The sequence below is a fragment of the Pseudopipra pipra genome, chromosome 2 (genome assembly GCF_036250125.1).
Source record: "Pseudopipra pipra isolate bDixPip1 chromosome 2, bDixPip1.hap1, whole genome shotgun sequence".
Taxonomy (NCBI): domain Eukaryota; kingdom Metazoa; phylum Chordata; class Aves; order Passeriformes; family Pipridae; genus Pseudopipra; species Pseudopipra pipra.
The window spans coordinates 15,365,206-15,629,465 of NC_087550.1; the positions used below are offsets into that span (position 1 = coordinate 15,365,206).

The 264,260-nt window shown below is 40.9% G+C and overlaps 1 protein-coding gene across 4 annotated transcripts; it reads right to left on the minus strand.

Annotated features, from left to right (window-relative positions):
- Positions 1 to 785: 785 nt before the first annotated feature.
- APP (amyloid beta precursor protein) lies at positions 786 to 205,028 on the minus strand. 4 transcript variants are annotated; one of them, XM_064644008.1, is made up of 17 exons: positions 204,769 to 204,979; positions 163,750 to 163,917; positions 139,051 to 139,180; positions 106,699 to 106,811; positions 105,033 to 105,226; positions 87,385 to 87,587; positions 76,959 to 77,126; positions 66,133 to 66,266; positions 59,263 to 59,337; positions 58,034 to 58,192; positions 47,381 to 47,509; positions 45,239 to 45,338; positions 28,204 to 28,425; positions 21,555 to 21,608; positions 11,597 to 11,697; positions 8,468 to 8,614; positions 786 to 2,052 (listed from the first exon to the last, which is right to left on the minus strand). In XM_064644008.1, exons 1-17 carry the CDS (start codon positions 204,823 to 204,825, stop codon positions 1,951 to 1,953), a joined length of 2,256 nt encoding a protein of 751 aa, XP_064500078.1. In that variant the 5' UTR covers positions 204,826 to 204,979; the 3' UTR covers positions 786 to 1,950. The 4 variants fall into 4 exon arrangements, with proteins under 4 accessions (XP_064500078.1, XP_064500080.1, XP_064500079.1 ...); XM_064644010.1 differs by lacking the exon at positions 76,959 to 77,126 and having other exon boundaries at positions 204,769 to 205,028; XM_064644009.1 differs by lacking the exon at positions 21,555 to 21,608 and having other exon boundaries at positions 204,769 to 204,964.
- Positions 205,029 to 264,260: the final 59,232 nt, after the last annotated feature.

A 264,260-nucleotide genomic window follows, 5' to 3' on the forward strand; every position in this document is an offset into this window, starting at 1 on the left:
CAGAGACAAAAGCTGCAGGTGATGCTGGAGAAAAGGCTGCCATGGCCTGCAGAAAAACCAAATTAAGAAGCTTTCCCTGGAGAGATCATACTGTCTCTTCTACTCCTTGCTCTTCCTTCAAATGTAACCTATTCCCTCAAATATAACCTATTTGCTGTAGAGAAACAGTAATTTGCTTCCTTTTTCACACAATGCGCACCTCAAGTTTTATTCCACAACTCAGCTTGTAGCTCCAACAACTGATCTCCAAGCTCAACCTGAGGAGTCTTTTTTGTGAGCTGGGTCCAGAGGTCACCCTGAGGATCAGACCCACTGGCCCCCTGTGGTCTCACCTCTCTGGGTAGATGAGCCCTGTGGAGTGGGTTATGTGTTCTCCCTGTGCTGCAGGTGCGCTCCCGGAGGGCCAGGAGCTGAAGGAAGCTCTCAGCTGGACAGTGGGCAGAAGGTGCTGGGCTGGGGTTTACGCACCACAGCTCCCCCATGGCTTTGCCCTCTCCCTGCAGCTTTTGGGAGAAAATTCCTGGGCACCTGCTGGGAGGCAGCAGCACCAGGCTGGATGGTCTCGCAGCCTGGGAGGCTCCCGCTGGCCATCACCAATGGAGCACATTGCAGGGCATGGATCTTGCCAGAAAGCCATCGGAGCAGCAGTGGTGAGGGAGGGCTTGCTGGCAAATGGCTCCTAGGGATGGATGGGGAGGCAGGAGGCTGGTTAGTCATCTGTGCCACGCTCCCCTGTGAGAGCGAGGGTGGCTGGTTGGCGCAGAAACACACCACTACAACAGGGCTCCTCCAGGAATGTATTTATTTACATTAAAACACTATTATACAAACTGAAAGAAAGGAAAAGGGAAAAAAAATAAAAGAGACAACATCCTAGAGGAGAAGCTGTGCCAAAGTCAGCACCCCCTCTTCCCACCCTGTCTTGCTGCCGCCTGCCTTCTGCTCTGGTCTGACTGTGAGTGCCGCGATCCTTGTGGGAAAATCCCTTCCCAACCCCCTCTCAGTGTGAACATCCATGTATTCTGTTTAAATGGCTTTCAGAGATCTTTGTTTTCTTCCTCCAAAGAAAACTCTTGCCCACACGTTCTTTTCTTAATTTATTTATGTAACACAGTGTAGAAAGCTGTCAATTCATAAGCAATGGCTCTGTACAATCATCCTGCAGAGGACCCCTGTTAATTTTCGGCCAGCAGGCACTTCTCCCCCCAGAAGTGCTCACAATTAACAGGGACTCTTTTTAATTTTTATTTTTTTTTAAGATCAAAAAGATACATGGAAAAGAAAATAAAGTTTACCTTTCAATGCCTAAAGTGTGCACATAAAACAGGCACAAAGAAACGAATGTGTATTCCCATGATTTCTACATCACTAATACAGCAGGAGCAACAATCTGTACAATAAAATGCAGCTGCAGAGGAAAAGAATTTCAATAACTCATCTGGAATACTTTTTAAAAAATGTTGTTTTACTTTAAAATGCATAGTGATCAGAAAAAAATGCTCAGCAAAGAGAAGCAGCTAAACCCCACAGACACAGAAAGCATCCCCCATCAATTCTTAAAGCATATTTCAATTAGGACTTAATTTTTGTCACAAATCACAAGAATAATATACAACTGGCTAAGGAGCTACATGATAAATAATTGGGAAAGAGAATCTATCCATGCACTAGTTAAATACAGCTAACCTCTTTACAGTACACAAAAAACATTCATTAATAATGTAGTGTAAAGACTGAAATGTAAAGAGAAAGAGAGAGAAAATACATTACTGATTTTATTAATTCAAGTTCAGGCATCTACTTGTGTTACAGCACAGCTGTCAAAAGGCGAGAATGAGTAAATAATAAAACAGAGTGTTTTTCTTTCTTTCCACATTACTCTATAACTGAACACCGATGGGCAGTGAAGCAATCATTCTGCTGTCCAACTCATGAGGCTGCTGTGGTGTCCTAGTTCTGCATCTGTTCAAAGAACTTGTAGGTGGGATTTTCGTAGCCATTTTGCTGCATCTTGGAAAGGTGGCGTTCCTCGGGTGTCACTGCAGCATCCACCTGTCACAGGAGGGAACAACCAGGGTCAGATTCCTGCTTAATTCACAGCACAATCCATGTTTCCCCCCCCCACCTCAGGGCCATCCAGTGTACTTTGCACCCTTCCCTCTGTGTTCAGGCAGAAAGCATCCTCTGGTTCACTTTTTGAACAGAGTAATATGCAGAAGATAAAGCACCAAGAACAACTCTGCAACTGATCTTTTTGCTGCAGGACTTCAAAATCAGCTGACCAAACTCAGCAGTACCAGCTTTGGTTTTTGTTGTCTGGTTTGGGAAGCATGCAACTCCACAAACAAAAAAGGGGATGTAGTTTGCATATCTCCACTAGTCCCTCGTTATCAGGATTCCCCCCCCCCTTCAGAATACACATCAATATCAAATGGATCTCAAAAGAAAAGAAAAAGCTCACTAAAAAGCTGCACTGGTTTTATTTCTATCTAACAAAATTTGACCTTTCTTGATTTCTTGGAAGATGGGCACAAAGACAGCTCAGTCAGGATTTCTCCACTGAATACCTACGACTTCACAAATTATTTTCTTGCTTCTCTGGACATTACAGTAATACAAAACTCCATAAAATCAGAGTGCCTGAAAACAGGCTCTAAATCATAATTAGGTATTTTACCTCTGCTGTCTATGAGCTCCATACATGTTTGTGTATTCAAAACCTACTGTATCCTAGCTATCTTGGTAAACCTGTATGAAAATAGAGTTGAGAAAGTCTGCTTGGTTTGACAGCTCTTAAATGCAAAGGCAAAAGTGAATTTTACATTGTCAAAAATTTAAAATCAGAAGGTGCCTAAAACTCTACCCTTAAATATTAGGTATGAACATTTTCCTGTGGGTTCCTGTGAATAGTGACCTCCAGGAAAAACAGCAATTCACTTTTAGCATCAAAAAAGATTTTAGGATAATGAAAAGTGTATTCTCTCAAGAAACCCTAACTTACTCTATCTAAGCTTTTAATAAAAAAGCAAAGGAGAAGTACTGATGTCTAAACCTACTCTGCAATACTGGGAATATCTCATCTTAATGAGGACAGACTATGACCTTTGGTAAATTGTTCCCCGATACTCTTGAGAAAGATTAAAGGTATGTTCTTCCTTGACTGGGACAAACATAGGCTGCTCAGCTTACTTTTGCAGCTGTTCTTCCATTGTGGCAGGTTGTAACAGTACCTTTCCCATAGAACCACCAGAAAATGGTTCCTTTCAGAGCTATCTCCTCTTTATATCATCTTTTACTTGCTATTTAAGAGAAGAAATGGTTCTCTGTGTGGCACATGCATCGGATTGTTCAGATGAATTGCTAACCCCAAATCTGATCCACTTTCATATCTGTGCCCCCTCTAAATCTCCTTGTCCATGTCCCAACTCTCAAAACTGCATTTTCAATCAACACTGTATCTTCCATCAAGTACCTTTTTTAAACAACAATTACACATTTTTGTGAAATACCCAACTTCAAGGGTTATATATTACTTTTGCTCACGAGCTCCATAGCTGGGAGCCCTGAGCCTTCCAGCAAGCTGTTGACTCCTGAGGGCAGAGAACAGGATGCCAGGCAGAAAGATCACTGGGCTAGACTGACACTGTGCTCCCTGTGTTTCCAATTCTGCAGTATAACTTGGATTTTTAATACTGCCATTCACAGGCTTTCTCTATTTTTTGAGTTGCATTTGCATGCAGTAATTCTGTTATGCAACAACCCACAAATCCATCTATTTCTTCAATTCCTGTGATATGCTTTTAGGCAGCAAGTTTAGAGGTCACTCTTGCTTTATTTTTCTTGTTTGAGAAACCAGGGTGGAGAGGGAATAGTGTCTGTCTTTCCCTGCCCCCCTCCCTCTCCAAAAGTAACAAACTGTTCCATCTGAAAGATGCAGGCTCCCCATGGCCAGCCCACCTGAGTGCGGAGTGCTCAGCTCTGCTGTCAACAGTCACCTTTGATCCATCAAGGACAGGAGAACTGGGAATTTCACAGCCAGTCTCCTCTTCACCCACCCGCTCCCAAATCCCCCAGACATCCCTGAACAGCCACGTGCTCACAGCCAGGGTACAGTTGTGCACTCGCACTGGTCTGTGCCTGCTGCTCCCGTGTACCCTTTGCCAGTGGTGGGACTGAGTGAGGAATGGTGAGACCTACCACACCTCACAGCACCCACCTCTGCAACCACCCCAGGGGCTGAGCTGTTTCACCTGCCCTTCTTTCAGAGGTTACTAACTTCTCCCTGCACAAGAATACACCATCTAGATCCATATGCAGTGGACCAGCGTCTGGCAGTCCCTCGATGCTACTGATGTCCAGCAGAGCACTTGTCTTCTGTGTATGCCAGCAGTGAAACAGCAGCAGGGCCTAACAAACCCATTCCTTATAGATTTTGTACAAACTTGCAAAAGGCCTAACCCCTGCCTTGAGCACCATGCAAATCTAACAGCATTAACTATTTCTGTTGTGACAATGTTGCCGTGTGCCATCTGCTGCTGAAGTTGTCACTACCATGGCTGCAAAGGCAAGGACAAAGCAGGGAAAATGGCAAATGTCCCTGGAGCCTTTTCAGCACTTACAGAAAATAAGAATAAAAGCAGGTGCAGAGGAAAAGCCACCCTTCCTTTCATTCTTGAAGGGACCAAGTCAGCCCTGGTTCCTGTGCACTGTATCACCATACTACTGGAGTATGTAGTGCTGCTCCAAATCAAAGAGTGAGAGTCTCACAACTCACAACTAAACCCACCAACAGATTCTTTTCTAGCATGAAATTAAAGCTCAATATGAAGCTTTGGGATTGATGGACCAGGAATCCCTGGGCATCAACAGGATGTCCGAGATCATCTTCCTTCCTCGGAGGTTCCCTCACTTGGGCTGGGATGCAAAAGACAGGGATGCCGGGACCTGTGCTGGACTTCCTCATCTTTAAGCTCCAAACAACACCGTATTTAACTCTGCCACCTGTTTTAGTTTGAGCCTCCCACTCAGCACTTCTTATTCAGGACTAGAAAATGTGAAAAGTACACAGCATAACCCGCTTGCAGGAAATGGGGTGAGACAACAACATAAATTAAAAAGGAATCAAAGTAAGGGCAAGGTAAAAGAGACTAAAGAACTGATGAGAAACTTGGAAGAAAATCAAAGAGGAGAAAAAGATTAGGAAAAAAATATGAGAGCAGTAGGAAAAGACTGAATTTTTACCACCTTTGCACAATATTCCATATTAAAAAGTCTCACTTTGATAAAACCAGTTTTTAGCGAAAATTCAATAACCTCTGAAATAGGGCATTTGGCATTTATAGATGAAAGGGATTTACTGAAGCTCTTACTTGCAGTCTTAGTCAATTTTTCCTTTAGATTTCCCCTTTAAAATGACCAGTGCTGGTACCTCCTCTCTTTCCTGCAGCTGTTTGCTGCAGGGCAATCCATCTCACTGCCAACCTACCTGTGCTGTCACTCACCCTGAATGTCTTCTCTTCTACTCCATTTTACCCATTCTGAGGCTGCCAAACTCCACTCATTCCTTACAACCTCTGTCCTAGGTATTGCTCTGCCAAACAACATGCTTTGAACCCAATTATCTCCTTGTCAGTAAATCCCTAAAGCCCCTTACCATTTCAAGAAGCTTTTTGCACCCATTATGGAGGTGGCAGAAGCTGAACACAGTATGTAAGAGGTGTGGGCACACTTCTCTTTTCTATGACGTGATGTCTCTTGAGGAAACCGCTCAGTCAGGGAGATAAACTCTTTTGAGGCTGTTTGCCCACCTATCCCCATCTGCAATTGTAGTGTCATCTCTGCTCCTGCTGTGAGCCCTCCTGTTGTCACCTCTCCCCACATTCTCCTGTTGGAGGTGCCACCTCCATCAGGATATTCTTTGAACAGAATATCCTCAAAGAGGACAAGCTGAGACAATCAGCTGTTGCCCAGTGCACAGGAGAGGTGAGAATCTCTCTTTTGCCACCTGCTTTCATGAGAAAATAACCTGCAGATAGCTGGGGTGGGTGCACCAGCAAAAAACACAAAACATTTGTTGGAGCCCCTGTGTGCACTTTCAGTCTCTCAGTCATTTATTTACTTAACTTAAAGAGTACTCAAAGTTCTTAAGTTCTTTTCCTGAGGAGTCTGAATCACTTTGGAACATTTTTATTTTCAGACTAGGGAAAAAATTGTTATGACACTTCTAAATAGGACAAGTATATCCCTCCTCAGAGTTTCAAAAAAGGCTAACAGGATTTTTAATAACTTATTTTGTTAAAAAAATCAGAGTGAAATGAGAAAAAGTATAACAGAGTTGACTTTTTGGAAGTAAAGAACACATGTGGAACAGGACCTGTTTTGTAATCTTGCATCCATTACCACAGTGTTAAATTCTCACTGCAACTTCTGACACGCAAAAAAGAGGTTGCAAGTTTTGTTAAAATATACTCAGCCAACCTAGAGCTGATGTACAGTTATTTTTACACTGAGTGATTCTGCTCTTTCGTGCTTTTTATGCACAGTACATTAGAGGTGCACTGTGGCTAAATGAATTAATCCTCTTTAGAATGGAACAGCTTAATTTTGAAGACATTTTGATATTAAACATCAACTACATACAGAACTTTGAGTGGGGGTTTTTTTTGTCCCCAATGCAAGAGCTACAAAATTTTCACCAACTAAGGACAAAAATAGATGTTATGCCTTTCTTGCAGGCGAGAAGCTCAGACAGTGAGCCCATGCAGTCTGCCGAGACCACAGAGCAAGTCTGGCAGAAGGAGGAATCCTGGCTGCCAATGCCAGACACAATGCAGCAAATCCACAAGGTGACACCATCTCCAGGGTGATACTACAGACCAACCAATATTCTCAGTACATCTGCATGCTGGAGCTTTATGGTTTTATCAGTAAAATTTTTTATTCCCCAAGTGATGCTGTCATTTTGACATGAGTTACTTATTCAGCTCGTGCATGTTATTTCTAGCCCAACATTTCCAAGTTCACTGTCACTGAAGACAGTTCGTGGAAATCCAGGATTACCTTTGTCATATCACTGTATCAGGCAAAGCCCATCTGGAATTCTAAGGTCATACTGCAACACTGGTATGTCCACATTCAGTGTCTGATTTGGGGCTTTGGCCCAGCAGGCCTCCTGGCCTTTCTGTTGTCACTTAACTCGGCCAAGAGAGAGTTTCTAGTGGCACCACCACTGGCAGCAGTTATCAGGACAGTGGTTTGAAACTAAAACCTGCTTCAGTTCTCTACAAAACGGACTGAATGCTATCATACAGAAAGTTAAAGGGTCCCACTTGCCGTTTTCTGTCTCTTGGTTGAAAATTCTGCACACCTTGGTATCTGTGCAAATCTCACCCTACATGGTTGGTGCTTTTCTGACCATGTTCTGACCTTCTTTGGAAGGTTTCAAACTACACGGACAACCACAGCATGGAGAGAGGGACACACAATGGGCTTAACACAGAGCCTTACCCAAATACTTTTAAGACCCTTCAGTGACCCAGACAGGGGAATAAATGCATCCTGAAGAATGTGTCTCCAGCAAGACTAAAGCAAGGTTCACTTGACTCCAGGTGAAACCAACATAAACTATGACTTGATCAAGATTTAAGTTTCAATCAAAAATGTAAAATACCAAATCTGGAGGGCAAAAATATACAAGTGTCTTGAGTGCTTGCTAATACAAGTACTATCTAAAAATCAGACACACAGCAAACTAAGTAGGGGAAAAAAGTTACATTAACCTCGTTCCAGTTCTCATAATTAAGTTTTTCTACTTCTTTAAGAGATCTTGTCTTAAAGCCATGCAACAGATGAAGTATTTTAAATTACTGTAAATTGACCACAAATTTCCTTGGCAGGCTGAGAAGGATTTTCACCTTGAAAATTCTACCTAAGTGTCTTATATACTATTTTTTTTCTCAAATATATGAGTTTCAGATTAGCCACAGATCAAAAAAGTTGGTAGCAACAGAAAATCTTGTTTAGGGAACAGAGAATAATAAAATATCTGTATAGGGAAAATCCTTGCAATGCACAGCACAAGCCATGGAAGACCAGCCTCAAGTGTAAAAACTAAATAAAGAAATCAGTGTGTGTGAATTCCCAAAACCAGATTTTTCATTTTGCCCAGTATCTGCTCATTGGCTACTGTCCTATTTCCAATAAAATGAACTTTCACATTATGAGGTGATTGGCCTGGGATAAGTCCAGAAGAGATTTCTGTGGTTTTATACCCAATGTAACATGATTCGCGCATTGTGTCTGCACTTACTGAATAAAGCAATTTGACTCCACACTGCAGAATTCAACCATGACAATTCTGAATGTAGCCAAAACCACTGTTTCTTCCTTTGAAAATTAATATTTATAGAGCAGTGTGTTGACTGTGCTGTACAGGTGACACCAGTTGTGCTTGGAAGCCTTTTCTTACCTCCACAACCCCATGGTGAATAGATGTGTACTGCTTCTTCTTCAGCATCACCAAAGTAATGACAATCACTGTTGCTATGACAACACCTCCCACCATTAGTCCAATGATGGCACCTTTATTTGAACCCACATCTTCAGCAAAGAACACCTAGAAAAGAAGAACAAAGGAAGGTGGCTAATAAAAAAGCTCACTGTACATTTGACTAACCTGCCCGGCTGCCACAGCAATATGAAGCCTATTAAAGCATCAGTAATTAAACAGCACTGCAAGTCCTCCTAATTACTCAAGCCTGGATTGCTGTGCCACAAAGTGCTCAAAGGTGGAGAAGAGCAATTTGGGAAACCTATATTGTCTGTGCTGTGGCTTAGTAGGGGACTCAGCTCCAGGCTCAGCTTCACACAGGTCTTGGACAGCAGCTGCCTTTTTTCCCTGAGGAACAAAGTCCAGCTCATTGCACAAAGACTGATGAGCTTTAGAGAGGAACCGAGGAGCACACACATTTTCTTAGTTTTAGAATACTAATCATATAAATAAATTTACCTCTGTGTGGCTTGTTTGGACTATGACACATTTTTTCAATAAAGGAATAGTGAGAGACCTGTAGGACAACAGTGAAACCTGCACACAACGAGCTGGGAGAGAACTCTCACACTGAGTCAACAAAAATTAACACACTGATTTAAGTGACCACCAAGGGGTGCTTCATGATTTTGCAGGGCAAAGGGAGAATGAGCTGTGCCTGGATGATGTCAATACCCATTCATGACCTAACAGGTACCAGTGCTGAGAAAACCAGAGAAAATCCACTTGAATTATATGCACTGATAAGGTGAAACAGAGGACAGCAAGATGCTTTATTCTGCATTTAATAAGACTGGCTTTTAGGAGCAGGTATGAAAAGTGGGTGATTGTTTTCCCTGTCCTGTTTTATATTCAAGGAATACATTGGATTATTTTACATCTATGCATATCCTACAACCCTTTTGTCCGCTTGTCAACAGCAAGCTTTTATTATTATTTTTAGCCAAAATGGGCAAAAAGGATTAGAGAATAAATTACATTCACAGAATTGTAACACTACCTCAAGCTGAAAGACTAAATACTTTGACAAGTATTTAACAAAAATGCAGAGTGAAGCAGGAAACCAGCTGAGAATTATAATGAGCTGTATAACATTTGCACTCTAAGAAACACAATCTTCCTCAGAGAGGTATTAAAGCATGCAGTATAAATATTTATATTGTTCCTAGGCACAAGCAAGAAATATGTTTAAACAAAGTTAAGAATTCACTAGAAAGCACACACAATGGACAGTGTTGGCATGAGCTGATGTGAAGTAATAATTTCTCCTGTCAATTTTACCTACCCAGGACTGAAATTCTGTTACCACGCTATCTTTGAGCACTGTGGAATACCCCAGCTAATATGCAAGAGAGGAAGGCCTTAAGCACTCTGAGCCATGAAAATCAACTTAATGTACAGTTCAAACATGACCATCCATAAAGCAGAAAATAACTGCAATTTCAGCTCAATTCAGAGGTTTGAGTGTAAAATACAATGTGCAATTCAATTCAAAGCAATATCCTTAAGAGACTCTTTCAATAAATCCTACCAGGACACGGAAAGCACAGATGAAAGTGTTTTCTGCTCCCTACTTTTGAATTAAAGCTAATGGAGAAGGGCCTTGGACAGGACATGGAGTGTGGTAAGGAAGCAACGCCCTGTAAGCATCAGTCCAATATTTCTCAGCAAGACCAGACTCCTTGCTCAGTCTTAATTGAAAAGATAACCTGGAAGACAGCTCACTAATTTTGCAATAGTGGTTGTACCTACCAGTAAGAAGGATGGAAAAAAATGCTGTAAGAAGCTAGGAAGGTCCCATTTTAAGCAATGCACTCCCCATCAGCCACCACCGTAAGGGAAGTTCCCAGCACCAAACTGTGTGGGTTGGTATCAAACCACTTAGACACTGAATGGGGCTGCTGGGAAATGCCTATGACAAACCAGTATCTACTGTGTCCAGAACACATTCCTGCAAGTTCCTTCCCTTCAGTACAGGTTTGCTTCATCTGGATATTTAACTCATCTGAGCTAAGCATGTCAGACTTTCCCAAATTAGTGCTAATGTATTTTGGATTAGCTCGTCAAACTGGGAATTCTCAGTTCTCGGCATCAAAGAGATGGCAGAATATCTTTTCACGTAGTGATTGCCTAGTTCAAATGCAAATTTGAGCCCCATGTTAATTTTAATTTTCAGCACTACTTAGCTTTAAGAATATATTAAGAAAAAAAGCTTTCAAGCTTAATATCAGGATACTGAAAGCCATGGAAATGGAAGCAGAAAAGGTTTATAGTCAACACTGCTGTATGGGTTCTTCATTGCTTATTAAGGGACTGAAAAAAGCTTTTAGAAGATGCTTGCTCTTACCTACATTGCTTTTGGTTGTACTTTTTATGTTCATAAGAAGTACAGTTCAAATGGGGAACAATATTTTGCTCCTACGTGCCCCTTCACCTGTTAACAATCATTTAATATACCTTAAGGAACAAAACACACAGACAGAGCCAAAGTAAAATTAAGGCCAGTGGAGAATCTCCTCTTATCCCAAGCAGGCAATCTTGTGAAAGGTTATGCTCCACGGTGTTCAGCTTCCTTCATGCACCACCACCATCTGTTTTGACAGGAAAGGAATCTATTCCTGAAACGGTGTCACTCTATTTCTTGCTGCACCATGCTGTGTGTCTTTTTTATTTTCTTTTTTTAAACTTAGCATTTTCCTTCCTCTGTATCCCTTCTCTTTAGTTATGAGACCATGAAAGATGGACTGTGGGACAAGTACTGTCCATATGACCACATCCAGTGACACAGCAGTGCAAGGCCTGGAACTGTCAGAATTTCCTTTCATGTCAGACTTGATGACTTTCCACCCTCTCTGCTGACATTATTCCAGGTTTACTCTCATCAAAGAGAGAACCAGAAAAATCATAATCTGTTCATGTGATAACTTTCTGTTGGCACTTTCAGCATCTACATCACTGAGGGGAAACATGGCCATAAGTGACTCACTAGCTCGAGACTGAATCAGCAACTCAAGACGCAGGTGTGGAAAGCACAGTTTGTTCACTCACCAGCTTTTGATGATGAACTTCATACCCTGAGTCATGCCGGAACTCCGCATCCATCTTCACTTCAGAGATCTCTTCTGTTTTAACATTGGTCAGCCCAGAACCTGAAGTGCAAAGACAAGGCATTAAATGAAGTCAGCGATTCAGATCCAGTAAGGTTCTGCTCAACCCCACCCTTACCACAGAAGGCGGCATCGGAAACATTCGCACAGAGGAGGGAAGCAACGTAAAAGGGAACGGGGAGAAAAGGGAGGTACGTGTGATGTTTCAGTCCCACTGAGGTGACACAGAATGAGCTGGTAAAATTCCTCGGTTAAACGATCCTTAATCCACTGCAGCCCTATTGGTAGGAGCATCAAAGGCTTTCAGCATGAACTGAGCTGTGAGAGACCAAAAGAGGCCTCCTGAATTGGCTCACAGACTGCAGATAGATCTGCTCTGACAGCCTCTTTAGCAATGTCGAGAAAATTTGTTGTTTAGGTCAAAATCATCCTCCTCCCTAAGCTCAGGCTGCTGTGAGGAAAAAACAATACCCGTGGTGTGAGGATGGGAACCCCAGATATTGTATTTTCTTGTTTCCTGGGAGTCTGTACCTTTTGCACAAACATGCACAAGTAAGTTACTAAAATGTCCGTGAGGTTTACACAGTTCTTACTTGTTTTCAGATTTCATACCACTCAGAACTAATGGTTCATGGCTTGTCTCCTCTCTGAGAGGTGATAACTGTCCCACTTTATTAAAAACATCCAGTAAAGCAAGTGAGCACAGCTTGCAGCAACCCTGTTCTCCCCTTATGGGTGTGCAAGGGAGATGCTGGACTTGTCTAACTGGAAAGAAGGTGAGGATTTCCTCTTGGAAAACAGCCTTAGGAGAATGAGCCAGACTTGATTGCAGCAGAACAGTGTATCCTGTATGTGTATCTATGAATCCTGAAGAGCTGGCTCCTGCTTATAGAGAACATATGGATATTCATGGAGCTGGTTATTTTCCTTCTCAGTATCAATGCACTGACATTTGTATTTCTTGGAGGTGCAAACACTGCAGAAGAATGAGATATTTATGAGATATTATTTCCTCTCCCTATTGAATATAATAAGAACAAACTGGTTCATATTCCTTGTCTGTATTTATTTTAGCATTTTCTCACCCCCAGCTCTTCTCTCCAAGGCTTCATTCTTATTATCTTGGGCTGACCTTAAGTTCTCATGCAGAGGAAGAACCTCTTTTAAAATTCTCAACACTACTGACTGCTCATCTGTTCCACTGTCTCTCTGGACTCTAAACAAATTCCTGAAGAATTCCATGTGCCAATAAGCTCCACAGTACTCAATGCAAGAATTACTGCCCTTTGATTGCCTTTGAATGTGCAATTTCTTTATTTCATCAAGTCCTGGTTTATTTTTGAATTATGAGTCAGCAAGAACAGACCTTCCCAAGAACTCCTCTGGACTGTACAGACAATCCAATTCTAAGGTTCTGATTTTTCTTTTCATAGGAAACCATGCAAAGGAGAGAACAAGAATTCATCTTCATGCCATAAAGTATTTATGGTTATTTTCTTGAACAGTCTGACTGCCCCATAAATTCTACCTTGCTGTCTTTTTTTTTTTTTTTTGTAAGAAATAAAGCACTTAAACCTCTCAAATTTCTCTGGTTTTTGATGCTACATCACAGTACTGACACAGACATATTATGGCATTTACATAGGAGAGACCATTTCTAAATCCAAGAACCATAAAGATCCCATGAGGATCTGTGCTGTGCTATTTGCAAAGTGATCTGGATAAGGGAGTGAATAGTGAAATGAGAGTTTATTAACAAAAACTAAAAGTAAAAATGAGGATAGTCAAAGTAAAACCAGCTGCAAAGAACTGCAGAAGGATATTACAAATTCCGAGTGCAAAATAAAAGGGAAATGATAATGTTGATACAATGTAAAGTGGTGCTTGTGGGGATACACAGTCCTAACTATACATACACAATAAAGGCTCTAGTATAGCTCTGTTCCACCCAGAGACAGAGACCTTGCAGTCCCTGTGCAGTCAAAAAGGCAAAGAGAAATATGAGAAAACAGAGAAAACAGAAAACATTGTTACACCACTGGTTAAATTCTGCATCTTCATTTTAAATCTAGCTATCCATTCTGGTCACCCCATCTCACACAGAGGCAGAAGAACCACAAAAGATACAATGCAGGGACACAGATGATCACGGGTATGGAACAGCTTCTGTACAGGCAGAACTAAGATCGGGAGTTTTCAGATTGGAAGCGGCAACCGAGGGGAAACATGACAGAGGCCTGTGTGTGAATGACAAGGTGAAAGTCTACAGGGAATGGTCATTCATCATTCCTCCTAAGAAATACAGGACACCAACAGGGATATGACACAAGATTGAAAACTAACACAAGAAAGCGTGTGTATATATACATACATACATATACATACATATATACACATAATTTCGTACAATGCACAATTGGACCATGGAACTCACTGGCACAAATCATGAGGATGTTCAAAATACAAATGAACAAATGTGAAGAAGAAATGTTTCTCCAGGGTTGAGAAACACAATGGAGAAAATACAATTTCCAGTCCTGGAACCTGTCAAATGCTGGCTGCCAAAAGCTCAGTGTATGTGCCAGGGGTATAAGGCAGAGGTGAAATCTGTACATACCCTGTTTGCGCCACTGCTAAGAGCAGGAAAATGGACTTGGACACTTCTGCTCTTGGGCTCTGACCACTTTTACTGAAAGCAAGTTGTGACAGCTCAGACTGTGGGTCTTTGTCAGCTTCAGTTAAACAGCCAAACGCTGCAGGCAGGAGTTACAGCAGCATTTGAGAGGGCGGGACAGGTCACATCAATGAGCAAAAGGGGGTGACAAGTTCACCAGTAGTCTCAGTTGCTGGAAAAATGCAGGCTCAGGCTTCCTTAAAGCCACATTTCTCTGAGGCTTCCCTTCAGTCCTCCCATTCCCATTAAACAGTGGCATGGGAGCCGTACTTCCATAGCATGGGAGCCATACTTCCAGCATGCAGCAGGTTAAACCATCTTTTTTGCCTTGAGATCAGAAAGAATTTTTTTGTTTTGAGGCAGGTGACCAAGGTCTGGTGGTCTACCTGGCCTTACTCACCAACCCACAAAAATGCCACGGGATCTGAACAAAAAGTAGGACCTGGTATTAGGAAGTGAATGATGTTAGACTTACTGAAACTTGTTTTTGGCAGCTGGCACAGGAAAAAGGTCAGAAACAGAAAAATCTTCTGTTGCATTAACAAACCTGACAGAAATTTTTTCCCTTCCTACCTCCCTTAGAAGTGAGGAAAACGACTTCTAAAAGGAGAGCTAAGGTAAACTGGTGGTCTTCTGCAAATAACTGATTATATAGTATGGAGAAGCATGACATTGCACTGCAATCAATTAAATACCTGCTATCAGACAAATATATATATATATGTATATATATAGGATTATATATGCCTTTTCACAATGTTATATTATAGAATTGAGACTTTTTATTTAACAGGTTCATTCACTTTCCTGTCCTGGACACTACGTATTTAGACTTACATGCTAAAATCAAAGATATATTTTTCAAAGGTAGCAACTGAAGAAGGAAAAACTTCAGGATCTTTTCAAAACTTTGATTAGATGTAAGATGCAAGGGCTTCCTAGTACCCCTCTACCCTTGCACTGAAGACAAGCATACAAAGAAAAGTTCTTCCTCTGATAAGAACTTTAATCCTGACAGAAAGTGATATTTTTTCACTACCAATTCTAAAATCCACAATACAAACACAAAAACCAATGCACAAGATGAGAAGAGAGAGCAACAGCCTCAGTGCAAATTCACCAATAACAATAATTATTAGCACTTTTTCTTCTGAAACTATCTTTAGGGAGTAGCAGTTCTAATTCAATTTAAATTTCAATTTAAAAATACTTACACTCAGTTGGCAAATATATTAACTTGCAGTTCCTTAGAAAAACTGACCAAACTATTTTGTTATCAAAACCATGGGCTTAAAAGCATCTAGTGAAATTCAACAAAATGAGCTACCTATGACAGGCTTTTAATTATATTGATGTTAATAAGCAATATTAACTGCTTTTATACATACATGTGTACACATGCACGTGTGCACAGATACATAGCCAAATATCAAAAAAAGCAGCGTATAAAAGCCTTATTGTTCCTTGTCCTAAAGGAAAAAAACAAACCATATGGAGTGAAAAACTACTCATATGAAAAAAAAACAAGTAGCTGCTTTGAGGAACACTGTACTCACATAGATAAGCTTCTGTGTTTCTGTAAATATATAGTTAGGCTCTCAGAAGAATAAAAAAAAAGAGGATACAGCAAATTCCACCAAGGATGCAATCAGGTGTACATTATCTACTACACTGCTTGTAACCGCTTCATCTACTGGTTACATAAACACATAGAAAAGTTTTCTATTTTGTTTCGCACCAATCTCAAACAGTATTAGCTGTGCCTGTGGTCTAGAGTTAAAAATTAAACGTCCAAGTGAAGCACAGCTGAAATAGGTGGATGTGGGTGGTCTCTACACAGAGAAAACCAAAGTAGCAGTTTGAGCAAGGGAGGCACTGACTGCATTCAGGAAAACATTCAGCTCCATGTCCATGAGCTCTGTTTGAGTCACGGCAAGAACAAGAAAAGATCTGTTGAGTCAAGGCCTGTTACAAGAGTAGTAAACAGCTTTATTTGGGTAAAGCTTCATCTAAAATAAAGAGGGTGGATGGCAAGGAATGCAGTCTTGAACAACCACTCAGGCAGACAGCTGTGTGTTCCAATTAGAAGTTCAGCTACTACTTCCATAAGATCCTATGACTTTGTGCAGGTCACTTCATTTTGAAATGAAAGAAGAATGAAAATTGTACACTCATAAAGATGAAAATAAAGACTATATACTCAGTTTTGTAAGGACAACTCAAGTATCTTTGAGGACTATGCATTTTTAAGACTTCATGGAACTAAAACTTTCTGGTCTCGGAAGTTAATGGTAATTCACTTTTACTTCATAGATGACTATAGAGCTCTCAAATTAGAGAAAGCAGAAAATAAGTGCAAAAAAGAATGTTATCTTTTTTAAAAAAAGATACTCATTGGATTTTAATGTAAAATAATTCTTTCTCAGAATATATGTGTGTGAAAACAAATAATCACACCAAGTAAAATCTGGTTCAGTAATATTTCTGGCATGTCAATGCAGATGCTGTGCATATGCACCTATAATTGCATTCACAGTTAGTAACTATCTCACTTATAAAACAAACCAAAAGGATCTAAAGGAAAAAAATCCATTAATGATTTTTTTTTTGGTAGCTGCAGACAGTTGGTTTAAGGCAGCTGTATTGAACTAGCATCACTAAGACAGGGAAAAAAACACCCTGGCAATTTCTGGTAAGAAAATCATAAATAATTCACTAAGCTGTTCTATGCCCTCACCTCACACAGATGCAGCATATGTGCTAATGATTCTAGAGAACAGCCATTAGGCTTACTGACCCTCTGCAAGCATGAGTTAAAACCCTCAGCTTTTTATATAATGCAATAAAGACACCATGTCCTGACTTATTAGCAGAAGGGCCAGGGACAAAGCAGAAGCTTTATGTCCAATATTTCCTCGAAATAATTAAATATTTGCAAAAACAATCAACTGACAATGAGCTGGGATAACACATAAAAAACCCCAATAAATCTAAACCATACTTCATGGAAGAAAGTAATACAGTTAATATAATAAAATCCTTGCATTGTGAATTATAGGCATCCTGTGAGTGATGCAATTACAGCTGTTAGTGGTATAATTATAGCTGCAACTCTGCAACAGATGAAAATATGATCTGCCCTGAAAAGAGCACTGGTTTTCTTTATCACCTTGAATTACAGAAAATCTGCCAATACTAAGCAACATTTCTTCTGATGGCCTGTTTTCCAATTTTCACTCCATTTCCACAGATCAGACCTGCTGAATTAACATGAGTAAAAATGACAATCTAAAGATATTTTTTATGTATTTTTATGGATGTATTTGTCTCTATATATACATGTACACACACACACACACACACACAAAGAAGAAGTTACTAATAAACAGATACTCAAAATTCAGCTGCAAGAAATTAAGTGTTCATCATGAAAAAGTGACCTCTGGGGCAGAGGTGAGAAGGAAACACTACCAAAAAAAGCTGTTACGGTGAGACTATCACAAAAGAGGTCCATCCTTGTTCTATCTGAAGCTCTCCCTATGGAATTTCTCAGGCTGGACTGGAGCCTTGTAATGTCTCCTTTTTTTTTTTCTAAATAAGAAGAAAAATGTTACAAATAGTTGTGCTGATGACTGCTTAGTACATCTAGATATTTTCCTTCCCTTTGACCTTTTACTGTCTTGTTTACTTTCTTTCCAGGAAAGAGATGATAAGAAAGGGTTTGAGGCATAATTCTTGGTTTTGCTCGCCCATTTGTGAATTAAGAAGGGGAAGGACAGTAAACTGAAGCACTAGGCTCCTTTTCAAACACTCTTGTGAATTACATTGATGTTTTATCTATACTAGGAAATGGGGTTCCTCCTGACATTATTCTCCTCTTGGGATTGATGTAGATCATATTCCAATTCAAGCTTCCACTGCGGACAGCCCAGGTGGAGTGCAACAGAGGTGGAGGTTTAAACAACTGGCATAAGTTTCAGTAAATGCTTTAAACTTGGTCTTTATTCATAAGTTTTTCTGCTCTATGGACTGGACAACTCTTTACTTTTTCTGACTTCACTCACAGATTTTATTTTTTGAAAGAGAGAACGATGTGATGAATTAAAAAGATTCTAGGCATGAAAAATATTATTATCAACTAAATACTTGTTGGACCAGATGATCCTTGAAGTCCCCTTCCAACTTGGTATTCTATGATTTTCTGACTCTTTTCTGTACTGTGACCAAATTACCCCTCTTGTGGGAAAGTGACAAAGATGATTGACATGATTTTGATCTACCTTTAAGAAAAACATAGTGATCATTCAAAGAATGCTGTGTGGGCAGAAAGTGGTAAAAGGAAAATGGAAAAGAGACAAAAGAACATGTGTTTGTATGTTTTCTCAGTTCTTTCAAAGCTCATTTTCTTCAAGAATTTTGAGCAGCTACAAAACATTCACTTGTTCTTACTTCCAGGCTTAGACTGTTGCAGGTTGACATGACACCTGTATTTTCACCCTGAAGTAGCAGGTTAGAGTTCCACCTCGTTCACCTGAGCTAAGCAAGTAGAGGCATCAGCTGGAAAGTCAGGACTGTGAAAAGGGCAAATCTTTCAGGAAACCAGTAAGAAGCTGGGCAATTAAAACAAAAAATTACAAGCAGCTGCATATATTAATCTGCCTCTAGTTTCCTTGTTTATATTTTTTCACTGCAGAATAATCTACTATTTTCTCAAATCTTTCTTTTTCAATAAAAAATAGCCCCAAACTGTAAAATCAGATTATCCCAAAAGGACAGTGACTGCACAAAAAGTATCTCTTTTCCTTTTTGAACCTTTAAGATAGTAATTTTATTTGTAACTAGCAAGTAAAACAGTTTTAAAACACACATTTTTAAACCAACAGAATCTCTTTTCTATTTCCCAATATGCATCCATTTGATTTCCTCTATTCCTAGTTTATGAAGATACTCAGACTGGTACACATTTTTGTTGAATTGAAATTTTGTCACAGATAAATCACTTTTGAAGGATGATGAAAAATCATGTGGACAGTTATTGACAGAATTTGTATCAGGAAGAAAAAGTTTGCCTAAGTCTGGGAATGGTGATGAAAGACATAAAGAACTTAGGGTCTACCATGAACAGTGAAGAGAACATGTTTATGGTATGTATATGGTACATTTAGCACTACTTTAATGTGTCAGAATTCCTATTTCACATGTACACATAAGACACTTCGTGCTGTGAAATTGGGAATGCAAGCACAACAGTTAGAGATTTCAGTCTCTCCAGGGACACAAGCAGGGATGAGTGCAGTGCATCCTTGGCAGGCTGGAGGGGTTCACTCCCTGTGCCAAACACAGGGGATGGGCCTTTGCAGCACTTAAACTCCATGCTAAAAACAAGGAAAGTGGCCCAGGCCCCTGGACAGCACCATGTTTGCACCTGAGCAGAACACTGAGGAAATATCCCCTGTGATTTTCACAGTGCAAAAGTTACTGCATCTACTGGAAATTTCAAGACATAATGGTCACATGCTGAAATGTTTTTTACCTGTCCTCAGTAGTCCATCATACACATTCACAAAGATCACTAATGACCTCTGTTACCTCTACTTTTAGCACTACTTGCATTACCCCAACCAACAAAGTGCTCTGATATAGTTGACTAAAACATATAATTTCCCTCTGAAACCAGAATGCAGCAGTGTGAGAAAATCTTTTCTCCAGAGGAGAGACACCAAGGATTTCTGTCACGTGTGTGCATGTGTGAGGGAACAGAAAGGAGGAAGGAACAATCCTTAGTAATAAATATGGGCCTCGTAACAGGAGATTTTTCAAGATGACTGAAATGAAAGTTGTTAACAATCACAAATTTTAATATTACAAGAAAATTTCTAGATTGAACTAATATTACAAAGTTCAGATTAAACATATTAATGTTTCATTTGTAATGATATTTCTACTGTTCTTGGGGAAGAAATGTAATACAGAAGGCAGATAATGCATTACTGGGGGGATGTCCCCTGATCCCATGACTTTTGGCAATGTTGCTCTGTACCTGTTTCCAGACTCTCTTCATGGAATGAATTGAGACTTTAAACATAAGTTAAGATGTCAGACTCCTGGAGCAGTGCTAGGAACACACAACCCGTCCAGCTCTGACATGTATCACAATTGCTGCAACATGTGAGCTGATTTTACCTCCCACTGTCACAATTTCTATAGCCAGTAAACATAGGTGAGTGATCAGAAAGATTTAAACACTAGGAAGGTGTTGTCCATAATGCTAGAAGATGTTTGGAGGACAAGATGAAGGGGGAAAGAATACAGATTGATCAGTTTAATCTGATCTGAAAAAAACCCCCACAATTATGATGTGACACTGAAATAATTCTGACCCTAAAATATACCAATCTCATCTCACTGTGTGTTGGAGAGTAACTTCTGAAATAAAAGGCAGTTTTGTCTCAATGGAATCAGCCATTTCCAGATAAGCCTAATCAACAACCCAAAATGCAAAACAAGTTAGCATGAAAAGCTAAAATCTCTTCCTTTTGAAAACCTGAATTGTCCCATTTAACTCTTCCAAACATCTGCATCCTGACCCAAGCTAGTCATCCGCTATTACTCTGAAATAAAAAAAAAAGACACAGGTACCTACAGAGGAGAAACAATCACCCTTCTCTGTCCTAGAATGGAAAGAACATCTGCATAAAGGTTTCCTCAGGGAATCCAGAGGGATAATGCATATGAATTTTTAGATATCTGGAGTTAACTAAGTAGCACAGCAAAAAATATTAATGTCCCCTGAAATTCTGAAATTGTATGCAAATTCTGAAATTAATTATTAACCCAAATCTTCTCGACTCTGTACACTCTACATAGAGGATTCAACATTTTTATCATAACATTCCCAAATTAAAAGCAGTGTCTGCACTAAGGGGTATCAACTCTACCCCCTCCTACACCTGCCAACACATTATGGCTGGAAGGGATGAGAACTTGCTATGAATCAGTGCTGGGTCTATGGTCCCACTCCCTCTGTAAGCACACATCCCGAACACTCTGGACACGGAGGGCACTCACACAGGGGAATTTGTGTGGAAACACTCCCTTGGGTCAAGGAGTAGCATCACATTTTATAAGAGGGGTACACGAAAACACAGGTTAATCATTTCAGCTGAAGCAGACCACATGCATGCCAAGAAATACAGGTTAGGTAAAAGCCACGCAAGTCATGTACCTGGTCGTGTGGTGAGTCCTCTGTCTGCAGCCGGGCGGGCATCCACTGGCTCAACTGGGCATGGGCAGGAAAGAAACAAAAAAGCAAACAGAAATAAACAAAATCCCCCAAAATCATAAAGTCAAGTGCTCTTCCGTTGGGACAGTGTAGGAGACACATAGTGCATAAACAGAGTTACCAAAGCAACAGCTAGAAAAGATCTGCCTTCAGTCAATCCTGGAAGTAAAAGGAAGGGAAGGGCATGACTTCACAAGGAAAGCTTCACAGCTGATGCATCAATTTTACATCATATTCTGGTTACTGCTTCAAGTGAGAAACAATTAAGACCAAAGAATTTCTGTCAACAGAATGAACCTATACTTGTTATATGCAAACTTTTTCCCATTGTCTGATCAGAACTGGCAGCCAGAACAGACATCATGAGATTCTGCAGCCGCTTCTGATCAATACTGACTTATAAACCTACTGAATCCATCCTTTTTCCTTTCAACAGGAATTCTTTACAGCACTAACTATAAGGTTTGAAAAAAATAAAGTGCATTTTGAAAATACAATCAATACTTCATTCCTATATGTTCTGATTTGTAGACAGCATATTTGTCTTCCAGTTTTTGAAAGGGAACCACAGAAGAAATACCACTTTCTATCCAACTGTGTGCCCTGCAGTTTTACAAAACTCTTGTATTACCCTACAAAGGCTTTATCAGCTAAAATCTAAGGTTGACGGACCTCACTGGCATTAACAGAAAAACAGGATTTGTAAAACTCAGAGCTGTTTGAATCAGTGCCTACTGCTTCAGTTAAGTCCAAACATTCACGTTTTTACCCCTCTTCTTCTCTCTTTTACTCCAATCCTGTTGCCTTCCTTATCTACTCAAGTGACAGTGTCAGAAAGAACTTAAATTCAGAAATAAAGCGTTACATTGTTCCTTAAGAATTCAGAATTTTTAACATATGGTATTCTCATTCATTTGAATTTCTGGGTTCAGATATGAGCCTTCAGAAGCAGTAAGTGAGCAACAATAACATTGGAAACCTGACAAAACCTCAGTTGTCAATCACAAAGATCTGCTCATCTTATTTGGCACCAGAAAATCACACAAACCTGAGGAGACTGCTGACTTAAGCAACAGAAATGCCCATCTTCTCAGGGAGCCTGTGCCACTGTTCCTGTGGGTTTGACAACCAACCCACCACGCTTTTATGCAAGAGCCTGTAAGTGGCTCTCATGTCCTTTGCACACAGGAGATGACTGCAATAGCTCCTGCCTCTGGGAAAAAAGCAGTAAGTCAGCTTTAGAGTAGCTGCAGAATAAAAGAGCACTGGCACATCTGACTTGCTTGTGTTTCCAGAAGGGCAAACTTTTCCCAGAGCTTGGTGGTCTGGTGCTGCAGAGACAAGCCACCGAGGCACTTCCTCTCACAGCAGTTCAGAGTGGCACTGGCAGACCATGTAATTGTTTCCTTACATAGCTCTGTACAAAACCCAATTTCCACCCTTAACTAAAAACTACAATTTTGAGTATTTTCCTATTAATGTCTTCTGCCCGGTTTTCAATATTGTTGGTACCAACCCTCAGGCAGGTCAGCAGTGATTTTCAGTGGCAAGGACTGAAGGGAAGGAACAACCAAGGAACAACATGACCTAAACTGCTCCTGCAGACTGCTCCTCTGTCATCCTGGTTCCTGCCTTCTCCCTAGAAGGCTGAGGTGGTTTTATTTCCCTCCCTCCCTACATGCCCACAGCTATGGAGAACTGAGGGAGCAGCAAGTTTTGGTTTTACAGTAGCGTGGACCTGACCTCAGGGTAATGCAGTATTTGTGGTGAGGTGAAAGTATTAATAATGAATAATTCTTCTTGTCACCTATAATTTTGGAAGTACTTTACAGGGGAAAAGGCAACATCACTGGCACAGTTCATAACTGACACAGAACTGAAACGACCTGCTCAAGGTCACAAACCAGTTGCAGGGCAAAAACTGGAGGCAAAAGCTAAGTGCCAAGGGTCTTCCAAAGCAGATCATGATTCCAGGCAGCATGATACAAAGAAAGCCTAATTTCTGGAGAGCCCTGAGCTACCACCTTTTGAATTTCAGTTGCATTTTAAAGTCTGCTTGCTCTGCCCCAGTATTAATGTATGCACAAACCGAAGTTAACTCTGAAAATCTTGTCTGTGGGTTTTCTCACAGCCTGTTCCAGTGGATCACATCGCCTCAGAACAGATAACGAGAGGGGGGAAATTTAAACCTATTACAGCATTTATCAATAATCAAAACTCAAAGATACACTGTGTGTTACTATAAAAACCTTCATTCATTTTGACACTCTAGAATCATTTGTCTTGAACTTCTATGTGCACAGAAATACACTGAAGTAACACTGAAAATTCACTTTCCAAAAAGACTCATCAAACTAAATTGGTAGGTATCTGCTTACACTGACTACTCAGGCTTCATCCAGGCTACACATCCCACCTTTATCTAACACCGGTACATCTCAGAAGAGCAAGACAGAACGTGTTTGCTTCTCTTTTTGAAAATGAAAGAAAGGTGCATCAAAGAGCAGGTACAAACCAGCAGATGAGGAGTACTATGAGATGCTCACCTACCAGGAACAGTGTTGAAGGGAGTAACTAGACAAGTCATAAGGATAACACAGTACATTTACAGGAATCTCACTTTAGATAAATACTTTGTCACTAAGGCTACCTGTAACTGCAGGCTAAATTGTAGAGAGTAAACCACCAAACCCAGTTAGTCACTGGCAAAATGCCCAGGGGGCTTGGCAGTGTCACAGCTTCACAACTCTTGGGGGTTTGCCTCCACCTCTGAAGGTGTGTTTTTCATTGTTAAAATACAATTTCCTGACAGTTTGGTGGTGCCTACTGCAGGGTCCTCAGACAGTGGTTCTGGCCAACCTAATTTGTGTTGCAATACATTTGACATCCATTCAGCCATGCAAGTGGTGTAGTGAATTGCCTGCTGCTTTGGATTAACTTCTATGGACATTTATGGGGAAACTACCTCAGGGGCAAAAAAGGAAGGAAGTACTTGCAGAAAATACTGGGCTAGGCTAGACTTTCAAGGTCTATCTATTTTCAGACTGTTTTCACTTATTCATCAGTAAAAGCAATTTTAGAAAAATAAACTATTTGCATAAAACCCACCCTTTCACCTAAACGTGCAGTTTAGATTGAGAAAATTTCAAATGGAGTCGTGAAACCTTAAGATTACATGACAACATAACAATCCAACACATTATTAATATCTCCTGGTGAGACCTGGGATTAGATCTGGGCCATGGAAGGAAACAGGCATGGGAATTAATGACAAATTTAAGCTATTCTTTTGTAATATAATTTCATCACTTCTACACAGAATACTGAATACTTGAAACCAAGATTTAATGGCTGTATTTTATTCCACTTCTGCCACAGTCATGTTTTGGTTCAAGCATTCCCAAAATGGTTCATTAAAAACAAGTCTCATTGCAATGTCTGTTGGAGGGGGTGAGATCCCAGGTCCTAACCCAGCCTGCTCCAGGATCTGTTCTGTTGCTTCTCAGACACTGACAGTCCCATCAGAAATTTGTTTTAATTTGCAATGATGTAAATGCAAATTGATTTAAAGGCAAATTCGCAATTATGTAAATGATTTACCTGGTGTGCCTGCTCAGGACTGAAGAAAACCACTGCTTACACAGTGCAACAGCTCTTTGCAGTGAGGAAGTTGGGACCCTCACTCTACCTAGAAACCCACCTGCACAAGCCGAGCTGGCAGCATGTTGGGTTTGTGTTCAGCAGAGTTTTAAACGAGTTGACTTCAGATTTCAAACTAGATCAAAACAGAATCAACAACTGACCTTGCAACTTGCCTGCCATTTGAAACTCCTCTGGTAGTCTCTGTTCAATCTGCTGGGTCACCTGCTCGGCACATTCCTCAGGCACCAGGCCATTCACAGGGAACATGCTGTGATTTTCTGGGTGATGCTGAGCACACTCAGCTCCCACCCAAGCAAACAGAAGCTGAGATGCTCAGCATCTCCCAGCAGCAGGAGACGCTGACCATCACTAACACTGCAATGCTCAGTCACTCCACGGTATCTGAGGTTTCTCTAACACATGATTTTTAAGCTGAAACCTTTCTTGATCAATGTTTATTCACTGTAAAGCAGCAATGACTTGCTCAGTTCTGCATAAAATACAAAAACCTTCCTCCATAAGGGAAGCTTATTGTGTGAAAAACAGGCTATGCAGAAATATCTTCAGTGGACACGGAAAGGAAAAAAGGAGAAGGAGAAAATAATGTAAATAGTTATTTACTTCTTGCTACTTCCAAAGCATACTATAACAAGACAGAAAACATGTTTTTGGAAGCAATATAGACAAAGCCTGAAATAAGACCATGGTTACAGAAGAAAATGGGCATGGGAAGTGAAGACAAACGGCACAGTGAGTCCTGGGATTCTGGAACAAAGAGCTGGGAGACAAACACAATGGCAAAAAATGAAGCTGTGAAATTCCCCTTTGATGCTATAGGCAAAGGTATAGAATGAGTGTCTAAAGAAAGGTATTACAGATATGATCACATTAACAACACTGTAGTTTGGGTAGATGACAGAGAAATATAATAGGAAGCAAGAAGGACTTGAAGAGGTTTAAGTCACCAAATAATTTCCACTTCTAACTGTTAAGACTTGAACAATAATAATGGTTGGCCTAACAGACTTGTTTGCTGCAATAACTTCATGACAAATACAATTCTGATGTAAAAAACCAAAACTAAACCCCAACAACTCAAAGGCATGAAAGTTTAAAGAGATTTCCATAGTAAACACTAAGCAGTGCTGCAATAAAGCACGTGCTGCATTAAAACACACAGGATTCATAATTAAACACTATGTGATTCCAGGCAGGAGAGTTTTTGTTTCTTATTTGCTGTCATACATTTTAAAAGGAGAACCATGCTCAATATACTTGCCTGTGGGAATTCAGTGTCACATTGATGTACCCTTCATTATTAAATTCTGAGCTTAGCCAGGTTTCTGAAGGAAAAATACGCTTGTATGATTAAACTGTGGGTATGTCTGGATGCACCTGTCTACCTGATAACTTCTGAATCTGGTGACTGAAATCAGTACGTTTTGAAAGTTGGGAGGACAGACATCAAAAGTAATTAATGCCCCCCAAGTTTCATAAAAGCAGGCAGTGGGTATAGAAACTGATGCCCTGGATGCCTCAGCTATGGGAAAAACTGCAGCGAGAGCTGAACTGGAAAATTCCTGCAGGACAGACACCAGCAGCCAGACTGTGACCTGCTCCTGGCAGACAGCCCTGACACGTGCACTGTAGCAGGCTACAGCTCATTCCCCAGGAAAATGAGGTTCATCCTGCCAGCCTGGCCAGCCGTCTGCACCCTCGCCTGATGCATTCCAGCCAGCTGCTCTCGCCGTCACCCGCCTGCAAGTGCCCTTCACACACGTCTGGAGCCCTTGTCACCACCTCCTGCCTCCTGGTCCCTGTTGCTGGCCCGTCCATTGGGTCTGCTCTGGCTCTGCTCATTTACTGGGTCCCTCCCTGGCACTCTGATTTTAGCCCCACTCCTGAGCAGCTTCTCCTCTTCCCCTCAGATCTGTATATCTCTGCCTCACTGCTCTGTGTCCATGTCTCATGCTTCATCTCCCACAGTCAGTTGCCCACAGTCACTCATGCATTGTGCTGGAATGAGACTAACTGCGTAAGGTTGGTCTCAGAACTCATTCTGAGGGCAAGTATGGCCTAAGCCAGTGGCTTCAAAAGACTGGGAGGATATTAATGTCTGTGCAGTTCAGCTACACATCACAAATTTGCCCGAAAAGACTTCTGTAGGTCCAGGCTCTGTGACTCTATTGTGGTTTTGCAGTAACAAACTTTCACTGATGTGATTAACTTGGCATCAGTAACTCTGCAGTTGAACTGACAGAGGAAAATAAACACAATAGAAAGAACTTTAATAACATGAATGAAGTCCCTCAGGTTCCTGATTAATTGGCTCCAGTGCCTAAGTGAACTACCAATTCCAGATTATACATAAATTATTGAAGTGGAATGCAGTAACTTCAACAGGTTAGTCCATAAGCAACATAAAATACTCCTCAGGAAAAAACTTTTCACTAGCCAGTTGCATTGCTGAGTATGTAGAACATTTCTGCAGTACATTCCAGACAAACAGTGTAGGATGGGAAATAAAATCATCTGTCATGCTACAATTGCTGTAATCATTTTCATGCCAGCAAATAAAAAGCTCTACCTTAACTAAAACACTCATTTCATTGTGGCACAAATCTAAGAACTTATCTATCTCCCTTGGCTCATTGTCATGTATCTTATAAAGACTGTCACTCATAATCTCCTAGAATTGATTATGGTTTGTTTCTAAAGGAAAGTAAGCTCAACACTGAAATGTACTGTGTGTCTAAATTCCAAATTTTAGTCAGGGCTTTCTGTTCCATCACAAAGACACAACTGACATGGCAGATGAGCTCTAAACTTATATTTCAGAACCTCTATCCTGCTTACATCAGAAAAATGTCAATTTTCAGGGAAGAATATGAAAAGAAACCATAAAGCTCAGCTCAGAATATTCCGTGGTTTCTCCCTCTGTTGTACATACCTTCATTTTCAGTATTGGCTGGAACAGAATCAACTCCAAAGGGATGCCATGGCTGAAGATCATCTAGGCTGAAGTCTCCATCCACTGGAAGAAGTTCAACTGTAGTCTTGGTTTCCGTCAATGAAGGCATGAGAGCATCATTTCCATAGCTGATTCTGGGTTCGCTGATCATATTGGCCAAAACATCATCAGAGTAGTTCTGCTCTTTCTGAAGTAATTCATCTGCAAGGAAATTTCAATGTAGAAATTATCTGAAAGAGCCTGCATTTCACAGGACCTATTTTCAATGCTACTGAAGTAATAATTCGCTGTTGAGAGATTCTGTTTTCTTATGATAAAGAAAAACATAAAGGCTTGGAATAGTCAAAACCCCGTGATAAGCACTGCAGCTAAGTAAGGCACTTTTTTGAAACATCAACCAGAATTGTCCAATACTGTTTCCTACCCGCATTTCCACCACATACCAGTTCACAGATCTGTGCTATACAAGTTCTTTGACTCTTCCTCACCACTTTTAAAGAAAGCACTAAATAACTCCCTTTAACTCAACATGTTGCCATAAGTCAACTGGTGAGAGGCTGACAGGAAGGAATGTCTTTGTAATTTCCCCTTCTTCTTAAATACTCACTGCCAAAGCTCATTACAGCTTTTAAATCCTAAATCACCACATCAATTACTGTATTAAATTGGGTTTACTGTAACACATCAAATCTGAAGAAACATTTGATTTTTTAACATATATAACTTCACCAAAACGCTGAAGTAGTTATTTGTTAAAAAGCAGTAATAGACATCTGCAGACAAATGATTTTACAAGCAACCAGGACCTAAAGCTGTGCAGTATTGTCTGTGTTATGAGGGGTTTTATTTCCTTGAAGCAGGGTGAGAACAATCAAAACACTTTTCAGCTCCATCCAGTGTACAGGACAACTCAGCATTAAATATAAGCTTGGAGGTTGTGTGTGCTTCATTATTTCAATCCCTTCTCACATCAAAGTCCATCTACTCTCAGCACAGGAAAGACATGGACCTGTTGGAGCAAGTCCAGAGGAGGCCACAAAGTTGATCAGAAGGATGGAGCATCTTTCTTATGAAGACAGGCTGAGAGAGCTGGGGTTGTTCAGATGGAAGAAGAGAAAGTTCCAAGGAGAACTCACTGTGGCCTTTCAATACTTAAATATTAAATTTGTTAAATATAAGAAAGATGGGCCAAACCTTTTAGCAGGACTTTTGTGACAAGACAAAGGGTAGTGGTTTTAAACTGAAGGAGGATCCATTTAGGCAAGATATAAGGAAGTTTTTTGCAACGAGGGTGGTAGTAGATGCCCCATTCCTGGAAATATTCAAGGCCAGGCTGGATGGAGTCTGAGCATCCTGACCTAGCTGAAGATGTATGGCCCTGCTCACTGCAGAGGGGGCTGGACTAGAGGACCTTCAAAAGTCTCCTCCAACCCAAACCATTCTATAGTTCTATTCTCCATCCCCTCCTTCACTGTCATTTGTTTTTGCAGGAGAAACACACTATTTTTAAGTACTTTGAGGGAACTTGGTGCTCAAGAACCCATTCAAGTGAACAACTGCAGCAAAGGAGGTAAGTAACTGCTAATAAGGCACCAATGTAATTAGTAAGCAGGTGTCACAGAGCTAAATAGTTCATAACAGGAGACCGTAAAGGTTGCATTACTAGAGAACAAGTGGTTATGCACATGAGCACACACATAGCAGCTGATGGATGATACAACAGCTTTTATTAAGACTGGTTTGCCTGCGCTTCATTAAGGACCCCAGCTGTCACTGCTTCATGTCCACATCTCAACCAGGTAGAAATCCAGGGACAGGAGTCATCACTTCTACTGCTGGGCCCTTAACATCACTTACAGGGGCTCACTTATTTCCCAGCAGCATCAGTGATGAAGAGAATGTAAATTTCTATACACATTCTAGCTTTAGACCCCTCAGTAAAATCTTTTGAATGTTATTTTCCTTCTAACTTTACACCAAGCCATAGCACCTTAGAAGCACAATGTAACCATGCAGTAGCCCTCAGTAAGGGCCCTCACCAAGGCATGAGCAATAGAGCTGGCACTGCTTCAGTGCCTTTATCAACAATGATGTAACGGGGCTCTGCTCTGCAGTGTCTCTTAAAGACCACCTTGAGAAAGCTGATGCAACTCTCTGACACACAATTTCTACAACACTAAGTTCAAAACATCAAAAATAAACAAAAAGTTGTAACCTCAGCCCTGGGGCAAATATGTTCTGAATACTGTAATATTATCTTTGAAAACAAAATTTCCTGTTTAAACAGCAATTACTTGAGCACAAGGTAAGCCTGATGTGTACACAAAATTTAATTCTGTGATTTAATTTGTCCATTCGAATGACTTACTAAGACAGTATAGAAAGCCTACATCATACTGAATTGTTTTTATCTTCATGTTAATTTTATTGAAAACAGTGTTAATTTATAAGATACCTACTAAATCTTCGGCATGGAAGGCAAATCTGATTTTTGTCTCCCCACTGCACTTACAGTAATCCTTTTTCAAATTAAACCATCTCCTTGTATCAGAGGAGAGACACGTGAAGCACCTTGATATTCTGAGCAGACACAGTATCACATGACAGGTGTGAATTTTCATTAGATAGGGATGAAGAGACTTTACAAAAAGGAGTTGGATGTTAGTGGCCTGAGGGAGAAGTCTGGTGTCCACGAGCCTTGCAGGGAGCCACAGATGATCACAGTTGAGCACACTGTAATACCATATCATCATGGACCACGGGAGAGACTATCACGGTATTATATCTTACTGCCTGCAAGCCTTACAAAAAACAGGAACTGAAGAGTTTTGGGGTGCAGCTCCCCTCGTTCCCACCGTCCTGTTCCCAGAGGATGGTAAGAGGCACTGCAGAGAGCTGCAGCCCACCCAGCAGTGGCAGGGAGTGATGCTGGAGGAGCTGTGCCCCAATCACCCCTTTGCCCTGGGCAGTGCCAATCCTGCACAATTTCTGTCCATTCCCTGCTGATGATGCATTCTGTGTCATCAGGGACAAATGGTACATGGAGGGGAAGGAAGAACCTGAGGACTGGAGCGGAGGAGCAGCATCAGGGCTAGCACAGCACTTGAGGAAGGCCACAGTGCAGGCACAGCTGGGCCTCCCAGGCTGACAGAGAGGGGCACCCAACTCCCATGATTATATCCAAACCCCTGGGGGCTGGGAGGGATTGCACACAAAGTCTCTCTCAATGCTCTGAAGCGGGAGTACGTCCTTGCCCGGCGCTCGCAGGCTCCGTTGTTTCCCACTCAGCTGCGGCGCAGAGCACGGACAGGAACTGACCTGCACAATAGCTCAAGTGAGGCAGACAGATACTACAACCAGCAGATTATGATCACATTCATTTTACAAGCAGGGAAACAATGGCCAAAATGAATCAAGCCCATCTGACAGGATGAATCAGACACTGAATGACAGTGAGAAATTGGAAGTGCCTGGCATAGACACTGTGCCGGAGTCCATCACACTGAGGCAGCTGTGTCTGCATTGAGTAAATGATTTGCAAACAATTGCTTCAATCTCTGAACTGCTAAAAAAGTTTGCCTTAGGATTTCCAGTTATTGACACTAGCTGGCAAAGCCCCAGATCAATTTTTCAGTGTTGATTTTGTTCTGAGTATTGATGGCTACTTGAATCATTGGCTACTCTAAAGGAAAGCCATGGAACGCCACTGCTACCCATCAACACAGTTCTCCCTCCCTCCTTCACAGCTACCAACTCAATTCCCCCACCCTGCAAAAGACAATTCTCTAAATAAGCAGAGAGTACAGTCACAGCTGGAGGCTAGGATGTGCATTCAAGATTGTTTCAGGGGTTTTATTTGTATGGAGAATATTTTATTATTAGTTGCTGGAAATAGAGAGATTCTAGGCTGCTCCTCAAAATTTCATCTCCCATCAAACCAATGGGACAAAAATTCTATGACAATCTTCCTATGATAAATGTTTTTCTTGCTCGCCTCATTATCTCCTTGTAGTGCTCTGCTAAGCCTTGCCACTGAGAAGAATAAAGAGGATGTCCAAATTTTTTGGACCCTGAGAGCATGTGCTCAAAAGCATCCATGACCTTGGGAAAAACCCATGCTCAGCTGGGACCTCAAACCTCCCACCAGCTTTGAATTTGGCGTGAGGATCCACAATTGCTGCTTCTCCTCCAGACACCTCAAATTCTCCTTCAGGCACCTAAACCTTTTCTTTCTCAGGATGAGAGACAGGCTTTATTTCTGGTACTTTAATAAAACGCTTCTTGGACTTTTCATGATCTCTAAGCAAGTTTCACTCTTTCTTGGGCTCACTGCAGGCATTTCCCCATGGGTCAATACTACTCAACAACAGCATTTAGAAAAATTGAAGTGTAATATGTTTGGGGAACTGGATAAAACATAATACCACTACAACTGCCTTCAAGCCTTATCAAGACTATTGTGTAATCCCACAAAAGCAAAGAAGGAGCTGAAGAAAAGAAATAAAACTTATTACAAAGTCTTCTGGTGGATGCTGGATTGTTAGAAGCCATTTGTCCACAACAGCCCAAGACCACACTTCTATCTGTAAAGCTTTGCAAAGAGCACTGTGCTAGAAAAGATACCACGACAAATCCCAACAGAGGTGATGGAGTCTTGGAGTGGCAAAAACCATGTTATGCTCTGACCTTGCCTACTTTTTACTGGCACACAACGTTGTTTCCGATGTTGGACTCGGGGGCTACTTCCCAGCCCTTCATTGGCACAGCTATAACGACAGTTCACGTGGAACAGTGTCTCTTGCTTCCCTGGAACACCAGCAAATCATCAACTAACTTTCAAACCATAATTTTAATTTAGCTCCTAGTTTATTATTTAAAATTTCCAAAAATAATTATAATATTTGTTTGTTGTGTTTTGAAGGAGCTCATCTACTAGATGAAAAGCTCTGCAATCACTATTATGTGCAAGGCTTTTGAATTTACTTGAAAAGCAGCTTTAAAATTAGCACTTATAATTTTGGAAGTTCTGTAAAGCCATTTAAGGTCTTAAACCAGATTAGAAATAAAGTGCACCCAAAACACCTCTAATTAAGACTAATTAGGACACCACCAAATTACATGCCATAGTTTTGACCCAACACAAAACCCCTTTTGTAAAATGCCATCTACATGATAGAACATATACTGATGCAACAAAGATGGGCTTGGAAACCAGCTCAAATAAACTGGTACAAATGCAGAGTTTTACTGTCTCATATTTATCATCAGTGACCCTTCAGTCCGAGCTGATCACGTGTTTTCCCAAAGTTAGTTGGTTTTGAGCATGTCCTTTCAAAATGACAAAATAAAAAAGTGTCAGTGACCTCCCTGTTCTTCCTAACAGCAGAAATTGGTAAGTCTGAGTCCTAGTGATGGCTTCATTTGCACGGGCCCACATGTTGCCTGACACCAGCCTGAAGGCTCTGAAATCGTGCACATGCTGTATGTCACAATTAGGATTCACTAAGAACACTGACACAAACGTTTATTACAGTGTGTGTGGTAAGAGGTAACATGTTTAGCTGCAGCTTTCAGTTGTGTGCCTACTTTACAGGCTAATTCAGTATGCCACGTTGTCTTCTAAAGGAGTTGCACTGAGATAATGCTGTCAGGTTTTTACTAACTTTGAGTGTCTGCATCTTGTCAGCTGTATGAACCAGAACTCCTTCAGAACTGGTAAAAAAGAAAACAAGACCTCTGTGCCTTATTGCAGAGTGAAGCTCTGCTGAATTTCAAGCATATTGTTATTCTAAGATGTCTTGCTACATCAAGCACTGTAAGATCTTAATGTTACATACTGCTAGGTGTCATAATTATAACAATACCAAGCCACAAAACACAACTATGTGGTATTCAGCGTTGAACTAATTCATTTGTATAGTACAAGTCAAATACAATTTAGAGAGCAACTCTGATGAGAACTTCATTGAAAGTGACCTTCCTATGGAGGGTGTGAGTGGCTTTGTTGCCTGCACGCTTTGAAGATGATGATAGAGAAGCGATATGCTGCAACAGTACTGTGAAATATTGGAAATGAGCCCAACCTGCAACGCTCAGATCCACACTGACCACCCTATCAGATTTAAGCTTTGCCTCCTGGCCAGCCTGTGAAATTATGCCATAGGTTTTCTTATCTGTAAACTTTTACAGCGCAACGTGTCTCTCTCTCAAGGTTAAAGGGAGACAGAAAGATCAAGAACCATGGAAAACAGCATTTCATGGCTTTTATTTTCCCTCCTTTAGTGACATCACCACTAGGGCAAGACCAAGTAGCAGCAGCAGCCCTCCACATTTCAGAAATTCCTAACGTGTGTGAAAATCTTTCTCAGTAAGGTGAAAAGTCTTTGACTTTTTCAAGTTCTCAGAAAGGGAACATTTAAGATATCATGAAACAGCTGACCTGACATTTTTCCTAGAAATCAGTAAGGGAATAGCCATCCCATAGCTTTAGCCAATACCTTTTTGGCTAAGAACCTAACTTTAGAAAACACACATCTCAACTTAAGAATAGATGCAATAATTAAAACCATACTAAAAAGAACACGCTTCTAATATATTTCCAAAAAATCACAACTTGAACACTTCCATTTCTTTCCCATTTCTTGCTGCTTCTCCTCTTTTGGCATATGTGGATTTCACTGTTTCCCGAATCACATCAATTAAAACAACCCAACTGAGTCTTGCCCTGTCAGCAGGTACACGGATTAATGTTTCAGTTCAATTTGCCTTGTACACTTTTTGTCTTAAATCACAGAAAGACCCTCAAAGATGTTTAACTTATATACTGAGCAATTATCCTTTTGCAGGTTGATCACAGGTTTTCTGGCAGTGAACGGTGTCCAAAGCTTGGATGATCTAATTCAGAAAAACACCTATTACCCTGTAATGATTAATTTCAATATGACCTAGATGCCTTTTTCATTAGAGATGGACTTCAATGCAAATTTAGTTTTGTACATGGCTATGCAATTATTGAGACCTCTGAGCAGAGGTTCATGAGAATTTCCACACCACTTCTTCAAGGAAGAACCAGAATCATCCTCCCCCCTTTTTACAGCCTGCTATGAAACTCAAGGTATGAAATTTTGTCTAATTTTCTAAGACAGCTGCTGTGACACTCTTTACCTCCAGTGACAGAACACTGTAATTACTACAGACCCTTAGCTACCTAACAGCTACATGAATTAGTTATTAACTCAAATTAATACCAATATATGGCTATAACTCTGTGCACATTTATAATTTTTTTAGTATTTCACAGACAGTCACCTGATTAATGATTGCATTTCCCCCTCAGTTCAAAGCAGAGGGTATTAAAGGAAGCTTGTGGGATAAAATAAGTCCGAAACCAGAAGCTTGTGTCATCTTTGAGAGTTATTAAACAGAAATTAAAGACCTTGCTCTTTCCTTTAAAAATTCATGCCTTTTTATCCATTTCTGTGGTCCTCTCATGCAATTTGGTTAAATTAATAATATTGTCTCAGAAAAATAATTCACATCCTTAAAAGCTCTTGATTTAAATGTAGAGAAATCCTGCTTTCATGTTATAGCACTCTTCTGTGCAAAAATTCTGAATGAAACATTTTGTACACTGAGCCCAATGTTTTCAACATTGGGATCTCTCAGTTCTAGTATGTAAAAAGCTCCCCTCCAAGTAAGCCATGGCAACGACCCAGTATCAAGGCAGACAAGGAAAAATTAAAAAATACCTGGGGAAAAAATTGAATTGAAACTATACCATAATCAAGAATATATATTGTATGTCATCATCCTGATCCACATAAGGCACTGTGACAAATTCTCCAAGTTAAATTTAACTCCACATTTAATTCCAAATTAACATATCATTAAGTGCTTCAAAATAGGCTGAAGATTCTAAATTAAAACAAATAAACAGCCCTACCATTTGTCATTGATATTTCTGCCAGATGAATCAGCAATCATTATTCTTCCTCAGACTTGTGTGAAGTAGAAAAAGCCAACTACATTTCCATCTTAAGTAGCTTATAAGGCTTATAAGTGAAACTGCTCTGCAAAAAACCATTTATATGAAACACTGCTACAGAATTCTATTGTCTTATTTTCTGAAAATAATTATTTACTTAATTTACTTATAAATTATTTATTGGTCTTACTGATAAAATAATCAGATTTATTTGCCAACCTTATAATACACAGTAATATTACTATTATATTTCTTATGAGTACAAAACTCAAAACTGCAGTAGAACCTAAAACTCCACCACTTCCTAACACCTGAAAAAAGTCAGTTAGCCATCATTTTCCATAAACAAGGGTCAGAGTGTATGAATGCCACAGCAACTATTGATGTGTACTGAACTCAGAGGCAGCTTAGGAATCATAAAATAAATAATATAATCCACATAAATAATAGTCCATAAAAATTTGAACCTTAATGTGTTGCCCCGATACCCTTGGTCAAAAGACAGCATTTTTTTATTTGACTCATTTATAATAGTTTGAATCAGAATTCACCAAAACCGAATTGCTCCAGATAACATGTATTTTGTTTATTTATTAACTCAGTTTTAGCATTTTATAGGCCAAATGTATCCTGGGTTGTCCGAGTATTCTAAAGAGATGCATTTATTAAATTTAACAAATATATCTACGAAGTGGGATGTGACCTATTCTGATGGCTTTTATGCCAGTTTTCATATGCACGATCTAAAACAAAGAAGCAGAACAGAGCAAGAACTGGAATCTGACCTAGGCAGCATTATTCAGGAAAATGCATTTTTCAATTGCACTGGGTATATGAGAACCTCATGGCAGGAGAAAGCTGCACTGATGAAAGATTGCTTCATTTGTAACCCCATGTGCACGGGGACTGACAGGACATTACTGCACCTTCTCCATCAATCCAGCCATTCTATAAAATCACATATCCTCAGTAATTCTTTTCCCTTTGTATCCCAATAGTAAGAGCTTGCCTAGCAGGAACACCACAGATACTCCTGACCATAATAAGCACCCAAGAATTTCCACTCTGCACATCTGAAAAGAAAGCTATGCTTGAATGAAGCAGAACTTTGTACATCGTTGGTATCAGGGGCATATTTAGCCATCCCCCTCAGTATACCTGCCCACAGAGATGCAGTTCAGACTTTAGTGTTTGAATTTCCCTGGGTAACAATTCCAGAGACTTCTCTGGGGATGATGACTGACATATTGGCTCTGTAATATATCATATATAAGGCTATAACACCTATGTTCTGCAGTCTGTAACTGGTTCTCACTGGACCACTTGCAATTTGCTGGCATGTAAGAATTGAAATTATTTCTTTGCTTCTTTAACAATCTAACACTTCCTGCTAGGATCTGAGAGTGAATCACACAGAATGACACAACTGTGTTTCCAAAACAAGTTAACTGGGAAAAGAAAATCCATCACTCAACAGCACAAATGGGTTGCACAGAGGGGTATTAAAACAAGTTTTTAAATGGACACAGTCTCAGCCAGTTGCCACTGCATCCCCAGAGTGGTCTCATGGTCATAAATTCCTTGTGTGACCTGGAGTGGGGATGACAACTTGCTATTTGAAGGGAAGTGTCTATGAAAAAATACTTCAGGCTGGAGTAATGGACACAGAATAAGGACTTCAAGAAGGACAGAGTGCTCTGTCCATCAGCTCCCAAAGAAAATCAAGGCAACATCTTTAAACCTCCCCTGCTAAAGGATGAATGAAAGATTTAAATATTCACTGAAATAGCAGATGCTTGGAAAATTAAAAAATTACTTTATTTATAAACTACAAGTCCACGATTATTATCAGAAGTTCCTGGTTTTCAGTTCTAACACTTGGATCATGAGATCAGATTTCTTAGAGATGCAAGTGAAACAGAACAGTGTTATTCAAACCAGAGGAAAATATTCTCTTAATAAACTTTGTAAGACCTTTTTATTCCAATTAAATTTCTGAATTAGAAAACAAGATGTCCCACATCTTTCCCTGATGAAAAAGCCACCCCAAACCAAAGCCATCTGAAGCCATTTATCCTTATCCCAGTATCTGTGAGCCCTGGAGGAAGCTGGCTCTTTTACTGGCTGAAGTCATGTTCACAATATTTATGAGATGGAAAGAGGGCTTGTGCACACAAAAATCAGGATTCAAATCTTTTCTGAAGAACATTAGCACCCATGACAGGACACAATAGACCATTTAGCTACAAAAGATGGGGAGGATATAGTACATTGCTAATGAAAGCATTTCAGAACATCAGTGTCAGTGAAGTGCGTTTATATCTATTTTAATCATCTACAATTCTCTCCCTAATTTTCTATGACAGTTAAATATTCTGGATAGAAAATAAGAGATGCTTAAAAGAGGAAAATGTTGGCTTTATTTCACGGATTTTTTTTCCTTTTCTCCTAAGCTGCAGCAAAGGACATATTTTAATAGCATACAGAGCTGAGTCTGCAACCCAGAGAAGTAACTGAGATTCTTCAGCATTTCCAAGCTCCTGAACAGTGCACAGAATTTACAAAGCAACACACACACACACACGTATATGAACGAGCCAAATGCTTTAAAAACCAACGTCCTTGGGTGGAGAAGGTCTTAATTGCTCATCAAGCAATCTACCTGAGCAATATGTCAGTATTCAAGCATACAAAAATCTATTTCATTTGCTTATATGGTAGAACTCTGCTATCTTTAACCACTGACTCAGCAATATATTTTTTGCTAGAGTCCTAAAAAACCATCTATTCAGCTGAATGCTATAGGCCTTCAAGGGAAAAGATTAAAGGTAAATATCCACTTCACAGAAAATTCGAATTTTTCTTCGAAAAGCTAAGGTTACTGGATACATACAAACATGTCAAACCAATTACGGGGAGAAAGCACAGGCATAGTTAGTGCTGAAGTCACTCCAGGGTACCTGTGCAAATACACATTCTCTGAAGGCTGCTTTTGACTGCTTATTCCAGTTGCATTATCCTTATGGGCCCAGAGGGCAGAGCAGAATGTCAGGAATGGGAAGCCTGTATGACAGCACAGACACACCAAACAGCCTCTTGAGAACTAGCAGGCAGGTTTTACAGAACCTTTGGCAAGACTTACACATAATTGTGCTATTTCTAGAAGCTGTTTATTGAGAAATTTCTTTCTGGTGTAGACGTGCCCAACAAATCTCAATGGAAGACTTGCTGCCACGGAAAAATGTGCTGGTTTTAAAGAGATGAGGGTGGAAATTCAATACTTATAGTTTGGCAAAGATGACATCTCCTTGTGACCAAAACTGAACACCCCTACTCAGTATTAGCTGAGTGCCTGGGGTAATTTAGAAATGACAATTCCATTGAACTCCAGAATGGCAGAAAGTATAAAACTTAAAAGGAATTGTCCAACCTGACTCAGTTATGGATTTCTGTAACTCCTGCAGCTGCACACTGGATTTACCTTGGCTGGATTAAGCATATTTGTCAACTGGTGCAAAACTCAACTGTTCTGAGGAAGAAAACCACTGATGACAATTCCTTATCTTTCTCTATGCCAGTTCACTGAACTTAGTTTGTCCCACTACACATAAATCCTAGAGTGCTAATTCATCTACCCATGCTTCAACAACACTGTTTTACTTCACTGGAAAAATAAAAAAAGGCATTATAACCACACTGATGCATGACATTATTGCATCGATCAACTGCTACCAGGACTTTTGCCTCTACTCTAAGAGGAACACTAGAACTGGGTCCCATGAAGTAGCCTAGAACTGCTAGAACTCCACAAGCAAAAAGAAATTTCAAAAATTTTCTAGTCTAATTGAATCATAAGGTAATTACTGTTCTTACTTGGTATGAACTGTACCATTCTGTACAATCTCATTTGAATACCCCTTAGTAACCTTTCAACAGCCTTTTAACAAGCTATTGACACATTAAATGTATGTTGACTTTCCTTTATTATTCTGATATCTTGGTATGGCAACCCAACTTCAAATAAAGGTTCAGAAATCCTAAGCATTGCTTCAAGATCTTATGTAGTTTTTAAAGTAGAATTCTTCCCTTCAGCTAAATCTCAAGACAGAAAGTACAAGGAATTGAGTTACAGAAAAACGAGGCACTGAGAAGTCCCACTGCAGTCTGAAAGACACTACTAATTAAATATTCAAAATGTAGGTTTTAAGGAAGAGGATGAAGAAAACAAATCACAAAAGAAATGGCACCAAATAGGACAGACACAGAACTACTTTTTGCAAAGCCCCCAAGGGCCTGTTTCTGTTTTGCAATATCAGTCCTCAAGCCACAGTGGTGGTTGTTTTGGACTGTTAGCCTGCAGCAAGCAACTAATGCCCTCAAACTCCTTAAGGAGGAGAATGAATGGAGAACAGCATCCTCATTCAACTCATGGTAAGAAATGTAAAAAGGCTGTGGATGGACTACAGGTCAGAATCAGCAGCTAGAAAAAAGAAATCACCAATTAGTCCAATAAATGCTGAAAGACCAGAGCCAGCTGAGGCGGCGCTAACTTGGTCCTCCACTGGCAGGTATTGGGGTCTGATGGTTAAAGAGGAAGGGTTAAAAGAAAGCAAGTCTTCAGACATCTTTAGCCTGTAGCTTGTCCTTTTTCTAAAAATACTTACAAAAATCTTCATAGGAAGTTGTAAAGCAAATGTCAAGAGGAATGTATTGTTCAAATGTATTGTTCAAATTTTGTCATGCTAGGCTGGGGCACACAAATAATTGACCCATAGCACACTGTATGAATCTGAAAGCAAGCAGTGATCTGGGGTCTGCCTGGGTTTGTCCTCTCTTCTAGCTATGTAATGTTAGTGTGGCATCCAGAACATGCTGCAGAAGAACAGGACAGGCAGAGTGGAACAGAATAATAAAATAACAATAGCTTGATTTTATTTGCCAAGAGACTGAAGAAATCATATTCTTTTACTTATTGCTCATAACTGAGTATTTCTGATCTTAGGTAAAATACTACTGTGGTATAATACAGTGCTGAATATTTTATCAGTGGTGGGCTAGAAAAGAAGGAGTCAAGGACATCAGTTTGGAAATGAGCAGCAAAGACAGAATTAAAAATTCAGTTCACTGCCTGCCCATGTGGCTGATGCACAAAGCTCTGACGTAGCTTCTGATTCAGAAGCTGTGCCTGCTGTGCCACTCCCAGCAATAAATTGCCTTTTACATACATGGATAAGCAGTCTAATCAAATAAGGATTTAAAGCAGGATGTGTTCAAAGGACCTGCTGATTTCTTTTAAAGCCTGATATTGCTCTCTCTGGGCTTCTATACATATTAAACAGTATATGAGATTTACCAGATGGAAAAGGTGAGTACAAATACCTCGGTAGGCAAATACCTACAGCGTGCAAATAAATGTATCTTCTCAGATTTTCTGTGCCACTCTCCTGTTCCTGGGGCATACTCCTGCTCGTGAGAAGCCCCACTTAACGCCAAGAACTACATCAGTTGCTGAGAGTGACCTGGTTTTTAGCACATTTGCATCACTGTCCCTTGAGAAATCACTTGCAGCCAGAATGCCAAATGGCCTCCTACCCAAGTGACCTGCTTATGCTTTCCAGGCTTTGTCAGAACAGTCATGGTAGACAGACTTCCTTCTGCAACTCTCATACTGGCCCTTTTTGATCTGCCCCAACATGAATAAAGCACAGCCAGCAGTATCCTTCCTGGAATTTGCTGCTACAATACCAGCCTGTCACCCTAATGGGGCATTTGCACACTACATACTGGTCAAATGCTTAGCAGGAAAATCCTCACTTTAAGTGCTTCTTTCTACCCTTTGGAGTGCTGTGGGTCTTTCCACGTATCCATGTACTCCTACCACAACACTCACTGTTAAAGCCAGTGGACATGAGCTGGTGATGAAAACCTGCAGATAAGGAGTACAACTCTTAAATTTTACCCTGACTTCCTGCCACCATCTCTGCTGGATTTATGAAATAACAAGAAAAGGCTGTTTTAAAAGGCATAAAAGCCTGCTTTTAGCACAGAAGCTGAATTTCATGTTTTGGATTCTACACCTTAAAACTATGGCTGTAAACCTGTCTTTTGAGGCAGGAACTTCAAACATAGCCTGTATTTCTAAAGGGAACTTCAATTGTCCAACTGCTACACTGTGATTCATCTGATCACCAAGCATTAATCAAAAAATCTTCAGATTGTTGAAGAAAACATTCTCTACACAGCTTCTATGCCCCAGGAGTAACTCCAGAACCTACCTCATACAATTCAAATTCACTGCTCAGCAGAAAGACTTCAAATAGAGCAGACAGGAGTTAAAAGTGTGCACCTTCAAGCACATTTATCTTTCAGTGACAGAACACCACCTACTACTCATGGATGAACCTTTGGCAATGGACTACCAGTAAGACATAAGGGAAATTTTCATGTATTCCTAGTTTAGTTTCTAAAAAAAAGAAAAAAATAAATTCCAAGACCTGAGATTCAAATTTGTCAATGACTGCTATGGAGAAACTGTGCAAAACAGGTCATACTATCTCTGGCAATGAGAAAAATCTAGTCAAAAAACCCAGCACCTTATTAGATGTAAGAGGAATTAAAACCATGGTATAAATTCACAGCAAATTAGATCTCATTTATTTTCCTGCTCATAGAGCTACTTGTTCAATTTAGGATAAAACTACCCTTGTCAGAGCTCTGCCTTCTAAAGCAAAGATAGTTCATTCCTGAAGGTGAAAACTGTTCATGAAGAACTCTGCAGTAAAGAGTGGAACTAGAAACTGAAACTATAATGCACAAAAAAAATGAACTAAAACTATTTTCAACCATGTCTCCTTACATGCAATTTATTATTCAGACACTCTGTGTGTGAGATGTTTTTACCTAGGGTATTTTTCAACTTTTCTGCTGACTCAGAATTTCTAAGTCAATGGTTCTAACAAAAGGTATTTAGTGAAACATTTGTCTTTTTGATGAGAGTTGTAATATTTCTTGGGAATGCTACAAAGTGCAATTGTATTAGAATTTTACTTCTCCACAGACTCTTCAGCTGTAATAGATGTCCTTTTCCATGGGTTTAGAAAGAGTACAGAGACTCAGAAACTCAATAATTTCAGAAAAGAATTTCAGTCAGGCTAATCAGTGCTCAAAAGCAGAAGAATAGTATCATATCTCCTTTAACAGATGGGAATGACCTCCATAAACTTCCATTAAAATCAACATGTAAAACCAAGCATACAGACAATGTTACCTATGAGAAGAATGATGATACTAAAAGACATTGGGCTTTTTTCTCATAACTGAGAACTGTTTTATCTAGATCTGATATTTTACCCAGATCTGATAGTGCTTTAATTTGCGCTGCTTAGTAACTCCCAGTGTGAGAACTTCATTTTCATTGCTTTAACCTTTGCAATGCTTTGAATAGTTTTTAGCACAGTCTAAACCATAAAAAAAAAAATCAAGGTAGGGAAAAACTACTCAAGAGACTGTAACAGATGTTTTCTTTGAGACTTCTTAGCTGCTCTCATCTTATTAGGAAATAATATCCTACTAATTTTAGGCTCTTTTTTTCCCCAAAAAAATTAGTATCACATTTGCAATTAGGAGTCAGATTTTTGTAAACCACTCAGCAGTTAATAGACTTTTGCTCTCATGTCACTTCAAAGACTCTGAAATTACCATTCTATTTCCTTATTTAGAAAGGAGAAGAAAATTTAGAAGAATGCCCTCACCAACAAGTATTAACGCTACCAAGAATAGAATAAATTGAAATTTGAAGCAAAAACCTGAAGGGAATGATAGCAGTGCAAAAGGAAAACAAACTGAGCATCTCAAAGGCCTAATAGTATTGACATCTTCTTTGCTACAGAAATAATATGCTTTCAAATGATCAATAAGATGTTGTTCCTCCCCAAATGACTCTACACCCGCAGACTAAGACTGCTGATTGTGCCTTATAGTTGTGGAGCATGGAAACACATGGGGAAGGATAATTTCTAACCAGTTATCTTTTTGTTTCCTCCCAATCCCTTCCACAACTTCCTGATCTCATCCCCAGCCCTCTCAAGCTACCTCACAAGTAGAAGCACATCTCCTTCCTAACTTATGCTCTGGGCAAATGAATCCACTGCTACTCCCTGTCCATCCCCTCCCTTTGTCCTAAATGTATCCTAATCCTTACTGCAGAGGCATGCCTCCCTCCCTTGTGTTTTAAAGAAATCAATAATTTATTTAGTCAGCTGAGGCTGGCTATTTGTGAAACTAATCCATTAATTGCCATTCACATCTTGTGAAAAAAGCTGTTCCAAAGACAATGGCTGTCCCACCTCCGGCCTTTACATTTAACCATCTGTTATTTTTCCTAAAGAGTCATGTTAGCAATGTGGACCTGGATGGAAGGAAGGGCCACTCTCCCTCACAGCTATCTGCTGTGACAGTACTCAGGGAAGATGCAAGCATGGGACTGTTGCTACTTGATTCATCCACAGCCCAGCTCATGTGATGGACGTGTGAGAGGAAATGAGATATCCATTTACCCAACTAACCAAGAACTAAATCCATGACCATTAGGCTACTGTCAAGTTGATACGTACACTTTTCTTGGGTGCTTGGGTCTGCAACTAATTTTTTAGATGTAGGATTTCCAAAACATCTACATCAAATGATGTGAACACTTATCATGTAAATTAAGTATCCAAACCCAGGAAGGATTTGCTAAATCTCATTGTCAAGAGCTATATCCCTATAGCATGGAGGCTCCAAATGGCAATGAACATATTTCAGGGAAGGCATTTACAACAATGTGATAACACACTGCATGTGTTATACAGGATTTGTATTCCAAATGTTCATTATAATTTAATCTAAAATTTAAGAACATTGGCAAGTTTACTCTATTTTTCAGCTGGGACAGTGTATCAATAGGAAAAATGAGATGATGTATTTTAGCTTTTGGTGGTAATTTCTCATCACAGAAACATATTCCTGATTCTACATTAATAGTTTGCATACCGACTTCATCCTGGATCTCCTCAGCCACAGCAGGCACGTTGTAGAGGAAGGAGAGAGACTGGTTCATACGTTCATATATCACACGTAGATGTGTCATAACCTACGGAAACAACAGTATTTTAAGGAGAGGAATACTATGGATAATTTGACATTATCGCAAATTTTATAGGTTATAGAAAGCAAGATTTTTTTCACTTGTTCTAGGTATATGATCTCAGTATGCTCTATGTACTGAAACTGTCAAATCCATTACAAAATTCACCTCTCTCCTACAGCTGCTACAAAAATAGCTTCTAGATGCTCTTCCACAGCAACTACCTAAAATCCCATGGGAATGCAGTTATTTAAAGCAGGGATTTACATTTGCTGTGGGGCAGAGCATGTACACAAGCAGCTATTGTGGCAGAAATCCACAACCTCATTCATCTTTCAACACCATTTACATTTGCCCATACCCTTAAGTTTTCACAGAACACGCAAACCACGTGAGGTGCAACGACTGCTGCACCAAAGTGTTTCAGCTGTTTGGTTTCATTTACTTATTTATTAAATCCCAATACTGCAAAAAGAAACAGCTCTCTGAGAAGAAGAAAAAAAAAGCTTTGTAAAAACATCTGCCAGCATTTTCAGCTGAAAACAAAAATATTTCTACCCAGAAGCATTACTGCATTGCCTCATGTGATTACATCTCCATTGCCTCAGGTGCCCTCACATTGCTACGGGCTGAGTCACGACATCACATGATAAATGCTCGCCCAGGGTACTCTTCTAAGTATCACCTGTCTTCAGTAGAAAGAGAACTTGAGGTGCATTTTAAAAGACTTATGAGACTGACAGGGTAATTAGGCCTAAAAAGGAAAATGTGTTGCAGAAAGCAATTTTAATGAAAGAACAGTATGATTTCTTCAAATCCAAATAGAGTATTTACGGTTTTGAACAAAATATTTTGGTTTTTATTTTCCACTGAAAAAAAAAATTCACAAACAGATCCTCCAGGCTGTATTTCCCAACCTTCTGACCAATTCAAGAAACAAAGATTCTGTATCAATACTCATTCCTATAACAGCATACTAAGCTTCACTTCTTGTTTTTAGTATCAGTTTCCATTCACCTGTGCTGCCACACAACCTGCATTGGTTTTTGTTATTAAACAATCCAGTAACTTAGAAACTAAGTCATGTTAGATGCTTAGAACAAGACAAAGGCAACGGTCACAGCAGAAGATGGTTAGAAGGGTGCATTTCTAACTCCAGCCATTTCAAGACAGCACGATCTGAATGTACACATCTGGCTGAAACAGATATTTGAGAAATCTAATCTGCCATTCAGGAATGTACATGGTTTTGATTTGGCTTTTAGCAATACCAGTCAGTTCAAAAACTGTGGCTGGAACACTGCCTGCCATTGAATCCTGCAGAGGGAACAGCATCAAACTCCACAGATTACAGCATACTGTTTTAACAGCTTATCCATTGTGCCTTCAATTTTAATTGCGGTTTTGAAAGCCAGCTTCATCTTCAGTCTTGGGGTTTTTGTTTTCTTGCTTTCTTACCCTCCATGATTTATGAAGACAACATAAAAGCTGTTCCAAAACATACACATTGAGTACTGCAGTAACATTCAGCAGTTAAAATGTCATGAACTACAGTGTCTACTTTAAAAGAACACATTAAACTCAAGTGCATCACAGCAATCACATTTATAGACATTGCAAGGACCTCTGCAATGACTATAGAAAGGTTGGTTGCAGTCAGGTGGCTATAGGACTTCTTGTTCTGCCACTTCAGCTGAGGGAAGCACAACCATGTGTGGTTGCTAAATCTACTACTGACATTTTCCCAGAGGTATTATTTACCAAAGCATTAATTAAGGCTCTCAGCATTAATGCTCTGAAAGGCTCCTCAAGAAATGTCCATGACTGACTCGCTGTCTGGATAGACAGAAAACCTGTTTTCTGGTTCTTCTCAGAAGAAAAATCATACCCACACTACTACATCTCTTTGCCCTAATCTGATGGAGAGAAGATTATTTTTGATTGCACATAGAGCTGTCCACAGAAAGGAGTCGGGTAGTTCATAAAAAGTAGGTGGACAGAAATTTCACAGTGGTTATGAACAAACACTAACCCTCAGTGGGGATTACCTGAGATCTGATTTGGGCAGCTTTCTTTGGGTCTACCATGCGGACGTGTTCGAAGTGTTTGAGGGTGTGCTGTCTGTCCTTCTGCTCAGCGCGCACGTACTTCTTCAGCATGTTGAACACGTGGCGAGGCTACAGGAAAGAAACAGGGGAAAAACATCAGTTTAGAACAGCACATATTTTATTTCCTTGCACTGGAGATGTATCCCAAGCCATCCCAAGACCCTTGTGCCTGCAGCAGGTCTGACTGCTGTGAGGAGCATCCACTCACTGAACCCATTAGCCAGGAGGCACCGTTATAACAGCAGTTGTAGGCAGCAGGTAAGGTTCCTGGGGAGGGTGTTCAGGTTTGTTCCACAACCATTAGTGGAAGTTTAGCTATTGCATTTTCTTGTCTGACTGCTATACTACTGGCCCAATAAGACAGCAAATGCCATGATAGTTAATGGACACCCAACATCCATTTCTTTTGGGCTTTGCTTCCATTCTCTCCATAAGATTCTACTTCTCCTCTCCCCCACCTCAGGAAGCCCACATGATCCAAGCTCCCAGTTTTGCAACCTTCACCACCACCAGGCAAAGTCCTCTCAGAAGATCTGCTGAAACCTGGATGCTATTGGAAGCATTTCAAGGACTCTCCACATGTGGTCTATTAGGCTGGATACTCAACCAATATCAACATCTGTCAACTACAGTTAAACTTCAGCAACAAAAAAATTACAGCTGGTAATTTTATAAACAGTAAACAGAATGCACATTTTTAGATTCAAACCAGAAAATAACCTGACCAACAGCTGCATGGAAGACCATGTGAAAGCACTACTAAGCCAAGGAATTTTCTGCTCTACTCTGAAGTGGTGCAGCCTCACCTCAAGTCCTGTGTGCAGTTTTGGGCATCACATTATAAGAAAGACATTAAGCTATTAGAGAATATCCAAAGGAGGGCCATGAGGATGGTGAAGGGTCGTACGAGGAGCAGCTGAGGTCACTTGGTGTGTTCAGCCTGGAGAAGAGGAGATTGAGGGCAGAGCTCATTGCAGGCTACGGCTTCCTTGTGAGGGGAAGTGGAGCAGCAGACACTGATCTCTTCTGTGTGGTGACCAGTGACAGGATCCAAGGGAATGACTTGAAGCTGAGTCAGGGGAGGTTTATGTTGGATATCAGGAAAAGTTTCTTCTCCCAGAGGATGGTTGGGCACTGAAACAGGTTTCCCAGAAAGTGGTCACAGCACCAAGCCTGACAGAGTTCAAGAAGTGTTTGGACAATGCTCTCTAGCACATGGTGTGACTCTTGGAGATGGTCCTGTGCAGGGCCAGGAGTTGGACTGGATGATTCTTGTGGGTCCCTTCCAACTCAGGATATTCTGTGATTCCATGAATAATCACAAGACTCAATTGCAAAACTTTTAAGGAGGAAAAAAAAAAAATAATCAAGACGCTCCTGCTCTGTCACTATTGCTACTCCCCCTGGGGAGAAAACAAAGAGGAAAGGAACCTGAGGTACAGAACATACACATCCAGAACACTCAACTGACTGAAAAGCCTAAGAAAAGACCCTCTTGGTCTCCTGAAGTTTCTCAGCTTAGGTGCCAGAGTTTGTAAAAATATTAAATCTATGTTTATATTGCAAGTGATTTTAATTAGTAAAAGCTATTAAATATATGCCTTAAGGCATACAATTGAATACAAAGACAAGGTGTGTAGCTGAAGGGATCTTGAAAATATACACAGACTGATGACAGAACAGTGAAGGTTAAGACGTGTATTCCTGTGTACTTTCCTGCTCTGCATAATAGTAGAGTGCCAACACAGGAAGCATTCTCCAGCATCCAGCTAAGACATTCATTTTTAACTCAGAGTTTATGGTGGATTCTGGAAATCGGCTCCCTCTCCCTCCATTCCCACTTGTGGTGCTGTGCTTGTGCATCCTACCTGAAGGTGCCAAGCAGTGAGAAGACAGGGAAAGGTGACCTGACTGTGCAGCAGATTAAAGAATGAGCAGAAGTGGTGAACAGCTGGTCTGGGCACTGGCAGTGACACAGGGAAGAGGGTGTGGAAGTGACAAAATGAGTATCAGAGGCTCTGTGCACAGCTTTCCAAAGCAGGAATAACTGTGGGCGAAGTTGAAGTTTTAAGACTTAGATCCACGGAAAAATATAGAGCCTAAACTAATTTAACATCTGCATGAGAGAAGAATACTAAACTATGGAGCTCAAAGATTTCCAAATCTCTTCAAGTTTAAGAGAAGCAACGGATTTAAATATGTCTGAGGAAAGTAAACCAAAGGTTATTTGGAGAAGATCTGTCAGACAGAAATAGAGATGTGAAGCCATTTCCTGCCCAGAACTAAATTTAGTGGCTCCATGACAGAAAATTCACTCATGAGGAAAGTAACTCCAAGCCCCCAGAGCCAAGTACCCTTGGATGATGCTGCAAGAAACTGTGGACAAATGCTGGAAAGCGAGTAATCCTCACAATGTTGTGGTAATGGCCAAACTACTGAAATGCCAACTATAAAGCTTTATAGAAATGAAGGCTAGAAGACCAGAAGGTTTAATAACAAGAAGAAAATTCTGAACACAGAGGTTTTTGTTACCTTTCCTGATAATTCAGCTTTCCCTGCTCCCAAGACACATCAAGGTAACAGGTTAGGGCAGACTAGAGAGAAAATTATTAATTTCTATTTTTTTAAGAGATATTCCAAATTAAGTACAGTGTTTAAAACCAGAAGAGAATAGCTTTTGTTTTCCTAGAGTGTGTTTGCATTCACTGCAATATCTACAGGAAACTTTACAAGTAGCTTGTTAGTAGGATAACAATCTTGAAAATACCTGTCAAATACCACTAACAGCAGTAGTCACTTGGGCCCAAGCCCAAAGCACCTTAAGTGTCTTAATAACACTGAGAAGCATCCCAAAATTATCATTATAAAGGAGAAATGAATGCATGCCTCTAGCATGTCTGGCCAAGAAATCTTCCTGTGATGGCAGCAGAAATCCATAATTCAAATTTAGGACAATGCAGAAAGAATATTAAATGCAAGGTGTTTACTTACAGGAGCAGAGACTGCTTTTTCTCAAGCAAAAAAAACCACCTCAAAACAATAGAAACTTGCTGTGTGTAGGAATATAAACATAGAGAGTTTGTGCTTTGTTTTTAAAACTGTCCAAATGCATGTTTTAAATGCTGATCTAGTGTTCTCACATGGCCTAAAAGTTTGTGACATTGCTCATTGCTTTGCATACCCCAGTGTGGAAGCTACTACAAACAAGGACCACATTCTACAGTTGAATGTAACTTAGAAAGTAAAAAAATATTAAAAAAATTAATTGATCGTTTTCTTCTCAGTGCTGAGAACTGTAAGACCTACTGCTGCTCGCAAAGTTTTAACTAATTCCTGGATCAGCAAAAGTACCTCACCTCAAGTCCTGCCTCTGGACTGTACTTCATACATATTTTCCTTTAAATGTCACTATTGAGTGAACTGGTTCTGCTTTAAAATCCCACCCATGCAGACACTTTTTGCAGAGATACTTTCAGCAAGATCTGCCCCAAAATCTAATACACCAAGCAGAGATGTGAATTCCAGTGATGGTGGAACAGAGGGACCACAAGGAACAGCCAAGGTCAAGCACAGAGGTGGGGAAAGGCACCACAGGCTGAGGAGATGCAGTCAGACCCCATGTCTGAAGCCATTATATTATTCACAGCCATCTATTACTTCGACCCTGGGCCAGAACCTTCAGACTAAATTATAAATGAAAGCTATGCTGTTCTCAGCTAAATTAAGTTCCCAAGGCCTCAGCTCTGACATTGTCTATGGCAGAAGAACAAATGGCTGACGCATCCCTGGGCCAGCCTGGCACCTCTTGCTCCTCATAAATAATGTACTGACCACCAAACTTCATTAAAAAATTCTGGGTCTAGCACGTGAAACGGTGCTGCATTTTTGCCAGGGAAAACTGTGCATGTTTAATAAAAAATCATTTCACAGATAAACTAACTTGGATCAGCCACCAGGGGCTACCTAAGCCTCATGAAGTAATTCCACTATTTTCAGTGGTTTGTGCTTGTTTTTTTGGTTGTTTCCTTTTCTTTTTTTTTCCAGTCTTCCTCTGAAAGCAGCCAGGATACTACTGATGATGTTGATGACTGTGATTTAGGCAGTGACAGGAATGGCCAGTGACTTCCTAAGCAACAGGATCCAGCGCCACATCAGAATGCATTTTATTTCATTAGCAATGCTGTTCACTGAGGAATAATACTGGCTACTGAGGACTCCAAAACACTGCACTGGCTGGCAAGAAGCTTAAATCCAGTGTCATGGCACACACTCGCTATTCAGGCAAATGCAGAAGGAAGAGACACAAACGTGTGCGCGCAGGTGTGCGGTGGCCGATCCAGGATGGAGCAGTGTGGATGCTACCATCATGTGCTTCCAACTATTTTAAGCACACACTGTCACGCCATTTGCTCCCATGAAACTCATTTCAAAGCTCCCCTTTCTCAGCAGTTTCAAACACTTGCTTTTTAACTAAAACAGCACAGATCAATTACAGCCCTTTTACGAGCTATCGTGACAGTCCCCGCAGATGTACTCGTGTCTGCAGGTATTTCAGTTGTCAGTTTAAAATCCTGTTTTATGTTAGAGAATGTTGTCAAAATATTATTTCATATAGTTTTCATGAGTATGTTGGGACTTGCATGCATTCAATACATTTGGTACAAAGTGGACAGGTTCACAGGCTATGTATGTGGGCTACATAGACTAATTAGGCTGACAATGCACCACTAAAAACTGATTTTCTACATAAAACTGTAGAGAATATGCCTTGTCTCTTTTTTGGAAGACAGTTCTTTCTGTGATTTTATATATATATATATATATATATATATATGTATATATGCACCAGGGCATAGGTACCTGTACTGCAACCCCCTGCTTTGAAAGCTAAACCAGGCAGTCCTGAAGCTGGTTATCAGGTTTCCAGCTGCACAGGGCACAAGCCAAATGAAACAGAAAACACTCATGGCTTCTGAGCTACCTGGTGGCAAGTTCCATACCCACTGACTCTGTAATCCAATGTCTTTATCTCAAGTGGTATCAGCATTGAGATAAGGCCACCCTCATAAAGGAATCACACAGGAGATCTGAAATGTCCCAAACCTAGTTTCTAGCAAGTTACATATATACACACACTTATGAATATACAACCATGCAGATGCTTTCCCCCACAATGATCTCTACACTGCTCCTAGTCTGCTAGTTCAGGTTTTAAGGGAGTGATGAAACAGCACAGTTTCACTGAGCTTGGAAAATGGAAACATCAAATACAGTTTGCATTGCTAAAATCTAAATTAGACTCTCCTCATGGAAATCCAAAATACTACAGAGAAACCACACAAAAATTAAAGCACTTCTGTGTCTTGAAAATACAACTTGCTGGCTCTGTGCCATGGAACTTCCATGGGAAATTTGGAGCTGGCTTGTCATTTTTGATCAAAATTCGCTCTAAATCAGGGAGGAAAGTTTCACAATGCTGCACTGTGCTAATCTTGCCTTGAGAGAAAAATCAATCAGCAGTCCTTTCTGATTACTGCTCCTGCAATATGCAACAATTGCTTCTTTTCATTCACTATTAGGAATACCTTGTGTACCACATTCAGTATATTTTACCTGCTACATTATTAACTAGCAGGTCATGTTTCACACAAGAGGAGTAACTCTAGAAACATTAAAGAAAGGCTGGACAGGATGAATGTAAGACTTTTACTCATAGGCAAGACAACTAAACCACTATCCAGCTACCTGTCCCATGGAGTTAAAGATGCCTTCTCATGATTTCTGCTAATTTATAACAAAACCTGTCACCTCACACATCACAAACACATGGCTACAGTGGTACCTAAAACTTCCATTTGCCTCCTCTCCTAAGGACTTTTCCTGTGGCCAAATAAAATGAAAACAGTATTTGATTCAATATATTATTTGTTTTTTCAGTATTTGAACGTATTGAACTTTGACAAATTAAGACAAATTTTGTTTCTGCTCACTCTTTTAACATACTTAATTCCAGATATAACGAACCTCGCAGGGTTTAAAACACAACACTCTGGATTTAGTCACATAGAAGCTTCAAAAGGTGCTGGAAAATGGAGTTAGGTGACCATGTTTGTTGAAATCTGACTTGGTTTAAAACGAGCTGAAATCCATGCTATTTCACAAAAATCCTACGAAGTTAAGAGTATGTGAGAAATTCCACAGCTGGAAGTTTATGGATTTGGAGGAGCAGAGCTAAAGGGTAGAGTATTGGAGCTGGACTGTTCTTTCCTGCTGCACAGGAGGATTTTTATCTCTGGATCAGCAGCAGTGCTTTGGCCTCCTTCCAACTGCATATTTCCACAGCAACCTTGTTGGACTCAGGAAGGGGTTTGATCTTCCCAAACACTGAGGCACTGAGCATGGGCCCCTCTGCAGATTCCTCTTCCCTAACCAAACAGCCAAACTTGACTAGTTTCAACCCGTGCTGTGCTCTCTTGTGAACAGAAACTGCTCCCACAGCACAAAGGTACCAGAACAAAATCTGAAGGCGAAATTCTGAAGAAAAAAAAACCAAAACCAAACACATGGAAAAAATTCTAGTGTATTAATGTAAATGCTAGGGTTGATCTTAATGATCCTGCTCTGTTCAGCAAGAATTTACATTTCAGTAAAATACTGCTGAATTAGAAGAGAAGCATTTAAAGGTGATTTTAATGATTATACGCTCGCTTTAATCTATGCGCAAAGTAAGGAGGTTAATTAATTACCTTTCAAAGTTTTCCTGTATGTTTTCCTTCTCTGAAACCCTTTATTTCATCACTAGGAGCTGGATTTCTTTTTTGCTTCTCTTTGTCCCCCACCACCAGCTTCCCACGGAGAATGTGCCTCTCTTACCAACAAAGATTAAAAAGGGAGACATAAATCCACCAAAATTTGACATGCACGCGAAAGAGGGAATACAAGCAAATTACAGAATCAATCTCCTCACAGAGAATGATGGATTTGAATTCCCCCATTTAACTTGCAAAATGAAGGGGAAAATTTCCAACTGTTTAAAAAACTAGAGGCATATTGCTTCCAGCTGCCACTAATCCTCCTTTTCTGTAGTAAGCCCATCAAGCAGGATGAAACAATACAGTATTTTGACACTGGATACTGAACAGCTGCACCCCATTTTCAAAGGCAACAAAGTAGAGCAGCACAGCTAAGCTGGATCAGGAATCAAGGATGAGGATCAAATTTTAAGTTTCTGGGCAGCCTGCATGACAGTGCTTCTGAGAACAGGAGTACAAATATTTGGTTTTGCTCAAATTCATTTTCTCATAGACCTTGAAGCTATGCAATTTCCTCTCTGTGTGCTCCCTGCCTCCCTTGCTGCCCAGACTGGTATTCTGAGGCACACCTCTGACACTGGGCAATCATCCATGTAACACACAAAAAAACCCTGCAGTTACAGTTTTTGATCTGGTACAGAAGCTATTCATAAAGGATTCACAGCCTTATGTATTTTAGGCAGAACAGCACTGAAAAGAGCTGATTTTCTAGGCAAGAATGTACTGACTATCCTATTGTCCAAGAACAAAGATCCCCCTAGTCCCATATCCTGCTATCCTACAAGGAAAGCCTCTTCCAAAGGAGCAAGTAAATGATGACACTTCTCCTCACACAATCTTCCAGGTTCCCTCTGTCTGTAGCTCAGGGACTTTCCCAGACAGAGAATTTTCTCTTCAGCTCCCCTGAAGAGCCTACTACCCCTTGAACACAAGCACCACATGATCTGTGCACATACAGAAAACAAGAGGTCTCAGCAGGTCAAGGATTTCATCATTCAAGGAGAATCATGTTTCACATCCATGATCAGTCTGATGACACCAGGAGTGCCAGACTCACTGTGCACATATGGAAACCGATCTGCAGGCAAGGAGTGGTCATGGCTTTCTAGACATCCAAGAATAAAATGAAATCCTGCTGCTTCAAGTGGTCTGCCAGAAGTCCAATAAATCTTGGGAAATGTTCAAATTCAGTAAAAGGCAATAGGTCCAAGTTATTAAACAGCACATGGGAAATACTTCTTTCTACACACACACGTACACATCTATGTATATATACTCATACACACCAGACTTAGGGTAACCCTCCTGGCTGTGTGCAACACTTCAATAAAAAAGCCTAACTTACTTTTTAATTTAAACCTAGACTCTGCCCTTACAAGTCTAGAGAAAGAGACTCTATCACTTTAAATATTCAGAATCTACTTTTGTAGTAAACATACTAATAGCAAACCATGTAACTTGAAGGCTGTGAAAGGAGGTTTGAACTGCCAGAGCAAAATATAGCTAGGCTATCAGAGCTGAATTTTCCATTAATCCCATTTTCTCTTTGGCAATGCAGCCAAAGTTTGGATTCAGAGTGTATTCAGATTCCTGGCTCCATATCTGCAAAGCAGTAAGTGGACTGGATTAACTCACTAGGCCGTTCAGCCATCATCAATCACTCCCCATGTTTCATCCTCACACTACAGCCAGACAAATCCTCCTGCTGAATTCAAGGTCACTGTTGTTATGGGCTTTGGCCCACACCTGACCAGCAGTTCAGGGGCACACACGTCAACTGTCAGCAGCTACAGAGCACACAACCAAAAAATGCCAAGGTAAGGACAGGACCATCAGCACAACTGACTAAGGACTTGTTTGAAGATACTATTTTCTAAACTGTTCACCCCTGTCAGTTTTGACATGAGTCCCCATTTGGTAGCACCTTCAGCTCATGTTACCTCTGTGCTTGCTGCCTGCTCCTTTCAGAATTATTAGCTTTTGTAGGATATATATAGAGGATATATACTCAATATAGGATGCACCTCAGTCTTTCCAACAGTACCTTCAAAACTTCTACTGGAGTCATGTATCAAGCCATGTTCTTGGACACAGCCTTTCAGGCCTGATGCTCTCCCTCTGGCACAGGAAATGTATCATTAATTTTCATGTCCTGGGAGCTGACTACAAGCAGCACAAGCACAAAATGCAAGTTCTTCTGGTCCCAAAGTCATTGTTAACATTTTTGTCCCTTAGACTTCTGCAGCTGAAGTTCACTTTGTGTCGTGTGCATTCCATAAACATGAAAGGTTGAGTTCCCTAGTGCTAGGAATAAAGTAGCACATTCTGGCAGCCCTAGAGACCACTCTGCTCTTATGTGTGGTCCCCATCATCCTCTTCCACAACCCCAGATACCTGCAGAACCAAGCTGTAAGCCTGATCCACACATAGTTTGAAACCAAATCATTTTACTTGGCTACTTTTCAGACAGAATTATATTTGCACAATGTTCAACTTAACAGCAGGAGAGTTTAGCTATAAAGCCAAACGTGAAACCCCACCTCCAGTGAATAGCCCAAAACCAACTGCAAGAAAGCAAACATGACCTGCAGCCAGTTCATGCTCTCACCTCACCCAGTTCTGAGCTGCAGACTCCAGTTTCCTAAAGGAACCTGCATCCCAGCTTTAACTTGCTAATCTGTCCCCTAATCAGCCCAAGCCCTTCGCTACCCTCACTGTGGTCAGACATTATAGTAAGCAAATCACACTCAGGCCAAATAACATCCTCTTCCAATTTCACACAGAATGGCTTCATCTTCTACAAATTACTGTACTGCAAAATAGACATTAATTCTTCACACAACTACCGTGAAGTCTCCCCATGACACTTTTACCTGAGTAAAAGATTTTCCTTTGACTTGGCAGACATGGTAAAAACAAGAGAGTTTTGCACCATGGGGTGGAGAAAAAAGTTCAAGGATGATAATGATAAAGAACTAAGATGATGATCACTTTTCCATGCTCACCAAATATGCAGGTTTCTCTGCAGAAGGAAATTCACTTAAAATACACAATTTAAGCAGGTTAGTCACACTGATGTAATTCCCTGTGAGGCCAAACTCGCTAAAATACTCAGCAGTGTAACAATGTGTTTTCCATCTAGGAAGTGTTCAAGGTGAGAGGTATATAAAACTTTTTACAGCTTTTCCACTCTGCAGATTCTCTTCTTCTGGAGTTCACTGACCAGTTATTGTGGTATCGAACACAATATGAGATATGAAGTCATTAAAAATTCCATTAAATCCTCATTCTGAACTTAAATGTTTACACCCACCAAAAGCCATCACATCCAAACCAGACAACTTTGAATTGCTAGTGTGTGTCTTCATGCCATCCAACAATTCTCAGAAGATTCTTCACCAAACACTTCAACAGTTCAACAAACAAAACAGAAAATCACAACCACCCTCATCTTTAAGCTCCATGTTGACATCTTACTGTGCATCACTTGGAGGGACACTTCATCATCCTCCTGCAGGATCTGTGAACAGCTGCAATTTCTGAGAGCCAAATCACTTCCACATCATTTGCTTAAGTACCTTTACGTATGTATCTATCCATCTGTAGCTACTTACGGGAGATGCTTGTGTCTGCATTTATGCAAACTGACTGCTGTAGTAGCTCTTGCACAGGGACACATACTCCCTGCTCCATAGCTGGACTGCACTGGGCACACCTCTTTTTCCCCCAGGACAACCACAGTGATTTTGAATAGCTGCAGAGGCTGTGGCATCACACCTACCCTGGGTGGCACAGTCTGCAGGGCTGTGATGTAGTTCTCCAGAGCAATGCGGCGACGGTCATTCAGCATCGCTTCCACCCGGGCCATGTGAGTCTCCACCAGCTGCTGTCTTTCATTTGCTGCTTCTTGTTCCAGAGATTCCACTTTCTCCTGGAAATGCTGAAAAAAACATCAGTCACAACAGAAACAGTGAAGACATCAGCAGAGACCAGCAGACGTGAGCACCTCTGTCTGCGAACCACCAAAATCTTTCCCCATGTCAATCTGGTCTGGCTCCCAGGAACTCTGCCCTGAATGCACCTTTTACTGATTTCAGTGGGAACTGCAGTACCCTGTATTCAAGAACATCTGGTCATATTTTATTAATCTAATAATAAAATGAAATATTCCTGACATGTTCAGGAATCCTTTGTTTGCCTCAAGACAAAAGTTCAGCACTAGAGAACTGTGCCAAGAGCAGGAAGGAGTCTGACAAGTGTACACCCCTGCCATCATGACTACATGAGTAAACCTATATGGGGAGAGAAAAATGTCCAACCTGAACACAGTCACTATAATTTCCTTATAAACTGGCCACCAGGAAGAAAAACTGAGCCCAAACTTACTCCAACAGAGGAAAAGACTGACTGGGTAATACGCACAGAGAGCAAAGCTGTGGGATCTAACGTGCAAACCAATCTGCTTCTGAATGTTTCCTTTTTATAGTTGTGCCCTGAAATCATTCCAGCAGTACTGAATAATATCTGACAGTGGGATTCAAGGGGTGTCTGGCTTGTCAGAATTTTTGAATTATAGTATAATTTTGGATAAAATAATTTTTGGCTGAGGGTTTCTTTCAGATAAAACTGATGGTGATCCCTTCCTTAAATCACATTTTCCATCTCTGCTTTGAGTTTAGGTCCTGCAGCTCGTATTAGTTTATCACAGCCTAAATTCTGATAGGAGCCCGCAGGAAACAAGTTTTCAGTTCTCACTGAAGACATATCTAAACTCAAGTGAAATTCTACCCCTCTGTGCAGTCACAAGTCCTGCACTGCTGTTCCAGGGACTGGCTGCAAAGTATAGAGACACTCAGCAGCCACTAACAGCTAGAAACAAAAATAGCAACAAGAGCAGAGAATAACATTGAATCTCCATGAAAGTAGGTTTTAAAATTACATCACACCCAGCACCCCTTACATTTTAACTGGGGCCCCAGCTGGCAAGGTTGTGGTTGAGTTTTCCTTTACCTGGATAACGGCTTTCTTGTCGGCCTTTGGCAAGTTCTTTGCTTGGCGTTCTGCCTCTTCCCACTCTCTCATGACCTAGTGAACAAAACAAGGAGCGTGACTTTCCTATTCTCCTCTCGTCTCAGGGCTTAGCAACAGCCAAGCACTGCAGCTCCAACAGTCATCTTTTTACATTCCTCTCCTCCTTTTATCTCTATAAAAAAAGTGGTTGCAACATTTAACGAAGGTAAGATCCTGTTATTAAATTAAACAAAGATGGTACTTCTGTGCCTGAACACCGTGCCAAGCCCTCCTTCACAACTCCACTGTGAAGCAACACAGACGTTAACCAGCCCTCGAGCAAGGGAAGTGAAGGTCTCCATGGCTGAAATACACACTGATCCTTTTTCATCTCAGACAGAAAGAAAACTGCTTCCACTTATGTACATCCTTGGACAAAATGAGTGAATTTCAACTCATTCTAATTGTCACCACAAATTTTTTTAGGTTTATTTGGGCTGATCGCTGGCTTTCGAGTAGGACAGATCAAAAATTACACATAACTTGTGCTAATCCACCTACTTGCCCAGAAATAGGGGGTTTAGCAACACTCCAAGAATTGAATATACATCTCAAGTACAACACTGACAGAAAAATAATGCAGGAGAACTTTCAGTACCATTTCTTTGAGCAATGTGAGAAGCCACCTTGCCCTGTAACAAAGAGCAGCATTTCAATACTCAGGGAATGGGTTACTTGCTGTCCATGACATCTGAAACCTTCCTGTGGTCTTACCTAGGGCCTTTACTCATTTCACACCTAGACAGCAATCTCCTCAGGTAACACATTTTATGCAGGAACAACTGTTCTCACTGAATGCAGTGCACACAAATAGGTGACCTGTTTATGTGCAGGATTAGCACCATGTCTGAAGATGACAGAAGAAACCTAGAAGCAATTACTCCCAACATGCATTTCCTTTACTTCCTTTCTCAATAAAACACACACTTTCAAACCATTTAATAGAAATAGTCAAAGAGGATTTTAAAAAAGGCTCAAAATTCACATGCATGACTGAAATTTTACCAAGACCAATACCAAAGGCAGGAAAAGTAAGACCTGCTGTGCCTCATGTTTGCAAGTTGAGCTTCCACCACTTAGTTCCTGTCTTAGTCTTCCCAGTTTTCCGACCCACTGGAAATTGCTAATCAAGCTCTTTGATGGACAGCAGTGGCGGTGCCCCAGGGTATCTGGTTGAGCCTGTGACCTCAAAAAGCCTTCCACAAACGTGGGCTCAAAGGAGACTTTTAGAAGCCCCAGATCTTGAAAAGTAATCCTTCTCAGTTCTGTACAGAGTTGTAGGCCTTACTGATTGCCCAGCACGCTGACACCTGCACTCTACACTGACTCCATATATAGGATTTTGTTGTCAAGTTTTCATCCTCCTTTTCACCCCAAGCCCTGGAGCGTATCTCAAGACAGCAACAAAGCAGTCATAGTAAAAACAGATCAACTCAGTATCACTGAAATTATTTATCAATAAGAGATTCTGGCCTCAATAACTTGGCCTCGGTGCACTTATAAACCTATTCTCCCTCGCTGACAGCACAGATCTATGAAAGAGACACAGATTTATGGCTCTTCAAGCATTTTGGTGGCTTTGAGGAGGGAAAATGACAACTTCTGATTGAGATTTAAGTAGTAAGCCATTTCAAAGTCAAACTTCTTTGGAACTCAGGACTTAGTGCCTGGCAGACTCCTTTTGAAATAGGGCTGTAGGGGTCAGCAAGAGGGAAGGAGGCAGTATGGAAAATGTCATTCATTATCAAGAGTACAAAAATCTCATTACATTGAAAGCAGCAGAATTCACTCCCATTTTTTACACGGGAGCACAGAAGCATATCTGCAAGAGAAGAATTTATGGCAGGCATTTGGGTTACAGCAATCAGATGAGCAGAGGTGATTGCCTGAAGCTTGGCTTACCGAGAAGGTAAAAGTCACACCAATAAGGCATCTACCTTTGTCAGGGGCTTTTGTTCCATGTTACGTCTTGACCATTTTCTGGTAATAACATCATTAAACTTCTCCAAAGAGCCCTGACTGTAAATGAGGGGGTAATCCTACTAGCCTGACAGTTTTAAGGAAGGAAACAGCCTTCCCACACACAGTAATAGAGACGGTGGAATTTAGGGAATACATGAACTGGTATTATTTAACGTCTTTGTTGGGGACATGAACAGTAGGATTGAGTGCACTCTCAGCAAAGTGACATGAAGCTCAGTGATGTGGTTGATACTCTAGAGGAAGGGATGGCATACAGAGGGACCTGGGAAGGCTTGAGAGGCAGGCCCGTGCAAACCTCAGGTTCAAGTTCAACAGGGCCAAGTGTGGGTGCTGCACTTGGATTGGGGCAATGCCAAGCATTGATACAGGACGGGCAATGAGTGCTCTGAGAGAAGCCCTACAGAGAAGGGCTTCAGAGTCCTGGTGGATGAAAAAACAAATAAGAGCCAGCCATGTGCACTCACAGCCCAGGAAGCCAAATGTATCCCTGGCTGCATCAAAAGGAGCATGAGCAGCAGGGAAAAGGGAGGGGATTCTGTCCCTTACTTCACCTGCAGTGCCACATTCAGCTCTGGGGCCCAACTTAAAAAGGATGTGGACCTGCTTGAGTGGGTCCAGAGGAGACCATGAAGATGATCAGAGGACTGGAGCACCTCCTCTGTGAGGCCAGGGTGAGAGAGCTGGGGTTGTTCAGCCTGGAGAAGAGAAGGCTCCAGAGAGACCTTACAGGAAGCTTTCAGTGTCTGAAAGGGGGCCTCCAAGAAGGCAGGAGAGGGACTTTTTTCACGTAGTGCAAAAAAGTAGTGATGCAGTGATAAGAAGGAATGGCTCTAAACTGACAGAGAGTATGCTTAGATTAGATATTAGTAAGAAATTCCTCACTGTGAGGGTGGTGAGGCACTGGCACAAGTTGCTCAGAGTAGCTGAGGATGCCTCACCCCTGAAAGTGTTCAAGGCCAGGTTGGAAGGGGTCTTGAGCAATCTGCTCTAGTGGAAGGTGTGCCTGCCCACGGCAGGGGAATTGTAACTAAATTATCTTTAAGGCCCCTTCCAATACAAACCGTGCTATGATTCTATAGAGCCCCAGGACTAAAAATTAGCTGAAAACCTCTCCAGGATGTTGGAACAAGTGGCATGCAGTGAATCAGAAAAAATCCTGAACATAACACCAGCTCTATTCAGGTTGGTTGAGGACTGCAGTATTTTCAGATATTTGCTTTGGAAATAAACTTTCAAGATGTAAGATTATTCTAGGACACAAGGTATCATTAAGTTTCTATCATAAGGACTCTACATGCTATGATTCCAAAAATACTGTAAACAGCCAGAGGAAGAGCAAATTTAAGATACAAGGACATCACAAGATGTCTGAGGAGAGAAATGTATAAATATACTGCTCCCTTGAGTAAGGTTCAGTATCTGGTTCATCAGACTATTTAGTGGCAACTAATTAAGTAAGGGAGCAGTGCAGGAGGTAACAAACTAAAAAGAGAAAGAGGAAAAGGGGAATTGTACCAGAAGATGAAACAAGAACCACGGTACTTTGCAATCAGCATGACCTCTCCCAGTTATACGTCAGGGAATAGCAAGCATTTAAAGGTTACGCCTGGATCACTGAATGAGTATCCTGTTCGCATGGGAATGGAGCTTTCCTGGTATGGGGGTTGCATTAATAATTCTTGGGAAAAGCTTAAAATTGTAGGTTAATGTAAGTCTCTTTAGAGTACTGCCTAGGAAGGTTTAGAAGCCTTATGGCTTCAGGTGTGGTGCAAAAAATTTCCATGATCCACAGTCTAAAGGGATGGGCACCTGAGAGCAGAAGGGATTAAAAGAGTCCGAATCAGAGATGCACCAGGAGCACAGAGACAGACTCCCCCAGTAAAAGAGTTTTTTATGAGCTGTGAACTATGAGGTGACACAATCACTGACTGAAGCTGGGTCTCTGCTTGTGAGAACATCTTCATACAAGAAAAAAAGAAATAAGAGTTGTCAGAATTTCATGGTAAACAAAGGGAAATCCCAGAAAGAGGACATGCAGAATATTTGCATTTGCCCTGATTATTTCGATATAATTTTTTAGTGATAAACCTTCCAACTCTTTAGATGATTATGTTTTATATGTGAAATAAAATGCATTTGATTTTTTTATTACTTAACTGGCTGTTGCAAAGTGTGCATCAAATCAAATACTATTTTAAAACTCACTGCTTTATTAAATAAAAGAAATATCTGTATTTTGTGAGCAAACCAATCTATTTCAGATTATCACATTCATCGAGATTAAAGACTGATTTGATCATTTCCCTAAAACTAGTGATCATTTCCTCTCTTTTCAATGGAAGAAAAATGGGCATTTCTGCTGCTTTATAAGCCTCCATTTCTCCGCTTTGAAAAAAAATTGGACTTTGAGTTAAAAAAAAAAAAATAATAATTTTGGTGCAGCTGGATGACTTAGCTAGGTACTTGTTTTCTTTTCTTCTTAAAGAGAAAAACATTGCTAGCAAAGGATTACTGAGTTAATGTATTCAGCATTGTTTTTAACACAACAAATAAGAGTTTCAGATTACCTTTTAGCTAAATATATATTTAAACACCTAGTTAAATATATATTAGGAACATACCTGATTATAAAGAAAATGTAAAAAGCTATGTTAAAATAAATTGCCAGAAAAGAGAACCAGTGGTACCGGACACAGATGTTCACATATGAAAACACGGAATGGTAAGCTAGCTATAAAATCTGCTACTATTTAAACATTTGAAAAGTTAACAGGGAGAATTCAATGCTGTAACAAAATGTTGCTCATAGAAGGGAAAACTAACTTTTAGAAACTTAAATTAACTCTCATCTTCAAAACTCTGCAGGGGGTCTGCGTGCTTCAAGACATACCTCCTTCAGTGATTTCATAAGCAGCTTAAGCAAGTTAATGATTGATTTTTTTATATTTTTAATGTACCTATCGTGGTGCTGTTTCCCAGGTCTGATTTCGCCTGCTGAACTGGTCGGAGCTGGTTATTTGAGCTGTTTTTGGAGGAGTGACACTGCAGCGAGACAGGGAGCTGACCTGCCTCACCCGCAGCTCGTTAGTGCAGACAGGAAGGATGGCTGGGCTTGTGCTAACGAGGGCACCCGGGTGAGCTCCAGCCAAACCCTTGAACCACAGCCTTCAGATGTGAGGGTGCCCAAAAGCACACATGAAATGTGCAGTGCGTTTACCCTCGAGTCTCCTGGTGCTGCAGCTCAGTGCTTTGCGCGGGTAATTCTGCTGGCCTCGAGCGCTGATGCCGCACGGTCTCTGTGATGTTTTCTGGGTGCCTGTGCATTTGAGCAGCGTTTTTCCACACAGTTTTGTAGAAAACAGAAAATACACAGTTCACCCAGACACTGCCCTTCATTACTCAGCTTTATATATTGGGATTTTGGAGGCAAACCTGCAACCACGGTGGGGATCTGAAGGCTATGCCTTTTGCATTGACTGTCCTTTGCTTTCAGGACATCCACCCCTACAGTGCTTTTTACAGAAATGATATTTCAAGGAGAAGGAATAATGGGGTGGTGACTGCATTACACATCAACCCTCCACATGCCCAGCCAGGGCAGGATTTCTCTCCTCTGCCAGGCAGGCTGTGTGCCTCTTTTATCCTCCAGATTCCCTGTTCATTAAATTGGCACTATTTTCTCTAGTCAAAGAGAAGATGGCTTATTCGTGCTACAGCACTTCCCAGGAAGATGAGGAGCACCTACCTTCCTATCTATTAAGTGTCATATTCTCAGTATGTGTCTTGCACAGATCAGGTGAGAGTATCAGGTAAGATGTCCTGCCCTATTTACCAGAAAAGTGCCAGGCACAGCTACAGTGCCAGTATACTAAGAGCTTAATTTCATTTTAATTAATACAAATTTTCATTTTTAGAATAACAGCACAGAGCTAAAGGTTAATGTATCAGTAACAGAGAGAAACACTGCAAATGCATCATGGGAACAAAGTTACACTGAAAAATTATAGTAAATTGGCTACACAGATATATGCAGTGCATCTGAATCACACTACATTAAATTTTTCTGGTTGTTCCATCCTAAAAAAATATGCACCACAGGCCTTCCTTTAAATCTCTTATATTTTTTCTTTGTTGCTATTAGAGCAGAACTGTGACCATTTTTTATTGGCATTTATAAGCCCTATTTCTGAGAGAGTGGATAACTTATCTCTTACAGTGTCCAATAGGATTAAAACCAGTGTAGAGTTTCAGGCTACACAAATCTGTTTGGTTAAAAGGAAAGAAAAGGGTTGATTCAGTTTGGATTTTCAGTTCAAAAGCATCAATTTTTCCTGTTTTCTTTGGCTTCAGACGCATTTCACGTTACCTTGAGGCTCAAGACCATTGGATGAACATATGTGATTCTACACTACCCCAGGGCACAGCCCTGTTTCTACACACACAGAGAACAAAGCTCATCACAAGCCACATCCTTCAGTTGCCACAAGGGAAGGACAACTAATATAGTGGCCAAGTTCTTTACTTAAAAGCAAGAATAATCTCACAAAACAAACTCTTCCACAAAGATGAGAACAATTTTCAACAGATTTTTTTTTCCTTTTAACCAGCACAAGCAACTGTAGCGACTTATGATTGGTGGTGACCCAACCACAAACGTGTGTCAGGCGGCTGAATTCTTAGATAGAGTCAGAAAGGCAGAAAATGGTGTGTTTACAGCACTGCAAATGGGCAGAGCACCTGGATGAAGCCTTGTGAAAGACAAAGATGAAGGATCACAAGCATCTTATGACTTGACAGACAAACTCCCCCAAAGAGATCTCCCCTTACCTGAGACATCCTTTCACGATGCTTAGCTTCAAGTCTCTCCTTGGCTTTCTGGAAATGGGCATGTTCATTCTCATCTCCAGGTGTCTCCAAGTATTTGTCAACAGCATCAGGAGTGCTAGCAGCTGTGGTAGGGACTGGGGTGAGGAAGGAGAGGGGGAAGAAAAGCAGAATTTCTACTTAGGTACAGGGAAGATTTAGTTGGACCAAGCAAGAAGCATCTGCTCTAGTTTCCATTGGAATAAAGCCATTCATTTAGCATCAGAGGAAGATATAAAAATGTGGTTTAGGTGAGCATGTTACAGCAAATATATACAAATATACCAGGATTTCCCCTCCTGCCCCATTTTATAAACCAGGAGAAACTCTTCAGAGTGAACAAAGCAATGTTCTTCAAACAGGTTAGAAACTGCTGTCAAAGGAAAAATTCCAAGTGAGGAAAAAAGCCTAGCAATGACTAAAGTCCAAGAGCCAGCAGAAAGCCCTTTGCAAAGTTACATGCTTTGTACATTAGTATATTTTTAAAAGGTAAATTGTAACTCCTAAGTATGAATGCAAATACATTTTAAAGCACTTGTGGACTCCACAGTAGCTAATGAAGTATCTCAAATCCTTCGTTAGCGACAGTTTGGCCTCACAGATATTTACTTTATTTCTAACAACTTCGATTAAGAAACCCCCTCACAGATGCTGGAAATAACCAGCCAGCTTGCACTAATTGCTGACCGTTCCTGTCAGGTAACTCAGTGATACCTGTGACAGTGGCAGTGGAAAGATTTGCATTTGGGACAATTCAAGCAAAGTGAGCAACAGTTCCCTCACTATACACTGACATCCAACAACCCCTGCACTAATTAGAGCAATTTCTGTGCTAGGCCATAACAGCAATTAAAAAACTCTCCAATGATGATCAACTATTTCAACTACATTGTGCCTAAATATTTTATTATATAATTAATTTCATCTCCCTGGTCACATTTAGTTCAACTACTGCAAAGTTAGTTTAAAAATTTTGCCAAAGAAACACAGAACAAACACATACCTGTGCAGGATTTTTTTTTTTAAATGAGTTTGACTACATGTACTACAGTGAAATTCACTTACAGAGGTAATTCATTTTAGTACATAGACTAATACAGGCAGGGAAAAATCAGGATACTCCCACATCCCAAATGTTTCTCAATGTCTTCAACAAAAGCAAACTTGAATCTGAAGATCAGAATGAGTAATAGCAACCGATATTTATTTATGACCACTTCCCCCCAAACGAGTTCAAATATAAGCACATCTATGTTAAATTATTTAAAAAAAAAATTAAAATCATCAGTTAGAAGTACAATGTGAAATGAAATATATCCAATGAAATATATCCTCAAATTTAAAGAAAATCTTAACTACAAATCCAACCTTTTTCTCCTTAGATGTATAACCCCAAAAGCATCAAAAATGCATTTTGGCTGCATTTGAGGTATCTCTGTATGTTCTCTGCAATACGCATGAATGGTTTTGGGTGTTGTTGGTATAAACTGCACAGTGGATTTTCCAAGTTACTCAGTGGATCAAAGGAAAGGCCTTGCTTGTCTCAAAACAAAAAAATAATAATCTACAAGCAAATAAAAAAAACCTAATTGAGAAATCTTAGGCAGTGCAAAGCATCACTCCTCCCACCATCATTATATTTTTTCATAAATATTTAATTACAAGTTTACATTTTGTAAGATGGTAAACTTTGTTACTGAAGTGCTGTAACAATCAAACAGGAACAAATAAACTTCCAGACACACAAAACAGGATGCCACTCAATATTTTCAGTGGTTACTATTACTTCAGACCACTTAAAGTCTACGATGCTGTTATAAAAACATTAACATTTTCTTTCTTTTTAAACTCTTAATGATGACAACCCATCTTCAAGGACAACCTGGTTTGTGCTGGGGTGCAGTGCTGCCTGCCAGAAAGGTAACAGCCAGTGAAAGCAAATTCCAAAACCAAATCACCCAAAGCTCACGCTGAGTGAAAACATTTCTGTAATGCTCCCGACTTCTACGTCTTTGCCTTTTAATCTCTCAAGCATCAAATCAATTTCATCTTCATCTTTCCTGAAGCTGCAGCTAAGTATTATGCATTTTAATTCCATTTAGAAAATGAAGAGAAAATGTTATTTCAAAGCAAGAAGGAATTTAAGAGTGTCAGACCACCGAGCAAAGGCCATCCCTTCCAGGGACTCATCCAACACCCTCTGGCAAGAGCAGGGAATACTCTTTTGCAATGTTTAACTAACCTTGCTGGATTTTTCTTCCATGGATCTAATTTTATGTTTTTCCCCAACAAACTTGCATGAGATTTAACATTCACACTATGGTGTGGCAGTGAGTTCCACCTTTCAGTCAGGTTCTGAAGAGATTCCCCTCTCCCTCATCCTCCTCTCTCTGCCTCTGTGGCACACAGAGGGGTTCAGCATAGGAGGATGAAATGGGGGAGAGCTCTAGCACATTCACCATCCTTCTCCATGTTTTATGGATTTATTTTTTCTAACTGAATTCAAGTTGTACAAATGTGAATGGAAAGAAGTGACAATCTAAATAACTGTCCAATAAATTATGCAGATTTAACCTTTAATTTATTAAACAGGAAAAAAGGTCACCAGCATTTGCACTAGAGCTCAGTTAAGCCACCTCTGCATTCAAGGTTTGATTTTCAAAAGCTCCTGTCTCACACAGGGAGCCCTGACAGGCTGGATTTTCGGACACTATCCTTACTTTCCACCAAAATGCCTGGTGCTGTGTTTCTGAACAGGTGAGAGCAGCAGGTGCTGAGAACTGGAAAATCTGACTTCAGTGCCTGGTGCCAGGGATGTCAGAGCACCAAGACCCCTCCAAAAGCTGTGCAAAACCAAACAGCGACTGGGCATTAAACGCCACAGGCTTGGATTCCCAAGACAGCCAGGCTGTGTCCAGCAGCAGGGAAAGGATGAGGGCAGGACATTGACACCTGACTGTAATACACTCTCCCAAGCTGACGCTGATGAAGAGCAGCACTGCACAGGAGGGGAGCGCTAACACCCCTGACCTTCAGCAAAAGGCCATATGGGGCCTCTCCACTGCATGCTCCCAAAAAAAAAAGGAGGGCTGGGAAACAGGCATAAGAACTCATGGGAGCTTGGGAGACCTGTCTCCTGCTAAGAAGCTCAATCAGTTACAGTCACCCACCAGGGAATGTACTACTAATCTGATTTAGAAAATCTCTCCTAAGAAAAGATTCCTAACAACAGCTTTATTGGAAAGAAACAACTGAGGCCTGATGGCTGGAAACTGATGCTAGGCAGAAATGTGCCCATAACAGTGCCCAGCTGCTGGCACCCCAGGAGAAAAAGACAGAGTTACAAAAACCCTGAGCTTCCCTTCTGCATAAAGCAGAAACATTGCAAAATTTCTTCAGGGCTGTTGGCACAAAACCGATCCTTTGCAATCCAACACATTTGGGAGCTTTGTTTATGGAGATGTACTGCATGTTTTCTAACAGTAAATTGGGAACATTTGGCCAGAAATCAGCTAAATGAAAGGATTCCTTAAAAATCTGCAGCCTGATCTCATTTCATGACCCCACCTGCTCTTAGAAGGATGCACTGCCTTGTTTTATAAGGTAACTCATTCTATTTGCATGAAGACTGATCAAAAAGTGTGTGTTGACAGATGTGAAAGAAATGCAGCATCAGCTGACATTTTCTTCACATTTGCACCCATTTTATCTGTCAATTCGCAAACAGATTTTTAAAATATTTATCAGACTTTAAAATCCTAACCTTCCTGGAGACACAGCAGAGGTTCAATAATACAGCCACAAACTGTGCACTACACATTTTGCTATTTAACAACAATTCTCACATTAACAGAAGATCAAGAAAAACAAAAGGCAAAAAACTGCAAGAATGTGCCCCCCAGATCCTGTTTTACTCTTCACATAAAAATAAATAATCCATATCAGCATCACCAGTGAAAGAAAAAGCAGCCATTCACCCATCTCATGTAAGTGAAAGGATCAGTAGATGCCCCTTTGCTGTATGACACTGGTTGTTGCATATAAGAACCATCTGAAATGAGAGCATTACCCAACTACAATATGGTATTCAGTGGATGCATTCACTGCCTCTGAATTCCACATACGTAACTGAATCATTAATGAAGGATTAAGATCAAAGCTTTCAGTTGTTGACTAAGATCACAACTAATTACAGCACTTATGACAATCACAAGTGCAAAGGAATATCTCCAGCAAGAAGGGTTTCTATTATTGCTGCTGCTGCCTCATGAAATGAGCTGTGATTACAAGGTGGGATGCTCCTGCTTCTGTGAACAAGCTACTCCACTTACAGTAGCGTGGCAAAGCCAGTGAACAGAATCTAAACAACAGGGAAGGAAAATAACAATCACCTTTTTATTACAAACCAGAGAAATTACTGGCTGAATGACACAAGGCTGGGAAAGGTTTATCTAAGACTGTAGCAAACCAGCACTATTTTAAGTGTAGGGAAAAGGATGCATTTTTACATAAGAAGTTGTTACATTTAATATAATTTAATTGCTTGGAGAAAAGTGTGTGCTGAACTGTTATTCTTTCTATCCATACTGGGCATGGAACACCATGTCCTTACATAGCACATATAATCTACTGCATTATAGAGACAACCATTCTCACTCTTTGCACTGCAGCCTAGAGGACCAGCAGGCAATAGGCCATTCTTTTTCACTTTTATTACCTTCCCTTCACAGATGCTTTCACCAAGACCACTCTCTGAGCCCTGTCTAAAACTAGAGAATAAAGGGGAGGACAGAGTTCCTTGTGAGATGAAAACAGATATATCCCCGGTTTTAGTATTTTACCTGTAAGTAGCAGGTTGCTGCTGCTGTTTTTTTAAGGTTTTGGGGGGAAAACAGACAGCACTGCTGTGCTCCAAGTGTTGGCACCACCCCTAGACTAGCAAGAGTTATGGGAGCCACATCTTCTTCTTGTAACTCAGCAGCATGCCCCTGCCTGGAAGCTGCCTGCAGAACAATGAACTGTGCTGATCACAGTCAGAGCCTGGTACTCCTGTCCTTCAGGCCACTCAACTTCAGCTGCCCACTTTTTAACTTTCAGCAAGGATGCTCAATGACACAAACTCCCATCAGGTTATGCATTGATATTAAGGCTCACCTCTTTCAACTACATATTTATCACTCAGCCTGATCACGTTACCATTCAGCTGGGTTTTATTTATCTCACACATTTGCTTTGTCTTCATGTTTTGACAATTATCTTTAAGACATCCAAAAAGTCTTCGAAAGAAAAGTGTCCTTCATAAAAACTGATCAATTCTGACTACAATGGTGGGGACTCTGAGAAGACAAAATACGGATTAACAGACTACGTAAAACCAAATACATTCTTTCTGAAAAAATTCATGTGTGTTACTGCTGAGTTATGAAATAAAGCCCCCTGTAGTAGGAGTGGTTCTATGTTCAGGGATCACATCCGAAGCAGCAAAAAGAGTCACCAGTTTTGGGACCTGGACTTCTCAACCTTCAATTTCAGGCCACTTCTTAGCTTCCGAAAGTTTGTTGTTAGATTAAATGAATGTTTCTGAATTGAATAAGAAAGCACGTCATTTAAAGCTGTCTACTAGTGTAATTGAAAGAGATTTCAGGCACAGGTAACATGAAGAGAGTTAACAAATGAAACGGGATGCGCTGTTCCAGAGGGATGCCCTCTCCTTTAGTAACATTCAGGTTATCTCATTGTTTTAATTACCCACCAAGGCTAAACTACTTGTCATAAAAGACAGCATATGTTTTCTGCAATATTTCATAGCTTGCATTAGTATTCAAAGAATAATTACAGGTCCGTGTAGCAACCTGTGCCTGAAAATAATTAAAACTAAGTGTTTTGAGATAGAGGAATCACATGTTTAAAAGTTACATTCTGCCTTGAACTTTACTTTGCAAAGACTGATTCTATTTTCCTTCACTATGTTATAATTCAAATAGTTGGTATGGCATCAAACAATAGGCAGCTTGAAAGACAGCTTAGTAAAATCCCTCACAGAGATTCCTTGAAGGAAAAAAAAAACACCCAGCAAAACATACCATACTCCTATTATTCCTCATCTATTCCCTTAGTTAAAGTTGATATCTGCCATCTAAAATAGATTTAAGTTCCATTTTCTCATATAAGAATCCTTCTGTGTAAGAACTTCAAGATACATTTCCTACTCATGCACAGCTAGAACTTGGCAATCATACTTTCATTGCATCTCCATGAATGCAACCTCCTGTTCACCAACTTTGACAAACACAATTTTGCCTTGCTCATATCAACACACATCTCGTCCATTAATGGCTCAGATAACCCTCCTACAAGTTCTTTGATTCCCTTCATGCTTGGGAGGAGGTCCTCAAAGCACATTTTCTTCAAGCATCTTTGCAGCACTCTGCTGCAAGGTCATTCTTTTTCAGCTTGCCATCATAAGCTCAAATATTTATGAGAGGAAAAAAACCCATTAAATTCTTCACCTGTCATGTCAAATAAAAATACAGACAGAAGTATTCTCCTGACCATGCCTTCTGCCAAGGTTGTAAACAAGAGCTATCAAGTTCCACAGAGTAAAAAGAACCAAACCAAAAAATTCTGTGGTCAGACCCAACAAAAAAAGGTACAGCAAAGTGTCCACAAAAATACCTCATACTAATAAGATTCTTAGTGTTTGAAATTATCAGTAGTCTAACTCTTGTATATGAAACTTTTTGAATCCTAAACTTTACCCACTTGCTTATTAAAAAGGCCCAGTCCAATACTGGCTCCATGTGTGGTTCAAAGTGAATAAAAATAAATAGTGCAAATATATTATAAATAAATATATATATTGATATATATATATAATGAATAAATAAAAGTGCAAATTTATATAATAAAATGAGCAACCGCCCAGGAAAGAAGCAAAAAAATAAAAAGATGGACAACAAGAGTATCACCTTGTAAGCCACTGTTGTAAAAAAAAGAAAGAGTGGATCCCCCATATTAGTCAGTCTGGTGTACCATATTTAATCTACACTGTGTGCAATTCCATGTATACTATTAAATTGTAGCTTTCAGTGTGTTTCTTCTCATATCTTCCACTCAAAATAATGCATCTGCCACTTAAAAATCACCAAGAGGTTCAGCAAGTTTGTAAGTTCACAGTATTTAGCCCAAAGAAGAAATGCTACTCTACCTAAATTCACCCAAAAACTTGGGATGGTGCTCTGAAACGATCGAAAATAAACTCATGTGTGATAACATTTAAACCTCCTACTTGCCTTCAGCGTTTACTCAAGGAAGGAGGGAACTGATGACACCGAGCACTGTTGGTTCCCTCTGTTGCAAGTCACACAATTCAGTACAGTGATAAAAAACCTTCTACCTATCTATAAAAGGTCATTTTAATATTATGTCAGAGTTTTCAAAAAGTGACTGTGCTACCAGAACACAGCTCATTCCCACTTCAGGTGAGGAACAAATGAAAACACAGTGCCATGAATTCCACTCCACTCTGAAGGCTCCCAGCAGCTCCTGCAGCTGAGGTGAACTGTCTCCTATTGAACTGCTGACAAATGAAGCACATTTCAGAGAATGGATTTTTTCAGCTCAAGTCCCCAGATTAAGACTTGAACATTAATGTAATTTCAAAGTAGTGCTCATTAAAAAAAATTTCCTGTAGCTTTAATGGTGTTTAAAATGCAACAATTAACAGACGAGTAAAGAAAGGTAGTACAATAGATTACTTTTCAGTATGATAATAAGACAGAAATCATTCCTTTGATAGCAGTAATATATAATTTTTGCTTATTCTTGTCAATACATACCCATTCTGAGGTCATTAAATCCGAATTAACTGCCTGACAGATCCTAATGACTTCAAAGGAGCCATTATGGACAGTCACACAGTAGAACTTTGAATCCTTGTACGAACAGAAACCAGACAGTACTGAACATTCTTATTAAAAATCAATAGAGACCGAGCATGTGGTCTGGCAAGCTGAAGGAATTGGTAACAAGATCCCTCAAGCCTGCTACTCCTAAGGCAATTATGCATCAATTTCCATGGAGCTGGGTGATGAACGGAGAAAAACTGTGACAGCAGTAGCTCCTACCCAACAGAGAAATTATTTTTGTCAGACCTCAGAGCTCCAGTCAAATCTGCTGATCGTGGAGAGAGTCTAAGGCTTTCCATGACAGGACAGACTCACCTTTTCATGTCAAAGAGACTTCAGCAAAGAAGCAGAATAAAACATGAATTTTTTTATTTTTTTTTTTAAGACAACATGTTCAGGATATTAGTATTCAGATTTCATAGTATATGAGTATTTGTGACAACAGAACATCCCACTACAGAAGAGAAACTCGATGCTATCCACTATTGCATGTTACTCTGCAAAATCTAACTACTTTATCCTGAAAAGCAAACTAGAGCTAGACAAAGGAAAGCTGTGCTTTAGCATCCATCCTGTCTCCGGCCTAAGAGAGGCTTGCTGGTTTTTTTTTGTTTAATAGGACACAAGGGAGCAACAATAATGTGAACATTGGAGAGAAAAGGAATGAAGAAGCAATTAAATAAAAAATCATGAAGTGAGGGGGAGGCACAAAGATCAAATAGAAAGACTAACTTGGGGGTGACAGAGGAAAGAAAAAAAAAGGATAGGAGAGAAAAGGAGTGGCCTAGATGGAAACCTCTCCACTGTTTTTCTTTTCTTCTGTGGGATTGGAGTGAGGGTGGTGTCCGTGATACCTCTTTCAGCAACATTATATCAGTACTAAACACAAGATGTCACTTCAGTCCTGAAACATATTGTATTTAGCACTGCTAACTATTTTTATTACAATTTCTATTCAGTAAAATGATGAAGAATAAGGAGAAACAGCACAGTGAGACTGAAACAGTACATGAAATCAGAAGAAAAAGTTGCTTTAGGAACAAAAATAACAACGGTATAGATCAGGGTATAGAACACACTGACATAACATGAAAAACCAGGAATAAAAAGATAACTAAAATAGCTTGGAAAGTGTACCCTTATAGACTAAAATGTGTGAGAAACTACTGAAGAAAAAAAGATAACAGGAAAAAAAACCTCTGGGAGATACAAAATCAGCTTGAGTTGTGCAAATAAAGTCAAGCAGCTCAAGTACTCAAGCCAGCTCCATTTTCCTTGAAGAGAAAATGACTTAGACCAAAAATTGGGAATCCCAAAATACATGAAGAGAACTATGGAAAGAACACAAATGGCAGTGGTTTTGGCATTGTTTTACTGAAATCAATCTGAGGAAGAAAACACCCAACCCGACAACTTCTATAAGACAGAGCAAAATCTCCAGGGCTTATCTGAATATCGTAATGAACTTGATACATAGCGAACTTAGAAATTGTTTCCCATTTCACTTTTGACTTCATATGCTGCAAGAAAACTGCCAGTCTTAGAAGAGAAGATCATTTATCCTTGCAAACAGAGAATGCAATCAGAGACAAATCATGCTTTGCATCTCCGGAAACATCTTAACTAACACAGGAACTTGATGGTTCAAAACGTCCTGTTAGTAAACACATTAGACTTCACTCCAACCTACTGCACAGATCTCTCTTTTCACTACATCTTGTGTCTTGTTGCAGAAGCTGATCACAGTCCAGGAGGTATCCTCCTCACTCACATTGTGGCAGATTTCTCCATGTCCCTCCCTGGAGCTTTGCCATGAACAGCTCTAAAAGAGGCTGTGATGAAATGCAGCTGGAGCACTAGAGCACCAATCGTGCCTCTAGGACTGCTGTTGTTTCTGCTCCAGTAAAATATAGGTCAGCTCCTCTGCTCCATGACACACAAAGCACCCCTTGCTAGGGCTCTGCTTTTGTTTGTGTGCATTTTTAAGCCTTGTGCTTACTGCAAACACTCCTAGGCCCACTTAGGAAAATATTTCACTAAAAGAAGCCCTAATATGCTGCTTCTGTTCTGCTCCTCCATGCCTTGTGAGCAGGCAGGGCAGTGAGATACGTACTCACTCTTTAATGTGCCAGATGTAAATGGCAGCCACCACTCTCCCAAGAGTATGTGCTTGCAAGGCAGACGGGAGGGGAGTGTTCCACAGGCTCTCAAAACCCAGCCGATAAATCTAGGGTCTAATTCCTCAGCTTCGGTGCCCTATGCTGGAGAAAGCCATACTTCTCAAACCAAAAATAACAGTGCAAACACTTTTCTTCAGGGAAAATGATCACCAAAACATATGGTTGAATTAAAGTAAGTGGGAGGTGATCCACATCCACGTGCACTGCAGGGAAACCTAAAAAATCAAATGTCGTTTCACTGCAAACACACATGAAGTATTCAATCAAACCAAACCCAAACAAACAAAAAGAAAAAAACCCTGGAAATAAACATTCTGTTATTTTTTCAGCTTTGATTACAAAAAGGTCAGAAATACATGAAAATACACTGTAAAAGCTACGAGCTATTTCTAAACTTACCTGAGGTTTCCCTAATGCCAGTGATTTTTCCTGTACATGCATTGTATGTGCACACACACAGAGAGACACACACAAAACATCAGGACGCTTGGGCAGAAAATTAAGAGAAGGTGAGTGCGAAGGCCTGGCCTAAGGAAGTGTTAAGCTCTAGGCTACCTACTGTAGACCCCACCTACAGCACCAAGAAGTCCCCCACTCCCACGCCAGGTTAGCAAGAGGCTGAGGAGGATCTAGCAGTGAGCGGAGGTGTGGACAGACCGCGGCCGAGGTTAGTGAGAGCCCAGGCCCCGTGGAGGGCACTTACTGACGCTGCCACAGACCGCCATGCAGTACTCCTCCGAGTCAAAGTTGTTCCGGTTCCCGCCGCAGCCGCCGTAAAAGAAGGGCGCGCACTTTCCTTCGGCCACGTCAAAGTACCAGCGGGAGATCATCGCGCGGCACGGACCCGTCTCGGCTTGCTCAGAGCACACCTCTAGTCACAGAGACCCAGAGGAACCACATTTAGCGTGTACACGGGATCGCCTCGGTTTCTTCGTCAGGTGCCTCTCCGTGCCCACGCGTGGGAGCGAGGAAGGAGATGCACCAGGAGGTGTTTCAGGGAAGAGGAGACCCTTCCCCAGAGACAATGAAGGTAGATTTTTGGACTGACTCAGATTCCTGCCATTAAGCCTGCCCATACTCTTATGATTTTATGTTTTAGCAACTTCATCCACACACACTGAGGGGTGTTGCCCTCAAAAAGCTCCAGCATGGTAGCCATGGTACCAGTGTGACATTTCATCTGCTTCCAGGCCAGAGGGTACAACCACTGCTGACTGTGGGGTTTGCCGACAGCCTTGGGCAGATTCCTGCCCATGCAGCCCACTCCATACCCATTTGGAAGGGGAACATCTGAAATTAAGAGGAGTCACATTTTTTCCTTTTGTTTTTTAGCTATATATCCCCTCTCTGACCAAACTGAGAAGGTCTCCTAGCTTATACAAACAAAAAAAAATCCCAAAACTCATTTACACGTTATTGTGGAAGACAAATTCTTTTTAGACACCTATTTATATATAGTCACTGTTGAAGTAACTCCCTTTTGAAAACCTCCCAGCACAGGGTTTTTAATTCATAGTTCAAGGGCTCACATATATAAAATTACTGTCAGAGCTTGAACCCATCCATGGGAGGAAATCTCATCTCCAGTGAATATACATAAAGGAAAAAAAATTAAAATGGTTTGTGCTTGTGTTTCACTGTGACCTGCAACAGTCTCTGCCTACATTCTGCAACATCTGAAAACCTGAGGGAAGAACCAAACCACACAAATTAAGGGAAAACAAAGCAAATTCTGCCTGCAATTTGGAGTTCAGCCAATTACACATGTAAATGTATATAGCCCTTTACCAATAATGTTCCAAACAGACAAAAACAGTTTTATCTTTCAATGTGCTGCATAAGTCATTTCAAATCTACATAATGCTAAACACCAATACACCCCTCATTTGCTTTCATCCCACGCGCTTCATCGGCAGACAAACTGCCACATTCAACTAGAGGCTTCTCAAGTCTCTGCATACATTTGAGTTTTGTGGAAAGCAGATCCCTGAAGGTTGAAAGGTAGGAAGAAATATCAGTGCATTAGCACTGGAACTCTCCTGCACACTCATCACCTCTCATATATTGGCTACAAGGAATCCCATTTTTCAGAGCCTGTTCTGATCCATCAATTCACTAGCGTCGAGAGCACTGCTATTCATAAATAAATTTTTATGTCCCATCATCGCTGGCAGTATACCTGCATTTCCTTAAATATACAATATAAGAACAATTCTACTTGTGTTTAACTTATTCACATATTCTAACTATAAATAAAGTCAAGAATCAATTTTAGGGAGCATATATTTGGTCTGAAAGAAACAGATCCAAGTGTATGCACCCATCAAGGATGTGCAACAAATGCTGCAATTCTGTATCAAGCAATTAGGGGGAAAGGAATACTAAGTTTCTTACTAGCAGAAAAAAAAACCAAAATAAGTATAATTAATTGCACAGCCCATTAATTACAATTAATTGTATACTACCATATGATTAATTATAGACCATTTTTAGTATACAAGTGTTTCTTCTGATTTATTTTAAAATCAAATCCAGCCATGCTGCCCAATTATACAGTCAAATCTTCACATAAAGCCAACTGTGCACAGCCTTGGAAGAGCTGCCACATGTCAATTAAAAATGAATAATGACTCTTGACATTAAACAGACAGGTATAATCAAAAGAATTTTTACTGACAGGAAATGTCATTTCAAAAAAACACAAAGGTCTCAACAATTCAGTCTTTCACAGTTAATGTTGACTACGGGCCAACCTCTACCCACACCAGCAGGTGCCTTCTAGGTTTCCCTCAAAATGCTAGTTCTGCTATGGAGTCTGATTTATTTTATTTTGCACTGTTAAATTTTATGAGGAAGGAAACAGTTCACAGATTTAACCTGAAATTTCCCTATAGGTACCTCTCTGACAGAAATAGCAGCAAAGATTTTCTTTGAACATGCAAAAGGGAAGGCGATTGTTTATCAAACAACCGACACCAGTGGTAGCAAGGAATGGGCTCTTTGGTAACTTAAATAATTTATACACACAAAGATGCACTTGAATGAGTGTTCAGGAAACCACAGAGTAACATATTAAAAAGAGTAAGCCTGAAGCACTGCAGCTGAGGACAGGCCCCCTGCCTGACCTGTCACCTCCCACCAGGTTGGTGGTGACATCCTTCCCCCCAGCCCACACAGCCAACCCTACTGCTCTTGGGGAGACCTAAATGGTAATTACATCATCACAGAGTGAAATGTTCTACTCTGTCCTAAAGTTTATGACCTAAATGAAGAATAAACAAGAGAAGGGGAAATGCTCTTGTTCACTGTTTCATGCCTACTCTGTCTGAGGGAAGCTGGGGCTGGTCCAGCCTAGGAAACTTCTCTCTCCTGTCATCCTTTTCCCAGTGTCATCAACTCTGTCCACCATTCTCTGTGGAGGGCTCAGAGCAGTGCTCCTTCACCCCTTCTTCGGGGCAAAGATACATTTTTAATCTAGCTTCACTGCCTGGGATATGGTCCCACCACTCCTGCTGGTGGGCCAGATGCTCCTCATGTGCCTCTCCATACCCCCACCACTTGTCCTTACAGAAAAAAGCCACTGCATTTGGTCCTCAGCTGCACCACCTCAGCTGAGAAGATGGGGAAATGAAGTGCTGAGATGGGAAATCCAGTGGGTTTCCTTGGGCTATTAATCCAAATGCCATTTCCCCTTCCTTTCACTGCTACCAAGTGCAGCAGTTAATGCCTACAATGCATAAGCTATATTACCAGACATTAGAAGCAGGCAGGTAGCACACACTGCTAAATGACTCATCAAAAAATTAAAAGCTGTCTTTGCTTCATATATCAATCCTGTTGCTGAAAACTGATGCAAAAGATGAGATTCTTTCTGCAACTGTGTAATTTTACTTGATACCACAAATAATTCGTATCCAGTGAGCTTTGCTTTGCTTAAGGGACTTGTTCACTCTTCCCTCTACAAAGACGTATTTTTGCCTTTGGCTTCAGGAAACTGGGTAAAATTGAAGAAGACAAGCCTTTACCACAACCGAGATTCATAAACAGTCCAAATTTTGTTTTCAGCCGCTTAGAGTTTTCAAACCATCCTTCTCCAACAGTCAAAATTTCTCCCATCCTCTCTATGTCCTAAACTGAAGACCCCAGTAACCAATATCTCCATTCTCCAAAACCTCAGATATGGCAAACTACCTTTGAGGTAACCAGGAAAGTATAATTCAACTTTCCTCATTTCAGCTTCTTGAGGCAAAATCAGTTGTTTCTAACCAAGCAGGTGTTGATTTGCTTTTAAATTAAACAGCTGAAGTGATATACTGAAAACTAATCAGTTACACTAAACATTAGCAACATTTTTTTCCTTGAAAAGCACAGATTTGAGCACCCTAGGAAATACACAGTCTTCAAGTATGTGGACATTGATTTATAGTGGCTTTACACAAATTACTTTCATAAGCACTCATTTACCAAAATGCTGTAAGTAGAGCTCATTAGAATTTATGTACAAACATTTTAGATACTTTTGATGATCAGTTTTTACAGAGGGAAATATATAGTTCTGAATGGCAGATTAAATTTTTCATTACCATATAATTTTTTTTCCTGTTCCTTGAAGAAAACTGATTTCAAATCAAAGTGAAATTATAATTACTTTCTTTTAAAATCTCAAATCCATGCTTCCCCCCCATGGGACTTACACTCTGAACACCAACATTTTCAACTGAGGAATCTGAAATAAAATGTAAACTTCTAACAGGGAAAAAAATTAAAGCCATATTTACATATTTCTGTCTCTGTAAATGTCAAGGTTACTCAATATTTTCTTCAGGATTTGAATTTATTTACATGATCATGAGAACTAAGCTCATTTAAATGCTGGCAGTCACCACCAAACCTTAAACCAGAAATTTAATTTTAAGAGATTCAAGAAAAAAAGGACAAACAGGAGGAGTCAGACTACTAACTCCACTCTCTCTTGGAAGTTGGGTCGTGTGTAGTTTACACCTCTGATAAACCTATCAACCTTCATGCTACAGTAGAAAGGTACCATCATGCTGGCTTGTAAGTACTGAAAGTTCTTTCAATTAGCCATTGAAATGGAAAATATATTGTATTGATGACCCTTTCTGTACTTACCAGCCCTTCAAGTTTGAGGTTGATATCCTCAAGTACATACAAATCGTACTGGGAGTATGAACCAACTCACCAGCACTGGCAGGTGTCTGCTGCCCGTGCAAACTGTGTCACACTCACACGGGACCTACCTGAACAACTCTGAACAAGAACCCAAAACGTGCAGCTGCTTAAGTATGTGGTATCACAGTCTCGTATTTTACCATTTATATCTCACTAAAGAACAGAGTAATTAACTGATTAATGCAAGAGAAGCCAAGGGAATAAACCTCTCAAATAGATATCATGAGGTATATGCTCCCCTTCATCATGCACTAGAATATATAAAATTACAACTGGAGTAGTTTTGGCTTCTGTCTTCAGGAACTGAGAGCTATAGTTTGAGGATATTAATATGCATGTATCTATATTAGTCTTCATTTCTTAACTAGCTGAGTAAAATTAGGCAAGAGTAATTGCACTGTTGTCCTTTAGTTACACTCTTTGTGTTCTAAAAAGGCACAATATTGTTTTCCTCAATGAATTAATCAAAAGGGAATATTTAAAGATAATTTCACTGAAACAAAACTTCCTCATTCTGAATATATGGATAGAAGAGGCAGCCAAATTTTAGAGTGAGCATTCAGAGACAAAAGCTCATTTCAGAAGAGGTTTTTGGAATTAGGAGAAGACAGCTGTGAAGCTGGCACAAGCTCTAGGAATAAAGTTGGTGTACAAGCTAAAACACTTTTTCCAGAGAAAAGATAAATGATGACTCCTCAATGCAATACTGAGGACAGCTCTTCAAGAACTGTTAAATACCCTAAAATTGTAAGTTCCATCCTGTGCAATTAAGACTGAATTTCTTTCTATAATGTTTATTCCTAAGCTACTGCAAGGGCATATTTAGAATTTAAAAAAAAAAAAAGTAATTGTATACTTGGCTAGAATACAAAGCCTTACAATTCTGAAGTGGAACAGATATTTGAAAATACATTTTCTATTTTTTGTGCACAACAAAACTACATTTGGAACTAAGGTGCCATAAAGTTACCACTGATGGCAAGAACCCAAACAAAAAATCCATCTTGAGTTTAAATGTAGGTCAATATAGTTTCATGAATTTATGCATGTTTTAGAAAAGGTATTATTTCCACATAACTTCACAATTCTGCTAAACGTGGCAAGACAGTGACTATGAGGATTAGCACAAAAGTGCATTCCAGTCTTTTTACACAGCAAAACAAAATGTGCAATTAATTACTGCTTCAATATAGTAAATGACATTTTCTCTAGGGAAACAGATTCTTGGTAGATCCTCGGCAGGAGATATTTCAAAGGAAACTACTCTCCACCCACCAGATTTACAAAAAACAACACTGTATTTAGTATTTCAGAACTTTTGCCCTTGACCCAAAAAAGTAATAGTATATTGCATTTCTGTCAACAAGACTATCAGATCATAAAAAAAAGCAAAATATAATGAAATATTATATCATGGTGGAATAGCTGTGCTTTTAATTATAATGTGTCATTAAAAGCTATTGGTTAAGTCTAATGTAAATCCATTAGGTTAATTTTATCAGCTCTTGTTCATATGTTAGAGTAGATGATCATTCTTAATGAAGATTCCACAGTGAAAAAATCTGGTACAGTTATCCAAATGTGTATTATTCATATAGCAATCTATCATGTTTTCGTGATAGGGAATACAATCACACATTACCCCTTTCCAACTAGAGCATATTGCATAGTCTTGAAGCCTAGAAAGAACAAGGAATTTTTACTTCAATAGAATGATAATAACCTTTCAAAGAAGAAAGGTTTGCCCAGAGAAGTTTTGGACTCCCCATTACTGGCAGTGTTCAGGGCCAGCTTGGATGGGCCTTGGAGCAACCTTGTCTAGTGGAAGGTGTCCCTGCCCATGGCAGAGTGTTGGAATGAGATGATATTTAAGATCCCTTCCAACCCAAGCCATTCTATGATTCTACAATTCTACGTAAGTGGGGCAAAGTTATGGAGCATGGGAAAAAAAGCCCAATTAATCTAGCATATGTTACTAATATTATCCCAGTATTCCCAACTGGCAGGTCTAGCAATCAGAGTTAAAACCTCTCTTGCCTTAGAACAGATGGTAGGTGTTACTGAATAAAGTCTTTCACAAATAAAAATCCTCAGAAAAAAACCTCCATGCTAGATCAATAATGCTAAGAGGTACCACACCAATATCAGGCTAATTCTCTCTTGCCAGGAAACCAGCATACGGTCTCTCACTTGCAACTCCAGATTGTAAACACAGTTAAAATGTCATGTCAGGCAGCGCTGCTTAAATTCTTCCCTAACTGTTTAAAGAAATCCACCTGAATCAGAGAAAACAAACCCAACTGCTAAAGGGCAATATTCCACTGATAGAGGAATCCCCCACATCTGCTGAGAGGTATAGGCAGAAGCTGCCAAGTGTTTTGTGCCGGGCTGACCCCACTGCTCCCCTTCAATGAGATCTGATGGACTGTGATGTTGACAGGAAGCACTAAGCCAGAATTGCTTGTTCTTTGTCGTATGGCAGGAGGGACTGATTTTTCTTGTCAAATCCTGCGCTGAAGGAGAGCAGAAATGAAATCACAAACATCTGCACGTGAGGGGGAGCAGCGCTCCTGCCTGCCTGTCACATGCTGGTAGAATCACCCGGAGCCTGGATGCCTCAGAAGCAGCTCTGCGACACCTGTGACACTGTGACAGTGACAGCAGAGATCAAGCCACTCCCTTGCCTAAATCCTGGCCTGCAGAGTCACTTCCTTTGCTCCACACAGAGACGAAAATCAATAGCCACAGTTTTCATGCAGGGCTTCATAAACAAGCCATACTTCAGCACAAATTTAGTGCTAACATCTCCCTGTGACTGAAGGTGAAAAATGTAGATGTGCCAATAATTTCACTGTCTGAATTCCTGCAATGGAAGTCCCACAATCGTCTGGATTTAACATCTGAAGCCCAGCAAGAGCATATCTAAAAGTTTAAACTGGGTCTGTTGCTATACTCCATATGAACTGAGAGTAAAGATGGTCTCTCACAAAAGGTAGGAAAGTAAATAATGGGCTATGGAAAGTTTGTTCATATTTTTTAATAAACACAAAAATATGGTTGCTGCAGAAACCGAATAAAAATACTATCCTCCTGCCAATGGATCTCCCTCATTCCCTAGGCAAGACTAATTTCCTTTTCTCTGAAAATAAGTTTTCAGGCTCTACTATTGCTATTTTGGTCACGATTCATTAAAATATGCAGAGAAATAAAATTGCCTGAAAAATTGATTCTACAACAGCTCAAGTGTCTTTAAAGTATAACATTACATTTATGCTTTTCAATTATTTATGGCTGATGGCAACCATTCCACTGATTTGGGGGAGAAAGGGCTCAGAACCAGCCCACAATGAGACGCTAATTCATAGCTTTAGAACAGTTGCTCTTTGTTGATTTCACATATGAAAAGCAACTCCTCTCGAATTGGACAAACCTACTGTGCTCTTTATTGCTAAAGACGTAATATTAGTTACAGCTTCATAAAACACACATAAAACTGCCTGTAAAGGGTCTGTGAAGAGCATCCTAGGATATGTTTTATGAAATGCTTGGGCAAAGCAGCCTGGAGCAGAGCTACATACACAAGAACAAAGCTCCGACACTTCATCTGGAGAGGCTTTCAAAGTGTCTCTATAGTATGGACAAATTCTTAACGTGCATGCTGTCTACAAGGTCCCTCTGCCTCTTTCATTTACACTGACAGTGACAAACTTTTCTGTTTGCAACAGCAAGACACCAGCAGATGCTCACCACAGAAGTTCCTACGCTGGATCTGCTGCCTGCATCAGGACTACAGGGACCCTGTGGGAAGCTTTCTCTCATGTGCAGCAAGGGAGTAAAAGCAAATAAGCTGTAAGTCATTTGGACACTTTTATGTTTATAAATATGCACTTTGCATAGTGCAGCTCTGTCAGATACCACTTACACACACTCAGGGGCAGTCCCCACGCTATCCGTGCCCCAGGAGGGCTGGAGGTCAGGAAGCCCAAAGGTTTGTGGCAGAACTGCACTGAAAACCTGTACCGGTAACAGATTGGACTCACCTCACTTGCACCAAGGCATGTTTCCCTCACAGTCACCCAAGGTGGGAAGTTTTAGACTTGGGAAAAACAGCACACTACCATCTCATGATCAGCTTTCTCATCATAAAATCAGAACCTTTCTAATCATACCTTTCTAAAAGACTTCTAAGAGGTGGCTTCAATAGTTCACCTCATCTCTTTTATATTTTACATTCATGTGATTATACACGACTTTCTTGAAGGCTAAGCATCTTAACCTCTTTGAAATGTCACCCTCAGAAAAGAAACATGTTCTACCTAATTTGTCCTCATTTCCACTCATCCAAAATCCCATTAAAGTCAAGTGTACTTATTTTCTTTTTTTTTCCTCTCAATATTCGCGTACCAGTGAGAGTACAGCGTTTTATCCCCAGGTGGTAAAAGCTCACATATGGAAATATATTTAATTGGTTTAAAGATTTAAACATAAACTCCTCCCACCCCCTTCCTCACTGAAATGGCTCTCCAACAACTGAGCAAAACACTCAACAGTTATATAAGACAGAAACGCACAAGACTGCGTTGCCAGCCTTAGAAAGAAACATTTGCAAGTGATTTTAGCAAAGCTTTAAAGCTTTTGATTAGCGAGTTAATCTCCATGTAGAGTGAACAGAAAAGCCTAAACCGAGTGTCTCTGCTTTTTCCCAAGCACCTTCTGTACCCGGCAGGTGTGATAAATCATAGCCAGCACGCTCTGCTCCAAACCTGCTCTGACAAACGCTGGCACCACGGCTCAAAAGAAAGGGACACTGCCACCTGCAAAAGGTAAGACTCTGATGGAACTGAAGTCCAAAGCATCCAAGCATGCAGAGAGGAAAGAAGCCAGGGCAGATGTTTTCTACCTCATCTCACAACTGCCCCAATAGCTGCCATTTTCCCTCTGCCTGCTGCATGTCACAATTCCTTTCTTTTAAAATGTAGTCTTTAATCTCATTTCCTGCCACCATCTCCAGCACTTATTGGTAAAGATATAAGCACTGCAGAAAAAGTGGCATCTATCTTAGTAAGATTTATACCACACTGGACTGTACCTATTAAAATAGAAATACAAGAATAATTAATTCAATTATGTATTGTAAGAGAAATGCAGCATTTAAAAATACTGTGTTGCTATGTTGTCCATGAACTAGGGTAAAATTCAAAGTTTAAAATGCAGTTATGTTAATAACTACAAAATATCCTGAAAAACAAATTTTAAAAATGTAGATTTCTTTCTCACTCCATGTCTTCTTTTTTGGGCAATGCATTCCTATTTCCTCTTTCCCTCCCCAATACAACTCATTTGTTAGGATCACTTTTCTTCATAGTTATTTCTAAATTCTCCTATTTTTACTGAATTACTAATTAATGGAGAAACATTGCAAACAGGTATCTAACAGAAATCACACAAAATGACTCATCACTGCTGTTAATATGAGAGACCAAACCAGCTCGTGCTTCTTCCTGCTTGGAACTGACACTCCCTATCCTTCAGCAACACATGTGCATGATAACCCACACACAGTTTCCTGTGTTATTTGCTACATATGGCAGCTGAATTTTATTTAATGTTGCTTTAAAATAAAAAACCCAACCCTTCTGTCTCCATCCACACCACGCACAACAAACACACTTCATGGACAGAGAGGCTCTGCACCATCCATGCGCCAGGAGGGCTGGAGGTCAGAAAGCCCAAAGGGTTGTGGCAGAACTAACTCCAAACAATATTTGTCATGGGAAAGGGAAAGGCAAGGAGATTAAACGTGCAAATTACAAAAGTCAAAGCACAACAATACTTTGGATATTTTGCTGTTTGGAACATTGTTTTGTTGTAAAGGGCAAATGTGCAAAGCAGCAGGATCAGTTTTCCAGCCCCGAGCCCAATGCCCATGAATTTACCTCTGACAACCTCTTCCACAGACTCTGTAGTTGTGGTGGTTGTGGTTGCAATACTGGTAGTTCTTTCAGTTGCCTCCTCATACTCTTCCTCTGTCTCTTCTTCGATTTCATCACCATCATCATCATCGTCATCGGCATCTTCATCTTCCACAACTGTTAGCTCCTCATCTTCCTCTGCTTGTTCTTCTGCTGCCTTATCATCACTAAATGAAAAAAATGGTCGTGATGTGTCAGCAACAAAATTATTTCAAGATAACATGAAGACCATTTTATTCAAAAACGCTGTAAGGACAAAAAGCTACCTGTTCTGCAATTTCCCTCCCTTCCCTTTAAATAGAAAAGAAAGAATCGGGGACTCTGGAAAGTCTCAAATAGTTAGAAATCTGAAATGCTTAACCAACCCCCTCCCTTCCAAAAAAAACCAAACCAAAAAACAACAACAACAAACCAAACCTAAACAAACAGCAAAGAAAGAAAAAAAGAAACAAAAACTAAAAACTCCCACAAACAACAAAAAGTAAACATCAGCAATGCAGTGGGGAAACTAGCAATATGCCACACTGGAGCTCTGCCTTTTCCACAGGGATGGAAAAAGAATCCCCATCAGCAACACCATATTTTCACAGCCGAATAACACTGCAAAAATGCTCACTCCATGCTGCTGTCAACTAGTCAATTTTTATTTTGAAAACAGGGTCAAATTTGCTCAAAATGTATTCACTTGATAAGCACACAGAAGCAAGAGTTCCTCAGGACTCTCTCACCCAGGAGACAGCTTATCCAGAGACTCCTTGTGGACTACCTTCATGCCTTTCATAGAGAACTACCAAGTGCTGAACTGACCTCAAATTATCTCTGCTGATGAGTTTTTTCTTCTGCTGATGCAAGTGTTGTGTTAATGGAAAGAGCACTTCTACAGGACAACAGGAAGACATACTGAAATTGGCTATCAAATGCATTTGGTGGCTTACTATGTCAAAAATTTTCTGGGATCACTCTTAGTTCTGAATGATACAGAAAAATGCCAAAAAATGTGCACTTGGTTACTGCTCCTGCTGCCTTTGAAATGCTTCCTAAGCTCAGTGCCCAGTTGTGGCAAGGTTTCATGTTTGTTAACCTGATCTTCTAATTGAAATTTACTACTAATGAATAAAGGATCTTTAATATGCAGTGACTTTTTGTCACCTTCATGCACAAGTGGGTGTGAATCTTTTTCATAGCATCGCATATGCTTGAGCAGCCTTCTAAGTGCAGTTAACAACTTCTCTCCTCCACCTCATTTTGGACACCATGCCTGTAATACTTCATTTTATATTATGTTGCCTCCTACAACTTTGAAAATGAACCCAGCAAAAAGGAAGACAGACTCTCCTGGATTAGGAGCTGGCTGGGGGGTCGGGCCCAGAGAGTGCTGGTGAATGGAGCTGCATCCAGCTGGCGGCCGGTCACCAGTGGTGTTCCCCAGGGATCTGTGTTGGGCCCAGTCCTGTTTAACATCTTTATTGATGATTTAGATGAGGGGATTGAGTGTATCATCAGCAAATTTGCTGATGACACTAAATTGGGAGGGAGTGTCGACCTGCTGGAAGGCAGGAGGGCTCTGCAGAGGGATCTGGATAGACTTGAGAGATGGGCTGATTCCAATGGGATGAAGTTCAATAAAGCCAAGTGCCGGGTCCTGCACTTTGGCCACAACAACCCCATGCAGCGCTACAGGCTGGGCACAGAGCGGCTGGAGAGCAGCCAGGCAGAAAGGGACCTGGGGGTACTAATTGACAGGAAGCTCAACATGAGCCAACAGTGTGTCCAGGTGGCCAAGAAGGCCAATGGGATCTTGTCCTGTATCAAAAATAGTGTGGCCAGCAGGAGCAGGGAAGTGATCCTTCCCCTGTACTCTGCGTTGGTGAGGCCACACCTTGAGTATTGTGTTCAGTTCTGGGCCCCTCAGTTCAGGAAGGATATTGAGGTGCTGGAGCGGGTCCAGAGAAGAGCAACAAGGCTGGTGAAGGGACTGGAGCATAAGTCCTATGGGGAGAGGCTGAGGGAGCTGGGGTTGTTTAGCCTGGAGAAGAGGAGGCTCAGAGGTGACCTCATCACCGTCTATAACTACCTGAAGGGAAGTTCTAGCCAGGTGGGGGTTGGTCTCTTCTCTCAGGCACTCAGCAATAGGACAAAGGGGCACGGGCTTAAGCTCTGCCAGGGGAAATTTAAGTTGGATATCAGGAGAAAATTCTTTACAGAGAGAGTGATCAGGCATTGGAATGGGCTGCCCAGAGAGGTGGTGGATTCACCATCCCTGGAGATTTTTAAACGCAGATTGGACGTGGCACTGAGTGCCATGATCTAGGAAATGGACTGGATTTGGACCAAGGGTTGGACTCGATGATCTCGGAGGTCTTTTCCAACCCAATCGATTCTATGATTCTATGATTCTATGATTCTTTTTAACAGGGTATTAAGAAGTTTAGAAGTGCTGATAAAATTTTTGTAAGCCACAAACCTTACCCTACTAGGAGCAAATTAAGTCTCTGTACAAACAAGAATGATTTCCCTGTTCCCTTCTCCCCAAAATATCTGGCCTCCAGAAGCACAAGAGAAGCTTTCCACTAGGGAACACCCCGGTATGTTACACAAATGGATGTGGTTAAAGCCACCGTGCAGAAGAGTCTGCAAGAGTCAACCTGTTTCCATTTACATAGGACAAAGACTGAAAAAGGGGCACAAAACCACTTGGGCACTTGGTTCTTCTCTTAATTCTTCTTGATTTCTAAAAACTGGCTTAGAAATCCCACCATCTCCACCGTACAGTTTTCCCTGGAAAAGTAATTTCACTATGTCAGAAATTTTCAGCTTCCTTTTTAGTAACTCTTTCCTGAACAATGCATTTCTTCTATTTTCCTTATCCAGTATTTCACCTTTTTACAAGCACAAAATAAACACTATACATAAACCATCACCTTTCAACTACAAGAGGTGGATTTGTCAAGGCCAGTATCTGCTGCTGATCTCCCAGCTAAGGGGCTTTAAGTCTTGGCTCACTACAGACATTTAAACTAGCATGCTGAGGATAAGACATCCAGATTTTGATCAAGAGCATCAGACACCATATGCCTTTCAACATTAAAGAAAGCTGCTCTCTGTCTTTCTCTCACCTAAGCTACAAACACATCGTGATTTAAGAATAATTGCCATTATTTTTCCTCTTCCTTTCACATGAATGATCACTCTCAGATACCGGCAAGCTCATAAGGTTAAAAAAGGACAACAGAAACAACCTAATGAAACAAACAAAGGAAAGTCAGTTAGTCACATGGAAAGCACTTCAAAAATAATTTGTATGCATGCATCCAATATCCATCTGTTTTTAGCTACACAAAAGCAATCAACTCAGCTATGCCAGTCCACAGCATTTTGCTGCAAAATTCTCAGCATCAAGGCCAAGCTTTTTTTTTTTGTCTTTTTTTTTTTAATTTTAATTTTTAGGGGGCATGATGGCAAAGGGGGCAGGACGAAAGAGGACAGTTCTCTGTGTGCGCTGTCTGGCTGTGCTGCCATTACAGTAGGCCCTGGTTCTCTCTCCAGTAACTTATCAGAAGTAAATGCTCGAAGAGCAGCCCCCACCTGCCTCCCCTCTAAGACCTGCTGCTAACTGGAAAATTAGACATCTGAGAACGTAAAAAAAGCCAGAAGTGGTGGGAGACTACAACAGTTCATGGAGTCAGGCTCCTGAAAATATTCTAAAAAGCTCGCACAAAAACATGCTATAATATTCTTTCTACTGGCTTGATCATTCCTAGAAAACTCCTATTTCTGCTACCAACACATTCTGCAAGACTCAATCACAAGGGTCGTATTTCTCAGAATTATATTTTATTCCATGTTTCAAGAAAAAGGAACAATGGAAACAGAAGTGGGTTTACCTTAGATTTAGATAACAAAATGGAAGTGAAGGCCTTGCTTTATACTTATAGAAATAAATGCCTGAAATTGGGCTTAAGAAAGTCATTTCCCTTATTTAGCAGGTTTTAAAAACTCTCAGGACTGGCATTATTCTGATGGTTTAATCAGCTCAGCTATACCGGGCAGTACAACAGCCCGAAGAGCACCGATACACCACAGTCAGGGACAGTGCCCAGCAGGAACAACAGCAAGTTTCACACTCAGGATCAAGGCTGCCCACCAAGTCACTCACTCCTAAGAGTCAATCACAACAACCATGCCCAGCAGTGCTGACAGGAGATGACCACATCCCAGGGCCCTGGGGAACCAGGGTGCCTTCCAGTATTTGACAGTAATCAGGGGACTTTGAGCCTAATGACTGAAGATGGGGGTTTAGTATTGACAATGCTCCATCTTGATGTGCTCCTGTTGCAAACAAAGACAGCAGGTGGACTTTGCATATTTTTAGTGTTAGCAAAGGTAATATGTCTTGTAAGAAACATGACAAAATGCACTTGGATGTTTCCCCTTGGATTTAATCACTGTTATCATCCTGGCTCTTCTTCAAAGAGCACGCATGTGAGAGGGATCACAGAGAATTGCAGGGAAGGGAATGAACACCTACAACATGTGGAATATAGCATGAACTTTTCAGATGGGGGCAAATCCCTCCCTGTTGCACAGCCTGCAGAGCTGTTTCTCCTCACCATGTTAAATGCTCTGGTACCATTTTTATTTCTCAATTAGCACCATGATGGTGCTGTTTCCCAGACAGCACATCTCACTTCTGCACACCTTTCACCTCAGTAATCAGTTACAATCCACTGTTTTCAAGCAAATGTTTACTAGCAAATTAATGTGGATACCCGTATTTTTCTCAGAAATCTATGAGTTTTATTTAATGTACATAGCAGGTGTGCTTGCTTCCTGGTATTATTATTACATTTTATCTTCTTCTGTAAACAAGTATGACTCAGTCTTGTTTCTTCTGGAACCACAATACCTTGACAGCTTTTTCTGTATATCCCCTTGATACCATCCCAGGCAGGGTTTTATTAGCACCACAGACTGCAGTGTCTCGTTTACAAGAAACTGTTGACATTTCGCCTTAGCTTAGTGGTGCCTGTGACAGGATTTTTCAAAGGCTTATCAAAAAAATTCCTTGATGCTCTGACAAGTTCACAGATTTGTAAAGCCATATTATCATCACCTGAATTTAACAGTTCAGCAGTGAGCAACGGAGGCAAATTGTTAGGCTTAAATGTAGCCATGAATATACCTTCAACCCCCTCCCAGCACTGGTACAGCTCAGCCTCCTGTCTGTGGAGCCTTTCAGCAAGGAGGGTCAGCACTTTCCTTTCATAGTGGACACAGAGGTCATGCTGGCTTTGAACCTTCTGCTTAAACCTCCTCACACACAGGATATCCAGATCCATTCCCCCCATTAGGGAAATGATGCTCCCCTTAAGCATTCAAGTAGCACACTGGGTCATTAATACAAATCATATGCACTCCTGAGGTGTGGTTAAAACAGGGTATTTGAAATTTGGTGGCTTCAGTTCTATTTCTGATGCCACAGAAATACTGGGGCTCCAGGCAGCCTTAAGAGGTAATTAGTTCCTTCCCGACTCCAACAGAAACATATTGATCACTAAACAGGCATATTTCTGGTTTTGAAACATAAACCACTGTACAGCCCCTGCTAATATGTGTCTAAGCACATAGTTACAAGCAGTGTTTAAACCATGGACCTGTAAATGTATATCTACTAACCTCCTTTTCCCAATCCATCACTGCCAAGAGCTGGCACCAATGTATTATTTATTCCCTTCACTGAGAAGTGTATATCATTCCATTACTTTGGGAAGGTAAAACTGAAGGAAAGGTAAACAAGAGTGAAGGAAAGTGAGCTATGATACTTCTTGCTGTTCAAGAAATAAGGAAACACTAGTAAATGGAAATTTTCTTTCTTTCTTTCTGCATTCCAATAAGCTGCAGCAGAAGCAGAACACAGGTGGCAAGAACAATGAGTTCTCTTTCTAACAGTGTTTCATAATTCATAGGGCATAAAGCATAAAGTAAATTTTAAGAAGAGTTTCCTGTCTGCAACTATTACCTACAGACAAAAATGTGGCAAAGCTTTCAATTTAGGATAACAAATAACTGTGGACTAATAATCAATACTGGAAAGTGGCTGATGTTTGTCTGCAATAAACATTCTTCCACTGATGTGTTTACTACCACCATGATTTTGCCAAGTAACTTGAACAAAAACATTTACTCCATCAGTGGGTGACAGAAAGAATACAAAGGTGTTCAAGACAGATGTTTCAATATCTGGAAAGATTAGCATCTTTGCATACTTTGCAACTGTATCTTATTGCAGATAAACCATTTGGACTAGGGTTTTTACCAGCCACCAAGCCTGAGCAAATAGCTGGGGGAAAGCTAATTTCAGGAGAGGAACCAACTCTTCATCAGCAACAAGCTGCTGCCTGGCCACAGAGAGCAAGGCCATCTCTGTTGGCCCCAGTCAGCTGTGGGAACCAACCCAGGAGAAGCAATTGCTGCACAGAACATGTAACCTGTGCTCTTTCAGCCTAACAGGCCGAGCCGATGGCAATTTATGCATCCATAACCTTTACCACTGCAGGTGCCATCATCCCAGCTTCCAGCCTCTTGTGCTTCAGCTTCCCAAAAGCGCAAACCCCCACCAGTCTATAGCTCCTCCAAATGAACTTTCAGGAAAGATGGGATAGGACTGTCAAGTAATTCACCTAGGTTTAGCTTTGCTTCCAATTGATGAATAATGACGAGCACAGATACATATTTATCCTTGTGCATAGGAAAGCTCCACAGCACAGAATTCTTCAGTTGTGGGAGAGGAAACGGAGAGACCAAACAGTGAACATCTACATGCTTTAAGAGTTAGTGCCTTAAAACAAAACACAAAACAAAACCACAAAGCAAATTACAAGAGTAAGGTACACGCTTGGAATCCAAACAAGAAGATGAGTACACTGGAGGTGGCCTAATTACCAGGCTTCTGGTTAAAAGCAAACCAGAAAGCTGACAGGCAAGGAACCAAATTCTCCCTCAACAAAGCTACACATCTGGGGCCTGGGTATTTTCCACCTAACGTTTTTCCAAACCTTGCATGCTAGAAAGAGTTCTTCTGAACTGAAATCTCAAAGGACAAGTTTTCTCAGAAACCAGGTTGAATCCCACCACGACGCTACTCTGGTGTCACTAATTAAACATTTGAGTCAACACAGGAACTACTTAAAGCAAAAAATTAAGTGAACAGTGCGCTTTGGGACATGAGCACTGACCTCCCCATACTTTGTTATTTGACTCTGGCACGCTGGCTGACTTGAAGGCTGAGTATCATAACTACATGATACTGAGGATCCAGGTAGGAAATTTAAGCAAGACCTACCACAGTACTTTTGCTTGGGGGAAAGAGAGGAAAGGAAGTCAAAGCAAAGTGTGAAATGGAGATTTCAGCATTCACCTTGGAAGTCCACCAGCAAGGGACTGTAACAAAAAAAAAATGTTTTTTTTGAAGCACAGGGAAGGTGGATGAGACAGCAGGGCAAGAATTAAACTGCACTGCAGTTGTGAGATTAGACACAGAGCAAGGGAAGGAAAGGGTTATGCCAGACCTCCAGTCTATGGAACTGATTTTTTAAATGGCTTATTGGCATCAAAGTCTGAAAAATTACAATGACTTACTGAATTGAAAGTCTGACACACAGCAATAATGTTTCTGGTCTGTCTGTTAAGTAAATACAGAAGCAAAAACTGCTCAAAGAGTGCCTTGGTTATTTTAATTAGGGTTGGTTTTAACTGGTTATACTAGGTGAGTAAATTGGATGTCCCACAAGAAGAAGAAATAATGTCACATTCAGACACATAAACACCTATTAAGAGGTTGTGAAACTTTAAAGAACTGTGCACCTTCCATTGCACAGCAAGTTGGGAAAAGCAATTCATATTCATAGCATTTTTCAGACATTTGTTTTGTCACTTCCAATAATTTTCCTTTTTGTTTTCCTTTACTGAAGAGATCACAATTATCTTTATTTTCACATTTCCTAATAGAAAAAAAATCCAACCAAATAATCTATTTCAAAGGTTGCTTCTGAGTTCTTAAGCCTTTTCAAACAACTGAATTATGTGAATTTTGTGCTTTAGACTGTCTCTCTCCTATTACTGTAGCTAATCTTTTACATAAAAACAATACAAAAAAAGTGCCTGTTTCCTTAAAATTTGCAGAAAACAAGAGAAGTTGCACTAAAAACCTTTCAATCCAATATTTAAATAGAACACTTATAAGAAACAAACAAGCATTCCTTGCCCTACTGCCTCTGACAGATACATTTACCTTTTCTTCCATAATGAAACATATTTTATACCATTAGAAATTTCTTTCCACAGCTGACCTGCTTAAAAAGCCATGTGTACAAGGTAGGATGTAACGTTTCATCTTACAAAAGGTACCTGTTGACTGACAGGCAAAAACACTTTTTCAAAACTGACCTAGTTTTTTCTCTAAAATGAAGCCTTTGCTGGTGTTGCTGTTCTGACAGTTTTCTTCAGAAGATGAAGGATTCCGCAGGAAGTATGTAATTTTTAGAGAACAGAGTAATATATTTAACCCACACACTTTCCTTCTTAATTTTTGCTAAAGAGAAACTTGAAAACTAAAAAGTTAAACATACCTGCAAACACACAAAAATCAGGCTTTGTGAGCCTGATGACAGTGAATAAATACTATCTCCAAAATCCTGACAGCAAAAAGGCATGAAGTGTGAGATGGTAGAGGGAAGATCACTTGCACAGCTCTGTTTGAGCCAGCTTGAGAATCAGCAGAAAACTCTGGATCTGTTACAACATGTTTGTTTCCACAGAACTTCTGCTGTACTCAGAACGGAATATTTAGTGTTTCTTTGTTCAACCTGCTGTCCTACAGCTTGTCTGAGGCAGACAGTGTAAACTCTGTACCAAACCAAGTACTTGCCCTGTTTTTGGAATTTATCATCTTGGTACCCTCACACGATTGACAACAGGGTAAAACTGGAAGAATAACTTTGTTTTACAATTGAGGGAAAAAAAATAAAAATACCAGAAGCATGCAATAATTCTGGATGTTCAATTTAAGACACTGAATAACATTTTTTAAAGAACGTGTCATCTTAAACTTCTTAAATACAGCTGCCACCAGCAGCAGCTGCAAGAGGTCAGAGCAGATTATCTCCACTTGCACAGCCAGAAGAAAAAGAGACAGCTTTCCTACTAAATTTTTTATGGTGGCCACAGTATGCCAAGCCTGGCAAAACTTTCATGGCAGAAACAAGCATAGATCCAGTTTTCCAGGTCAACATTTTACTGGTTTAGCCTTTTCTTCTTCACTCAGACCGCAATTTTTTTCATCAGCAGTGATCAAAATAGAGATCCCATGTGAAGGAAGGTCTTGTTATCATATAATCAAAGCCGAAACATTTGCTTGCAAGATAGGAAACCTCTTCTGCCAGAAAAAAAACAGGCTGTATGTCTTTGCTGTTTCGTCCTAGTATCCCAAGTGTGTAGCCTTTGTTAGAAGGCAAAGGGAAAAAAAAGTCCTCAGTATAGAAAATCCTTTACTACATTGTGCTATTAAAGCACAGCCTCAAAAGAGGTGGAATTCTGAATTCCTACAAACCACCCCAACGCCGAGTTCTTACTTCTAGCACAGACCACAGGTATCACTGAATGATAAAACAGAGCAGGAACTGCTGGATAACTTTATGAAGCATATCCAGCTACACATCCACCAGCACACAGTCATGCTGCTGTGACAGCATGTGTTGAAAAACCCAGGTGTAAACTTCTCACTTCTCTTTTCTTTCATGCATTGTAAGTAGTAAAATGCTTTAAATGGGGCAGCATATAACACGATGTCACAGGAACTCCTCAGAACCTCTCATAGCTATATCAGAAGGGTGTCTCGAGCTGATTTTATAGCAACATTTCTCTTCCACATTTCAGTCATTATAATTGACAACTTGAAATTTTTGCTTATAAAATTGTTGCCTGTTACTTAAGGAAAACACAGAAGGTGATGGCTCTGTTTCGTGAGGTCAAAAAAATGTAACCCTTCTCCATACAACAAACTTCTACCATATATGCAAGTTTGATGCCATAAGTCTCCCGAAACAAGCTCAACATTCACTTAAATCATACAGGTAGCCTGCCCAGCTACAGAATTGCTTTCATCAGGGGTTAAGTAAGCCTGGGTATCTTCTACCCATCACTTCCTCAATTAGATTAATTTTCTCCACCCAGAGCCTCATCCATCACTTCAGTTAATGCTTTATACTCAAATGGTGATTGGATTTGCCAGCTCAGCATTGCTGTAATTACCCCTCAAAGCAATGTGCTGGTTTGTCAGTTCCATTCTAACTTGTTTTGTCCTAAGAAAAAAATCCAAATTTACCAGTCTTGTTAAGAGTCATTACTGTTCTGGTGTTCCTACGTTTTCTGAATTTTATTTTATCAATCTCCAAGATAAAAAGTAAAAAAATTGTTATTAAAAATATATTTAATGAGCTAGTTGAATATTAAGTAACAGCCACCATGAGCGACAAACCCAATTAATGTATGAATGGGAGACCTACACTGTGCTAATAGCATAGGAAATATGTGAATAGGACAAAATACTTCTAAAGTTCTTCAACATAAGCAGTAACATTATGCCTCCAATTTAGTGATGCCTTAGTTTAATTTATAAAGACAAGCAAATAGGTTTTGTCTTTAAAATATTTATAAAAACACAGAAGTTTTTAGATAAGCTCTAAAATAAATTAATAATGCTTTAGGACAGGTATAAAGCATTTTTTCCTATTTTGCTTTCTAACAGTTCTACCACAAAACTCAAGATGATGTAAACTTCTGACCAATTAGTTGATATATTGCAAAACACCTTCTACACTATCTCCCTAAATTAATTCAGTTTCTCAGAAACAGCAATTTAGTGATGGATAACTCTTGTAGTGCAAAATTCACTTATTTCAATAATTGGTGTTAACCTCTAATGATGGCAAACTTCAGAGGAGGGGGAAAAACAAGACAAGAAAAACGAAACAAGTTTGTAATTCCTGGTGTTCATTTTAGGGCACTCACCCCAATTAGGAACAATTTGTATTAAGACAGCTGATGAAAACACTGCCTCTGGCTGTGCCCCTGTGTCACAGACAACCAAGTTCCCCACCATGCAGACTCTGAACCACTACTGGCACAAGTCTTACTTAAATTTTCAGGAGTATGAACAGTCTGCAGTTCAGCCTGCACAGTATGGAAAAAGGGAGATCTTTTTATCCATCCAAATCCAAGTAATTTCCTACTTCTAAGGCAGAACGTGCAGTACAGACCTTTCATATGGCTTCATGTCTGGTTCAGCTTTACCAGCTCAAGTGTAGGGGAGTAAGGGGTGGTTTTTTTTTTTAATGTTATAGTTTCTAAAAGAATCATTTAGCAGATTCCCAGTGGAGCATTCCTCACTGAAATTTTAGAGATTGACTTTCCAATTTAATGAAAAAGCTTATATCAACAAGAACTCGTTGTTTAACATGAATGACAAGATGGCTTGAAAGCAGAGGAACACTCAAGAGACAAAACATTAATTTTCTCTTTCCTCCAGTGAACGTGTTTCCAGTGACGAATTTAGCCTCAAAACCTCTTTTTCTTGATCAACAGCACTTTTAGATTTAGTACTGCAAAAGTTTCAAAAGAAAGGACAGCAAAGCTGGGGAAGAGTCTGGAGCACAAGTCTTAAGAGGAATGGCTGAGGGCACTGGGATTTTTTAGCCTGGAGAAAAGGAGGCTCAAGGAGGGACCTTCTCACTCTCTACAACTCCCTTCAAGGAGGCTGTAGTGAGGTGGGGGTGGGTCTCTTCTGCCATGTGAAAGGGTGAGATGAAATGGTCTTAAGTTGCACCAGGAAAGGTTCAGATCAGATACTAGAAAAGAATTTTCACTGAAAGAGTGGTCAGGCATTGGAATAAGTTGCCCAGGGAGGTGGTGGAGTCACTGTCTCTGGAAGTGTTCAAGAGACATCTGGGTGTGGCACTTGAGGATATGGTTTCGTGGTGATTAAGGTGGTGCTGGGTTAACAGTTGGACTGGATGATCTTGAAGGTCTCTGACAGCCTTGATGATTCTGTGATTCTACATTTTTCTTTTCTTTTGGGCTCAGAGCTGTACTTCCAATTAAGGCTCATTTCTTCGACTCAATTAAGAATAATGGAAGTGAAGGAGGAGGAGGGAAGGATGGTCAAGAAACACAATGTCACTGCATACTAGATACAAGCATGAGGAAACATGCAGAAATTGAAGGATTTTAGTAGTAAGAGTCTCTGAAAGACCTGGCCCTCCTCCATGATTTCTTCATCCACAACCCTCCGTGACACCATCACTTTAATCCTCCTAGTTTTGCCTTTTCTTCTCCATGTTCAAGCCACGTTTACTTCTTCCAGTAAATGCCAAGGAGCATAAAGTATCCACCAAAGCAATAGGTAAAGTAGATTAGGGCATTTTGGTTACTTTTCTTAATCTCCTTGGTCAGCTACTGTGCAATGGTCAGAAATACACCTGGGTCAAACGATCCCTCTCCAAAGGCTTCTCCTTTTGTGCTGTATTTCCAAGTACCTTTTCTGCAGGTGGATGGAGAGATGAGCAGGGGAAAAAGAAGGGTGTGAGGAACACAGGGAGATGTAATGGGGAGAAACAGGGCAAGAGGGTTTTGTGTTTTGAACAATCCTTTTCAATGAACACCACGAGCATAGAGAACACTACGTAGCTTGTAGCATTTACTCGCTTTCACCTGCATTCACAATTGCAGCATTAACATCCTCCAGGCTCTGGCCTGCAAAGACCCAAACAAAGGGAACTAAGAAGGAGCTAGTAAAAATAACACCTGCAAAAAAAAAGACAATTTCCCAAGTATATAAACGACTAAAGCCCATTAAATTTGACTTTTAAAATTTTTACACAAACTCTTGTATACTATTAAATTTACTTGCTTATGTATCACTCTTTAGACTTCTAGGCATTTTTCATAAACTTGTTCCACAGGCAGATATCCCAATTGCCTGTCTGCCTACCTTCTGTCAAGGCAGCAGCGTGACACACCATGAGGAGTCGGTGAGTTGTGGCCAATTTAAACACACCATGTGACTGCCTGATTTAATGACAGCACTCCAGGGAATTCAGACTGTAACTAATTAGATGTTGAGGTCAACTTGCAGCCATTTCTGAAGGGAAGACACTGGGTAATATTTAAGTCATAGATAAATATGTAAAAAGAGCTAGAAAGCAAAAGAAATGAAATATACACTTCCTCCATGTCAAGTGAGGATTTTCTAACAATTTACTCAGCAAACCAATTCTGCTGGGCCCCTGTAACTCCTCTTTCCCATGGAAACACACCACTAAAAAAACTGAGCAGTTTCAAATGCCTCAGGATTTCTTGGATTAGAGGTAATTAAGAAAAAAGATACCACTGACAAAAAAAACCCCAAAAAGCTCTTCAGGGAGTCAAAAAGATACATCACTTTAACTACTTTTTTGCAGCATGTGGGAGATGAGCACTCATCCTTAAGCTCAGTCTGGTACAGGGTTGCAAAATCAGAGAACAACGTGATTATTATGCTATATAGCAAAATTTTTTTTAGTTTTGTTCACAGATGCCTAATTACCAACAGAAAGTGGACTGCATCCTTTTGGATTATTTATTGTAGTAAAAAAACAACTGAATTAACTGTGCTAATGGAAAGTACAAACAAACCATAAAACTTAGCTTGGCAGAAGTTTATGAGAAACTGTAAACCAAATCATTATAAAATACAGCACTCCCTACAAATGCAACATTTACAACACTACCCCATCATTACATCAGCCTTTGACACTTCTTATACACTGAACAAACAAAATTAATTTGCCCTAAACTGCTGAGGAGAAAAGAATGAGAAATTAAATCTCCTACTTTGGACCTTGAAAATATATTTAAATGGTCTAGAAAAATGAGACTTGGCTGATGTTAAGGCACTACCTTCTGCTCCTGAGCTACAGGATGTAAGGAAAAGCTCTCCACACAACTCTCAACAGTGAGACTCATAGTGCCTCAGCTTGAAAGAAGTGCCTTGCTGTGAAAGAAGGAGAATGACAGCAGACTGTTTTCCTGGCGGGAAGGAAAGCCTGGGAGATCTCACATACACTGACAGAAAGATGAGCAGAGGCAAATATGAGGCAGACGTAGACAGAGAAAACCTGGAAGTTTCCAGCTTGGCCGTTGCTCCTAAAGATGTTTAACCTTGAACATCAAGAACGCCAAAGCTTCCAGCAAGTGCCCAGGTACAGGCAAGAGGGCCACCAGGCTGTGCTGAGGCTCAAGGGCAGCCAGAGCTTGCAGGTCACCTGACTGAGCTGTAGCTATGCAGGGAGAGCTCTGCAGCTACATTGAAAGCCAACACCTGCATCTGGCTGTCCCTCAGGCAGACTTCAAGGTAAATGTTAATTAAAGGTGTGGATAACTGCAAGGAACGCCACTGCTGACAAACGCTTTTACCTCTCAAGAGTTACAGACTATTTCAGGGCGAGCATGACACCCCACAAATTCAAAAGCATGTGTGGATTCTGCCTCTTGGCTTCATGAACAAAATAGGGGTATAGATATATATCACCTGTCACCAAAACACGCCCTCCCACCTGCCTCCAAGTACTGCCAACAAGCCACATCCTTTTACATTCAGACCCAGGTGGTGGTCAAATTCTGGGGAGGAAGAACGTCCATCTATGACTGCACTGCTTTGCTTCTCCCTGCACAGAAGAAAACACCCTCGACAAAGCAAAAAAGAAAACACAGTGCCCCAGGGACAACTGCTGGGGGTGAAAACACAACACAGTCTGAAAAAAGGCACTTACAAAATGAATGGTTGCAATGTGCTTTCCTCTAAATATTCAGAATCATAAATGCAAATATTTTAAAATTTAGATCTGAATAGCTTGAGAAATAAAGTTACTTCAAAATATACCACCAATATTTGCTGGATTCTGCTTTGTCACAGAGTTTTGAGAAATGAGGATATAATAATCTGCTTTCCAGCTTGTCACCTCTAAGTCAAACATGTCACCTTCACTTTGGCTTGGGTGTCTCACCACTGAGTATTCATGTGGCACTGGCAACTAATTTTAGCCATAAATGATGACTTATGGGAAGAAACAGGTAAAATAAGCCAACCCAGTAACTGCTGCAACACGAATGATGTGGAATTCCTGCCTCAAACTTGTGGCAGAGCAACAGCATGGAATCCTTCTCCTAAAGAACCAGCTTCTGCTTTTTGTGTCTCTGCATGAACATAAGCGTTTCCAAGTACTTGTAGCAGTGACCACCAAAATGACAGGCAGAGTAAACATACAAATCCCCCAGAATGAGCCACCCTTGGAAGGCACAGCACCTATCCCATGATTTGGAGCACACCCTGGGTGTGTTAGAGGCTGTCAACTGGAAGACACCAACAACCTGTGCTCAGTTGACCTGACCCCAGGAAAAGCTATCACAGTTCCTGAGAGAGGAAAATACTTCAACGGATACAAAATTTGAATTACCACCCACTGCTGCATAAGAAATTAAATTTTTTTTATATGACTAAATTTCAGGAGTATTTCTGGCTCCAATGCACACAATTTAAATGTAGTTGGGAAGCTGAAGAGGCAGCAAGAAATGGAGTGAGTCAGTCTAAAAGAACTACCAGTTGCTTGGCTCTTCATCTGCAGATGAAGTACAAGTGCCCCATAAAATGATCTTTCATTTTCCTCTTTGCAAGCATTTCTGTGGGAGGGGGAAAAATAAATCACTATTTGCTTGGAACTTCAGAAATGGATTTAAATGCAATTAAAGCTCCCATTCCTAGAGGATACAAAATTTATGAAGTTATTCTTGAACTCATCTCTTCAGATATTAAACTACTTTATGAGGAACAAAATGGACTAGAATAGTAAATTAAATGTTCAGTGACAAACACAAAAAAAGACAGAAAGAAATGGGATATGTCTTGCAAACAGAAGTACTCTATATATACCCCCGTGAGCTCTCTTATTTAAAGTAATTTTTGAATCTTTGATCATATACATGAAAGAAAAGATTTCTATGTCCTCCATATAGAGGTGTATAGATAATACATATGTTACCTACATAACATAGGAAATAGGTATATAAGATAGATCTATGCATCTATATTCCATATGTATATATATGATGAAAAAAGCAAATGTCCCAGTTAGAACAAGGTCTATACTCACTTCTTATTCTAAGAGTACATCTAAACATCCAATCAAAATCTAAATGAAATATACAGAAATGGCACAAAGACAGTCCAAAGGCTGCTTTACAAATACTGCAGAAAGGGTTATAAATAGTGACGCTGACAGAGGTCAGAGGTACAAATCAGGAGAAAGCCCAAGATGGAATATGCAAAGTTTCAAGATGGAATCCATCCTGGATCAAGATGGAATCTGCAAAGTTTGATGCTTCTTGTATCAAACAGTCCTGACCATTCACTACTGTTTATGACAAAAACCTGGAAATTACCATGGGAAAATATTTATTTTAAACTTGTTCCTTTATTCACAAAGGACTCTTCCCTGCAAGACTTACTAATGCTTTGTCACAAAAGACTTAGATGCCCACTATGACATGGTGTCTAATTATTCTAGGTCGTAATGCCATCTCATCACACCAAATTACGGCAATTCAACCTCTGTCCTTCATCTCTGCATTATTCCTCAAATTGTTTCCATCTAGATTATTAAAAAGTCCAAACACAACACAATTCAGAACTCTCAACTTTCTGCATTATTCACGTAATTTGGACCCCATTTATTTTCAGGGTTCTCCTTGAAACCATTTGAAACAGCCCCAAGTTTTAGACTTTGTGTATTATTTGTACCAAGATGCAGTATCAGCTCTGAGAAGTAGAAACACAGTCCTAAGTGATGAAAGCCTGGGAAGCACAAACAAAATTTGCACACAGTCCTTAGTTTTACAAAGAAGGCCATTTTGGAGAGTTATGTGCACAGGGGACGTGCAGGATAAAGACAAGTTTGGTGTCTTCCCACCTACAACTGCCTTGCAAAGGAAACCTCTATGCTCCACCTTAACAGCAGCGTGTTAACGACTCTGTCAAAGGCTAGATATTGAAACATATTTTCTTTTAGATCCTGTTTAAAAACTAATTGTCACCAGAAAAGTATTCTTACAGTACTAACACCTATTACGAATGAAAACATTTCAAAACTTTCACTGGTTATGTTGGCTGATTACCTGCTGCAGGACCCCAGACTGCACATGAAGAGTCTTAAGGGTATACTATTTATCATTTAGTTGTCCAAAAGTACGTATTTAAGCATTTTTGTTATAAATATGGCAATACTTCTCACTGAAGAAATTACGAAGGTATCAAAAAGTGCAGTAACTATTTTAACAATAAGCTTTTCTGCAGAAAGAAAAAATAACTGAGTAGAACAGAACACTGATGTTCTGTTCTGATCACTGCAGGCGCAAGTTCACGTATACAGAGCAGTGACTCTTCCACACTGAGGTCTTTTAGACAGATTTTTGGCATCTTTAACATGATGCTCATAACAAGTTGAAGGGTGTAAAGTCACTCTTACCTTCCATCTGCATAGTCTGCATCTGCACCTCCCCACCAGACATCTGAATCATCATCTTCGGCATCAGCTGAATCAAGATTGTCGCTTTCCTCTGCTAAGGGGCAGCAGACAAACTCCACACCACGGAACTTGTCTATCCCACAGGGCAGCAGCATACCATAGTCGTGCAGATTCATGCTCTTCTCACTACAGGACTGTAGAAAAGAGAAAAAAGGAAGAGCAACAATATTGTCATGGAGGAAGAGAGAAAAAACTTGTCACAGACCTTGAGAAAACATGAAAGGGCTGCCTTAGGAAGTCAAAGCTGGTGAACTGCACAATCTCTGAATTTTGAAATGCAATTTCAAAGGTCATGTCTGCATTCCCTGCCTGACTGTAGGTAGGTCCCTGGCTCTGTCCACAAAACCACTGTAAGCAAAAAGCTCTCCTTTCAGTTTTTCCCCGTACAGAAAAACTTGTCTTCTCTCATATACATGACAACTCCATTATCCTCTTGTCTAAAACGCTCACAGGCTCTGCTTCATAAACAGCAAACTTGAAGACAGACCAGTAATTTGATGTATTAATCCCAACCCTGATTCACTAGTGCTATCGAAGAGTTCACTGCAGGATAGATTAATATTTGAAATACCTGTCATACTGGAAACACACTGTATCTGGTCTGATACCTCTGCTAGTAAATTTCCTCCTAGCCTTGTCTGCAAAACAGTCATGCAAAATTATACCTTAAAGATACAGTGATGTAGGACAGAAAGATAAAAGTGATGTATGACAGGTGAAAAAAGGAAAATAGTTCAGTGGTGCACAGTGTTCTTCTTCTAGGCTATTGCCATTCCAAGTTTGCGAGTAGTCAAAATGAACTAGAATTCCCCTGTGTGAAGGTTGGTGCCTTAAATGTTTCACTTAAGTATGATTCAAGCAAAAACTGAAAATTTGAGAAGCTGCTGAGCACATTTCAAATTTCATCTCCAGAAGGTGGGATAACATACAAACTAAGAGGTTCCAAACAAAATAGCAGCCAGAAATCTTCTTGGAAGCTCATCTTGGCTTTTACTCCTAAAACCTCTCTACATAAGGAAAAGATGTCCAAGACACATTAGCAATTGTAATATTAAGTTTATTTCTGTTTTCAGTAAAGCACTGGTAAATTGTAAAAACTCTGTGCCTGACTGCAAAATGTGTTTGGCTAGTTCTAGTTCTTATCAGCTCTCCTACCCTTCTCTGCTGAATTTCATACAGTGCACTCTCTGAGGCCTCTTTGATTTCTGTGGGCACCTGGCATACCAATATCCACAATAAATAATGGATAATGTCCATCCAGGATGATGATTAAAGGCAAAGTCTAGGCATTTAGTTCCAAAGCAGCACTAACACAGGAAGCCAGGGGAGGCAGAAAACACAGTGGGTGTGGGAGTGGATGTGAGGAAAAAAGCAGTGCTATAAAACAGGGTCATTGTTCAAAGGTCAATGGTAAGTATCCAGTCACGGACTCTGATGTGCTCAGATTCCCATTTCCTCCCTTACAAAGCAGAACAAAATGCCATTCACCCAAACCTTCGGAATACTGCTCTTTGTTTTCCATGCTGCTGCTATATTTAAAGTCATGCTCAGAAGAGCGACACAGCTTTAAAGAAGGAAGGCAGGAAATTTTAAGACATGAATATACCTCTTTAGCAACAGTATGCCAGTGCAGGTGAGTTTCACACACATCCATCCTTTCCTGGTGAAGGAACTTGCACTTGTCTGGCACCAGAAGGGCATCACTCACAAACTCGCCCACTGAAAGGGAAAAAAAAAAGGAAAAAAAAATACAAAAAATATTAATTTTTCTTCCAGTACCTCATCCTGTTAAACCTCTATCTAGGCATAGAGCAGCTTTTGTGAATGAGAGGCAGGGTCTGTTTGCAGAGAAGTGGTGCTTCCATTATGACCTTCTTCCAACTTGCCATTGGAAAGTAGCTCCTGTCTTTGATGTCAGAGGTATTATGTTATGAAAACCTCAGTGTAATATTCTAACTTCCATATAGCCTGGGTGAAACTTGCAGGACCCATTGCAGACATGTGTGATGCAACATGAAGTCAGGGGATGGTGGATCAAGCTCCAAGAAGGGGACTAAAGGGGACAGGGAAGGACAACTACATTTTTCATCTTAATAGCAGTAGGGAGAGGGTGTAAAGTGTTCTGAAATACTTAATTTTTTGCACACAAAACAAATCTGACACCAACAAATTGCTTCAAACAATTCAAGAGTATTTCTCGTGAACCACAACACTAAGAGCAACACATTCAGTTATTTTGTTGATGCAGCCTCTTCATTGCAACTTCATTTCATCAGCCAGATGAATTCAGGTTAGCCCAGAAGGCTGATAAGCAAGCAGAGCTCATCAGCCAGGGAACAATATGATTCATGATCACCAGAGTACCTGGTCAGACTGAAGTGGGGAAAAAGGGCTCTTCACCAAGGACATAAATGACCAGACATTGTTCTGTCTTCAAAAGTAGAACAAAAATGTAAATGCTCATGAAATGAAGGACGCTCACGAATAAGAAGAAACGCAGATGATAAGTAACATGATTTATTAGACTAAAATCACTGTAATTCTGTACAATTCTGGTTTTATAATTAAATAACCTCCAAGCCCCCCAAGGATATTTTTTAAGGAGGAAATTACAGACTTCTTTCAAGAAGTCTGTTACACTGAACAGGCACTGGCAAAACCACATCACTCAGCTGGCACAAATGATCAGCTCCCTGAAGACCTGTAGTCTGTAACCTCCAAAAAACTACAGCCTGTAGTATCGGGGTGGTTCAATGGTTGTAAGGATGTAATAAAAGGTTAATTAATCAAAATGAGATGACTACAAGTTTACTGTTCAGCAGAGGGCCATCTCAGGGAGCTGATGAAGTGGCCTTTAAGGCTTACAATTAAAAAGTCAGTTTCAAAACTAACTAACACCCAATGCATTGAGGGAGAAAGCAGAACTTAACAAATATATACCTTTGCTAATCACCAATATGTGTATTTCATATTAAATTCCTTGCTGTATTTCAGTGCTTTTGATCTGAAGCCTTTAAAGTCAGTCAGTTTTCAGGAACTAGTAACTAGTTTACTTAAGTCACTTAACTAGGAAAAACCAGATTTTCTTATTTTTATCTTCCATAACATACTCTGATGCCTGCAAATTATTAACAGAAATGCTTCCTAGAGGTGTATAAAATAAACTTGCAAAAAGAATGAGTTAGAACACTTTCTGGTAACCCAAAATACAAAATTTGCACCTTCAGTTAACAGTCTCTGCTCCCAGAGGCATCACACACTAATCCTGCAGTGAAATTTGAACAAATTTGCAGCTTTGTAGGGGACCAGCCTGTCACAGACTTGAAGTAACTCAGTCCATAAGTAACTGGCAATTGTTAATACTTCAATTTAGTAAAGTACCCGAGCACTAGGCAAGCACAGGGCTGCTTTGCTGAAGACTCAAGAGCATGTTGACATTGCTCTCCTACAGCACGATAACTTAATGGAGAACTGCAGTTATACCTTTCCAGCTGTTCAAGCACGAAAAACATCCAAAGCAGTCTTTAGGGCAAACATTTCTATAAAGCAACAACAACAAAAAATCCTGGAGTGGGTTTTACTCCAGCAAACTCAATCTGGTGCTTGTGTGTGAGCTTGTGCCATCTGTTCTCTGACACACACAGGTACGAGTCCAAGTACAAACACACCTGATTACGTCTGCACAAAACTACTCCATTCCCCTTAACAGGGGGGATGTTAACAGGATTGCAATATGACTACAATATTGTGTGTATGAAGTTAGAAGGCAATTCATGGTATACCCCGGAGTGCTGTGCGGCCCTTCAGAAGGACCTTGACAGGTTGGAGTGGGTCACAGAAGAACAGTCTGAAGTAAAGCAAAGTAACAGGTCCTGCACCTGGGGAATAATAACCCCAGGCACCAGAACAGGCTGAGGGCTCACCTGCTGGAAAACAGCTCTGTGGAGAAAGACCTGGAGGTCCTGGTGGACAAGCTGCCTGTGATCCAATAGCATGTTCCTGTGGCCATGAAGGCCAATGGGATCCTGGGGTGGATTAGGAAAGGCATTGCCAACAGGTCAGGGAGGTGATCCTGCCCCTCTACTCGGCCCTGGTGAGGCATATCTGGAGTGCTGTGTCCAGTTCTTGGCTCCTCAGTACAAGAGAGACATGGAGCTCATGGAGCAGGTCCAGAGGAGGCCACAAAGATGATGAGGGGACTGGAACATCTCTCTTACAAGGGAAGGCTGAGGGAGCTGGGCCTGCTCAGCCTCGAGAAGAGATGACTGAGAGGAGATCTCATCAATGTCTGTCAGTATCTGAAGGTCAGGGCATGGCCCAGGCTCTGCTCGGTGGTGCTGAGCAATGGGACAAGAGGCAATGGGCAGAAAGTGATGCACAGAAAGTTCCACCTGAACATGAGGAAGAACTTCTTTTCTGTGCAGTGATGGACACTGGAACAGATCACCCAGAGAGGGTGTGGAGCCTCCCTCTCTGTAGATATTCAAGAGCCATCTGGATGCAATCCTGTGCCAACCTTACCCATTCTGGGATTCTGTGAAAAGAAACAAATACAACGTACCCCTGAGTTACAGCCACCAAACAAAAGATGGAGAGCTATATGTCCAAAGTTTTGGGCACTGCAGCCAGGGCAGACATTGTAGTGTCATCACAAGTATGCCTGAGTGTGCAATTAATAAGATAAAGCACACTAATATCCATGGGGAGAAGGACAGTTGTTCAATGTAACACTCCCTCATTATACAGAATTACAATAAATTAGGGTTGTGAAAATCTGGGCAATAGCAATCACTTGCAACTTTACATGTGATTTCTATTGCCTTCAGTTCTATTTTTTATTACAAACAAAATTGAACTCTGTCCATTATTTAGATGTACACAAAGCTCATGTTCCTTTCATGGTAATTACTACTGAATTTTAGGTGTAAAGCTCTGAACTTTTGTCCTATTTTTGTTGTTGCTCTTTTAAATAAATCAACGTTCAAGTAGCAGTTTGATGAAATAAACTGAATTCAGTTGACAACTGCAACATTTATTTTGCCTGGGCTAGTCTAATAGAAACACAAATTCATCAGAAGGAAGCACTTCTAACACTTTTGTCTTGCAGGCAAGCTTCCTCTTGTATTACTCCAGTACACATTTAACTTTCAATGCTGCTGAGTCATAAGACTTTAAGGATTCTTTGCTTTTTTTGAACGAGTAAACTGCAGAATACACAGGGGAGACAAGCACATGAGAAGGCAGAGCAATCCTGCACCTCCAAAGAGAAGGAGAAATGTGTATGGCTCCAAAAGTAAGGAAAAACTGTAATACTGCTTCTCTTTGCCAGGACACACGATGACTGAGAGCTGTGCATTAGTACACTGTTCTGACTGATGGAGAATTCCAGCCCAGTGCTGGCTGTAATTGCTACTACCAGGTGCTGGGATTGCAAAATTCAACTCCAGCATTATTTTTATTTCCAGCACAGCAACATACTGATTTGTACCACACCAGGCTGTCCTCAACACCCTGCCTGCAACACTCAAGTTGCATGAGCATTTCCCCAGGCAGCAGCACTGCCTTAAAACCCTCCCTGGGCCTAAGCTGTCCCCTTGCTCTCACCAGCACCTTGTCCCTGCTGCTCCCCGTCCACCCACCCAGCAAGCCATAGCTAAGCCCTGACCACACCACTCAAAGTGGGGCTTGCAAAATTTGTACAAAATCCACACCACAGAAGGCTGGAATCATTACCACCACTAGCACTACCTCTGCCTCATATTTATCCCTGTTTTCCAGTACTTCTCTGCCTTCTTCAGCACCTCTTGTATTTTGATTACAGCTGGAAATCTGTGCTCTGCAGAGGCACTCTAATAATAAACCATGATGGCACCATTTGTCTGCTGATCATAAATCACTAAACTCTCTCAAGTGATCCAACACACCAACAAAACAGCTACTTGGGTTCCAGTAGCTGCTTACCCACTCTTGCAGGGAAGGGCTGGACAAAACCAGACCCTGCTGGCTTGTGAGTTTCTGGCCATCTGGAGAAAACAGCCCTAAAGGAGAATTCTGAGTAGAGGTCATGTTACCACATTAAAAGCCACCACCCTGTGTCTACCCCTCATTTAGCTGAAGGCCAAGAACCTGCTGCAAAGCAAGTTGCTTCTTGCCAACTGAAACCCCCACAAGGTCAGTAATCCCCCTCTTAATACTGGTTCTTCACTAAGTTTGTTGCAGAATTCTTCAGACTACCCCACCCTGGTGCATCACACATCATTCAACAACAATAAAATTAATAATTTTATTTCAGTCAAGGACATCCTATCCTCTGAAAAATACTCTTGGAACAACAACAGATTTTTTGCTATAAGACCACAAGTTCTGGCCCAGAAATTTCATTTTTCAACACTGCAAATACTAAGAAAAGCATTAAGAATCAACCTCTAATAAAAGAGTGAGGATTATAGTGAAGGCAATAATTCACACATTCTTTTAAAACTTCTCTAGGAAGAAAAAAGCTCAGCAAGTAGGCACGTTCATAAAAGATGACTGCCCTAGCTGGTTAATGGAAGATATCAGGGCAAAGTAATTAAAAATAAAAATACTGCATGAGACATGGTCCTGATCAGCAGATTTTCCAGTCACTGCATAAAGTAGATGGGACATGAGCATCCATCCAACATTGCACAGGAAGAAAGCAAAGACAAGGTGATAAAGGTAACAAAACAAAATCTGTGACAAAACCAAACATCTGCTAGCAGATGGCTCCAAACCGAAAAATAAGCATGTTCAAATTACGTTCAGAGGAGCACTTTCACACAGAGCATGAGGAGGCAGCACACATGCTGAGACTCTGGGGCTCAAGGCTTCATTTCAGCGTCACGGATGAGAACAAGGGCCTCGCTTACACAAATTTACAAGCTCAAGTGCCTGCACAGTACATATTTGAGAACATTCAGAGAAATGTGTTATTTCCCCGAGAGTTTGCACTGATTATCCAGAGCCATCACACACTTCATATGAGCACCAAAGAGCAGTCAACCCTGCATCTTTCCCCGTCCTACTGCCACGAGGCTTTGCACTGCCCTGCTCCCCTGGTGCAACACCTCTGCCAGCCCTTGTGCCTGCCCAGCCACATTTCTTTACCACTTATTATGCTACACGTACACTGTTGCATCTATTTAAGCAGCCACATAACTTTAGGTACTTTCATTAATTGAGATGCTTACCAAAGTCTTTATGTGTGATGCTTTCTCACTTGGCAATTAACAGTTAGCTACAACCTGCATCAGACTGCAAGCCAAACACACTGGTCTCAACTGCAAAGTAGCAATGCTTTCTTGAACATGCTTTTTCTTTTCTTCAGAAGTCCAGAAAAGCAGAGAAGATGGGAAGCACCTAGATACTTTAAGAATGTGTTTAATTTTTCAGTAAAATGGTTCAGTAAGCACAATTACCCAGCGATAAAATGAACCGTAGTGCATTCGCTATATTAGAGTCTGTACCTTCAGATGAAGAGGGAGAGGCTGTGTCTGTCAAAACCTGGTTTGAAGGAGAGTTTGCTGCAGTGCCAGCCCCCAGGGATGGATGCCTTCCTCAGCCCATGGCGAGGCTTTCTTCTGAACTTGAGCACGACACATGTTAAGCCACACTATTAAACATCTTCAGTCTAGCTTGAAGGATTTTAACAGTCTATGGTAAACAAGGGATTTGCAGATTTCTTCAATTTCAAATCTAATTTTAAAATGGAAGCTAAAGGCCTCTCCCTAATACCTAATCATGAGCCAACAGGAAGGCAAGGTGGGACTGGTAATATAAGACGTCTGTGTCCCAGCAGTCTGAACCATGTATACTTTTCTGTTGAGTAAACTCCTGCCCATAAAACTTCCTCCAAAAACAGCTCTGTAGGAAAACTGTTCCCATTCCACCATTTTATCTGTAATCTATTACATGAATTTCGGTTAGAGACCCTCAGCATTGCAGACAGACAGCAATGCAGACCCGAAATTCAAGGGTAGGAGCAGAAATAACAGCACGATCTGCACATCCACCTCTGGAGCATGAAGTGGGAACAGCTGCAGGTCTTCTGTCTTCCAGAGGCTCGGCCAAAACCAAGAGTGACCCTAGACACTTCTCTGTATCATCCTTAAGTTCCAAAAAGTTATTTCCCATAGAGGTTTTTTATTATTTTTTGAGCAAAGCCATCCACTATGCTTTAAGCATCTGAAAGGCCAGTGGTTCTCCAACAAACATTTTCACAGCATCAAAGCAAGCGTCTCTAGCTTTATTATTCTTTTCTGCTTCAAAAAAGTCCTTGAATGCTTCTGTATTCCTGCTTTCAACCAAACTTGAAAAGGTAAAGAGTACACCCACTAAAAAGTGGTTTATTTTTCTCTTATTTAGTAGGCATAGCAACAAATACACTCTGATGCAGTATCTCTCAAGTAAAACACCTTTACTATTCACAACATTTATCCATTTATTAGGCTACAAAAGGCAACAATTTGGGATGAGCAAAGCTCTACTATTAGATTAAAAACTGACTGGTAATTCTAGCTGTACTATAGTGTCCTGATGCTCCTACAACAGTTGAGAAATCAAGACAATTAAGATACTCTTCAATGACAGTGGGATGGCACAAGACATACACTTGGGACACAAGATCAAGGTAAAAGAAAACCCCACTGTAATGGACTCACTGACACCTAAATATCCACACGTGCATGATAACAAGGAGCTTCAGTCTTGATATATCACATGTTCTACTGTGATTTTTGGAAAGTCCAAATACCTCATACAAAATTCTGGAGTCAAAGGGTTAAAACCCTTTAGGTACAATCCATCAAAGTACACTTGTTCGGACTAAAATAATCAACTATATACAAAGAAATATACATGTAATTAATTCACATTATTATGTCTTCATTTTCATAGGGTGCCATACATTAAAAAGAGTTATTTCTCAAACCTTCTTCCTCCTTCCTCTGCAGCTCTTCCATCACAGACATAAGTGGAATTTCTGCTCACTTTGCTATTTTTTTGCCTGACTGAATATTCTGATAAAATTGTCTTCCTTCCCAGACAGAACACAAGGTCAGGTTTGATGCATTACACCAATAACAGATACATCTGTTTACATGCAAGAAGATTCAAATATACATCATCACACACTCTGGCATATTTATACACAAAGCATATAAACATTCTTTAAAAGTCCGCAGTACCTCAACAGTTCATTGCAGCATTAAGTTCATTTACTTCTCTCCTGCTTTTTACTTGTCTCCCCAGTCTTCACAGGAAATTTTTGCTGGGAGTTCACTAAGACACCTTTTCTGTCCCTCTCTTGCTCATTAATGCAACACAGAAGAGCTGTGCTAAAGTCCATTACCCCACCATTATGGGCGATGCCACACGGTGGGATTCCTGCTCCTGTCCCACCTTCCTGAAAGGCCACAAAGTCAAAAAATACCCTCCCAGAAGCTGTTATCAGTGTGACCAGCAGCAAAGGTTACCCAGAAAAAAGGCTATCTGACGTGTTTCCCTGTCCATTTTCTTCCTCTAGGCACCAATCACTCACACTAGCAAACTTTCTTGGCCTGCATCACAAATCAAAATGTTGCCTCAGTCTACTAAGAAACAGGTCCAAAAGCAGCCTGCAAAATTCATTTGGGGAAGAAGAGAAATTTCAGGATTGAGTTGCTCTCCCTTCCCATTTCTCAGTGCACAGGTTACATCTGCAAAGCTTCTCCCACATATGAAAGAGTATTTGTTGCAGACACAGCTCCCTTCCCTCCTAATCATATGATCCTGCCTAATTTACTGCAATTTGTAAGTTAGAAAATGGCAGGAATAACGAAGTCTAGAGATGTCACTCTGGACAGCATGACTCTATCCTGCCTCAGTTACAAAGCTTCTATGTGATTCTGCCCAAGTAAAACCCTTTTCTCCTCCTCCCACACTGTGCTTAATTGCTTATTGCTCCTTCCCCTGACTCCTCTGCAGCCCCAGCAGACTTTTCAGATCCACTTTTTACTTTTCACTCCATTATTGCAGCAGTCCTGTTTGACAAATCTGTTAAGAGGAAACGCTCAGCTGCTCTAAAGGGCTGGTGAACGCACTGGTGATGGAAGCATAGCTGCTTACAGTGGAAAAAAAGACTGTGAAGGATGCCACCTGTGGGTGCTTGCTGCAGGGTCATGGGTAGGGTTTTTTGGTGGTTTTTGGAGCAGGGGGTTGATTTTATTGAGATTCCAGGTCCCATCCTAAACTGACAGCATACAGAATAACAGAAGGAATTACTGGGCTCCTCAAATGGGAAACTAGAATAATCAAAAAAATTACTGGAAATTGTTTGTTCTACAGAAAAGTCAGTAAAAGTCACAGAAAGGAATAAGCCTGAAAAAAAAGCAGTACCAGAAAACTCTAAGGAACAAATTCTAAATGTGAAAGGCTTAATGAGACCATTTTGTGAAGATTTAATAAGATTTTATCAAGATTCCCTCCAAGCAGAATTCTGGCCACAACTCAGTAGAAGAAAAAAAATCCAGGAGGAAAATAGGATAGTGGTATCTCCAAAGATAAAAGCATTTTCACTCTAAAGGAAGTATTTGCCCTCAGGGTTTGCCTACACAGTACTGCCTGAAAGATGCAGTTATATCCCTGCCATGACATGCCATTGCCATTCCTTTAGGAAAATATCCTGTCCCTGCATAGCTTTGTTCAGCAAGGTGCAGTGAAAGAAACACAGAAATGTTGTTCCTCAAAGCACTGACCACCTCAGCCTGAAAAGGAAGTGCAAGGGACACAAGAGATAAGCATAACCTGATCATCCATGCCCCCCATGTTTTTCACTATCATGAAAAACAAAAACTGAGATGTTTTCTTCATAAATATTTCTTCTTCTTCTGACAGTCGAATTCTTTTGCTTCCACGCTCAAGTGCACACATCCCTGCCAAGTACTTACATGTAGGGAGCAGGAGTGCAAGGAATGGGAAACAAAAGGGAAAGAAAATCAAAATATTTCTGAACCTCACCTCATATGCTAAGGACTTCCCATCACCAGAATGGCACAGCAGAAAAAAATCCAGGTATTTGGGAATCCTCCTTTTACCAAGGTAAGATTCTTCTGGTCCTAATTTTTTTTTTGTGTGTGTGTGCTGACAGGGCTAAAATACAGAGCAATTCTCCATCAACCAGGGTTTAAATCCACCAAAGGCCTTTTGTTCTCCACTTTTCATAGTGCTTAGCTAACAAAAGCCATCATTGGGCAGGTCCCAAGGACCTCAGAGTCACTGGCTGCTGAGACAAGCGGGTAAAACAAAGTATACCAATATGGACACCAAATGGTATTTGGGGAACTGGCTGGAACACAGGTTTTCTTCTAAGGAAGCACATTTTCCAAGAACCTCTGCACCACAGGTAAAAAACACCCTCTGGACTGACTAACCCAGGAAGGCTCAAGAGGAGGAAATATGAATGTCATACATATGGGTGCTACATGTTCTTGGTAGAGGACAGCCTATTACCTCAAGGAAGGACCTATTTCATCCTCAGGACAAAGAACGGTCATCTGTACACCTCTAAAACAGTTTTTATACCAGAATCACGAGTCTAGTGTTGAGATACTGCTATTAAAAAAAATCGGGGACACTTAGAAAAAGCCTCAGGTGGAGTGAATTCTTTTGCTGAAACACATTCTTTTCATAATTTTCAGGCTCTTCCTTTATATAAAGTACATTTCGATTTTTTTCACATGCATCTCAAAATATTAATTGCCTCCTGTCTTGTAGTCTTCTGACTTCTCTGAGATTCCCTTTATTCCCTGTACTCATAAGCTTAAGTTCTCTCTCATTTGCACATTTTTTCATGACTGATGACATCCTTCACCATTCTGCCAGGCAGGACACTAAATAGCAGAGAATGGCATGACTCAAGCACTAAACAAATACCAAAAAAGAATGCTGAGAGAACTTGTGTATGGAAAGCCAGCACAAGTTAAGAGCTCTTAGTTCCCACAGGAGGTGACAGACAGGAGCAGAGCTGCACTGAATATCACTGGATCATGTTTCCCACCAACTGGTCCCTCCAACTACTGTCCCTGACACTGCCAGGGAAGCTGTATCTCCCATGCTCCAAATTTATGAGAAAAGCTAGAGATACGTGTGTCATGGTATGTATCTGGCAATCACAACATGGAAAAAATAACAGTAAGGAAAAGCTGAGGAGGTGTGATCTCATTTGATGACACAAGATCAACACAGGCAAAGCACTTCTTAATTTACAGGAGCTCTTTAGTTTCAGGTGTGAGTGCTGGACCTCTTCTTCAGGGCTCTCTCCTGCACCATAATGGAGTAACTCAATCAGCACTAGGGAGACATCAGATAAAGAGAAATCCCCCTTGTTTGGTTTGAACTGTTTTCAATTGGTATGTTAAAAAGTTATGTAAAGTATGCAAGTCCTTAACCATTCCCAGACTTACTCAAGGCAACATTCACTCTTCTCTGTACTGTTTTTATGAAGTTGGTTTCCAAAAATGTCAAAAGAGAACAAAAGCCAGTCGCTTTTAAAAAATAAAAACATCTCTAAGAACCTTTTCAGAAATTAACAAAATTGCATACCATGACTGGATAAAGATGACTGATACTGCAGGACCCATTTTAATGTTCTTCCTTATATTTAGATATAAATACCAAGCATCACTTAGTGGTATTTCTAAAGAGCAGATACATTTCAAGCCTTAAGGAATCTTGTATTGTGAGTCTTTTTTTTTCCCCCCAGCTGCCTTCAGGTTTTCACAATATGTCTGAATTTCCAAACAGATTATGCTTCATAAATGCTACCAAATGCAGAAATTTGAACACTGCAGCTATTAACATCACGTTCAGTGTGCTGGCTGAGCTGCACAAGGAGCTGCAGGCTGGCTGTCAGTGTTCCTGCTCCCTCTCTCACAACAGACATATTTTGCAGCAAGATCTGCAAACGCAAATCTCCAAGCGGTTTAAAATTTCGTGCCTCCCTGAAGTGGCTCTTAATGCACTTCACTACATAAGATGTACCTGGAAAATGGGCTCTAAAATGGCAACAACATCCAGTAAGAAGTAATTGAATTAATTCGTTTACACCCTATGTATTTGTACCAGTAACTTACTAAAGACACCGATTAAACGGAAGGATGGCATAAAAGATAAGATGCTTGGAAATAATTCAGTACAACCTGGACCAGTAATCCCTGTGCTTTGCATTATTATATGATGAGATGGGCAATTCTTGGTAATTGGAGTAAAGCATCAGGTATTAGGAGTGAAGCTAGAGAAGGCCCCACTAGTCACTGATGTGTAGGGGGAGTAATGACCATAAGCCCATAGATCAGTGCAAAGAATGAAACTGCTACAGACATTTAACATTTGGCCATCAAAAGCCATTTCAAACACCAGCATTCCAATGGGGAATATACCACATTTTAAACAAGGAAATGTTAACTTCAGCAAGGTTTCAGTTTTATTACCCCAGTCACCCCTTCCTAAACACCTTCATAGGGCATGCTTCTTCATAAAAATTTGAATTCTTTTTACTTCAGTAGATATTTAATTCAGTTGTTGATCTCCCTCTCTCTCTTCTGGCAAAGAACAGAAATCAGTACGAAATCAAGTTCAAGCAGCAAATGTTTCTGCAATACCATCTTGTGCAAAGGCTCTGATGAGTGAATAAGTAACTCCATAAGCAGCTGTTGAAATAAATAACTCCATAAGCAGCAGTTGAAGATCAACTTTGCAGAAAAACAGATTGTTGATTATTAACACCCTGAGCAATCACTTCCTGTAATGCCACTGAGAACTGAATGTTTTATTTGCCAAGATGAAACTTACTCTGAAATTGTTACTACTTGTGGGTGAAATACTGCACTGTATTACCAGAGATGTGGGGAAACAAGGAACCACTGTGAGGCTTTGCAAAGTCTACAGGTAACCAGATTAAAAATTACCTGACAAAATGTGATTTTGCTCTATAGAGAGCAGAGCCTTTACCCATCTGGCAGGAAGGGTAAAGGCAGCGTAGTCTGGCAGCTCAGCCTTGAGGGCAGCTGGGATGGGACAGCTTGAGAGAAACAGAAGAGCCGACTCACACATGGCAACTCAAGGAAGCTAAAGAAGCAGATGGATGGACTGAATGCAATGTCACGTTCTGCATTCAGCAAGCACCACTTTTTACAAGTAAAACACAGCTGATAAACACTGGCATTTCTTCATGTGAGGATAATTCTGACCGGCCAGGTTTTTAAGTATTAACGTAATAGAGAACTCCCTGAAACCTGTCTACAACTACAACATACTGGTTTTCCAAAGAACACCTTCATGTTCAGAAGCTTCAAGTTGTTTGATTTATAAACCAGGTTCAAGTACAAGGTTCAAAGCAAAACCTGACTGATTTACATATTTTAGAGATTACAGAATCTGAGGGAGTTTCCTGATGTGTGGAGAAAGGCAGAAGCTGCAACCACATAGAAAGAAAAACGATTCGGGAATTACAGGCCAGTCTGCCTCACTTTCTGGGAAAATCATGAACCAAGTCCTACTGAAAGCCATTTCTGGGCACATGGAGAGGATGATGATTAACAATAGCCAAAACAAATTTAACAATGGTAAATCGTGCTTGATTCACCTGATTTGCCTTCTAGGATGAAGTGGCAAGATTGTAAAAACGGGGCAACAGATACTATCTACCTTAATTTTAGCATCTCCCTCTCACAACATCTTTGTATCCAGGTTGGGATGTTAGGGTTTGCATAGATGCACTCCTAGCTGGGTGCAAAACTGACTGTGCTGTCGAGCTCAGTGGGTGGTGACTCATGGCTGTACTGTACTCATGCCCTTTACCTGGAAGGAAGGAACAAGTACAGCACTTCAGGGCTTCGTTTTGGCACTTGCTTTGTTTAATGTATCTGTCAATGAGGAGAAGAGAAGCTGGCTAATGAGGAAGACAGCACATTAGATTAGACAAATCATCTGCCTCACTAGGTATGCAAATTTTTTGGACACACTCCAGGTATGAGAAAATAGTTTTTTTAAAAAAAAACCCAATGGAAATACAATTTCTGGCTTCTATCATGAAACACACTGACAGAGGAAAGCATGCAGGGTCCTGTTCACCAAGACAACTCTCCACGAACCATTTCAAGATTAAGATGTGAAAGTAGTGACTGCTCCTAATGATAAGGCTGAATTGCTCTGAGTAACTAACAGGCAAAAGCTCTGTATTGTCACTAACCCTCCCATGAGGGCACCCAATAACCCACTAGTCAGTGTAACACACTTTCTGCATTTGGTGAAAGTCAACAGTTTTTGTGAATGCCCAATGCCATGTAAATATTGAATGTAAATATTTCTACCTACAATAAAACCTCCATCTACTTTTTCACGAAACTGCTCTCCTCCAGTTCTCATTGTAAGAATTAACTGGTAGATGTTCATATTTTATCAAGTGATTCAATTCCAACCTATTTTATTTTTTTCTCTTCATTGTACATCAAGTCATTATGGACAAAAATCAAGTCAAGATTAACAAGGAAGACCAAGTTTTACTGAGAACTAAATCCTGCCCTTAAGGATTAATATAAACAGTATGTTACTTGCAAATACTCAGGGGTATATAATAAAATAGTATTTGTTATTTGCACAGACTTTAAGCTTAGTAACACTGCCTGGTGTCTTAGTCTAACTACAGTATTAGAATGAAGATTACTTTTTTCATTCAAATACATTGTATAACATCAACAGACAAAAAAATGAGAGTAAATGGATTTTAGAGTAAGATGAGCAACAGTAAGAAGACATTAAACTCTACAAGAACAGTATCTATATCATATTGTAGGCCTACAGCACAGGTGACCAAATTAGACTGAATAAATCAAGACAAAGCACTGGAATGGAACAGTTTCTAATGTATCTAAAGGGTTTATAAAAGCTTATTTTTATAATGAAATCCTTTGCAGACTTCTGCCCCTGGTCAAAAGTGTGTAGCTGAACCATCACTGAAAAAATTAATGGCAAAGCATCTGTCCCAAGTGTGTAAGACAACCCAAGAATGATACTAAAGAAATTCAAGTCAGTGCATTATGTATTTCTATATACATGTTTGACAATGTGTATCTAAATAGATGAGCTGAAATGCATCTTACGAGTTCCCACACGGAGAGAACAGTAAGCTACCCAAAGTGGCTCATTAGCACTGCTCAGGAAAACCCAAATTCCATTTGGATAGACACTGGGAAGGAGACAGGTTATGATCAGGAGCAAAAACTTTCAGAACAGAAGATGAAAACTGACATTACTCTGTGCAGTTCCTCTGATGTCGGCAGCAAGGCAGCATTGCAGATGCATCACTAGATGTGTTGGCAACTAGAAATGGAGAATAGACACAAAAAAGTGCTCCAGTGCAAGATCTGCTGGTGGTGCTGCCTCTTCCCCCAAGTACCTCTACCTTAACTGCCCTGGAAGCCAATTCCGTCTCTCAATGCTCTTAAAAGTCCAGCAGAGGAGATACCTCATCAATAAACTCATAACATACTGACAGAACAGGACAGCAAGAGTTTTGCTTGCTTTTGAAGTCAAATTGCCAACAAGAAAGATGTCACCTAAATAGGATTTAATTATTCAGGTAAGAATTTTGTACACACTGTCACAGTTAAAAATACATCTTTTTCTTAGATATATTGCCTGGACTCTACAGTCTAACCAGGGCTTCAAACCACAGCTGCCTAAAGAGGTTCAAGGTGGGTCCCTCTCAGAGAGGTCCAGTGGAGCAGGAAAGGTGCTCGAGTACTTACTGCAGCACAGCCCTTCCTGCTCAGAAAGAAATCTGAACCTGCCACATCAGATACAAGAGTCAAATAACCTGATGTTTCAATTCGGCAAAACAAACATTTTCCTTTTACCAGTACTTAAAAAAAAACAAAACAGTTTTGCCAAATGGGAGACCAAATGAGTTCTTCAGCAGGTTTTCCCCAAAGATGTTATTTTACCCCATTTCCTCCTCTGCTACACCTGTCATGTGCTAAACAGAAATCCAGAGAGAATAATGGGAAATTCTACGGCAAACAGACAGATCAAAAACAAGGACAGTTCTAGGCATCAGTGTCACAAGAAGGTATCATCTACTGATACTCAACTTCTAGGAGGTATGTTTGGGTGTGAATTATCCCACATTGGTGTGGCACACAGGCCAAAACACAGTGAAGACACTGCTCAGGCTCTCTCTTGTGATGTGCAGTTGACAACAAGAGCATTTCTGGCCAATGAACAATCTCAGAGACACATTCCTTACAAGCCATACAGCTGGAAGAAGGGAGGAGGACAAACAGGGAGAGGTGGCACCTCAAAGCACTCTGGAGCCTCTGAAAGGCATCCTCCCACTTCTCCAATGTCCTTAACTAAACTAGCTGGCCTCAGCACAGTGCATGCTATTTGAGATCACATTTAAGAGCTTTACACCTGATAATGTACAAAATCCTGTTGGAAATTGGTTCTGTTGTAACAGACGAGATAACAGTAATTGCACACAGGCAATTGCTCACACATTATGAAAAAGGTATTAGTTTAACTTGAAATTACACCTTCTATTCTTATTAGAATTTAAAAGTTGCTCTTGAAACACCTTGACATAGGACACATTTTGTAAATTGAGGGCAGTTACATAATCAAAAATTGAAATAAAACCTAACAGCTGCCTATCATTTTACAGAGTTTCACAAAAAGGAAAGGTGCATGAGACTTCAGTATTACTTCTTTACATGTCAGATTAACTTTGGGTATCATTGTCAGTTAAAAAAGGAGAATAAATGAAGTACTAAGAAGGTTCTGGGTAGGCTACAGAAAAATGTTAGATTAAGATTCAATCAGATTTTAATCTAAAACCTTGTTTCCCACACTGACAACAAAGTGACATATCACAGCGTTTATTATTTACATAGTGGAGAAAGGGGGCATGTAGAGGGGCAGTTCACACTGTAACTAGATGGAAGTTTGACTTTAGGCCAAGATCTAAAACAGGAAAAGAATTGTGAAAGGTTTATCCCTTCAGTGCTCTACAACAACAATACAACAATGATTGTGATTTACACCTTATGCTTGCTATTTTCAAAGTCAAGCCAGTATTTCAGAGTATAAAACCCAAGAGAGCTAGAAATGTTTCACAGGTCACTGGTGAGCATGGGAGCTTGCATTTTCAATGAATCGTGAATACTGTAAATGTGGGTTTAGATCAGCTCAGGCCAACCCTGGCCAATGCTTTTCTCAGAAACAGGTTGTTCCATGACCTCCTCTTCCTCAGTGGCACCCCCAGCCTGTTCTCCTGCCAGCATGACCACACCTGTGACCATGCCATCAGCAAGATGAGACACCCCCTTCTGAAACGAAATTTGGGGATTATTTGTCAGCTCAGCTCACACTTCACCAAAACTGCTTCCCAAATGATCTTTGCTAAACCAAGACAAACTGAGCTGCAAGAGGAAGGCCGAAGGACAAGGCAGCAGAAGACAACCCCAAAATCCATCAACAGCAAAGATGGCTACTGGCCTCCCTATGGTAGTGAAGGCACCATCAGAGAGGGAAACCCTGCCTAAAAGACTTCATTGTTTCACAGACTAAAGAAAAAGGACATAATTCAATTCAAGATCAGCCAGAAGTAACAAAAATTGCCTGGTACACAGGGAGCAGAACTGGAGGTCAATTACAGACCTTCTAAGGGATTTCAGTGTAAGAATGAAATATTCTTCAATGTTGCTCTCCAAAAAGATGGCACTAGATGTGTCACAGAAGAAGTCCATAGTACACAAAGCAAAGGAGTTTGCCTATCACTTATTTTTTGCAGACTGAATAAACAAATCCCAGAAAACAGGTAAAAGAAAACAATTCCAGCCCTAGGCTCCTGTGCATGCTACTGATCATTTCTCATTTTTACTGTGAAATACAGGCTTTTCAGTCATAAGAAGCTGTGTCAGGGGAGGTTTAGGTTGTATATTAGGAAAAGGTTCTTCATCCAGAGGGTGGTTGGGCACTGGAACAGGCTGCCCAGAGAAGTGGTCACAGCACCAAGCCTGACAGAGTTCCAGAAGCTTTTGGATGACACTCTCAGGCACAGGGTGTGACTCTTGGGGATGGTCCTATGCAAGGCCAGGAGTTGGACTTGATGATTCTTGTGGGTCCTTTCCAACTCAGGATATTCTGTGATTCTAGGGCAGAGTGTTCCTGTGTTAAGTTACATAAAAATGGTAAGACAGTCCTTTTCCCAAAGGGTCTGTAATCTCTGTTGGGTCGACTGGTTCCAGACAGCTGTAGTCACAGAAGTTGATCATGAATAGTCAATAATCATTCACAAGGAAAAGAATTACTTGACAAAATAACAGATATTCAGAAATTGCATCCTAGATAAAACTATATAAGACCATATATAAGACCAACTTAATTAAGAACAGCCAAGGGAAACACCAAAATACAAAGCAGCCTCCTTCAAAGCATGGAGGATCAGACTTCCTAAGAAGCAGACATTGCTTATGTATTCACCCGAGTACCTCCTGGAAAAAGAAGCTGGTATTACTACAGAGTCAAAATTATTTTGTGTTACCAAAATTAACTTTGATATCAAGTGGTTAAGATTCAATTTTCTGTTGACCTAGTTGCAGTGATCTAATAGAAAAAAAGGGAGTAATTTAAATATTTTACACATCAAGAACTCACCGACAAAGCCACTGGGAGTTAAAGATCAAACAGAGTAATGCAGAAAGTAAATAACTTCAATAATCATGATCCTCATTCATTATCCCTAGTACCGTTTTTTGCTGTCTTTCAGTATTTCAAACTGAACAATTAGGAAGCATTTTGAATGGCTGGGTTAAGTACATCAGCTTGAGTACAGAACTAAAACTTAACTACCAATTTGGCATTTTTTAGGTACATACAAAAAAATTCCTCAGTGGAAAACAACAACAGAAATTCAGGAAGTTAAGAAAGTTTATTACTAAATTTTTTTTTTAAAGCACATTCACATGTTCTACGAAAACTGAAGGGATTTGTATTAGCTTCAGGTTCACACATTTAACTGGAACAAATTCCCCTTTAAGTTCCCTTAGTGATCATTAAGAAAGTTTCCATGTGATTCTGAAAATACTAAAAAAACCCTACTATTATTTCTCAGCCTGGAGGTTAGTAAAGAAACTTCAAAATGTTGGATTAAGTTTAAATCCACAGCAAAAGCAAAATGCAGAACTGCTCACGCATTCACTAATACAGATGAAATTGCTCATGAGGGAAGACTATACTGCAATCAGTAAATCAGCAGCAATTCTTCAACCTAATAAAGTATTTAAGCTATTAGTTTTATTTTGTTAACAAGGAGGCTGTGAGTATCATCAAGGTATTGCCAGGCTCTGACCCAGCAGCGCTCCCATGAAATGACAAGCTGAGATTCAAGGGCAGGTGTGATCTATGTATACAGAGATCAAGTCTAGGAAGTTTAAAACCAAACTGGCCATGCACAACTGGTCTGCAGAAGCAGATTTTTTACTTCCATCACTCTGTGACTCCCCTACACAGGCATTTTCCTTTGCTTTTAGCCCCAAAAAAGGCAGAAGTGGAGTAGAGCAGAGTACAGTCCTTTTCAAATAAGCCAATGCAAGTCTTCTCATGGAGAATAAATAAGTAAATGCAAGCACAGGATTAAACAGAAACATCCAGACATTCCCATGAAATGCTCAATTTGGTGAATGCCAGTGCATTCCCTGGGTACCAGAGTTCCTTTACCTTCTTAAAACAACAGGGATGAGTAGCCTACAGACACTCGTGATACCTTCTGTGCTCAGAGGCCAAGACTGGCAGGTGGATGGTGGCGGTAGGAGGGAAGTAAGAGCGCTCTCTGGAGGTGACAGAATATCCATCCAGCAGCAGCCCTCCAGCTTCCTGGGGCCAAGCTGGATCCCCAGACCATCCCTCCCCATCCCAAACACTTATGTCCCCGCCTGACCTTCACACAGATTTCCAAGCAAAAAAACCTCACACATAGTCATAATGATTCCTTAAAAAAAGTTCACTACAGCTCCACTTCTTCTGGCACATGACTTAGATGGAGGGCTGATAGCTGTAGTCTACTCAGCTCTCAGTTTTCAGCGCTGTTGACAAACCACGTGTCCAACTTAGAAGAGCTTCGAGAGAAGCAAACATAAAAAACCCCAACCTATCAAAAAAATCCAAACAAAAACAACCTCAAACAAGCCCCTGCCAAAAAAAGTCATCAAAAGTATGAAGCGCTAGAATTTGGAACAGTTCTGTTAAAAAAAACCCAAAACATCAAACCTAATCACATCAGAAAGTTCTTGGGTTCCTGCTGCCATTCATCCCATGACAAGCACACTAAAAATACCTCGCTTGTCCAATTTCAAAGAGAATCTAGTATCTATGTGGATTCATCAAAACCAGAATTCCTGGATGGTTAACGGATGCTTGGTTCTTACAAATCATGTATAACCATTCTCAACTTATATTTTCCTTTGCAGAAGCTTTTTGCGAGAAAACACCTCCCCACATTTCAGCACAAAACATCTCTGGCTACGCAGACATTCTTATTGTTAGGCACGAGGAAAGGCTTCCATGTGAAAGAGAGAGAAACCCAAAGGGGATTTCAGACTGCACGACAAAGATGCCTGTGCTTGTGGGTAAGGGCTTGGAAGTGTTGAAGCATGTCTGACCTTCAAATGTCAGCATGTTCATCTTGCGAAGATTTCGGATGTTTACACGGGCCTGAAGTGCTGTAACTCTTTCCCCAGGGACACACTCTGAGTGCAGTGATCCATCCACCAGGAAGGCAGCTGGTGGTATCCCAGCAAGCTGTGTGGGCACAGCCCTGCAGCCCTGGAATCCCATCTTGCCATTTCCTGGGAATGCTACTGGGTCCGAGCCTGGCCAATGTGAGGCCATGACTTCATCCAAAGGTTGTCAGTGATGAGATCTGATGAATGAACGTGTGCTAGACCTAAGTGACTTCCAGCACTTGGAGTACAGCCTTGCCTTTCCAGTTATGGACAATTTATCCTTCTAGGGCAGATAAATGGTGAGGTGCGGTGCTGTCACATCCTAAGTACCAGCTTTATCTTTGCCTGAAGGGCAACGTGCCCTAAATGAGAAATACTTGACTGAAAATTAACCAGGCTCTTTCCTACACTTACTGAAAGTCATTTTGCAAACACTTTTCCAAGGTTACAGATAAACTCTCTGATGCAATCCTTCCCCAAAAACCAGGCTATCCACTAAGGATGAGAATGTAAGAGCATACTTATAAACAAATGTCTAAAGTCTCTCAATGAAAGACAAAATACCTTTCAAAGAAAGCCACTGAAATCATTAAACAGAGGGGCTTGTCTGCCTAAATCAACCAGAAAAATGTGCAGATTATGTCCTGCCAGAACTGCAACAACAGAAAACCTACTACATATACTGCTGCTTACAGTATATATATATATGTATATTTTTAAATTTTGTTGCTATGGTTAACAAATTAAGAACCATTTTACTGTGCTACTTAAAAAACAGAGACGTTTTTCCAGAAAAGTAATTTTGATGTTTTGGTGAAAGTATTGTGTTATTAAAAAAATATCAAATCTAGAAACCACTTACAAACTTAAATTCAGAGTGACAGAGCTTAAATGCAAGGCCACCTCTATAATTACACAGGTAATACTATTATCAAATACTGTTGAAAACAAGGAAAAACCCAACACAGACATAACATACAACTCAAGTGCACAGTAGCAGTGTTTGTCCAGAGGCTGCAGCTAGCCTGGAAGCATTGCTAATTTGTGTTTCACACAATGAGAGGTGGTTCAGCTGTTCCCAGACCCAAGGGGACTCTAGAACCACTAACAGAAATACACAACCATAAAAACAAGGAACCGTGCCCAGCATTCATGAAGATTTCACCCATCTGCTTCTACAAAAAGTCATGGTCCAGTGGAATTGCTGCCTTGCTGGTTATTGCCCGTGTATGTGGGATATGGGACAGTGCAGCTTCATACAAGGAACAAATATTTTAGAAGCAGGTCACAGGCCCAATCCACTGCTCCACAATACTTTGAAAATGCAGTTTCAACAGCACCACTCATAACCAAGTGGCTCCTTCCCAAAGTTCTGCCCACCACCACAACTTTTTCACTTTTGGATTTCAGAACTTGAAACAGAATTATTCTGAGTTTCTCTGATTTATTCAGTTTCAATGTTGCACTTAATGCACAGGAAGCACAACAAAATCAGCACTTAAAAATGAGACAACAGAGTTCTTCCATCCTGCATCAACACTAAGGAAATCTTCCATTCAACCAATGTTATAAGCCAAATATGGGACAGAAACAGTGGAGGGGAAAAATATCTTAAGGTAAGGTTTTTTGTTGGAGTTTGTTTTAAAACAAGAATTAAATGCAGCTACAAGAAAACATGGAATAACAGATCTGCATTTTTCATTGAAAAGGGAAAATTAAAGACCATTTAAAACATTCATCAGATGCCTCCAAAGGGGAAACAAATGACCATTTCTGTTATACAACATAATATCATCTTAGCTAAGCTTTAAGTAGAATATCTCACAGCAATCAGGTCATCTGATAAACAGAGCAATAGGATCTTCCTTCAACACAAGTGAAGCAACATCACAACACTCAGTCTGCACTTGTAACAGTTATAATCTAGAATGGTTTAATAAAGCAAATTTTACTGCAGTTTTTTGAAAAATAAAATATAAAATAGAAACTAACTTGAGGTAATTACAGCTTTCTTTACATTTGACAAAGTACTGACATGAACAAACACCTTAACACTCAGAACCCTGAGCATTTTTTTGCCATGACAGAAGGGTATTTTTTTTTCCATCTTAAGTGCTTGTTGTGGTTTAAGCTGGCAGGCAGCTGAGCTCCACACAACTGTTTACTTGCTCACTCCCCACACCCTCCCCCTCCCCATGGGATGGGGGAGAGAATTGGTGGGGAAAATGTCAAAGTACAACAGAGATAAAGGCAGTTTAATAGGATAGAAATGGAAGTTAGAAATTAATGATAATATACAAAACAAGCACTGCAAAATGCAAGACAGCAGATACTGAGAGAAAGAAGAGGATGTGATGAGAGGAAGAGAGATTTCAAGGTAGGAAGAGGATTACTCAGAAGGAAAGGAGAGGTGAAGAAACATCAGTGTCTGGGGGCAAGGAGACTTGAGTGGAATAGTGATGAGCAAGACAGTACCACCTGGTGAGCCAAAGAAGAGAGCACAGCTGGAAAATCTGGGTGAGGGAGAGACTCCGTAAGAAGAACTGGACAGGGTCAGCAGCCCTCATAGAGACAGAAAAGCAGGAGAGCAGCAGGTTAGAGGGGAAAGGAACAACTAAGCTGATGGCAAGCACTTTGATACAGCAAAGAAACCCACATAAGCATGAGAACAGTCCACAAAAACAGTTTAGGTCATGTGGTCAACAGCAGGTACCTACAACACAAAATCAGAAAGAGTGTAAGGTGTACATACGAGCATCCAGAGCATTCCCCAAGACAGTGTTTCACAACTTCTACAGACACAAGACTAAGGCCCCTTACACCTGATGAGTTATCTTGTAGCAAACTGTTGGGTTTCAAAACTTTGTAGGCTCTCAGCACCCAAAAGATGTGACAGATGAAAGAGGAGATCATATACACACTGTGCAACAAAATATACAACTATGCAGTGTCTTGTGTTCACTTGAAGCCTAAAGGTCTCGTCATGAAATACAAGGTGAATGGCTATTCCTCATCCATCTTCTCCAAGCTACTCATGACTTTGCAAAGCATTGTCTGAACCTCCAGTCACCTTCCTTTCTAGGCTGGAAAGATCTCTTCTACAGTGTCATTTCTTCTATGGGAGCCACATCATACTTCAAGCATCATACTTCAACATACTCACATCACTCTTAACTCAACTTTGTACTTCTTATGAGGTGAGGAAGACCAGAACTGAACACTGTTCACAAACAAAAGTGAGTCTCTAACTGCCACAGAGGTAGTGTTTTTTGTCTTGTTCCCCATTCCTTTCCTAATAACCCCCAAAACTCTTGGGTTTAACACCAAAAAATGCTATGTTTTCACAGAGCTAGTAATACCTACTTTCTCAATCCTGAGAAGTTAGAGACTGCTCACGGTGTCACCATATACACTACGGTAAGATTAATGCATTTTGTGCTTCTCCCATGACCACTGCTTTGACTACATCAATTTTTGCCATGCCATTTTACATCCAGTCAATCAATATCAAAGTCCCATCTGAAATTCCTTGTAGTTTGCCTTTATTAATTCTACCTTGAATAACTTAGTATCTTCATTAAATGGGTCACCTCACAATTTACCCTCTCACACATACTTTGAACATCACTGGCACAAGAACTGACTCCTTGAGATTTTACTGGTGACCTTTCTCTACCTTGAGGATGGACCATTAATTCCTGCCCTTTTTATCTTTTTCTTTATGTAGCCACATAAGAGTTTTCTCTTCTATTCCATGGTAGATTAAATTCTTTAATAGCTTCTGGTAATGGACCTTGTTAAATTTCTTTTGAAAAATCAAAGGAGACACTCTATCCATTTGCCTACCCACTCCTTTAAAAAACAGAGTCTCTTGCTCAGTACCCTACTCGCTGACAAGTCCAACATTCCTGGATGTTTAGCACTTCAAAAAAGCATCCCCTATCCCAAAGAGGCTCACTGAAATGTATTTCTAGAATATTCCCTAGCACTTTTTAAAAATATCCAGTGATTCCCATCACTGACTCTTCCTCTGCATCAAATCTGCTGGCAACATTCAGGCCTACTCCGAGACCCGAATGTATTTAGCATGAGATCTTAAAGCCACTGTCAGTCAGGTGATAGAATTTTTGGGAAGATGCTACATATGCAGACCAATGTAGTGGCCATGTGGGTAAAATGTACGCTTCCTTTCTGTCCCTCTCCCCATCTTTCCTTCCTAGGAGGCTAAAACAACAACACTCTTTAATTAGCAGAATTCTCCTACTCCAAAATTAAGTGCTCTGTGTTGAAGGGGAAAAAAAAAAAAAGGATCAATCAGCTCTGTGGTACTACAAAGATGCTCAGATGAAAAGTTCCTGGTCTGTCTGTTCCAAAAACTGGATGCACACAATGAATAAGTCTTGAAATTTATGCAGCAGCTTCACACATACACATAAAGGCTATTTCAAGCACCTTACAATTTGGAGCTCAACTATCAACAGATACTTTTGGTTTTGAAGCTTCTCTCCAGCTTTCCTCCAGCCTTCCAATTAGAAATTTGGGATGACACTCCTCTTCCTAATGATCTTTATGAAACGAAACCTACGATTTCCAAAGTGTTTGGGTAAAGGTAGAGAAAGTTCTCAGAGGAAAATCAGGTTTGTCTCCAGGCAGGATCTGTGTGGTGAGCAGTAACTCAGGTGTGGGAGAGGCCAGGCCAGGAGGTCAGCAGGAAACACGGAATAGCTCGTTCGAGTGCCCACAGAGGGACAGGGCAGGCAGACAGGGCCACCCCACAACCAGCCTCCCTGGCACCCCCTGCACAGGAAGGGTCAAACTATGACTGGGGGCACCTTAGCTTTCCCCTTTGCTAATTTTTGAGCTCTTTTTAACCTTATTAATACTCTTTCAGCACTACTTTTTGTGGTTAACTCTTTTTATATAAAGTACTGCAGAAAAAGCAGGAACGTGCTGCTTTTAATCCCTGCTACCTCAGCATGGCAGAGTTACAAGTGACAGAAAACTCAGTCCAACTAACATCGATCATTCAAGCAGGAAACTGACTTATCTTTTTTAAGCTCCTAAACATTCAAACAAACAAACATCAACTAACAACAGCAACAACAGTAATTGCTACCACGCTGTCTTTAGCAAATAGTTATGAAGACAACTTTCACATGCCAGTGACCATGTCCTGTGATCTGTTCCTGAAGTGTGGACACTAGCTGTTCTGGTTTCCTTTGTTCATTGTAAAGAGACAAATAAACACATCATTTTCAATGCTTACCTATAAGAATTTTTTTTACTGCTTTAGGAGTAGATCTGCAGAGCTGTGATGTTCAAGATCTCGTAAAGTTTTTGTGTTGTGACCTGTTCCACAAATTCTTTTCTTACTAAAACCTTACTCATCAAACAAGTAAAACATATGTACACCTTAAGAATGCACAGAAATGCACAAGTTCAGATTTCTTTCTTCTTCTGGTCTTGTTATACAAAAATAAGACATTTTGTATTTACTCTTAGTCATACATAAAAGTACATTCTGGTCATTGGGAGAATGCTAATTTTGCTTTATCTCTTCACTTCAGGGTTTCTTACGCCTCCAGCTAGGATTTGGCTAAACCAACAGCTGAACTGATGTTTGGCTCAAGTGAGGAGGTGGAAGCCTCCAGAAACAGAGCTGTGACTGCCTGAGCAAGCTTTTGTGCTACTGGTAGGCAATCTCATTCAGGATTTCTCTGCCCACTCCCTTTTCCTCCAGCTGATATTTTGTTCCCTGAAACATGCCAAAGGCCACTTTAGTTGTTTATACAGTTCTGCTTTGAGAAGAAAAATACTTGAAAAGACACAGTTATAAACCATGAGGTGATAGAGCTACTTAGAATTATAATAAAAATATACACTTGTTATTGTTTGTATGAATGATCAGTAACCCAATGATGCTTAACAGCTCTTTATTACTGAAGCTGAACATAAAATCCAGGCCAGAAGAGTTCAGGTATAACAGAAAACCATTTCTATTCACTGAAGCATGTCAGGGCATGCTCTTAATTACACCACTGCACAGAAGCACATTTAAAAACACATTGTAAGAACTGAGGCCCTAAAAGCTTGTGGCAACGAGTTTAGCTGTGAGGACACAGCAACAGAAGAGAACACTGCCATCACAACACCAGGTTGCTCTCAACGTTCAGCCAAGCACAGTTCTAGACCTGGGCAGGGACCCGGTTTGGGAGCACATGCCAAGGCCCTGCTGCAGTGGGAGGAAGCCAGTGTGTTAGAACACCTCATTATCCCTGCAGTGCTTGCAGTTTCACCAAAAAAACGTGCCTAGTTTTCTCATCTCGTCAGGCAGGACCTTCTCACCCACCTGTCAGCACTCTACCAAAAATACCACTAGTAGGCAGGAATTCTATGAGGGAGCAAAGACAGAGATGAAGTATTTCCCTCAGTGAGCAGTTACACCTTCCATTGTGCCTAGGATTGCTCTAATACCTATGGACTCCCCACTAAGCAATTCAGACTGTCAGTATTTTTGGAGATCCTCTCCTTCCTGTCAGCTAGCACTGTCAGAAAAACTAGACATGATGTAGTTGTGTAGGCTGAAACTAAGAGAATTTTTTTATTTTAGGCAGAGTGTGGTGTGAGGCTTGTCTGCATCACTCACATGGCTGAGCAGAGACTGAGGCAAGCTGGAGGCGGATACCTAAACTAATGGGGACAGGAAAACTCTAGGACAATTGTTTAATATCATCCTGTTGATTAGGCACTGCATGGAAAAACCAGTGGAAAGTACTTCCAAAGTATCCAGAAAAGAAGCTCTGCTGCTGCAATTAGAAATAGGTGCACTAGAGTGTGCTTAGGGGGAGGAAAAATATCGAGTTCTGCCATGTAGCAGAAGTAAACAGGCACTTCACATGCTTGTGTGAAAAAATTCCACTGTTAAAATTGCAAGTAAGCTACTAGAAGAACCAGAAGAACTGTCAATGACATATATCTCTATTTAAATGATTCGTTCCAGGCATAACCTTGGTGTTTACTTTAATTGGCTAGGCACGCATATCAAAACTTGAGCATGCCTCTTCTTCTGACATCAACAAGTGGATAACTTCATAAGCAGTTAAAATAATAAAGCATGACAAGCTAATAAGTATTTTCAAAGATGTTTTTGTTAAAACCAGAAACAGAAGCCAGCTTTTCACTTCATAACCAAACAGCAAAACATACTTGTCATATAACCTAATTCACTTGTTTATGAACAAATGACTGCAAGTAATCACGTTTGGATTGACAGAGGGTATATACATAATGAGATTCCAATACATCTGGATCCTTCAAACACTTTCTGAGTGCAGTGCTTAGCAGCATACATTAACAGGATAATGAGGCAGAGTCACACATGAGCAAGCACTTTACATAGCACAGTTAATCAGTGCCCTGGTAATTTCCCTTTTACCCCATGTTCTGCCTGCCATGGCCACGACTGATCCACCAACATTCACATAACTGAGCCTCTCCTCCCTCTCCAGGGCTGTGGTGCACAATAAGCAGCTCTGCTGGTGTGTATTTCACCAACAGAAAAGGAAAGGTCACCTATTCAGAAAAGCATGGCCACAAATTTATCCAAGGTATTCAAAGAGACACGGCACAGAGACAAGGATGCCTGCTCCCACCACCAGCAAGGAACAGGGAGTGAATTACCTCATTTCACAGCCCACACTGCACGAATTCACCAGCTGCTTTTCCTCAGGCATGCAGTGAAGAGAGGAGAGAGCACAAACCAGAACCGCTTTCTGCCCACACTGCCCTGACAGAGGCAGAAATCCTGCCCTCCTGCTGTTGGTGGCAGAGCTCCTACCAACATTTACATGCCAGGTGCCCTGCGATCCTATTTCCCCAGTAACAGTTTCCATAAGGCAAAGCAGAAACCCTGGGCTTCTTGGCACTGTCTGATGCAACCCTGCAGCTGTGCCACCCAGCAAGTCTGCCGTCACCATTTTGGAGGGCTTAGTTTTAGAAGCACATGCCATGTGCCTGCTGCAGGTGTCAGGATGGATGGCAGCACAAACACCGACACCGCGAGAAGGGAGCGCTCCAGATGCCCACCCTTTCACCAGCACATCCCATGGCTGCTCATCTTCACCTGATCACCTAGACACATCCATGGCTCTATGTCCAGCAGCACACCCCTCACTCAAGTAGCATAAATTAACTCTTTAAGATTTGTATTAGTAAAAAAATCCCAACTAATCCTCAAATCCCACATGTTTTTCCCCTGTTTTTCCCACTGACACCACATTCAAGAGATCTAAATAGCCACCAGGATTCTTATTTTTGTCACAAAGTGGCTAACAGAGCTTGAAAGCCATAATAAGGACACATTGGAAGATGTTTTCTAAAAGCAGGAAGACAGTTTTAAGGTAAATGCCTTCAGTGTGTTCCCAAAGGTAACTAAAATTTACTCAACAATTTTCTTTTCACGAGAAGTTTCCCCTCTTCAGCAAACTGAAACTGTACAGTAATCCCATGTCCTTGAGAACATGCAATCAATACACTGGTAAATCAGATTTATTGCACAAGAATATTTTCTGAAAGCTTGCAGATTTAAGAACACTGCAAAGTCCTGCACACAGGCACAAAAATCATAGCTTAAATTTCATTAAAAGCTCTCCTTCTTTGGATTCAAATAGAAATATTTTTAGGGGTCATATTTCTGTGGTCACTACAAAGACATATGGCTGACCCAAATAAGGGACTTTCATTTTGCCTTATTTAAATTATGGCTTTTATTGTTTAGTTGCATTCTCTTAAGAAAATATGAAGCTGTGAAACCTAGTCAATCTCACGGATGTTACTAAAGTGTACTGCTACAAACAAATGCTGTCCTGCACAAGTCTCAAAGATGAAAACCCCCTGGAGCAGCCAAGGGTTGTAGTGATATGTTCTCCACATGTCTCAGAAAGCCTCGGCTGACGACTGCAATGCAAATGGACTGTGAAGATGCTCTGGCCTGAGAGCAGCCAGATTTCTGTCACTCACTGCTTCTCAACCCTGTGAAAAATAAATGTCAAGATGGAAGAAACTACTGAGCTGACTCAAGATACTTGAGGTGATCCTCACAGCAAAGTAAAATTAATGCTCAACCCTGAAATAAGCTGCCCACTGCCAAATGTACTTATGGCATCTTAATTCTTACCAGATGGATTTAACAGTGGACTACAGCAAGGGTCTATTTGGCACTAAAATTACCAAGGAATGGGCACTGCCAATGCCCAACTTCTGAAATTGCCCACAGCTACCATACCAAGGACAGCTGAGGCACATGAAGAGCTGCCAGGCGAGATGCAACTTTTATAAATTATCTTTTAACACTGAAGAAGTCCTAGGAGGAGACAAAGAAATAAAAAAGCTCTCTGGACTCCTCAGCTCTGTAAAAAAATAAGATTTAGGAAAAAGTATTTCAAGACAGACATAGTACTGCTCACGGTGATAATTTATAAAATCAGTATCCTCATAACACTGAGCTGTTAGTTCAGGTTACAAGATTATGTACGAAAAAGAGCCCAGCAAGCCAACATGATACTGGATAAAATTATAAGAAGTGATAGTCTGCCAAAGCTATGACACACTGACACACTGAATTCAATCAACTCCCTGCCTCCGGTCTACCCCCTGACATACAAGGCACCAAGAATATTCAAGGTATTTGACCACAACTTTTATACTACAGGAAAAAAAAAATCAAAGTAATTTAAAAGAGTAATTAATTGTCCAACAGAAAAACTAAATGAATACTCAGTTAAAAAAACCCAAATAACACTTTTGGGCGGGAATGACTTCTCTCAACGGGCTATGCTCTCAGCCTCATGTGTGGGGAAATGACCCACTCCTCCATCCTTCTCCTCTAATGAACTTTTACCATATGTAAGAAAGTACAACATTGACCACACACAACAAGCAGAGTGCTGGTTGACAGAGAAATTACAGATAATGGCCACAGGCACCATTTCTCCTCCAGAGGAAGTAATTATGTGGCCACCTATCCCCCGTAAACCCTTGGAAACATCAATATCTAAGATTTATTCTAATCAGGGTCAAAAGATGCATGTCAGCATAGGAGAAGGATGACAAACACTGGCAGAAATGACTGCATAAACCTCAAATACAATTAAATCAGATAAAAAATAACATATGGAGGGATTGAAAAATAGAAAACAGGAGCTAAGTGCTAATGAGCATGAAGTGCTTAAAAGTCTAAATTTTTTGCCTCCAAACCCTACCTTGCTATCTAACAGACATACAACCTGCAATAATTTTTCTTTCAAAACTGCAACTGAAGAAAGACACCTTAAAAGTCCAAGTCCAGTTTCTCACTCCTGCAAGGAACTGCATATAGTCCTGTTCATAAATTTATGAACTTCCTTCTACATGATTACACTCCTTATGCCTTTTACCAGAAGACTGTTGGAGCTCCTTATGCTTGCAGATACTTCCTTATAATTTGCAGATTAAATTTATTCATGGCCAATTTATATTCATTTGCTCTTGCAATGACATTGTCTTTTAGCTTAAATTAGGTTGTAAGTTCTCCAGGGCACTGACCAAATTTACATAAAGACAGAGTCCTGAGCATAACAGTTCCCTGATCTTAATTCAGAGCTTTGCTTATGATAACAAGACAATAAATAATAAAAATTAGTTTTTATAGTTCCACTAGTCTGATGTTCTTCCGCCACATCTCTCATTAGTGTAAATGCACTTGCACGGAAGCTGATCAAATATATCATGATGACTCTAGGTGAGATTGCAGTTCTGCCTTGCCTCTAACAATTACCAAAGAAAACTCAGCAAAAAATGGGTAGAAGAGCATGTCCCTTTTAACATTAAAACATGTGGTGGAACTGACCAACTCAACTCATGTAGAAGTCTGGAAAACACACAAAAACCAGCAGGTTCCTTCTCACAGTCAGAATTCATATTGATATAGGCAGGTCCTTCTCATCACAGAAAGTCTTGAATTTGGGCTCTCCTTGAAGACTTTTGCTCAGAATAAACTAGTCCTGCAGAACCTCAGTAGCATCAACAATGATATTCTGCAGCGTTAGAAACACCTATTTTGTATCCATACAAACATCCATCATATCTAGAAACTTTACTGACAATAAAACTTCCCTGGTACTTGGTACAGATTTTGTACACCTGCTGTTTTGGCATCTTCTACCAGACTGGTAACATTCTTGTTAGTTAGTCTGCAGGCCCAGCTTTGCTAAAATGACACAGCCGCTGCCTGGGCATCAGACAGAGCGTGCCATGTGTTTTGTTCACAAATGAACGAAAATTCTAGAAACATTGTGCATTTTCTGGATTTCTTTCATTATTTTTTTCAGGGAATAACTGGTCTGAGTTGCTTTCTGTGCCTTCTAGCTGCTCTGGATTAGTAGAAAAGCAAGTTCCAACTCTGAATTCCAGCACTTACCACAAATCAAATCGCAGTGGTAAAGCAACATATTTAAATAGCTCACTGAATAGCCTCAAGAAAATGCTGCACCCAGAATGTTAATGAAAACATCAAATTAATATGATTCCATTTTCCAGATGCTGACAGAAGTAAGGTTTAACAAAAAATTGAAGGCCCAAACCTCCCTTTTAATTGATTCAAAGCACCAAGGACACAGGAGAGAGTACCAAGCAACTGCTACAAAAATAAAGTTGCTACAAAAATAAAGTTGCAGAAAGAAATAGGGGGATTCATAATCTAGCTTTTGCTTTTTTTCAATAAAAACAGATTCTCATTGCCTTTCACATAAGAGACCAAGTACTAGATATTAAAAAAATAATATGGGAAAAAAAGTAGTGCTTAGGGAAAAGATGGATAGCTTATAAGCAAACAAACCTGTAAACTGGGTGTACATATGCTTGTCTATACACAAAGAAAAGAGGGGAGAGGACAGATAATGACAAAAATCGGAGCAAGCAGAAGACTGGTTTGTAGTCACTCATGAAAACAACACTGGGAAGAGCAGGAGTATTTCCTCTCCAGTTAATTCAGTTTCAAAGGACTGAACAATTGGACAAAACCCACCTCAGAAAAGATGATAATATTGAAGTTTCTGAAGATATTTATGTAGATTCTCTATCTTTTTCATGAAGAGACTGAAAAAATGAGAGCAGGAAAACCAGACTGAAACTGAGTCACTCACCCAAACACCTGTAGGGAACCACAATATGTGGGTGGCCATTGCACTGCTTCCATCCCCTCTTGCACCAGTTCTGGATCGTAACTGGCTGGTTGGCTTCAACAACATTGGTGATTTGCAATTCAGGGTAGACCTGGAGTTGAAAGTATTAAAAAGGACAAATGTTATCACAAATATCCACTCTAGGTCATGCAATACCGTCACATGTGTTTGGAACGTGGATATCACCAACACAATATTCATTTTTCCTCTCTTCTCTCTGTTCTGCTGTGTGATGTATTTACTTCACAGTACGACTATGTGCACTTACCTGGAAAGCTGGTGTGTCTGTTCATCAGTAAAAACACATGGCTGCCAGCTCAGAATAATTATGGTGGTAACAGCTGGTTGTCAAAATTATAACTTGGCCAGTTATGCTTGACTAAGCTAAAGATCAGGTAAACAGGTGTTTCATGGTTAAATACCTTCTCCTCCATGTCTCAGCTATTGCAAAAATCCATATGTACAGGGCATAATCTTCATTCAACTAAAATTGATAGCATGCCTTTATGTTTATCTCAACCATTTTAACAAACATCATAATTCTTTCCCCCTGCATAGTATCAACAGTCAAAGTATCAATGTTATTCCTATTTAGGCTTACATGACCAATTTCTAAATTGCTGAGATCAACATTCTATCTGCCTTAATACTGCAATACACTTCTACATCCACGACCATGCCATCACAACAAACTGGTTCACTAATTTATTGACAAACCACAACTTCGGCTTTCTATCTTCCTTAACCCCTTTATCCCATCCCCCTTTTCCAGTTTTACTGTCAATAATGGCTTATATGACCACCTTCACTGAGGATGGGTCTTAGTCACTGACTTCTGTGCAGACTCACCTCCCAGTCACCTCCTACACTCACATTTCATTCCACCAGGAGCACATTACCTCCCACTACACTGGGAAGGAATTTCAGAGCACACAAACCACATCCTTATGGATACCACTTCACAGGAACGTGTGCTCCTGGAGCAGACCAAATGAGTGGTTAGCCCACACCAGCAGGCCAGGGCCAGCCAAGGCAAAGCCTGCCAAGTGTACTCAGCATGGACACACAGCCCCTGCTGCTTCACTCCACGCTCCCAACTCACTGCACCACAGCAGCTGCTGACACAGCCAATGGCTCTTGCTTTTCATTTTTCAGACTGGCTATCTACCATCCCTAACATCAAACTCAGAAGAAGGTTATAGTTTTCCTCTGCTTTTTCTCTAGCAATCCTAACCAATTTCCAAGTGTGCCAAATCTGAGGATTTAGGTGCACTGAAAACTACTGTCTACTCGTACCTACCAGTGGAAAAGCAAAACAAGGAACAAGTCTGAAGTAATTGCAGATGCTCCAAAAACATCCTGTAGAGAAGGAACACAATCCAAAATAGAGAGAGCTGGGTTAAGATTGGTGAATTCTGAGAGTCCAAAACCAGTGCCTGAAAAACCCCTGTAAGAACCTCAACAGCCCTGCTGATTTTTCTGAATCGTGGATCTCCACCAAGCTCACAGCAGGTGTGCAAAACCTGTATTAAGTACCAGGGAGGTTTTATTGTCAGTAAAGTTTCTAGATATGATGGATGTTTGTAACAACATGAAATAGGTTTTTCTAAACCTGTAGAATATCATTGTTGATACTACTGAGGCTCTACGGGACTAGTTTATTCTGAGTAAAAGTCTTCAAGGAGAGCCCAAATTGAAGACTTTTTGTGATGAGAAGGCACTCCCCTGAACAAAGACTAAAATCTAACTCTAGCAAAAAATGAAGCAAGTAGGCTATTTCACTGCAGCTTGAGCAAAAGTCTCAAACTTTAAAAGACACTAACAAACAACACTACAGCCTTTTCACATATGAGATCAGTAGTCTTCGAATGATTATGCTCTGGTCCACATGCATGGGAACAACAGAAAGTAATCAATGCATGATTGGAAATAATTGGATATAATTCTTACTTACATTAAGAGACAGGAAGGGGCTAGTACAATTGTAAAATCAAACTATATTAACAGCCTAATGCACAAAACAAGGGCAGGTACAGTAACAATGCCAAGGAAATGACTACAGAACGAAACACTGCTTAAACAATGCTATACAGTTTGAATGCTAACCCTGCCTTCTATTACAAAATAGAATTTTTTAATCAGATACTTCTTGCCTTGTGCAAGCACTTCAAAGAAGCCATCTGATAGATCTCTGCCAGTTTTGACAGCACTTTCAGCTCACTACAGCAGACAGCTAAAGCATCGGGGAGGCTGAAGGTGCAGCCTTGGATGTTAACCCAGCACACGAGATACAGCACAATTCAATAAAGACCACAGGGCTAAACTGAAGAGTTAAAGAGGGAAAGTTTCCTGCCCTCAGAAGATTGCAGCTTTGCTTTGTTCTTTTTGTGACTGAGGCTGATGGTCATCCTCCACGTTACAAACAGAGCACCATTTTCACACTGCTCGCTGAAAATGGCTCCAAAGGAACTTGCAGCTCCCCCTTGCTCCATCAGTGCTTCAAATCCTGAACTCTGAACTTAAAACAGCAAGGTTCAAGGAAAGTTCCCCTTTCTTCCTCAAGTTCTATATCTTTTCCCTTGGGTCCCCTCAGTTCCACCAAACATATCTGCACATGCTCATGCTCTTGGTTCCTGTCACAGCACTGCCAAAATGGATTAGGAGGTCACACAGCAGGAAACCTCACACCTTAACTGCTATGTAAATATTACACCACAAGGCACCAGAGCTGCCTCAAGAGCTAACAAACACACTGCAAGAGAAAGATTTGATTTTCTCTGGACAGTGCCTTTAGCACTGCCATGCTGCACTCTTCCAGGTTCGTACCTCTCCAACCATCACATTCCAGTAATTACAGCCCATAGTTACGTAACACTGGGTGCTGTCACAAGCCATGTGCTTGATATATCACAGTGACACCAACACCTTCTCATCAGGGACATCGTAACATTCCTCACGGTTAAGTGTCACTTGTCACTGACAGAGGAAGTAGATGCCTTAAATGAAGACAACTAAAAACATTTCACAATGGTTGAACTGGAATGTTTCATAAAAAAATTAAGACAAAAAAATCAAACCAATTTATTCATCCACATGAAGATGCACATAGCTTTAAAGTGACAGAAAGTAGGATTTTGATCCATGAGAACAAAGACACACTCAGTTGCTTTCCTGAGGTGAATTTCTAATGAGTAAGAGTGCACTATTAGTGTAGGGCCTCACTGAAACAATAAGATTAGAGAGGGAAATAATTTATTACTTTTATTTTTACTATTTCCCCAAACCACCGTTTTAACTGGTGGTTAGTACAGTGAACCAAATTCTAAGCAGTTACCAGTATTTGTCAAAAGTACGCAAGGACAAAGAAACACAAAGGGGCCTCTTCTTCTGCTTTTACATCAGTTACTAAACTCCTAATTTCCTCTGACAGGTCACACAAAGCTCCGTTCACCCTTCACGAGAGAAAACAGGCTTTGAATTTCATTATCAATAGGTTAATGCCAGTGTATGTGCTGAGGAAAGTTCCCCTCACTAGACTTACATAAGGTATTTGCTCTGAATTGAAGTGGGACCTACTTAGTGGCACAGAAAAATGAGCCTCATATTTATTTATAGTGTCCCTAATGAGCCAGTGTTCCTTCTAGAGAGTCCGCATGAGCAGTGCTAGAAAGTTGCAGGAGATCCAAACTTTCAAAATTATCACAACTTGCTGTAGAGCAATTCCCTTAATACATCTTAAAAGAAACCACAGAAGAAACAGAGATCAACTTAATCTAGAAAATTTAACTGGCAATCAAGAGTTACAGTTCATTTAGTTCCACTGACATTACCAGCTCTCCTTATACACCAACTGCAGAAACAATAATCTAAAAAGCCAGTCAGGCTTCTGAGAATTTCATATAATCTTACTTATACTTGTGTTTACCACTACTAGCTCTGATTACAGATGTATTTAGGACTAAAATGTGTATCAGCTGTGTGATGCTTCCAGTTAACTTCTGGCAAGTTGAATCCTCCCCCCCCAGGAATATTCATACAGATAAAAGAAATTAAGAAGTTACAGCTATAAACAGTCAGAACAAAAATGAGGGTGGTTTTAGCAGTTTCATCTTTAGCAACTGGGATCATTTGAACACTTTGATAGGGGAAGATAACTCAAACTAGGATACAGTTTGACTACATCCAGACTTTCCCCTGTGCTGTCCTCCCACAGCCTTCCTCAAAAAAGAAAACCAACAACCAACCACACAAGTTAGTCTGTGGACAAGTTTACTTCCAGCTGAACCATGTGACTTTGTGCTTTAAATATACTATACTTACAGTATCGATGTTACTTTAAATACTGAGAACTGTTCACAGCAATTATCAGACAATTTGCTTTTTAAAATTGTAAACAAAAATCACGGATGTGACAGAGGTAACCATTTACCTCTGTTTGAAATGAGCGAAGAAGTGGGTTTTTATCACTTCAGTGAAGTAATCTGCAAACAGTTACTACAAGCACAAAAGAACATACACATTTAATAACCAATGTTTAGGAAGACTGTGGTCTTAAAATTGCTTGTGGAAAACATCCTTTGGCAGCAATCACATCTGAAGGACAGCTAAACAATGCTTCAACTATGAAAACAAGCCCTCAGTTCCAGATCAACAAATTATAGTTGGATCAAAACCTATTTCTATTCCATTCTAAAGTATATACATGCTTCCCGGTATTTTGCACTGATGGGTTACTGAAGAGCAGTAACAAGCAGACCCGCTGCACTCATTTCCACGCATTTGGCATGTCCATGCAGAGGAAGGATATGACAATGATTTCTGTGTCTCTGCAACCTTTCCACTCTGTGCCTTCGGAAGCAGCGACACTGCAGAGTCCCAGATGTCCAAGATCAGCTGCAGGAGTGGTGTCACATGAGCAGCAGTGACACAAGCACCATCAACCCTGAATGAAATGCCCTGTTCTCAGCCCTGCAGTCTGTGTCTGGAGAACAGACAGCTATATGCAAAGTAAAAGTATTATAAGTCTCAGTGTAAAAATAGTTTATTACTGGTTTTTACAACAACTTTTCTATATTACTACAGTGGGTCTTGGTATAAGGTAACATTGAATCTTCACTGACTAAGTTAAACTCAGAACTGGGACTCAAGAAGCAGGACATTTTCATCTGGTTGTTTGTTGGGTTTTTCTGTGGGTTTCTTTCTGTCTTGGTTTGGTTTTGTTGTTTGAGGTTTTTTAACTTGCTGCTGCAAAATCGTGTAACTTAAAGGCTAAAAATTATGCCAAACTAAAAAACTTCCACAGATAAAGAACACGAGCATCACAAACTCTTGTGTAAAGACCCTTCCTTGAATGCTCTTATTTGGCCAGTCTTCGCAAGCGAAGATTTGGGAAAGGTCATAAACCCTTCGAGCCTGCGCAGTGGATTTTTTTAGGTGAGACACAGCGTGCGCTGAACTGAGCCCACCCTTTAATCCTGAGGTTCATCTGCCGGGGCCGAGCAAAGCTTGGACAGTGGCAGTGAGGTCCCCAGGACGTAGCTGGATTGCCATACAAGGCTGACGAGCTCCAACTGCCCAGGGGGGCAGTTGGAGCTCTTATTTACAAGTAAAGAAAAAAACCCAAATGTTAAATTGCACACACTTCCCATATGGAACTATGGATGCTTATTGCATTTTATGTTGCCACATGCTTCAACCAGCTTATGTAATTATTTTGCCTGTTTCTCCAGCAGCTGCTGGCTCAAGTTATGATTTTTAACCCTTGCCTTCCATGCACCTGCTCTTGCCATAACTCTTGATCAGACCTGCAGGCTAACCATGTGGAGCAACACCCACCATAACCATAAATAAAGCCCAGTAAACCTGTGGTATGTGAGCTCTGCAGTCCTCTGCATGGACTCAAGAGTTGTTAGAGGCATGGGCATAACCCCTGCACTGAATCATCAGGCAAGAGGGAGAACAGAAGACATGCAAAGTTTAGAGAGATTTTAACACACCAACAGAAAAACACCACATGTGGTCAACTTTACTAGTCCAGAGAGCCCCAGAGGTCCAAGACAGCAGCTGTTGTGCTTGACAAGAGATGAACTCCATATTGCCACGCTGGCTATCTCCCAGCCACCACATCCTAGCCTCCTCCAGTTTTCCTCTGGCATTTACACAGTCAGCATTGCCTAACACAGCTCGATGGCTCTCCCTATGGCAGCCCCCTGGCCAGGAACCATCATCCCTCTGTCCAGCATGCTCCCACAGTCAGCAGGAACACCTTTCCTTCTCTGCCACATCTCTGCTGCTTCAGCTGTGCCCTGTGATGCTCAGCTACTCGCTCCTGGGCTCCCTTCTACACACAGAAGTGAAGCTACAGGGCTAGCTGGCATCCCAGCTTTTCCTGTCATTCTCTGTGACCCAAGCAATGCCTTCACTTGCTCAGGGGGAATTACAAAAGGAGAGTCAAACTAGCTGCATTGGAGCAGCTTTCAAATTCTCCGTCATGGGCCAACAAGAGAAACAGCAAGGCAACCAAGAAGGAACAGCTCTGCCCTGGTACCACAAGTCCCAGATGTCTGCTGTTGCAAGTTAATCAGCATGACATCTCAGGTATTTGAACTAATTTCCAGCTGCCATTTGGGAAGAGTGTATGTATATACCCTTTTAACCCTGCAGTCTAAAACAAAATGGAAGTAATGAACTCGTAAAATCAAAACCCCACACAATTACCTAGCATAAATAAGTAATCCCAGGCTGAATGTCTTCCAAACTAGACAGAGAATTTTTTCTTTTAATTCCAAATTCTCATGACAAGTTTCCAGAGACATACTACTTCTTACCTTCAGTCACATCCCCTAGCATCCATCCATAACATCCCTCAATTTTTAATAGCTGCAGTCTCACTACCTGAGCCGACCCTCAGCCTCATCTAGGAGTTTCACATACTGCTCTTATAACTATTTCTTTGGGCCCACCTGGTGAATGGGCCCAAACATCCTTTCCAACATCTCAGTTGCTTCACTGTCACACACAGAGTCGCTGTTCAAGAGTTTCATGCCACAAAACTCACCCACTATTTCCACTCCTTTCACCCCAACTCTTGCCTCTCCCATCTGTTCAATGTTAGCATCCTGCTGGTTCCTGTTTCAAACCTCTCTGCCCACCCCCAGTGACTCTTAAGTTCCATGTTAAGAGGCAAATGCTCTGTCCTCTTCTCTTAAGCATCTTTTAAATTTGTTCATTTTCATCTCCAAGCACGCAAAGCCAGCAATCTTTTCAACACTCAAACTAGTTTCTTTCTTTACTGATCCTATCCTATACAAAGGAAAGTGAAACATAACAAAACATATAGGGGGTGTGGGGGGGTGTGAGAGAGAGAGGGGATATGATGAACCTTCTAGGCATTATCCACAGATGGGGGGAGAAATGATGGGGGCAGACATCAAGATGTTGCTGCCGTTTTACCCATGGTCACAAGAACATTCACTCACTGCTTTTCTCTGTGAGCAGGGCACATGCAAAATCTTGGTATAGTATCCCAAGTACTCTGGGTATGGAGAGTGGTAGAAACATGAGCTGGTTTTAGTGCAGTGACCAGCTGGGTTGGTTTGCCCACCTGAAGGTTAATATATACATGATCTCTCCTGTCAAAAGTCCCTAACATGCTTTTATCTGGAATTTCCCACTAGACTGCCACTTACCCTGTAATTAAAGCATTCAGAAAAGCTGCCAGATGTGAAGCAGCCTGCTCAACCCTCAACACTCACACATTGGCTTTCTCTGAGCACTTTCCTCTGCACTCAGGGAAGGCAGAAGCTTATAAAAGCAGAAATAAGGCTACATGGTCAAACACATTCTCCTCATTGCCTTTCAAGTCCTTGATTTTATAGCATAAATATGCTTGTATGCAGCAAGAAAACCAAACCAAAAACTTGGCCCTGCCAGGAATACTCTGTTTACCACATCAGGTCTCTAAAGCCTCTCTTATGTAATTACAGAGGATATCCAGCTTCTCGTACTGTAAAACCTCAGAGTAAACAGGGCTGGACTTACAGTCTCTTTTAAGCTGCTTCCCTGTCCACTCTAAGCACTTACAGGTGCAACAAAACACTTCTACTTCTCTGTAGGCAGAATTTCATATTCACAGAGAGTCTACTTTGTCATGTCGCCACAAACCTGTTCACAGATTCACTCTGCTTGAAGATGAAACTACATCTGCCTGTTACTCTACGGTATCACCAGAAGCATTTAAAAAGTTTTGGCTTTCAGGGGGTAGGGTTTTTTGGCTTTTTTTTTTTTTTTAATGTTTTTGCACTCTTTAATTAAATTTCTCCACAAATAAGGTTAAGTACTGGAGCCATGAGAAAGAATAATACCCAGTCAAGCTAACAGAGTATTTTTATCTCAAAATAACATATGTACAAAGGACAAGTGCTGCTGTCCTCCCAAGAGGGAAAAAACATGTAGCCAGAAGTAGTTTAAAAACAATAACAAAAATCTCTTCCTTTAGGCATGATACCAGATTTCATCCACCCACTTCCCTCTTTAAGGGTTGCCTGAGGCACTGTATCACCAGATCAAGGAAGGTGGGACAGTGTAAGCAGCTAGAGAGCCTGGGTCTGGTTTTACAGGTTCTCCTGCAGGCTGTGGGAGGAAAGTGAGGTAAAGGGCTGTCCTGGCAGCAGCTTCTCCATCACATCAATATACCAAGTGTCAGTGATCTGCATCAGACAACTAACACACAAGGAGGGTGCTTAAATATAATTGTGTTGGCTACAGCACCGGCATCCAAGGGACGGCAGTAAAGGCTCAGCTGATGTGGATCTTCAGTCCTTACTATTCTTCTGAAAAAGCAAACACGAGAAGAAAAAAAAAAAAACAACAAACAAAAAAACCCACAAAACCAAACAACAAAGTCTGACCTTTCTTTTTGTGGTATTATCATAAGGAAGATGAAACTCCGCATTTCATCTCAAGCATGATCCGTTTCAGAAAGGGTCAGCAAGGGAAAGAAGTAGATCTTGTGCCAGCAATTTCTGCCCAAAGAGGAAGTACTGTTCTGAAGGCATGAAATAAAACAACAAAACAGCTTTGCAAAAACCACTACGTGTGGAAGTTTACTATCTTCCTTCTCAAAGAAATCATCAGTATAAATGGGCTATAGTATGCATTTTACATCACCAAATTACTAAACTGAACTAGTTTCACAAGCTTCACCCAAAGAAACCTCTCGCCTTTCTATCAAACGGGAACATATGTGACTGAGTTATGTTTGTTGAGATCACAGTACAAAACATACCTAGGCTGCAGCATAAGACCTATGAAAATATACTTGAAAAACAAATTGTTCTCTATTCAAGTGTTTTTAAGTTCTGCTGCTGACGAAAGGACCTACTTTATGTCAAAGTTGTCTTCGAGGCCATGCAAGAACTGTCACAAAGTAACAGGCCCGAGAACTCACTTTCCATAATCTAATTAATTTATGCATTCTTGAGTTTACTGCAGAAGTAGCCAAAGGGTAATTTATTACTCTGAGAGCCCAGATTCAGTTGCATGCATGCCCCAAGAGACAAACGTGGTGGTGATTTCCCTTTCCATGAAATCAGCTTCAGGCTCTAGTACCAAGAATGTGAACTGGTAATACAAGGTCGTATTCTGAAACAGTGGTTGTACTCCACCATCCAGCACACAGGAAAGCCATGCAAGGTTTAGTCTTGCAGTGAAAGCAATTCAGAAAAAGTCAGGGAAATCTTCGAGTTAGAAATGGACCATCTGATATTCTAAAATAAAAGTTAACCTCAAAACAAAAAAGAAGAAAATTAGAAGTTGAGCATGAGGAATGAAGCTATAGGGAGCACATTTACAGAAAAAAACCATTCAGATCAGTAACATTTCTTGTTTGTGAACACAGGAGACGTGTATTTAGTGTTTTATATTTCCCTGCCTTGGTCCTTTAAACAGGATACCTAACATAATTACCTGAGAAGCTCTAAGATGACACTGCATTTTTTTTCTTTATAAATCAAACGGCAATTTTTTAAATCATTCTTGTTCTTGTGGATGAGATATACATTATACAGACCATAGTTTCAAAATACAAACAGAGAATATTTAGTGTCAGCAAAAAGAGGATAAAGGTTTTCTTTCCAAAGAAATAAAATCAATCATTTCTTGAAAAATATTTATAAATTTGTCTTTTTCTCCAAGTTCTTTCTTATAACATCTTTATCAAGAGTAATCAGAAGTGCCTTACCACTGCCTTGCACAGATACAGCAATTCTGCCAGCAAACTGCTCTCTTAGGACAGTAACCTGCAAATACGTGGCTGAAGATAAATCAGGCACTTCCTACATCCAGTACCACTATTAACTATAACTCAGATTAAATGAAATTCACCATGAAAGCTCATCAATAGAAACTGTCACTAAGCATTTTCTGAAGACCTGTCTAGTCATGTGAACTTCAATTTGGAGCCACTACCAAGACAGAACTTTATTAGTCTTTCAGGTTTCACGTGTCTGTGTTTCAAATAACAATGCTCCAAAACACAGGCAATAAATTCCAGTACGAAAGTTGAATAAGCTGAAAAAATGTACTTCAGTCTGACCAGACCCACATGGACTTACTCAGGATTTTATTTTAAACTTACATTATATTGAAGACTGAAGTAATTTTCAAATGCAAAAGACCCCTTATGATAGAGTATGCAGTTAATATATATATGGTACAAATTCTGCTTTATAGGAAACAGTATCTACTGCTCATATCTTTGATAATACTCATAAAGCATCACTGAAAGCTAATGCCCAACAGGATATTAAGAAATCTTCATTAACCATTAAAAGCATCAAAGGTCAATTCATTTAGAATTCACTTTTACTCAAACTGTCCTTACTGCTTCTCCAATTTTGCTTCATGACAGGAAAAGAGAAGGAGGGTCTCTAAGACTGCCACCTGCAAACACCTTTGCAACAAAGCTTGGAAATTTGTCCGAGAAAGACGTAAATATTCTGGCTTATTTTAGTAAATTAGTCGGTGCCTTAATGTCCAGTTGCTAAACTGGACTGAAAACCCAACTAATCCAACTTTTCTCCTAAATGCTGTGGCTGTTAAAGTAGTAAGCCATCATGTTGAGACCCTGAATTATTGTCCATACGGGTATTTAACAGGACGACCTCCCAGTCATCCCCCCTTTTGAGAACAAGGGATTTTAGCCAATAATCCTTGAGATGAAGCTGTGCCCTGGAGTCCTGGAGTAAATGCCAGATTGAAAGCAAAGCAAGACATTAAATTGGCATCATCAAATGTGCTACACCCAGCAAAGTCCTACCATCCCTTTTCTACACCAGACTTCCAAGTCTGCCGGAGTGCACACACACACACAGGCACAAGGTCAGTAGTGGCAGACTGAGCCAGCCCTAGGTCTGAGACTACAACTACACATGCAGCATCTCCCAGGGCACTTCAGCAGCCTAACACTGGCTTTGCACTCTTTTTTAGTAAAATTATAACATCTTATTACTGCTCTTTTCAGAATGAAAACCCACGTAGCAGAATATCCCTCTGTTGCTGCATTACCACAGCAGACCCATGCTTTGTCTTTGCACTTCCTCAGCAAGCCCCACTACTCACATTCTCCACGCTGTGCACACAGCACAGGTTAGGGGCTAAAGCTTTTGGGGCATTTTTCCCACTTACAGGTAATGAACAATGCTGCAGAGCTGGCTATTGAACCTGGCAGACACGAGGGAGGAGAAAAGTTCTGACAGAAGCTGCTCGTCAATAGGTATCTAAGCACCAAAGCTCCACATGTATGAAGTTCTCAGTCACTGGGCTGCCAAAACGCATCTGTACTTTTACCAGGAGCAGCTCCGAAGTGTGCAAACCAAAGAACATACTGTCTTAGTGCTCCATCCCCCACCAAAAAAGAAGCTGAACATTTTCTTGCCAGCTTTCTTCCTCCTGCAGTCTGTTCCCACACAGATGGCAAAATGTTTTTTGAGGCTTTGGACTGCATGCTCCACTGAAGCCAGTGGGAACCCTGACACCAACTTCTCTAACAGAAATACTGAATCCGCCAACTCCAAGAAAGTCGGAAAAATGAAAAGCTTCCCCCCCCCTCTACAAAATAACAGTCTCAAGAGGATTAGGATGGTTGCCAAATGGAGAAATCACTTCAGATTGCTCCCAGTGACTCAACTGACCACAGTGCTGTCAACGCCTAGAGAACAGCACTGTTGTGGTGTAACAAAGTCCAATCATATCCAATAAAACTTCCACACCAATATACTGAGATATTATTCTCAAGCAGAAACAGGGTGTGCATTTCCAAGCACTCAAAGGCACAAGCAAAGGGAACATCTGAATAAACTTAAGTTCAAGTCAATTATGAATCCTCTGAGATGTGTCGATTCTGAATTTTAAAGGACAAAGTAAGGACTGTAGCTCTGCACCTGCTTTCCAATCCAAACCACTGTGCAGCTGGAACATGCATATGTCCCTCTGCATCATGCATCTTGCCAGCAGATATCCCAAGCCACTTACAGAATCACAGAATCATCAAGGTTGCCAGTTCCTCAAAATCCACTTAATTAAATATGGCAACTTATTGTATGTCTCTTCTTTTACTTTTGCTTCACAGTAAGACTGGCAAACAGTACACTTAAATTAAAATGATCTTTGGCACCCCCTTTCTCCAACAGGAACCAAGGTCATTGAATTAGACTGAAGTAAACATAAATAAATCAAATTTGACCATTTCAATCAAGGACTTCTTGATTGAAAGGATTTTCAAATTGCTGAAAAACAAACAAGAAATCCGTAACAGTCCATACTGCCTTGGCTCATCCTGGGAAAGAGATTGCTTCTTGACTCTCAGAACTGCACCTACACTTCTGTTGAAACTTTCAGAAATTAAAAAAAGCAGATCAAAGCTTTAAACAGTCTTATCTTCAGGATTATGTTACAATGCAATCTACTTTATTGCTGTGCTCTGTGGCTTAGCAGTTTGTGTTGTTTAGCAGGGTAACTGTTTCAGAGATAAGCTTTAATTTCTTTAGTACTCAAGAAAGTGAAACATTAAACTAGACTGAAGTTCCTTCTCCAAAGACTAAGCTAAGCAGCAAAATCAAGGTAAGGATTTGCAGATTTCAAATGACCCTGTATCTAGCCCCTAGTGCACTGCAAGCTCTATTGTTGCAGCTCTGTGACAACCACCAGGCCAACCCTCTAACACTCCATAAAACAAAAATTCTATGACATGGCTACACAATGTGATAAATCAATTTACAAACACCAAACCCACTTGTGCATTATGAAAAAGACAAGATTTTCGTTTGCTAAACAACAGCGAAAAAGAATCTTTATCTTAGAAACCAGCATGTGAGGTTGGCCACTCCTGAGCACGGCCACTCCTTCTGTACCTCCAGCTGTAAAACCCTGGCAGAAACACAAGGAACAGCAAAACCAGAAGCAGCTGGGACTCTGCATTTGAGATGTTGGGTCCATACCCTTTTTCTCAAAATCCTTATGGCAGGACCATGGAACAGAAGTTTAGCAAATGACCCAGGAAAACTAAATTTCAGGTCAGATAACCACTACAAGGATACTGCATATTACATCAAATTTCTCAGTCTTTCATTCACCTGTCAATTCCCCTCTGTCCTTCTTCCTGTCACCACTCTGCCCAAAACCACCAGCCTCATTCACATTTCTCTATTTTCACCTGCCTTTTCTCTATTTTCACCTGCCTTTTCTCTCATTTTCTGCACAGGTTCTGGTATTTCCAATATATTTGCACTCCACTTACATTTCTACCACTGTCGAAAATTAAATCATGGAGCCACATTTGCATCTCTGATTAACATATGTCCTGTTCTTCATTATAGGCTTGATTTGACATCTGTCTTCTACAACTAATAACATCGAATTTTTTTGCCCTTTAAATTGCTCATGTTGTCTTTGCCTATTGCCAGAGAAAGCATGCTGGGGAAATTCAAGGATTAAGAGGATGTGTTCTTCTGAAAGCACACAGGAAAAAGTGACAGAAAGATGTAGTGCCTTCAGAAACACCTAGAAAGCTTCTCTTCACAGGCTGTTCAAAGATCATAGCAGATGCATCCTCTGGTCAGCTGTCCTAAGAAGTAGTCCTGCCCTCCCCTTACACATTTCCCACATCAGCATTCCAGCTCATCTGGTCCCTGCTGAGCATGCCAGAGAGGGAAACTCACCCTTTTCCTGTTTGTTTGAGGGGGTTGGCTTTGTGCCATTTCAGCTCCCTAAACCTCCTTTCTGCAAGATCAGACATATGCTAAAACTTGGCAGAGAAGAAATAAGGAGGAAGAGAAGAAAACTGATTTTTTTTTTCTGCAGCAGCACTTAAGCTCAATACTTGTGCTAAACTGTTCTTCAATTTGGTAAGAACTTCTAAAATTAGGTCATATCTGACCATCTCAGATCCTGCTACAGATCTTAAGCTAGAACAGCTCAAGATGTTTAAGCTGAAAGTCTGCAAAAACAGGAACATTCAGGAACTTCAAACCTGGCTGAATAAGGGAGACTCCTCAGTCCTCTGTGTTGCTCCAAACCAGACTGGTGCTCTTGTATGGAACACTTGGATTAGAGGAATGAAATCGTGATAGGAACACATCACACCACTACTCAACAGAGTGGCTCTGATCCATACTGGCTCCAAAATATTAAAACCCACCTTCCAGACATCAGCAAGTAATTGCTTATTGCCATATCCACTGATGTGCTCTCAGCAATAGCTTAAAATTAGTTTCTGTGACAATCTCCTCTAAAATATTAAAAAATATACACATATTAACTTACATGGTATTACAAGTTTAGCTTTAATAAGATCAGTCTAATTAAATCCTCTTAGATTCCTTGTTTGGAAGCATAAATGTAATTCCTGCCTCTTGAATGATTCCTTCTAATTTTTTTTTGCTCTTCGATGGAGTGTACAGACTTGCCAAGCTGTGTGGGAACTTGGACAAGCAACGTTAGCTGCAACACTTCACAGATGTTTGAAGCAACACTCATCAAAATCAATTTTTTTTAATGTCTGTAATTGGCTCAAACAAGGAAGAGCAAAAAAATACTGAAGGATCTTGATACTGCCTCAAAAAAATACCTCAGAAGTTGAATTTACAAGAAAGCCATTTATTGACCACAACTCTCTTCCCAGGCCAACTGGAAGTGAGGAATGAATGGACAAATCAGGTGTTTTACAAATGCCTAATTACCACTGTTTCTCAAGAAAACCTGTGACTCAGGATAGACTCAAATAAAACAAATTGCGATGGCTTATATTGCAATGGAAACATTGTGTGGTTTCTTCACACAGCTGGACACCTTGAATATCATTGGACATCTTGAATATCATTACATTCCCACAGGATCAGTGCTTTTCTGACCTACAATGGTATTTATAGAAAGAAACTATGCTGGCAAAATATGTTGTATCAGACAATATTTCCTCATATCCAGATGAACAGCATTCATGTTTCAATATTCAGACCTGGGCAGAAGAAAAAAAATTAGTGTACAAGGAATTTTTTGTTTTTTCTGTCAAGAAATGCAACAGCTACTGGCACACACAAAATACAAAGTTGATTTTTTAAGAGATATTTTGATGCATCTTATAAACACTACGCTTCTAGTAGAAGCTCCTGTCTTAGCTCAAGAGGAGGACACTTTTCCCTTTCCCTAACAAGGACTCATTCTAAGGTCTCATAACAATTTGGAACAGTCTTAGGAACCATAAATCCAATGCTGGTTTTAGTTTCAACATTAAGCCAGATGCCTCAAGAGCTCTGAAAAAATAAAATCTAAAAATCTAAAATCCTCATCTTTCAAACTTTTTTATTAGCAATTTACAATAACACCCCTTCAGTAAAAATCTCATCCTACTCAAGTAAAAAAAATAATTAACATCTAAAATTCTGTTTAAACTATTAAAAAGATGCTCTCTCTCTCTCTCTCTATATATATATGTGAAAAAAAAGGTGGATAAAACCATCAATAATTGGACAGATATTCAGAAACCTCTCCACAATTATAATTAATCCACAACCCTCTAGAACAATTTTCTGTAAGGAGTACACATCTATAAAAAAAAGATTATCAGTGGGATTTTTTTATTAGCCAGAGGCATACAATATTTGGAAGATTAAAGCAGGCACTCAATACAGTGCTACATAATAATTTTAATTGGATAAAAGCTAACTGGATGATAATGCTGCCGTATGAATTAGAAATCAGAAAGCAGTGGTAACTGCTTTGGAAAAAATGAAATGTCCCAGAAATCAGGAAATATTTCCCCCATCCAACCTTGGGGCATTGCCCTGCTACGAATTCAAGGAATCATCACCTTCCTGACAGCTTCAAAGCTACGTAACAAGAGAAACTGTCTTCCCCTTTTCTACTTTTGCCTGCAGAACCGACAACTGAAACTCTGCATAATGCCTTTTTCCTTGCCAAGGGACCTCTGAACATGAGCCTGTTCCATGCAACCAATCACTGCCTGTGACTACAAGCTTTGTATGCACTGTTACAGGGAAATAATCACAGTTATAGTCAGCATTTAATTTCAATATCTTCCAAAGTAGATGGACAAGGGTGAAATGGGAAAGAAAAAAAAAAGAAACCTGTCTCCATCAAAAAAAGAAAAAAACAAACCAGAAGACAGTAACATTAAGACCACAAGAAAAAGCAAGATAGAATATAATAACAAGATAAGGTAATAACAAGATATAGCACACAAAAGTTATAAAGCCATCCATAAGGGATGGGGATGATCCAAAAAATACAGAATGCTACACAAAGCATACTACCTGTTCATATATATACAATCATGCGCAGAAAGGGATGAAACACACACTCAAAACTACTCAACACCTAAATCCTGCAGGCAGCCTTCCAGCTCTCAGGAGCACCATTCCCACCAAGGCATCACACTTGCACCCATCCATCTGCAGAGGTACACCAGCAAATGCTGGGGCTGTGGTTTTGGCCTTGAATTGGACTCAAGTCTCATGTCTGACATTGCCAGGGTGTAATTCCTTCATTATTACACCTCTTGTCCATTTACTGCTAACATCTCTCCAAGAGCCAGTGCTAGCACAGAAGCTGGATCAAGGAACTGGCCTATCTCCGAAAACTCCCCCTAAGAATAAAAACTGCATCACAGTGGAAAGTGTCAGGAGTTCAAGAGGATCCAGAATGATCTTTAACAAAAGTGGGATAATTCTGTGCCAGAGAGAAGTGTCCATGAAACCATGCTCTGAAAAGGTAGATGAAAATAACCATAGAATGGTCTGGGTTGGAAGGGACCTTAAAGATCATCTCATTCCAACACCCCTGCCATTGGCTGGGACACCTTTCACTAGACTAGGTTGCTCAGAGCTCCATCAAATCTGCCCTATCCTTCCAGGGATAGGGCAGCCACAACTTCTCTGGACAACCTGTTCAGTGCCTCACTACTCTCACAGCAAAGAATTTCTTCCTAATATCTAATTTAAACCTACTCTCTGTCATTTTAAAGCCATTCCCCCTTGTCCTGTCACTACATGCCCTCGTAAATAGTCTCTCTTTCTTCCTCAAACGTGCTGAAACATAACAGCTCTATATTTATAACACATTTTTCTTTATTTAAGGTAACCATCACGCTTAATGCCTAGTATGTCTTAGGCTTATAATATTATTTATTAAGGGAACAGCTGCTACCAGTCCATCTCAGAGTCACACAGTGCAAGACAGGAGATGTGTCTGTAAAGAAAATAGCAGACAATACACAGGAACTCTGTATGTAAGACAGAAAACAGACTGGTGACACACAGCAGTAGAGGTCTGCTGTGTTGCCCCCACCAGGATACCTGTGCAGGAAAGGTAACACCTCCACAGACCACAGCCAACACTACACAGCACTCCCAGAAGGGCTTCAGCAAGGCCAAGAGCTGGATCAGTTGAGCTGTGCTCCCTTCTCTGGGGCATGCTGAGAATCAAGGGCAGGGGTGCCTGGCCCTTCGGCAACCTCAAGGAGAGAACCACAGGCAGAGAGCAGAGCATGCTGATGAAAATGTAAAACATTTCCCCAATCATGTGCTAAATGGTTGTCTGTTAGTTCAACTGTGAACCAGAAAAGGCAACAGGACTGTCCTGCATACAGGCATTGCATTCATATATTTTAGAGGACAGAATAAACTATCATATTCCTGGCATAAATGCCATGCTGGTGCAACCTGCCGATTAAGACGAGCCATTCATCTTGTCCATTACATCTGTGAAATTCAAAATTAATCTAGGGGAAAATGCAGCCTTGCAGCTTCATTAAACACTGCAGTACACATCTACCTAAACATGTATTTATGTAGACAATCCTTGTTCATTTTATCCTTTTTCCTCCCTCAGCCTCATTGCAGAAGCACTCTTCTTCCACAAGAAAAGCATGTTATTTCAAAAGGAGTTGGAAAATTGATCATAAAAGCAACAACATACTGAGATTCTGATGTTTTTCATTTCTTTTTGAGACATGCAAAAAAATTCTTTAAAGGGAAAAAATGAGAGGGGACCTTTTTATTATCACCAAAAAAAAAGGCAGGCATCATCTTGCAACATATGCTCCAAGTTTTATTAGTCACTTGATTTGAAATAAATTTAAAGGGTAGACTACAGTTTGGGCTAAAAATCCCAGCCTTTTTTCTCAAGAAGGTGAGCATATTAAGGTTTAACTGCAGGATAAACATACCATCAGTAGTAGACTGATGAGACTGAAGCAGTGTCAGACAGGGGAAACTAATTCAACTTTTGCTGGGACCAAAAGGTAAGTAAAACCAAAGTCCTCAATAATCAGTGCAGAGTGCTAAGATACTGTTCACCCAAACTTTTCAGCATGACTGTACACATTTCAGAATATACCAATACCCATTTCTGTTAAAAATGTCATTTGTTCTTAAGGACAGTCTGTGCTGCCAAAAACCTGTATGTTTTCCATGATGTTTCACTAAACAGATCGTTTTCCTCAGAGCAAAACATATAGCTTTTTAGGCTGCTGAATTTAGAGTAGTTCAGGTTTAAAATTCATTTTCACCTTCAATACCATGGCTATTTCCTTTGAGAAACTAGAAACAGCACATTATGAAGCTTGGATAAAAACAATTCCTATTAGGAAGAAAATGACAAGGTAACATGGAGAGAAACCATTATCACAGCAGCAAGACCATTGTCATTGTCTCTCAAATTCTCAGGAAAAAAAAAAGGCCAAACTCTTTTTCTCTTTTTAAAATTCTCATCATCCCTGGCAGTTGAACAAACCCTGTAAAAATCTTCAGAAGCTCTCAACATGGACAAAGAGTAGAGAGGGAGGGAACTCCTGCCTGGAGTGGGTCCCAGGGCAAGAGGCACAGAAGAATTATCAGAGATGGTGGCAGGAGGGAGACAAGCAAGTAAATAAAAAGAGATGGGCCAGTCATTTGGTAGCCCTTTTGCCCCTATCTACCAAAGAGGAAACTTGAGGACTGCTTGCAGCTGGGGGTTGTGGGGTGAAACAGTGCCAAAACTTTAGTATGGTCACACCTCAGCTTGTACTGGCTAAGAAGAAGCTTTTGGGTTTCACCAGCAGCTTACCTAAACACATGGCATAAACACAAGAGGTTTGAGAAAATGACAAGATAATAATTTTTGAAAGTATTATGATTAGAGGTTAGAAATATCAACACTGTTCTGTCAACAGTTATAATGAATTACCTGTTACCTGAATTTACCCTATTTTTTCTCCACGTAACACACAGGTATAGTTAAGAACATAAACTAAACTAAACATAACTAAATTAAACTAAGAGGGGGAAAAAACACGCATTAGACAAAATTAACTTTTTGCCAGCTGTGAGTGTTGTTTCTACAATCCATTTTGGACAGTGAGTTCAGCACAGATGGTAAAATAATTTCAGTCCTTCAAGGAACTCATATAATGTATTCTAATTACTAGACATAAAACTCCGCATATCGTAGCTGCTCAAAATTGCTAATATAATAAAACATACACCAGTATCTTCCATCTGGACAGTCGTTCCCTTTAAACAGGGAATGGAGCACACCTAAATTAACTTCCTATTCTGCATATTGGTGTAGCTCTGAAAACACACTTAGCCAAAAGGCAGGCTGCAGGTCGGTTTTATAAATGCATTTTAGGACAACAAGAGCTAACTGGCCTCCAAAAATCACCTTTCTTCGACAGTAACATGCTGTCCCAGGGCTTCACCATGTGTGGGGGGGCACCCAGCTCCTTCCAGAAAACAACACAAGGTGAAATCCAGGAGCAGCAGTCCCCACCTGCTCTGGGACATCAGCTAACCACCCATCAGGGGCTGCTGGAAGCAGCTTTCCCCAGGGGCTAGTTATCCAGTAATTGTGTATGGCAGGGTGTTCCCAACATCCCTGCAGAACAGCTGGCACAGCAGTGTCAGCAGCAGGACTCGCCTGACTGATGGCTTGATGTGAAGTGTCAGCTACAATACTCACAACACCTTAAGGATTCCGGCACGTACACAGGTGTAAAACCACCCTTTTTACATCAATGCCACATTGTTCTGGCACCTGCAGCACTTGTATCTGACAGCTGTTTGCAGCTCAGGCCTGTGTGGCTTTACTTTGGAGTAACAGGCACAATTAAACCAGTGGCACGCTAGCTAGCTTGACATTAAAAGAAACCACTAGTAAGCTGTAGTTCTCTAATGAGCATCTCATTCCACCCAAGAAAGCTTGATTTTGTGGTATTTAAAAAACAAGAAAGGCCACCAGCTTACATTGAACACGGGGGGAACGTGCAGATTTGAAGGCAGAGGGGGTGGATGTACTGTGGTTCCAGAACTGCTTCCTGCCAGTTCAGGATCAGGGTGTAACTGAAGTCAAGGAAGCTGGAAGGCAGCATTCGAGTATCTTCCATTTCCTTTCAAATAAGCAATCTACAGTCTGAGCTTTTTCATCTTTTAACTATGTGATGTGTTGCCCAAATACAAATTCAGAGAAGTTCCTGTGCTGCACTCAGCTCCCACTCAAAGGAAGCGAAGCAAAAACAAGCGACATAAATCTTTAAAACATGTAGGTGGTTCTGCTTATTGCCCCTTCCTCCCTTTCTGCCCTGCAATGCTCCTCTACTGCTACTTCCTGCATCAAGACTCCAAAATCCACCTACGCTGACAGTGGACGGGGAAGAGGTAGCGATGGCAATCTCAGGGGAAACACAAAAGGCTCGCAGTAAATCTTCTCTGCAAGAGAAATACAAGTCCTCTGTACTCCATGCACCGTCCAGCCCTATGCTCTGACCACCACTCGGGCATCTGGCCTTGCACTGTCAAGAAAATCTGTTCTGAAACAGCTAACAAGGAGGTAGAAGAATGCATCTATTTGTAAGTTCTCATGAAAGGGGAGGTGATAGAGGGTTTTTTTTAAAATACTTTCAAGGAAAAAAACAAAGCCAGAGAATACATGAAATATCAGTTTTGACTGACAGTGAGTGAAATTTCACAATAAAAATATGCTATTTTTTTATTATTTTAGAGCCAAGGAGCCACAGAGCAAAATTACTGTAGTTGCACATGGCACTTCCACCCATTTGTCTCTTTTTGGCATGTCCCTTCTGGTCTTTCCCTGCTGGAGGAAGAACTGACTGCATGAGCTAATGTTACAGGATTTAACACAAGAGAGCATCTCCTCTTGCAACAGAGTCATCATTACAATGCCTGGTACAGAACCACACAAGGGATCTGCAACAAAAACCAGGATGGACAGATTTCTCATTAGAGGTAGAGAAGGAAAGAAACCAAACCTTCCCTTGCCTACCATCATTTCAGGGCTCTGTTTGGAGCTGGGTAAAAAAAAAAAACAACCAGCATCTCCACAGAACAGTACTAACAACTGCTGCTACAGCAAGACAGGAGAACCAAAGGAGTTGCCACAGTGCCAGGGAATGTGAAGAGAGATTCAGTAAGAGTATCTGCCTGAATCATTAGCAGAGCATTTACACTCAGCCTGTACCAAGAAAAAAGCCCACTACAAGCAGCCATCCTTCTATTGGTGAAAAAACAGCATGAACAGGAGAGAAAAGAAAGGAAGGAAAAGATCATATTTGGCAAAAGCAACCAAAAAGGAGATTTTTACCTGCAAACTATTTCAACTCAAAAGGTATCACATCTCAGCCTTGCTGCCTAGTGCTTCCTGCTAATGGGAAAATGCAAATTTGTCCCATTCCCTGATAGCAAGCATTGTCTTGCAGCCAAGGTAAACAAGCAGAAGGGAAGGGAAAAACTACTCACTGTTAGCCCCAGGATACTAAGCCCTAGGATATCTGGAATACCAAGCACAACAACAAGGGGTTCCCCAAAACTGAGAAGCCAGTTTGAGTTGCATCTACTAGCAATTCTCTACAAATTCATTTCTTTGGTAAAAGTGAGTACTATCATCCATCTCTTCCAATTCTCTTGTTGGGTCATGGACAAGTTTATCAATAGCAAAGCAGCAGAGCCCTTTCCTGGCCAGCGCCACAGCAGAATTGCTCACTTCAAGTTAATGAAACCACACTGCTTAAGCATGCACAAATAATTAACACAGTTTAATTACAACCTGGAAGATGCCCACCCCATTTTTAGGGAGTAGACCTGCCAGTGCTTTGCCTCATGACAGGGCAGAACCCCCTAAGCCATGCTTTTAACTGGAGCTAGAGACACTCTAAAATCATGACATGATCGTCTAATGCTAAGCTAATAAACTGTCAAGCACACAAATTAGGGCTTATCACCACAGTGGAGTTTAAATATTTAAAAACCCAAGTAACAGCCCATCTCTCCTCTGTTTCAGCCAGGAGACAATTTCATATTTGCAAAAAAAACCCCTCAGGTTAAAAGAAACCCAACACAGTCACTCAGAGCTTTCTGTGCTCCAACCAGGGCTCATATCTAAGCCAGATCAAGTTGCTGAGGCCCTTGCCCAGTTCAGCTCTCCCAGTCTGCAAGGACAGGGACTCCATAGCCTGACTAATTACCTGTGCCATTGCATGGCCACTCTCCTTGGCAAAGAACTTTTTCCTTATGGAGTCAACATTTTTCCTATCCTTTCCCTTTGTCATTTAAAAATCTACAGCTACTACATTCTGACTACTTTTACTTTCCCCTTCACTTAACTTTTGAGAAAGCTTTTTTTTTTTTTTTAAATGCCACTGAAAATTTCAAAATCACCCAACATTCAACTGAGAGTTACAGCTCCAAGATCTTGTTCTGGAATCCTTCCCTGTCTGCAGCATTTGTGGCTGAATCCCCAACCTACTGAGCTATTCATTGCCTTAAAACCTCCCAAACCTTCTAATCTTACTCCTGTAAATTCACATATTTATTTCTATGACTTTAGACAAACATACTATTTCATGGATTTTCATTCACTGATGCTCTACTTCCATTTTCTTATCCCTTTCCTCACCCTCAATAACTTCAATATGCAAAAATCAACCTGATTTAGATAAATCATAGGAGACAAGAGAAAACCAGAAGAAATCTTTGAAACTGTGATAGTAGGTTAGGTTTGGTAATTCTGTTAGTGGTAAACAAAAACATGAATTTTACAATGCTTAATAAAGAGTCAAAGCTACTGGTGAAGAATCAATTTCAATTGCCATTACAATATCATCCTTAAAATTAATATAAACCATAAAAATCATAAAGAATATAGACCAAATGCAATAAAAACTGAACAAAATACTGCAAGAAACAGAAGGAACAATCAGCAGGTGAAAGGACAGGACTGAAGATACTAAGAGAGCCAAGATCCAAAAAGTGAATTCTCTTGCTTTCTAAAGAAGCATTTTCAGAGGAACTGGTTTGACATTTAAGAAGCAAGACAGCTACTGCTATGGCAATATGCAACAGCCCCTGCTTTAAAAACAACAAAAGACAGAGATGGTACAGGAAGATGTGAGGACTAAGGCAACTCAAACCGTGCCCTTTTGTTTCATGGCATGAAATAATGCATTTTCTTTTCAAATTGTCACACACTGGTACGAGGTTACCACGCTATCACAGCACGGAGACAAAACAAGATTAGATCCACAAGCTGTTCTTAGAACATAACCAAGTGGGTAATAAGTTTCTGCTCTCAAATATGAAATCAGTCATTGTGACTTCATCTGTAGGGCAAGCTTTTTCTATTAAGAAACTCTGAATGGTTCAGTGTGCAGCAGAGGCCAATAACTCTGGACTGCCCCAGTGCATTTCAGTATCATGGTAGGATGACAGAAGACATGTTACAGCTGACTCTTTCAAGATCAGGCCAGAAAGAACAAGGGCATTTTCAATAATAAACTGTCACCTCAGCTTTACTCAAAATACTTTATAAGAAAGAAGCCCACTGCGCACAGACTACACAAAAATTATCCCCCAAGGGGAGAAGAAAGAGAGACAAAATTGTCCAACAACAGTCCCAGTGACTCCCACAGCAACCAATTTCTGAAGTTGTTTTAACAGGCGCTGGAGAGAACCTCTTTAGAAAGGGCAAAAAGGCAATGGAGCAGAAGAGGCGGAAAAAGAAAGGGAAGCTCCCTACAGACTGAGCTCTCCAGCACATGCCTGCACTTAGGTTTTCAGAAGAAAAACCACTGCAGTGTTTCCCAAGGATGGCACTTACTTCCTGACAGTACTGGAGAATCCCTTCTTTTGTCCCAATGCAGGTCTTGGTGCCAGAGGGGTCCGATTCCCACTTGCCGTTCTGCACATTCATGTGCATGTTGAGTTTGCCACAGAACATGGCAATTTGAGGCTCTGCCAGCAACCCAGCATTTCCATCAGCAGGCACCTGGAAGGAGAAGGAAAAAAAGTTTTAACTTCACATCTGTCATTTCAGTCCATCCAAAGCAGGAAGAGCTCAAGCAAGACTGAAACAAACTCTAGACTCAACCACCCATGGCAGGAAAGGCTGAAATTTTTGACTCAGGCAGATTTGAGAAATATAAGGTGGAGTCTTCATAGAAATCCAGATTACAATAGTGTAACACAGATTTTAAATCTGTAATCAAGCTATTTTGTGGCCCAAAACTGTCTTCTTACCCATGAGGGCTAAACACAGAATAATGAACACAGCTGAAGCACAATTACAGAAGTTTAATTTTTTAAACATACGTGGTGTACTGGGCGCGGAAGGGTCCACTAACAACTAAACTAAAAAAGTAACAAGTTTTCCCCAGGAGTTTCATAAAAACTCCACAGTGTGTCTTTTTTCAAGCCCCTCTGTAGTTCATCTATGTGTTGAGCAAACAGGTAAGAGACAAGTCAACAGTTCTCCACTGCCCCTCCAAAGACGGGTCCATTGCATTCAAGGTATAGCAGAAGATGCATTTAGGGTTAAAGATCTATTTTTAACTTTTAAGCCTTCAGCTAGAAGGCTTTTCAAGAGGAAAATTAAAAACATTTTGAAACTTCATGATCAACTGAAGAAACAGAATGACAGTATTACAGGAAGTATGCAAACCCCCTGTATTAGTTCCCCTAATCTTTGTTTAGAGAAACGCAAAAAAGACTCCATGAATTTTATACACCTACAGTAATAATTGAAAAAAAAAAAAAAAAAAAGTCACACTAAGAAACACTGCAGGAGTGAACATCTAACTACCCACTGGATTAGCATTGGAAGTGTAAATGCCACAATCAACACAAGTATTTCATTAATTTTGGAGGGTTTTTTTAGAGAAAGGAGAGAATATTTATTTTCCTTCCTTCTTTAAGATGCTAATATGTTAGTACAACTTGGCTTTAAAAACCAAAAAAGCAGGAACACCTCAACCGGCAGAGATTTCCCTTTACTATCTCAATTCCTCTTCTCCTGTGAAACTAGTAAGCTCTGTACAATTTAAGTCAACCATCACTGGCCTTCCACTGGGTAACTGGAGAATTTTCCAATAACTATGATGACACCTTGTCTGGCTTGCCTTGATCAGCAAAACTATCACATGCTTACTCACTCTAATGTCTTCAGAAACTCTGGAGAGCAACACAAACGTGACATATCTATAACAATCTACAAAAAAAAAAATCCTCCAAATAAATGATTTTATTTTTCCTTACAGATGCAACATAACCCTATCAAAATTTCAGTAAAACCAGAAATGAGTCATTCCACAGGTGATGTGTGAATGTGAACTCTATTCCAGTTGGCTCCTCCAACTGAGATGTCTATTAAATTAATAAAGCACACAGCAGTCACACTGCAGCAGATTCTAAAATTTTTTTCACTTCAAATCATAAGTTGTAAATTTACTGAGAACTTTCCTCGTGCTTTTATAGCAGGGAGTTTTTTGATATTTTTTTTTCTAGCTAGAAAGGCAGATGGGGGGGGGGAAGTGCTATCAATTTAACTCTAACAAACACAACCACCTGTGACTGTCTACTTAAAATCTCATTCCCTTCAGAAAAGCCATGACATCTCCCAGCTTAATGAAATTACCAGAGCAAGTCACAATCACATTTAGCCTTCTATATTTTGAGTTGACAGGGCCATACTAATGACCTGCTCAGCACAGCACTTCATCTTATTGATTAGGACAGCTAAATGTTTCTAATCATAAAGAAATACGGGAGCAATTAACAGACACTGTAGACCAAACTCAAGCATTCAGACCATAGAATCAAAGAATCATTTAGGTTGAGTAAGACTTTTAAGATTATTGAGTCCAACTGTAAACCCAACACTGTCAAGCTAAACCAAAATAAAACCCAAAAATAAAAGATAAAATTTAGCTGAGACAACAACTAATTTCAAGAGAGGTCTCTACGCTGCACACGTTCCTCAGAATGTAAAACCTAATGAATTATTACTGATTTTAAGAGACATCCAACAGCAGTTTGGTCACAAACAACAGTATTTGGGGGGAGGGGTGGGGAAATGTAGCACTTCTTTTAAAACACATACACTTACAAACATGAAAAACAACTCAAAAAGAGGCAGTAGACTGAAATGTTACTAAAACCAGATGCTGTGATAAGCAATTTATCCCATGCATATTGTCATAATATTTTAAACACATTGAATGAATGAATGAATCCCTGGTTACATCACAGGTATATCCATCTAAATACATGAGCTGGTGACAAATTTTATATATCACTCAAGTTTTCTTCATAGTCAATGGTTTAATTAATTTATGTTCACCCTCTCACAAGAAAAAGTATCTGCATTACAATGCAATTAAATATAATCTAGAGCACCAATCTACACAGATAACCAGCTTCTATACAGCAATGCTGAACAACATAGAGCCACAGTCCAGTTTGTTACAATAATGCCTATAGTGGCAAATCCCTCCTTGACTAATCCTAAAGCTCTCAGGCAGATTAGCCTCCTGAAGAATAACTCATGCGACACAAATTCCATTCACAGCAACTATTTGTTTTATTAGTATTCTCCAAAAGTAAAAACTCCAAGCATATTAACGGAACTGTAATCACATATTATTTCATCTACTTCGCATATGACCTCGAAGAAGTAGCATGTGTTTTTTTTTTTCCTGCCCCTTGGCAAATCATTAAGTAACAGACCAATTAGCACAGCATCTCAAGGTAACTCCAAAGGATATGCTCAGGTTTTCTCGGGATATCCAGTTTTCAAAGATCAGGTAAGAACACTACTCATCACTTCCACAAGACATCCAGATCAGAAATCTATTTCTACAATGGGAATTACCTAAATTTGAAAAATGGCAACTATGGGATTCTGAAAAAAAATTACCTCGGTTATACACTACTCGCAACTCTGTGTAAATTCATTATTTTAACATGTCACAAGACATCCAAGGACCAGCCTAACATCTTTTCATACAGGAAAAAAAAATCATTAACTTTCCGAAGTGTAGTGAGGGTACAAGTTCCAAAAGAAAGGCTCCATGGCTGTGGTAAAGCTCAATGCCGATATCAGGGTTTCCCTTAAAGGATTCCAGAATTTCAGAGGCCTGTCTTCCACCCTCAAGGCTCATTTCACATCCAGTTGTGAAGTTTCCTTCTTCTGAACAGCTAAAAGCTGAAATGCTTAAAATACTATTTTAAAGAAATTTAAAACACCTTTCAAGGACAGGTTTTCAGTATTTTGCATACTCTCAAAGAAAAAGCATGTGGGGATACTAAAAGAAAAAGTCCAATCAACACTAGACTGGAATCAGAAGAGAACTCCATAAGACGAAGCCTATTAGGTATATAACTGCTTTGGATATTGAAAGAAGAGGGACATAATCCAGCTGTTTTCCCCTCAGATTGGTCCATTTAGGACAAAACAAGGCCAGTTCTGGCAAAGCTACCTAAATGATACTGTTTAATTACTGGAGCCTATCTTTGAAAATAGGTGGTTTTGTTTTGAGAAGGAAAACAGTCATTAAACGAATGTTGACTTACATACAATACAGAAAAAAAAAATAAGAAAACATGCCAGCATTAAAAGACTAAGATGAAGGAAATCTGTTTCCTTCCCCTGTTAAGATGCAGTAGTACAGAGATGCTTCTGCCTTCCTGTCTTCCAGGCCTGGCAATTTAGCACACCTGCTTGAGGAAAGATTCAAAGGGTCTTTATGCATCACTGCACTCCACGTCCACACGACATGATGGATGCTATTTATACCATTTCTGAGACATTCATAAAGGATTTTAGTAGAGTACAGAAGACTGAAAGAAGTTTATCTCATAACAAAACTAAAATAAGGAACACTTTACATTAACAAAAAAGCGTGTGGAGTTTTTTAGCTCACTACCATTCCATCTTAAGATCAAAAGGCCTTTTCCTATGAAACACCATCATTTTAAGACAAAGCAGAGCTGTCTCCCCATCCACTCTCTCTGACATTGCTTTGTGCAGTTACAAAAGCAATTAGTGTATTTGCTAATAGCTCTCCATAATCCCTATTTTGCCAGCAAGTGTTGCCTTTTTTTCACAACTCAGGTTATATTCAGAAAACAAAGGCTGCAAGGTTTTACCCTCAAGAGGTTTTCCATCAAGGAACCAAAGTAACTCAGCTTCACTCCAGATAGCTCTGCTGTTAACTTATAATTAAGGACTACAACATATTATGGAAATAAGCATCAGACCTTGCATGTGCTGTTATTAAATGCTGAAACATCAAAAACCATTTCCCAGAAGTCCTTACAACAGCTCTTATGATTTAGGTTGCTTTATTCTGCAAACACTAACCTGAAGCCCTTTTCATAAGCCTTCAAAGTGTATTTAATTTGTATTAATTGCTTCATCTGCAATTACTTCTGAGGAGAAGACAGTCAATAACAACCTCCATATCTACAACTTGCTCAAAACAAATGCTCTCTTTGTTTTAGATTATTAAAATAATCCCTCCCTGCTTTCCATTTTTAATGCTAACACCAAATCCAGACCTTCAACCAGAAAGTCAGAGACTACAATTTAAAGGTTTAACAACATCTGCTGGCAGTAAAAGTGAAAAGGAAGTTCAAATAATGTGAAGAATTAAGCATATCCAAGTAACACATCACCCTTCCAATCCACAGCTGTGCTTCCTCCAAACTTTTATACCATATTTGGGTTGAAATTTGAGGTTTCTAATTAACTAAAGCAGCACCAAATTGCATGCAGAGCAGTTTGCTTCCTCTATGACTATCAACAGAATAAAAGAAATTCCGTCTTTGAAGTAGGGCCACTCATAACTGTTTTTTCCTATAAAGAACACAGTAAAAATTAAATGAGTATAAACAGACTCTCTGCTTGCCTTACACATTCAGGAGCAAAACGTGATACAGATCTTTTCCCCAGTGGAAAGATTAAGTTTATTCCACTGGACTACACTCTGCTGCTCCCTACAAATGAAGGTCACTTCTCAATTCCAAAAGCCTGTGGTTCAAACTAGGCAAACGCCTTGAAAATACAGGCTTGTGTCACCAGACACAAATCTGTGGCTTCCTGCCCACTGGTTAACCACCAACTTTGGCAGACTGTATTCTGTTATACTCTGATGTAGACTTCATGTTTAAGCCATAAAACACTCTTCTCCTCCTAGCTTTATTAGGAATCTACACAGAACACAAATGCTTTAAAGACTATTTATATTTTAAAACCTGCTCATGTAGATACACCATAAAAAAAAAACTCTTCCTTTTTTATAAATGCAATCAGGACTCAAAAAAAAAAAAAAAAAAAGGGAGGAAATATCAATTTATTGTCTCCCCACAACTTTAAGATGGCTGTTGGTCAAAACCAAGGAAAATTTTCCATCTCCTTACTTCTCCCTAGAGATGAACACTGTCACAAGAGTAAGAGGTTGTCAAAATCAACATGAATAATTTAAAAACAGTGTTTTATTGTATAATGTTCATATAGAAACAGCAGTGGCAATTACTGTTGTCAACAGCCTAGAAAAATAGGTCAGAAAAACATTTTACTGATTGCTCAATAAAATTGCTCCCTCTGGAAGACAAATGTTTCTGGCAACCAGTAAAAAACTACAGGAAACCCTGGGCAGACCCATATCTCCTTTACAGAAAGCCATCATCCAAAATTTTTTTGAGAAACAGGTTACATTGAAAAGCTTCTGGAAAACTGGAGATGTTTACTTGCCCTGACTATAACCTATTTAACCCAAGTGCAAATAAATACCTGTGTCCTGTCCTACTTCATATGATGCCAAAAGGCACCACAATAGCATAGTGCCCACATCTCCACAGCAGCTCAAGGATCACTTGCTCCACAAACAAATTAAAAGCAAGTCTGTCTTCCAGCCTGTAGAGGAAGCAACACTACTCTCAAAACTGTCTCCTGACAGTCAACCATCCTCCTCACCCACACCCTTCACAAGGTCATGAGGCACATATTGCATTTATTCCATAAGTCTCAGTTTTAGTGCTTCCCTCAGGTCATGTTCCAAAAACTAGCAGAATGCCACCCAAACCCAGCACCAGGCATTTGTCTACTCTAGATCATAAGTATCAGAACCAAACCAAAAATATGCCAGGACTAAGCACTGAGTTCACAAGGCTCTCTCATGGAGCAACTGGGAGGCAAAGGCTCCCCTTCCCAAAGACCTGAGCGAACCAGCAACCAAGTGCTTTACAAGAGGTATTTGCAAGACTTGAGCAGAAATGCTGCTGTAGTGACTGTAACAAAGAGCAGACCTGCGTATGCACATGTGAACACACACCTGAGAGAGGAGGGATTTCCCTGCCTAGGGCTCCTGGAAACACCAGCAAGCAATGAAGAGGACCACAAGAACAGCAGAAGTGCAACTTGTGTACAGAACTGACTAATAATCATAGAATATTCTGAGTTGGAAGGGACCCACAGGGATCAGAGTCCAACTCCTAAGTGAATGGCCCATACGGGGATCAAACCCATCACCTTAGTGTTATTAGCAGCATGCTCTAACCAACTGAGCTAATCTCAGGGTCCTGTCCAGCTTCATCATGCAAACATTTCCCTGCTTCCTGGGAAAGTGACTAAAAACTAAAACTTACCTACAAAAATCAACATCCCTATTTATATATATGGCTATAAATGCAAGGAAGTATCGTGGGGGAGTGTCCTAGCAAGTCAGAGAAGGCAGATCTTTGCATCAGCTACATGAACATAACAAAAATACATTTGTCTATAACTAAGTGCAGTGTCAAGAATTTTCTACCTACCGCCAACACTACGGAGCCTCCTACCAGCAACATGTCTGCTTCCAAAAAAACCACCTAAAAGCCACACTCCCTCAACCTCCAAGCAGAGTGTCCTAATTTAAGAAGATGTGAAGGTGTTTGAATGTGTTCAGAGGAGGACAAAGATGGTGAAAGGGCTGGAAGGAAGGTTACCCCATGAGGAGCAGCTGAGGACGCTGGGCTTATCTAGTTTGGAGAAAAGAAGGCTGAGGAAGCTTTCAACAGCTTCCTAAGGAGGGAAGTGGAGAGGGAGGGGCTGAGCTCTTCTCCCTGGGATCCAGTGATGGGACACATGGGAACGGTTCAATGCTCTGCCAGGAGAGGTTCAGACTGGAGACTAGGAAGCATTTCTTTGCCAAGAGGGTGCTCAACCACTGGAACAGGCTTCCTGGAGAGGTGGTCAATGCCCCAAACCTGTCAGAGGCAACTGGGCAACGTCCTTAGCAACAGACTGTAACTTGGTGAGCCCTGAACTGGTCAGGCAGCTGGACTAGCTGGACTGTAGCTCCCTTCCAGCTGAAATACTCTGTTCTATTCTAAGATCTAAAGTCACTTTGGTCACACAGCAGCACAAGCAGTTTGGTGTGTGTGATGATGTGCATCAGTAAAGGTGAGGGGCACAACTCACACCCAATCAAAGGTATCTTTCAGAGTCATCTTAAGAGCCCACAGTCAAATTTACAGATCTCGCAGTGAGCTATCTATATAAAGAGTAACTGAAAACCTTCACACCAACCAGGTCTCCCCAGCCTGTATGTACCCCCACATGGTTTAGTCCCATTTATTATCAAAATTATTATAAAAACTGCCATTTTGGTTAGAGAGAAAAATTACAACAAGTAGGTTGACCAAAATTATCCAGAACTGGAATGACTTTTAGGAAGCATTAAATCTAGTGCAGCACCAACTAGCCATTAACATGGGGGGCAGAGGGGGGCAAAAGAAAATCAAGATTTTACAAGCTGAATAAAAGTGCATTAAGAAGATGGAAATTAAAAAAAAAAAAAAAAAGCTCATCTTGCTTCAAAGCCATTCATTTAGATTTTGAAATAGGCTTTGGTCATTTACATGTGTTGACTAATAGCAGTAGGATAAACAAGAAACAGACAAATAAAAAACAATCCTGTCAGAATTAATGATCTTCTATTCATCTGAAATAAAAAAGGAAACAAAAGATGAAATCCAGTAAGCATGCAAGTTTGACAAAATAAGTGTTTAATGATACCAAGAAATATGACAAGTGTTATGATTTCTTCTGGTACATATGCAGAAATGTTATGATTCTGCATTTAAATCTTATCACCTGCAAGGCTATCACTACTCCAAAACAAACATAAGACTCTGTTTTACAGAACAAATTAAGGTTTTGCCCCAAAATAAATCATAATAAACCACCTAATTCCAGCACTGTATTTTCTATTCCAACACTCAGAGCCCCTATCACTTACTTTATCTTAAATACATTAAGTAGAGGAAAAGAAGAGCATATTTCACAGCAATGCAATGGACTACAGAACTATTCCAAGCTCCATAATAACTTCTGGAGTCCTATCATACCCATGAAACTGCTGCAAAACTGAAACTACAAGGGGAGAGCAAGTATTAAAAAAAGCCCTAAATAAGGTCTAGTTTGCATTTATATTAAAACACCTTTTTTTTGTTGCACAAGGGTAACCAATTTTGATGTAAGTTATATTTTAAACTTATTTCAATGCATATGTACCTGGGAAGGATGTGAAAAGGAAAATTACTACATGCAGAGACAGATTCAATACCGTGAATCAAATTTAAATTATATCTATTCAGTCAAATATTGAAGAACAGTCCTAGTTCAATGAATTTGATAGACAGGTTAACACTTGAGCAATGTCAGCTTCCCAAATGAACTTTATCCCTCAAATGTCAGTGCTTGGCAATTCACTGACTTATTTTTAAACAGAATAGCAGTCTCCAGTTTTCAGGAACTAATTTGAAGTAGCTGATGACTTTAAGATAGCTTCACATCTCATTCATCACATTTCCAGCACCATGCTTAAACACCTCACGAAAGAAGACTTCTTCTGTATAGTATCCTCACTCCTTTTTTATGCTATTTATTTTTCAACTTTTCCTGATAAAATTGGACTGTAAAAGGATAGTTTGTAAGATTTGAAGGATGTTTACATCTTACCTCCACTCCAAAAATTTTATTAGTATTCAATCTCTCACAGAATTTTATCTTTATCATTCAATCACAGATTGGCCTGGCTTGGAAGAGACCTTAAAGATCCAGTTCCAATCACCAGGGACACCTTCCACTAGACCAGGCTACTCAGAGCTCCATCCAACCTAGCCTTGAACACTGCCAGGATGGGGCAGCCACAGCTTCTCTGGGCAACCTGTGCCAGGGCCTCACCACGCTCATAGGGCAGAATCCCCTCCCTCCCCTGCTGCCCACACTGCTTTGGATGCAGCCCAGGACACGGGGGGTTTCTGGGCTCCCAGTGCACATGGCTGGGTCATGTCCAGCCTCTCACCCACCAGCACCACCAAGTCCTTCTCAGCAGGGCTGTTCTGGATCTGTTCACCCCCAGCCTGGATTGGTACCAGGGGTTGCCCTGACCCAAGTGCAGCACCAGCACTTGGTCTTATTAAACCTCATGAGATTTCCATAGGCCTATTTCTCAAAATTCCCTGGTCCCTCTGGATGGCATCCCATCCTTCATGTGTGTCACTGCACCACTCAGCTTGGTGTCATCAGCAAATCTGCTGAGGGTGCACTTGATCCCTATGTCATTAGTGAAGATATTAAATAACACTGGTGCCAGTACAGACTCCTGAGGGACATCACTTGTCATTGATGTGCATCGGGACTCTGAACTGTTGACCAACACCCCCTGGATGTGACCATCCAACCACCTTATCCATCTAACAGTCCACCCATCGAATTTACATCAAATTTCTCTCCAATTTAGAGAGAAGGATGTTGTGGGGGACATGTGAAAGGCCTTACAGAAAACCAGATAAATGACATCTGTAGCCCTTCCCTTGTCCACTGATGTTGTAACTCCATCACAGGCCACTGGGCTGGTCAGGCAGGACTTGCCCTTGGTGAAGCTGGGCTGTCTGTCTCAAAGCACCTCCCTGTCCTCCATGTGCCTCAGCACAGCTTCTAGAAGGATCTCTAGAAGCATTCTGAAGGAGGAAGAAAGGAAAAAAGGAAATAACTTACCTATATTACCTCTTCAGCGCTCTTATCATTCTTTTTAGATCCATATGGACAAATCAGCAGACTTTGTTTACAGTACAGTCCCAGAACAGACAACAATATGATTTCAAACACCTCTGTTTAGGTGTTTGGACTTGTAACTTTCTAAATGAATAAATAAATACTAATAATAACTTTAAAAAAACAGTACAAAAACCACAATGCCAAAGCTGCACTTCCAAACATGACTCTTGTATGACTAATTTATTACAAAGTGCTAACATCCTGTATTTTTGACAATATACTAATTAGACAAAGTGAGTTAAAGTATAGAAGGCACATGAGTTTTCCTGAAACAAACTTGCTTGCAAAAGATATACTGGATTTTCCAGAGTCGTAAAATCCTGTAGGCTTGCCTCATTTTCCTGTTGTAGAAAGACAACACTAAATGACTGAACTAATTACTCAAAACCTACAGAATTATTACTGCAGTGGAGAAATGATACAATGCATTTTGTAAGCTCCACCAAGAAGGAACCTGTTCAGCAGATTTTTCCTGTGTTTCAGTCTGAACGAATACTTCTCTACCAGAGCAAAATTCACCACAGCCAGAACTGAAATTTAGCTTGTGAAACAAGACTTCCACCCTGCACCAACTGGAATTTAAAGGAAGCTCAGAGGTGGGTATTTTATTCTTGTTATTATTTATTTTGCATAGAGTTCACTATCCACTCTCAGGACAGAGGCACCATCTACCCTGGTAAAGCAACTCTTCCACAGACCACATTGCTTATGTTCTCCTTCAAATGATGTAGAATGGAATCGTCCTCTGCTGCCACTGGGCTGAGCCACAAACATCTGAAAAGAGCCATGTGAGAAGTCTGATGTAATTCACTAGTTTTAACATGAAGTGTCTCGGCTATTTTGCACCATGACAGCACTCCACATGTGTGCCAAAGGTCCCTCTCATCTTCATTCAATGCAGAACCATTCTCTGCTCAGGCAGGGAGTCTGTGACTCAACCTTCTCTGCAAGCTGCCCAACTAGTTGGCTTGCTAAAATTATTATTATTATTATATTAATAAAAATAACAACTTCCCAATTTCATTCCACAAACAATGTGGAGATGAATTAACAAGATATTTCTAGCATGCGCTGACTTTAACCATTAAGTGTTTGGCAAGATGAGAACTTGCTGACTGCTACGAGGAAGAGCATGTCCAGAAGATCCTTCCTGAAATATTTATACTACCCAAAATGCCAACATGTCTCTAATTAGACAGTCCTTTTTTTAGCACACAAAAACACCAATATGAGCAAGCCAGAAGGAACTAATCTGTCAACATCAGGATTAAACAGTGTAACACGTTACATGGATTCCTTTCAAGGCATGCACAGAAGCCTGATACTAGTTGCCACATGATACAGTCAAAGAGATGGTTGACAGATTTTGATTCATCCTGAGCTGAACTGAAGATCCAGTTCTCCAATTCTTCCTCTGTAAAAATGTACAAAATTTAACATCTTCACAAGAGAAAAAATGTGATAAGGAACTTAATACAGCATTACTAGACATCCCATGCTGAAACACATCCTGCTCTGGATCTGGTTTTAGGGTACTTGAGTCACCTGTTACTAAAAATAAAACACCACACCCAAACCTTACTGTTCCATTAGACTTAAGCTATTTTCATATCACTGTGCACCCAGCTGCTCTTTTTTGAGCAGCTACTCCATGTCCACAAGCTCTTTTCATAACAGTCATGTCCTTTCAAAAGAAAGTCTAGCCATCAACCTCTGATGCTATGTCCAACTCTCCTGGTCTCCAAGATGAAGCCATTTCTCCATCTCTCTGCTTTCTGGCTCTAGCACACAGAGACAGTTTGTTTAATTTCATCCACCAGAGCAAAAACAAGTCCATCATTATTGCATACATAAAATATTAATAATAAAACCCTAAGTAATAAAGAAACAGACCTTCAGAAGGGCTTAACAGGAAAAAGAGGATTCTTCAGTTTGGGGAAGAATTAAAACATTCCATCACTCTCTCAACTGGGCATATTTCAAGTTTCACCTCTACAGTTTGCGTTCTGCACGTTCTGCATTCTGTACATTCTGCATGTACATTCTGCACTCTGTACATTCTGCATGTACAGATCAAGTGCTACTGCACTACATACACCATACACATGACCTTCATGACATGGTGCTAAGGCTCAAAACCAAGAACTTCTTCCTTTCCAGGACTTAAAACAAGAAACAAGAGTAAGGAAAAATAACCAGCAAATGGAGACAGAGTGAAGCCCTCACAGAAACAAGCCAGCACCTTTGTTTTCAGCAGGCTGGGCAACAGTAACATGTGATGAGCCCCAGCACCAATTCTCCCCTCAGCAGGGATCACTCAACAGGTTTATACACACCCTCTGCACAATCATGACAGACATACAAGAGTAAACCAAAGGAGTTACTGGCTTGACCACACAAGCCAGTTGTTCTATAGAACACGACTCTCCAGCTTGAAAAACCAAGCAAACCACCCAAACCTGGACTTAGAGGAATTAATTCAGCCTCAAATAAATCTCCAATGACACAATAATCGGAAAGATAATTATGATAAGCCTATGACTTTCCAAAATCCATCATGCAATTCAAGAAAAAACAACAGGAAGTAAAGCAACTAATAATGCAGGAAGCATTATGGACAAGAGGAAAAAACTGCAAGCCACACTGCCCTATACATGAAGGCCAACGCTACAGAAGTACACTAAGTTTTCTGATTAATTTCAATTTTCAAACCCTACCTGAGGTACCTTACATTAGTTCTCCCCCAAGAAAGTTTTCATCTGAATTCTTCCACAGACAGCCTTTAGCAAAAGCTTTACTGATTTTAATGTTTGGCATGTTAACTGAAGAGACAGCAGAGTACCCTGTTTACATTCTCACTCTTTCCTGTTCACAATTTCCATTACCACCATGGGTTCTGGATTTCTGATCTTACTGAGCACTATGGAGTACCTCAATCGTTGCTTAGGTCTGGGGGGTAGAGACTAGATCCTGCAAATCCAAGAACTTTCTTCTTGTTACTGTTCTTATAATAATTTTCTAATAATACAGAAGTAGGTACCTCATGCAAGTTTAGTTACGAAAAACATTGAAACATGAGAAAAATTGTGCCAGACAACTCTTGCTCTTCCATGGGAAGACATGATGTTACTGTAGTTAGCAGAATCTTGCACAAACATCCCATGTTCAGAAAAGGATAGAGAAAGTAACTCACTGAAGAGGTAAATTAGAAACCAAAAATTCAGAATACAAGTTTCTGGGTTTTTTTAACTATCTTAAAGGTTCTGAGAGTCCTCTGCTAGGTCCATTCACTAACAGCAGCTGCTCTCCATCTTGACAAACAGTGAGAGCAGAAGAGAGATACACAAAATACAATTGATTTGAAGGCTCATGAGAAGTAATGCATTCAAAAGCAGTGTCCTTAAAGACTGTATTTCAAATTCATACTAATTGAATTTAACATACTTCCATGAAAGAGGTTCAGATGAAATTGGAGGCACTTTCAGATCCTCAAATGATGCAGACAAATGAGATTATTCATTTTTAACTATTGTTGTCAGATACAAGAGAACTGACCCAAATAAGATGACATAATTAAGATGAAGTGCTGTTTCCTTACCAATAAGTAGACTAAAATCACCACAGGTCATTAAGTATTAAAAAACCCCAAAGCATTAGCCCTCTTCTAAGTGGGGAAAAAAATCCTCCAGTTCCTTTAATCATGTTGGAACTCATACTTGAAAAACAAGCATTTTTTGTTTTAAATACCTCCATTGTATTATTGCTGTTTAGAACACATAAATGCTTCAAACAGTGACTCACGTTTGGGGATTTTTTATTTGTCTTTTAAATGAATAATCTGGAAGATTAATAGGTCATCTTGCTTTTCAAAACTCATCAGTTGTAGCATCCTGATAAACCATCACAAAAGAGGAAACAATACTATGCTTTCCTACTTCCTGCTTGTTGTTTTATCGAGATGCAATAAAAACGAGTTGTACCATGAAAGAAGCCACACACGCTCCAACAGTGGAGGGGAAGAAAAGTCTTTATTTGGTTACTGAGCCTGGTGCTCTACTACAGAACACTAATGATGTGCAGGGAGTACAAGGAAGCCTTATTTCCACACACTAATAGAGAAACAACCATGATGGTTGCCAGCTTTTATTTAAGACTAGCTGGGTCACAGTGTGCAGTGAGAGCAGAAATAACATATATTTTACTTCCCTTGATGCAACATCCAAGGAGTCTAAGCACGGATGCTGACCCCTCATCGTGAATTCGACCAGAGTATTACAAGTGGAGCACAAGCTCCACAGAAGCTGCACATGATCCAAACACTACAGAGCAGCAACACAGAACAGTTTATTTCTCCTCCAGTTCTCCTCACAGATTTATTTGCAGATATTAAAAACTGCTTATGACCTACACTGACAAAAGTTGCCCCAAGCTGCAACAAAGCCTCTTCTTTGGATGTTTCTTCCTCTTCTGACAGAATATGCACTCTGCAAGCTGTACACATTCATTTTCACACTCAATCTCAGAACAAGTAACCTTTAATACCAAGATGTCTTAGATAACTAGGTTTCATTTCACTAGTTATCCTGAGAGGCTGAAAGAAACTGTACCACTGAAAACATAGCACAAAATACAGCTGATATCAGGTATTACCTTAATACCCTGCTCTTATTCCATGTACAGGCTAAGGTAATCTAAGGCAACCTACAGATGCCTTCCTATTCCTACCTTCAAAAGACTCCCTTCACATTTTCCTGTCATTTCCAGTCCTGTTGTGCTGCTGAAAGTAGCAAAAGCCACGCCATGGTAACTGGCAGAATTCCCTGAACATGTCACAGCAAAGTAAAAAGATGACCTGAAAGCACATCACAGAGCTGAAAGGTCCAAGTAGGGATGCCTCCATCTTCATGTGAGCCTTAAGACCATCTCAAGCACTACCTTCATACAGAAAGACATCAAGAATTACTTAATGCACTGGAGATTAGGGTCCTTTTCCTTGCAGCTGGCAACCACCAGCTTCCAGCAAGAGAGAGGCCAGACAGTGATATAAGCAAACAGCCTTCCCCCAACTCTCCCCTTCCCGTCCATGAGTTCAGGAACGTGGGCACAGTTCCTATCATTTGCCAAGATGTCAGGAGTGTTCAGTTTAAAACACTGCAGGAGCCACAGCAGAACAGTGTTCAGCTCCAGAAGCCCTGGAAACCTTCAGGAGAGGACACAGCAGATCCCTTACTTGTGTCTGGCCTGAGCTTAGCCTAGGTAAGCATTCCACATCACACTCAGCCTGCAGGGATGAGGCACTCACACAGTGCAGGACCCCAAACTGAGGGTTTACAGAAAAGAAAGCAATTCCTAGTATTGCACTCCCAGCATGTACATGAATACCAATGGGACTTTACTGATGGTATAGCTCTGTATCAGCACATCACCCTCAATCACACTACTCTGAAAACTGAGTGATTTATACGAGTCCCTCAACTCATTCCAACCAACAGCATAGTTTTCCCATTTAATGACATGGCCACACGACCTTCCCTACTCACTCTCCAGGGTCAGCCTACATTGTGTGGTTCTTCCCTCTCCTAACACAATAGAGAATATCATCCATTCACACCAGCACTGCTTTTACTTGCATGGTTAGAACCATAAGTAGAGTTGAAGTTGCTTCAAGAGTATCGTCAGAAGAACATATACTTAGTTTAAGATGCATTTTTATTTTCTTTTGCTACATAAAGGCAGAAAATAAGCATCAAATCTATACTAACAACGAGCTCATCCCAGGCTCCAAAGACTACTGGTAAATTGTCACATAGGGATTTTTCTTCCTCTAACCATCTCTTGACCTTGGCAAACATCTGTTCACCTTACTGATTTGCAAATGCAAACTGCTGTGAGAATTTTAGTTCTTTTACAATGTCTCAGCTTTTAACAGGAAAACCACAGTTACTGCTTTCCCTACACATTCACAGTGAATTGTATTCCATACCCATGCTTTTCAACATCTTGATAAATCTTCAGAATATGTTTGCTTGACAAGTTTAGAGTCTACAACATATATTTCTTTCCACATTGAATAGAAGAATAAATGCATGTTTGTTTTAAATGTCAAGCCATCAGTTCTTAGCCTTTTCAAACAAGTAGGGGGGTTTATAGCATTTTTCTGATGTTTGCAAGGTTTTGGAGCAGTCATGTTATCAGACCTTTTTGGCGTGTTTTCACAGGACTTGCAAACCTCTCTTCCTCACACAGACACTACATTCTGTCTCCAGCTCAGGCAACTTTCCTATTTTTAAGATACGAGCTGTCAAAACATGCATCTACCCACTCTTGATTCAAAACTTTTTATTAAAATCTGTCAAAAGCAATTAGCCTGAATAAACAGACACTACAAATCCATTTCAGTGATCACACAACAGATGCGTATGATTATACACACAGCAACATCTGAAGCACTAAAAAACTGTTTTATCTCCTGCAGTAGGGCTTTCATGAAATAACAAGGTACAGAACAGTAACACAAAGATGTTTTCAGACACAGCTACAAGGGAAGGTCAAAACCACCATGAAGTTTCTTTTCTAAGTTCAGGACCATTTAGGTCACTGGTCAAGTCCTTCTGCATTGAAACATAAAAAGCTTTATTAAGGAATGTCCAAACAACCTTCTGAACCACTGAAAAGCCATCACTGCCATTGAAGAGGAGACCGAATTAAAGACCTGTAAGAGTGCAAATCATACTTTCTGCGTTTGTGCATTACCAAAGTATGCTGAAAATCTAGGTCAGAGCTGTAAGGTGGACAGACCTAGAAATGCTCCTACATTCAGATTCCCCAGAAGGACGACTTTCCTGCTCCCCCAAAACAACATTATATTTTACTAGAAAAATTAGGTAGTCATTTTTAAAAGTCCAGATAGCACAAAGTACAGGCCCACTGCAGAGGGTGGTGCCATGGTGGGCAGGACACAATGACTGTTTAAAATAATCAGTGTTTTAGCACAATGTTGGCATCACTTTACTCCAAACACATCACTGAGAATGGCAAAAACTTCAAACACAGGGACTGAAAAATCTGAGAAAAATACTTCTGTACTTGGGGAAATTGAAGTGTTACTGTATATTTAACTGCTTCCAAAGTCTGTCAGAAAAAAGAAAATAATCAGAGCTGTGATGCAATTTACTATTGCTAAAATTTGATGTGAAACACACTTGAGAGTTAACAGTAAATTCTTAGGAAAGCAAATACCTCAAATCAATTCTGTTTACCAAATAGCTTTTTCAGACCGCCATTTGAGCACTCCTTGCCTCATTCTTTATTCTACTGAAAACAGCACATGGCTACAAAACCTGCCTTGTGCCAGTTGCCATTCAGTCTTTCACAAATCACAGGTCTCCAACACAATAAACTCAGGCATTTACTCTTGGAAGGGATCAGTGTTACATGCCTGATGTTTTCATTCTGAACATGCACTGGCAAATTTTTTACAGTATCATGTAAAAAAATGTACATGTGCAAAGGCAAGGTAAGTTGTTCTTCCTCTCTCTTTGCCCAGGCCAGTTCACAAGGGATGGAAAGTGGATCCTTCTATCACAACAGGACGTTTCTTTTCTTGACATTAGTAAAATGGGATAAGTTGTAATAAAAATATACCCTATAACAACAGGTCCCTTCAGAAAAAACACAATTCTGGCCCTTCTCAGAGAACAAATACAGTAAGAAAGAGAGTGACATGACTGAGGGGATGCCAAAGGAGGGGAAGGAGAAGGGAAAGTACTCCCTCTTTTTCCCCCTTTTAGCCCACTCCACCTGCAATGCAGGACTTACCCAGACAGTTCTGCTGACTCTCGAAAGGTGAAAATTAAAAAAGCATTTGCTATTCATCCATCCCAAATACTGCATTCAATTTTGGAAACCATTCACAAAGACAGTATCAAATGTCTACCAAGCTTCAAGGAATAAAAAAATAAATCAAGACCTCAAGAACCAGTTTCAGGAACTCTAACTGGACTTCATGGCACAAAAGGTTCATTTACAGTCCATACAATTTTATTTTTTTCAAATCAACCTTCACAATTGAGAGATCAGAAAGGAACATGACATTTTCATCAATACTGACATGTTTCTGCATTAATTCAACTATCAAAGCTGTCCTTAATACAATCAACCAAAATAACTTCCTTCCCAAAACTGAGCATCTCATTTTCACAAACTCACCAAGGCCAGGAGATTAAATCCAGCTTGACACTGCCAGCAATTAAATCCTTGTGCTTCAAAGTTTTAAGAGAAAGCACAGCACATACGGGAGCTCTACCAAAGGCCCAAACAAAAGATTTTACTAAAAATGTTCAGTTATTTTCTTGGATATATACTCTCCCTCTACATCCTTCTTAGCTCATTTAAGAAAATTAGTTACTTTAATAACAAAACTAAAGAATCGAAAGCAGTATTACTCCTTATAAAAACCAGAATACTGGGCAGGGAAGAGGGGAGGAGAAGAGTTAGACAAAAAGAAAAAAAAAAAAGATACAATCTTTTGTTTTTCCTGCACAAACAAGACTGCCATAACGTATACAACTCCATCCCATACATCAGCTAAATCCACTGGGGAATACATACCTCTGGCCAGTTTGCCAAGGACACGAGTTAAAGAGTAAAAGGTGTAATTATTTTCTCACAAACAAAACAGTAGTCAGGGTAGTGTTCCAAATAAACCCAGAGGTGAAGTGTGAAATGCTCCTCTCCCAACCAGATCAACACACCCGTGAGGAGCATCCCTTGTTTTCCAGAGCAGAGTAATGCTTCCCCATAAACCTGTTACCACTGAAGCTACAGAAACTACTTATAAACCAAAACACTCATCTCAAGACAGACCAACAAAAAGATTGTTTTGCTGACCTCTTGTTTTGAAGAACAATGCAGACTATTAGACAATCCCAGGGACTGCCAGTTTCTTGAAGTCAGGACAGTGATGACCTGCGACACCAATCCAGCCTGAGAGCCTGTCCTTCTTCCACCAGCAAGGTGAAGGGTCAAGACAACCCTTGATAGATCACGAACTATCATACAAACACAACTGAAGTACACGTGCATATGGATCACATCGATTTTTATCTTTTTTTAACAGAAATGTTATCCCATTTTCTAATTCTCCATTCAGTTGATCACAAACAAATCACAAAAAGCAGAAAATAAACTTGTCTGTGGTTAGGCAGACATCAAAACACTTGGTGTAAGCTACAGGATGTGAATGTAACACGATCACACAGAGCAACATTTGATCCACTCGCATCGAGGCCAAATCGATTAAGAGGCATCGCAAGTGCCTGAGCTGGAAGTACAAGAGACTGAGCAGCCCCAGCACAGCAACACAGTGCAAGAGTCTGTGCAAACCCGTCTGTCAGCAACAATGACACAGAATCATGGCCTAATTAACACCAACTGGCAGGGACCACAATACGCAGAAGAATAAACCAAGTATGCATTGATTAATATGCAGACTCTAGGCTTATTTTGCTATGGAAGGGAGAATGCGTGGAAAATGGATTAAATCCACCAAATTAATCCAAGGACAGGCTTCCAGACAGTAACAGAACTAACTGGCTGTGGCACCAGCCCTTAACACACTAGTATAGACTGTAAGTACTTAAAGAATCTTAGAATCATTTAGGTTGGAAGAAACCTTCAAAATCATCAAGCTCAGCTGTTCCCCCAACACTGCAGAGTCCACTACTAACCCACATCCCCAAGTGCTACATCTACAGGTCTTTTAAATCCCTCCAGGGATGGTGCCTCCACCACTGCCCTGGACAGCCTGTTCTAGTACTTGACAACTCTACTGAAGAAATCTTTCCTATATCCAACATAAAACTTCCCTGCTGCAGCAACTTGAGGCCATTTCCTCTTGTCCTATCGCTTGTTACGTGGGAGAAGAGGCCAACCCCCACCTGGCTACTACCTCCTTTCAAGTAGTTTCAGGGTGTTACGGTTTCCCCTAAGACTCCTCTGGATCCCCTGCAGCACCAGAGCTGTGTGTGTCTAAGGGGTGTAGCAGATCACTGATCATTTTCCCTTGGATTTTGGGGGCTTGATTCTGCTCCCCATTCCTGTCTTCCAACTCAGGGGGCTGGGTACCCAGGGAACAACTGGTCTTACTGTTGAAAACTGAGGTAAAGGCAGCAAAAATATCTCAGTCTCTTCTTATCCTTTGTCCCTGTGTTTCCCCTTGTAACCAATAAAGGATGGAGATTTTCCTTAGCCCTCCTTTTCTTGCCAGTGTACTTATAAAAACATTTTTTTTGTCTTTGTGGTCGTAACCAAATTAAGCTCTAGTTGGACTGTATTCCTACTAATTTTCTCCCCGCATATCCTCTCACCATCCTTGCTGTCCTCCTGAGTTGCCTGCCCCTTCTTTCAGAGGTAATAAACTCCCTTTTTCCTCCCTGGATTCCAGCCTCTCTGTTCAGGCAGGCTGATCTTCTTCCCCATCTGCTCCTCTTCCAACACAGGGGAATAACCTGTTCCTGCACTACAACAACTGACCCATCTGCTTTTCCTTTATGGATGCAGGTTTTATGCAGGGCACAGGCTGACTCCACCTTGGCAACACCTCCATGCTGGATGAACCATCGTCCTGATTATTCAAGCCCCCTCATTATTCAGGTAAGTACAGAGCCTTGTACCTACCATTGGGGCATTTCTGTGGGAACTATTAGCAGGCACACATGGAAATTTACAGTAAACAGGAAATCTCTCTGCCTTCTTGTCCAGATGCAACACTGACTACTGCTCTAAAAATAACTGAAAACAACAACATTGTGGGTTTTTAACAGCTACAAGATTGAAAGTGAAGTCAGTGACAGAAAAAAGCCTCATTTTGGCCGCTCTTTTCATTACTACTCTTGACTATAAACACGACTCCAATGTTTTATTTTTATCCCAACTCAACAAAAATTGTAAGGTTACAGTAGTAATAATAGATGTTCTTTCTGAGAAGGATGATCCTTAAAGGCCAAGCAACCATATAAAACACCATCCACCTTCTAAAACAGAATCATTTTCAGTGCTTGGTGGGCAGAAAAGTTCAAATGGTTCCTAGTATTTCTTATTTATGCTCAGTTTAACTTCAGCTAAAGCAGAAGAATAAAATTTTAAGTAGTGCCCACTGTATGAGTGTTGGCTAGTTAAAACCTCAAGATCTAAACCACTTTGAATTCTTCTTCTTCTTGCACAATTACTGCATCCCACAGGACCTCAAAACTCCCAAGCTTAAGCAAACCACATAACCTCAAACACAACAATGCTGTATTTGTTTTCAGGGCAGTTTTCTCCTGTTTCAGGATGAACCAAGCACAGTAGAAGTGCAGAAAAGAAGAATGACTCCTAGCCTGGGAGGACCCTCCTTTGACTGAAAAGCTGATGTGCTTATTTATTTATCCCACACCTCAAAAGTAGCTGCCCGTGGTCTGTATGATCCCAGGTGACTCACAGGCCATATGATGGTCTTCATTCCTCAAGCAGCAGGGAGCTCTGAAGCTGTATGTACACACCAGACAGACCGGGACCACCTCAGGCACCCTGCCCTGCCTCCAGGCCTGTATCCATCAGAGATGATGATGATGCCTTTTGTCTCACTTGACATTGCCACAAAATATGGAACAATATCCTCAATAAATCACAAGTGCTGAAGTTGCAAGTACAGTCTCACGTGACGCAATAAAGCCTAAAATGAAATATAAATAGCAAGTGTTTTCACGTCAGAGTAATCAGATTCCAGTATATTTAGATTTAGGAGTCCAGTTATCTGGTTAAAGATTTCCTGCACATGATCAAATTTCAGATCTGGTTTTTCTGTATTCTGAATCACAAGCAACCTCAGTCTAGGTTTCACCAAGCTATTCAAATCTAATTGGGGCAGACGGACAGTGGCATAAACTTAGAAATAAACCCATCATGGCTACTGCACAAAGCCCTTGCCTCAGTCTCTTCATCCCTGCAATAACGCACCAGTGTCTATTGAACTTCACACTACTCATAAAACAGCAACTAAATGAACTTGGGTTTACACATTTTCTGCCCCCATGAACTTGTAGAGCCCAAATATCACCCCCGAGAGAATCAATTTAATGCCAGTAGGCTGGCTTTCAGCATCAAAGAGTTAAGACATCTCCCTCCAAGATGGGCAGAACATTTGACTCTCTGTCTCATCCTCATTCAAGAGCAACAACTCAACATTTGGTTTTTGATGGCCACCTCCATGTATCTCCCCTCTGCTGTCAATCTAACACCAGTACAGCAACTCCAGCAAACATCTGAAAACCACAAGTAAAAGTAACGCTTTGGTGAGAGTATTACTGCATCCAGTGTGGTTTATTATACTTCTGAAAACATTGCTTGCTCTCCTCAAAAGAAAAGCCTGCACTCAGATGCGAGCTGCCATATCCAGCTGTTCCTCTTCATCCTCTTACAGCTCCAATCTTTTCTCGCTTCTACATCCCTGACATGCAGCAGAGCCCAGCCCAGCAGCACCTCTGTCAGCCTGATTTATCTGCAATTACAGGTAAGACAGAACATCTCTTCCAGCAATAACAGTGACTGAGGAGGACACACTGGCAGTCAGTGCTGCAGTGAGTAGAGAAGTGTGTGTGCTGTACACAGTCATCGCTTCTCAAAGTACATTCAGCTTCAAGATATGCAAAATGATAGTCAACACAAGATTTGCTTCAATTATATTAGGCCATTTATTCCATCTGCAAGACTAGATTTGCAACTGACATTCATTTAACTTCACTGTTTTAAATATCTTCCATCGGTTGACTCAACAGATAATTATCAGAAAAATGCACTGAGAGAACAGATCCCACATAACGCACATTTTTTCCTTATTCCTAGCAGACTAATAATTAAAGCTCTCCAGGCACTTAAGAAAAAATGAGCATATATATCAATGAAACACCAAACTGGGACTATCATCTAGATAACAATAACCGACCATGGTTTATTCTACCTTGATCATTTTTGCACTTCCAAGCATCATCTTGGGAAACACCTACAGCAGTTGCTGAAGGAAGACATTGCAGTTCTGTCCAAACCTCTCAGGACGTTAGACTGTAAAAATTTTGCAATGCTACAAAACACTTCCATAAAGGGGCATGAGCAAGCTGATAATTAAAAGCTTTTGAAATTACAGAAACTATGATAGTTTCTTCCTATATTCCTTCTTAGTTCTTATTTTAATTAAGCAGATCTAAAAGAAAAAAAAATAATTAATTGACAGCTGGAAACGCTTAACAGATTCTTAGTTTAAGAAAAACATAAGAATAGGTAAGTAGCATTTTAATTAGTCTGGTAAAAATTCTGAAAAATACATGATGCTAGCTAGAGTATTAGCATCAGCTGTTCTGCAAGTCACCTGAGTATCTGACCAGAAAATAATTATAAATGGACGCCTTTTATAAAAATTATTGAAAACTACCTCAAGCATAACATCTGAACTCTGCTGCTAAACCTGTGTTGTTCCTATGAAGAAGTAAAAGATGAAAGCTGAAAAATAAATCAGGTGCTCAGAGAAGATGTAACAGCATAGTATTGAATAGTAAAGTAATTCACCAGCATCATAACTTTCAGCAAAAGAGCACGAAAATACAGATACACTCTTGAAAACCTTTACTGACCTATAGAAAAAAGTCAGGGTGCATTTTATTTATTTTTCCAATTGTGTAACATTTTCATTTTCTAGAGATGCTTTTACTGGGTTCCCAGAGAGAGCTGGGGTGTTCACTGCTGTGATTTTGCCTGGTGGCAGGGAGCCAACATTACATTTCCTTGTGCAGACACAAACTATCAGAGCGAATAAAGTTTGATCTCAGTATTACCTGAGCTGCTACACTCCACCTTTAATTTTATTACTCTAGAGATAAACCTTAGGATAATACAAGCAGGATGCATCTAACGTACTATTTATTAAAGGGGAGGGGGGTGTAAGATAACCCCAAGCTTACATTTTCTACTCCAGCAAGCAAATACAAAGTCAGAAGTACTACTGAACCCTGTCCATCTGACTCTCTCCTCAGACAGGCACTCTACAACTAGCCATAATTGCCATTAGTTATCTTTAATATGTATACCTGTCAACAAACAAGCACGCACAGTCAGCTACCCCAACAGCCTGCAGTGCCATTTCAGACTGTTGGATTTCACCTAAAACAGGCTTTATATTCACACTCTGTGTCATAATTCTTTTAGCAAGGATTATTTTATTTTGACATCTACGAAGATGTTCAGTTTCTTCACCAAAACCAAACCACACCAGAAAACTTGAGCTACCGTCTGTATTTTAAGTGAGTGATAATTTCTCTGAATTTCATTAGATTCCAAGTAGTCAGCACTTAAAAAAAAAACCACACAAAACTACATACACAGGTACAAGTTAGGCATGGAGCTTTGCCTGCTTCAGCCTACATCCAACCATATCATACAAACCACATCAAAATGTTCTTAGAACACCCACTTTGCAGCCAGAAGAAAAATGCAGCAGCTACCCCAAAGGAGGAAACTGTCCCTTGCTCTTGCACTGCTTCTTTAAGTGACAAACACAACATCAAAGCCCTTGAGGCTCCAAAGGGATGCGTGGGCAGCCTGGGTCCCAGCCACATGCCCGTTCAGCACATTTTCACAGAGGATGTGACCCTGCCCTCAGAGGAATGTGCTCACAGATTACATGAAGGAGTCACCAAGTGCCTTGTAAGAGATACTGATTGCTTTAATCAGTCTTCCACCAATGGCTGCGTGCCGGTTTTTTTCCCCTATAAAAAGGAGAGAGGTGCAAAAAAACCATTCTCTTCAAGCAGAACTTTTCTCTTTGCAAAGATTATTCAGGACCCTATATCCCCTATCCCCTTTATTTGGAGCCTTAACAGAAGGACAGTGGTGTGCAACCACAGCTTCTGGCCATGGACACGGCAGCCCCAATGCCTTTATTAGACAGGTGATGCTGAGACACAGGAGAGGCAGCAGTTCCTTACATGACACCAACCAGTCACAAGGAAATTTCCAAAGGAGTTTGATATTCTTTCTTTTTAGCATCCATTGTTACATTTCTGACTACAGGTTTGGCAGCTACACTACCTTAGAGAATCAGAGCATTCTACAAGCTGGCACAGCTATAAAACATTGTACTGACCACCACCTCTGCAACTACAACTGCACTAGACACGGAGAGGACCTGCAAAGCAGAATGGCTGCTTCCACTGGTCTTCAATGAGCTTCACCTCCAGTCACAACTAGTCCAGTTATGTGCCATAGGTGCCTGTGAGGGGCCAGCATTTTTCAGGTGCATTCCTGGAGAACGTGATCTGGTTGGGTTTTGCCATGGAAGAGGCTCCAAGGCCATCCTGCAGCACAGCATCGAGCCCAGTGAATCATCACATTCTCCTCACACATGCTTGTGATTTGAACAGAAATGCCAATATAGGCATAGCATAAAGTCTATAAACCAACTTTAATTAAAAAGGAACACCAAAATCACAGAATCATAAAGCAACATGAGTTGGAAGGGACCCAAAAGGATCATTCAAGTCCAACTCCTGGCCCTGCACAGGACCATCCCCAAGAGTCACACCTTGTGCCTGAGAGCACTGTCCAAACGCTTCTTGAACTCTGTCAGGATTGGTGCTATGACCACTTCCCTGGGGAGCCTGTTCCAGTGCCCAACCACCCTCTGGGTGAAGAACTTCTTCCTAATATCTAACCTAAACCTCCCCTGACAACTTCAGGCCACTCCCTCAGGTGCTTGTTGCTGGTCACCAGAGAGAAAAGACTAGTGCCTGCCCCTGCGCTTCCCCTCCTGAGGATGTTGAATACAGCAATGAGGTCTCTTCTCCAGGCTGAACAAGCCAAGTGACCTCTGTCACTCCTCATATGGCTTCCCCTCTAGACCCTTCACCATCTTTGCAGCCCTTCTTTGGGCACTTTCTAGTATCCTTTTTACGTTGTGCTCAAAGCTGCACACAGAACTTGAGGTGAGGTCACGCCAGTTTCTTGGAACCAAAGTGCTCCATGAACCCATCCTGTACCATCACAACAGTCTGTTCCATCCTCCATGTTCACAGTGTTATTTCCGTCTTCAAGGCTTATCAGGCCTTTTCACCAGGATTTATCAACTGATTCCAGCACATGCCACATAGCCAGACAAAACTCAGCACAATTGTTTCCACCTCCTAAGAGACTCTAAAAATAGGTGTACAAAATGCACATCCCAGCCCAAAAAGGCTAGGCTTATGGAAGCTGGTCTTTTTTCTTCACTTATTTCCACAAACTTGTTAGAAATAGTCCACAGAACTATCAGACCTGATGGCAGAATGACCACCAATGCCCTGAAGTAAGAACTCACTCGGAACTGGTACCTGTTTTGGGGAGAGGGGGAAATCCCCCTCAAAGCCATAGTAACTGTTCAAAGCTCTCGGGAGTGCCTCACTTCCTAAAGGTATGGGCAAAGCTGACAAAAAGATGTGGCTGATAGGGGAACTGCAGTGTCTTGCCAGAGCCTACTCTTTGGCACGGCATGACTTCCCCAGAAGGGCATCAGCAAACACTTGCTCACTCCCACTCCAGAAGAACATCTTTAGGAGCAAAGCTTTATTGAGAGAAAACTGTTTCCTTCTGACACCTCAGAAAAATTATCTGTGTGGGAACTGTATGTGCTCGCACACGGAGAAGAGAAAACAACAACCCGAGTCAAGTACACCCACACGCCATCGCAAACCAAACATTAAAGCAGGATGGCAAACACCATCCCTGCAGAGGGCTCAGGAGAGCTGCTTCTGGAAGACACCCGTGGCATGTAGCTGAAACCCATGGCTGGCACTGCAGCTTCCAGAATGAGGACTAAGGGAGGACAGCAGAGACCGAGAAGCAGAGGGGGCAGCACAGCAGTGATGGTGTGGGGGACACAACAAGCACAAGACCCAGCACAAGCCTGTAAGACTTCCCAGCATCAGAGCCAACACAGGCACATACTGCGATAATTACTGCAAGCAAAGCATGTAATTTTAATGCACCTTTCTCATCTCCTCCCATCATTAAGAACTAGGAAGAGAAAGAAATCCACCCTGAGACATAGGTGTGTCTGCTAACCCAGCACTAATAAAATATTTGCTCTATGTGTACCTTCAAGTACAACTGGGCTACGTATTTCAAACAGTTTCAGGCAACCAAATCCATTCTCTACCTCAGAATCTGTTCTGCAGATAACTCCAGCTATTAAATGTGTCAGTGCAGGGAAGGTTTTAAGGATTTATGCACATGGATCTAAAAACCCACCTGGGGAAAAACAAAGAAACCAAAAAACCCAGTAACTACCACGGTTACATAAAAGGACATATTTTTATTAAAAAGAAATAAACCTGTGTGCATAACAAATGTTTCTTCACACAAGTCATAATATGCCTTGCATTAGCAAGGAAACAACTACAGAACTAAAAATTTACTGAAGATTGAGGGGACACTGAGATGAAGCACTCTTATTCCTTCATTAACACTTTGCATTTTTAGCTATGTCTAAACAAAATCTCATTTTTTCCAACAGTCCTATGGTATGCTCTAAGCAAGCACTTTCCCAAAAAGTCCCAGCTGCCTGTTGTGAGTGCCAGCAATCCAGCAATTATGATAAGCACTTCTGAACACCTAATCAAAACAACACAAGCTGTAGAACTGCATTATTGACTTTGTTCTGCAAACACAAATTCATAACCAGTGTGCTGCTTTTGAAAACAAAGCCATTATATCCTTTCCATTTCTTGACTGTTTTGGGTTCTTTTTAAAGCTACATGGAACTCATGCAATTAACTTGTCAACTGTTGCTTTACAAGCCACTTGCCCATTACTGTCACTTAAAAGGGAATCCAGCTCACATGCTTAAACCAAATCTAGGCACTGCAGATAAGTAACACCACATATTGCACATAAACCTGACTAAGAGCAAAAAGACTAACCACAAACACTATTCTGGGCAACAAAAACACTTTTTAATACAATACATGTGATGTGACAAAAATGGGAGAACTAGTATAGGAAGTTGCAAGAATACTTTTGAAGTATGCCAAAGAGGGAGCTACCAAGGGTTCTGTAAAAATAAAAACAAGAGCAGAACACAAACACACACAAAGAAAAAAGAAAACATACTAAAAAAAAAATAAACCAAAACAAACCAACCAAAATGAACCCCACCCAAAAATTCATCGCTAGGTTGCTTTTTTTAATTAGGAAACTAAGCATCATTTGAGATCTGAGACAAAAAAATAGAGAGGAAAGTTTCTAGGCAGACTAAAACAACTAGTACAGATTTGTACAATTGCATTTAAAAAGACATACAAAATTTTAGCTCAACTCTGTTTAGTTTAACTCCTACTTCACTTCTATGTTCTTTTAATTTTCTGGTCTTGATAGTCATACACACCAGCTAGAGACAAACCCTCTGTGACAGAGGTAAGGGTGTAGTCAGGATACCCAGCATGCAATTAGTGACATCCTGCTGGGATGCCCCCACCTACAATGTAAATAAAGTCTCCAAAGTAACATACAAACACAACAAACATTACTTTAAAGGAAGTTCTCCAAAAAGATGTGACCTCCCCAGCTTCCTAAAGGAAAAGGTAAAATTCATACATAGCAAAGCAACTCCCATGGGATAAAGGAGCCACATCCCAACAGGGCAGGAAGGACACCCACTGCCTACATGCCCTTCCTGTCCCAAATGCATTTTCTCCTGTCAAAGCATAGGCAGAACGACATGGGGGACATGGCAAACAAATTTGAAAGCCTTCAACGTTCATGACAAAGTACCAGTTTAGATGACATCAGTGATCTGGTTGTATAGGACCCAAAACATTGAGACACCTCTCAAAGGAATTTTTATGTGCTCTTTATGTCATGAAATTGAAGTCATGAGAACGGTTGGCTAAACATACTGTCCCTTTCTTTTCTGAACTCAAAAAAGACCATATCATTTCTGGGTTTCTGTACCATCTGGTTTAGGAGGAAAACTTGGTATCCTATGACATACTGTTCATTGAAACCAAGAAGGAGAAGGATGAATCTGCAAGATACACGTTGCCAAGATCTACAAGTTTTTTAATTAGGAAAGACTAAAACATCTAAAGATTAATTCATAAATTTTAAGGCTTTCTCTCTACTCTTCCCCTTGATTCTTACAAGAGAATCACTAGTTTTCCAAAAACACTCAGTAAATTGTTTATTGCCTCTTCAGTCAACTCGGGAGAACCATTCAGTCTGGTTCCTATAAGACATGCCACAGAGCAGCAAATAAGGTCTTCCCGTTTTCCTTCCCTTGCAGATTGCCTTTAGATAGACCAGCAATTGGGCTGCTGTCACGATTAAAAGCAGTCTTTGAACTAGGAAGCCAGTGACATCATACATTTCTCAAAGTAAGATGGTTGGAATGAGAGCTGGGGGTGGGAGTGGTGTTTCTTTGGGGATTTGTTGATGGGTTTTGTTCATTTTTTCCCCCTAAATGAACCTTACATGGCATTGTTTCTCCTGAAACAAGAATTAAAACTGTTAGAGTAAGACAAAAGCTGAACACCAAAAAAGACCTGACAGACAGCAGTGATCTGGAGACAAACCTCACAAGAATTACAAGATGGTTTATTGACTGCACAGTAAATAAGAACAGGATTTTTCAGTGGTGTAGAAGACACGCACAAGCCCCTCAGGATCTGGAGGGATGGTTCCTGGCAACCCATCACCCAGACAGGCAGGAGAACAGCACCAGAACAGTAGAGTTTGGCAAGGGGAGGGAGAACCCCCCCAGAGTTCTGTAAAGGGCAAAGGAAAGATTTGTTTGAATTCTTGTCTTAAGACTCTGGACAAGCATAATATGAACAAAACAAATTATATGCTGATGGAGTGGTGCAAACACCCACAATTACTTCAGTTTTCTTTCATTCCCCTGGACAGGCTCATACCTTACCAGGAGCCTAATTCCAGGGAAAGTTGCTGGCAGCCAAGGCAAGTGTACCGTACTGAAGTTTAATGTGCAGATTTCTCATGTGTCCACTCCCTCAAATTTTAAATATTTGCCTTACCCACATTATTCTCTGTAAGCAGTAAGTAATGGACATAAACAAAGTCTGAACTCCAGCTTAAACACAGTATTCCCCAAAGACTCACGTGGCTTTTTACACCAGCCTCAGCTGTTACAGAAACACGGGAGCTATTGTTCCTACCATACATTATTTAGTGATCATCACAAGGGGTTTTTTTTTGTCTACAGACTCAGTCATTTAAGAAATGAGAAGATCTGAAAATGCATTAAGTACTCTTTATCATTAAGGCCATATTCAACCTGAGCCAATTTCTTAAAAATTGTTTCTTTCTTTAAAATTTCCATTTTGGAGAGCCACAGAGCAGGGCTGAATGCATAGAGCAAAGACAACCACAAGCAGATACAACACAAACTTGCTCAGCACTATCTAGCAGCATCCCGGGCCTTTAGTTTATCAGTCCTGCTGAAATAAACCTTTCAAAAGGTTCAGAAAAGTTATCGCTCACTTTTTATTGCAATTTAACACCACGAATAGACACTTTCCAACTTTCCTTGAAAAGTTGTTCAAATAGTATTGCATTTTTATCTGTGAAACCCCAAACCATGATAACCACTTTGTCACAGAAAATGCTTGCTAACAACAGGTTTAAAAAACTAAATACATCAAGTTTAAGGCTTAATTATGATTTGTTAACACCAAAACTCATATCCTTAAATCAACAAACAAATAACTTTTGCTGTATTTGTCTACAAAACACAATATGACTAGACACCACTGTATTTCCCTCAGGGTATGTGGTTCAGGCACTTAGGAGTTCCCTGTGGGAACAGAATTTAAATCCCATGATTTGAACAGAGGCATCTGATCTAACCTCTTACACACCACAGGTTGTTACTACATTTCTCCTGTTTACAGTGATTAAGCCCAACATCCTGTATTTGCCTCTTTGAAAAATTAGTTCTGCAGTCTTCTTATCTAGAGGCAAAAAATCTATTTCCATTCTCCACTTGCCCCAAGCCCATATTGCCAAAACATGTCCCCAGTTCCCTATCTGCATGCCTTCCCTTCCCTGGTATTTCCTCTTTGCAGAGGCAAATAAGGACTTTTCAGCCTGAAAACTGATAAATTAGGTTGTTTTTCTCATCTAGTTTTACTTCCAGAGCTGGAATTAAAAAACTTGAAAAAAAACCCCAACCTCTATCCAACAGAGCCACTAATTCCTGTCCCAGCTCTCTCTTTCCTTTGCCCTTCTCAGAGAGAGTAGGTTCAGCTCCTCAAAACCAAACCTAGCACACAAGGTAACCCCAAATCCATGCTCTGATGTGAAGTCCCACTGCTCAGTCTCAGGGCGGTGAGGGGGGACAGAGGGAAGCCCTGCTGAGCACAAGGTGGATGTCCCAGCTTTGCCCAACACTTAATCCCTCCCATGGCCCCTCCTCAATATGGGCTCCAGGCCCCAACATCACTCCTAAAAACATGAGGCAGCCACTTGATTGCCAGCCTCAATGACAAACACTGGTCTTACAGCAACAACAGCAAACTCAAGGCTTCCACCCACTCCTGCTGAGCTTCACAAGTCAACAGCACTGTACAAGTCACATTTTCTCTCTCAGCTCATAAAAGGAGTACATAACAGCCTTTTGTTACTTCGAAGTTTTCTTTCAAGTGACAGATTAATTAAAGCTTTCTTTCTCTTATCAGTTAAGAGATACAATTTCCTTAAAACACATTACAAACATTTATGCATGCATTGATATTCAAGAAAGCGCAGCCCAACTCAAAGGAAAGGTGATGCTTCAGATGAGCCAAGTAACCTGTGTCAGCCTCCGTTTCCAGAGCATGAGTATTGACCTTCAGTATTTTTGCCATTGCCCACAGCAGTTCTGTTAAACAGGAACTTAGTAGTTTAGCATGTGTACTATAGCTATGAATTAATCTAAAGGTGTTTGACAAAGCCTAAGTCTTATTTAAATGTTTTCAGAAATATAGTTTAGACTGATTTCAAAGTAAAGTACTTCGATGTAATTTTATCCTGCAGTTTATCAGCAATTACACCTTCTCTCCAAGGCTCAGCTGTCCACTGGATCTCCTTGCAAACACCTTCAGAAAGGCACCAGCTCCTCCGCCCAAAGGAACACCCCTCAAACCAGAGCAGGGATGTAATGAAGCCAGTCAGCCAGGGCGAGCCAGCGGATCAGTGTGAGGGGACAAGGCAAATCCTCCCTCCCTGATGGCACAGCAGGACCGGGACTCACCCCTCTCCCACCGACTCAGCTCATCTTGGCCATTCACCAAATAAAACAGTTGGTGACCCAAGCAGGCAAGTGCTGATTTTTGTCAGAGATATCCCTTCAGCCTGGATTCCAACAGGAGGCTCGAAGGGAAAGGTGAGGCACTTCACCTCCACAGCTCAGAGATGCCATCACAATTACGAAGAACACATGGAAAAGAAGAAACTGGCTCTTAAGGTGCTAAGGCTGGCAGGAAAAAGGGAAAAAAATCCCAACAACTTATATTACCACTATGAGAATGAAAGAAGGCTATGCCAAAGTAGAAATCAATCTAAGTAAAAATGAAAGAAACTGCCAGTGTTCAAGTCCCCTCAGGAGCCTTCCCAACTCCCTCACTCACATGTTTGTGTTTCTCAGCCTCTTACTTGGTCTTTGAGTTTTTAGGCCTTCCAACTCCCCTTCTTATCCCTCCTACACAAAATTTAAACAATAAATTGTAATTTTTTGAGGGGGTGGTAGTGGTTTGTCTTTTTTTTAAATGAAGTAAAATTGATATCCTCATCATAAATCATATTCTCCTGGATGCTGGGATTACAGACAAATTCTCATCTGCAAATTCCTCACAATGAAGTTCTAGGAGCTAAGGAACACTGAAAGAAAGACAATTTGGAGTTCCAAAATTCTCAGTTTAAAAAGCTTGTTCTTAAGCAATTTCAAGTTAATATTATCCTTTTAAGACTAAATAGAACTGAGGACAGAACTGGCAAAAGGAAACAACAATGAAATTACGATGCTGAAAGATGTGTCATTAAAAACAATTTTATTCCACTTCATAGTTAAGAGAACTGGGCACGGGACAGTCGAGGCACACATACCAGAGTTGCAAAGAATCAAACAAGCTTCAAACCAACCCAACAGTTTAACACATGTGACAGGTCTAGATGCTTACGAATGCTATGGATGCACAAACCCCTCCCTTTTCCATACTGGAAGTACTCAACAATTAGACTACAATCAATCAACATTTGGTACATTTAGATTTACAACACCTATGAAGAAATATAAAATAACGAATACTCTTTTAAAGCCACTGCCTTTTTGTTGCACTGCGTTTTCTTCCCTTTCTCAGTTTACCTTCCACTAGATAATATTGTATTTTTCACTGTTTATGTGAACAAATATGTACATGTTATATGGGATGTATACCAAAGAGAGTTTTTTTTCAAGGAAAAAAAAAACCAACTGGAAGACATGACTTAGTTTATGAGAAACTCTGAAAAATAACTACAATAGAATCAAACCTTTAACAATAATACTTCAAAAGATCTATCTCCCTTTGTTTTGAGGTAAGATAGGGAATAAATGTAGTTGTAGTTACTATTTGAATGATGAGAAAGCAGAATGCAATAAAACTATTGTACCAGTTCAGTACTACATATTTCAGATCCAAAACTGAATCTACAAATTAATTTACATAACTAAACACAGAAAGAAGAACAGGTTTGTGGTTAGTTGTTTGTCCCAAAACTCTGTCATGGTGAATGACAAAGCAGGTGGGGGACAAAAACCAGCCTTTCCAGAGACCATAATTTGGAGAAAAATCCATTTTATAGGGTCAAATCTTCAGAACGAGCAATCTCTCCTTTAAAATTGTGCTGCTAAGGTAAGAGGAGGTGTGCTGCAGGCACAAAGACAGTGCGATATCACAACAAGGAGATTGGAAACAACTCCAGAATCCTTCCTCATCTCTATTTTTTTAATGTTTGTGTTCATTGGACACTACTTCTAACTTTTGGAGGTGGATGAGGTGGCAATTTTCACCTTCACCACAAGAAAACAAGCTAATGGTATACGTCAACTCCATTAGCATCAAGTGACTGTATTACCTAAATGTGAGCTGTCTATGTGTAAACTCTTGTTTCATAGTTTCAAAAACCCCAAAAGTCCAGTATTAACACAGTTCCCCAAAAATATAGGGATTTGCCCACCCTGCCCCCATCTTGAACTCCTATTAGACACATGCTTTCTTTTACTAACTGCAAGTCCGAGCACATTTCATAAATCGCACAAACTGTCATCCTGGATCACTTCCGTAGCCTGCTCTGAAAAGGAGCCATTTTTAAATGCTTTTACTAACAGGTACAACCAGTTTTGCTCCATTCCTGTCATATGTTATCTTCTGTGCTTGAATAGATAAGCTCTGCTCTGGGGGAATACAGACCAGAAAAGGAGGAAAAGGGAATTCCTATCTGGATTAGCTCAAAATGGGTCAGTGGGAACTGAATGGAGTCATCCATCCCTGAACACAGTTCCTTGGAGATTTCTGCCTTTGCAGTGACTTGATGTGAACTTTTAACAATCAGGCACTCAAGAGGGGTGAGATGTGAAAGACTGTTCCTGCCCTGCTGTAAGTCACCAGAGGAAGGCAAAGAGCCTAACCTTAATTAAATGCTATTACACAAACCTCAGCAAATGTGGTTTCAGAAGTTGGCCCTCTTCCCCAAAGAAGCTGCCTGCTCTTTTAGCTGGGCCAGCTTGACTGCTTGTGGCTATTTTCCAGCTCTGGTTTCTGAAGCATTCGCCAGAACACAACATCTATGCAAAAATGCACATCTCCTTTCTTTTGACACAGCTCAGGATTGTAAAATCAGCCTAGAGAGGGTCAAAGAGTACTCAGAGAGTGGTGGCCACTGGAAGTAGCAGGAGGAGGTCTGTTGCCAGCCCTGCAGCAGCAAAAAGAGCAGCTGGACTGCAAAACCAAAAGCACCCTGGCTCACATACTGCTTTGTCTAAAGCCTACAGTCCAGGAAACATCATCAGTCGACCAGAAGGTTTGCTTCTTTTGGAAAGCCTGTAAATCACTGCAATCTATACTTATCCTCTAGTATTCAGTCCTCAAGAGAGATTCAAGTTGTTCTGAACTTGCTGGGAGGACCACGAAGAAAACACACCAACGCAGAAGTCCTGCTTCCCAGCTGAAGAAGGCACAGCACTCAGAAACTTCCTACACTGGAAGCTACAGTAAAGAAACCAGCAACACCCAATGCCTACAGCTCTCTCCCGTTTTTGTTCATTGAGGTAGGGCCAGAAACCCGCAGTACACAACTGTGGAACAGTGTTGTCCTTACTGTCAGATGGTGTGAGGTTTTCCACCCTTCTAAAAAGCATCACTTACTTTAATATCTTTACTTCCATACCCAAAGATTTGCTTGCCATCTGGAAAGCACATTTTGCGAGCCACTGCAAGATTCTGGCATTGATTACACCCTTTGGAGTGTAGTGCACCTTACCCTGATTTCCATCACGTGAAATTTCTGATCTGTAATTACTCGGATCATTGTTCTGCTAAAAAATGCAGAAATGTACAGGATACAATCCTGTATCCTCCACAGAGCAAGGAGCTTCAGGTGTGGCATTCATACATACACATACATACTAACTGGCTGTCATTCAAACTGATCTCCTTGAACAGAGACCACTATCCCCATTTATTTTGTTTCTCATTTGTTATATGACTAAATTCCCACAAGGAAAGATAGATATTTTTGGTGACTGGAGGCATCTCCAGAGCTTTTGGAATCTACAGCAGAGCACAACAAGATTTAATAATGAGGTAGCTCTCTAAATGTTTTTTACTTCAAATGAATAAAAAACGAAGATAAATATCCGGGTTTCAGAACCAATGCTACATTACAATCAAGGGCAGAAAAGTGACTTATTTAGGGCTTAAGACTAAAAACTATGCACACCCATTACTGGCTGATAATCTCAGTTGGTAACCAAACAGGGCAGAAAACATGTTTTCAAAACCTCATCTGTAGGCTGAAGCAGAGTCAGGTAAGGAGGGCAGATTCCAGATCAGGTTGTGAGAATGAGGGCTCATCAGACTGAGTGCATTCGGTTTTAACCAAAAAACAGGTCAGAGTGAAAGTTCAACTTCTCTTAAGAGGAGTCCTTTGTGTCCAAATTACTCCAGGCTCAAGCTTGCTACCAACACTGCTCCTGGCAATCCTCAGCCTAGTAGCAACTGCTGTAAACTCTCATCACAAGAGCACTCTCTAAGTTAGCCAAGCTTACAGAAAGTCTTCATTCAGTAGTTTTTCAATTTGCTTTACTTTTAATCTTCTTACACCACAGGATTTTTTTTCAAAATCCTCAGAATTTAAATCCAATAACACACAGCTCTAGACTTATGTGTTAAAACCACCCCAGACAGCTCACCTAACAACTTCTATGAACCTATTACCATACATAAACCCAATTATATTTTTATCAGTGGCAGTCTAGAACTTCATCTCTTCATTGCCTGGATGTAAGGAGGTATGTAATGACTGCTGGTTTAATAGAGTCTATGTACTAATATAGCATACAGATGTATTCATATACATGATTTTAATGTCGTACCTTAAATATGCAAATATATTAGGGGTTTAGGTATATTTATATATATTATATGATACCTCAGATGGGTTTAATGCATTATGTGTATGCATACACATACATATGGACATCTGAAAAATATGATTTTTATTTATTAAACCCAAATACAAACTTTTCAACTTCTGGTTACTGCATACATTGACACACGTCAAAAACAACAGAGTATTCAGGATTAAAGATGTCAATTAAGCCTAGAAGCACTGCATTAAAAACAGACAAATAACAACTTAGAGATGTTTCAACGCAGAGATGAACCTACCAATCCATGGATGGAGGAGGCTGCCCAGCGAGGTGGTGCAAGCTCTGTCCTTAGAGCTCCATTTTCGAGACTCAACTGCTGAGTTGGGCACAGGGTCAGACCAGACCTCCTTGACAGATCCTGTGACCCTATCTATTACTTTCTTGACCAAGCCTCCACACCCAACAGCTTGTGTTAATTATTTTATTGAGTCACTAAAAATAATTATTCTGCTCAGACAAACAGCTGTCAGTTTGTCAAGCAATTAGATGAAGTTACTATGTTCTTCAGCTATTTTGCTAAGCTTTGTATTGGAAAAGGACTACCAATTAAAAGAAATTGTCATACCTTTTCTTCATACAACTTATAAACCAAACTGTTTATTATTCTTCACAGTTTATTAAACACATGCAAAGAGCAAGTCATGAAAAGCCAAAGGAGAGCTATGCTTCTTGTGGGTTTGCCCTATAATTCAGCACTGATCAATTAAAACTGGATAGGGGAGATGGCTTGTGTCTGTCACACAAACAGCTCATGGGGAAAAAAAATTAAATTTAACAACATGAAGACCTTGTAAGCTTCCTCAGGTTTTCATGCATGTTACGTGAATAAGCAGAGCAGCTGATCATGTTTGTTTTTTTTTTTTCACAGAAAAGGCATTTGAAGATCATTCGAGTCTCAAAATTGCCTGTTGATCATCAACCAAACAAAAGACAAATGAGGGAGCAAGGGAGAAGCTTCTTTCTTTACTCTCTCATTCGTCCATTTGATTGCCAAGGATCCTGGTGGAGTAGCAGAGCCCACAACCCCACACAGCCACCTACCCCAACATGTCAGCATCTTAAAAAGAAGTGCAAAAGGGACCCTGCAACAAATGCAAGCCTCCATCAGGGGAATCTGGGAACAAAATCAACAGAAAGAGGAACTGTAAGTCTATAACGGAAACAAAGGAAAGGTTTTGCTCCTCTTCCCACACAAGTCATTTCTCGAAAGATCTACTATGAAACTAAGCAATGAAGAAACAAATATTTGGAGCCTTCCACTACAAACAAACAAACAAACAAATCCCAAACAAAAATAAGAACCTACAAAGCAGTACGTTACCCAGTTAAAAAACAAATAAATCTGTCAAGCAACATCCTTTTTGTCAACTAACCTTCTGATGGCCTGCTTGTATGATACGAATGTCTTAACAACTTCATTTCAGTCAGCTGGTAAAGGAGTCTTGCTTAGAAACATAAAACTGGAGCAGAACAGGCATGGCAGAAATCCTGATAACCTCAGTGTGCTAATGACAAGAAATCTTGATTTATAAACCAGGATCATTCACACAAATTCACAAGGATAGTTGCATTTATCTACTGAAATCAGAAAATTATTGAAAAGAGATTTAATGCAAAAACAGTTACTGCAGAATATGATGACAGCTCTTGACCAATGGATTTTCTAATCCCAGTGAGAATGATTCACATAAGTGTCAGAAGCAACATGCTAAGCAACCACAGCATCACCACAACATCACTAAGAAATATTTCCTTTAGGGCTGCATAAATTAATATTAATCTACTCGTAATTTTAGAAAGGAATTCTTCACGTGTAATATAGAAAGAATTTGTTTTGTTCCTGCTTTTCCTCTTCCTTATACCATTCCCTGTGGAAAGCAAAGCGCAGGTTCTTTGCTGCTTTCCAGAAAGCATTTGTTAAAATGGCAGGAAAAGCGTTTCATTTCAGAAAGGAGATCTACAGAAAATCTAATTCAAACATCGGAATTTTACCCTTTAGCATACAAAGACAGTCCAAGTGCAGAACATGCACACATGCAATTTCGATTATGAAATATTTTAGTGTCATAAAAACAACTGGTTTGTTCAAAATTATCAACCTTGGAGCATCAAGACTGACAAATGCCCGATCACAAGACCACCAGATGCTAAAACCTACTCCGTCATCAAACATAAAGGGATAAATACCAAGCCTCAACCATTCATATGGAATGACAGAACAAGACTGAAAGCTTCTGCAGAAACATCAATGCCCATTTCAGTAAACGTTTCCAGGCAAAGTATGTCACTGAAAAATTCTGACTATCACTAAGGCAGACACCATTGCAGAGGTCTCTAAACACGGACTCTCCCCTGAACGGTTTTGGTGCAAAATCCAAACCTCTTTCTTCCAAGCACCTTTACAGTAGAAATACCTGCACACATCTCTGTAAGGCTAGAGACAGGGACCCAGCAAAAACGCCCATCCCTCTGCGGTCTATACCAAAGCACGGTCTTAATTATAAACCCCCATTTTTTACTTCAGCTGCGCATCCAAGGCAGAGATTTCTTTCTATTCCACTCAGACAACAAATAAGTGAGCCTTATAACTGGAAGCTTTAAATGTCTGTACAGCTGCTCGGCTTGATACACCCTGCTCTATGTTGGCAAGATCACGCCTCAAAGCAAGAGCCTTGGCGGCGGGGATGGAGAGCTGGTATGAAGCCGTCCCCTCTCATCCACCGCGTACAAGGGTCTCTCCCGGGAAGGGCACCTGAGCCGCGGGCCGGCATCCCATGCCCGGGGGGAGCCCGAGCTTCAGCCTCTGCTTTCAGCGCAAATGCTGCCATCCACCTCACTCCCACCCAGCCCCCGAGCCCCCCTCGGCAGAAGGGGGAATTAGCACTAGAGGAGGACAGAAGCCGATGTCTCAAGGCAGAAGGACGGCAAGCAGGGAGCGAAGGAGACCAGGAGGTGACTCACCCCTCCCACACCTTTTTTTGGGGGTGGAAGGGGGGGGAGAGAACGGACACCCCGCCGTGTCGGCTCCTCCTTCGAGCTCCGGGCTTGCGCTGCCCCGGCCCCGCAGGGACCGCGATGCGCGCACAGCCCCGGCCGGAGGGGCGGCGGAGGGACCCCCGGCCCCCACCCCACACCGAGGGGGACCCGGCCAAGGTGCCGCCCGGTCGGGGCGGGCGGAGCTGCCCCCGGGCAGGGAGGGAGGGAGGCAGGCAGGCAGTGAGGGGAGGAGGGAGGGCAGGGGCGGCCGCGGAGGGGCGCGGGCAGCCGGGCGGCCGCAGCGCGCACGGCGGCGGCGCCTCCTCTCTGCTGCACTGCAGAGGCGCCATTTTCGCGCGCCGACGGCCCGCGGGGGGGCCGGGCCGGCCCCGGCCACCGCCCCCCGGGCACCGCCTTCCCGCGGGGCCGCTGCGCCAGCCGGCGGAGAGCTCCGTCCGTCCCTCCCGCCCGCACACCTGCGCCGCCCTCCCCCGCGGCTCCTCCGCCCCAGCGGGGGGATGCCACGGGGTCCCCTGTCCGCAGTCCAGCTCCGCGCCCCCGGCCCCTGCCCCTTCGGCGGATGCCACCGGGTCCGTCGCCCGCGGAGCGCCCGTTCGCAGGGAAAGTTTCCCTTCTCCGGTCCCCGGCGGGGACGCCCCCGCCCTGCCCTGCCCTGCCCGCGGACCCCCACGCAGCCGAAGTTACGGGGGCAGCGCCGGGGCCGCGGGACCCGCGCAGGAGCCGGACACGCGCGGCGGGGGCGGCGGTGCCTTCCCCGGCGGCTCCCAGCCCGCTGCCGCCCCGCCGCCCCCGCCTGCCCCCGGCTCGCCGCCTCTATTGTTCGGCGGCGGGGGAGCGGCGGCAGCCGGGGATGGAACCCCCGGGGAAGGCACCCCCTGCCCGCCCCGCCGCGGCCGAGCCCCCGCCGCGGGGGCAGCTGCGGGCAGACAAAGCCGCGGAGAAGCGGCGGAGGGCGGCGGGGAAGCCCCCGCCCGGCCGCCCCCTGCCCCGCTTACCTCGAGAGCCCGGGCGGCGCCGGCGGCCAGCAGCAGGAGGGCTAAGTGGGGCAGCATCGCGGCGGCCGGGAGCGGGGAGGGAGGGAGGAAGGAAGGGAAGGAGGGATGCCGGCCGGCGAGACGCGGCGGGGTCCGGCTGTAAATCCGCGGGGCCGCGGCGCTGCCGGGGAAGGCGACTGATGTGCGGCGGCTCCGGGAGCGGCGGCGGGGCCGGTCAGCTGATGGCCCGGCCCGCCCCCGAGCGGGCGGTGCGACCGCCCGGCCCGGCCCGGCCCGCGGGGACCCCTGGCGGCGGCGGCGGGAGCGGCGCGGGGGCTCCGCACCGACCCTGCCCTGCCCGAGCTGTTCCCGGGGCAGATCCCGGCCCCTCCGCGCCCGTTCGGGCACCGGCGGCACCCGGCCCCAAAGGCACCGCACCCGCGGGGGCCGCGATGCCTTGGTGCGCTGAACGCGCGCACCGCACCCTCCCCCGAAGGGCTGTGTGCGGCAACATCACTGCAAGGTGCGCACAAAAACACCAAAATCCAAACGCGTTGTGTGATTTAGTGCCTATTTAACACGTTCTGCCTTTCCTGGCAAGGCTGCACGCCCTGCTGGGATCTCCCGTTCTTGTCCGGGCGGAGGTGATGAGTCAGCACAGCCCCTTCACACCTGACACACACCATCGATAACAAAGATATGCGAGAGCATCGGCAGAGCTGGGGCTTATGGCAGGTGAACAAGGAAGAAATCAAATTAAAATGCAGGACTTTGTCAAATACCATGTAATCAAGAGCCCAACGCAAACTTACTGTCTTGCCTTCTCAACAGTATTTGTTATAATTGGTATATTAAACCTGTAACGAGAGCTTAAGAGTCAGTATTAGGAGTTTCACGTTGAAACAGCTGCTGTTACAGCTAAAATTCAGTGTGACACAACCTGACCCATTCTGCCTCTGACCTGCAGACTCGGTGGCAGCATCTTTGCTCCCACCAAGGCTACCAAGACAGCAGCAAATAGACCCTCCCTGCAACACGGACCTGCAGTCTCATAAAGGGCAGGTGGTGGACATCTGGAGCACAAGTCTTATGAGGGAAATGGGGGGGGCTCAGCCTGGAGAAAAGGAGGCTCAGGGGGGACTTTCTCACTTTCCGTGACTACCTGAAAGGAAGGTATATCGAGGTGGGAGTCAGCCTTTTCCCCCAGGTAACAAGTGATAGGACAAGAGGAAATGGCCTCAAGTTGCACCAGGGGAGATTTGGGTTGGATATTGGGAAAAATTTCTTCACAGAAAGGGTTGTCAAGGAGCAGGCTGCCCAGGGAACTAATTGCATCGTGAACTCTGGAGGTATTTAAAAGATGTACAGATGTGGCTCTTGGGGACTTGGTTGTGCTGGGTTAATGGTTGGACTTGATTTTACAGTTCTTTTCCAGCCTAAATGATTCTGTGATTCTAGGGCCTGATTCTATGATATCCCCCCCGAGTATGGCTCAGTACAGCCTTGTCCTCACTGCCGCTCTCACACTCATCTTTCACTGAAGTCAGAACTGCAATCCATCTTGGCCAAAGCTGTGTCCAGATGCAGATGGATGAGATGGTGAGAGCAACCTGGGCTGCTGTGTCAGGTGGCTGTAATGTGCAGGGAGAGACCATAGTGCCGCAGCGTTTCAGCCCCATAGCCAGGCCCTAGAGTTAGAAGACCATTCTCATGCAGACATGAATCTTCTCATACAAGCTCATGAACTGGCAATGTACAAAGGCTTTTGGGGAATTGCTTGAGTCACACTGGCTGAATTTGACATGAGATCTCTGACAGGCACATAACAGACGAGCCTCCCCCCTGAACATACAGGTGCAAAGTATATACAAGTACAGATAGTAGATGCTTTTAAGAAACACACGCCAGTGACATAACACAACCTGTAAATTAAGATTAGTTAAACAGCAACAATGCCAGGCTTAGTTGCAATAATTCAACACTGTTATCTGCTTGTTAGGATAATGATCATATGGCTTTGAAGGGTTAGGGAAGGATTTGCTGTGCAATTTGTTTTAACCAGTTGGCTTCTAAACTCAGCCATTGAGAAGGCAGCACCATGGCTGCAAATAAGCAACATCCTGCTAAAGCTGACGGAGATCATTCAAAAACAATTCTTCCCTGAAACAATGGAGGCAATCAGAAGGAAGCTCTTTGCAAGTTCTGGGGGAAAAAAAAAAAAAAAGCTTCTGGATGGGATGGATGGAAAACCAAAATAGATTCATGTAGCCCTTTTATTTTAAGTTGGCTTGGTAGCTTTTTGTAATCACTTCTTCCTAGTGCTAAAATCAAAAAGCATTTCAACTGCTGCTTCTCTGGATCAGCCAAGCCTGCTTCCTTTGTCAAGGTGGGCGTGCAGGAAGGCTGTAGTTCCCTTTTGCCTGTGGCTATGAGTGAGATTTCACACCTTTGGGGAGAGCAGGAAAGGCTCAAGTTAAAAGATGGGGAAAAGTCAAAGGTACTGGGAGACATCTATGAAACAGGTGTTTCCATTTACAGCCACTAAACACCAGTGACTATATTTGCTTAGGATTTCATGAAGTTGCTCACTGGAAGGTCAGAAGTAAAACAGTTGAAAGCTGTTTGTAAGGTCTACGAAATTTAGACATGACCTGCTTATAGGGAAAAGAACAGAGATTGTGTCCTATTTTCCACTCTCTATCTTCTTTCAGGATCTGTACGGAAAGTCCAATACACTTTTTCCCTTGCTTTTTGTACTTTTCATCTCAGACTAGAAATCCAGCCTTATCAGACCTTGGAAGCTGTCATAGCTGGAGAACAATGAAGCCCACTACCACCTCACAAGAGGGCAAACAATGGAAATCTGCTTCCCAAAGAAGAAGCACAGAAAAGATAGGGCTTACATTCAAATCTAATGCAGTGCTTCCAGCAAATAATCCCAAACTGTGTCTGAATGTGATTTTGCCTTTAATTGTTGAGCTTTGTTATTCAATCTTAATGTGATAACTTTCCAAGTGATGAGCAAGCATGTATGTCAAGTTTCATTTTTGGCCACTTCTGTGCTCTGTCTGTGTATCTTTTTGTGCAAATGATGTCTAATATTATTTTACAGCCTTTTCATTTTAATATATTATGTATGTGCAAACATTGTTCAGCCATTCAGTTTTTCATTGAATACTCATGAAGCAAGTGGACCTTATCCACAAATGCTGATATTACTCTACAATAGGCAATAAACCACTTCAACCTGCTTCATAGCCTAATGAATTAGAGAACAGAACTTGTACGTGGCTTCTGAAGGGGGACGGGCAGCCCATGACATGGACACAATGACAGCATTGCCAAATATCTCCAAATATGTGCAAGTGGTTTTACAGGAACCCTGCCACTTACCGATGTTCACTGGATTTCTGATGATAGTGGCCTATTTCCTTCACACCAACAAAATTAGTGTAATTAGTGCAATTGTCAGCTGTATTTTATTTGTATTAGGGATACTTCCTCAGACAGATTCTTTCTGAACAATGCTGCAGCCAGTGCTTTCACAGAGATGATTTCTCCATTTGTTCTCATCTCAGAGGAGAGGGTTCCAAGTTGGCAAACTTGATTTTTGGTCCAGACTTTGATGCTGACTCACTGTCTCCTTCTGGAGTCGCTTCACTTCAGAGCTCACTATTTTCTTTATAGGGGATAATACTGTTTCCCTGTCTTTGTGATTCATGTGTGGAACAGAACAAAGTACTAGAGTTAGTATTTCTGAATGAACCTCTGCTAGTTAAAGACTTGGGTCCTGCTGAGCTGGCACCTTCTGTATTAGTTCCAGTTAAGGAGTTTTTCTGTACTCTGAAAAGCACTACAGCATAAATGACCAGATTTATTTCAGACAACTCCAGGAGGAATTTGTATTTTCAAATAGCACAACATTAATTTTAATGGAAAACCTTTAGGCTTTATGCTACACTTTGAACCACTGCAGGTATAACTAATCTGCTGACCGTCATGCAAGTGTCCTCTAGAGACATTTTTTTTTTCCTTTGGAGTCAGCCTGCAGCCCTGAGAAAGAGGCTGTCTAAATATTAGTCCGAAAGAGGAAGAAAGAGATTGCACCTAATCAACCCTACACAAGTACGTGCTGTTATCCACAACAATGGGTGCGGATATGATTTCAAGGAGTGAACAGTTGATCCTTGTCTGAATTCTGCAAAGCACCTTCAGTTTTGGCTTTTACAGATGCAGTACACAGTTAGGTAGCCAGTAGCCATAGCGACCTTCTCAAATGCAAATGATTTGTTCTGCATAGCACAGGAGTATTAAGAGTTGATGATATCTGCTGGAGCAGGTACACAATACAAACGGCAGAGCCAAGTGAATAATGAAATCACAGTCCAAAATCCCCGGAGTGCTCAGCCAAGGAAATGAAATGGAGATGCGAACAACGGTAATTGCTCCAGCGATTAGGATGTAAACATACATGGACACCACTCCATGCCAAACAAATATGGTGGTATTATGGCTTCTACCTTTGTGGGCAGAAGCTGTCATTCTTGCTGATGGTGTCAGTAAAGGGCAGATCTTTAGGATATCTGCTTCTTCATTTGATTCTGTTTACCCAATTACTACATAATGCAAATATTCCTAGCAGAATCAGAGTTTAACATCTATTCCTTTTTTTTTCCCCCACTTCATGCACTGAATCTTCCTAGATATTTTTGGCCTCGTGCCTTGTGTGATCAGTTTACTAGGCAAGTATTGCACGTGCAGGCTTTCTGGTGGTGTTTTTCCTTACTGTCCTATATGCAAACCACTCAATACTAACATGCTTCTCCCAACAATTTCTTTTCAGACAAGTCATGTTTGGCATTCCTCAGAAAATAATCAGCATTTCTGAATGATTAAAGTAAACCCTTGAGAACATCTAATTCCACAGGAACTCCAGAGCAAATCACAGTTGGCTGTTTGCACTCATTTAACTGAAAGTTATGACGTGGTCTTTGCATGTCATGAAGGCCACCAGATGAGATGGTTATGGTCCTCTTGGCATCCTTTCAGCAGCTTGTTCTGCTGGGATTTGCCTTCCTAGATAAATCAACATTGCAGTTTGTGGTGTGAATATCCCAAATCATTAATACTTAACAAAAATAGAGGCTACCAACAGGATGTCTTTGATTTCTCTCAATATCTGAGTGTACTAGTAAGCTTTTTTAGCACTATTCAGAAGTCATTAAGTAATTATTTTTTGCTTTCAAAAATTTACTTCATCCCCTCCTGTGTTTTTCTTCCTGTGTTTCCCCAATATTTTACCCATCTCTCCACAGACACAGCTCTCAAGCCTTCTCCACACCAGGGTCCCCTCCATGGCATGTAGCATGTAGCTCTTTTGTAGCTTTGCCCAGAGCTGTCCTGCTGTCTGTCATTTTTTCTGCCCAGCCCCAAAGACCAGGAATCCATGAACGCTCCTCCCAGCTTTTGGACTCTTGTTACCTCCTCTTTCAGGGTATGGGATTGAACATATTTCTCTTGCAGACTTTGTACATGAGAGAAGAATGCTGCTGATAAATCAACCAACTCTACTTGAAGGTAGTGAAGTTATTAAACAAAAATCTTGGTACTTTTGAATCAGCTTCCACTTTTTCCAGCCCACGCAAGCCTTCCACAGATGCCTGAATGGACCTCAAGATAAAAAAAGAGGCCTCTTGGCTGGGCAAAAGAAGCTGTCTGTACAAAGTCAGACATGATGCTTTGTTTCAACAGTGTTTTGGAACTGAAATAAAAAGACAGGAAGTTTAGCAGATGGTTATGTATGTATGTATATATACACAAAAAATGTATCTTAGATTCTGAGTTCAGTTAACTGAAGACATTTGTACAGAAGGAGAAAATACATTGTTATTTTGATTCTTTCAGCACAGTGTCTCAGATCCTAAAATACCTGCTTAATTGCTAACACAGCAGGTTGGGATGCTCAAAGACCCATCCTACCACCTGTTGCTAGAAATACAATGCTTGACTCAATTTTGAAAGACCCATCAAGATTGCAATTGCAAAATTAAATCCAATAAATGCAAGAACATTATCAGACCCCGTTTAATACAGAGAAACTGTTTGTCAACAAACTTTAAGAAAAGCATTCCCATTCTTCAACTTAGCTATAGCAGGCTGAACTCACCACGTAATTTAGCCTTTCCTCAAATGTCTGTGCAGAAAAAATGTAGTAGTTTTCTGAAGGCTGTTAAAATCTGAAACAGTTAACAGAGGCTGTTAAGACGAAGTGAAGTCTGAGGCCTTTATGTTAGAAATGACAAATTCAGCTGGAACACAACTCCACTGATATTCAGCAGCTGACAAGGGAGTCTCTTGAGCCATAAGCCTGCACTTCCAGTGTGGGCAAAAAGCACCCAACCCAAGAAACTGTTACTCAGGTTCAATTATTTCAGCAGCAGTGGGGTTTGTAGGTGCTACAGTTGTCTGTCTCTTTGTTCCCTATACAGCCATTTGAAAGGCTAAAAGCATTACCTGAAAGACTGTGGCTCCAGTGGAGCTGTATGGGAGCTGTAAACAGGGGTGATGCTTCCGTGGCCCCAGACGCTCTCTCTCTGTAAGTGACTGGGGCTTTCACTCTGACAATTGCCATCGTCCTCCACAGTGAAGGTCCATTTGCATCCCCAGTGCTATGCTGGGAGGAGTGGGAGGCAGAGGCTAAAGTGTGCATTTGTAACTCCCTTAGCTCACCGTTTGTAAATTCATATTTAGGAGGCTCTGAAAGAGTGTCATGGTGCAGTGCCTATATGTGTGAGGCTGTTATTAAAGAGTAACAAAGTGGAAAGTAAAATAATTCCCCCTTCATCCCAATTACCAAAAGCTGGTAGTTTTTTTTTCTCGAGATCCACAGTTCAAGCCAAGTGTTAGACCTGAAAATAAAGGAAACATACTTGTTTTAAATTAAAAGTATTGCTCCTGTTGGCTTTCTATATTTTAACGCACTGCAGAGATTGCTAATGCCTCCTATAGTTATCATCCAGAAGTAAATTTATTTTGCAAAATAAAATGTAAGAAGGGAGGAGGAGGAAACTTCAGAATATTACATTGCTTGCTGAGTCCTGGTGTGGACCCTCCCTGCAGCTGTAATTCACATTTGCCAGGTGAGCTGACTCAGTGTCCTCAGAAATTCACATGTAATTGTGGAACATGAGGCATTTCCTCATCTCGAAATAATGTGCCCAGGCTAATATGCACACATGAGAAAGTACAGATCAGATTACTTGGTGAGACAGTTGATATCGTTCTGGGACAAGGACTCATATCATCTCAGTTGGCCTTGCAAATTGGCTGTAGGGAAGCTATCAGGATTTTGGTATCATGGAGAGTTATCACAAAGCATATTGCACAGTGCAGCAATGCAGATTAGGCGATCATCAAAATATAAATGAACTCTTATAAGAAATTAATTTCTGTAGAGTCTCATAGTAAGACTGAAATCACTGATGAGAGGCCAGGAGCATAACAAAGCAGCTGCACAACAGCACAGGAACAGGCACGCTCAGTCCGTCTAGAAATCGCAACCATCTTCTATAATATGCTCACAGTATTAGAAGCAGGAAAGTTTGATCACAAGCACATAAATCAGTGACTGCAGGAGCTTTGTAATGGATGGTTTAGTGTGGAAGAAAGGGGGGGGAGGGAGGTTGCAATGAAGAACTGCAGCCTATTCTGTATACAAGAACAATGCCATCCTTAGATCCTCTGTGTTTTGTAATCACCCTGCAATTTCTCTCAGCAAAAGGATTTTAAAATATTTGTTCAAGTTGATTTGGCATACATCTGCCTTATTCCTTTACACACACAAAAAAATGAACATATCGTTCTCTGACTTATAGCAGAGACAAAAACACACAGAGTAGAATAGGTGAAATTTCCTTCCCCCTTGGCAGGATTTGTGAGACAAATGGTACAGACAAGGCTGGTTCCATTGGAAAAGGCTCTAAAACTAGACTCTGCATACGGGTAAGCTAAAGCCAAGCTCCTGCCATGAGATCCAGTGTCATAACCTGCTCTCACGGGGTGCAGAGGGCTGGTACACACTGTACCTTCCGCCTCAGTGGCTGGTGGGGCCAGAGGGCTGTGGGCTGCCCCTGCCCTGCCCCTGGGCATCCAGCATCTCTGCAGATCAACGAGGTGTGTGCCTTCAGGCACCCGGGGGTGTGGATGTCTAAATATTCATTGTAACAGAGATGCTGACACTCTCCTTTGCATTTTTTTAACGAGCTAATAGTGAAGCGTTGAAAGTGATGCAGCTGCTTTTATATTAGCATGGAAACACGAGGAGTTAAAGAGGATCAGTGTCATATTAGACATTTGAAGAACCATCCACTTTTTTCATAATATCAACACAGAGCACAGAGGGAACAGATTCTGACACCTGCTTATGAAAAGCCTATGGTTGTACATAACACAAAGACCTGCCTGAGAATTAGCTCTCAGTTTAGTTTACTAGGAGCTACTGAACTACAGAATCACAGAGGGAGTCAGATCCAGCTGTAAAAGCCAACAGCCAATTAAAGCTCATAAAGTTCTATTTTAAAAAGCAATTTTTTCGAGGTTGACTTCATTTCACTTGAAGTCAACTGACTCTGAAATCACCGAGGTTATTTCAAATCAATCACCTGACATATTTTACTTACGCATTCATTGCCCCAAATTGAGTCTCAATTGTTTTTCAAATTAAAAAAACAAACCCACGTTTTTAAAAAGGTGGCAAGAGGTTGTACAGCACAGCTGAGGTGACGAATATATCTGTCATTGGCTCAAAATTTTGAACATAAATTCAGTCTTCAGAGACAGAGAAATTCTTATGGCAGAGAAAATGAATGAAAAGTTAGCAGCATCTCCAAGTATAATGTACAAATATTTATATCATAATAGCTGTATGATATATCTACTAAACCATGGCTATAAACCTAAATATATTGAAAATAATAAACAGATATAAATACTGGTGTTCAGACTCTAAAGTCTCAAATGAAAAAAAATTTTGCAGGAAATTAAGAGGATAAATCCAACGTTAGTGGGTGCAATATCAAAGTTGTTCTATTTGACTTCTCATGCTTTTTATACCAAATGCAGTACAGCTCTTACTGACACATTGTGAAAGTAACTATTCTGTCCCCCTCCTCCTGTCACTTAAACATTATATCTATACCCAGAAGTTATTTCTATACATAACTATATTAAATATATATATATGATATACACTTATATAGATATATATAACCAGATACACTCACTGTGGTGAATTTTATAGCTATATATCTGTTAAGATAGTTATTGATGTCACTATCTGTCTAGATGAGAAAAACAGCCTCGACTTCCATTAATCATGTGAGCTGGTGGAAGCAACACATTAGCATTGCAGCAGCACTGGAGACATTCGAAACTGAACCATCACTGATCACTTAATCTTATGAAAAATGTTTAAGAAAGCAGCACATTTATTGCTCTTATTGCATGCTAACAGGCTGATCCCGGTCTCATTGTGACCAACAAAAGCAGATACCAGACAGGATTTGAAGGGAACAATCCTACAGTCTCCAGTTCATGTCAAGAAGTACTCAAGATATTCTGGTGGAATTCCACAGCTACTTAAACCAAGCAGTGTCTATTTTGGTGAGCTTTGTTTGTGTAGTTATCTCAACCCATGTATGCTTAAATTATCCTGAAACCACAGCCTCGTTCTTTGCACCTGAATCTGATGGGAAAGATGTCAAAAACCAGTGGGCCTAAATTATCAAAATAAATGTCCATGTACATATCTATGAATGTCATCATGGCTAGGCTTCGCAAACGAAGATTTGGAAATAGATAGGAATTACTGTGATTAAGGATGCTTTTTTCTGTTCTTAACGATCTGCATCATATACTGTCTTTAGTCAGATGTTAATAGTACACTTCTCAACCTCATAAATTATCTAAATTCTCTCAGATCCCTGCATTCAAAAAAAAAAAGAAAAAAAAAGGAAAGAAAAAAGGAAAGGAGTTATGTATTGCAGCAAGGATACAAAATGGCTGTTAAGTTTCCAACGCATTTCAGGTAAACATGTCATAACAGCAGCTTGAATTAAGCAGCATCCATAGGAAATATATGACTTATTTTCTTTTCTGTCTCTGCCTGTACAGGCAAGGCACCCACATTAAGGAGAAAATGCGGACTGGAAATATGGTGACATTTTTAATTAGATGTTTTGACTTCATTTCTTCAGGATTATACCTGGGCAGCATTTAGTCAAAATGATGCTTAAATTGTGCTTTTCAAAACTGTTCAGAGTTGACATAGTTCTACTCCCAAGTAAAAATCAGTAGGAGTTTTACTGCTGAGTTCTACAGAATATAAGCCAATGTTGAACACTTCTGAAAATAGCTTTCCATCTGTATATTTATGTAAATGAATAGGGACTGTTAGTAGAAATAGGAATTGAAAAGATCAGGCTTTTAATTTTAAAAGTTGAAGTTAAATATAGGTTACTACACTAGAAAACTAAAAAGAAATACCCAGACAAACTTTAACACTTTTTGCTTTCATTTATGGCAAGAATGGATGGAAAACAACTCCATTGCCTCAGGTGACACAGCTCCAGGCTTTCTGAGGTCACTAGACACCACTGACTCTTTAGTAATGACATTTCACACTTCCAGTGGGCAGATGAGGACTCTTAACAGAGCCATCTATGAGTTAGTCCCAGGCAGTCTAAAAGAAGTTATAGTACCAGACAACACAGCTAAACCCACCCTTTTCTACACTCAGGTAGATTTCTACTTCCCATTTTCCCTAAGCAGACCTTTCCTTTTGCCACTAAAGGTGGTTCCTTTCTTTGAAGGAACAGCCTTTTGAGACAAGGAAATGTCTGTTGGCTCCAAGCCAGCACATTTACAGTTGTCAATATTTATCATACAAATAATCCTACTGACTACAGGGAGGCTGCTGGTGCAGTTGAAGTTAAACAGCCATACGAGCACTTTGTTGGCTCAAGGCCTGGCTACTGCAGGATGTAGCAAAGTTCATGTCAAGATGTGGGAATACTGCCTTTTGGTGTTTTAGGCCCACTAAGTTTTGGTCCCTTTTAGGTCTTTCTAATCTCACTGCACTTTCAGAGGGCTTCACTGATTGAAGGCTCATCTTGCATTCTTGCTCCATTGTGTACCACTATGGACAAAAGATCCAGTGGGCTGGAAGACAAGGTGATACATATAGGCAGGAGCCTTATCAGCTGCAAATTTAGCTCTTGAAATGTGAAGGCTCAGTTCTGAACAGTGGTTTGGTGCAGGAAGAGGTACCTACGTGACACTGCTCTTGGTAAGCAGGAAGAAGAAGCTTATTAAAAGTCATTAAACTCTGGAAAGTTCTAAGAATTTTTTCTGGTCAGAGGTTTGAAATCTTTGGTGTACTTTGTTTTATTACCCAATTCAGATTTAAGTTCTTTAATGATTTACCAACTCAAGTGGCACCTCCAGTGTTACTTTTTTCTTCTTTTCTCTAAATAGGTCTTTCAAAACAAGTCAGGAAGCCAAGAAAAGAGGAAATAGTATTAAAGATGAGATAAGCTTATTTTCCCATGGCACTCGAGTTTGATGATCCCACTTGTTGAGCACGTTGGCCTGTACTTATGATCTCAGAAAATCAGTAAAGCTTATTCAAAACTCATGATCTTCAGAATGGAGTTAGTTTTGTCATGGATGGGGTTTTATAATTTGGTTTTTTAGATGCTGTAGAGAACCAATAATGCTTTCAGAGTAATGCTAATAATTAATATCTCAGACCAAAGTACAGAAAGCCTCATATCTAATCCTTCACGTGGAATATTTCTGCCCTGTGATCGGTCTAAAATTTACTTAAAGTCAAGTTGAAACTATCCTAGTCAAAGCTTTAGAACAGACAACTTCCCTCCAGTAAGAAGGAAGTACTAGGGTGAAATGTGAAGTGTGAAGTCTGACTTTCCACATAATATTTTCTCAAGCTCTAGAACTTGTCCCTCAGCTCAACATATCTTAGAAATTACCTCAGTGATCCTCAGGGTCAAAGACTCTGGTCAACAATTCTGCTTCATCCTCGAGCAGCATCCTGCTGTGAGCACCCCTGTGTTTGAGCAGGAGATACAGATCTCAGAGGTTGCTCTGAATTTGTTAATGGAGATTTGTCAGAAAGTGATAAGGCTTTATTCCAAGTGCAAAGAGAATTTCTTCTACCTGCCTTCATTGCTGTATAGTATAACCAGTAACTCATTCACACACACAAACCATTCCTAAAACCCCCACAGTGCTTGCACAGTTTGCAGCCGGCAGAAAGAGTCACATTTTGTGTTCGTCACTTATTCTAAGGAAAACAGTATAAAAGCACAGCAGAGGAGAAGAAAAAGGCATCTTTCACTGAAGACTTGTTTGTTTCCTCTCATAAGTGTCACGAATCACAAGTGGACGTGTTTACTGACCTCTGTTGTCTAGGCAGCAGTGCTGTGTAAACCTCTACATCACAAATCAAATTGTTATCGATGCCTGTCATTTCTGGCCATATCGTGGAGTGTTCTTCAGTCTTTTACTGAGTGTACTTTCCTAATGTCTCCTATAATGGGCGGTAAGTTATGAGCAGAGCTGGGAACTACTGCACAGCCAGATCTACAACACAGTCTGTTATTGTTTCAGGATGGGATTTAATAGAAGCTCCGCTCATCCAGTCTCACGTGCACATCTGCCAAAATGTTTAATTTAAGTAAATTGTGTTAGGAATGAAGTCATACTGTCATACAATATAATAATGGAAAGTGGCTGATTACATTTTGTACTATAAAGAGCTGGGTCTCATCATAGCAGGAGATTCAATGTCTTTTAAGGAAAAAAAAAAGACTGTCTGAAGTATTGACATTTAAATATAATTTTTCAAGTAAGAAAATACTAGGGCATATCATTTTAGGCTCAAGTCCACATTAATCTCAATATTCAAGAAGAAAACATACACTCTCTTAAAAAAAAAAAAGACATAAACATAACAAACCAAAAATATCCACTACCAGAAGATGCCCAAGCCCACGCAGAGGGTTAAAATCAAGGGAAGTTAATGTTGGCATGAGCCAGCAAACATCAAAGGAAGATATGATAGATTCATGCCAATAAATTGGTAGTGACGCAAGAGTTTTATGAGCTTTGGCAGTCCTGTTGGCCTAGACATTTTTGCAGGCAAAACAAACTGAAGATATTATCTCTTACTGTTACTGAGATATTATGATTTAGCATGATTCTATTTTTTTTCTTTAGGGCAGACTGAGTTCACACTGAAGCAAGTACTGTGCTGAGCTAAATAACAGAAGTGAACAGAGCAACAGAAACAAGCCAAGAGGAATGAATATTCACAACTAATGAATCTTTTGAAATCAGTGCTTTGAACAGTGCTCCTGCTTTCTAGATATTCCCACCTACTGTCAGTTGGTTTTCATTTTGTAAACAACATTTTGCTGTGATGCTAAAATCTATGCACATAAAAATAAATCAAAACAGACAAATACAGTTGCTGAAAAGAATGAGGTTTTGTCAATAGAAGTGAAAATTATAATCTAAAGTGCTATGGAGTACCTTTGTTTTGCCACTTTTGGCATCCAAAGATTTGTGGAGACATTTCTGACTGCTTGCTGAGACACTGCAGAAAAAAACCAATCATTTTGGTGAGGAAGACTGTAGACAAATAGGAGTTGGCCAAGTCAACCAAAAAAATATAATCTCAGAGTTTGACTCAGGAAAGCATTTAAGGATGTGCACAACTCCATGCACTTGAATAAACCTGCTGGAAAAACAGCATCTGCTCACTAGTAGGTACCTATCCCTGAGCAATGAAACAGTGACCTTTGCTGGGCTCAGTAAGACTGAGTGCTGAGGAGAGGCAGTTAAATACCCCTTCCTCTTTCTGAGCTTGTAAAAATACAACATTTTTATCTCCTGATAAAAATGTTTTCAGTTGCATAGCTTATCAAATTATTGAATGTATTCAGATCAACAGCATGAGTGGAATGATCCTGCAGAGTGTGCAGCATCAATTCAAAAGTCCAACTGAAAACTTTTAAGTTCCTGTCCTGGCAAATGGAAGTTGTGGGTGGAAGGTCCTTTATCCAGTCTGGTCGTAGATCTTTGCCTATTTGGCAAATCCTTATCTGAGGCAGCACCACCTGTACCATAAAACTTTGCTGTGGTTGAGTGTTGAGGTGGAAACTGATCTTTCAGGACATTCCAAAAATGGGCATCTTTCATTGTTCCTGTCAGTGCATGATAAATGCTTCTAGAGAATGTCTAGAAACAACTAGGTTGTCCCAGTACAAGAATGGGACACTTAATGCATTGCTGATTTCAAAGTACACCAGAAGTCCAATATTCAGAGTGAGGATCTCTGGATTTCAATCTTTCTTTTTTCTCTGTCTCTTTTTTTTTTTTTTTTTCCTTTTTGAGGTTACAAGAGACAGCAGTGGAGTTGTGGAACCTATTGGAGGTGTATGCATGGTAGGGATACATTTTACTCTGTCAGGTTCTGACATGCTTTCTTTTTGAAGGTGATTATTGATTTTCTGCTTCCACAAGAAATGACTCAAATAACACAAATCCAACCTGAGAATATAAATCATGGCTTAAAGGAAAAAAAAAAGACCCTCAATCTTGCTCCTTTAAAAAAGGTATATATGTTAAAATAGGAAGGGGGAAAGAAATACCAATGCAAGTAGTTTTTACAGAAAGAAGAGTTGCTCTGAAATAGCACTGTGCATTATTTAACTGGCTTGTAGAAGACTTGGACATTACTAAATGTGGCAAACCAAAGCTTTTTATGATATAATTTTCTTTAGATGGATGCCAAGTGTGCTTTATGTGCTGTCTCTGATATCACACAAGTGACAATCATCTTTGCTGTGGACTGTGACTTTGGAAATGAAACAAAATGGTAACTAAGTGTGCAAGTATAAAACTGATGTTTTACTGTCTGTCATAAGGATTTACAAATATGGCAGCCTTGCAGTGTTTCAAGATGAATTGTATCTGTTCTTTGCTGTGGTTTTTGTGACCCAGTCTCATCTCAGGTGCAGCTGTAATCGAAAATGAGACCGAAACATAGAAGAAGTCAAGGTTCTGACCCTGTGCATTTGTATGTTACTGGTAAAATTTTTTAATATTGTGGATTATATTTGTTTGGTTTTTCTTACCTCCATTTAAAAATGTAGCCAAAAATATAGATGATGTCTAGGAGGAAAAATATTCCAACTGAAAAAGAAGAGCCTAAGTTCCTACTTCAGAAGATATTCTTTACTGTGAGGAGGGTGAGGCAAAGGCATAGGTTACCCAGAGAAGTTGTGGATGCCCCATTCCTGGAAGTGTTCAAGGCCAGGTTGGGCTGGGCTCTGAGCAACTTTGTCTAGTGGAAGGTGTCACTGCCCCTCTGCAGGGGGATTAGAATGAGATGAGCTTTAAGGTCCCTTAACCCAACCCATTCTATGATTCTGTGATGATTCTCTGAAGTACTGGTGGGGTTTTGCCAGTAGCCATCAAGGACAATGTAGTTCTGCAATATGATGAGATATTTGCTTTCTCTTTGCATATAATTTAGATCTTTGGTACCCAAGCAAGACAGAAAATAATTAGAAGTGAATAGAAGGTTGAAATCAGAAGAAAATTGAAAAATTGAGGTGGAGCCTGAAATGCAACTGTAGGAAAAGTACGTGAGGGAGGCAGGAGGAAGAAATGAGTAAGAAACAAAAAAATAGTATGAGCAGGAATAAAAATTGGAAGGAAAAAAACAAGGAAAAGGTGGGGTGGAGAAACACAGATGGTATGTAAAGTGAAATGACCTCTTAATCCTTAAGGCTTTCCTTTCAGGTCAGGATAAAAGAATCCCAGCAGGAAATGAATGAAATTTATGCCTTTTTAGATTTCACTGAGGAGAGAAGCTCTTGCACTATTTCGGCAACACTAAATTTACTTCAAAACATTTCCCTGCCCTTTACTCCCAAAGAAAATGTCAGCTGAGAGGAAAAAACCACCAAGTCTCATCCCAAACTGCAGGTAGTCAGGAAGTGTACAAGTGACAGGGATGACTCATATCTTGTACATCAGGCACAGTGAAAACAGAAGACAGAACAGCAAAATAGGAAGACCAGTGTCTTGTGGACTACTTGAAGTGCTTTAAATCTGTAGTTTACAAAACAGCAGGTGGGAATAGGTGTCTAGAAATAACTAGCCAATGGATAAAATGCCAAAGGATTTTTTATATTATTTTCCCAAAATCATATATTGCTTCAAGGGTAAAATACAGCTATTTTGGTACAGAGGTCCACAAAAAACACCAATAAAAAGTTCCAAACCTCAAACCATTAAATCAAGCTGGCTGCCACCTCTCTCTTGGAAAGTTTTTCTTTTCTCGACATATACTAAACTGATTGTCTACCACAGGGCAATATTTTTTTTCTCATATAAATGAGAAACAGTATAAACACAGCAGTGTTTATACCAGTTTTGTCCTGAGAAAGAATCACAGATCTAGGTTTTGGGGCGTGTCCTAGAGAAACATGAATCATCTGAAGTGACATAAAGGCTATCCACCTTCTCTGGTCTTGCCTCTTCAGCATAAAGAGAAAATACCATTATATTTACTGATGTGTTTTACTTGTAAGAGGCAGTCTCAGGAGTAGTAACTCAGCTGACAGGAGAATTACCAACTTAGGACAGAATTTTCCAGCCCAGTCCTATGCCACTTCCTTCCTGCTATGGAACAGATGAAGTCAGCGTGTTTTGAATCCGCATTTACACTCTGTCATGCACTGTTCTGCAATAAGTGCTCCTTACAAACAAGGAGAGCTGCCCTATTCACAGTGTTGTACATCTGCCTGTTTTCAACCCTACCTGTTTTGTGACTCCCTGCATGAAAATCACCCTCCACAATTAGTGGGATTGTCCACATTGTAAATAAAGCCATTATCAGTCCTGGCCACAGTACTGATCCCTGGGACATGGCACCAGGAATCCTCTGCCAGTTGGATTTTGTACGGCTGATCACCACCCTTTGAGCCCAGTAGTCCAGCCAAATTTCCACACCCACCTTATTGTCTCCTTGTTCAATCCAGATCTCACCAATTTGGCAGCCAGAGTACTGCAGGAAGTGGTGTCAAAGGACTTGATGAAGTCAAGGTATACAGCACCCTCTGCTTTCCCTTTCATCACACACCCAGTCATCCTGCCAGAGAGAGCAGAGAGGCTGGTCAGGCATGATAATAAAATATTTCTTCTTCAAATAATCTTTCTTTCCTCTCTTCTTCTGGTGTGCAAAATAAACAGAGAAACATGTAAATCCCAGATTTGCCCAGTAAATGTGTATGCACTGCAATGTTACAGGCATACAATACTGTAACACCCCAAGTCTCAACACCAAACCCAGGGTGCTATTACAGAGAGATGAATGAATACTATCATTGCTTAATTATAGTCGAGGACCAAACCTTAACATACATGACTCATTACTTCCTTTCACCAGCATAATGCTATTTGTCTTGGGAAGGATTATGCAAGGTATTGGGTGCTAATAAAAGGTAGTTTAAAAGTCAGTTTTTGGATTTGTTTATCCAAGAATTCAAAAGGCTAATAACCTTAGAAAGCATTATCAAAAGCTACATTTCCACTCAATGTAACAATCAAGGTAATAGTGTCATACATTTTTACATACCCATGCAGCAGACATTGTTAGGCAACACAAACTTGTATTTCAGGGACTTAAGACTTATGTTTCAGCTAAATATGTCCAACCTTTCCAAAACAGGATCTTCAGAAACCTCTGAAACAGTGTTTACACCTACGAGGAGTGTTTTAAAGAGCAAACAGATTGTTTATCTGGATGATAGATGTGTTCTGCCCTCTGATGAACACAAATCAATACCATTACTAATCAATGATGATCTCCAGGAGGTAGTGATTTCTTTCTGCAGTAGTTTTTGTTGGGTCCATTGGCATCTAGGGAACACTGCAGCTACACGAGTGCTGCAAATCCATTGTAGTTGGAAAATTCATTGTATGACAGTGACACAAACAAAAAGAAAGGTTATTTTCGTCTTCTCTCCAAGCTCAATCAAAGAATAGTCAAAATACAGCAAACACCATAGAGAAAATTAGATGAATTAGTTTCAGATGACTTGTCCCAATAAATCATCTTGGACCTCAACAGAACTGGACATGAAAATCTTTCTGAGTTTTCATGGACAATAAAGTTCTACAAATAAATTTTGTGCCAAATTTCAGCAGAAATCTTTCTTATCTGTTTTGTCCAGATCATTCCTTATTCTCATAGGTTTGGCTAAGACAAAGGTAAATGACTTTCCACCATGTCTGATTCTACTTTAAAGTTTCATACAGTTTCTGTTGTCAGAGCTGAGGAGATGCATGAGAGTCATCTGCCGGGATAGACTGACAGTGATCTGAATCTGCTCCTAAGTGCTGATTCATTTATGCACAAGAAAAATGAGGCCAATTCCAGCCTGTTCCTAACACTGGGATGTCTTGGTGCACCTCAGCTCTCTGCCGTGCAGCCTGGACAGGCACAGCTCTGGGCTCCACATAATAAAATCAACAACCCAAGAATGCTCTGGTTTTAAACCTTTCTTGGAGACAGGACCAGCCTCTGTTTCTGAGCTGCAGCCAGGGGAATGGCAGCCATGGCCTGGCAGACGTCCTCCAATGTGCAGGACAAACACAACTTCCCAGCCTCTTCCTTTCAAACACAGTGATGCCACTGGAATGCTTGCAGAGATGAATCCAGATTTTTTTAAAAAAATCTCTTTGCCAAATGTAGACAACCTCATTAGCCACCCCCCTTGAGGGGGTTCTGCACTGATTTGAGTGGGAACTGGATTGAAGACTTATTAGTTTTCAAAACCAGGAAGGTTCAGGTGACCGCACTGTAATAAGGGAGCAGTGACAGATCAGGTCATCAGTTTTCCATCTAAACTTCTGGGCATCCAGTTTGTAAAATCATAGTCTAAAAGTACACATCAAGCAAGTTCAGTCCCTCTGCAGACAAAACTGAAGCAGCAGGACATACTGAATCAGGCCTTTTCTGAGGTCATACCTGAAATCAAGCCTGTTGTAGTAGGGAGAAATACAAAAGCCTATTCACTGTCAACAAACCACAGCAAACCACTGCAAAAACAGTGCAGATGGCTAAATAAGGGTTTCTAGTGTACTGCTGCCTTATGTGAAAGTGTCCTCCTCTGTCCTCCAACATCAACAGGAAATCATTGTGCGTCCTTCAGCCTGACTTGAATACATTTTCATAGTACTGTCCTGTGTCGATGCTTTTAAATTTAAATCACATGCAAAGCTAAGTGGTCTCTGATGATTCGGAGAATTTCCTTTGGAGTTCGTAGGTTCACTTTATTCCAGAAGAGGAAGCTGTTTTATTTACTTGCTCAGTACAGCATCAGCATGACGAGCAGGACAGCTTTCTAGCCACAAATGGAAAGGTACAGAGATTAGCACTTTCCCCCAGTGGGTGTTATGGCTCATATACCAAACAGCCCTGAACGGAGACGCTGAAGATGTTTCAGACCTTCAAACTGTAAAACTCTGTGTTAACTCAGATGAGTCTCATATTTTATTACTACAGATAAAACATACAATTTAATTAAACGTGCGCCTATAAAATGTATGGTTCAGTTAACTCTCAGCTTTATTTTAATACAACCTACCTAAGTAACTAATAGTAACGTTATGTAAAGAATTAATAGCTTTTCAAACCATAATACACCTTGGAGCTATGTTGTTTTCTCAGTTTATAACAGCTCCAATTTTGAGCTCAGTTTCTGCTCACATCATCACTTAACCCTTCGTCTTCTATGCTCTTCCTCACTTGTTTATACAGTTTATCTTTAGACTCTATAACAGATCTATTACCACAGCTGTTTTCTGTTTTCCATTTTAATAAATGGAAGTGAATTTCAACCTGCATGCATCCAAACCCAAGGCTGGATTTTAAATAGGGGACGTGCAATATTTAGAAGAATGGATACAAAGTGTTACAGCCAGAGCACCAAGAGCAGTGGAGCCAATGGAAGTAAATTTGGGTCTGTTTTTTAACTAAGCGCATATTTGAAACTCAAAGGAACATTGTTTTCCTTAACATTATAATCAGGACATTATTTTCCTATGTGTAACCATATGCCTCAAGGATTCATCTTTTACCTTGGAACCCAGTGATTTTATTTTTTAATCAACAAGCCTGAGCTGGGTGCTTTTCACCCTGATGCTGATATGAGTTATAACTTCTGTTCTCAAAAGAAAATCTAAAGCATTGCTGTTGTGCACACAAATATTCATATCCATTTAGCAAAGTCAAGAGACTTGATCTTCAGCTGGAATAAACAGAAAAAAATGAAAATGCTACAGTTGTTGTGAACTAAATGAATTGAGCTGGGATATTGAATGAATTGAGCTTGGAGTATTATTCCAAGTACCTGTACTATTACCCTTTACCATACATTGAAAGTACTTTTCCTGAAAACAGGAACCACAGACCTCTTTTCCCAAGATATTAATTTTCTTGGCTAAGGCAGTCTTAGAACATCCTCCTCCCCATTCTTCAGCCATTTCTCCTCAGAAGTAAGAGCAATAGTTAAACTTCAATAAATAATATTGGAGGGTGGGTTTTTTGCCAATGGAATAATATTGATTGACTCAAAGGACAGCTCATCAAATAATATTTTTCTCATCAGCAGCCCCTCAGACTTCCAGGTAATGAACATATTTAATTAAGTTTATCAGAATTAGAAAATATTGTTTACCTGATACAAGAGAGATTACTTCATTAATGAAAACATTTTAATTGGCATTTGACAGATGTTAAAGGCTATAATTATAGCCTATTCCAAGGCTATAATTTTTCTATCCTGTAGAAGGACCAGTCATGAAATTATCTGACAACAAAGTAACAGCAATAAAAATCTGTATCTTTACAACATAAGAATTTATCATTTCTTAACTGTTACCCTGAAGGCACATCAAAATCTTTTCTCAGTCAAAATAACTGGATAATTTTTAAAGTCATGTCTAGCACTATAAATAAATTTAAAAACCCCAACTTTTATTGTAAGCCAAAAAAAAAAAAGTCTCATGAAAATTTCCACTGAATTCTGGTTAGTGGAAAAATTTAAAGACAAAACCTGCTTTCTCTAAGTGCTTGATAAGTGTTTAATTTCAAACTTGTGAGAACAGTTTTTATTGACTTATCTTCCCTCTGGTGTGCCTACAAACCAACCATCCACACCCATGCACAGGGTTAGGGAAACTATTGTAGTATTGGATAAAATCAATGTTTTCCTTGCCCTCTGCTCCCATTCCTCACCAGGCCCTCCCTATCCACCACTTTTCTAGGTGATGGGGGAATTAAAACTGACTGGAATAAAGGGCAGATAGATTTTTCCACCCAAACAGAACACTATGTGTTAGAATGATCCCAAAGGAGAAAAGAAATCCATATGAAGAGCAATCTTTTCTCCCTCAGTGTTTCCCATAGAGAAACAGTACTTCCAGCCAGTTCAGTCTGAGTGTGTCTGTGTGTGCATATTTAGAAATAAACTTATATCCTAGAGGCCCCCTACCCTCTAGACCTTCAGGTTTAGGTTCAAGAGATATTAAGGCACAATACCTGGGGACAGGCAGCACCTACAACGATCATAACCATTTATTTAAGTGAAAACAAGCATTTTATACTGTGTTTAAAGGGAATGGCAGAATTTTCACTCCTACATTCGGCTTAGGCTTTTGTTTGAATGTCAATAACATTCTAAAGTTATTCAGTTTTAACACAGTTTAGTAGTTTAGGTTTTTATAACTGCAGTTTGAAAATGGGACACACGCTTTTCTTCATGGGAGAGAGAAGGACTAACACTGAAGTCTTCTCCAAATCTTCACGTTTCTAAAACAGCAGCAAGTGTCCTCTCACCTCTGTGGTGCTCGGTGTACACAGCCTGTGCCCATCCTTACAGGTGCAACACCTGGCTGACACTTTATCTATTTTGCAAAGAACAGACTAGATCCTGTTTCCTTCTGGACAGAACTGAATTAGCAAGAGAAGGACAGTATTCTCTGAAAGCTCTACCATAAAGTTCCACAAAATACAGCATAAAAATTCCTTCTTGGTGCTTTCATCCTGATCTCAACAGCTTTGCATTTGCACTAGAATTTTTTTTGGCTTTTTCCTATTTTCATCTTCCTCCTTTCTCTTATATACAAAAGGGCAATCATTTCCAACAAGATTTACTACAAGTCCAATATTTATAGAAGCCCTAATGAAGTCATAGTCAAAGAACCTTACCTCTCTCTTCTATCCTTTTTACACATAAGAGGCATTTCATAAACATTAGCATGAAGAAGCAGGCCATAAGTCAGGTATTGCAAAACATATACTAAAAATTGTTCAAGAATATAGGGCCTTTCTAGCAACAACTCTTTCTTCTGTTTGATCCCTTAACAGAGTGGTGCAAAAACTAGGTTTATTTTCAATTGGACAGTGAGAGAAGCAAAAAGGTGCATGCACGTATAATTCAGGTACCTTCAAATATTTCCTTTATAGGAATGAAAATCTTCCACAGTACATTTAAGTTTATTCAAAACATGCCAGTTGATTCTGTTGGAATCCCTAGACAGCCAGTGTTGGTACCACTGACTCTGTCTTACCCAGAAGCACAGGGTTAGAGCAATCAGAAGGAAACTTGAGGCACTGGAGGGAAAGGCAACACTAATATTCCCCTCAGGTCTGTGAATTTAGTTCCTCAGTTTTTCATTTCTACACCTCCCTCCTCTTACCCACCCTGAGCAAACTATTTTGATTTGGCCGTAAGGAACTGCTCATTTGAAGTAACAAAACCCAGGCATTTCACCAAATTTATTCTTCACTGGGAAACATTCAGCATCTCCTGGAGAGCAGTGTGCCAAGAGGGGCCTCCTTGTTGGAATCAGCACAGTGTACTCAGATGCAGAAGTAAAAATAGTAAATGCCCTGATTTCATGGGTACAGATCAGCTCAAGGATCAGGAGATAACAGATGCAGCTTGTGCCTCAGTTTGTGTTCCCAATACTGGCTAAACAACTCCCCAAACCACAGAACAAAACAAACAAACAAACAAAAAAACCAGGCTGACTCTTTCTGGGGGAAATAAATAGCAATCCTCTGCCCAGGGCAGGCACAAGGGCTTGTGCAGCACAACTCATCCTCTTTCACATGAACTGTACACCTTTAAGGAGGTTCAGGGACTCTGATTCAGACAGGACTTTGGGCTGTTGGGCAGCTGCACTGTCACCATTTGTGAACATCCCTTTCCAGGGCATTCTTGCCTGTCCTAACTGGCTCCTCCCTGCCATCCAGTCTCAGCAGATAAGAGACGTGGCAGCTTGGCTTCTCCCTGGCTCTCCCTTCCACCCCACAGTGTAGCACTGGCAGAGGGGGCTGTCCTGCTTGGATGAGATATGGGCCCTTGGACCCCAGAGCAGTGCCATGCTGGAGGGGGAACCGTGCTCTCCAGAGGGGCAGCCTCAGGCAAGGCTTTCCTGGTGTCCTTTCTGACACCTGTCCTAGGAGGCTTTAAATGGCCTGTGAGCCAGCACCTGGGCAAGAATCCAAGAGCAGCTGGAGGTAACTGGGGGGCTTTAGGACAGGGGTGGTGACCTGGGGGTGTTTCACTCGGGCGCACTTGGAGTGCTTCCTGGAGGCTGCATGATAGATACCCAGAGCACTCAAGCCAAGGTAGCCCTTAATAATTCAATAGAACAGCAAAGACATTATCGAAAGTATCTTTTAAAATTCATCATTCCCTGCTTCCTGCACTCTGGGTGCATATGTAGGGATACATCACCAGGAATCACGAAGCGATTAGTATCTGCCCATCAATATTAGCAACACATCTCTGTGTAACAGCACTTATCTCTAGTCTATGAGACATCTCAAGTGATTGCATGCCTAGACTGCTTTACCAAGTTAAGTCTATGAAATAAATGTCCTGGCTAAGGTTTTCTAGACAAGACACACTAATCTTCCATTACTTTTCATGGAAAATGTATGGTACACCTAGTCTGAAAACCCAAACCCCTGGGGCTATGCTACAAAGCAGCAGCTTTGAACTTCCATGGAGCACTGACAGTAAATAGAAAGTTATGTATAAGGCCCAAGCAGCAGCTACAAACTTGTAAAGGCAGGCTTCAATTCATTAAAACAAATTGTTAAGCAGAAAAGTAAATTTTGCAGGTGTTAGCCAGCATCGAATTTTTCAAAGGTTTTTCCTAGTGAGAATTAAAAAGTACATAAGAACAAAAGTCACATTTTTCCTAATTTCATATACCAGTGCATTATATAAATGACTGAGTCATTCCTTTCTTTTGTAGGCACTGTGAAATTCATTCATTTACACTCTTCATATAATCATAGAATGGTTTTGATTGGAAGGGACCTTAAAGATCATTTAGTTCCAAACCCCTGCTGTGGGCAGAGACACCTTCCACTGTATCAGGTTTCTCAAAGCCCCATCCAAACTGTCCTTGAACACTTTCAGTGATGGGGCATCCACAGCATCTCTGGGTAACTGTTCCAGTTTCTTACCACCTTCATTGTAAAAAATCCATTCCTTCCATCTGATCTGAAGCAACACTCTTTCAGTTTGAAACCCTTATGCTGGGGCTTGGTAAAAAGTATCTCTCTATCATTTTTATAAGCCCCCTTTAGGTACTGTAAGGTGCTATAAGGTCTCCACAGAGCCTTCCCTTCTCCAGGCTAAACAACCCCAACCCTGTCAGCCTTTCTTACTAGGAGAGGTGCTCAAGCCCCCTGATCCTCTTCATGGCCCTCCTCTGGAGTTGCTCCAAACAGGTCCATGTCTCTCTTGTGCTGGGGACCTCAGAACTGCAATACTGTAAACAGGGGCTTACAAGGTGTAGTAGATGGGGAGAATTACCTCTCTTGACCTGCTGGTCATGCTTCTTTATGCAGCTTTTTTCAGCTCCTCCTTATGTGACAACAGTCCAAGACCATACTTCCCTTTATCATCTCTCACAGTGCTGAAAAAGCGTCACAGCAAAATAAGAACAAGAGAAGTTTCAGGGCTGTTTTTCTTTTGCTTTCAAGCTTCTTCCAGAAAACTCCATTGTCACTTTTTAAGTAGATTTCTAAGTGTTATAAAAACAAAAGTGGGGATATTAAATCTTTACCAATTACATCTAGAAAAATAACAATGTTATTTTTATAGCAGTCATGACAAACACATGGTGCATTTCAGCACAAAATGTGTTCCTGCTGCAAGCACCTGTCAGCTTTCACAGAGAATCTCAACATGGGGACTATGTATGTTTTTACAAAAGATGTTAAGGCAGTTTTAGGCTCTATGATTAAACAGATTTATCACAGAATCATAGAATGGTTTGGGTTGGAAGGGATCTTAAAGATTATTTCATTCCAATCCACTTCCATGGGCAGGGACAGGGACTCCTTACGCTAGACCAGGTTGCCCAGAGCTCCTTCCAACTAGCCTTGAACACTTTCAGGGATGGGGCAGCCACAGCTTCTCTGGGCAACCTGTGCCAGGGCCTCATCGCCCTCACAGTAAAGAATTTGTCTTCTCAAAAATTCTTTTAACCACTATATAAATCCTCTGAGGCAAATTATACCAGCCACAGAGCAGAGACAATGATTGCTAACAAGACAAAACACAAAAGTAACATTTACTTTTTTTCTGAATAGCATTGTGAAATTTAAGGAAATTCTTACTTCAGAAGGTTGAAGATAATGTACTGAGTATTGGTTATAATCAGAGCCTCACGGTAATCAGGGTGTTTATTAGGACGTGCTAAACAAACCAAGCTCAAGCCCATGAAGACAAATACCCATGTATTTATAATACAAAATAAGAATGTTGCCATCAGATGACTTGTAAGGAAAAAAATTAAAGAAACAAGTGCATGTAGGATAAAATAAGTAAAGAGTCTATTGCTTTAAAACTCACTGGATCACATGCATTAATGATATAGCTTTATTAAGATCAATTGAGTCATATGAATGGAGTGGTTAATTGAACAGAAATTATGAGGGAAAATTAGGTCTCTTTTTTTTTTAAAAAAAGGAAAAAGCAGGCTATCCTAAGGAAACAATGAACAGAATAAAGAGTTTAGGAGTACAGAAAGCCTATTAATTCATTTTTATTGAATGAATAGGGAAACATTATTTGTGGAAGTTGGTCATGGTACAACCTGCTTGTTTATGCTTCACAAACCCACAGGATCCTTAATGAGCTCTCATTAGGCAGCTTCTCCACTCCAATGAACTCCATGAGCAGAGAAACAGAGGTAGTTGCTTGCAGTCTACCTGCACTGAAGCTACTCAGCTAGAAACCACCCTCCTATCGTAAAAAATTATAACCCATAATGAATCACTTCAGTAATATGATAATGAGTTACTGATCATGAGTTGCATCATAACAATTCTATGCACAACATCGGAAAACTTAAGTCATGAGAAAATTAAGTAGAAAAAGTGGAAGAGACAGGAGCTAAGCAGCTACTCGGACTCACTTCCCTTTCCTAAAGCAACCCTAAACAGCTTTGTGAATGCTGGAAAGAAGTAGCATAAAAAAGCTGTTGTATGACTCATCATTGTGTGATGCTCATCACAAGTGTGAACAATTTCTTAATAAGCAGTGAGAAAGCAAAGCAATACTAGCAAGAATCTGACATATGCACCAAGCATAAAATTTCTGTACCTTGCGTGGCATGCAATTCAGCAGAACAAACAGATTCTGATGCACACAGTCTTTAAATCTGTTATGTCTCAACCCATCTGCTACCTTACATGGGGGCCTGAGATATTTGTCTTCTTCCTTCAGCACACTGGTTACTCACATAGATGGTAGGACACATGGCAAGCAGGAGGCTCCTCTCAGCTGTTTCATCCCTGTCCTGCACACACAAGTCAGATTATTATGAACCCTGTGATCCAAATCTTGAGCAATGGGATGATAAGGGCAAGCTGGGAAAATCATGTTGCACAGGTGGTTGCATCATTCCAGACCTCCCCTCTTCAATTCCTAAACTATTAATATTAAACATTTATAAGTGTGTAACAAATGAAATTGTTATTTGCAAAGCCTTTTTTCAGCTACTCAATTTAATACATTGATGAATTAGCAAACAGAGGGAAACAGAAAATAAATTAGAACATCATACTTCTGTTTACATTAAATGGTCACTTGTATTAATGTTTATAGCTGGTTTGTCAAAGGGCAACATCCTATGATTCATTATTCATCAATATTAATGAACTTATTGTCCTTTAATTTTGATAAAGATTTTTGCTCACAACGTAACTCCAGTACAATTTTTGAAGGATGTTTTGAGAGCATCAAGGAGCTGCAACTGGAGACTACCACTGACAAGGGAATAGCACGTTACAGAGAAGACATGTCCCTGTGTTCGTAAATAAAAACACAGGTAAATACCAATAGAAGTTGTTTTATTTACAACTAATTATTTACAAATATTTATTTTATGTCATTAAATCAACAATAAATGCACCTCCTGAAACCCACACTTCGGTAAACACTCACAGAAGGCACTGGACAACCACTGGCAGACCTGGATGTGTAGTGGCTGCAGGCCTGGTAGGAAAGGCGGATGCTGCTAATACCCTTTGTTCTATAAAATATCAAAGCTCTCATTCTGCCAGGGCCTGCTCAGTCTACTTACTTCAAGAGAATGGTCTGATTCCCAGGGTAATGGCTGTCATCCATGGGAGAAAAAAGGAAAAGAAACCTTCATTCATGGGTTTTTTCAAGACCTGCCAGCAGAAAGCCCTGAGAAACCTGGCCTGATCCCAGAGCTGGTCCTGCTTTGAGCACAGGGTTGGACCAGAGACCTCCTGGGGGCCCTTCTAACCCAAAGAATTCCATGAGAAAGGAGACATAGGAACAAGGAGCCATAACTTTTATCCCTTCACATAATAGTGACAAATCTGAGAAAGCAAACAATATGAGTGCCTGTATGTCCCATACAGTCATCTCGCAGAAAATGAGGGGGGACCCATGTTCCAGAGTACATCACCAAGGACTTTCCACACAGCAGTCAAAACTTGCAACAGAATGCAGAAAAACTTTTCCTGAGGGATGTTTCAAAAGAGAAAACAATCCTTGATCTATTCTTGCAAGGAAATAAAGATTCTAGCTGGAGGAAGACGTGGAGCGACAAGTAAATTCCAGAGCCCTAAAGAAGCAGAACTTGTGGCATACCCTTATCCTAATTTTCTTTAAGATTATATTCAGACAAAATACAGACTGAGAAGCTGTATCATTTTCGGGTCCCTTCCATGGTACCCAGCTCTTCCTACTGCAGCATGTGAGAAGCCAGTAAATACCCCTGCTCCACTGAGGCCAAGAGCCTAGAAATTCACTGGGGCATCATCCAGTTTGTGAGGACACTGTGGTCCCAGTGCTTGACATCAAAACAAACATCAAATAAACAATTAAATAAATAACCCTGTGGTCTTTCTTCTCACTTGCAAAACTCAGTTTTTTATGTAAAACACCATTTATGTCTAGTCTGCTTAGGTGAATAGGAACAGGAGCCTTATAAACCCAATTTTAGGTCGCATAAAATAGGTTTTAGGTAACTAAATTGCATTCTGGAGTGCTAAACATTGTTATGTTTTTCTTATACAGGGGCTGCTTAATTGGATTCCCTGGACCACAGCAGCCCAGCTCTGGAGTCAGAGGTGACTCCTGTGAGAACATCAGAAGGTAAAGCAGGTTTTTGATATAATATATAGTAACTCAGTGACCTTTTTGGTGGAATGAGATATAAAAAGACCTATTTAAGTGACTCACATGATGTCTGAGAGCTGAAGCTAGAGAGATTCAGGCAAAAACACACATTTCACTGGATGAAGGGTATTTATTCTCTATCCAAGCAAATCTGTGAATCAACATTACATGCTTAGAAGGTATGTTAGGCAGAAGGTAAAGATCTGATGCAAAGAACCATTTGGTAAAGTTATGGACGGAGCTGTGCAAGATGGCAAATTATTCCAGTAATGCCTTCCAGGGCATTAGTCATTTTGCTCTCAGCAGTGTTACCACCACCAGTTCACTACCACTAAAACCTGTATGAAACAGAATTTCGACCAGAAAGTAATAATCAGGCCTTTTCTTCACAGACTGGTCTCTTTTTCAGAACCTAATCTGTGAAATAAATAGATCAAATCCCCTCTTGTTTGATCCTTTCTAAATCCTCTTTTCCTCATAAGGGGTCCATTTCCATTTTCTCTGTGAATATCCCCAAATAGCTCTCCTAGTCGAGAAGTACAAATATCCCTCCTCTGCTTCTTTTGTCTTTTTTTTTTTTTTTTTTTTTTTTTCAGTAGGACTGTGTTCTGGCTGTTTAATTGAGATCCAGACTGCCTGCAGGCTGCCACCTTGTTCTATAAACGTTTGTCTGGGCAGCCTCTCATTATTCACAGCTTTGGGTAATTCCATCTCCATTAGTGCTTATTAAGCCACATACAGGAACCTTAAACACCATTGTATGGATTCTGTCTCTAAAATAGTCCTTAATCATATTTTGGCACTTTTTGTTTGCTTTGTGTTCTAAGATTAAATGCTGACTTTGGGACAGAATTCTGTCCATGTCTGTCCTGTTGTAGAGAATTTTGATTGTCTTGATAGTTTTGTAAAATAATCCCTGTGTAAGTACCAAAGATATCAGACTGTTTTGACTCAGGGCAAGGCCATTGCTTCCTGAAAACCCTTCTATGCTTGCATGAGACATTATGACACTGGAGAAAAATCCTTAAAAATTACCATAACACTGTGCCTTCTAGAAATCATTTATTTGTACTTAATTCCAAAGAACTTTGCCCGTTTGCCTCCATTTCCTATGGTAAAAATTGGAGATACTTGGTACAGACTTGCATATGCTGTTACAAAAGGCAGTCTGCAATGTTTCATTTCGTTCTTTTACGTTCCCTCTTTCTTCGAGGGTACTTCTTGAAGTTCAGTTTTGTTTGAATATAGAAGAGTTGTAATTCCAACTCAGTGGCTATGATTCAAGTTTCCTATTTCATATATCATAAGGTAAATGCTAGAGACTTCATGGATAAGCTTTGGTTAAAAATGTTAACGTTACAGGCCCTGGGCAATGTGCAATTTTAGGACTGAAGACCACAGTAGAGCTTTCTCAGGATGTACATTTTCTTCAGTAGTGTTAGTGGTCTGAGGTGGCCCTAAGCCTTTCCATCTCCACTATCAGTTTATCGCCATGTAAAATGTACCTCTGCAACATGGGATCATGTTGCACGGCATTCCACTCCTAATGGAAAAAAAGGCTTTCTCTGGCACTGATCTCCAACCAGTTGCAATGGCACGCCTGAAAGGGCAGCCAACTTCAAGAGAGAACACAGGGCAAGGGAGGGCTCAAGCCTCTTAAAACTGCTTTGCCTCTAGAGAAAATGGTTTTAAAAGGTGTGATTCAATCCAAATACTTCATGTATGGTGTCTCCAGTAATATGATTCAGCTGAAAACATTAAAAGTAGCAAGATAAAATTAGAGTTTAGAAATGTCCAGTTCAATAACGATGTTTACAGTAGATTCAATCCACCTCCTTTATCCCCATTTCTGTACACCAGCATAGATGCTGATTTAGCGAAGTAATTAAACCATGCCTAATTTTAAGCATGTGAGGAGTCCCATTGGGTTCAAAGAGATTATTCATATGCTTAAGTACATTGCTGAATCAGTGCTGAAATGAAAATAGTTACATAATTACAGGATTATATGAACACAGAGTTGCAAATGTGATGTTTAAAACAGAAAGGCTAATTTACAGGATGATAGGAACATTTAATTGCAGTTTAGAGATGGAAGGAAATCCACAACCATAAATGATAATACAAAACACAGCATGTCTTTTACCATCACCGTGGCATCTCTAACTTGGAAAGCTTAAACTGAGAACCCAGGCAGGTGCAAATTTTCACATACAGCCTTTGTACATTCCCTTCTGTACTTGTACACTTCTAAATAAAAATATCTGCTTTTCAGCATTCTTGGGTTTTTTTCTCTAACCCAACACTAGTTCCACTGCACTGTAATATGAGGTCATAACTGAATTATTTCACAAGCCATTCCACTATCCCAGCTATAGGGTCAGACAACTCTGACAGGCTACTGGGCTATACTGCCTTCTTTTTTTTTTAAATCATCTATCACTGATTAAACCCAACACCTATGTCCATACTCACAGATTTTAGGGACTTAAGTTCCAGAGCTCAGTTCCAAATCTACCAACAGTACAAGGCAGCCCTGCCTTGCAAGTAGGGACTATATCTCATGTTGCCATAGTGGGTGATGTGGGTGTCTCCCACTTCCCACAGCACCCTTCTCTCACGGGTTTCCATTTTCTCTTCCTACAGGGAAGAACGAGTCCCCCATGAACCACTGAGCTTTCTCTACTGCACATGGCAACATGATGTGTTCAGACAAAACCTTCACAGAGACTGCTTTAGGTCTGCACAGCCTCCAGGAAGTGAGGGTAGATGCATCATCTGCCGACCCAACAAGTGGCCCTGTTTGCACTTTAGAGCCTTCAGGGATGGTCTAAAGATCAGAAAAGAAAACCTTTGTGTGCCTGCATCCCATTCCCCTCTGGTTTTCACATCCCTCAACTGTGTCTACAGAGAGGTTTCTCCCTCTCTTCTGTTTATAACCCACAAGCAGCTTCTGAAGGGAGAGATCTACAATTATATATGGAAAGCATGGCCCCAGCCTATCTCCTGAATCACCTCATGCTGCTCTCAGTCATAGCCAGTTAAGTCAGAGAGGCTGCATCAGTGCCAGCCTACAATTTGAGCTCAGTTCTGCTGTTGTGCACACCCAGCTTCCTCAGCTGGTCTCTAGAGAGGAGGCCAGCAATGTCTAACAACATTAATGAGACTGGAGGCTGTGACTATATATAACAAGTTTGTAAGGCCCTGTTCCCATGGCTGTTTCCTTCCTCTTTAATTCCACACCACTGCATAACACTGACACCATTCTACCACATACAGCACTTTTTCAAGGGGTTCAGATGTGGACAGGCCACTTCTCTACTTTGCTGACCCATATCACTTGGAATAAACTTTGCTAATCTATGTCTGTGAGAGGGTAGAATAAGACAGTAAGCCCACAGAAAAATCTAGTGCATGAAGAGGAAGCAATTGGAACACTCTTTTGTTTGGTTAGCAGGCAGAACAAGTTTTGGGTGGGTTTATGAGAATACCTGATGCGTGACACTTACTTTTATTTGTTCTTCAATTCTATTGAGTGCGTGCTCTGAAAGAACACAGGGCTATCAAAGCAGCCCACGACAGTAAACACGAAACAACTTCACAGTAAAGGCTTAAACCCCATGTCAATAAGAAACATACTTGCAGAAAATCTTGGTAGTGTTAAACTATATCATGCCTCACAAAATGGTTTCCCAAACATATAAACGTGTGGAAACACTAGCAAAGATCACCATGAACAACTGAAGTAAAGATGATTTTTCCATGGTAAAATAGAAATATTCAAAGCTTTCTGACAGATACAAGGTGTTTTACCCTGTTAAAGAGCATAGTGTCAATTTTCCACCATTTAAACCAGAGTTTTTGAAGGACAAAAGCCATTTTAGAAGACAGAAACGAGTTACTAAGTTTCAGAGCACAAACCTGGCACTGAAAGTTGCTCTTTCATAATCCTTGTTACACTACTGTGACTTCAGTCCTTAGTATCCCTCTGTTCCTGAGACAGAGGATCACATTCACCTCTGGAGTTTCTGGAGCTGCAGACTCGTGACCGTGCTCTGAGAGTAAATCCCTGTGCTTGATACTCTGTCTTCTCATGGAGTTATGTAAGAATAGATGATTGGACAGATGATGGGCACTTACCTTTGCTCAAGAGTATTTTTGCTCAGGTATGTGAGAAAAGGTTTGCCAACATTTCCTCGTGGACTAGAACTCCTGAGGAATTAGGGAAGTCTGAGAAATTGTGTATGGTTGACTTTCTGCTGTTTCTATCCCCTGAGTTACTACCTCTAAACAGTGAAAAGGGGTCAGTTTTGCTGGGAACAAATTGCCTATTATGTTTGGGGGAAAAAAAATAAAAATCAAAGCCAGACTGGAGCAGCAGGCATTTCTCAGCAGGAGAGGACCACGGCAGTGGGGGACCACTCAGCCCAGGCCTTCTGCCAGAACTGCACAGCAGCTCCATGAAACAGCCAGGGATTGCTCCAGGCACCCATGCACACATACACAGACCTTTACTGGAACGTGATGTGACCCCCGCTTACATTTTAAACTTGCATCTGAATCAAGAAGTCTTAAAGCAGCCTAACCTGCACAGACACAAGACCTGGGGAGTTCAAAGGAAGTGATTTTCAGTTTTTAAAGAATTCCCAATCATCTGATACTGTCCCCAACAGAAACACAGCAGCAGCACCCTCATCTTGATTACAGGAATTGCTGCTCCAGCAGCTGGCAACAGAAACAAAATGGCATTGTGTGGGTCAGTCAGGAAACAAGGAGAAAGTTTTGAGATCAATTCCAGCTAAACTCCACAGCTCAAGTTTAAAGCACCAAATAACAATTCCCTGCAGCCTGGGGCCCACAAGCACTGAATAAAATTTAAAAAATGAAAAACAGTTCCCTTGAATTCATTTGAGCAAGCAGTTTCTTAAAAAAATGAGTAATGCTATGTTTCATGAAAAAAGAGAAAAAACACAATATAATAAGCCTCACTTGTGAAATATGGGTGATTTTCACATTGTGAAACCAAGTGTACTGTCTCCATAGGTGTACTCTGATGTCAAATACTGTCTTAGGCAAGTGGCCTTGTTCTGCTGCCCCAGAAACATTAATCCCAGCAAGAACCTGCACAGCTCAGTATTTTTAAGGCAAGTTGCCTTGATTACTTTTTATTCTGAATTATCTTCTAAAAATAATGCTAATAAATGCTAGGTATACATGCAGTAAGAAAACACACCCTTTTAATCTTCCATTATTTTTCCTAGTGCTACCATTTTTTAAAATTTGAAAATGACTACAACAGCGGTTTCAAGAAAAATTGGCCAATTACAAACAAATCTCTCAAAGCTACATATGTTAAGACAAAGATATGTACAAATACAATAACCTTGCAATTCTTTGGTTTATTTCAGTAAACTATGATTAAAAGCTTCTTACATGGTTTAAGTAATTGGCTAAAATAATTGTGGAACAGTCCTAGTTCCTATGTGAAGTCAGATATACTGGAAGTAATTTCTATGACAAAAGTGTTAGCTGAAGGAAGAAAGGGAAATTCGTCACTTGACATGTTCTTGCTCTAACTTGGAAATACCCTTGGTACATAATCCCATCATCAAATCTCAGTGATTTGATTACTGAACATCAAAGGTCCAACATAAATTACCTTCCTTCTGCATAACAGTTAGGTTCTTTGCTCTGGAATTAGAACAAGTTGTTTTTAGGAAAAAAAACCCCAAATCCAAATAAGCCTTGCAGAAAGTCTGGTATTTCCATTTTTAGTGAGCTTTCTTCAGCCCCATGAGAATGAGCCTACAGAACCCCAACTGACTGCGAAAGAAGATCAGTGAAACCCTTCTAACCTGGCAATTGCTTTTGATTAGCAGAGGGCACTTAAGGAAACACAATCATCAGCTTTGCCTAGAAATTTTGCTCTAGATTTCAGCAGGAGTGAGGTGAGCAGTGCACCAGCAGCTGAAAGGTAGCAAGGGAATCACAGAATGGTTTAGGTTGGAAGGGACCTTAAGGATCACCCAGTTCCACCCCCCTGCCATGGGCAGGGACACCTTCCATTGTATCAGGATGCTCAAAATCCCATCCAACCTGCCCTTGAACACTTCCAGGGATGGGGCAGCCAGAGCTTCTCTAGGCAACCTGTACAGTTGTCTCATCACCTGCACAGTAAAGAATTTCTTCCTGATATCTAATGTAAATATACCCTATTTCAGTTCAAAGCCATTCCCCCCTTGTCCTGTCACTATACGGCCTTGTAAAAAGTCCCTTTATGCTTTTCTTCTGGAACCCCTTTAGGCACTGGAAGACTGCTCTAAAGTCTCTCTTGTCTGTCCTTCCTAAAGAGCTTGTATCCTTCCATTCCAGCACTTCAGTCACAGGAGTCTTCCCACCACATCCCTGTGATGCCAGTAATATTGTAGCCCTGTTAGTCCTTATAGCCATGCTAATGTAATGTTAATAATTATAGTACTCGTGAACCGGTGCTTTTAAGGTCACTCATTCATGACAAGGAAGGATGGTTTTCTCCCTTTTTATACATCTATTTTAAGAGAAGATTAGAATCTTCTTGAAATAAGACCTGATGAAAAGTAAATAAAGCCCTTTATGAGCTCTGGCTACATTCTGTCTCCTTAATCATACTTCTATTTCCAGTATACATCTGTCAAAGATCAAGTGCTATCCCTGCAGATTAAAAACAGGCTCCCAAAGCTGACACAGAGAGGCTGATCATGCAGGTTGTCTGTATTTGTGGTCTCCAGCGACTTTTCATCCTCAGCTTTGAGCGATGGATGAACCATGGTTGCTGCAGGGTGGTGACAGACCAGGCATCAACAGCCAGCAACATCCCAGAGTGATATCCCACAGAAAGTGCAACCTGAGCATTTCCCAGGAAAAATGGATGAAGCTTGTGACAAAGTTCCCCTCAGCAAGACACATCTCAGCAGCCAGGAGCTCTCCCTCTGGCAATTCACAGAGTCCACCTTCCCTTGTTTTTGACAAGCCATCAACATTCTTCTGGCACTGAATTATATTTGGCTGTGTGGCAGCATCTTGGGGAGTTACAGTGAAGCTCTGAGCATATCTAGTGAGGAAATAAATGGTGCACAGAATGCCATAAAATCTCTTATGAACACACTGCTGGGCCAGGCAGCAGGCTCATCTGAGCAGCAGGTGAGAGCTGTGAAGGATCTTGGTGTTCCCGGTGGAGACTGACCAACAAAGTTATTCCCTTCAATCTGCAAACCTCTGGGTGTCAGAGGAGGTCCAGGCTATGCAGGGACAAGGGAAAGGCCTGAGCTTCTTCTAGATATCCCTGACTGCAATTCAGGGACACTGTTCACATCTCTGTCTTTCAGGACAAGTGAATTATAAGTAAAAGAATGCAGTGTATTAGCAGAGTAGAGATTGTACACCCCTATAACACACTTCTGTTCCAGGTCAGCTACATGGTGTGTTTTGAGCTTCCCTCCACAGCCCCTCTCCAAAGCACAAATGGAGATCCTTCACTGAAGCTTTCATGAATCCCTCCTTATTTCTTTCTTCTATCAGCCCATATGTTGAAGCAGCTTTGTTTACCAGCGGAAAGCAGCATTTCTCAACAATCCATTTTACTTTGGATTTCATTTAGGTAGACCTTCCAACAGCTCCAAAGAGCTCACTCTTACAAGAGACTGTTCTGTCTCAAAGTCTGAGTGAGGTCTGCTACATCATCAAGCAAAATTATAGCATGATTTTTAGTTAAGATCTTTAATGACAATTTAGGCATGGGAGAAATTACGGAATTAGAGAGATACATGAGCAATATTTCCTTGTCTATCCTGGTGACAGAAAAACTGCATAGCCTTAGCATGTATATATCACAGAATATTGTGAATTTTGTACAATAAATCAAGGTCATCTAATCTTCATTGCTACTTAGAACACCTATGGCTTTTGGAATCTTTATGCTCCCCTAAAGACAGATTATCAGTATATTGTGCAAAGAACTGAAGTATTGTGCATAAAACTCCAGCAAAGTTAGTGAAAGTTCTGGAATGGAGCATTTTTTTGGACAGCCAAGGTTTCACCTCACTTTGTACTTCCATTAGTATAGACTAGGACATCAACAAAGCCAGCCTAACTCCATGCTCATTCATTAACATAGAGCTGTCCTATGAAGGTGTCACACAAAACAGGAACATCCTGGAGAACTGGCCAGAAAGAAAAAATGTCATACTGAAGTGCCACAAAGTCCCTGAAGTAGCACTCATAAAATTTCAGCTGGGTTTCTCTTCAGGTGCAGGATTATGAGCCTGGAGAGCCTCTTTTGATGGCTGTCTAGTACAGATTTCCAGAAATGTGAAGTCATGTATCCTCTCAATTCTTCAGCTTTCCTCACTACAAGCTGTCAAGAACTCCCACCCCCCAAGCACACTGACAAACTGAACAGGTTTTTCAGGTATGTGCTGGCCATTCCACAGAATGGAAGGGACGTGTGCCTGGTGAATTAGTCCATGTGAGCTGAAGATGGGCAGCATGACTTTTTCCTCCCTCAAAAGTACCCAGCAGCTGTACTCAGCCTGTGTCAGCCCCAATTCCACACAGGTCAGGTTTTTCTTTATTGCAGCTTGCAGAGAGTTAATGGTTAAGCCAAGAAAGAATAACACTATTATGAGTACATTGCCTCCTTTAACACACTCTTTTAGGAGGCTGAGTATACATATTTGAAAGAATATTTTTCAGATCATTAAGTACAATGCCTTCCCAAAGAAAACATTCTTGTTCACTTCTAGAAATAGCTGATATCTGAGGCAATGAGAGCAAGTTGCCTTGGATCAAGTTAAAGCGAAAACCAATCCAGCTAGACTAGTGAAAAGGCTATATAATCACTCCCACTCTGAATTAAAGTAGATTTTTTTTTAGCAATGTAATAGGTTGAAAAGTCCTTGCTCCTTAACAAGGAAGTACCAAAAAATCAGAAATGCTAAATGCAAAACATTTCCTTGAATTTATAAAGGTTTCCTGTGCAACACGTTAGTTGTAAAGTAGTATATAAAATCATATGAGGTTGTGCAAGACTGTTTGGGATTCTGAGCCTTTTTTTTATATTATGGTATTAGGGAAAAAAATCCAGTGTAAAGAGGGTTAACACAGTAATTAAATATTCTTTTAGGTGTTGTTTTACAGGCTTCCTTCTCTCTGCAGTTTTATGAGCACTGCTGGAAAAGCTGGATTATGATTTTGTTATTTTCCAGCCCCTGAGTGTTTTCCCTTTCCCCCAGGATCATTTTATTTGCAATGAGAATCCATGAGAGAAAGCCCTCAGCAAAGCTAACGCTGAAAACAGGCAGCTTTGGCTCCTGCAAAGCCTTCCTCAGGCATCTCTCCTTCCTGCTGAGCTCAGGAGGAAAGCTGCAGATATGGTCAGTGTGAAGATTAACGTTCCTATAGACTTTTTAAAAAAAGGAACAAGGCAAGATATTGGCACACATTTTGTATCTGTTTGGTTTATCGATTAGGATAAACCAAATAAAGGCTTATTTCACCATATGCTTAAAACAAAGAATTCAGAGTTCAGAAAACTTGCTACAGTTTCAACTGAGAAGGCATATCCATTGCTACAGCTGTGTTTCGTGCATGCATATGCAGAGACAGATCTAATCAGTGGCTGAAGCCATGCTGTGTGGAAGACTAAAATATTACATTTATTAGATTTCAGGGATGTAGCAAGGGTTTGTTTTTCTGGGGAGCTATTTATAACATCTTATAATGAAGGCAAGAGGTTCCTTTCTCTCTGCTCCTACAAATATTGCTTTAGAAGGATTAAATCCTCTGAATTATAACTCAAACACTGAGCTCTGCTGTGAGTTTGATGGCAAGCCTGGCTCCGAATGTGGTGGTTTTGTATCTCAATGGGATACAGTCCACATTTGTAACTCTGGCTGACTTTAGGATTTCACAGTGCTGGCCCTGTGCTGCCATTAAACAGACGCTGTGGGTTTCTACGTGTCTGACGGCCACTTGAAAGTCAATTTGTAGTTGTTTATTTCACTAGAGCTGCTCCTCACAGGATGAGCCAAAGGGACAGCAGCAAACATGTAGCACAGCATTTCCAGTGGCCCATGAAAGGGAGGCGATGGGGTGCTTTACAGGCTGTTACCAGCAATCCTGCATTTCCACTTGGCGGGACTTGGACACCCAGAGAGGAATTCATTTGAATGTGGGGCAAAAATTACTGAGAGCTGGACTGGCTTAGGATTCCCAGGAAGAACATGAAAATAATTTATCCCTAAGATTCAGTCTGTATTCCCCAAATACTTACTGTATTTCAACACTTACAAATTATTCTCCTTAATGTTGTTTAGCCACTCCCATTTTACACTTACTACACTTTAAGGGATAAATTAAAACCAGCAGCTCTGTCCCTTCCCCCTTCACCATAAACAATGAAGATATAACTGAGTTTTACCTGTCATATCCTTTTCATTCTCCAACAAGACACTGTTGCCAGTCTGGGGTGACACTATACTCAGTTTATTTTGTCATAAGAATTCAAATGCTTATAAAATTTACCACAAAATCCCTTTTGCCTCTTACCAAAGGAATACGCTCTATAATATAAGCAGGCTTTTAGGCTATATTTCTTGTGTACATGGCACAAAGTAAACTTAAAATGGTATAGTACAAACAGATGCAATGATTCCACTGAGCTTGTAGAGAAGCCAAAAAATACCCCTGGTAAGAAGCAAAGACTGGCCAAGCCACTTTATAAATTCAAACTGATGATTATGAAGAAGTATTCTCACTTGAAATTATCATTCAGTCTCTTTCCAGGCCACATTTGGCTATTTGGTGTTTGATTTTTACACAACACCAAGTGTGTTTTCTGCATTTTGCGGCTTTTAATGTCACTCACACAAACCATGTAGGACACCACGTAACACCAACTCAACAGAGAGGAGGAGATAATTCTGCATCTAAAGAGAAGCATGTCTCAAAACAGTGTTAAATACACTTACCTGCATACCCTGAACCCATCAATCTACAGGTGCTACCAACTGGAACTCCAGGCAATTGGAGGGATCTGTAGCACCTGCTGAGCTCTGGGGTTGGATGCACACCCCACTTGCATCCCGTGTTCCTTGTGTGAATTAGACTTCAGTGTGGATCCCTGAGAACAGTCTAGTGTGTTCATGAAGGCAAAAAGAACAACTCCTCTGTGCTCCCTGCCCCCAGCCCCCTATTTTGCTTGAGTAAAATTGCAGAGCACAGAACCACTGTACCATGTATCGACATAGTTCTAACTTGCCTCTAGTTAAAAATATATTAATGCAGAGTCTCAGAATCTCCTCCTACTGTCACCTCCCACAAAAATGTTGATCAAAATAAAATAAGGAAAGGTCATAATTCTGGAGAGGCAGAAGTAGATTTTTGCAGACAATAAGGATATGCCAACTGGTTTAAGATGAACTATAAGTACATTTAATGTAGCACCATACTACACATAATGAAAGATAAGGCAAATCAGCCATTAACTAGCTACATTCCATCATTCCTGCAGACACATCTACAATCAGTCAAAGCCTGGGGTAACAGCTCAGTAGTTTATCAAACTAAACATCACATAAACCACACTCAGCTTCTGCCCTGTTTGCTGAATACTTCGCCTCAGAATGCAGATGTTACCATAGCAAACCTCACCATCTCCTCTCCAGCAACTGAAAGCTTGGCAGCAAACAAAACAGTAGCATTCATTCCTGAGTTGAAGAGTCATACCAAGGTTAAGGGATACGATCACAATGTTGCCAAAGCCTGATTTTGGGATTATTCAAAGGCAAACTTTTATCTCTAGAAATACATCTGTCCTGCAAGATCGACTGACTGCATCTAAATTAAACTCCTGCTTTTAATCTGCTTCTAGAAGATTCAGCCTCTAAGATTATTTTGAGTAATTTCTTATCTTGAATATAATGCGTCATTTTCTTTAACAGCTATTCCACTACAGGCTTGGTCTTTCTTCTAGGCACTGGCAATTCCAAGTTTTCTTCAATATAGAACAATGCTTTCAGCTTAATCCAATATTTCCCCTTTTTTCCAAAGATGCACTTGCACTGGCAGGTGAACTTGAAGTTCAGATTCAATGTCTTGATGGTTGGAAAAGAAAAATATTAGGGAAATCATCCACAGTGCCAGGTCAACATCCCCATATACTTTGAGTAAATGCTTAAGTCTCATTAAGGTCTGTTTCTCTCCATAAAGAGAAAGGCTCAGACCATTTCCTAGTTATATACCTCAATCCCTCAGCATTACTGGCTGCTTTTCTTCCACTGCCAGACAGCACATCAGGAAGTACATTCCACCAAAGTACCAGCTTTGCATTAGAAAGTCTTCTTGAAACCACCCTTTGCATCGCCATGAGAACTAAAGCCATGCAACAATTCTTTCACCAGTGGCTGGAAAAAAAACCACTCAAAAAAGACGAACCACAAACTTGTGATGCTATACACTTACTCAGCACAAAGATGTAGAGTTGGAAATTATTTTTAGAGAACAGATTTTTTCCTCCAGCTATATAGAAGAATCCTTAGTTTTTATTCTAGGATAGAACTGAGACTTACAATACACATCTTTTCAAAACTAGCCATGATTATCAGCATCATGTATAGGCACTATTTAAGGAGTTTATTCCCATTTATTAGAGCAATCTAATGGTTATTTGCATTAATTTCTTTGTCTCTTCCATGAAGTCACATAATATTTTGATGCATAATTATTAAAAGTGAAATCTCTGTACTTATGCATTTTAACCTTATGCACTGTGCTGGTTTTGGCTGGGGTACAGGTAATTTTCTTCATAGTAGCTGGTTGGGGCTGTGTTTTGGACTCATGCTGAAAACAAGATTGATAACACAGGGATGTTTTCATTATTGCTGAACAGTGCTTGCACAGAGTCAACGCCTTTTCTGCCCCTCACCCCAAAAGTGAGTAGGCTGAGGGTGGGCAAAAAGTTGTGAGGGGGCACCACCATGAAAGCTGACCCTAAAGACCAAGGGGATATCCCATACCCCATGGCATCATGCTCAGCATGTAGAGCTGGGGGAAAGGAGGGGGACATTAAAAGTGCTGGTGTCTGTATTACATGTGATGAGGCCCTGCTCTCACAGGGATGGCTGAACTCCTGCCTGCCCATGGGAAGCAATGAATTAATTCCTTGTTTTGCATTCCCTATTAAACTGTCTTTACTTCAACCCATGAGTTTTATTCTTCTCATTCTCTTCTCCATCCCTCTGGGGAAGGGGGAGCAAGCAGCTCCATTGCTCTTAGCTGCCCGCTGGGGCTAAACCACAACATGTAGAAGGGACATCCCACAGCCAGTAAGGGGCTGGACTGGGTCTCATGTGACAAAGTCTGTATCCCAGATCCCATTTGTCCTGGTTTCGGCTGGGATAGAGTTCATTTTCTTCCTAGTAGCCGGTACAGAGCCGTGTTTTGGATTTAACGTGAGAATAATGCTGATAACATGCGATTGTTTGCCCCAAGTCAAGGACTTCTCAGAGTCCCATGCTCAGCCAGTGAGCAGGTGCACAAACAGCTGGGACACCAGACCTGAGCTGGCCAAAGGGATATTCCACACTGTACACCATCATGCCCAGTATATAAACTGGGGTAGTTGGCTGGGAGGGGCCAAGTATTGCTGGGGGACAGGGAAGGCGTTGGTCAGTGGGTGGTGAGAAACTGTGGGGTGCATCACTTGGGTTCTGTTACTCTCTCTCTTTTTCATTACAATTATTATTATTAATAGCATATTATTGTTGTATTTTGTTTCAATTATTAAACTGTTCATATCTCAACCCACGAGGTTTACCCTCTCCAGTCCTCCCCATCCCACCCTGGCTGGGGAAATGAGCAAGCAGTCATGTGGTACTTAGTTGCCAGCAGGGATTAAACCACACCACCACTTCAAGATGATTTCTGATTAGGAAGAAATACAATTGGACTAATCCAGTGAAACAGTGAAATGGTAAATATAGGGGCATTTCACAGCTCTGAAATATTTGCCTTCTATTAATATAAGCTGCATCCCAAACTTACATATTCCTGTAGTCATTTAGAGCTTCTCTTTGGACAAAGAGCTGTTTGTCAAGAATGAGAGGAAAGATACAGTCTTAGAGTACTCTGCAGCAAGCACTGTCTGGTACTTCTGAGGTATTATAGCAGCAAGAGCTTTCGCTATTTATAAGATAATTTATACTGAGAACATCTGCCATCTGTAATGCAATATTTGGTACTTATTCTAATTAGATCTCATTCTTACATGAAATAAAATTCAAAACACTAACTATAAAGCATAAAAGAAGTAAATTCTGCTGAATGCCAGTTGACATGAGGGTATGTCCTATTTGCCTTCCAGGTGATGCCCCCAAATACACTTATGGTTCTTGTGCTGCCCCTTTCTTTCACATTCATGGGTAAATCTCACTGTGGAACAGCAGTTTTTCCCTCCACAAAGCAGGTGAATAAAATGATTATGCACTCATTTTCTACTTTAATTAATATGCTATTGCCTCCAGAATGATAAGGTTGATGGATTAAACCCAAGAAATGGTTGTTTCTTTTGATCTGGTACACACCAGAAACAGAAGAAGGGAACTCCTCACACAACAACTGGCTTCCTAAAAAACATGAAATTCGAAATCTTTACACCACAACTCCTGGCTCATCACAAGAATAATAAATAGAAGAGGCAAGAGGTCCCTCCCTGCTACTGTTAATAAACATAATATTTAAACATATATATCTTTGGAGACCTGTAATGTTTCATCCTTGAAACCCCAAACAGCAACAATGCTATTTTCTATGCAGAGATTAGGCATTCAGGAAATGTGAAGTGCCAGGAAATGAATGCAGGGTTTATTTTAATAGATTCATTGTTACCTGCAGACGCAGTCTAAGCAAACATTTCCTTCAGCAATAAAGTCAATAGCAGCCTTTCCAGCTGCTGCTATGACTGCATTTGTGACATCTCCATGGATAGTTCCCTGTTCCATGTTAGTTTGTTGAACTGACAACAGCAGAGGAAACCGACAGCTTTAAATTTAATCTCCTCACCGTAAAGATATGAGCAGTTTCCTCTCAAATTCATGGCATAATTAAGAGGCTGTATCCAACTAACTGGGATTACCAGACTGGGAGCTGAACTACCCAGCTCTTCAGAGACTCAGAAGGCAAAAGCTGCAGGGGCTGAGGACTCACTCACCTCTACCGAGGTGCACAGCTCCCTGCCACAGCCCAGGAAGCTTCTGCAAGGGGGTAGAGCCCCGAGGCCCTGCAGAGTTCTGCCACCTGGTAGATACTTACTTACAAAAAGTGAGGTGTGAGTGTTTTAAGGATATTCAAGGGCAATGCTAAGTACTTGAAGAATTAAGAAATTTTCCTGCCAAGCATTTTATGAGATACCACCGGCTTTGTTCCAGAGTTATCCCTCCCTTCCCTCTGATTTTGTTGGGTTTTTTTCTCATTTTTGTCACTAGCACTGTTTACATCAGAAATGCAGTAGCATAAAAAAGAAGTAAAAAAACCCCACAAAACAACAGAACCTACAACAGAAAAATTTTAATTTTTCTAATCATTGAACTTCTTCTTCCCCGTGCCTGCTGGGGAAGAACCAGAATTCACACGTCCTTCTGGGTCTTACAGACTGTAGTGCTCTGGCAAGCAAATCACCTCCCAGCCAGAGGGATTTTCTTGTCCATTCGAATTATTGTGTTGCTGTGATAGGGAACGATTTACTTCTGTGCCTTCCCCTCCCTCCTCCAGGATTTTTATACAATCTTACCCAAAGGCACACATATATGTGCAAAAACACGTTTATACACAAAACTGGCCTTGTCCCTGTGGCACTAAAGCAAAAAGTTTACCTTCTGTATCAGAACACAAAACCCAGCAAAGAGTTATGGGACTAAAGTTCAATGAACAACCCACCATGCCAATGTGTAAATAAGAGCCTTAGTAGGTACCACAGCCAAAGTGTGTGTGGCTGAGGAGCCCCAGAAGCAGAAGCACTGGGCACTACTAATGTCACTGCCCCAGCAAAGGGTCACAGCTAAAAAGCATTTCTTGCTGCCTCAAAAAAGGAACTGGAAACTCAACAGATTCACTGGTCTGGAGTTCTTGTAGTTACAGAGGTGTCAGAGACCCACCACAATTTATAGATACACACATGAACACCCACACACCTACAACTGATTTCATCGCTGTCACAACAGCAGATCACAGTGGGTGTTACCCAGAGCTACAGGGAATGCTAAGAACAATTCCTGCGGTTGCAGTAATTCCTTGTGGCCTAAAGCTTATTTTTTATCACATACTTAATGAAAGCTTTTTCTTCACACTGAAACAGCCAAGAGATTTACGTTGCTTTTCTTGTCTCACTTCAAATTTCAAGAGCTGCAGATCTCTTAACAAGGCACATTCCGCAGTAACACAGAGGGAGAGACCACAGGAACACTCCCCTCTGCTAACTGCAGCGTTACAGGCACAAATCCATAACAAACCCACAAACATCCACTGTCATTTGGGCACCCTCTCCCTAACCTACCTGCTACTTCAGAAGATGTGTGGCTCCACCAGTCCCAGGTCATCTCCACCAGTCCCAGGTCATCTCCACCAGCCCCACACTACCTTTCCAAGGAGCTGAAAGCTAGAGTAGTATGAGGACTGATATTTAAGCAACTGAAACCCACCCCAGGTGTTCAGAATACACATTTTATCTAGGATCCATCTGCAGGCAATGAAGAGAACAAGATGCCTTCAACAGGTGATTCATCTGACTTATCAGCTATCTAAGAGCTAGGCTGTAATGGGTGGGGTTTTTTTTCTTTCTTTAAGAGCTGAGTCTCAGATAGCCTAAAAAAAGCACATTTTAAAAGAGATGTGCCAATACCTTATATTGCTATGAAGGTCAGTAAATTTCATATTCACCCACCTTAAAGGTAACAGCGGGGAAAAAAAAAAAAACAATTAAAAAAAGCAGAATAAAAAAGCCTAAGTAAAAAAACATCCCAAACTCTAGAAAATCAGGGCATACTTCCTCTTCAGATAATCTTTTTTTATAGGCACTATTGTTCTCTTTCTAGCTAAGTATTTAAGTCATAGAACACTGACAGCATAGGCTGTCAGACATCTGATACACATAATCACTTCTATGGCCTGGTTTCCCTTCTTGTCAATATAGTTTAAGCAACATGACAGATGTAGCTTTTATTTGTTTTCTTGTTTTCTTTTCATGGCATCAGGGTGACTTTCTGCCTGCATGAAGGCCATTTCAGTGGCCTTAAAAAAAAACAAACCGAAAGTTTGTTTGCCAAGTTGGCAAATTGACAGTGGCCTGAACAAAAGGCAGGAAACAATTATTCTGCTACCAAGTATCAGATTATATTTTTGTTATCGTGCATCCCTGGGTACATAAACCTCAAATTTTGCGGAGAATTTCAAACAAAGAAATGAAACAGAAAATCTCTATTTGCTCAGTACACACATATATATACTTATACATACACATAGCAGAGAAAGGACTTGCCACAGACCCAAAATCTATGGCAATTTTCAAAAGCAAAGCCAATATGCATAGGCTGGATGTGTACTAGTAAATCAAACCTGTTTATGACTGTCCCCTGGGCTTGGGACCAGTAGCCACCGAGCAGCCTGAGCCCACGGAGCACCCTGAGCCCATGGAGCACCCTGAGCCCCAGCTCCCCTGTGTATCCTGGTTGTCCATGGGCTTCTTGGTCCTCACTGACTCACACAGTCACACCCAGGAACTGTTCACTGGGCTGGTGTGAGGCTCGGAGCCCCTCTGGCCACCACACTGATGGACAGGCTGTGGAGGTGAAGAGGACCCAAACCTCGGCGCTGAGCCCTGGTGCTGGCAGGGCTGTGCCCCACGAGAGCGCGGCACCTGCAGCAGGAGCAAGGGAGCTGTTGCAGGAGCTTCTGGAAATAGAACAGGGACATTTTTTTCCTGAGGAAGATGAGGATCCAGTTGTGCAAACGGTAGAGAGCTGTATGCTGAGGAAACAGGAGGTTCCTCACACCCTGAGACTCAGACTGGTGCTACCCAAAATCTGCATCAGTAATCGGACATTCAGCATTGGACACAACTAAAGGGGAGCCAGCAAAAAAACATCACAGATACTGCCTGTGCTCAGAGATGATGAAAAGAAAATGAATTTTTGAATGACATCTGTGATTGGGTTGAAAAAAGACCCACGTGTTTCTCTTCAATATTTTCTAGAAGTGTTCATATCTCAAGAGCACTTTGGGTTGTTTTTAAGACTTTCCATGATTCTTTCTATAGCTGCTTCTCCTGCTTAAGGTTAATAATCCCAAGGATGTTCAACTCTATCTACATGCAAACACGGGAATACAAACCAAAGCCCACAAAAGATTTTCATGACTGGCAGCTGTACTGACTGATCTTTTTCCCACTGAGACAGTGATGTGGGGGCAAATGCTGACTATTGGACTAAAGAAGTGCTGGAAGTGTTTAGTGGAGATGATGTTTTATTTAATCATGAAACAGCTAAGAAAGAGCCGGTGTTATTTTAGAATAATTTATCCCAGAATTCACAGAAACTTTGTCTTTACTTCCAAGAGATCAATCAATTTTGCAGTGTTCCATGAAGAGGATGTCGTCTTCTGCTATAAATGTGATATCTTATTCAGAAAAGAGGCCCAGTTATTTATTTTAATGGACAATACAAAGGAAAGGCTGGCCATAAGAGCTCTCCGTTCCTTATTTAAAACAAGGCTTACAGTATAAAGCAAAAACATAAACATACCTGTGTTTGGAGTACAACTTCAGGGAGGACAGAGAACAGCAGGATCACTTCTAATAATGTTCCCTCTTTACATGTGCCTTCAGAAATGTAGTAAAGAAAATCTCTAGTAAAGATATCCTGTATCCTCTCTCATTCTTGAGCAGCCAAAGGAACCATTTTGGGTCATAGCTTTCTAGATTTTCAACATCCCTTATTAAGTAAGTTGAGATACAGAGAGATATTTACAATGATCCCACTCTTTTATGTTCCAAATGATTTGTTTATCACATAATCATTTCTGGATAAAAAAAAAATAATTAAAAAATTAGATGTTGAAATTAAATCATTTTGTATATAGCACTGTGAATATAAATGGAAGCTTTGATCATTAGCTGACAGAATGGATTGTCTCCCTAAGAATAACTTGGGTATTAGACTTACGTGTGCTTGCCCACCATCAGGCCTATAATAAGTTAAGCTACTTAATATGATTAGCTTCTGAAATGGAATTTACTGAATCAGAGAAGACGGGAGAAAATGAGGAAATAAGAGTTTTCTTTAGTGCTTCATACTACAAATCCTGTGTGTCATTTTGGCTACAAGAATCTGAGTTTTGTCTTGTTTTAATTTATGGCACAGAACAGAAGTCACACAAACAACTGTCTTCTGTTCAGACGACAGTTTAAGTGATAGGGTGTAATAAGCTCAAATTTAGATCTGGTTTATGGGAAAATAATTCACACAGTACACCAGCTCTACCTGGTTGGCACTGTACAGAGAGAGACTGAAGGCTGTCAGAGTCGAGTTGCTGAGTTGTTCTAACCAGGTCCCAGCCTCTGCATCCACAGAGATAAACCTGAGACCTGGCTTTTGTCTCCAGCTTAGTATGAACCAGGATCTTGTTGTCTGCCTGCCTTTCTGTAGAGATGTCAAGAGTCTGGGTGTCCCTGTTTCCCCAAAGAAGCAACCTTCTCTTCACAAAAGGACTGACAAATTATAGTGCAGGGTTCAGCTTGATTAAATTTCAGGGAGTCCAGACATGAAATTTCTGTCATATAAAGTGTGCTGGTTTAAGAGTTAAACAGCAGGGGAAATGAACTCAACTCAAAGGAGAGATTATAAGTCAGAATAACAATTTATTAAAATAATACAGTAAGTACAATCATACAAACAAACAATTGGTCTCAACCCACAAAACCCAAATGTATAACCCAGTACCCTGGGGCATGAACAAAGTGGTGTTCCTTGGGCCCCGCTTGAGTCCAAAGTAAAGGGAGAGGGGAAGAACCTGCTGGTGGGAGAGCTGCTGCAGTCTGGCCAAAAGTGGTGATTGCAGTCCAGTGGTGGTCTAAGTCTGGTTGAGAGCGATGAGCTGCAGCCTTCCTCTGGATCCCACGAGGGGTTCCAAAAATGTTCCAAGACTCCAAGATTATATATCCTCCAGTTCAGGCAGGAATGCCCAGCACTTCCCTCAGGGCGGGGAGTTCCACAAAGGGTGTGAGGACAAGAGCATCCTCCTATCTCACAGGCCTCTTAACACCTAGTTTATAGCCTGAGGAGTCAGGCTCTATGGGCAGAGGGTGCAAATAGTCCATTGACAACAGTTTCTGGGAAATGGCATGGAAGGCTATAGAATACACAGTTTTGGGTTACACCCATACCATCATGAACTGGTCTCAGCTGTCCTAACTAGGACATAAAGAAAAATAAAAGACCTTTAGGACTCATAATCAGAAAAATAAAAACAGGAGGAACATGGTAAGCAGTGGTATTAATCAATATTGCCAAAACAAGAAATTGAACTTATAGTCATTACAAAGTTGCAAAAGCAGCTTTAGTGCAAGCAATTTCCTATTCAGCTGAGTTTTTAGTGGTTTAACTTTCACACAGCATAAACACACAACTAAGCCATTAAGTGATGTTTAGGTTAGTGAGGATCTAAAAGAGGAGGAAGACATTGGCTTCTTCCCTAGTTTTATGGGGAAGAGAGCCTTTAGCATGGAAAGGACAGGGCAGGCCTGTGCTGAGAAGGGATTTAGCTGTAGGGATGTCAGCTGAGCTGCGCAGGTCAGGCTCTGGATCCTGCTGTCAGGGACAAGAAAGCCCATTTTTCTTCTTTTGAAGAAAAGGTATAAATCTAGCAGGAACACAAGCTTGTGGAATCCTACAGAAGAAAGTATTATGCAAATATAAGCCACGTTTTACTTAGAATTAAGCTTCTGGAGTTATTCGCTCCGTGCTTAAACTGTGTGAAGAATTATGCCAATTAAATGGAATAGACTGTAAGACAGAACTTTCCTATTGCAGTCTTTTTTCTGGGGGCTGCTTGTGGCAGGAGCATTTCAGGTAGCTGCAAACTTGTAAAAAATTTGTATTTGTTTATTCTTTCAGTCTCAGCAATCTTTAGTTGAGGGCAACAGGAGGTCAGGGATACACGGGTGCGTCCTGTTCACATGCTTCCAGGAAAGCATCGAGTTTAGCCCTTCTTCTGGGAAAGGCAGACAACAACCCTTTATTTTCACCAGGCCAGATATAATTATTGCAGTTCTGTTTGTACAGTTTTATTGGAGATTCTTTTGAAAATCTCAATAGGAAGGAGAAGAAAAGATGGCCTTTCACCAAAAGCTAGGAGAACCTGAAAAAAACCTCTTACTCATCACTGCATAAAAAGGAATACACTGTTCAAGAGATGTCTGCAAGCTGGCCTCCCACCTCTTGGAGCCTAATTTGCTTGGAGGGAAGCAGAAAAACAGTGGTCCTTGAAAACTCAAGATTGCAGTGCAAAAATCTGGTTTAACATTAACATGGACCTTCAGCTGCCATTGTCACAGTCAGATGTTTTAGAAACATTGATTTTCTTGTACTGATGATAAAATGTTATGAGAGTATTTGTCCAGTGAGTGCTTAGTGGCTTTTTTTTCAGATTTAAGTACATTGTCTCATCTGTTTCAGAACATTTTTCTTTCAGAGAAACCGTATGACATTAGACTGCTGTATGACTGCCTGCCAAGTCTCCTTTGTCTCTTCAATATTTAATTACAAGTCCAAAGAATGACACAAATATAGGAAACTGTGGTCTGAAAAGCTGTGCTTACTGCAACCCATTTTACTCAACAAGGAGAACAACAGAGTCAGAGTGAGGTTTTTGGCTGAGCCGAACAATGAAAACATTTTTGCATGAATATTCATTCATATTTTCTAAGACTTCAGATGGTTACACCAGTTCTGCCCACCTTTCACGGATTTCAGATTTCTTGTCGACAACACTCTTCTTGGAAATGAGCTCCCACAGGAGTTAGGCCAAGCTGCATAGCCAAGTGACCCACGTGCTGTGCCTGTGGGTGTAACACCACCTCCCCAGCATCACCTCACTCTGACCCCTCCTTTCCACCAAGCTGCTGAGATCTGCTCCTGGAGCATCCTCACACTTGTGGCCACTTTGGCCATGCTCTTGACATGAGCGTGGGATGTATCCACTGTGCTGATCCAACAGATCTGCATGAGTTCAGGTCCTCCCTACAATAATCCCTACAATAATCCCAGTGTGATATATAATTCAATGAACTGTTTGAAAAGCAGGATCAACCCATTTTGATATATGGAGAAAGGGCTTGAGAACAAATTAACCACATGAATCAGTCTCTTACACTTAGAAGCTCATCACCAGGTGAGGCACCAATCTGGTCCAGACCTTAACTGATCACCTTCCTTGAGGGAAGATGAATCTTTAGCATCTGTCAGAGTCCTCATAGTCTTCCAGCTTCTGTTCTCTGGACCATGAAGAAATGAGTTCCTGCATGTTCTTGAGGCTGAACAAGAATCTAAAGGCCTTTTTGCCCCCTTTCTGCCTGTGTCCTCAGACTCTTTGGTGATTTAAGCCAATACAGCCATGTGACAAACCATTTTACAGTGTGAATACACAATTACAGAGCAATCCCCAGCTCACAAGAGCATATGTGCCACAAAATACAGTTTTATTATTATTTGCTCTGCCCACCAGTTTTGCAGAATGCTGTGGTTCTGAAAGAAAACTAGAGAAAAAAAAATAAAATAATGCTGCAGAACTAAAGAAAGGAGGAAAAAATTAGCACAAGCAGGACTCTTAAGGTCAAGCAAAACAAGGATATCTCTGGTTCCCCTCCAAGTGATTCTCCTGAAAGGCCCACAGAGCTGTACCATCTTTTGTTTAAACCACCTATCTTTGCCCTTTTTATAGTCCTGAACAGTAATTTATTCCTGGACTGGCTGAAATATTAAGCCCCTGGTGTTGCCACTGTGATGCTTACGCAGAACATACTGCAAATGCAGAGGAACAACTGCTTGTGTGTGCAGTTACAAGTGTCAGAAGTGCTGAGAAGGGGAGAAGGGTTTTATGAGGAGGCACACGAGTGTATCGATCTTGAGTGAAGCAGGGGACAACTCGCTGTGACAGGGACTCACCTGGCCCAGGGAGCTGACCCATGAATCAGCCTTGCTGGTGATGTGCTTCCTTAGGCTATGAGCTCAACTCAGCTTTTCACTGGGGAATCTCAGTTATTTCTTCCAACACCGATATTCACATTTTTCATTCTACTGTGCATGGGCAGGGTAGGCAAGCCTTTATAGCTCCAGGCCCTCTTGGCCTCCTAACACACCTTTGGGTGAGAAATGCCCATCCTAGAAAAAGTGTCTTGAAGTGAGACATGGCTTCGAGGGAGCATTAAGGGGTCTTGCAAAGTGTTGTTCAGTTGTTGCTAGGGAACACTATTTCCTCTGCAAAAACCTCTCCACCATCCATAGGCCAAGTTTGGGGAACTCACAGTTATTTTTTTGTCAAAAGCAATTTTTTATATACATGCACATGCATGCACACACACACACACACACACACTCTCACCTCCTTAGCCCCTTTTCCCTGGTGTTACAGGTAATGTAAGTACAGATGATGTGAATGGAAGTCTCCTCAGAGCTCTTTCACTAGCAGACAGGGGCACACCACTCCATTAATCTATTCAGGCTATTTAAGGGCCTCCCCACAACCATACCTGAGCCACCTGATGACTTTAAGTGGTTCTGTTTTACAGTGCTCCCGTGTTCTGGAGAAATGCCTTCTCTGCCTCACAGACAGGGAACTGAAGCATGGCAAAGATTAGTTGTTGAAAATCATAGCTGCAGCAGAGTTACAAGCAAAAGCAAAGCACGTCCCAGGTGAGTGTCCCATTCGTTCAACTGTCCATTAACAGTCACATATTTGGAGAGAATATTGAGCATAAAATAATGAGGGAAGGAGACATTAATAGAAAGAAAGGGACCACAGGAAAGAAAGATTTATCATCAACTGATTTTACTGTGTAATCAGGCAATTGCTTTCCATTTTGCCTGCTTGAGAGTGTCCCCTGTCGCATAACTAAACTGGCATTTGGGGCACGTTTTCATATTTCATTTACTGCTGCTGTGGATGTGGGATGTTTGGGAATGAGAAGCACTGCTGGAGGAGGGAGAATTATCTGATTTGATCCAGGAGCCTGGGGGAAAGCAGAAAAAAGAAAAGCAGGACAGTGAGAAGAAAACCTCTGGTTACTGGTTTGAGAGTGTGTCCTGTAAGTAGGTTGATAAACACTGATCGCTGGGCAGCTGCTTCTGAACCCTGTGAGCATAGGGAGCTCCGGGCACTGCTTAATTCAAACTGAGGCACTGGGACTCAGATTTGTTCTGAGGAAATGGCTCACAGCTTCAGGCACTCGGGTTTCAGAAACTCAGGCCAAACTCAAATGGAACATGGAAAAACAAAATAGAAAAATAAGAAAAGGAAAATTAGCCATTCTGCAAAGTGAGCTAGAGCCACTGTCCCGTAGGTATTTCATAAATAGGATTATCAACAGACACCTTTGGGAAGCTGTTTGAAACTCAAACAAAGGCTGTGTTTAAATACAGGCTGTGTTTAAATATAAACTATACTTTTCTAGACTATTCCTGCCTCCATTTTAACTAAGTTTTCTTTTGCAATAAAAGCAAAAATCTAAACATTTAACAACCAGCTCCCAAGACAATGCTATTTTATATAAAAAAAGCAGATTTAGAGAGTTAATAATATATATTGTTTTCTTGAGCACAAAGAATCAGTTCATAATATATTGCTCGCAATAAAGAGTGAGCCTCCGATTTCGTGCAGCAATATTAATTACTGAGGGGAGAGAACGAAAGCAATCACATCAGATTAAGATTCTTCTGAATCACAGCAGAGAAGATAGAGCACATCTCCTGAATAAACAGATTATGTTACAGGGAGTAAAATTAGCAGGCAATCTTTGGCAATGCCTGCCTCTAACAGTTCTCCATATGATTTCTTGTGGGCAGGCCCTGGGGAGAACAACTGATGGCAGAGTGATTATTTCAGCTTCCCCGTGTTATTATTCTGCAGCCTTTCTTGGAGCGAGGGGATATTAACTATTCCACCTCTTCTCTGCGCTGCGGGGAAATCAGGCTTCACATCAGCGTGTAACATACGTGTAACAAATAACTGCTTGTTGCAGAAGCTTTTTTGATCTGAAACTATGAGAAATGGCACACAGAAGAGAAAGGGCTTCGTGTATTACTGGTGGAGGAACGATGCATTTTAAATAATTGATGTAAAATAAGGTTGACATCAAGAAATGAATGGAATAACCATGGATTCTCATACCTGAAAGAACAAGGGATGCACTTTGCATGTTGCAGTGACAGTATTTCCACTGATTTTGGTGGATTCTGCCATTCTACTGTACAGACCAGGACAGAGCCCTCAACAGCACAGCCCCACCCCAGGCAGCACAAGCCTGTGTTACCATGGCTGGGCGTCCTGCTCTTCGTCTACAGCTGCCTGGTAGGAGCTGGTGCTTTAGTTAACACAGGTGCATTTCATCCCTAATGGAAACATGCTTAGCAAAGGCCCTGGGCTCTGGAGGAATTTGGTGCAGTCTGCCTCTGAAGAAAGTTCTCTTTTCTGTGAGATGCCAAGAAAACTCCTCATGTCTGTAGTGCTGACACCTGCCATTCTGCATGTGCATTCCCAAGCCCCTCCTGAAGCCACCTGCATACCCAGAAGTGACTCCATGCCTTTGAATGCCTCAGCTTTGACTTAATACTCTTCTCTAGACTGCTGAGGAGAGGGAGAAGCAGATCATAAATCCTCAGAGGGGAATGTGTTGCTGAGACACGACCTATGTAGGACTGCTGGGCTTGGGCCAATGGCCCAGCACTGGGGTGGTGGGAGGTGGGAGAGGTGCAGGACCCTCTGCAGCCTGTAATTCCAGGGGGAAACATTGGCCCCAGAGCTATCATGTATGAGAGTGGGGTATATGAGCACCCCACTACCATGAATACCAAACTTCCTTGTGTGCCTAGTCAAGGAAAGCTTCATTAGCAGTTTACTTCTAAGAATTTCTCCTATCCTAGAAACCCTGTGGGGAATCCACAGTAAAAAAAAAAAAAAGTGAAATCCTAAAAATGCAGGGATGCAGGGAGGTGAGACCACCTCATGTCTATGTGGCATTCACAGAAATGTCTCTCCTCTTCGTCAGCTGAAAAACTCTTTGTTTTGCCAGGCTGTGCAGAGGTCCTGAAATGCACCATAGTTATTTGGTGACAAGAACAGGGTCAAGCATGAGAGAAGCCCTTCATCCTCTAAACTTTATTAAAGTCAGGGAGCTAACTGTCCCCCCTAGAAAGATTACTAAAATAAATGTACTGCATTTTTATTCAGAGCTCGGAGGCAGATTGCGCTGTACACTGTCTGCTCTCTGCCCTCCAAAAGGCACTCCTTCTGTGCCACTGTGGTGGGCAAGGCTTGCCTGTGCCCACTTATGACACAGTGTTTCTCTTAAGAACTCCTATTTAGTGTGCTTCTCCAAAGCTTCATACAAGAGAGAAACAGCAGCTGCTTAGAGATAACACCACAGCATCTTGCCCTGTGGGAAATACCACCTAATAATTTGTAAAACACTAAGACAAAATTTTCTTTTAAAAAAAATAAATAATCTACACTATATATATTTATATAGTACTTATGTTTCAATCTAAGAAAAAGATTGTTTTATACTGTGCTTGCAGTGGTGCTCTACCTTGTATTTGGAGGCAAGATCCCATCTGGCCTGTATGAAGCCAAAGCCTAAAAGGCTGAGCTGGCTCTGGAAGAAGAGATCATAGAATAATAGAATGGGTTGGAACAGACCTTAAAGCTCATCTCATTCCAACCCTACTGCCATGGGGGGACATCTTTCCCTAGACCAGGTTGCTCCAAATCCCATCCAACGTGGCCTTGAACACTTCCTGGGATAGGGCAGCCACAACTTTTCTGAGCAACCTGTGCCAAAGCCTCACCACCCTCACAGGGAAGAATTTCTTCCTAATATCCAATCTAAATCTACCCTCTTTTAGTTTGAAGCCATTCCCATGTGACCTGTCACTCCAGGCCCTCGTAAATAGTCTGTCTCCATCTTTCTTGTGGGGCCCCCTTCAGGTACTGCAAGGCCACAATTAGGTCACACCAAAGCCGCCTCTTCTCCAGGCTGAACAATCCCAATTCTCTCAGCCTTTCCACATAGCAGAGGTGCTCCATCCCTCTAATCATCTTGGTGGCTTCCTCTGGACTCACTCCAACAGCTCCATGTCCTTCCTGTGCTGGGGACCCCAGAGCTGGAGGCAGCACTGCAGGTGGGGTCTCACCAGAGCAGAGCAGAGGGGCAGAATCCCCTCCCTCCCCTGCTGCCCACACTGCTTTGGATGCAGCCCAGGACACAGGGGGTTTCTGGGCTCCCAGGGCACATGGCTGGGTCGTGTCCACCCTCTCACCCACCAGCACCACCAAGTCCTTCTCGACAGGGCTGCTCTGGATCTGTTCATCCCCAGCCTGGATTGGTACCAGGGGTTGCCCTGACCCAGGTGCAGCACCAGCACTTGGTCTTGTTAAATCTCATGAGATTCCCATGGTTCCATTTCTCAAGCCTGTCCAGGTCCCTCTGGAGGCATCCTGTCCTTTGGGTGTGTCACTGCACCACTCAGCTTGGTGTCATCAGCAAATCTGCTGAGGGTGGACTTGATCCCTTTGTCTATGTCATTGATGAAGATATTAACACTGGCCCCAGTACAGACTCCTGAAAGACATCACTTGTCACTGATGTCCATTGGGACTCCGAGCTGTTGACCAACACCCTCTGGATGTGACTGTCCAACCACTATTATCCATCTTACAGTCCACCCATCAAATCCATCTCTCTCTAATTTAAAGAGAAGGATATTGTGGGCGACCACGTCAAAGGCCTTATGGAAGTCCAGATAAATGACATCTGGTTTTTGTCTTAGTTTGGGGTTTTTTTTCAGATTTGTGTCCACAAAGTCCCCAAAAGGGGGATAGGGCTCTGCCTTGGAGAGTAACATAAAAGGGATGTGCAGTTTCCTTGACTTTCTGAGAAGCACTTACAAGTAAATGACAGTGCATGTGAAGCAGTACAACTTTCTTTCAGTGTAACTATGGTATAAGGTACTTAACCCCCTTACAGTAACTCCCACCCAGGAAGAACAGTGTAAAGTAGCCAAATGAGGCATCCACATGCCAACAGGAACCCTAATTATATGTTGGGGAGTGAAGAAAAGGGGAAAACAATCTCAGTTACTAAAGCAGCTATTAGCATAAAATAGGGATGTTTCAGCTCAAAATGAAGCATGAAGTCAGAAAGAAGATATTTCATGGCATGGAGAACTGAATGCTGCATGATGGGTAGCCCTCAAACCACAGACCACTGGCCCCTGATCCCCAGGAGAGGAAGGCTCTTTTCCAGAGCAAACATGTTGGCTGTGGTTTCTCATGGAGTTTGTCAAAATCTGTGCTTGGGCACCCATGAACTGACTGCCCAGTGATAGCAAATGAGCATAGTTCAGGTCTCACTGTATAATATTTCCACCTGCAAGGGTTTTTTATGGTATTTTCTTGTGCTTGCTTTGATGTGGCACAATGAAGGACCGTATCTGTGGATGATCCAGTCACCTTGTGCTGGGATTTCACCTGTGAAAGTATTCATGTTCCTCTTTTGAAAAAGAAAAAAAAAAGACTCAAAGCTGGGCACCCTGTGGAGAGGAGGAATTACACTCAGATCAGAAGAGTTGGTGCCAAGGGACTTTTACTCACATACTCATATTTTGGCTCAATAGGCAGCTTTCAGAGGAATGGGAGAGGGAACTGATGTGTGAAAATCAACTACAGACATAAAAAGATAATTTGCCAAACTACCTGCTGACTTCAGTCTCATTAACCTCCCATTTCCGTCACCGTTTCGTGAAGAAGCTGGCATATCCCAGCTGGATATGAGGTGCCAGCCACCAGGCATGGAGGCAGTCCAAGGAGAGGGGCTGGCAGGGGCAGCCCACGGCTGTGCTGGCAGTGCTGACTGGCTCCACCATGTCCCCCTGCCCCAGAGTCCCCACGGCACAGGGACCCCACCGAACGCAGGCGCCGGTGACACCGTCACAGAGCGCGAGGCACCGCGGTGCTGTGCTGTGCTGCAACAGGGCAGCCACCAGGATCCATCCTGTTCGCTGCATAAAACCTAAAAAATTACAGCTTTGGTTCAGGTTTAGATGGCAAGGGAGCTCTTCCTTTCTTCAGCTCAGCTGATTTTAAAAGCCTGTGTCTCCCCTCTGTGAAAGACAGGAATTTGCCAGTGTTTTTTAATCTGTGAGGTGGCTAATTATTCCACTGAAAAACTGTGCGTGTAGGAGTGACTCCTGTTGTTTGCAGAGTGTGGCTGAGGAAAGGAAAGTTGCCGTCGGTATTAAAACAAAAAACTCTGACTTTTATTTCCACTTGATTTTGCACTTGGACTGGTTATTAGCTTAGCCTGTGGTAAAACATTTTTTTTTTCCCTTCCTTTTTTTCCATCAACCTTTATTTAAGCCTGGAGCTTTCCTGGACAGATATATTAACACACAAACAATAAATCTGAATTTTCTGGAAAGCTCTGCAAAGATGCAGTAAATCTCTTTCAAAGATAAAATTAATTTACCACCAGGAGCAGGCAATCAGCAGCCTCTGAGCTGAAAACCCTTCTGCTCCTCTCAGACCCACCAGTTCTGGGGATGTGTGCAGGCAGACGATGTGACAGACGGCTGCCTTCCTGTCTCTGACTCTTGCCCTTAAATGAGTCTGCTGCAAATTCCCAGGAAATTTTGGAAGGTCCTCCAAATCTTCCATGGTAAAACCCTCTGAATGGACAAGAAAGACAGAGGAAAAACTGATAAAAACTTGGAGATGAGTTCATCTCAGCTCAAGTGGGCCACAAAACCAGAATAGGTGGAAAGCTTTCCTGTATTTAGTGATTTCATTACTTTTGCCTCAAGGTCCTGAAAGCTTATTCAGCTTTCAACAACCATGGAAAATAAAGGGGCAAAAAAACCCCCTTCTTTTCCCAAAATCACAGGCCAAGTGTTCATTTCAAGGATCAACAAACCAAATGAAACTGTCCTTTCCAACTGGTATTCACCCTCCATTTACCAAAAGACAACATTTTTGTGGGCTGTCTGTTGGGTAACCTACAGCATCAGGTACAAAGTTTAGAAGATGGATACCTCCCAACCCACTGAGATGGTTTTAAATTCCTTCTGGTCTTGACATGCAGGGTAACAATCCTTCCTCCCACTAAGGGGCTTAGGGCAAGTTTGGTAGCCTGCAGCCATCAAGAGAGCTGATGTCAGTGGCATGGTCTCAGCAAAAGGTTTAGATAGTTTCTGAATCATACTCCACCCTCAGTAAAAATTAAATTTCAAGATAAAAGCCAACAGTGAGCCTCAGCCAAGCTCAGAAATACCAGAGGTCATATGAGGTATGTTAGTTTCCGGCGAAGTCAGAACACAC

Coding starts and splice junctions, on each gene's coding strand:
- APP (XM_064644008.1), bottom strand. CDS start 204,825: ATGCTGCCCCACTTAGCCCTCCTGCTGCTGGCCGCCGGCGCCGCCCGG. Junction 163,918..204,768: donor GCGCCGCCCGGGCTCTCGAG/GTAAGCGGGGCA, acceptor TTCTCCTTCCAG/GTGCCTGCTGATGGAAATGC. Junction 2,053..8,467: donor TTCACCATGGGGTTGTGGAG/GTAAGAAAAGGC, acceptor CTCCTGTGACAG/GTGGATGCTGCAGTGACACC.